General features: G+C 37.4%; 4 protein-coding genes across 18 annotated transcripts; 2 read left to right on the forward strand and 2 right to left on the reverse strand.

Moving 5' to 3' along the window:
- Positions 1 to 67: 67 nt before the first annotated feature.
- Positions 68 to 19,499, forward strand: CLCC1 (chloride channel CLIC like 1). 5 transcript variants are annotated; one of them, XR_012127667.1, is made up of 12 exons: positions 68 to 3,681; positions 4,977 to 5,117; positions 5,501 to 5,602; positions 6,934 to 7,041; positions 10,940 to 11,161; positions 11,389 to 11,529; positions 12,762 to 12,855; positions 14,087 to 14,184; positions 14,459 to 14,605; positions 15,511 to 15,852; positions 16,102 to 16,194; positions 17,258 to 17,457. XR_012127667.1 is itself a non-coding variant. In XM_073228391.1 (12 exons), the coding sequence occupies exons 2-11, from the start codon at positions 4,989 to 4,991 to the stop codon at positions 17,513 to 17,515; spliced, it is 1,641 nt and encodes a 546-aa protein (XP_073084492.1). In that variant the 5' UTR covers positions 82 to 3,681; positions 4,977 to 4,988; the 3' UTR covers positions 17,516 to 17,546; positions 19,180 to 19,499. The 5 variants fall into 5 exon arrangements, 4 of the variants coding, with proteins under 4 accessions (XP_073084493.1, XP_073084492.1, XP_073084494.1 ...); XM_073228391.1 differs by lacking the exon at positions 16,102 to 16,194 and adding an exon at positions 19,180 to 19,499 and having other exon boundaries at positions 82 to 3,681; positions 17,258 to 17,546; XM_073228390.1 differs by lacking the exon at positions 16,102 to 16,194 and adding an exon at positions 19,180 to 19,499 and having other exon boundaries at positions 87 to 3,681; positions 17,258 to 17,543.
- Positions 19,500 to 20,160: 661 nt separating this feature from the next.
- Positions 20,161 to 73,431, reverse strand: GPSM2 (G protein signaling modulator 2). Of its 10 annotated transcripts, none has more exons than XM_037001566.2 (18): positions 73,192 to 73,429; positions 72,343 to 72,488; positions 67,449 to 67,550; positions 61,968 to 62,270; positions 59,413 to 59,497; positions 55,066 to 55,287; positions 54,577 to 54,712; positions 54,084 to 54,226; positions 53,447 to 53,570; positions 53,213 to 53,328; positions 46,789 to 46,944; positions 45,714 to 45,822; positions 44,790 to 44,919; positions 37,120 to 37,190; positions 35,217 to 35,393; positions 32,600 to 32,759; positions 31,553 to 31,770; positions 20,161 to 20,925 (listed from the first exon to the last, which is right to left on the reverse strand). In XM_037001566.2, the coding sequence occupies exons 5-18, from the start codon at positions 59,475 to 59,477 to the stop codon at positions 20,698 to 20,700; spliced, it is 2,055 nt and encodes a 684-aa protein (XP_036857461.2). In that variant the 5' UTR covers positions 59,478 to 59,497; positions 61,968 to 62,270; positions 67,449 to 67,550; positions 72,343 to 72,488; positions 73,192 to 73,429; the 3' UTR covers positions 20,161 to 20,697. The 10 variants fall into 10 exon arrangements, with proteins under 10 accessions (XP_036857461.2, XP_036857460.2, XP_036857458.2 ...); XM_037001565.2 differs by having other exon boundaries at positions 67,449 to 67,554; XM_037001563.2 differs by lacking the exon at positions 67,449 to 67,550.
- Positions 73,432 to 95,283: 21,852 nt separating this feature from the next.
- Positions 95,284 to 128,506, forward strand: AKNAD1 (AKNA domain containing 1). Its single transcript, XM_073228396.1, is given in 18 exon segments — positions 95,284 to 95,401; positions 95,404 to 95,619; positions 95,622 to 95,814; positions 95,816 to 95,881; positions 95,883 to 95,947; positions 95,950 to 96,080; positions 96,082 to 96,261; positions 98,247 to 98,286; positions 98,450 to 98,595; positions 98,692 to 98,754; positions 103,299 to 103,420; positions 110,063 to 110,219; positions 121,974 to 122,180; positions 122,272 to 122,380; positions 124,937 to 125,018; positions 127,129 to 127,169; positions 127,172 to 127,257; positions 127,983 to 128,506. Coding segments are annotated over 18 exon segments (2,151 nt in total). The 3' UTR covers positions 128,112 to 128,506.
- A 5,605-nt stretch (positions 128,507 to 134,111) lies between these two features.
- Positions 134,112 to 231,485, reverse strand: STXBP3 (syntaxin binding protein 3). 2 transcript variants are annotated; one of them, XM_073228395.1, is made up of 19 exons: positions 230,858 to 231,485; positions 195,621 to 195,670; positions 194,950 to 195,031; positions 191,012 to 191,088; positions 188,302 to 188,380; positions 186,504 to 186,604; positions 182,171 to 182,325; positions 171,184 to 171,274; positions 167,915 to 168,039; positions 159,685 to 159,780; positions 159,495 to 159,552; positions 154,712 to 154,777; positions 153,892 to 153,972; positions 152,900 to 153,035; positions 152,481 to 152,587; positions 143,788 to 143,880; positions 142,095 to 142,180; positions 135,734 to 135,882; positions 134,112 to 134,685 (listed from the first exon to the last, which is right to left on the reverse strand). In XM_073228395.1, the coding sequence occupies exons 1-19, from the start codon at positions 230,904 to 230,906 to the stop codon at positions 134,666 to 134,668; spliced, it is 1,701 nt and encodes a 566-aa protein (XP_073084496.1). In that variant the 5' UTR covers positions 230,907 to 231,485; the 3' UTR covers positions 134,112 to 134,665. The 2 variants fall into 2 exon arrangements, with proteins under 2 accessions (XP_073084496.1, XP_036857481.1); XM_037001586.2 differs by having other exon boundaries at positions 134,112 to 134,935; positions 230,858 to 231,478.
- Between the last annotated feature and the right edge of the window lie 814 nt (positions 231,486 to 232,299).

The raw sequence follows: 232,299 nt of genomic DNA on the forward strand, positions 1-232,299 counted from the left end.
AGGCTTAACGTGTGGTCTCATGATGTCTGCCTCTGGTGAGAGGCATTGCATCATCATCTGTAGTCTGTCCTCGAGATATTCTCCAAGATAAACTTAACACAAAGAATTTCTTGATCTTTTTCTTCTCCAAGATAGTGGTTACCCTCAAGCAGTGGGGGTGTATCATTCAGGACTACTTGCCCCACCTTAAGATAGGGTCTGTTCTTGGCTGAGTACCATAAAATATGTTAGAAATCTTACCTCCTAACTCCCCAGTTTTTTTTTTTTAATGGGTTTAATTTTTTCTTTTTCTTTTTTTTTTCTTCTGGTATCATTAATCTACAATTACATGAGGAACATTATGGTTACTAGACTCTCCCCATCACCAAGTCCCCCCTACAAACCCCATTATAGTCATTGTCCATCAGTGTAGTAAGATGCTGTAGAATCACTACTTGTCTTCTCTGTGTTGCACAGTCCTCCCCGTGTCCGCCCCACATTATACATGCTATTCGTAATACTCCCCAGTTTTTAAAATGGAATCTTAGTGTTAAGATGGAGTCCTTCCTGTTCTTACTACACTGCTTATATCTTGGCATTTTTCATCATAGGCAGGAAAAGTTCATCATGATGCTTATCCCGTGTCCCTGTCCTGCCTCAGCCTCACTTTTCTCCTGAGCTCCACTCTGCATATTCAGCAGCTCCATTTGGGCATCAGATGTCTGAAATTTACCATGTCCAAAACAGAACTCTCAATCTGTCAGAACTTTCTGTCTTTCCACCTGAGTGTCCCTGAGTCCTTCCCATTCTCTCCGTTGCTCAGGTCACAGACCTAGAAGTCATTCTGAATCTTCTCTTGTCTTCACTTCTCACATCCAATATACCAGCAATGTCTGCAGTGTATTTCTGTATTAGGGTAGCATAAGATTGTGTTAAAAACAAACCCCCATATCTCAGGGTTTACCATAAAATAATTTTTTTGTTCACATGAAGGTCACAGATGTGTTGAAGGGGGCCTTGCATGTGGTCATTTAGGGACCCAGGCTCCTTCCGTGGTTTGGCCACCCTCCTCCAGAGCTCGGTGTCCTCCATGTTCCCTGGTGGGAAGGGAGGGACAGCGGAAGGTGGAGTGTGGGAGGCTTTCACGGGCAGGCCTGGACGTAGTGCATATTTCTTCCACTTTTGTTGCATTGGCCAGGACTTAATTACTGCATGGCCATACTGAATGGACGAGAGCTGAGATGTGTATCACTGTGTGTCCAGAAAGAAGAGAGATGCTTGGGGGCCTGTCAGCTGCTCTTTGCCCCATGTAGTAGTGTCTACCTGAAATTTTTTAAATCTAATCATTTATCATCACCTTGCTTCTGTCTTAGCTTGTGCCACCTTCATCTCAGCTGGACTACTGCAAATCCTCCTGACCAGTCTCTGCTTTTGTCTTCATTCCAATTTCCACATAGCAGCCACAGTGATTTATTTTAGAGTGTAACCCATATTATGTCACTTCTCTACTTAAACCCTCTAGTGGCTTCCTGTTACACTTAGAGTCAAAACCACCCTCGTTACAGTGGCCTTCCCTGCTCAGGGCCTTCATTGTCTGTTAGGTCTTCTCTGAGGATGTTCTCTTCCCACATCTTCCTAACCTTAGCTTCTGAGCATTTTTCTGCTTAAATGCTGTTATGGTTACCTACCCTATGTAACAGACCACTCCAGAGTTGAGTGACTTTAAACAACTATTTTATTATCTCTCATGATTCTGTGGGCTTATGGAGCTTGACTGGGCTCAGCTACCTAGTCATTTATCCCACATGATGTTGGCTGGGTCACCAAGTTGGTGACCAAGGCATTGGACTGGACCCCCTGTGATGGCTCACGCACGTGGCTGGCCATCAATGCTGGCGGTCGGCAGGGAGCTCAGTGTGCCCCCACCTATGGCTTCTGCACATGGCTTGGCCTTCTCACAGCATGGTGGCCGAGGGCCAGGAGGGGGTGTCCCTGGAGCAGGTGTTCCACAGTGATAAAGTAGAAGCAGCTGAGCTAGGTCCAGAACCCACACAACATCACTTCTACCACAATAATTTGGCTAAGTAATGTGAACCTCTTAAAACATTTGCACGTAAGACTCCATTTTGTGAAAGACTTCATCCTGTTTTTGAAACAGGACTCCGACTGAACTGTTGAACTCGGCAAAGGCGTATGGCTGAGCATCTGATTTAACAAAAATTGGATGCCCTGCAAAGAGACTTTCCTGGCAACTGAAAGTAATCTGCCTAGAAAACCAATGAACTATAAATTGTAGTATTTCCCCTAGTTCTTGATAAACAATGCTTCCTCTTCTGTCCTGTGAAAGTGCCTAGTTTCTCTCTGATGGGACACAGTTTGGGTTGCTACCCAAATCTGCTCTCCAAATTGAAATCCTAAGACCCTAAATAAATGCTTTTGTTTTACTGCAGTTCTTCCTCTTTCTCAGTGGACAGTAGTCACAGAGTCAGCCTAGATTCAGGACAAGGGGAAGTAAGCTTTGTCTCTCACAGGGGAAATGACAGAGTATTTGGGGCTGTCTTTAATCTTCTCAGAGGCCTTCCCTAAAATACTCAACACTGCCTAGTCCATCCATATCACTGTCTTGCTTTATTTTCTTCATAGGATTTGTCACTACTGAAGTTACATTTTATTTGTAGTTTTTTTGCACCTGGGCAGCCTTCCCTGCCCAGAATGTAAGCTTCTTAGAAGACCTGGCTGGTCTAATTTCCTGGTATCTGTGTCACTTAAGACAGTGCCCAATATACGGTAGGTATTTAGGAAATGTTGAACAAACTAATGCTGAACTTTTTCCCAAAACCATATTCTCATTCTGAATCTCTTTTAAATTAATGATGCCACCGTTTCTGTTGTTTGTAGGCCTTGAAATCTTAGAGTCACTTTTGCCACCTTTCTTGTTCTTTCCTTCTACGCACAGTCCATTGCCGAGGTCCGTATGTGTCACGCTGCATTCTTTCTGCCCTTATTGCCTCCATTCTTTCAGACCAGTATCCTTTTTACTACTTCAGCCTCATTCTTGGGCTCCAAATCCAGTGTTTTCCTCAGTCTATGCACTTACTGCTAGTTTCGTCTTCCTAAAATGTAGCTTCCATCTCCCCTGAAAGGCTCAAGCCAGTCATAAATAAGCTTTTGACTTGGACATTATCTGCCTCTGCCTCCCTCCCTTATCTCGCACCCTGAGAATGTTACCCATACTTCCAAATTCATTTCCGGTGCCCATTCCCTATGAAATCTTTCACTTCTCCCAATCAGATGTGCTTTCTTTGTCCTTTGAATCTCTAAAAAACACTTTGAGTCCCTGCTGTGGCTTTGATCATTTGCACTTGCTGGTTAACATATATTCAGTGTTTTCTGTGCTCTGGCCACTGGGCTAGGTGAGGTGGACAGGGCAATGGAGAGGTCGTCAGGAAGGTAAATTCAGATTTGAGCAAGATGTTTCCCATGGAAAAGTTCACATTGTAGCACAGCAGCTGGTTTCCTACCTTCCCTGCATATCTTCCCCAGGAACGTCCTGGGGAGCTTTAAAAATCCCATTGCCTGGGTCCTGCTCCAAGAGATCCTGGTTTGATTGGTCTGGGATGTGGCTGGAAGATGACTGGAATTCTTAGAAGCTCCCCAGGTGATTCCCAAGCCAAGCTCAAGAGCCGCTGTGCTAACAGACCAGTAAGTGGCTGATTTCACTGTGTGTTGTTCTACAAGAACAGAGCATTCTGGGAGCACAGAAAGGAAATGTTTCATTTAGTTTGGAGTTACTTTTTTACAATGAGACTCTAAGGCATTTATGGGCAGGGCTCAGGGCTTTCTCGTCTTGGAATTCCCTTACTTGATCCTTATTCACAGGAGGTACAGGACAGGTGGTCCAACAGAACTTCCTGTGATAATGGAAATGTTCTAACTACACTGTCAGTACAGTTATTGAGCACTTGAAATGCAGCTAATGTGAATGAGGATCTGAATTTTTGATTTTATGTAATTTAAATTAATTTAAATACCCACATATGGCTAGTGGCAACTATATTGGACAGTATTGAATAGAGGAGATATTGGTTTGACAGTGTTTATGCAGAGGCTTAGAGGAAGCAAGTTATTTTCTCTGAATGATTTGAGAGTTCAGTCCCCTTGTTTGAATCTTAATTTTATACCGTCTTTCCCATTTGTTAAAAAAAATGGGGGAGGGTTTGATTAAATATCTGCTTTTTTTTAAAGTTTCACTAAGAAATGATTCACATACTATATGTACAATTCACCCATTAAAGTGTACAATTCAATGGTTTTTAGTATATTCTTAGATATATACAATGTCAACATAATCAATTTAAGATCATTTTTCATCACCTCAAAAAAGAAACCCTATACATTTAACTGTCAACCCTCTGTATACTTGTTCTATCCCCTGTCCTAAGCACCTACTAATCTACTTTCTGTCTTTGTAGATTTGCCTGTTCTGGACATTTCATATAAACTAAATCATACAATATATGGTCTTTAGTGTCTAGTTTCTTTCACTTAGTGTGTTTTCAAGATTCATGCTGTACCATGTATCAGGACTTCATTCTTTTTTTATGGCTGAGTAATATTCCATTGAATGGATTTCTCCATTTGCCAGTTGATAGACATTTGTGTTGTTTCTACTTTTTAGTTATTGTGAATAATGTGGCTATAAACAATCATGTACAAGTTTTTGTGTGGACATATATTTTCATTTCTCTTGGGTGTTTACCTAGGAATGGGATTGCTGAATTGTATGGGGAATTCCCATTTTCCTTTTGTCTCAATTAGATATTCTCATTCTGTGCATGTCTGGATTACATGTGAATAGCATTTTACTGAGTATTTTTATTTCACTCATTATTCAGAAAGAAAGCATTATCTTAGCATGAAATGGAAGTAGTTTTATTACAAACCAAATTCTTCTAAAAATAAGTATATTTCACTATATGTATTACATTTTTTTCTAGCCTTGATGCAGGATGCTGTGTTCTCTGCTCCTTTGTGAATGCCTGTGGCTGATAACTGCTTACGCTCACGATGATGACTGGATCGACCCTACAGACATGCTCAACTATGACGCTGCTTCAGGAACAATGAGGAGATCACAGGTATTAAAAAAATCCATGTGCGTGTAACACCTTTTCAGTCTTACGATGGAAAGAGTCTACTTTTGTCATTGTTGGACACAGAGCTGTGAAAGTTAGGGGTCAGTGATGAGTGACCATGCAGATTATCTTCCTGACTTTGTTAGTCTAAGATGATTTGAACCTCAACTGATAATTTCTGTTTTGAATTTCAGTCTAAAGCCTTTCAAGCAGCAACCTAATTTGAATTTAGTTCTTAGCTGGTATATAAATTTGAGACTTACTTTTTTGGTGGCTCGGTACAGCTGAAGGATATAATAAGCAAAGTCATAAAAAGTCTTTATTATCTGTAGGTAATTTTATAATTAAACTGTAAAGAAATAAAATCTCTCTCTACTTTGTTTTAGGCGAAATATGGTACATCAGAGAAAAAAGAGGTCAGTCCTGACTTGTCATATGCTGTTGAATTGTCGGAATGTTACAACCGAATTGATTCTCTAACTCATAAGGTTAGATTTTTTTTTCATTCATGAATTTTATATTGTTTATAGTATGTTAAATTGCTCTGTTTTCCTGTCTTTGCTAACATTGTGTTTCTGTGTATGGCGTGACTTTTATATATATATATATATATATATATATATATATATATATATATATATATATACACACACATACATATATATTGCATATTTATATTAATTTAATTATACTAAAATTATTTTATTATGTATAATGTTATATACTCATATGTGTATAATTTTATTATATTGTAAATTACAATAGTTTTCTTTGTTTACTCTAGCCTAGGTTTCGAGTTACTCTGGCCTTGTTTTTTTTTTAAATAGTACTTTTGTTTTCCTGTAATAACATTTATGTCACTCTGTTGTAATTTCTTCTTTACCAGATGAGATTTCTTGGGATATAGAATATGTTTTAGTCATTCTTGATTCACTCTCCCCTTTCACAGAGTTGGGGCTCTGTAGACTCATGACAAATGTAGCAAATGAGGAAGTGGGCCTGTGGCCAGTTTCTGAACATAAAAGCTGCTCTAACAAATAGAAGAGATTATTATAACATAGTGTGTGGTATCTCTTCTCCATTTATTCAATCCATTTTATGTAGCTGAAGTAGAGTTTATCTCCACATCAGTCGAGATTGTCAAGGGCTTTGCATGTGTGTTGTGCTGGGGCTCCAGCCTCTCCTGGCTGTGTAGGCAGGGTGAAGTGGCGGTGGTGTGCAGGGGGTCTGGAGTGGGCAGCGGGTGGCAGAGTCCCACAGTGTAGCACAGTCTGGAGAAGCCATGGTTCCCGCCTTCCTAAAGCAGCCCAGACACTAGGGGGTGATCAGTCGTTGACAGGAAGATTTAATAAAAGGGCAGAAGTCGTATGCACATGCAGGGAATGCTTGTGTGCTTCATTTCATCTTCTGGCTCCATCCTGTGTGCTTCTCCTATCTCTTCATATTGTTTTCTTCTTTTCCTTTCCTTTTTACTTCTTTCATTCCTTTGATCATTAAATCATTACTTTGCAATTAGGAAGCAGCAGGTTGGTCCAGAAGTTCTGCTTATTCACATTTCTGCCTCTTCGTTTCATGATCTACAGCTTTTATATTGCTGTAAAGTAAGCAGAAAAACTGCCAGGCAGGGCAGTGGGTGTTCCTCGTTTGTTGCTTATCTGCCCTTTGCAGAGAGAACCCATAGATAGAAGGCAAGCTCTACGTTTTATTGTAGTTGATAAATACAAGCTTGATAAAAATAACCAGCTCCACTAGGCTAGAAACTTGACCCTTACATTGAACTTTGATGCTAATTTATGTTGAATTTATTTTGTGATTACAGATTGATGAGTGTGAAAAGAAAAAGAGGGAAGACTATGAAAGCCAAAGCAATCCTGTTTTTAAGAGATACTTAAATAAGATTTTAATTGAAGCCAGAAAGCTTGGACTTGTGAGTATTGATGGTGTAATACTAATCAGTGTACTGGATATTTTCATTATTTATTAATTTCAAATCATAGAAAGCAGTGATAAAGCATTATGCTTTAACAGAGAACACCTGACTCACTCTTTACCAAAACCATTTGTGTGGGATTAAATGTACCAGCCTGCTGTGCAGGCAACAGTGCAGACCTTACAGTCGATGAGGATTTGCCTAGTCAGTTCCGTGCACTGCTGTGCCACTTGAGTTTGGGGGTGGAGTGGGGTAGGGAGGGGAAGGATTGTGTTAAATTTACTATTTGAATTTTATTAAACAGTTGGAAACTTAATAAACCCATGATTTAGTAAGGAAATTCTATCCTGGCTCTTACTTGTTTTCTACCACTTCCATACTTTATTTTTCATATAAGGTCATTATATGTTGAGGAAAAGAAAAATGTGTTTTAAGTAGTTTCTTCCCCTAGCTGTTTACTATAGCAAATGTTGCTTTATAGAACTGTGTATTGTGCATATTTTTCCTAATTAATGTTAAGATTCCATTTTTTTAGAGTCCCCTCCTCACCCCTCCAAACTCAAGTGTTTTCACTTTGGAGAGTTAAACATCAAGAAAACTTAAGGAAAAGGAGTGTTAGATGAATAATAATCCCATCTTCTTTTGGAAGTGTAAAAATAGGTGTTCTTATTTGTATAACCCTTGAGTCTTATACACAGATAAGTGGAAAGATAGTCCATGCTTATGGGTAGGAAGAATTAATACTGTTAAAATGGTCATACTACCCAAGGCAATCACAGATCCAGTGCAATCCCTATCAAAATACCAATGGCATTTTTCACAGGTCTACAAATAATCCTCAATTTGTATGGAACCACAAAAGAAAGACCCTGAAGTGCCAAAGCAATCTTGAGAAAGAAGAATAAAGCTGGAGGTATCATGTTCCCTGATCTCAGATATACTACAAAGCTGTAGTAATCAAAACAGTATGGTCCTGGCACAAGATCAGACATATAGACCAATGGAACAGAATTAAAAGCCCAAAAATAAACCCATGCTTATATGGTCAATTAATATATGTTAAAGGAGGCAAGAATAAACAATGGGGAAAAGTCTGTTCAGTAAATGGTGTTGGGAAAACTGAACAACTACATAGAAAAAATGAAACTGGATCACTGCCTTACACCATACACAAAATAAACTAAAAATAGATTAAAGACCTAAATATACAACCTGAAACCATAAAACTCCTAAAAGAAATCATAGGCAGTAAATCTCAAACATTTAGCATTACTAATATTTTTTTGGATATGTCACTCCACGTAAGGGGAACAAAAGCAAAAATAAGTGGGACTACATCAAACTAAAAAAACTTCTGCACAGCAAAGGAAACCATCAGCAGAACAAAAAGACAACCTACTGTATGGGAGAAGATATTTACAAATGATGTTTAGCCAATAAAAGGCTAATATCCAAAATATATAAAGAACTCATATAACTCAACACCAAAAAAAAAAGAATCACGTAATTACAAAATGGGCAGAGGACCTGAAACATTTTCCAAACAAGATGGCCAAGGTACATAAGGCCAACAGACACATGAAAAGATGCTTATCATTACTCATCAGGAAAATGTAAATCAAAACCACAGTGAGATATCACCTGACACCAGTCAGAATGGCTAATATCAACTAGACAGGAAATGGCAAGTGTTGGCAAGGATGTAGAGAAAAGGGAACCCTCTTACACTGCTGGTGGGGTTGTAAATTGATGCAGCCACTATAGAGAGCAGTGTGGAGGTTTCTCAAAGAATGAAAAATAGAAATACTACATCACCCAGCAATTCCAGATGGGAATTTACCCAAAGAAAATAAAAATCAGTAGCTTGAAAAGATACATACACTCATATCTATCATAGGATTGTTTACAGTAGCGAAGATACGGAAGCAACCAAAGGGTTCAGTGAAGGATGAATGGATAAAGAAGATGTGGTACATATATACAATGGAATACTATTCAATCATAAAAAAAGAACGAAATATTGCCATTTGCAACAACATGGATGGACGTAGGGGGTATTATGCTAAAGAAAAATACCATATGATTGCACTTACATGTGGAATCTAAAAAACAAATGAACGAAACATGGATTCATAAACACAAAGAACATACTAGAGGTTGCCATAGGGGAGGGGATTAGGAGGATGGGTGAAATAGGTTGAAGTTAAAAAAATTTGGTGAGAATATTTGACACCTTTATCAGGGAGATGGTTATACCAGTGCATACACATGTCAAAATTCATTGAGCCATACACTAAGATTTGTGCATTTTATTTTATGTACCTTAATAAAGTTAAAAAAGTAATTTGAGTCTTACAATTGTGTGAGAGGTAGAACAGAGACTATTTTATAGGTGAGGAAACAGATTGAGCCAGAAAAACCTAAGATATAGATGCTTAGAAATATTTAGTTCCTGGGTTTTAAAAAATACTAACTTTTTAAATGCTTACTGATGATTTAATATGACACTTTTATTGTACATTTACTTTTTATTTAAATATAGCTTCATAAAAAATAATTGCTAATGAATGTAAACTGGTTAATGTAAAATGTTTATAGTGATTTTGCTAACCAGAACTCACACTAATAAAAATATTTTAATATCATCTATGTTCACAGAAAGTCAGATTTTACTGCTTTTTGAGGGCCCTTTTATTTTTGTTACTTGTTTTACTGTAGATTTTAGGTTATCTGAAAACTAATAGCAAATAGAAAGTCATAAATGAATCATAAAGTAAAGATATACAGTTGATGCTTTTAATTTTGGGATTCCTTCTGTATTTGGAACTTGCCTACTTACTAAATTTTTTATTTGTAACTCCAAAGTCTGTACAGTTGACCTTTGAACAAAGCGGGGGGTGGTTAGGGGTGCCAACCCCCATGAAGTTGAGAATTCACATATAAATTTTGAGTCCCAAAAAACTTAACTACGAATAGCCTACTGTTGACCGGAAGCCTTACTGGTAACAAGCAGTCTAACAATATTTTGTAGTATGTATTATGTATGTATTCTTATAACTAAGCTAGAGAGAAAAAATGGTTTTCAAATTGTCTCCATCTCCAAAAAACTTGACAATACATTTATTGAAAAACCTGCGTGTAAGTGGACCCTGGCCGGCCAAGGGTGGGCAGCGGGCGGGCGCGTCCGGGTTGCCGGATACACCGCCCTCGGCGGAGTCAGAACAGGCCACTTCTGCCTTCTTGTTTCAGTTCTCCCACTAGAAACTAGTACTTTCTCATGGTCTGTTTAGTGCCACCTTTTGCCCCATTTTTCATGCTTTCCTTCCTTCTCTCGGGTAATTTCTCCGTGCGCAGCAGCTCCCGCGACGGTGCTGCCTCGTGTCCCTGCGCCCGGGAGACTGTGCGTGGGGAAGTTGGAAGAGCTTCGTTCAGCACTAGTTGTAGTGTTGTGGGCTGTTGGAGTTCAGCGTTTATCAATCAACAATATTAAGTCAGGTGTTAAATAGAAACACACATAGAAAAGGTTACGTGTTGACTGGTTGATGTAAATGTGTTTGCAGGAACCTAACCCTGTATTTCCTGTGGGCGCCATAGTTCACTGTTTGCTAATTAGTGTTCAAGGTGACTTTATAGAACATTACTGCAAATATCGACAGTCAACTGTGTTTTTGTAAAGTGTACAGTATCTTGTATAGAATTTTATGATTTTTGAAGTGTTTTTCACAGGTATGTTCTTTCGTTTTCTATGTGGGTCTGAGAGGTGGATGTTATTGCTCATTATGTGTGACATGAACTAAGTATGTATTTAGTTACAAATTGGCTTCTGTCTTAAAATGTTTCAGGGTAGTATAATGATAAAATTCTTTTCTGTTGATTTTTGGCAAATTTAATTCAGCCTAATGAAGACAAAGGCGATATGCATTATGACGCTGAGATTATCCTTAAAAGACAAACCTTGTTAGAAATACAGAAGTTTCTCAATGGAGAGGACTGGAAACCGGGAGCCTTGGATGATGCACTAAGTGATATTTTAATTAATTTTAAGTTTCATGATTTTGAAACGTGGAAGTGGCGATTTGAAGATTCCTTTGGGGTGGATCCATATAATGTGCTGATGGTAAGATGGGATGGACGATTAACAGTTTCCTTTTATCACTTTAAAAATTCCGCCAAAATTACATTAAGAACCTGTACTAAGTCATTCATACTGTATTGATGAACATGCAGTAAAGTGGTACAAATGATTTTGCATATTTCAGTCCAGTTCTTCTGTTTTTGTTGACATTTGCCATTTTTTGTTGGGGAGCATGGCCAGGCGGTGACTCTTCTTTCTGCTGTTTTGAGGTGCTTCTGTGTCTGCTTTGCGTCGTCGTATTGGTCGCTACCGAGTTGTGGACGTATGTGCGTTGGTACACCCAGTTGAGACGTGTTTTATTCATCAGTTTTCTCTTCAGCTTGGGATGGAATTGGATGTATTTATATAAGGTATTAAATAGGTGGAAGGTTTTTAAATTTTAAAACGTTATTTCATAATAGAAGTAGGTGGTGTATAACCTTACCCTGGATGAGGCTGGAGGCAGTGATTGGAGATGGGGTTGGCGGGCTAGGGGCTGGGAGCAGGGGGCTGGAATTGGCAACTGCTCAGGTGTGCCTGGCTTTCTGGGTCCGTGACTAGTGAGTGGGGAAGAAGTGCAGTCCTAATTTCATAACCCAGTTCCTGATGGGTGGCCTCTGGACAGTTAAATCAGAATAGCTCTAGATAGACACATTCAAAAAATTCTCATGTAGGTAATTTGGAGTACAACCTTTTTTGTTCTTTATTAGAAATATCACAATACTGTTTTTTAAAAGTTAGGTTATTTTCTGACTATAAAAATAGTATGTTCATAGTAGAGAACTTAGAAAAGATAGATCCAGAGAAATTTAATTTTTAAAAATCACCTATAATTTTACCACCTAGAGATAATCAGTGTCAATTTTTTGAGTTTTTTTTCTTTCCTATCTTTTTTTCTAGGTTTTAATGCTTTCAAAGTTGGGATCATGTGGTATATAAAAATTTGAAATAAGCACTAGTTCCTGTCAAAATAGCATCATTGAAGGAAAATTTTATGTTTTTCTAGTAGAGTGAGTCAAGTAGCCAGATATTTTCAGTGAATTCATCAGATTTATTCTTTGTGATATTTGCTTTGTTCTAAGTTTTGTTCAAAGTTTTATGCCTCCTAGAACTAAAAATTTAAGGAAGTAAGTTTGGTTGAATATTGTTCTATGATTTCCCCCTGGGACTTCAGTATGTAAAAGATATATTATCTTTATATAAGCCATTTGTGCTGTAAACCATTCTGAGTAAAACACCATTTTATCATGAATTATAACAAAATGAGTAGTCATCTAATATATATATCTATATTTTGGGGCATGGTATGAGCTATATTTGAACTAAGTTTTTAAAACAATCTTTCTAGTAAAGAGGTTTTTCTCCCTCATCAGAATTACTTACTAAAAAGAAAATTATAGGTCTTTTTCCTTACTTTTTGCATTAAGACTGCTTTATGAGCTGAAAAGAGCTCATTAAAAACAATACATGTTTTTTTCTACTGAAAAGTTGTAAACAATCTGGTGTCTGGTGAAGACGCACTTTGAACTAAAGTGTTCTGGATATGCAGGCGTCTCCTTCATTTGTTAGCAGCTGCTCATGGTTCCCTTTTGGTGTTTGTCAGCTGGCCTTTGCACAGCACCAGGCTGAAGTTGCCAAGATGGAGCCATTAAACAATGTGTGTGCTGAGAAGATGGACTGGACTGGAAGCCTCTGGGGTAAGGTGTTAGCTCACTTGGCTGTATTTTGAATAGACTATCTGAGAATGAGGGAACATATTAGTAATTACTGAGAAATGATAAAATGTCATAAGGAGGCTACTGTGCTTGAAATTTTTATATCAGAAGAACACTCAAGAAGAGTCTTAGGTTCAAACCACTGACTTCTGTGCTCCTGTAACAGGGAAGGAGTACAAACAGCACGCATGTTGGCTGTGGTATCTGCCTCCGTCCATTGGACTGTGATGGGCTCTGAGCTCACTTTTGTTCAGCTAATCCTTAGTACAGTGTCCAGCATATTCTAGGTCCTCAGCAGAAGTTTACGAAAGCAATGGAATGTGTATATATGACTTAATACCCATCTTAATCTTCTCATATTGACTTATGTTACATTGTAGCTTCACTCCACTTTTTTTTTAAACTAAGGAGAAAATTGTTCTATTTTTTTCCTTACAGATTTTAGAAATTCTCATTAATGTTGACTGCCTTTAGTTATGTATATGTAGCAGTGAGAATGATTTAATGTTCAAACGCACTTTATAAGTGCAAGTTCAAAACAATCTCAACAGCTTCTACAAACCAGTGTCCAAAACTAATTTTCTTAAAATGTTATGGGAACTAAACCAATGCAGCCTTGCTTTCTGCCTTTAGTGGACAACTAAATGCCTCCTCTAGCTCAGGCTAGTACTTAATGTACATAAGCCTGATGTAGAAAAATTGGGAAAACTAATGTTCTACTTTATTTTATAAAAATAACTGACTTTCTTAATTGACATTTTGTTGGGAATATTGAAGATTCATAGGGAGATGTAGAAAATAACACATCTGTGTCCACTTTCCCCTTTTTCTGCAACAGTAGTATCTTGCACAACTACCATAGTATAGTGTCACAGCCAGGATTTCCACCTTGACACAACCCCCCAATCTTACTCGGTTTGCCTGTTTTACTTGGATCCATTTGTATGTGTAAAGAACAGCTTTCAAATATTTATCTTTTAGAGATCTTCATAAAATACAACATTTTACCTGCATAAGACTTGTATAGTTTGAATGGATATTTAAGGAACATTTTGGACATGAGATGAAAATTTTAAAATTGGTATTGCAGGAAATCTGTAAAGCAATTTGAAATTGGTGGAGTGAGGAGGTAAAAGCAAATGACTGTCTTATTTGGAAATGAAATGCCACTTTTTTTTTCATGACTCATTGTTTTATCTATTTCTCTAAATAGAGTGGTTTAGAAATTCATGGACCTATAAGGATGACCCATGCCAAAAATACTATGAGCTCTTATTAGTCAACCCTATTTGGCTGGTCCCACCAACAAAGGTATAGAAAATAATTTGTAAAAATTACTTATACAAAGTAAGTAAAAGAAGCTTTAATTTTATTAAAAATTGTTAATTTTTTTAGTTGTTTTGCTAATAATAAACCTGCTGGAGAAAAAATTCTACCATTACACAGTAATTTTCACAGTAAAACACATGACTTACATTTTAATATGTGTACCATAATTTTGGCCTCAGTGCACAATGAATTTTGGCTCATTTTATGTGCATTAAGTTTGAAGAAAAAATTAAGTTGCTTTTGTCTTTTGTTTTAGGCACTGGCAGTTACATTCACCAACTTTGTCACAGAGCCATTGAAACACATTGGAAAAGGAGCTGGTGAATTTATTAAAGCAATCTTGAAGGAGATCCCATTGATACTTCACATTCCAGTGCTGTTAATTATGGCATTAGCTGTCTTGGTTAGTATGTTACATTGTTAACAACAGGACATACAGAAAAAAGCAATTCTAAAATTATTAGACTTCTTTGATATAAATCAGGCTAAATCATGCTTACTGGTATGAAAAGGTGGTTTTTAAGTGATACAGATTTTTTATACTAACATAGATCCTCCTCTAAGAAAGTGGTTCTCAAGTCTGTAGAGGTCATAGCAGTGTAAACTCTTTTTACACATGAAATCAGTTATTTACATCCTCTTAGAGAACGGAGCCTTCGTGTTTCGGCTGGAGTTTTTGCAGGAGCCAAGAGCATCAAGTGTAACAGAACCAGAAAGGGATGTGCAAGAAGGAAGGCTGTACTGAGAAACAGTCTGGGGAGCCAAAGTAGACATTTATTAATAAGAAATATTACTTGTTCATCCATGGTCTCCACTTTTTTGTTGATTTTTCAGCACTTAAACTAATAAAGCAGTTATGTAAAAAAAAAGGTAAACTCAGATGTGCCATGGGAAAAGCTAAGTTTGTAAAGCAATTAACCTGCAGGGGAATGGTTACATGATACACAATTTTAAATAATTTTTAGCATTTACCTTCTATCACGAGTGTGAATCTAGACAGCATTTAAGCAATTATCAATTATACCTTCCAATTTAAATTTCTAGGCTTTAGCCAAACTACCCTTTATTGTTCAGTCAAAGTGTATTCAGCTGATTAAAATGTCTACTTAATACTCAGTACTCAGACTTTATTGGCTATTCTGGCCTTGTATTAATCTAAAGAAGAATCTCTAATGAAAAAACAGTGAAATTAATGTATGTTTCTGAATGCCACAAATTACATAATTTTATTAACCCCCTGAAACACCTTATAATATCATTGTAAGTCAGCTATTAAGTACTCAGAATATGTATTTCTTTCCCTTTCAGAGTTTCTGCTATGGTGCTGGAAAATCAGTTAATGTGCTGAGACACTTAGGTGGTCCTGAAAGAGAACCGCCCCAGGCATTTCAGCCAAGTGATAGGAGATGGCTGCAGGAAATTGATTATAGACCCCGTGGTGGAGCAGGTGATGCAGATTTCTATTATAGAGGCCAAAAGTGCCCCGTTGAGCAAGGCCCGTATGACCAAACACATGATGGTAGGAGAGATGTTTTGAGAAAGGGAGATGTTGACTTGAGTCATAAGACTGACAACAAGAGCCCTGAAGTGCTCCGGGCATGTGATTCTCCAGAAGCAGAGGCGAGAGAGCATCCCGAGGTGGTACCCAGTGTAAGTCAGCAACTGTTCATTTTGCTGTCTGTTCATACGAGGCCTAAGTGCTTCCTATAGAGCTTTTGGTTAAGTGTTTTTACTCTTAACTCTCAGTTATTTATATCATTGGTGATAGAATTATTCACTTTCTTCCCCTTTCTGGTCAAAAGTTAGCCCAGCCTCCTCAGAAGAAATGAAATTCAGCTTATGTTAAATACTATTTAATAGTTTGTTAGAACACATAGTAATTCATCTGAAATGAAACAGGAAACCAACAAGTGAGCATGGATGAAATTTGACTTTTGAAGAGACAAGAAGGAAGTCCTCAAAGAGGGCCTGAAGCTCTGGGGAACCGGGCAGGTGAGCCCTAGAGGCTTAGCTGGCTGGAAGAGTGGGCTGGGGAGGGATCAAACACCTTGCTTTTCCAAATCTTTTATATCACTGACTGGCTAGAATATACCTCTTACCTCTAGAATGGCGAGGTGTTTTTTTTCCACCATTATTGGCCATTTAAAGGGAAATCTCTGTTTCTGTTTGAAGCAGGAATTTGTATTGTCATTTGTGAAGTTTGAGTTGCAACACTAAACCTTTGAGGAACAGTTGCCAGCACAATAGTACTAGGAAATTGTAGAATCCATTCCCATGGAGATCCTTTAAAAAATAAACATATCTGCATCCATCTGGAAAACTTCACATGTTCCTTTCAGCTTTAATATTTACTGCTTATCTGTTAGAATAGTTATGTCACTCATCTCAAAAACCCTCCGATGACTTCCCATCTCACTTGAAGGGAAAGCCGTTGAGGGCTTCCTTTGATCTGCCCACCCCCACCTGTTACCACACTGACATCTTCTGCTCTCATTCTACATGAACCACAAGGGCCTCCTGACCATTTCTTGAACTCAGAGCCTTTGTAATTGCTGTCCCCCCACATATACAAGCTTTTACTCATAGATCTCTTTTCACACCACCCTGAATGGCAATTTGACCTCACCACACCCAGCACAATACTGTGTTAATTGGTTGCCTGATTCTTTGCCCAACCTGGATGTGAACTGCAGTGAGGGCAGAGGTTTTTGTCTGTTAGGTATCCCCAGCAACTAGAACTTGATACATGCTCAAAAAATACTCGTTGAATGAATTATTTTCACCAGGCAAGAGAAGTAAGGAATATTGTCACCAATCTTCTTGAACCTTCCTCAGCTGGGTCCCTAGACCATCTAGCATATCTTAAGTGTCCTGCTCTTCCATGTACAGTTCCATGAGGCTTAATCACATTTATGTAATACAGTCCAGCAGCAGAACCAGGATTTGAAAGAGTTGTTTGCTACCAGATTGGCACAGGAACTTGTTAAACATATTTGATTTCTAAATCTTCACATTATATTAATTAAACAGTTGGTCATCATTCTCTGTTTTATAGCATAAATCACCTGTTTTGGATACAAAGCCCAAGGAGATGGGTGGAATCCCAGGAGAAAGCAGTATTGAAAGCAGTCAGTGTGCTGAGCCTGTTTCCGGTCCAGAGAGAGCAGAGGGTATGGAAGGTTCACCTGCAGTGGGAAAGGCCCAGCTCAGGACTGAAGCCAGAGGCGGCCCAGCGTCAGCCTGCGCGTCCAGCCCTGCCAGCACTGCAGCAGGAGTGCATGAGAGGGATCCAGACGGCGGCCCACATGGCTAGAGGAACGGACTTGGACCACAGCTCTGAGGTCGTTTTTGGGTTTTGTAAAGTATATATGCTCAACAATTTTCTCTTCCGTTCAAATACTCTTGATATTTACTACATAGGTGCCAACTAAACTGTTTTTTTCTATCAGAATTAACAAACATGTATTTCATTTTCATCTTTCATGTTTTAATCTTCTTTGGTATTAATATACGTCCCATAAAGATTTGAAATGTTTGAAACAGTATCTCAGATCAACCTATAGCGAGCCTCACCGATTTTGAATAATACAGAGGTCAGTTTCAATTAGGGGACATTGAAAAAGAAGCATTATTGTTTATATAGGCACATATAGGAACCAACTAACCAAAGTGTTTTGCTGAGTGGAACTCCTGCAATAACTACTTTTGTTAATAGAATAATTTGTTAGCTATACATTAGATTCAAAATGTTTCCAAAAGTAATAGGTACTCAAAAATACTTTTTAAGGAAAGTTCCCTGTGTTCAGGTTTACCCTCTTCATGGAATCTGCATCACCAGTCAGCTTGACTCTGTAGGCTGCTCGCAGCTCAGCATGACTATGTGGCTTCATGTCCTCCCTTCAGCTCTCAAGTCTTGCAGTTGTTCCTAGGCCTGCTTCCTTATCGCCCCTTCTGCTTTACCCTTAGCTAAGTGAGAGAGAACTGAAGGCTGCCATGGGAATTGAGGTAACAGAGATTGTAAAGTTGGTAATACCAGGTTTACATAGTCAAGACTATGAGAATGGCTTTATTCTTTCCCCACCAAATGAAGTGCACAGGCTTTATAAGACTTTTTCTACTCAGAATCCCAGTAATTGAGATTATTAAATATTATTGTATTTTATTTATATTATAGCAGACTATATTGTCTGAGTCATGAGAACTTGTAATTTTTAGAGCTCTGTACATGGAAAATACCATGATAAGGAAAAAGTATTTCTTAACTATAGACAGGTGGTATAATTAACATTTAAACATAATTATTCTGATTTTTAAAATGATTACTTTTTTTTTAAAGCACTAAGTAGTTAGCTAGGAAACAAATCTCATGTACATTCAGGTTTCCTTTGTTTTAACCTTTACACTACAAGTTATGTTCAGCTGCTTAGTAAAAATGCTACCAGTCAGAAACAGTCTAACAATTTTCATGAAGGCATTTGTTTCAGGAAAAAACATATTCAAAGCACTTGCTTTTCGATATAATTTTTTACACAAAATGCAGAATATTTTTGCTCTCAGAGCATCTCTTAGATGCTTGAACTTTATGTGTTAATGTTATTTTCTTGTAATACTGCACACATCTTTAGTATTTTATTAGAAAGGCAGTAATTTTTCTTCAAGAAATGCAAAAGAATTTTATAAAAATTTGTAACACAGTAGGCAGGATGCCTGCAGTTTGGAATAGATTTGTGAACACTGATAGTCCTCTTGCGGGGATACAGGGGGATAGACGTGTTCACACTGATTGGTGAATATGCCCCAAGGTGGTAGTTCTCTGAGCTGTGATCTAAGTCCGAAGAGAAATGAATGCCTCCAGTGACTGTAACTATGAGAGTAGAGTTAGTGCTATTGCACACCAGACTGCTTTTTACCAATCCCAAAAAGAATCTTTTAAAACATTTTTAAGTAAATTTTCATTTTTGTATTTTTTCATTACAGATGACCATTTGGGGATGAAATCTACTTTGACAGCTAGCAAGGCAACATGCTACTGCTGTTGAATGATGACAGCAATTCAGGGAAGACTTATTAAAGCAAACTGAACATATCAAGGGCAGTTTATAACTAGAAAAAATAGGCTTGTTTATTATCTAGCCAAAATTTATCATTAAAATCAAAGATTACAGTTAAGCTTTTAGGAAAATCAGAATGGGATAGACAGCTTTTAAAAGCAGTTTTTAAATTGAATGGACAATGTTGAATGTTTATAGGGTCTAAGAACTACCATATGCATGAAGTAAACACTTATTTTTACATTATTGTGGTTGGTATGTTGTCTTTGCTCACTAAGTATATGCTTATAAGAAAAGACTCAGGAAACTTGCAGTTGTTAAAGGGACGTTATCCGGGACATTAGATCCTATCTATCTAATATATAAAACATAATCCTAGGGTTAACTGAGTACTTTTGACATAACTTCTGTCTGATCTTAGAAGAAGAAAATTTTTTTCTGAGCCCTTAATGTGATTGCAGATTGTGTAACTCTTCTTTTCTAAAACATTGGCCATTTAAAGAAGTGGTTCTTACTGACCATCACAATCACCTGAATGAGTTTTAGAAAGAACAGACGCAAATGAATTGCTAGTATGTCCCTGGTATAAGCTTTGCATTATGCAATTCAGTCTTAGTCCAGTCCCTGCCCTGTCTCACCCATGCTTTGGCTAAATACTGTGTCCTATGATGTACTCTGGTGAACCACCTTCAATTTCTGGGAATGGGATGGTGAGGCTTAATGCCAACTGAGGGTTTAACTTGCATCTCTTGAATTTTGTGAGTTTCGATTTTCATAGCCAGGTTCTTAAAATAACCATGTGTTTTTTTTGACATTAGGTCCTAAAAGTTTTACAGCCGTTTTTTATTTTGCTACAGAAGACAGAATTTTAAAGCATATGTATATTTTAATTAAAGAGCTCAAAACATTCTAAAAATTTATTTTTTATTTTCAAGAGCATCTTTTTAATGGCTGTGGCCTAAAAATACAGTAAAAGATTTTCTTAGTGAAAAAAAATCTAGACTTAAAAAAACTGTGTAATTTTCTTTACACATTGATTAAGTATATTATTTTTACTAAACAGCATAATTTCTCACTACATCTATGGTGAAGTATAAAATATGACAGATTTTTTAAATTACCAAGAGAATCAAATTCTCATCTGTACTCATTTAATTTTCTATTTTAAAAACGCTAAGCAAAGGAACTTGACAAGCGCCAAAGATCGTCATCATGGACCTGAAAGCACCTTGTCAGACATCGCTACCAAGACGAATGTCCAGAGGAGTGTAATTTAGTACTATACTTTCAAAGGTTATTTACATCATTCTAACAACATTTCAAGCTATATTACAGTGCTATAATTTCTCCTTTTAAGGAAAAAAGTAATAGATTGAATTTCCCTGCAGTGTTCGGACAGGAAGCTAAGGTTGTTTTAAAAAAAATATCCATTGTAACTAGTGGTTTACTTTTTCCCTGAATTTTGAAATTCCAACAAAGCATTACTTTGCAGAAGTTCCTGTAACCCAAATTCAGTGTCTCTGTTTTGATCTCTTTGTAAAAGAACTCTCTGTTCATCCATTCTTTTTGCCTGAGACCGTAAAATAAGGCTAAAAAAGTCTTCATCTGGTACAGTTGTGCCTTCCGTGGCAGCAGGTGGTGGTGCACATCTTTGATCATCTAATCTGGATCCCTAAAAATTTATAAGAGAGATTAAAATACAGATACTGCAGAGAAGGAGAGCCCCAACCTTTTGTGTGTCATTCACAAGAAAATGTAGCTTTAAACATTTTTTTTTTTTTTGCCTTGTCTCAGAAATTTACTTAATCTTCAGTCCTGAAACCCAGTAAAAGCTTTTCTTTGAAATGACTTATATAATCAGGATATAACAAGTATTATGTGTAGATATAGTTGTAGCTTCATGGCTTTGTTAAGATTAAGACACAAGGTTAACTACATCCAAGCATGACAGTTCAAGATCATAATCTTACCCTGAGAAGCATCAACAGATACCTTACCAAATCCTCAGAAACAGAATGCTGTATACAAAACCCTGTAACACTATCTCATAAATACTGTCTTAGGCCAGGGATCAGCAAACTGTAACCCACTGCATGTTTTTAAACTACTGTTTCTTTGTTTATGAATACTGTATTCATGTACTGCCTGCTACAATGGCAGAGTTCAGCAGTTGTGACAAAGGCCCCCAAAGCCTAAAATATGCCTTATCTGACCCTTCACAGTAAGAGTATGCTACCCCTTAGGCATTTAAATCCACTAAGGAATTGTCCAGACTGAATTTTTCCTTCAAGTTCTAACTTACTATTCTTATTTTATAAGCAATTAGAAATGTTATTGATAAAAAACACAAGCACTCAGAGTTTACAGTCTAGTATCTGGTACTATACTCGAGTAGGAGTTGGAAGTTGCTAGGCTCTGTGCACCCACATTTTAACATTTAACCCTATGAGAGTGCAGCTGCTTATTGGCCTCTTAGCGCCACCCCTGCCCTCCACACATACCTGGCTCGCTCTTCATCATCTCACCTGCTGTAATTCTTGGTCATTTCATTGTCCTCCAGTTCATCCAACACTCAGGCACCTCAGGTCCCCAGACCCCCTCCCATCTGGTGGTGGCATTACCACTGCCTTAGCCATTGGCCTCATGGTCACAGGCAACTGTATCATATTTAAAATGATTCCAAACATCCTATGTTGACCGCCACCTATTTTTCTAGATCAGGCTCTCTGGTACTCCCCAGGAAAGTTTTTTTTTTTAAATTGTGGTAAAATAACATAAAACTCATTTTAACCATTTTTAAGTGTGCAGTCCAGTATCATTAGGTACATACATGTACACTGTCGTGCAGTCATCACTACTATCCATCTGCAGAACACTTCTCACTTGCAAAACTGAAACTCTAGACCTATTAAACAACAACTCCCATTCTCCCTTCCATTCCTTGACAATAACTATTCTACTTTGTCTCTGAATTTGACCACTCTAGGTGCCTCATATAAGTGGAATCAGTTATTTGACCCTTTGTGACTTATTTCTTAGCATAATGTTTTTAAGATTCACCCATGTTGTAGCATGTGTCAGTTTCATTTGTTTTTAAGACTGAATAATAATTCTGTTGTATAGTACACCACATTTTGTATCCACTTAATCTGTTGGTAGACACTTAGGCTGCTTCCACCTTTGGGCAATTGTGAATAATGCTCGTACAAATATGGGTGCTCACATACCTGTTAATGCCAGATACTTCAATAGTTTTGGCTATACACCTGGAAGTGAGATTGCTGGATCATATGGTAATTCTATTTTTAATTTTTTGAGGATCTGCTATACCATTTTACATAGCAGGTACACCATCATACATTCCTGCCTTCAGTGTACAAGGGACCCAATTGCTCCCCATATCCTCACCAATACTGTTTTTTTTATGGCAACCATCCTAAAGGGTATCTCATTGTGGTTTTCATTTGCATTTCTCTCCTGATTTGTGATGCTGAGCATCTTTTCTTGTGCTTATTGGCCATATGTATATCTTTAGAAAAAAGTCTATTTGGGTTCTTTGCCCATTTTCAATCAGGTGTTCTGTTGAATTTTTAGAGTTCTCTGTATGCTGAATCATTCCTTTATCAGTTATATGATTTACAAATATTTTCTGTGGATTGCCCTTTTACTTTGTCAGTGTCATTTGACATAGAAAAGTTTTAAATTTTCATGAAGTCTAATTTGTCTGTTTTTTCTTTTGTTGCCTGTTTTTGGTGTTATACCAAGAAATCACTGCCAAATTCAAAGTCATGATTCTTTCCCCTTACATTGTCTTCTAAAAGTTTTACAGTTTTAGCTCTTATATTTAGGTCTTTGATTCATTTTTAGTTAATTTTTGTAGATGATGTTAGGTAAGGGTCCACCTTCAGTTTTCCCAGTAACATTTGTTAGTAAGATTCCTTTCCCCATTGAATGATGTTGGCACCCTTACTGAGTATTATTTGACCATATATGTGAGGGTTTATTTCAGGGCTCTTTTCCATTTGTCTGTGTTTGATTACTGTAGCTTTGTGGTAAAATTTGAAACCAGGAAGTGTGAGTCCCAAGATTATTTTGGCTATTTGGGTTCCCTTGAAATTCCATATGAATTTTAGGATGGATTTTTCTATTTCTGTTAAAAATGTCATTGAAGTTTTGAACTGCACTAAGGGAGTGTACTAAGTCTGTAGATCACACTCTGGTAGTATTGACATGTTAACAATATTAAGTCTTCCAATCCATGAACATGGGATGTTTTTCCATTTATATTGTTTTAGATTTCTTTCAGAAATATTTTGTAATTTTCATTGTACCGGTCTTTGCACCTCGTTGGTTATGCTAATTTCTGAGTATTTTATTTTTTATTATGCTGTTGTAAGTAGAATTTTCTCAATTTCCTTTTTGGTCTGTTCATTGTTAATGTTGGAAACAACCAATTTTGGGGATGCTGATTCTGTATCCCGTTTCTTTGCTGAATTTGTTTCTTGGTTCTGACCTGTTTTTGGCAAAATCTTTTAAGGTTTTCTATATATAAGACCCTATCACCTCCAAACAGATGATTTTATTTATTCCTTTTCCAATTTTGATGCCTTGTTTCTTTTTCTTGCCCAGTTTTTCTCGTTAGAACTTCCAATACCGTGTTAAATAGAAGTGGCAAAAGTAGGTATCCTAGTCTTATTCCTGATCTTCAAGGAAAAGCTCTCAGTCTTCTACCACTGAGTATGACAGTAGCTAGCTGTCGGTTGTTTCATAAACGACTTTTCTTGTGTTGTGGTAGTTTTCCTACTATTCCTAGTTTTTTGAGTGTTTTTATCATGAAAATGGGTTGAATTTTGTCAAATGGTTCTTCTACAGCAATTGAGATAATTATGTTTTTTTTCCCTCTTTTGTTCTGTGCTATATTGTGCTAACTGATTCCATATGTTGAAACCATTCTTGTATTACAGGAATAAATCCTACTTGGTCATGGTACATAATCCCTTCAATATGCTCTGGATTCTGTTTCTTAGTCTGTAGTTTTCCTGTAGTGTTTTATCTGGTGTGGCATCAGGGCAATACTGGCCTCACAGAATGACCTAGGAATAGGAAGTGTTCCCTTTTCAAGTTTTTGGAATAGTTTGATAAGGATTTGTATTGGTTCTTTAAATATTTGTTAGAATGTACCAATGAAATCATGAGGTCCAGGGATTTTCTTTTGTCAGGAGGTTTTTGATTACTGATAAAATTCCTTACAAATTATGGATTGATTTTCTATTTCTTCATGATTCAGTCTTGCTGGTTTTGTGCTTTTAGTTATTCATCGATTTCATCTAGGTTATTGCATTTGTTGGCATATAATTATTTTTAGTATTCTCCTGTAAGTCTCTGTATTTACGTAGAATCAGGAATAATATCCCTACTTTCATCTCTAACTTCAGTAATTTGAGCCTTCCGTTACAGTCTAGCAAAAAAGTTTTGTCAATTTTCTTAATCTTTTCAAAGAACTAATTTTGTTAATTTTCTCTATCTCTGCTCTAATTTTTTTTGTATCATTAATGTACAATTACATGAACAACATGGTTACTACACTCCCATTATCAAGTCCCCACCACTACCCCATTACAGTCACTGTCCATCAGTGTAGTAAGGTGCTATAGAGTCACTACTGTCTTCTCTGTGTTGTACAGCCTTCCTGGTGCCCCACGCCATACATTATGTCTGCTAATCGTAATGCCCCCTTTCCCCCTTATCCCTCCCCACCCATCCTCCCAGGTCCCTTTCCTTTTGGTGACTGTAGTCCATTCTTGGGTTCTGTATTCTGCTGCTGTTTTGTTCCTTCAGTTTTTTCTTTGTTCTTATACTCCACAGATGAGTGAAATCATTTCATACTTGTCTTTCTCCACCTGGCTTATTTCACTGAGCATAATACCCTCTAGTTCCATTCATGTTTTTGGAGAAGTGTCTGTTCAGATCCTCTGCCCATTTTTTAACTGGATTATTTGCTTTTTGTTTGTTGAGGTGCATGAGCTCTTTATATATTTTGGATGTCTTTGTTCTATTGATGGTGTCCTTTGCTGTACATAAGCTTTTCAGCTTGATATAGTCCCACTTGTTCATTTTTGCTTTTGTTTCCTTTTCCCAGGGAGATATGTTCATGAAGAAGTTGCTCATGTTTATGTCCCAGAGATTTTTGCCTATGTTTTTTTCTAAGAGTTTAGTTTTGTGTATGGGGTTTGACAATGATCCAGTTTTATTGTCTTGCATGTAGCTGTCTAGTTTTGCCAACATCAGCTATTGAAGAAGCTGTCACTTCCCCATTGTATATCCATGGCTCCTTTATCGTATATTAATTGACCATATATGTTTGGGTTAATACCTGGACTCTCTATTCTGTTCCAGTGGTCTGTGGCTCTGTTCTTGTGCCAGTACCAAATTGTCTTGATTACTGTGGCTTTGTAATAGAGCTTGAAGTTGGGAAGCAAGGTCCCTCCTGCTTTATTCTTCCTTCTCAGGATTGCTTTGGCTACTCGGGGTCTATGGTGTTTCCATATGAATTTTTGAACTATTTGTTCCAGTTTGTTGAAGAATGTTGTTGGTAATTTGATAGGGATTGCATCAAATCTGTATATTGCTTTGGGCAGGATGGCCATTTTGACGATATTAATTCTTCCTAGCCAAGAGCATAGGATGAGTTTCCATTTGCTAGTGCCTCTTTAATTTCTCTTAAGAGTGTCTTGTAGTTTCCAGGGTATAGGTCTTTCACTTCCTTGGTTAGGTTTATTCCTAGGTATTTTATTCTTTTTGATGCAATTGTGAATGGAATTGTTTTCCTGATTTCTCTATTAGTTCATCATTAGTGTATAGGAATGCAACAGATTTTTGTGTATTAATTTTGTATCCTACAACTTTGCTGAATTCAGATATTAGTTCTAGTAGTTTGGGAATGGATTCCTTAGGGTTTTTTTATGTACAATATCATGTCATCTGCAAACAGTGACAGTTTAACTTCTTCCTTACTATCTGGATGCCTTTTATTTCTTTTGTTTTGTCTGATTGCCATGACTAGGACCTCCAGTACCATGTTGAATAAAAGTGGAGAGAGTGGGCATCCCTATCTTGTTCCCAGTCTTAGGGGAAAAGTTTACAGCTTCTCGCTGTTCAGTATGATGTTGGCTGTGGGTTTGTCATATATGGCCTTTATTATGTTGAGGTACTTGCCCTCTATACACATTTTGTTGAGAGTTTTTATCATGAATGGATATTGAATTTTGTCGAATGCTTTTTCAGCATCTATGGAGATGATCATGTGGTTTTTGCCATTCTTTTTGTTGATGTGGTGGATGAGGTTGATGAATTTTTTAATGTTGTGCCATCTTGGCATCCCTGATATGAATCCCACTTGGTCATGGTGTATGATCCTTTTGATGTATTTTTGAATTCAGTTTGCTAATATTTTGTTGAGTATTTTTGCATTTATGTTCATCAGGGATATTGGTCTGTAATTTTCTTTTCTTGTGGTATCTTTGCCTGGTTTTGGTTTTAAAGTGATGCTGGCTTCATAGAGTGAGTTTGGAAGTATTCCCTCCTCTTCTATTTTTTGGAAAACTTTAAGGAGAATGAGTATTATGTCTTCTCTAAATGTCTGATAAAATTCAGTGGTGTATCCATCTGTCTGTCCCAGCAGTTTTATTCTTAGGTAGTTTTTTGATTACCAATTCAATTTCATTGCCGGTAATTGGTCTGTTTAGATTTTGTTTCTTCCTTATTCAGTCTTGGAAGGTTATATTTTTCTAGAAAGTTGTCTATTTCTTCTAGGTTATCCAGTTTGTTAGCATATAGCTTTTCATAGTATTCTGTAATAATTTTTTGCATTTCTATGGTATCCGTCGTGAAATTTTCCTTATTTCTGATTCTGTTTGTGTGTGAAGATTCTCTTTTTTTCTCTGGCTAGGGGTTTATCTATTTTGTTTATTTTCTCAAAGAACCAGCTCTTGGTTTCATTGATTTTTTTCTATTGTTTTATTCTTATCAATTTTATTTATTTCTACTCTGATCTTTATTATGTCCCTCCTTTTGCAGACTTTGGGCCTCAATTCTTCTTCTTCATCCAGTTTCAATAAAATTGTGAATTTAGGCTATTCATTTGGGATTGTTCTTCCTTCTTTAAATAGGCCTGGATTTTTATATACTTTCCTCTTAGAACTGCCTTTGCTGCATCCCACAGAATTTGGGGTGTTGTGCTGTTGCTTTCATTTGTCTTCATATATTGCTTGATCTGTTTTAATTTAATTTGGTCATTGATCCATTGATTATTTAGGAGCATGTTGTTAAGCCTCCATGTGTTTGTGGGGTTTTTCATTTTCTTTGCATAATTTATTTCTAGTTTCATACCTTTGTAGTCTGAGAAACTGGTTGGTAGAATTTCAATCTTTTTTAATTTACTGAGGCTTTTTATGTGGCCTAGTATGTGGTCTATTCTTAAAAATGTTCCATGTGCACTTGAGAAGAATGTGTATCCTGCTGCTTTTGGGTGTAGAGTTCTGTAGATGTCTGTTAGGTCCATCTGTTCTAGTGTGTTTGTTGTTCAGTGCCTCTGTGTCCTTACTTATTTTCTGTCTGGTTGACCTGTCCTTTGGAGTGAGTGGTGTGTTGAAGTCTCCCAAAATGAATGCATTGCATTCTGTTTCCTCCTTTAATTCTGTTAGTATTTGTTTCACATATGTTGGTGCTCCTGTGTTGGGTGCATATATATTTATAATGGTTATATCCTCTTGTTGGACTGACCCCTTTATCATTATGTAATGTCCTTTATCTCTTGTTTCTTTCTTTGTTTTGAAGTCGATTTTATCTGATACAAGTACTGCAACACCTGCTTTTGTCTCCCTATTCTTTGCGTGAAATATCTTTTTCCATCCCTTCACTTTTAGTCTGTGTATGTCTTTTGGGTTTGAGGTGAATCTCTTGTAAACAGCATATAGATGGGTCTTGCTTTTTTATCCATTCTATTACTCTGTGTCTTTTGATTGGTGCATTCAGTCCATTTACATTTAGGGTGATTATTGATAGGTATGTACTTATTGCCACTGCAGGCTTTGGATTTGTGGTCACCAAAGGTTCAAGGGTAGCTTCTTTAGTATCTAACAGTGTAACTTAAACTCACTTACTACGCTATTATAAACAGTCTGATGATTCTTTATTTCTCTCCCTTCTTTTTCTTCCTCCTCCACTCTTTATATGTTAGGTGTTTTATTCTGTTTAGGAATAGTTGTATTTGCTGTATTTTCAAAATATATATGGTTTTGGGAGGAGATTTCCACCACTCTTGACAATCTCCTCTCTAATCTTTATTATTTCCTTTCACCTGCTAGTTTTAGGTTTTTTTCTTTTTCTAGTGGGTTTGGTTACAGACAGCTGTAAAGATCTCCCAAGAACTACCTTCACTACATCCAATAAGTTTTAGAATACTGTTTTCATTAGTCTCTAGATATATTCTAATTTCCCTTGTGATTTCATCTTTGAACCACTGTTGTTTTATTTCCACAAATTTGTGAATTTCCCATTTTTCCTTCTGTTACTGCCACCGTGGTCAGAGAATACTTTGTATTATGTGTTTTTAACTCAAATCCGTTAAGATGTGATTTGTGGCCTGGATATCTGGTCTATCATGGGGAATGTCCTATGTGCACTTAAGAAGAATGTATATTCTGTTGTTCAAGCCTTCTATTTTCTTTCTTTTCTTCTACTTCACTGTCCTACCTGTTGAAGTGGGTTATTGAAGTCTCCAATTATTGTAGAAATGTCTTGTTTCTCCCTTTATTTTTGCTTCATGTATGTTGATGGTGATGGTCTGTTATTAGGTACGTGTCTTTGTATTTCTTGAGTTCACTGGGATCACTGCCACTTTTCCCTTTCACACCTTTCATTCCCTTAGTTCCCTTCTTAGATGCAGCCTAAAGTCCATTATTAAAACCATTCCCTGGCATATGCTTTTCTCCCTCTCCTTCCTATTCTCCTGGCAAAATACCAACCTTGACTAAGTCTATTTCTGTCTTAAGCAGTTGGTTATGCCTGAACAAAATGTACAATTGTACTCACCAGTGTTACTTAAGTGACCATGAAATTCAAGTGAATCCTCAGCACAGCACAGCACAGCAATTCTGTTTTCCCTGGTCAATATGCTTTCAGTTTCTCAAAGTGAACTATGTTCTACTTCATTCCATTTCAAAATTATGATGCTCCAATCCAAATCTCAGCTAATGACCCTACTTCTTACTTTGCTAAGAAAATAAAAGCAACCAGACAGGACTTCTACTTACTCTTACCTCCAAATCTGTACACATAACCTCTTTTTCTCCTTATCTAGGCAGAAACTCTGTTCTTCAATTCTCCCTTACTCTCCTGCTTCACTGCTTCCCCTCTACTTGATCATTTCCATCAGCAGACATGTTGTATTAACTCCCAAAGTAAGAAAAAATCCACCTTGATCTCCTTTCAACTAGTTATTTATTTGCTTTCCTTAATAAGTTTTCTGTTTATTGTCTTTCCTTTTATACTCCCCATTTTCTCAACACATTCACTCCTTTGTGTCCATCATGCCATTACATACTATCTTTCAAAATTACTAGTCTCCACTTTGCCAGATCTAGAAGTTCACCCATATTTGACACAGTTGAGCATTCCTTAAAAACATTTCCTTCACTTGGCTTCTAACACACTATCTGGCTCATCTCCCTCTATTCAGTTACAGGCCTACATCTTTTTATTGTGCTTTGCAGATACTGCAATTTTTTTACAAACTGAAGGTTTGTGGCAACCCTGTGTCAATGAAAAGCATTTGCTCACTTCATGTTTCTCTGTTACATTTTGGCAATTATTGCAATATTTCAAACATTTTCATTATTATTTTATCTGCAATGGTGATCAGAAATTTTAACTCACTGATAAGTTCAGGTGGTGGTTAGCATTTTTAAGCAATAAAGTATTTTTAGGGTGTATATATTTCTTAAGACATACTGCTATTGCCTACTTAACACATTAGGTATAGTATAAACATAACTTTCAAATGCACTGGGAAACCAAAAAATGCATTTGACTTGCTTTATTGCAGTGGTCTGGAACCAAACCCACAATATCTCCAAGGTGTACTTGCATTTTCCTAGCTGGGTTTCCTACTAACACTCTTCACCAGTCTATATTCTTTCAGCAGGAGCCACGATGATCTTTCAGAACCTTCCAGTGTTTTCCTGTCACATTTGGAACACAAGATCTCATCATGGTCTGCAAGAGCCTAGATGATCTATGCCAATTACTCCATCCTCATCTTGTACCACTCTCCCCTAGTCTTCATTTACTCTACATGCATCACACTGGCCACCTTACTATTCCTTGAACCTGCTAAGCTTTTATATTTAAAAGGGTACTTGCTCTCTCTGCATGGAATGCTCATTCACGAAATATTTGTGAGGCTGCCTGCTTCACCTCATTCAGGTCTCCATTCTAGTGTCAATCCAGAAAGGCCCTCCCTACCCACCACCACATCTAAAGCAGACACCCCTCCACACCCACTCCCATTACCACCACCCCTTTATCCTGCTTTAGTTTTCTTTATAAGCATCAGTGTCTGACATACACTATTTATCTATCTGTATACACACACTTACTGTTTTCTCTCCCCACAAAGCAACTATATCCCCAATATCTTCAATACGCCTGGAACATATTGGTGTTCAGCAACCTTTTGTTAAATGAGTGAGAAGTAAGTGGTACCTATCCTCCTCTTTTTGTGAATGAGAAACCTGAGACCCAGATAAAACTAGGGCCTGGCAGAGGAAATGTCTCTTTTTAGTGAAAACTGGCATTGTTTTTTTCATGGTGCTAAGCCATTTGAGATATTCCTTAAGTACTTTGATTAATTATTAAAATAACTAAAATTGAATGCTATATCAGTATTCACATTTCTCCTACATGGTAAATTGTCTAGATAGGGTCCAGCTAGACTCTCCTCAGATTTATTACTGACTCTTCTAAAATTTAGGAAAGGGGTTTTTCTAGGTTTCATCCCATATCCTTTACAGTCTCCTCTCCATCACAGCTCAAAAGGAGTCATCAGCAACATCTCACCTCACCAGCCAAAAGGAATACAAAATAGGAAGCTATAAAGGGATCCGTAGTGTCTCCTGGAACCCCTGAATAATAACTGCCTCCTTAACACAAAATGAGGCCTTGCCAAATTAGAATTATACTGCCAAAGGTCTCAACAGCATCTGAGCTACATGCAGAATGATAAAAATAGGCAGACATACTTGACATTTTATAAGGATGTCAAAGAAGTCTTCATCGGGCTCTTTGTTGTCATGAGTCATCAGGTGGCTAATTACTGACTGACTGTTGTGTTGTGTCAGACGAAGCCCTGGCAAATTACTGAAACTGGCCCTCTGGTCATCCAGCCGGCGGCTCTGTGAGCTGGCAAGAAGATCTAAAAACTCATCCGTGTTGGGAGACACTGTAGGAACAGATGGCGCTATGAATAGGAAAAAAAAATCCAAAACATTACCATATGTTAAGTATATTTATGATATACATATAGTTCCCTTCCACCATATTCAGTTCCAGCAAACCCCCACCCCGCCATCGTGCTAGTTTGCTCCTCCCTGACAGGCTGGGGCCTGCTGAGATGGGTTTGGAAGGGAAGAATGAATCCTAGAGTACTTCAAATAACCTATTTGGAGGTTATTCAGATTTGACTGTATTTTCCTTTATCTGATGCCAACCCAAAATGGAACTTTACAAGATAGAGGGCTACATTATAGAAGGTAAATAGTTTCTCTTATATAACTTCTCAGACCAGGATGAATGGGGCAGTGTTTTTATTCCATGTCCTGTATAAGAAGCATTTAGCTAATTAAACTTTAGGGTTCTAAGTGGTGCTGGCACATATTGATCTATGGTACAGGAAGTTTTTTGGTAGCCGAAATAGAAAAATTTTAATTTACATTTTAAATAGTTTATTTAAACAAGTAACAGCGGCAGTTTCCTCTACAGGCTGTCTTGATTTTTCTTTTTTAATCCGGGTATGAAGCATTTGCATAAAATTTTAAGTTACATATAATTTTTTCATTATTTTTATTTTCTAAAGTGAGATTTTCATCCCAACCCCAAAGAATCTAGGAAGCAGTATGATACTGTTAGTAGAAAGTGCACTAGAATAGAAATACAGTTTCAACTTAAGGGAACTGAAACAAAACCTTGTTTTGAACTATACAAATACCAGCAGTTCAGATATGCCTAATTCAGATTCATTTGTCACACCCTCTATGATTTAAATTGGGGGAGCAGTACAGATAACTTACTTTTTAGCATCGTTCTAGGGGGAGTGGAAGAAGTTGCAGCTGAAGCTGTCCCACAATTCTTTACTTGTAAGCAGCACCTCTGATCATCCATCCGATTGCTTTGAAATCGGCTTAATAGGTCAAAGAACGCTTCATCAGCAATAGTATCTGCACTGATTTTCTGAAATATCAAGAGAAAATCTAAATAATCCACCATTATCCTTACATGATCAATGGAACTCCCATGATACACTCAAATGCAAAAGATAAACTCTGAAGGTTAAAGAATAACTGGAGTTTTCTTTACAAAATATACTAAATGGCAACATTGGTAACAAGTTCTATCAGTCCAACTAACTAAAAGCATTTCTAGTTATTTTAGTTTTTAACCCTTGTATTGCTAAGGCTAAAGAAATGTCTTCAGACTCAGGGGAAACTGCTTCAGATCCTGAGTGAATTATGTAAATATTAGTAAGACAAATATCCCAGGCTCCAAGTTCATTTCTAAGATGCTACAACAGAATATAACTAATTTTTTTAAAAACTGAAAACTAAGTAAGAAAGCCTGTGTATTTTCTTGGCATAGTCATTTCCAAAGTCTTTAATTATATTTAAAGATTTAGAGATCCTGGAAAAAAATGTAAACTTCAAATAAATATTTGGGGCAGAGGGGAAAGTCATACTTTACTTGTCATAGTCATACATTATTTAGAAGGCTTCAGAACAAATGATGAATGCAATATTGAATAAAATAATTATTTTTCATAATGATTTAAGTAGTAATAAAGATATATAAATACAAAATGTTATGTACCTCAAAAGAAGGGTGGAACTAATTCTTATAGGAAATAGGGGAAACTGTGATATTTGAGTTGGCTCCTGAAAAATAAGCATTTGTGGGGTAGAGATGTTTTATGATTATATGCAATTCCAAAGGTTTGTAGTATTCAGCGGATAATGACCTGAAGGGTAGGGGAAGTGAGGAGTGAAGAAGCTGCCAAAACAAGGGCCTCTGTATGACACACTAACAAAACTTTATCCTATGTGAAATAAGGGGAGCACTAGTAATTAGTCAATCTAAGCAGTTTTGTACAGAAACAGAACTGACCCCTTGTGGGTAAAATCACAGTATTTCCAGAATCTCTTGCCTGACCTTAGTACATCTCCATATCAACAGGTGATTACAAGGTGGGTGGGGAGTAAGCAGACACCTGGACGGGAGAGTTTTGGTGGGGTCTTTTTGCAGCAGGGTCACAAAAGACATGGGTGAGAAGTAGACAACTGTTCATAAGCAATAAATGCGTTTCTTCCACTTTATCTCTCTCTCTGACTGATTTTGGTTTCAAAGGCTTATTTGCCCTGGGCTGGGAACATATTCTCCCTTCACCCCACCCCGGAGTTACACACTCCTTCAGTGGGTTGCAGGGGTTAAATACTGTAGGGAGAGAGATCAGTTCAGGTGCCTATTCCAGAAATTTGGGTAAGAGATGAAGTGGTATACACTAAGAAGACATAATAGCAGGCATTTTTTTTTTAAGGAGTGGAGGCAGATCTGAGCGATATATAGTGATTAACTTGATATGATTAGTAAAGGAGAAGGAGTCTAGAATGAAACCTGAAATCCCAGCTTGGCACACCTTTAATACAGTTTTTAATATGTTAAGTTTGAGGTTTGGGAATGATAGGTATGTACATAAGTATAGTCAAATGCATTAATCACTAACAAAAATACTTTTTCATTAGGGCAACAAAGCCTCTCATTCAAAATTCTGAACATGAAAACACAGTAAAGGCTCCAGTTAAGACTGTAAACCTTAAACAAAGGTATGCCTTCCTGTTCTGCTCTGAATCTACAAAAATATTCCTGAGCGGTTTTTATATGCTGAATTACAGAGTTTCCTTCTGCTAGTTATACATGTGTATGAAACATACAAAACATAAAAATCAAGGCAATGGATGGCAATAAGGGTGCCAATACAGATGGAATGCTGACAAGACCAATAGAAATATGTAAAAAATAATTTTTTTTCTTGGATGCTCTCACTGCTTGAAAGATACACTTGGCAAATTGAAGTATCTTATTTCTAATTTCTTTTGATCAGAGTGTAGGGTAGCTAAGTTAGAGAAGCTCTTGAACTTACTAGTAAGCCCATGGTATTTTTAAAATTCCAAATAAGTTACAGTTAATAACCTGATTACTCTGCTCATTTTTTATCAAAATAGTTTTTAACTATTATTATTTTAAGAATATAAACAGAAGTTAATACTAGCAGACACTTCATTTTAAGTTAGTATTTAAAAATCCCTTAACATCGTAATTTGCTTGTTCTGACTTCTAAGCTGGAGGACAGTTTTACCTGGGAGACACTGCAATGAAATAAAAGGTAGTATTTTTGCAAACAAAAGTGTCTTATAACACACACAAAAAATTATTACCCAAAGCAGTGGAGCGACTTATCTATGAATGGAGTAATTTACGGTTTCTAGTTTTGAAGATAAAAGAGAGAAATATGGAATACTTCCTTGAATAACAAAGACTTTATATTAGATGTCTAATATACATTAACAAAAAATCAGTATGAATAAAACTAAAATGTAGGTATTCAAAACAATACTCAAAAACTTATTTTATACATACCCTCTCAGAATTCGGAATTCGGTGATCAATGGAATTACTGGCATCTTGGAGAACTTTGGTGGAAGAATTAGTTTTGTATTTTTTCCCCTTCAGTCTGTTGACAAACAGTAGCTTTGCAGAAGGTTTGGCAATAAGAGGTTTTTGTTTAGCAAGAATCTCACTGTTCCAGTTCTGTACCTAACAAAATTACAAATGTAAGTGGGAAGCAGGACATGAAAAAACAGACCACCAAAGCTATCTCTGGTTTCCTGTAGTGTTAAACTGCCATCTGCACCTGTTTAGTATGGGGCATGGGGGCTTTAGATGTCTTAAATTCCTTTTGTATATCTCACTGTTTTCAACAGCTTATACCAAATGTGTACATTATTAAACATTAAAATGGTGACTTTTAAAAACTTAATAAAACAAAATTTGCCAATCACATAACAATAAGGTTTGAATGGTCAGAGAAGGAGCCAAGGTTTTATTCTAGATGTGAGTCACTTAAAAATATTACAATTGGAAATTTTGGATGTATGTAGAATTTTTAACTGAGGCATTTTCAGACATCCAAGGTCTTAAGTTTTCTTCCAACTGCGTTTCCCAGGAGGCATCTTAATTCAGAAGTCTCTGTTCTTTTTATCTACTTCTTGATGTTGAGAATAAAATAATTCCTTGACAACTTTATTATGAGTAAAAGAAACCAACATAAAGGAATTCCACTCAAACTTATTTTAGAGATAAAATTTTATGATCATTTGGCTTTGGAAAATAACAGGGTTGCATTTGGTCAGCTTCTTAATGAAATTAATTTTGTTACTTGTTAGTAGGTTCCTATAAGAAGGAAAGGAGTCCCAAATTGTGTTAAAAGTTTTTGTGGTTTGGGTTTTTAAAAAATAATTTGTAGATTTCAAGATCTGACGATGACTCAGCCAGATATAATGGGTATTTAGGGAAACATCATTAAGTCCTACAGAAGTTAATTGGGAGTTTTTAAACAACTCAAATTGGAATAAAAAAAATACGGGCTATAAGTTCAATTAGATGTTGGCCTTATGAAGACTTCACACAAAAAAATGTCAGTATTCAGACATCATATACCTCATAACAATAGAGCAAAAGAATATTTAACATGGAAAGATGTTCTTGATTACCACATATTATAAAAGAGTACCTATAATATACTACTCAAATGAAAATGCAGGATGAATAAATCCAAAATATTAATTGTAGTTACCACAGGAAGGTGGTATTAGTGATAATTATAAATTCCTTTTTGAAATTTTCAAGTTATTATAATGAACATATAAAAAGAACTTTTAAAAGTACATAAGCTACATAAAGGTACAAGAGCCCCCTTTAACAATGTAAACTTAAATAGAGGTGGAAGAAAGCAGTCTAGATTTGTTCTTCAGTAAACTTTTCCAATTATAAAGTCCTGTTACTTTAAAAAAAAAGCCTAGAGAAGATGCATCTTATATAAAAAGTTGTTTAAAAAAAAGCTTGCCCATAAATATCACTAATGTTGCTGTTACTGAGTAGAAAAAAAGACTCCTGACCCTTTTTCATTTTCCTGATATTTTAATAAAAAAAATACATGTACATGGTAAAATATTCTAATAGTCATACTGGTATATAAAGTATTCTCCTAACTCAGACAACCCAATCCTTTTCCCAGAGGCAACTTTTGTTAGCAAGTTTATTAAATGTTCTTTCAGAAATGTTCAATTTATCTACAAAGGATATATATGCATGCAACTTTTTAAACAACTACTGTACACACTTTTTGCACTCTACTTTTTGATTCTTTTTAAAGGAAAGTTTTAAAGTGACACATAAGATATGGTTTATTTAAACTGCTACATCTAAATTAAAAGTTACTAAGACAGAAGTTCAAGATATTTAAAACATAAAAACTGCCAACCTTTTCTGGTGTTAACTTCATAAGTTCCATGTTTTCCATACTGTGTCGGCGTTCAAACTTACGTCGTGCACCTTTATGAAATAATTTAAATAAATTAGGGAGCCCTTAAAGACTACAAATTCAGCATCGCTGTGTTATTCAATTTTTTTTTGGTATCATTAATCTACAATTACATGAGGAACATTATGTTTACTAGGCTCCCCCCTTTGTGTTATTCAATTTTAAAGCCTATTTATACAAACCCTTATGGAAGGAGGAAACATATAATCATGTGTCTTTTAAGAATAGTAGTTTTCCATACCGACTACATAAAAGTAAAATATATACTTCCTCTAAAATGCTTTAATATAAGGAAGTTACATTTTGGTTGGAAACTCACTTTGGTTACTAACATTACCCCATAATTTAGAAGCAGCATTTTAATAGTAACTGGTTCTTTGCTATCCACACAATCTCTTTAAAACAAGAGATATTTTAATTAAAAACAAAAGTAATACATGTACACAGTAAAATATTATAATAGTTCAAACTGGTATACAGTATTGTAGCTCAGACACCTAATCCTTTTCTCAGAGGCAACTGTTGTTAGCAAGTTTTTTATATGTTCTTTCAGAAATGTTTGATTTGACTACAAAGGATATATTTGCATGCAACTTTTTGATGATCTCCTTTATATCTGGAATCTAAAAAATGTTTAGAAATTTTTTAAAAAAACCTAAATTCATAGAAAAAGAGATCAGACTTGTGGTTACCAGAAGCAGAGGGTAGAAGGAGGGATGGGAGAAGGGTGGTCAAAAGATACAAACTTGCAGTTATGAGATGATTTAAGTACCAGGGATGTAATATACATGATGACCTTAGCTAACACTGCTGCAGATAAATTGGGAAGTTCAGAGTTCTCATCACAAAAAGAATTTTTTTTTCCTATTTTCCTCTTTTCTTTTTGTTGTATCTACGTAATATAGATATTAGCTGACCCTGTTAGTAATCATTTCACAATATATGTAAATCACCGTATGCCTTATATAGTGATGTATGTCAATTATTTCATTAAAACTGCAAAAAAATTAAAAAGCACAAAATTATTACAGTAGAAAAACAACTATCAAGTGGTTTATGTAAGTAAAAACAAGGAAAAGGCTTTAGGTCTTCCATTTTGAGCTAAGAATCAAAATAACATCCAATGTGATATTGTTACTCTTTTCTGAGTTACCCATTTCCATTTTAAGATTTCATTAAATGACAGATTTACCACCAGTCAGGAAACAAACAAAAAAGGTCAATTATTTTCAATAACTATTAAAAATAGAGAATTTTCATATCCAATCTTTGACAATTATGAAGTATTTTAAAAGGCATAATGTAAGGAATACATGATAGCCAATATCCCGTCTAATAAATAAACCATTACCAACACATTAACTTCCCCTATGTAATTACCCCCATAACTTTCTTCTTCCTTTGAGCAATCTTAATATCTGCCAGATTCATCCAAGTTGTTATGTGTAATTTAATTTTTCATTTCCATTTTAGGACTAGGAAATAATTCATCCATTCTAATGGTGACACATATTTAGGTTGCCTCCAATTTTTTGTTGTTATAAGTAACTCTACAGAAATTCTTGCAAATATCTCTTAGTATACATGAGAAAGCATTTCTTCCAGTTTGGCTATCAGAGGTATATAACTGGGAGTGGAAATGTTGGATCATACAGTTGGTAAATCTTCAACTTTACCAGAATGTTGCCAGATTGTTCTTTAGAGTTTATCAATTTGTATTCCCATCGACTGCATACATTTCTCTTACGCATTGTTTGAATTTTGGTATTACATGACTTTTTAAATTTTGTCCACCTCATAGGTTTTCACTAATACCTCCTCATAGTTTTCCCGAATTACATGGATTAAATATCTTTTCATGTATTTGTGGGCTATTTGTGTTTCTTTTGTTCATCACTTTTGCCCATTTTTTAGTTGGGTTATTTATCTTATTTTTAATTCATAGGAATTCTTATACACTGAGGATATAAATCCTTTTTTAAATCATGTATGTGCCAAATATTCTGTTTGACGTCTTTATGGTTTCTTTTAATGAAATAAAGTTGTTAATTTCAATGTCAATCTTTTCATTAATGGTTTGTTTTCATGTCTTGAAAAATCTTTCCTCTCCCTGATACAATGAAGATATTGTCCTAATTGAGCATGAACTCTAAGGCCAGGTAACTCACTCATTTGTGGTATGACCATGGGCAATTACTTTTCTGTGATTCAGTTTTCTCATCTGTAAAGAACATTACTTATCTCATATCACTGTATGGTAAAAAATGCATCATTATCCCTAAAGGGGTCAGTACAATGCCTGATAAAGTAGTAAGCATTCAGCAAGTCTACAGCAAGATTATTCAAGAAATTCTATTCATTTACCTTTCTTGTATTCTTGTCTAGTTATACTATTCTCAAAAAGACTGATAAAGTGTTCCCATATTTCCAGTTATCTACAAAATTTTGTAGAAAGTTGGGATCAATTTTCTTAAACGTTTCATAGACCTCATTTGTAAAATCATCCTGAGGCAGGTGATGGTGGTTCACAGGCAGATAGAGTTCAGGGCCCCAGTAAGTTTCAAGGCCATTGAAGTTTCAAAAAAAAAAAAAAAGGCTCCAATCCAACTCAGCCATTCAAAAGTATATCTAGACCTCAGCTCTGATTGGTTATGCCCTATGCAAATGAAGCATTATACTTCAGCCAATCAGGAGTGAGCTGTGATGTCATTAGTTCAACTGTCCATTAAGTCAGTGGGGCAAAACTTCCTCCTCTCAATAAGTAATATAGAATGAAATACCTAGGAATAAACCTAACCACGGAAGTGAAAAACCTATACCCTGAAAACTACAAGACACTCATGAGAGAAATTAAAGAAGTCACCAATAAATGGAAATACACTCCCTGCTCATGGATAGGAAAAATTAATATTGTCAAAATGGCCATCCTGCCTAAAGCAATCTACAGATTCAATGCAATCCCTATCAAAATACCAACAGTATTCTTCAACGAACTAGAGAAAATCGTTTAAAATTCATATGGAACCACAAAAGACGCCGAAAAGCCAAAGCAATCCTGAGAAGGAAGAATAAAGCTGGGGGGATTTACCCTCCCTGACTTCAAGCTCTACTACAAAGTCACACTAATCAAGACAATTTGGTACTGGCACAAGAACAGACCCATAGATTAATGGAAAAGGACTAGAGAGCCCAGATAGAAACCAAAGCATATATGGTCAATTAATATGATAAAGGAGACATGGATATACAATGGGGAAATAAATGACAGCCTCTTCAACAACTGGTGTTGGCAAAACTGGACAGCCACAGGTAAGAGAATGAAACTGGATTACTGTCTAATTCCATACACAAAAGTAAACTCAAAATGGATCAAAAACCTGAATGTAAGTCATGAAACCATAAAACTCTTAGAAGGAAACACAGGCAAAACTCTTAATATAAACATAAAGAACTTCTTCATGAACATATCTCCACGGGCAAGGGAAACAAAAGCAAAAATGAACAAGTGGGCCTATATCAAACTAAAAGCTTCTGTGCAGCAAAGGACACCATCAGAACAAAAAGGCATCCTACAGTGTGGGAGAATATATTCATAAATGACATATCCAAATAAGGGGTTGACATCCAAAATATACAAAGAGGTCATGCACCTCAACAAACAAAAATCAAATAATCCAATTAAAAAATGGGCCTAGGATCTGAATAGACACTTCTCCAAAGAAGAAATTCAGATGGCCAACAGACACATGACAAGATGCTCCACATTGCTAATTATCAGGGAAATGCAAATTAAAACCACAATGAGTTATCACCTCACGCCAGTTAGGATGGCCAGCATTGAAAAGACTAGGAACAATAAGTGCTGGTGAGGATGCAGAGAAAGGGGAACCCTCCTACACTGCTGGTGGGAATGTAAGCTAGTTCAACCATGGTGGAAAGCAATATGGAGGTTCCTCAAAACACTAAAAATAGGAATACCATTTGACCCAGGAATTCCACTCCTAGGAATTTACCCAAAGAATACAAGTTCTCAGATTCAAAAAGACATATGCACCCCTATGTTTATTGCAGCACTATTTACAATAGCCAAGATATAGAAGCAACCTAAGTGTCTATCAGTAGATGAATGGATAAAGAAGATGTGGTACATATACCCAATGGAATACTACTCAGCCGTAAGAAGAAAATAAATCCTACCATTTGCAACAACATGGATGGAGCTAGAGGGTATTATGCTCAATAAAATAAGCCAGGAGAAAGACAAGTACCAAATGATTTCCCTCATTTGTGGAGTGTAACAATGAAGCAAAACTGAAGAAACAAAACAGCAGCAGACTCACAGACTCCAAGAAAGGACTAGCAGTTACCAAAGGGAAGGGGTTGGGGAGGGAGGGAGAAGGGGATTGAGGGGCATTATGATTGGCATACATGGTGTATGGGGTTTATGAGGAAGACAGTGTAGCACAGAGAAGACAAGTAGGGACTCTGTGGCATCTTACTACACCGATGGACAGTGATTGCAGTGGGGTGTGTGGGCGACTTGATGAGTGAATGTAGTAACCACAATGTTTTTCATGTGAAACGTTCATAAGAGTGTATATCAATGATATTTTAATAAAAAATAAAAATAAAAAGATTATAGATCAATGATACTTTAATAAAAAAAAAAAAGCTACCACAAGTGATCTGCTTGTGCAAAAAAAAAACAAGTGATATAAACCCCTAGACACTGCTGCCTCAGCAGCGTCCTCCCATGGATCCTCTCCTGATTAGCAGGATTCATTTTCTTTTCACTTACTAAAATCTTTGCTGGTTACTCTGTACTCTTTGCTGGCTTCATTCCTCATCACCTCTAAGACACAATCCTGGGAAAAACAGCATCTCAGCCAGTAACAATCCTGGTCAGGTATTTTCTTAGTGGGAATATTTCAAGTTACCGATCAAATACCTTTATGGTTTTAGGCATTAGGGATGCCATTCATGTTACATTCTACCATTAGATTTTTCTATTTTTTTCTTGATTCAGTTTTGGTAAGTCGTTTTCCTAAAAACTGTCCATTTTGTCTGTTTTCAAATATTACTCATGGTTGGCTTGTTTCTTTATGTATTTGGTAATTTTTTGTTCTAATTCTTTATAGGCTTGGATCAAGGATATTTTCCTCCAGAAAATATTTGATCTTACTTCTGCTAAGTCCCTAGGGGTGTTTCTAGCTCAAAAGCACTTTATGGATTGGGATTTCTTACACTGTGTGGGTAGAATAAATAAGATTCCAGACCATTATATATAGGAAGGCTTATGAATTCAGATTCTTATTAGGCAAGAATCCTTTTCCTCACCCTGAGGCAACACCAGAAATACACAAGTTTCCCTGCAGTTTCTATAGCCAGCACAGTTCCTGGCACTGGGGACATAGCAATGAACAAAAGAGATAAAAAAATACCTGTTGAGAAAGGGGAGAGTGGTAGGAAATAATGGTGAAGAAGCAGGTTGGGTCCAGATTATAGAGGGCCTTTTCAACACAGTGAGGAGTGAGGTGTGATGGGAAGTCCTTAGAGGGTTTTGAACTGAGAAATGACATGGTATTATTTATATTAAAAAAAAAAGAGCACTCTGGCTGCTATATGGAAAAGTAAGTGTGAGTGATGAATAATGGAAGCAAGAGAAACAGTTGGTAGTCTAGTATTCTCCTGGGAGATGTTGGTAGTTTATACTAACATTGTTGCAGTGTGCATTGTTAAGAGAGATTAGGGATATATTTTGAAGGTAGAGTTTCTGATAGGTTGGATGTAGGAGTGAGTGGGGAAAAAATGGGGGAAAGAAGAGTAACATGGTAACTTTTAGATGCCAATTAGACATTCAAATGGAAATGTTAAATATATGAATCCCGAACTCAAAAGAGAAATTATGACTGGAAATGTCAATTTGAAAATCATCAGTATTTAGATAATATAAAAGCCAACCAACTGAATGAAATTACCTAGAGTTGTGCTGTCCAATACAGTAGCCACTAACTACATGTGACTTTTTAATTTTTAATTAATTAAATATTAAAAATTCACTTCCTCTTTTATACTAGCCATATTTCAAGTGCTTAATGGCCACTTTGGCCTAACGGCTATTATACTGGACAGCACAGATATAGAACATTTCTATCTTCACAGAAAGTTCTGTTAGAAACACTGGCCTAGAGTGTAGGATAAGTGGAAAAAAGGACAAAATTAGGAAGGAAGAATAGACAGATGGACAGAAAACAGGTAGGGAAAGAAGGGGGAAGGGAGAAGAGGTCTAAAAATTAAAGGGTGGGCACCAAAATTTTGAGGATGGAAAGATGAGGAGGAGAGGGGAGAGTAATGAAGACTGACAGTGGCCAGTGATGTGGAGGCAAACTGGAGGCCAAATGAGGAAAGTATCTTGGGAAGGGAATGCTCAGCTGTAGGAAATAGTGCTGAGAAATCAAGTAAGCAGTCATCTGCAAAACTAATCAATGTATTTGGTAAAATGGAGGCCTCTGGTAACCTTGAGATGGTTTCAGTGTCATGATGGGGCCAAAGCCCAAGCAGAATGGGTTGAGGAGAGAATGGGAGGTGAGGAAGTAAAGACAATGAACACTGATATTATTTTCGGATTTTGTTATAAAGGAGAAAAAAAGAGTAGGTCTGTATAGCTAGAGGGGTCCATGAATATAAGAAATAGGTTGTCAAAATGTGAGCTATTTGAGCATAGTCATTTGAAAATTAAACACAGGAAAACTTTTTAGCCCATTATTCAATTTCAAAGCACAAAGTCACAATTTATTATATCACTCATACTTGAGAATTTTTCACTAAATGTTCTTTCAATCAGATGATTAGCCATACATTTCTTTTCCTCCCTTATTTTCTTTATATGGGTTTAGAGAAGGAAATTGGAAAGATTAAAGCTTGATTTTTCTCTGACTTTCAAGTTCAAAACATTTGTCTGGGAAGTAATGTTTTCAGCTGAGAATTTTTTAAGTTTAGGCGAGAACTATAAAATGGATCTCACACAGTCACATATAGATAGCATTTAAAAATGTGATTCTAATCTTGTCCCTTTTACTTCTTTAATCAAAAGTAGGGTTGTTGTTTTTTTCCACTTAGAAATAGACATTATAGCATGGTTTTTCCTGTAGCAATTTCAAACCAAATCAGTACCTAAAGAAAATGTTTTGGTTTTCTGAATTTAAAAAAAGAAAACAATCTTAGGAAATTTCACCTTAGAAATGAAACTGGGAAAAAAAGGGCTAAACAAAAATCAAATATGTAGAAATATTTGGCATAAAAAGTAAAAAAAATGGTAAAATGTTTTAATTTTTGCATTTTCACATTCATAAACTTTTGAATGAGCCGAGATACAGTATTAAAATATACTGTTACAAAAGAAAATAATTGTACCTTTACCATTCCCATTAAGTTCATGATAAAACTATAAAATATGGTATTCTACAGTGATTAAAAGGACATTGATAAAACAAAAAAGTATAAAAAGTTGAGCTTCCTTTGTTATGTATTCTCTCTGGATATGGTAAACACATAAGTAATTTAAATACAGATCTTGACAATAAAAATTAATTTGAAGACCTATTACTTACCATGCAAACTGTTACCAATTTCAATATTTTCAGACATTATTGAATTATTTGTGCTGTAGCTCAGACCAAGAACCATTTGAAGATCTGAGAGATTCAGTCGTGCTGTTAGTTCACCACTTCTATCGCCAACCTACAACCACAATCATTATAGAGTAGTATTTAAAGACAAAGAATGGTGAAAATTAGTTGAAAATGTTGTGAACCTAAAACTGGAAGAAAATATAAAGAAATGAAAATAGTTACATTAGAATTATGAGATTATGAATGAAATGGATTTTTTCATAGTTTTTTTAAAGCATAAAGAAAGAAAAGGGAAGTTTCTAAGATATGGCAAAAGGAGAGCTAGTTATATCCTATCAATTCTTGAGTTCTCTAAATATTAGATTGCTCAATCTCTATGCTATTATATAATAATGTAGGTTATTCTGTGACACATTAACTTAGCATGACTTCAATAAGATTTCATTAAAATATTTTACATCCATACTATAGTATTATTAATTAAGCCAGCACTACAGATTATACCAGGCACTTTAATATACATTATCTGTAATCCTTACAATGATTTGCAAGATAGACATTTTTTTATTCCCGTTTTACAGATGAGAGAAATAAGAATCAGAGAAGGCTTCCAAGCTCAAATTGCAGCAACTGGCAATACTGTAACAGGAACCAGTCTTTGATTCTAAAAACCGTGTTTGTCCTTCCATCCCATGCTACTTTTCCATGTAGAGATAGGAGGCATATTTTCATTCTTTCCATTCCAGACACACACACACACACACACACACACACACACACACACACACACACACACACACTATTATTCAACAATATAGGAGCAATCTAGAGAAATAACAGGGCTTTCCTTTATGCTGGTTTGTGAATCACAATAGCACAGATAGCAATTTTTTAGTTTCATACCTCTCTTGAAATTTCCAAGTGCTTTTCAGCAAAATTCATTGCTTGATCATGATTTCCTAGAGCTGTGTATGCATTTCCTAAGCTCCAACATGCTCTTCCTTCACCAATTCTACAAAATAATTCAAAGCTAACATGCAGTTACCTCCTATGTGTGTAATATAAGCTATTTAGCAATAATTAAAGGCATGAACAATGCTTTGGACTTATTTGGTCTTTCATATAAAGAGCATACATACTATCATTAATATTAGAGACATATTAGAATATCCAGATAATACTGGAGTCAGTCATGTACTGAAATGCAAAACATCCTTTTTAAACATGCAATGTATTATAAAACAATAAAATCTTGGGATACATCTTATAGTTCAACCATCCCATTTTCTTTCTATGACAGCCCTACTGTTATAGAAAGGTAACCATTCAGTTCATGTTTGAAAATCACCAAGGAGGGAGAACTCACTGCCTTCCGCAGTGCCATACTTCATTTTGAACAGTTGTGTAGAGAAATTCTTCATAGTGAGGTAAAAATCTATCTTCCTAAAGCAAATGTCACAAACACCACAGACTGAAGGCCTGCACAGCTACACTGTTTTTTCATACAGTGGGGAAAAAAAATTAGCCATCAACATTTAAAAATCAGAAGATTTCATATAACTCAAGATTTTTAATCTTCTTTTTAAAAAAGAGAATGATCTGGGTATCACAGACCCTTGTTCCTGCCTGGCAATAATTAGCTAGAATTGAATAGCTGTCCTCTTTACAGTAGGCCTTATCTCTAAGTTCACCTCAATTCCCACATTGATGTAGTCAGGAGGACCATTGTAGGCAATTGAGTTTGTGACCAATTTACTATTCAAGGTTACATGAAACCAGTCTAATCTTCTAAAACATATTAGCCCTTCAAACAATAATATACAGAAGATGTTACTGAAACAGGATATTCCTTAAGGATTTAAAGAGAAAATAAAGGAAACAAACAAAAAAAGAAACTTAAAAACAAGACAAAAACTCTAGTGATTCAGAAATGTCTCTATAGTTTATCATAACTATAGTAAAAAGACATGTAACTTACCTATCACTTAGCTCTTGAGCAATTGCTAAGTGCTTCAGATGATAATCAATGGCTTTTTCATAGTCTTGGAGTAAAGTATATGTGTTTCCAAGACTGTAACAAGACTGTGCTTCTACAGCTCGGTCTTTAAGCTGTCTAGCCAAGAGTAGTGTCTTCCTAAAAGAAATTAATTATTATATAATAATCATTTTAACTTTTGCCTATATTAATCATAAAAAAAAACTTACTTTTCCTCCTGCCTTCAAAGTAAATCTGTTTTTGAGTCTAACGTCCCATACTTTTAGACAAAATGAAAAGATGTCTTTGAAACACAAAAAGCAAATCCAGACTTCTGGAATAAATTTGAGAGTCCTATTAACTCTCCAGAGGAAAGGAGTATGGACATATGAGATCAAGTGTCTCTAATGAGTAATACAGTATTTTGAACATTAAAAAAAATTTCCCTGTGGTAGTGACAATAACGTAAGGTAGGAGGCTTCTGTCCACATAATCTCTCTTTTCTATCATACTGTTGCCTTTATAGTTTGCCAAATTTTAAAATACTTAGTTCAAATTCCTATGTGTTGTAAATGGTCTGAATGCACCAATCAAAAGACAGAGTCACTGAATGAATAAAAAACAAGACCTGTCTATATGCTGCCTACAAGAGATTCACGTCAAACCCAAAGACATACACAGACTGAAAGTAAAGGGATGAAAAAGATATTTCATACACAAAAAGGGAGGAAAAAGCAGGTGTTGCAGTACTTGTATCAGATAAAATAGATTTCAAAACAAAGAAAGTAACAAGACACAAAGAAGAACATTACACAATAATAAAGAGGTCAGTCCAACAAGAGTATATAACCATTATAAATATCTATGCATCCAACACAGGAGCACCTACATATGTGAAACAAATACTAACACAATTAAAGGGGGAAATAGAATGCAATGCATTCATCTTAGGAGACTTCAACACACCACTCACTCCAAAGGACAGATCGATCAGACAGAAAATAAGTAAGGACACAGAGGCAAAGAATAACATATTAGAACAGATGGACCTAACAGACATATTCAGAACACTCCATCCAAAAGCAACAGAATACACATTCTTCTCAAGTGCACATGGAACATTTTCGAGAAGAGATCATATACTAGGCCACAAAAGGAGCCTCAATAAATTAAAAAAGACTGAAATTGTACCAACCAGCTTCTCAGACCACAAAAGTATGAAACTAGAATAAATTACACAAAGAAACCAAAAAAGCCCACAAAGGGAGGCTTAACAACATGCTCCTAAATAACCAATGGATCAATGACCAAATAAAAACAGAGATCAAGCAATATATGGAGACAAATGATAACAATAATTCAACAATGCAAAATCTGTGGAACACAGCAAAGGCTGTGCTAAAAGGAAAGTATATTGCAATACAGGCCTACCTCAGGAAAGAAGAACAATCCCACATGAACAGTCTAAACTCACAATTAATGAAACTAGAAAATGAAGAACAAATGAGGCCCAAAGTCAGTAGAAGGAGGGACATAATAAAGATTAGAGCAGAAATAAATAAAATCAAGAAGAATAAAACAACAGAATCAATGAAAGCAGGAGCTGGTTCTTTGAGAAAATAAACAAAATAGATAAACCCTTAGCCACACTTATCAAGAAAAAAAGAGTCTACACACAAAAACAGAATCAGAAATGAGAAAGCAAAAGTCACTATGGACACCACAGAAACACAAAGAATTATTAAATACTATGAAAAAATATATACTAACAAATTGGATAACCTAGAAAAATGGAAAACTTTCTAGAAAAATACCTTAGAAGGCTTATCCAGGAAGAAACAGAAAATCTGAATAGAGTAATTACCAGTAATGAAACTGAACTGGTAATCAAAAAACCACCTACAGATGGTTTCACTGCTGAATTTTATCAAACATCTAGTGAAGACCTGATATACATCCTCCTTTAAGTTTTCCAAAAATAGAAGAGGAGAGAATACTCCCAAACTCATTCTACAAGGCCAGCATCACTCTAATACCAAAACAAGGCAAAGACACCACAAAAAAAGAAAATTACAGACAGACCAATATACCTGATGAACATAAATACAAAAATACTCAACAAAATATTAGCAAACTGAATTAAAAAATACATCAATAAGATCATCCATCATGATCAAGTAGGATTTATTCCAGAGATGAAAGGATGGTACAACATTCGAAAATCCATCATCATCATCCACATCAACAAAAAGAAAAACCACATGATCATATTCACAGATGCTTCTGAAAAAGCATTTGACAAAATTCAACATCCATCCATGATAAAAACTCTCAACAAAATGGGTACAGAGGGCAATACCTCAACATAACAGCCATTTATGACAACTCACAGCCAACATCATACTTAACAGCGAGAAGCTGTAAACTTTTCCTTTAAGATCAGGAACAAGACAAGGATGCCCCTTTTCCCCACTTTTACTCAACATAGTTCTGGAGTTCCTAGCCACGGCAATCAGTCAACACAAAGAAATAAAAGGCATCCAGATTGGCAAGGAAGGAGTTAAACTGTCACTATTTGCAGGTCACATGATATTGTACATAAGAAACCCTAAAGAATCCACTCAAAACTACTAAATATCTGAACTCAGCAAAATTTCAGGATATAAAATTAATACACAAAAATCTGTTGCATTCCTATACACTAATGATGAACTAGCAGAAAGACAAATCAGGAAAACAATTCCATTCATAGTTGCATCAAAAAGAATAAAATACCTAGGAACAAACCTAACAAAGGAGGTGAAAGACCTATACTCTGAAAACTACAAGACACTCATGAACTCATGAGAGAAATTAAAGAGATACCAATAAATAGAAACACATCCCATGCTCATGGACAGGAACAATTAATATTGTCAAAATGGCCATCCTGCCTAAAGCCATCTACAGATTCAATACAACCCCTATGATAATATCAACAGCATTCTTCAACAAACTAGAGCAAATAGTTCTAAAATTCATGTGGAACCACAAAAGACCCCAAATGGCCAGAGCAACCCTGAAAAGGAAGAATAAAGCAGGGGAGATTATACTCCCCAACTTTAAGCTCTACTACAAAGGTATAGTTATCAAGACAATTTGGTACTGGCACAGGAACAGACCCATAGACCAATGGAACAGACTAGAGAGCCCAGATATAAACCCAAGCATATATGGTCAATTAATATATAATTCAGGAGCCATGGATATACAATGGGGAAATAAATGACAGCCTCTTCAACAACTGGTGTTGGCAGAACTGGACAGCTACATGCAAGAGAATGAAACTGGATTATTGTCTAACCCCATATACAAAAGTAAACTCAAAATGGATCAAAGACCTGAATGTAAGTCATGAAACAATAAAACTCTTAGAAGAAAACATAAGCAAAAATCTCTTGAATATAAACATGAGCAACTTTTTCCTGAATGCATCTCCTCAGGAAAGGGAAACAAAATAAAAAATGAACAAATGGGACTATGTCAAGCTAAAAAGCTTCTGTATAGCAAAGGACACCATCAACAGAACAAAAAGGCATCCTACAATATGGGAGAATATATTTGTAAATGACATATCCAATGAAGGGTTAACATCCAAAATATATAAAAAACTCACACGCCAACACCCAAGAAGCAAATAACTCTATTAAAAAATGGGTGGAGGATATGAACAGACACTTCTCCAAAGAAATTCAGATGGTCAACAGACACATGACAAGATGCTCCACATTGCTAATTATCAGGGAAATGCAAATTAAAACCACAATGAGATATCACCTCACGCCAGTTAGGATGGCCAATATAGAAAAGACTAGGAACAATAAGTGCTGGTGAGGATGCAGAGAAAGGGGAACCCCCTACACTGTTGGTGGGAATGTAAACTAGTTCAACCATGGTGGAAAGCAATATGGAGGTTCCTCAAAAAACTAAAAATAGAAATACCATTTGATCCGGGAATTCCACTCCCAGTAATTGACCCAAAGAAAACAACTTCTCAGATTCAAAAAGACATATGCACCCCTATGTTTATTGCAGCACTATTTACAACAGCCAAGATGTGGAAGCAACCTAAGTGTCTATCAGTAGATGAATGGATAAAGAAGAGATGGTACATATACACAATGGAATACTATTCAGTCATAAGAAAGAAACAAATCCTACAATTTGCAACAACATGGATGGAGCTAGAGGGTATTATGCTCAGTGAAATAAGTCAGGCAGAGAAAGACAAATACCAAATGATTTCCCTCATTTGTGGAGTATAACAGTGAAGCAAAACTGAAGGAATGAAACAGCAACAGACTCATAGACTCCAAGAAGGTACTAGTGGTTACCAAAGGGGAGGGGGAGAGGAGTGAGAAGGGGATTGTGGGGTATCATGATTGGTAAACATGGTGCCTGTGGGGCCACGGGGAAGACAGTATAGCTCAGAGAAAACAAATAGGGACTCTGTGGCACCTTACTACACTGATGGACAGTGACTGCAATGGGTTATGGGGGAGGCATTCAATAAGGGTGAATGTAATAACCACATTGTTTTTCTTGTGAAACCTTCATAAGAGTATATATCAATGATACCTTAATTTAAAAAAAATTCCTATGTGTAGGTCATTAGTCACCCATTCATGGAAAATGTTAAATATCACATTTAAACATTAACCAAATTTTACCTAATAACATATGGAATCAACAATGAGAAGCTGGTGTAAGTAGTTAAGAGTACAAACCCAGGAGCTAAACTATCTCGTTTCAAATTCTAACTTTGCCAGTTACTAGCTCTGTGATTGGACAAAGCCCCTCAAGTTACCTATGTGCTAGTTTCCTCACAGTAAAATGGGGAAGTACTGCATGGGGTTTTGTAAGGATTAAATGAATTGGTATATATAAAGTGCTTAGAATAGCATCTTGTTCATAGTAGATGCTAGTGTTAACACTGTTTTATTATTATTATCAGGTGCTTAAACCTACATATCTCTTAAGTTAAATGACTCTTTAAATTTCTGTCAAATACTTCATATCATTTACAACTATATGAAAAATAATATGACAATCTGATAGTTTTAAGAAAATACCTAATATGTAACTAATAATGATAGCTTCACAGTTGTCAAGTTTTGAGAGGCTACACACTCTAATGTTATTTTATCCTCTCAAACATTTTTGGAAGCCTTTTGGAATTGCTTTCAGATCCTGTGGCAAGACCTATTCTGGCACAACATTATTCTCTGAGTATACAGTTAATTTGTAACTCATCAGAAGTCCTTCTGGAACCAAAGTCAATTACTAAAGTAGGTTTATCAAACTATCCTACAGCATATGATCTATAATGTTAAGGTAGTCTTCTTGTGTGGCCCTGAAAATAGTTCCAAAGGAGAGTTCCAAAAATATATTTACCAGTATTTTTGTAATATGTATAAAGCTCTGATTTCGAGCCTGCTTATAGAGGGGCTGCGGAGTGGGGATTCATGCTTCTTTAGTCAGATAGCCACAATACACTTTATTGTAGTATGTATCACTCTTTTATACATCATTTATTAAGACTTTTCTGTCTTTTGACTTTAAAATATAAGAAACTTTCATATTTAAAATCAAAATATATACTCTGTATATAGTCATTTATTTTATTTGGGAGAATATTACATATCTAATCAATCATTAATATTAACAATTAGTCAATGTTTAAAGTAGCATGGGATGACATACTTTTTTAGATGGACCTAAAGCAATTTTACCTTTCTTTTAGATGACAAACTATCCAGAAGTCTCTCATTTTCAGTCAAACTGGCTTCTGCCTAAAGTCCATATAGACCTTTAATCCCCACTAATGAGGAAAATATTCTGAAAAGCACAGATCAGACAATCTGAAGCAGTCTAAACTTTGCTTGCATCTCTCTTTCAAGTCTACTGAAAGATTAGAAAGACCCTGTCACAAAAGAAACTGGGATTGCCAACACCTTAGGTAAGTAAATGGGGTCTCAGCATACAGTGAGGATAAAAGATAGGCAGAGGGTCTAAACAGGTTAAAAGACTTTAAAAGTTTAGAATTTCATTTAAAAACATTTAGTTGTAGAGATAAAAACTAATAAAAATATAAAGGGGTCATATTGCTGCTATTAAATCTTAGGTACAGTAATATTTACTGAGCACTGTGTTCCAGATACTATACTAAGTAAGTGCTTCATTTATTCTCATTCAATCTTCACAACAATCCCAAAAGCAAGGTATTGATATCGTGTGTTACAGCTGAGGAAACTGAGGCTTAGCAGCCCAAGGTCCTGCTGCTAGTATGTAGTAAAAGGCAGGTTTTAAACCCAAAGCCTATAATTTAGCAATATTACATAATTAGTCATTTTACTACTCATTTTATCTACAGAAATATTAGACTAACTTGTAGTATTCAGAGGCAGTTTCAAATTCACCAAGAAATATATACGCATTTCCAAGGTTGCTATATGCTCTTCTTTCAGCTGCTTTATCTCCAAATTCTTTTGCAATAAGGAGGCGCTGTAACAGAAAACTTTAATTAGATATAGCTATTTAAAAAAATAAATAAACAATAATCTAATCACTGTTCAAAATGATGATGGAGAAAATGACTTGGCTCCAAAGCCTTATACTGTACCTGCTCATGAGCTATAACTGCATCCCTAAAGTTGCCAAGGAGGTAATGCGTGTTTCCAAGATTTCCAAAGGCACGTCCTTGGGCGGCTCGGTCGCCCAAAGCAGTCACTAGTGATAAGTTTTCCCTAAGTGATTAAGAAAGTTATGAAAAAATAAGTTTGAGAAAAAAATATATTGAGTTGACATACAAAATCTAATTCTTTTTATCAGTAAAAAATTTAAATAAGCTCATAGTCATAATGTGCCACATAGATGGAAGGTGATTATAGGAAATAGCTGGGAATACTTTACTGTTCAGGTAGATTTCTGCCCAGAGTCAAAGACAGAGTTAACCTTGGAACCCCTATCACTACGTTTTATGAAATTCTATTGATGAAAGAAAGACTAAATTTACTCCAAAAGACTTAAACATTGATAGTTTTTCTTTTTGCCACTATGTGGCACTGGTCTACAGTTTAAATAGGGAGGGGATTACTACTATTACAACATTACAACATTTTAGCAACAATTTGATGATTTATTTTTACTTGCTAGTCTATAATTTGAAAACCTTTCCCAAGCTTAAAAACTTACTACGAGATAATATTTAGTAGACCTCCAGCTTAGGTGGGCCACACGACTGCATCAGCGCTACTCACTCATAATAATCCACGGCTGCCTGCAGAGCATTCTTCACCTCTTCCGGAAATTCTCCTCCATCTTGAGGACCAGGGTAGCCAATACTTTTCCCTTTGGCATGATACACATTTCCAAGATTGTAAAGTGCTCTTGCTTCTCCCACCTTGATAAAGATAGCAGCAGAGCTTACATTTTGAAACCAGAGGTCAGGTATTTAAATGCTTATCACTTATATTTATTTGTAATATTGTTAATATTAAGGTCAAGAGAAAGAAATGCTTACACTGGCTCTCTACACAGAACCAAATGATTAATTATGAAAGGACTTCTCACTACTTCCTTTTTTTCGCCTCTATTTTAAAATTTTTATTATTTCTTTTTCTATTTTTCTGAGTATTTTCTTTTTGGTATTAACTTTTAGACAAGCTACAGAACAATTAAATTTAAATAGAATTAAAACACAAAGCAATTTCAATGAACACATTGGTCTGCCATGTAATGTTTCCTTATTACCTTGTCATTAAGCTCTTTTGAAATATCTAGGTGTCGCTGACAACAAACTACAGCTTCATCAAAATTCCCAAGAACTTTTAAGGTATTTCCCAGATTACCACTAGCTTTGGCTTCCCCCAACTGGTCTCCAATAGTCCTGAAAACAAAAAAAAAACAAAAAAGAGCACGCACACACAAATGGTGTTAAAATATAAAGTGGCCAGAGTACAGTTTTCCCTAGAAGACAACTGACACGCTTAAGGTCAGACAGACCCATTAGCCTTGAAATCTACTTTAAATATTTAAATTTAATTTTCATTCATTAATTAAACTCCAGGGACATTTCACTACTACTCATTCATTTAATTAAACTCTGTTAGCCTAAGATTAGTTTTAAAATGCAATGCTATTGAATTAGAACTCACTAAATATAATGAATTAGTTTTTTAATTGAATGAGAATATTTCTTAGTGACAGTTAATTTAGGGAGAAAGAGTATTAATGAATTACCTTGCAAGGGTTAAATCATGATGATGGTATTCTAATGCTTTGGCATAATCATGCAAATAGAAATAAGCATTGCCCAGCTGGCTGTAAATAGCGCTAAGTGTTTTTAGGTCTTCAGTTCCAACTTGAACTGCAGCTTCAAAGAATGACACACCAGCACGACAGTCTCCTGATTTACACAGTCGTTCCCCTTCCAATGCCAGTTCTAGGCAAGAAGCTTCCATTCTATAAAATTATATAGGACAGACATTTACAACATTACATTTCAACTGTACCACAGCATTTTTAACTTATAGTAATATAATTTAAATATGGACTGTGGCTGATCTTGCTCAGAAAAACTGTCTCAGTAATTGAAATATATACACACTGATAAAACAGTAAATATTTATAGCAAGAGCTAAACTGTCTACTCAAATGTCTCTGAGCCTCAGTCATCTATATAAGATAGCTAACTATCTCTGTATGGAGTCCATTTTAATTGGCCCATCCACAGCAACCTACTTAACCAATGAAACTAGTGTTTCCTAAATTGTTCTGGGTTATTGGCAGACTTACAGACTTCCTGAGAGTTTGGGGAGAATAAGGGTGCCTGGGGAAGGTCAAGTCCTATAATTGATTCTCTTCTCTATTTAGGTATGCAGGTGATCTACTCCCCTGTCCATCAACTCATCCAACATCCATCTCTCTTTCTCTGTCTCATACACACACACACACTCCTCACCTCCACATGATCAACTGTACTTTAGAAAAACAGAGGAGCAAAGTGCCTTGATCTGCAAGGTACTTCCATAAGAGAATTAAGTGTCAAGAAACTTTACATTAGAAAGCAATGATTTAAAGATGTGCAGAATTCTAATTCTCAAAGTCTGTCACTGAATTTTAAAACAAAATGAATTAAGTTACCATAAACATATCTAGGGGGAAAAGCACCGATACTTTGGATTCTAATCCTTAACTTTAGAAGATACCCTTCACCCAGTCACTATTGTGTTTCTTCAACATTTTCATCATTCTGCCATGTCTGTGTACTACCTAATCACTCAATGTTTCTATAATTTAGCAGATTTCCTTTAAATGACACACATCATTTAAGAAAATTTAGCTTCATCCAAAGCAGTAGCCTTGAAAATGTTTGACATGATGCGTGTTTATTTTCTAATGCACATTAAAACAAATATATAACTATTAGAATAAAAAAGCAAGTAAAACTGCCTTATGTACCAGTGGTATAATATCACCCTTGGAAGACTCTGATTTAGTTCATCAAGTATTTCAATTTTTGGAGCAGCCCTAAATTACTATTACTAGATTGGCTTTAAGAAACCTGAAGACAGCAGTGGTTCTTAAACCTGACTGCACAGTAATAGGGTTCATAGAGAGCACTTTTTAAAATTCTCATTGCTGGGTCCCACTCTCTGGGTATGAGGTCTGGCCATCAGTTTTCTTGAAAAGCCCCCAGGGTAATTCCAACATACAAGCCAGGGTTGAGAATAACTGCTTTAGTGGAAAATGTGAATTAAACCACCACTTACCCTAAATTTTTCAAATATGATTGTATTTTTGTATTTCTAGTAGCAGGTCAATTAACATGTTCTTTAGGTGCTATCTTTTAGCCTATAAAACTCCAAAGTTCCTTATAGCCATACATTAAAATTGAATTGTAAAAGTGGAAAATAAAGCTAAAAGAAAATCTGAACTAAGATTAAAAGAGCCAATTATAAAGGGTTAAAGCAGACTTCTGATTCAGTATAATAGCAGATTTATGTAGTCATCTCTGATAAGTAATTTTCAAGTTTTATATCCAGGTATCTTTTTATAATTCAAGTGATTTAGCCAAAGGCTACTGCTTGTTTACAGCTACTAATTTCACCCTCACTTTATGGATCTAGTCAAAATAATGCATGTAAACCTCCATTTAACATTTTGTTTCAACATTAGACCAAGTCAATTTGCTATAGGAAGAAAAATCTAAAGTACATGGAAAATAAATCAGCTAAATCAGAAACTAAATTGCTGTATTTTCATTTCTTCATCATTTCAGATTAAAAGACCTACTTCTGTCTTTCACAAGTGAAAACTGCCTTTTAGAACTGTATTTTTGAAAATGAGAGATTTCATAGAAGAAAAATTTTTTTGAGGCTTTATACAGTTACTGGTGTTTCAGTGTGTGAAGAGAAATGAGTCAGTAAAAGATTAATATGTAAAATGTGATTTATTAAGGGGTTCTTTTGCGAATTGTCTTTGTCTAAATACTGAAACCAAGGAACATCTAAAAGTTACCAAAAAAGTTGGAGAAGATACTTTTCCATATAAATATATTACTTTTTCTATTAAAAATTTAAAATGTAAGAATGGCTTCAATTACATAAAACAATTACATACTAAGCAATTTCACTCCTAGGAATTGATCACCCCATCCCCCCAAGAATTGATCTTGAAGCTGTATATACACAAATTCAAGAAGATTTATGTAATAGGATTTTCACAGTGGTAAAAAACCACAAATGTCCATCAATCGCATTGGTTAAACAATTACCTGACACCATACAATGGAATACTAATGATGGCACATGATTTCACTGAGGGAAAGGGGGAGAGACAGGGCCATCACTTCAGGACTGTTAGGCTGCTGGGCCAGGAAATTAGGGATAAGGCAGAACCAGCTATTCATATGCAAGACATGTAAAAACTGGAAGTTTACAACAGTGTGTGCCTATATCCATACAAAACTGAACTGTCTTCTTCAAATAAATATCTTCACCACAGATATTTTACCTTCTGGATTTAAATTTATACAACATTATATTGGGACATAAGATGAATGGTGTTTTAAGAGCTACAAATTTTCTAAAAGCCATTTTACGTAAGTCTCATTAGAAATGATGATAGCAAACTGGAACCCTGCTGGATACACAGCTGTCTTTGAAGTCCATGGAGTGAGACTGCCCTATAAGTGAGAGCCTACCTTATAAACAAGTTACTTTAGCAACTAATGTCCCCCCCAAAAAAAAGTCCAAAACTCTGTAATTTATCATTAATTTTGAAATACATTATGGCTCTACTAAATTTTATTAAAAAAGAAGCCAATATATTCTGGCAAAATCTCCAACATGTCAACCAAATATATCTAATTGCAAAACAGTCAAGGCAGGTTGGTTTATAAATTTTTTAGAAGATCATTAAATAGTAACAGAGAAAGTAATTTCATATCCTCTGTATCTATGAGAGAATAGAATTACTTCATTTGCTTAAAGACACCCAGAAGAGAAGACAAACCAGAAAATACCTCTCCATTCAAATACACCCCACATAAAAAGTTTTTTTATTCTTTCTAATGGTCTACCGAGTTGTATAATCAAAGAAAGTACATTTCTAATAACTACAAATTGAGTACTCTCTTTCACTGAAATGTTATTTTTGCTAAAATTCCTGATTTTCTGCAGAAAATTATGTCATTTTAATTTTTACATCTTATTTTTACTTTTTTCCACACTAGATTTTTTTTTACCTTCTTAATTTTGTTTCTTGTGTTCAGTATATCAATGAAAGCAAAAGAGAATTAAAACCTTGATGCTACATCATTTTAAAAGACAATACCAATTATGTCCAAATCTAACTCTTTCCTCAAAGGACTTACATACTATTTAAGAATAAATGATGGAATTCAGAACTTAAGATTCAAAACACAAACACAGGTGCTCTATATCTTCTCCATTGTGCTGCCTTCTGTGGCTGTCGAATCTTTCTTAGTTCTCCCTTCTACGCGTTCTGACTGGGCACGGACTCTTCCATTATCAGTCCATGCCCCCATAAACAATTTTTATTCAATTTACCACATTTATAGTTATTCTAGTTTACTTTGCAAAAGGGAAAGCAGCAAAAAATTATCATCATTTAAATTTAGGTTGGTAAGTTAGTTTTAAAACTGATTTTACTATACATTATATCAAATTTAAGTCTCAATATAACCCTCTGAGATAGGTATTATTACAGAAAAGGAGAATGATGCTCAGACAGTGACCTGACCTTAAGATCATATAATAGCAAAGCTAAGAAATGAAACCCTGTCTTTGTTTCCTAATCCAGTGCTCTTTCCACCATTCCACATTACCTCAAACTGATCTTTAGGAAAGAATATTATTAACACCTTTATCTAACAAAATTGAAGAATTCAACACAAAACTGAAGAATTACAACTTACATGCACTAGTCTAATTTTTACAATATTGAAGTACTGAAATGTTTATTATTCATAGTAACAAGTATAAACATTTCTCAATGAAATACAGAACTAGAGAAACTAGTATAATGAACGTGAACTTTCAATATCAACAATTACCAACATACAGTATTTTCAATGTTTCATATCTGTTTCGCTCCTCACTCTTCAACCCGAATCTTTTGAAATACATCCCAGAAAAAGTGATTTCATCTGTAAATATTTAAGTATGTATGACTAAAAGAAGTCATTTACAAAAAAATATAATCATCATACCTTAAAATATTAATGATAATTACTAAAAATCAATCATATACTTTTTAGTTTAGAAACTAATTCTATTTTACTATCAATCTCCATTTCTCTTTACCTTCACAAATAGGTTGCAGAATATTTCATAAAGCATTCTGATCTCTCTCAGGAGTTTCTGAAGAATTATTACATTTCAAAATTATAAACTCACTATGCCACAGAAACTCCTCCAGGGATAGATGAGGATCTCCACAATAAAAGAATCAGATGGATAAAATATTACATACTAGGTGTTTATCAGAATAGAAGAGTAACTTATAGTAGGCCATGACTCCTAGCACAAGGGAGGGATACAAACTATTACCTAGAATTATACAATAATCCAGTCAATATACAGAATGCTGATCTTAGAAGCACTGATGAAGCCAGAGATTTGTTTGGTATATGCTTACTAAAAATAGTTTTGAATTTCTTTTGGTGATGTCCTATACCAATGTATAACCATGTTTGACTTTTGCTGTATTATTAGAAAAGGACATACCTAAACTTCCTACCAGTAGAGGTCACAATCCACTCCTTATCTACTGTCTTTACAGTATTAAGAAAACCACTCTAGAAAACACTTAGCAAAACAGATAAATATCTTACTAGGTTCATCTCATGGGATGGTTATGTCCACAGTAGTTCAATGGACAGTCCTTCAAATGAGCCAGACAACATGCTAGGTATCATAGATGCCCTAAGGGAGCTAACTGTTCAAAGAAAAGAGTGGTGAAAGAAGGAGACAAACATATAAACAGATACCTTGAATGTTAATATAGTTGGTGCTAAGAGAGAGATTTGCACAGGATGTTATGTGAGCATAGGGAGGGCACATAACCAAACTATGGAGTTTAGAAATGGTTTCCAGGACAACATAACCTCTGAGCTGAATGTTAGATATTGAACAGAATTAGCTAAACGATGACAGTGGGAAGGGCACTCAAGTCACAGGGTGTAGCATGAGCAAAGGGACAGAGAGATGGAACGGTATGACATATACAGGAACCAGGGCTCAAAGTGCAATGTGAAGACTGGAAAGAAGTAAGGATGAAGGAAAAGGTAAAGGCCAGAAAATCTTGTGTACTATGTTAAACTTGGCTCTGCCCTACAGGTGACCAAGAGCCACCACATGAGTTAAGCAGAGGTTGCATGATTAACTCTATGCTTTAAACTGAGCCCTCTACTGGCAATTTAAAAAGATGGATTCTAAGCACATAAGAATGGAGAATGGGGGGAGTCTAGAGGGAAGATGATTGTGGGGCTTTAACTTTATATATTGCAGTGGTGGAGAGGATACAAATGGGTGAATGAATCTAAGCAACATTTAAGAGGTAAAACTGGCAAGACTTCACAATGGATAGAGAGAGTGAGAAGGGAAGAAAATATATAACTCCCAGGTTTCTGGAACCATGCCCAAAACGGTAGAGGGAAGCCATTTTATATATTAAAAGCTCATTTTAATTATGTTGAGTGTCTTCCATTTCTTTTATTTGAAACTTTTTCAATTTTAATAGAAATACCCTCGCCTTACGTGTGGGTATAAATTTCCTTGGCACTACGCCCTAACATGAACCACCTGCTCCAAAGGATGATAAATTTCCTATTTCCTGAACGTGTGTTAAGATCTAAGATTTGGTAGCAAACACTTTCACTCATTAGGGATTTTTAACACTATTCATGCTATATGTTCTGATGTTTAGTATGAACTTGTAACAATTTTGATAAGGAATCTGTTAATATCTAATTACCTTATTAATAATTATGTACCTTCCATTCTAATATTTATGTTTCTGTTTATTTTAGTTTAGTGCAATGACCAGAACTTCCAGAAGAAATGTTAAATAATAATGATGCAGATATCCTTGCTTTGTTTCTAAATGTATCAGAAATGTCATTAATATTTTATCACTAAATATTAAGCTGGCCATTAGTTTATCATGTTAGAAAGTATCCATTCATCCCAATATTAATACCCATTTTTTAAAAAGCTAATTTTTATAAAAGATCACCATTTTAAAATTGTAACTCAAAAATTAGGTCATTCACCTTAACCACATTATAAAATCCATCTTTCACATCCAAAGATTTAGATATATTTCATTTTTATATTTACAATATACAGAGTGATAAAATATAAAGGAATTGTTTGTGAACTCTTCCACAGAACATTGAACAAACTATAGTGTACAATTGGTATCTACTATCATTTTCCTCCAGAAAGGATATAAAAACTTACAATAACCACAGCAAAAAGAAAATATTGTTTATAGAAGATACTACTGTGGCTGGCATATTTTGAATGTTTTCAACTTAAATCTGAAATGATCGAGTTAAATACAAGCTTAAATTAGGATTAAAAAATCACCCACTAAGAAAACAGCAGTCTTACCTGTAACGAACAAGAAAAGAATGATCTTCCCTCATACTTATCAAATTTTCCTCCATTGAGTCATATTACAAGCTGGGTAAAATATGAAATTATTTTATTTTGTGCCAGTCCAGTTCTTTACAATGTAGAATTGTTGCAGAACATTGTCCGGTTAGTATATTAATGAAATGGTATTAATACATCCTAAGCTCCTGCTTCTTCTTTATTAATAATGAAAGGAGGTCAATGTCAGACAGCTTAAAGGTTCAAATTGTGTCCCAAATCCTTGCATCTCTGGCTCTCAGCCGTATTTCAGCAACATTTCTGTAAAAGGAATACAAGACGCTTTGCTTGAAGTCCTACTTTCAAAGAATAACCTAAAGTAATTCTAAGCTGTACATAATCACAGCTAACTCCAGACTGCTGTCATGTCAGTCATAGGAGAAAAACTGCAGAGGGCTTAACTGTCACCATGAAGCTTTTCTAAATAAGGATGTGAATATATGAGATTTATTTGAGAACTGTATTGTAATTTTTAAAATTGGTCTGAAATACAATAATTTTATGTAGTATTTATATTATGAACAAATAGAAGAGACTATGTATTACAGTATCTAAAAAATTATGGTATATCAAGCTTTGAAAAACTATTAACAAGTAAAATGGAAAGGTAATAATTAAACAAATCAATTTTAAATTTATTTCTTCAAAGAAGATATTTGTTATCTTCTGATAACCAATCTGATAATTGGGTTATACTTGTATTTATTTGCTCTCAAAGTATATTCTATTTAAACTCTAAGGTCTTTAAAATGTTTTTATTAATACTGAATACATACAAAAGAAATTCAGGAAATATGAATATGGTACAATGATACAATAAACATTTATATATCACCACCCCGTTTCAGATAAAGAACAACACTGTCACCACCTTTGCCTCCTGAGTGCCTCAGGCTAACCCATCACCTTCTTTTCTTCTCAAAGGTGATCTCTAAACTGAATTTTGTTCATTATACCCTTACTTGTCTTTGTAACTTTGCTACAAATGTCTGTGGAGGCCTAAATAATATATTACTTAGTTTTGTATGGTTTTGCTCAACATATTTCTGAGACTCATCTCACTTGTTGCACATAGCTACAATTTACATATTTTTATTCTGTATATTTTATTGTACACCAAAAATGATTTTTTCATTCTGCTATGCAAGGGCATTATACTTTTAAAAATTATTTTTGCTACTATTGAAAATATTGCTGTGAACATTAAAATAACTCTGGTTAAACAGCAAAGCAGATAAGCTAAAAAGAGAATGAGTGAACAAGAATACCTGAAGAAATTATCCAGATGTACATAAATAAAGAGATGAAAAACACTCAAGAGCAGTTCAGAGCAAGGAAGATGAACCAAGAAGCACTAACAGAAGTCTAATTGAGAACCAGAAGGAAAAACAGAAAGAGGAGTAAAAGCAAAATCTTTAGTAATAAAAGATTGAGAATTTTTCGACTTCCTAATCAGGTAATTAAACATGAGGCAATCAGAGTGATGTACTAGTTCATCTTTCTATATACTTCTGTCATTTTCTAGGATATGAGAAAAAAATACGGCTTTCTCTTATTTCTCTGTGATCAGACCAAACACTGCTATGAGCTAACAGTTTTGTTAACAGTGAGGTTTTTGGATAATTGTTAGAACCTGTGAGATGCTGTTAAGGACTTAAGTGTTTTTTGCAAACTATTATGTCTTAACGGAGGTTGAACTTGATGACTTTGTAATATTCTTACAAAAGTATAATTTCCATTCCATTTTCTGATCCCGTCACTAAATTTTTTTATCCTATTGAACAATTCATAATTTAGTATTTGTTACAGATTTATTAGTATTATACTAGTAATATATAAGCTAAATGGGTTTGTTAACTTCAGGTAATGTGGAGCATGAAGGAGCACATCATTACTAAATTGGAGTGTTCTTGCAACGTGAATCATGACTGACTCAAGAATTACTTGTTCAGTGAGTATAAGAAATGCTACTTAATTGTTATGGAGATTGTAATGTACCAATGACTTTTTTGGGATATACTCTTCTTTTGAGAACAGTAAAAACATTATAAAATTTCCTTAGTAAAATGGTGGATAACACTCTGTCTTGCTTTGTGTAATTATTTTTTAACTCTTTATATATATTTGTTAATTTAACTACATGTTACATTTTACTAAGTATGAAGTTAACATACTTTAAATGTTTGGTAAAATTTGGAATTTCAGTATCTTGTGGATAGAAAAATATTTCAATAAATTTTTAATTTAATTCTAAGTTAAATTAATTCTAATACCACACCTTTTGCCCCATTTAATAAATAATAGCCTACACCTCAAAGTGGCTAGTGGAAGACAGTTTGGTTAACAGTTCAGCTGTTGTATAATCTCGATGCACTCTGAAACTATTTTTACGAATATCAACACTAATTCCTTTAATAGGTTTTTTTATTAAGGAAAAGAGGGGCACAGTGGAATTCTGATCAAAAGAAAAAGATTTGTTTGATTAATGGCTTGTACCTATCTTCTCATCTTCTCATCCTTTCTTAAAATACTCCTTTTTTGGGCAAGGGAAGAGATCAAAGGAATAATATTTTGTATTTCTTGTATGGTTTAAACTGATTATTAATATGAAAACCTCAGTTCCTCTAAGAAGCTTGTTGATATTCCCAAGGCTGGTTCTTTCCATCTTTTACCTTCGTTCTTTTTACAGGCCCTTACTTCTCTATTCCCTACTAAACTCTTTAACTGTCCTTAATTAACAAAGCAGAAGGTGTGTATTATTTAGGGTCTAGTTTGTTACAGCTGAAATGCTTAAAAGGACATGAGGTGGAAGAAGAATTAGGCTTTATTGGATGGCAGCAGAAGGAAGAAATGGGTAGAAATGGAAAGATTGCCCAGAGTATTCAACAACTTTCTAAAAGGACTATTCAAAATTAGGATTAGCTGTTTTATGACCTTTCCAGGAATGCTGCAGTAGAATGCTGGGCTAACTGACCTACTGGGTTGTTTATAACATGGATTTTTCAGGACTTTATAATTGTATCTATTAATTTATATATATATATATATACACACACACACATATATTAATTTTTTTTATTAAGGTATCATTGATATACACTTATGAAAGTTTCACAAGAAAAACAATGTGGTTATTACATTCACCCTTACTGAGTGCCTCCCCCATAACCCATTGCAGTCACTGTCCATCAGTGTAGTAATAAGATGCCACAGTCCCTATGTCTTCTCTGAGCTGTACTGTCTTCCCTGTGACCCCACACATACCATGTGCACCAATCATGATACCCCACAATCCCCTTCTCCCTCCCTCCCACCCCTCCCCTTTGGTAACCGTTAGTCCCTTCTTGGAGTCTGAGTCTGCTGCTATTTTGTTCTTTCAGTTTTGCTTCATTGTTATACTCCACAAATAAGGGAAATCATTTGGTATTTGTCTTTCTCTGCCTGACTTATTTCACTGAGCATAATACCCTCTAGCTCCATCCATGTTGTTGCAAATGGTAGGATTTATTTCTTTCTTATGGCTGAATAAGTATTACACTGTGTATATGCACCACATCTTCTTTATCCATTCATCTACTGATGGACACTTAGGTTGCTTCCATATCTTGACTATTGTAAATAGTGCTGTGATAAACATAGGAGTGCATGTCTTTTTGAATCTGAGAAGTTGTTTTCTTTGGGTAAATTCCTAGGAGTGGAGTTCCCGGGTCAAATGGTATTTCTATTTTTAGTTTTTTGAGAAACCTCCATATTGCTTTCCACAATGGCTGAACTAGTTTACATTCCCACCAGCAGGGAAGGAGGGTTCCCCTTTCTCCACATCCTAGCCAGCATTTGTTGTTCCTAGTCTTTTCTATGTTGGCCATCCTAACTGGTGTGAGGTGATACCTCATTTTGGTTTTAATCTGCATTTCCCCGATAATTAGCGATGTGGAGCATATTTTCATGTGCCTTTTGGCCATCTGAATTTCTTCTTTGGAGAAGTGTCTGTTCATATCCTCCACCTATTTTAACACATATATTAATTTATATATATACAAATACATAGACATAGACACACTTGCACACACATATATTTGTGTGCATATATACACATATATATAGTATTTGTCAGTTTATTTATACACACACATATATCTAAATCTTTGTCTTTCTCAGCTGGTACTTTCATATCCTGGAAACTGACAGAAGTATATACAAAGCTGAATCAGTACATCACTCTGATTGCCTCATGTTTAATTACCTGATTAGGAAGTAGAAATAGGCAGAATTCGTTTTACAGCTAGTTGACTTCTAGGCACTATCCAAGGTATGCAGAGTAAACAATAAATCCTAGCCCTGCTTTAACCCCATTGGCAGTAAAGTATTTGCAAACTAGATGATGGGAGAAAATTGGGGCTAGACAGGGCATTTGGAGAACTTGAGTATTGTTAGGGTATTATTAGGATAAGAGAAGTTTAGAGAAATTTAGATTAACCTGGAGGCAAGAAAAATAAATTTTATTTGTTGTCTAATGGGTGTTACCAGTTGATAGAGATACTTAAATGAAAGATTTCTTTTGTCTTGCTTTCAATTTATCTAATCTACTCTTCACTACAACTTAAATGGCAATAACTTTGGTCTGAATCTTTCATTTAAGTATCTCTATCAACTGGTAACACCCATTAGACAACAAATAAAATTTATTTTTCTTGCCTCCAGGTTAATCTAAATTTCTCTAAACTTCTCTTATCCTAATAATACCCTAACAATACTCAAGTTCTCCAAATCCCCTTCAGCTGTTACATTTCAAGTCCGATACAGTAGCCCTTTATTAACTTGAGCAAGGGTATATATAATATTGAGGAAGAAACAAGAACATATTTAAAATAAAGTCCTTTTATATTAGAATTTCAGGATACAAGTTATACTAACAAATACACATCATAGTAATAACCGGGATAATAAAGTAAGATGCCAAAACATCCACGTACAAAATAAACTGAATACCCTAGGTAAACTGGTTATTTTCCGACAAGATATGTCTGTTTTTTCTAATTTACTTTTAGATGGACTAAACATGGCTTGCCACCTAATCCAAACTTCTATTTCTAATTACATTTTACCTGAAAGATAAAATGGAAACAAGATGGCAAGTTTACCTGAAAGATAAAATGGAAACAAAATGGAAACAAGATGAAAGATAAAATGGAAACAAGAAAGATAAAATGGAAACAAATTATGCTCCCTGTATAACCAAAGTACTAATAAAAGCCATATATGAACATTACATTAGAAATCAAAAGTAGGAAGGTAAAAGCAGCAAGTTTACATAGAAGAATATGAGAGGAGTATAATAAGAAGAAGCAAAGATATAATAAAGTCTAACAGAGAAAAAGCTCAGGGCTTGATTTTAGTGTGGCAGGTGTTTAGAAGCCAATTAAAGACAAAAAAAATTACCTGATGTCAGAATAGATGACTGATGTGGGAAAATCAGTGCCTAAAGCAAGGGAAGGCAGGCCCAACAACCAAGGCTGGGTACTTGATTAAGTAATCTTAAGACTACCTAGAGAAAAATGAAAACAATGCCCATTGACTAGATGTGAGAGGCAAAGGTCAAGCAGCAACAGAGTGGTTACAAGATTTCCAATTTTGAGGATAGGTGGAACAGTAATAATATACACAGTGAATGACAAATTGTATTGCAAGAGTGACACTTCACAGAGGAAAAAAATGGAATACTTATGTTAAACATGTACTTGGTAAAGTGCTGAAAATAATAGCTGAAAGAAAAAAGAAAGACATCAAGCTTGATACTGAAATTGGTAAAATCTGATAAATGGGGAAGGATGGGGGGAACAGAACTGATATTCTGAATATTTGCACATCTTTAAAACTAAAACTTCTTAGAAGTACCAATGAGATCTAAATGTTAACACTGCAGTCAGTGGCAAATAAAAGAGAAATTGCAATAGGAAAAAAAATTAAAGCAATGCATAAAAGTTCTGATCCTTTGTTCAGAACTCTAAACCAATAATATAATTAAACTGTTCAGTTTGAAATTAATAGTGTCTTTACTGTGCATGTATTTGGTATCTTTCATAATGACCCATGAGAATTAATTTCAGATACACTTAGGAATCCTTTTGACTGGAGGTTTGCCAGTCAATATACACTGATTACAGTAATACACAGTGAACTAAAGATAACTCAAGGTTATTTATGTATTTATCATCTATCTATATAGTATTGAACATGGTTTTAGTGTCAACTGATAACTGTCATATAATCGAATGTAAATTACACAATCCCAAATTAATAAACAATCGTAGTGCAGACCATTCTATTTTCTATTACTGTGGAGAAATGAGAATTTACTACATATTATGCTGTAAAAACCGTACCAAAAAAGTTTTCCTTAAACATATATAGAATCCTAAAGTATATACTCCAATTGAGATTGTCTTAATTTATCACTAATCTTTAAATTTACAACCATCAAGTTAGTCTGTGAGATGTTAGAGCAAGTTAGTTTAGAAAACAAGTGTAACTAGCAGTGTAACTGCTGACCAAACACACATTTTTATTACAAAATCTTTCTAATAAGCTATTTGTGACTATCAATAAGTTAAAAAATAGAATAAATTTCAAAGGATAGATTCTAGATTCCAAGTAAATCTGTATCTTAAAGGCATTCCCAAGTGTATCTGAAGTTAATTTTCCTGGGTCATTATGAAAGATACCAAATACATGCACAGTAAAGGCACTATTGATTTCAAACTCTCATTTTTATTCATGGAAGATTTAACAACAACAAAAATTCAGGTCCAGAGCTGTAGACATTAAAAATGTAAAAAAATGAATGTGACCATTTCAGAATAGTATAATCCAAAACCAATTTTAGTAATACAAGAATTTCTGCTCATGTTTTCAAATGTTTATACTGAAAAGCTCACCATTCTAAACAACCATATATAAACTTCCTTTTTTGGTGAGGAACATTTATATTTTATGTATCACATAAAGCAAAAGGACTCCAAACAAATTATGCTCCCTGTATAACCAAAGTACTAATAAAAGCCATATATGAAATTTCAAATTAGATAAACACTAAAACAAAATTAATTTAGAGGAAGAGATTTGAATATTTCAAACCTTCATCTTAACACTTTTTTAACAGTGAGAAAGGATAAGTATATGAGAAAGGACAGCATTAATACACGAAATGCTGAATGCACTTCAAAGTAGTTTGCAACAGTCTCTACACAAAGAACTATGGATATAATAATTATTGCACAAGCAGCTTCTTAGAGTGTTTAGGGCATGGGTAGCCCATGATAAATAAGGAACAAGTTGAATATTTTTCTGGGGGGTGATAAATGAGCAAAGTGCTCTATTTATAGATTATACATGGACTTAATCTGAATTATGCCAGTGAATACACTAATCATTAAAACTGTTTCATAATTGCAATCCTCAGTGATTACAATAATTCAAAAAGGATGAAGCAGTTGCTTAAAAATTTCAAGGACAAAATGAAGGCTACTTTATGCAATATCCCTAATCTTGGGTGCCATTTTCCCTACAAAGCTGTTATGAATCAAAAGTCCTGCTCCAACATGATAACTCACTTATATTTAAAAATAAAAGTATGTTCAACTAATGCGAAATGGTCATATATATTCATTAAAATAAGTATTTTTCTCCCTATTATTTGTTTTTCTCATCAAACTGAAGCCCAGAGTTACAAATAGTATTAATTTTTCCTCCTATAGAACAATTTAAATAGAGGTGGTCTTTTTAATCTATTAGTAAGATTAATAACCTTTTGAAGAGTTTCAGTTAGACATTTGCATAAGGAAAATGATTTCTAGTTATTATAAACATAAAATTGAATACATAGAAGTATTATAATATCAAGGTTATAGAAGACACGTCTCCTAAGAACAAGGACATGCTAATTTTAACCAACCCCAATTACATTTTAAGTGCTTTCCAAATGACTACTCAGGTTATAAGACCAGACCACAAGAAAACGTCTGCCATAAAACACTGACAATTTACACTAAGCCATTTTTCTATTAAAAAAACCCACAAAACCTAAATATATATGTTAGTCCTTGCCATTTCCTGTGTATAGCCTTTTTGTTAATAAATACATGTCAGTTTCTTTTAATCTTTTCAGGGCCTATACAAATTATTAGACAAACATGATGCAATTAATAGGAGCTCAAAGAAATAAATTCAAAATAAACATAGTCTTATGAAGACACTACTATGCCAGAAAAAAGAGAAATACTAGCAAATGATGGGGACAACATAATTTTGAGAAAAACTGGTTACCTAGTCACCCAGAGAATATGGCCCACAACCATTTATTACTACCAGTGTTGGTCAGCCATCAGCTTAAATCAATTAACACAAATATGAAAAATTCAATAGTGAAATAGAAAATGATGCTATTGAGCACTATTCTTGACTTAGTAAATGACAATAAATCAGTTCTCTTTAAAGTCAGAAGGATTTTAAAAAGGTAAAATTGGTTTCAAATATATTTTTAAGCGAAATAAATTCCACATACAAAAGGATTATAAATGTCTAAAAAGGATCCCTAGAGTTTTGGATTTAGATTTTTTCACAGGAAAATATAACTCCATCTTCTCCATCTAAAAGTTATCATTCTGTCGAAAAGTGTTTCTAATCAATTCAGTAAGACTGGGAGGTGATATGGAAAGAAAACTTCTAAGTAAAAATGGCCAAGGAAGGCTTTTTGGCAGCAAATAAATCTGTACTGCACCTTCAAGGATGGGTAGACCTTATTAGGCAAATGGAAGGGAAGGCATTCCAGTCATGGGAAACGCTCAAGCAAAATCAAGGACGTAGGAATGCACAGAATGTGTGCCAGGACAAGAACATTGGTTTAGGTGTGGGGAAAGAAAAGTCTAAGAAGGTAAAATTGTGAGGGACTCTGAATATGCACATGACTAAAGCACATATTTGGCCTTGTATTTGCATAATGGGGAAAAAAATGTTTTTCAACAAAGGAATAGCAAAGTTGGAGCTGTGTTAAGAAGATAAACTGGCAGCAACACATACAGCAGGACAGGGAGACAGGAGAAAATATACTACAAAAACTCCAGAAGCAGTTATTGAATAGAAAGCCTTCTCTTGCCATCTCACAACACCAAGCAAATTGCTTTGCACATAATTGATGTCCAACAAACTTTCTTGATTTCTTGCCTGAGAAGAACTACGAAGCAGCAAAGAGTCCTGTAACAGTGAGAAAACTGCACTTTAATATATTCCTGCTGCACAGTAAAGGGTATATTCATATTCATTTAAATAACTCAGGGGAGTCTTACTCTCAGATTTTTATGATTTTCATAAAGATGATTTAAAAGATGTTGAAAATGTTATGTGATTTATAAGGTACTGAAAAGGAAGACAGTAATCCTGCAAGAAGGACTGAAATATTTCTGCATAGTTCACAACACAACACAGCACCTACAGGCACCTTAAAAGTAGGATTATGTCCCTACAAATGGAATTCAGAGACCAGGGGGAGATTTAAACAAGCACACAGAAGCAATACAGCATGTGCTTTGGGATGAAGCCACGGTCTGAATGCCAGTACACTGAGTTATTCTGTACATGACTGTGGGCTAGTTAAACTCTCAGAGATGCTTTGGGCGTAATGATACTTATCTAACTTGTGTTGTGATGTTTAGACATATGACTTACAAAGCACGTAACCCAGCACCTGGCTCTGGTGTTCTTAACAAAAGTACTCAAGTATAGTAGTAATAATGATCAAATAGCTACTGTTATTATAAAAAAGAACATGTCTATCAGAACAGATTTAGAATTGTCTAAATCTATGTCGGGTTTTCAATTTTAAAATTCCAGATAACCAATTACAAAATGTTATCTTTTAGGTAAATCTTAGAAATATTTTATGCTTAAGAACAGGGCCATTTAAAAAACTTCTATATCCTACGTCTGAGGTTTATATATAAAAAATTGTGTTTGTAACACTGCATGTCTGATTTAATAACAGCAGAAAATACAATTGAACTGCTTATCTAGCCAGAGGATTTGGGGAAAATGTACAACAATGTCCCACTCCTTATAGTATTAACAGCCTGAGAAAGAGCTTGCCAGAACGAAATCCATGGTAAGGTGTAAAGAAAAGTATGACACTGTTCCTCATCTTGAGCCCCCCACACTCCTCACACACGGCCACGTCTACCAACAAGTGACCTTTCCTTTCTTTATGTTGCTACTCGTAACAACCAAAGCTGCTTCTTGAACAGCGACAACCCAAGCAAAAGTAGCGTTTATCGGAGGTACTCACACTGATGATAATCAGGCCGGAAATCTTCTGTGCACCCTCTAAAGTTTTAAAGTTCAGCCCGGCTGGAATGTTCACGTCCCCCACACACCACGAGACTCCGATACAAGCCGACAGAAAGGAAAGACAGGAACCTACTTCGTTTAATTCTATGGTAGGGTTAAATTATGCATTAAGGCAAATACAATTTCCATCCTTACTCGTTTTCTTTAACTGAGTTCAGATGATACTACTTAGTACGATCTAACTGGTTCCCATTAAAACAAGGAAATTACAGATTTTTCACTTTTTACGATTCGAAGATATTCCATAGATTCTCAAGAAAGAGCTTAACACTTTATGCTTCCTAAACATTTCTGCAGCAACTACCAATTTCTATGGTAATCCGACAGGTTGGTGTCCCAAATTCACGAAATTAAATGTGGTTAGCGCAGGTTTGACCAAACCGCCGGGTTTAGCCGGCGAGCGCACGACTCGAGGGAATGCCGCGTGCCGCGACGCTAATTCCACAGGGATTCGGGTCTTTAGTCTGCTGTTGGGGGCACCCAGAATACTGAGAAGTCGTTGTATCCTACTACACTTCTAATTTTTCAAAAAAGTTAGGGAACGAGGCTTTTCTCTCATTTTAAGTCTCCAACAAGAAAGCAACGGAGTGCTCGTAAGGAGCCAGCTGCTCCCATCCCGAGTTTCTGGTTTCTCGACGCCGCGTCCCGCCGCCCCCCAGCCCCCGGCCTCCCTCGGTCCCGCACGAAGGCGGTCGCCCCAGACCCGGGACAGAGAATCCGCCCCACACTCGCGCGCACACGCCGGATCCCTGTCAGCTCCCTCCGCCGAGCGCCCCTCAGGACTCACCTCTCCAGGGCCGGCGAGTCCCGGGAGCGTGGTGGACGCGACAGAGCTACAGCAGCTGCCGCCTCAGGCGACCGGCGAGTGGCCGCGGCTCCTCCCCACGGCGGGCCCGCGAGTCAGGGGCACCGCTGGAGGCCGGCGCGCCTCCCGCCGCCGCCTCCGGCAGGCCACGTGAACCACGGCTCGCGGGGCTCCGCTCGCTTCCCGACGCAGCCGTCCGTCACCCAGGGGTCCAGCCGCGCTGCCCGCCCTCCGCGGCTCCCATCCACTGCGCCTGCGCCCCAGCCCGGGTGGCTCCCATTCAAACCGACAACGCCCCGCGTCTTTCGGACCCGCCAATGGCCGGCGCGGGAGGCTGGGCGGGGCGACCGTCGGCGCTCGGCCTCCGCGGTCCCGGGCGGGAGTTGCTGAGTGTCCAGCTGAGGGGACCTTGGAGCATGTGGTCCTCCGCTGCTCTGGGACCTGTCCTCAGCCACCAAATTGAAGTTTCTTTCCTGTCCTCTTATGTCTTCTTCAGACACTAAAGGGTGAAGCAATAAAAATCGTCCAAAAACAGTTATCGGGGGAGGGTGTGGCCCAGGCCCCTTTAAAAGTCCGGAGCCCAAAACAAGCGCCTCCAGACGGTAAGGCTCGGTTCGGCCTTGGGAATGAGCATCCCGAGCGGCATATGCGAGATGATTAAGAAGAGGGCTCTGTGAAAGGAACAGAGGGACCCGTGTGAAAGTCTGAACAAGGCAGCCTCAGTTCTTAAGGCTGTGTCACAATTCTGGCGTTTCCAGCTGTTAAAAAAGCGAACTTCTGTTGACTGCAGAATCGCTGGTTACCGGGAAAACTGGATGACAGTTCTACTCAGTTTCAGGCAGCTACATTCCAAGTACACTAGGGAAGAATAAGTTTTATTTCCATTCACTTCTTTCCAAATTCAAGTTAACCAAAAAATAGGTCTCAGTTTGTTCTTCACAGAAATAGCAAGATTATAGTCTCTCTGGGATAATGAATCTGATGAATTTAATTCGATCGTTTGGAATTTAAACGTTTCTACAGGCTTAAGGGTACGTGAAAGAAAACCCCAGTTTCAGTATATCTAAATGACGGCGGTAACCAGGGACCAAGCAGCATTCCTCTTCCTGGGAACGTGTTATGACAAATTGGTTAAAATAACAGCTTTGGCATTTAGTTCCTGGATTTGAGTTCCACCTCTACCACTTACTGGCTACTGACCTTGAATGAGTTACTATCTTTAGCCTTAGTTTCCTCAATTATAAAACACAGATACTAAATCCTCTTTTAATAAGGGTGGTTGTCATGCTTCAGTGAGGTTTTGTTACCTAGTTAACATAGTGCCTGATTGCAGAGCAAATGGTACCTATTATAATTATCAACAACTACCTTTAATATCAGGTACTTATAAACAACACTTTATAAGTTAGTTGGCTGTACTATTTCAGAGGTAGGTATTCTAATTCCTTCTTACTCATAAATTCTTTTTGGGTTGTTGATAGGAAGGCCACAAAAGAAGTACAATATATCAAATTCAACATGTGCAGAATTAATCATTATTTCTGTAAGATAAATTCTAGCCGAAATAAACAGGCAAAGAGAGCCAACAAAGGGCCAGGTAATTTATTTGAATGCCCCAGGGTGAGGTGCCGCTGCCTGGCTGTCACTGGCCGGGGATTTACAACGGCACAAGGACTGGCTAGCCTAAGGCACATTTTTCAGGTTGGGGGGGGCAGCAGCCGGGAACTTTGGCACGTCATCAGTGTCTGACGTGCTCACCCCTCCCCCCAGTGCCTTCAACCTTACAATTTCCATCTTGCAAACCTCTTTCACATGTGACTTTATATCATTCATTTTATCTCCATCTTACTCAAGTTGAATTATCTTTTAAATTATCTTTAAAAGGCATAAATCAGACTATGTCACTCTCCTACTTGAAAACCTTTATTGACTTCGCATTTGATTTAAAATAAAATCTGAATTCCCTAGCATGGCCCAAAAAGCCCTAAGTCATCTTGCCTGCCCACCTCTACTCTCTTGCATTTCCGTCCTCCTGTCTTCCTTCTCTCCAGGTAAGCAGGACTTTTTCCTCAGGCCCTAGGATAGACCAAACGTCAGCGTTCTTTAAGGCCCTTTTCCCTAGCAGTTCACTGTGCCTAGATTTTTTTCCCTCTAGGCTCTTTAAATGGCTGGCTTCTTTTTAGCCCTCAGCTTTCAGCTTATTCATTACAGTATTTACAAGTATTTATTGTCTGCTGTGTGTCAAGAACTGTTGTAGGTGCTGGGAATATAGTAATGAGCAAGACAATACAGTCCCTGCTCTCATATACTTCAGTAAAAATAAGAAAGAAGGAAAATACCAGGTTGTGATGGGTACCATGCAGGGAATTCTAAGCAGGGTGATGTGAGATTGATGGATGGAATGCCTGCTTTACATTGAGAGTCACCCGTCTGAGGGTATTCATACTGAAATCTGAATTGCAAGAAGGGGCCAACTTGCAAGCAAAGCTCAGGAAAGAGCACTTTAGGGAATGGAGTTGCTAATGTAATGTCCTGTAAAGACAAGCTTTGTGGGTTTCAGAAAATGGAAGACCACTGTGGCTTATGTGAAGTGAAGGAGAGGGGAATATACAAAATGAAGTCACACCAGATCATGTAGGCCCTTGTAAGCCACTGTAATGAGTTTGGGCTTAATTTTCTAAATGTTTTATTAGCCAGCAGAAGATTTAAACATGGGAATGACTTCATATGTTTATATTTTTAAAAGAGCACTCTGAAACAAATCCAGAATTTGAGGCATTCTACAAAACAAATAGCCCAGACTCCTCATAAATGTCATTGTCCTGAAAAAAACCAGAACAGGTTCATGAATCTTGATGAGTCATGATGAAAGAGTCTATAAATGACATTTAAGAAACAATTAGTGATATTTTAATATAGACAGTATATTACATGATATTGTGGAATTATTTTCTTAGATGTAACATGGTATTTTGGTTATAGAGGAGAATTTCTTCATTTTTAGGAGATGAGCTGATACAGTTCCAGGTAAAGAACCATGACTTCCGAAATTTATAGTCAAATAGTTCATCAAAACACAACAAAAGAGAGAAGTATAAACCAAATATTAACAATTAGATCTAGGTGATGACATGTGAGAAGATGCACACACACACAGTTCTTGTACTGTACTATTCATGTATTATTCTCTTACCTTTTCTGGAAATTAGGAATTTTTCAGAATAAAAAGTAAGGAAGAAAATCACTCTGTAGATTTCCATCTCTGACAGTGAAGAACTAGATAACCTGTCCAACTCTCCTACTGGAAATAACTTGAAATGCTTTTGATATTAAAAAGTAGAAAATTTATCAATGAGCTAGCGTGAAAGTAAAGATTACTCAGAAGCTGACAACTAGTAAAAGAGATAGGCAGAGAACTTAAACCAAGGGCTGACTAAACCAAATGAACTTGAGTTTTAGCTGTCATGGGCTCACGAGGCACAGAAAGAAGAGACAAAGGCCAGGTCTCGCCAAGATGAGGAATCTAATAAGAGACTCCACACATAAAGCCAGGATCCACCCAAAGGCCTCTCCAACCTTTTACCAGAAGACTAGAAAAGAAAATTGCCTGTGACCAGTTTTAAAATAGAATGCTGGGAGAAATACCTCCTCTGAGATTTATTTTTTAACCAAAGACAATAATCATCCCTACCTGGGTTGTCTGTAAAACTCAAACACATAAATTACCTTAAAGTAGTTTTGGGTTGATGGTACTCCCAGGCAAGGGGCAAAAGTAAACCAGACCACATCTAGAGGACTGCTATAGACTGAATGTTTGTGTCCCTCTTTCCCCCAAACTCATATGTTTAAACGTAAATCCCAGTGTGATGGTATATAGAAATAAAGCTTTTGGGAGGTGATTAGGTCATGAGGGTAGAGCCCTCATGAATGAGATTAGTGCCCTTATAAAAGAGACCCTGGAGGTCAACCTCACCCTCTCTTCCATGTGAGGACACAGAGAGAGGGTGGCCCTCTTTGAACCAGGAAGTGGGCCCTCACGGACACTGAACCTGCCAGCACCTTGATCTTGGACTTTCCAACCTCCAGAACTGTGAGGAGTGAATGCTTTGTTTAAGCAATTCAGTCTACGTTACAGGCATATCTCATTTTTACTGCTCTTAACTGTATGTTGCTTCACAGATGTTTTTTAAATGAATTGAAGATTTGCATCAGGCAAGTCTATTGGCACCATTTTTCCAACACATTTGCTTACTTCGTGTCTCTGTGTCATGTTTTTGTAATTCCCATGATATTTCAAACTTTTCTGTTATTATTATATTTGTCATGGTGATAGGTCATCAGTGATTATGATCACTGAAAGCTCAGATGATGGTTATCATTTTTTAGTAATAAAGTATTTTCAAATCAAAATATTTACATTGTTTTCTTAGACATAATGCTATTGCACACTTAATAGTCTATAGTATAGTATAACCATAACTTTTACATGTATTGAGAAACCAAAAAATTTATTAGACTTGCTTTATTGTGATACTGACTTTATTTCAGTGGTCTGACACCAAACCCACAATACCTCCAAGGTATGCCTGTATTTTATCAGCCCAAGTTGACTAAGATAACAATTTAACCCAGACCCCAAAAACTTCCACAGAAAAAGTTCTAAGAAATGTGAATTGTCAATTAAATCAATATCACTCAAAGAAACAAGGCATTTGTAGAAGAATTATCAGAAAAAAGATAACAAAATCTAACTCATAAAGACTCTGAAACCAAAACTGTCAGTCATAGATTATAAATAAATATATCTAACATATTTATAGGAATAAAAAAGATTGAAAATGTAAGTAAAGAACAAAGTTTTACAAAAGACGAATAGGACAGGTTTAAAAAGAATCCAGTGAAACTTCTAGACTTAAAAAAAATCAGAATTTAAAATTCAATGGACAGGTTTAACAGCAGATTAGGTAGACTGAAGAGAGAAATGGCAAGCTGGATGATAGAACTGAATTTTTTCTTGTAAAAGAGAAATATGGAGGATAGAGTGAAAAGATCTAACATGTGTCTAGTTGAAATTCAAAGATGAAGAGAAGTGGACAATCCATTAAGCACTATTTGTAAAAACAAAAAGGAGAGAAAAAATCTTTTATCCAGACATAAGATAATGAAAAGGCAGAGCACCAAAAACAAAGAAGTTACCTTAAAACCAGTGAGAGAGAAAGAGCTGATTCCCTCCAATGGGACAATTAGGCAGACCAGTGACTTTGCAACTGAAAAAAAATATAGGCCAGAGAATAATGCCTGTGATATGCTTAGAGAGCATTACTGTCAACCTATAATTACTTAGCCAGTAGAAATATCTTTCAAGAATGACAGTGAAATAAAGATATTTGCAGGTAAACAAAAACCTATTTTACCATCACAGCTCCTCTAACTCAAGTAGAAGTTCTCCTTCAAGTAGCAGGAAAATGGTGGTAGCTGGATAAAGATGCAGAGAGGAAATGATGACCATATTAAGTGGTAAATAATGAGGATAAACATAAACAACTATTCACTGATGTCATTGCTCTTTCTTGCCTTGTCCTGCACCATTTCCACATTACAAGATGAAACCTCCTGGTGTTGACGCTGCTGACAGACTTCCTTGACTATTTTCCAGTGTCTTGGAGAAGGGAGAGAGCAGTAAGAGTGTGCATAGCCTTATAACATGCAGGATTGTTAGGACTGACCAAGCTTAGAATTTTTTTTTTTTAAGATAAAGCTAAGATGTCTGGACTTTTCTCTGAGTTATAAATGATCCCACTAAGTTCAGGCAAATTTGAATAACCAAGCAAATAACACTTGTTGCTTCACTTTCCAACAAAGTCTACTAAAGAATAACAGTGCTCCCTTGACTGAAAGAAAGTCAGAATATTGGGTGTGGAGGTTCCTCAGCAAGCATGTGGGCTTGGTAGCTCTACCTTTTAGAACAAAAAAAGGAAAAAAATGAGGGGAAAGGAGATTTCCAAAGGAATACCTAAGAAAAGGGTCATGGGAAGAAATCTCAACATTCAAGGGAAACAGCCTATTAACAGGCTTAATCTTTCATTTGAAATGGATAATGAATCAATAAATAATGACAACTAAGATTAGTTGTCACCACTAACTATGCACCAGGCAGTGTTCTAAGCACTTAACATCTTTGAGGATCCTACCTGGACCCTGACTAATATAAGGACTAAATGAATTATACATGAAAGGGCTTAGGACAATGCCTAGTATACAATAAGATAATTTTTGCTATTGCTATTATTCTAATATTTTGCTATTACTATTACTTTAATTAATATTTAATCTTCACAGCAACTTTATGAAGTAGGTACTAATAGCATCCCCATTTTACAGAATCTTAGATTGGTTTCCCTAGAAGCAAATCCTGAGACAGGGATTTAGGTCCACATGGTTTTTGAGGGAAAGACCTTCAGGAAGAACCTGTAAGGAAGGGAGTAAACAGAAAAGAGCCAAGCAAGAATGGCTCTCAGGAAATCTTAGCCTTGGTCTGATTCAGAGAGGGAAGGTTCTACAAAAAGGTATCCTACAGTATGGGAGAATATATTCATAAATGACAGATCCGATAAAGGGTTGACATCCAAAATATATAAAGAGCTCACACACCTCAACAAACAAAAAGTAAATAATCCAATTAAAAAATGGGCAGAGGAGCTGAATAGACAGTTCTCTAAAGAAGAAATTCAGATGGCCAACAGACACATGCAAAGATGCTCCACATCGCTTGTCATCAGAGAAATGCAAATTAAAACCACAATGAGATATCATATCACACCAGTAAGGATGGCTACCATCCAAAAGACAAACAACAACAAATGTTGGCGAGGTTGTGGAGAAAGGGGAACCCTCCTACACTGCTGGTGGGAATGTAAATTAGTTCAACCATTGTGGAACGCAGTATGGAGGTTCCTCAAAATGCTCAAAATAGAAATACCATTTGACCCAGGAATTCCACTCCTAGGAATTTACCCCAAGAATGCAGCACTCCAGTTTGAAAAAGACAGATGCACCCCTATGTTTATCACTGTACTATTTACAATAGCCAAGATATGGAAGCAACGTAAATGTCCATCAGTAGATGAATGGATAAAGAAAATGTGGTACATATACACAATGGAATATTACTCAGCTATAAGAAAAAAACAAATCCTACCATTTGCAACAACATGGATGGAGCTAGAGGGTATCATGCTCAGTGAAATAAGCCAGGCAGAGAAAGACAAGTACCAAATGATTTCACTCATATGTGGAGTATAAGAACAAAAGAAAACTGAAGGAACAAAACAGCAGCAGAAGCACAGAACCCAAGAATGGACTAATAGTTACCAAAGGGAAAGGGACTGGGGAGGACTGGTGGGAAGGGAGGGATAAGGGCGGGAAAAAAAGAAAGGGGGCATTACGATTAGCATGTATAGTGTGGGGGGGACATGGGGAGGGCTGTGTAACACAGAGAAGACAAGTAGTGATTTTACAGCATCTTACTATGTTGATGGACAGTGACTGTGAATGGGGATGTGGGGGGGACTTGGTGAAGGGGGAGCCTAGTAAACATGATGTCCTTCATGTAATTGTAGATTTATGATACCAAAAGAAAAAAAAGCGGGAAGGTTCTAGGATCTAGGTTATAAATCTCACCATAGAATTAACCCCAACTTTATGGGAGGGTGCTGGCTTTTCGTATCCCTGTGTCAGGATGGGGGGAGGTGTAACTTCTCCAAGTGTGGCAGCTCCCTCTAATACAAACTATAGAGAGTGGAGCAGCTGTAATTCTTAGCAGTCAACCTCAGAGCAGCTGGGAGGTGGGGGTACTCATCAGTAAAGAGCATCTGAACAGGGCACCTAAACAGCATGCACCACAGCTGGTAAATTCCAGAGCCAGTCTGTTCCAGGGGACTTGCTTTTAACCTCTCCCTATATGACCTCTTATAAAGTCAAAAGGAAAATGATCAATGGAGGAATGTGACTGACAAAGGGTTAACTCTAAATACCTAGTATCTAAAGAGTTCTTACAATGAGACAACCCAATAGAAATGAAAAGAAGGAGCACCTTACAAGGGAATGTCAAAGGCCCACAATGAGCCCACATTTGAATTTCAGCTTCACTAGTGGTTAAATAAATGCATATTAAAACAACAGAACACCTTTTTGCCCATCAGACTTCAGATTAAAAATTATGGTAATACTCCCTGTTAAAGATATGATGAAATTAGTCCTCTCAAGTGCTGCTATTGGAGCTGGAAATTGATATAACCATTTTGAAAAGAGATTCTGTAATATATAAGGAAAGCTTCAGTACCTCTTGACCATAATTCCATTTTTTAGGACTATACCTACATAAATGATCAGACAAGTATGCAAAATAAGTGTACTAGATGTTTATCACATACATCATACAATCATTTTTAATATGGAAATTAGACACAACTTAGGTCCAGAGGACTGGTGAAAACTGTTCCTGTTCATCCATATGATGGAATATTACACAGCAATTAGAAATGATGGCTTAGATGTATACTGGTTAAAACAGAAAGATATTCACAATGTATTGCATGAGTTCTTTGAGGAGCAGGTCATAAAACACTACAAATATTAACATTTTCTAACACATGTTCTAACGAACATGTATTACTTTTTGTAAAAAATAAATTAGTCATATTGTGGATAGTAAATTAATGAGCAAAAAAAGACCGAGATAACCCACAATGAAGAAATAAAAGGGCCAATATTTGAAAATGTCCAACCTTACCAGTTATCAAAATAGTGAAAATTGAAACAACATTGAATGACTTTTCTTTTAACTGACAAGGATTTGTTAAAGGTACTGCTTAGTGTTGTAGAATATATCAATGTATCACTCCCATGTTGCTGGTGAGAACATAAGCTTGTAAATATTTTTTTAAATCAATTGGGTATATATACATCTTTTTTATTAAGGTATTATTGATATGCACTCTTATGAAGGTTTCACATGAAAAAACAATGTGGTTACTACATTTTGGGTACATATATTAAGAGCGTCAAAATATTTATACTCTGTCCTAATACTCCCCTACCTAAGAATCTATCCCAAGGAAACAATTTAAAATACAGGCAAAGATGTTTACTGTTACGTTATTTTAAAATATTGAAAAACTGTATACAAGCTAAATGTCTGCCACTGGAGAAATTATTGCTTAATTACAATATAACCATGTAGTTGGATAAAACTATTAAAAACAGGCATTTATTTCAGATGTGGCATATGTTCTTGATGTTAAGTGGGAAAAAAGGATGTTGCAAAACTATTTATATATTAGGACCCCAACTATACATAAACATGTTAATAAACACTGGAAAGAATTGTGCTGAAGCATTCTGACTCTTGACACTTTATTCTTCAGATTTTCTAGAGTAAGCAGAAAAGCATAAAGCAATTTTTTGAAAGTTTGAGAAAAATTACTGTAGATTTATGCTTCTGCATCACTTCCTTCTAGTGGCTTTCTATAAAAAATACTTAGGTATGAAGCAGGATGAAGTGCTGAGGGATGGGAAATAACAGGTTGGGAGTTTAGCAGGGATGAGGGATCTGCCCTACACTAGGATGACTAACCATTCCCAGTCTGAGGGGGGGGTCCCAAGACGCAGAACTTTCTATTTTAAATCCGGGACAGGACTTTGGCAGAGCCAGGTGGGCATGGCAGCCCTTTAGGGCTTAGGGAACAATGAAAATAGGTTTAAGAAGCCTGTCTTGAGAAAGAGAAGCAAGTAAGTAGGTCAGGGCTTTAATCAGGAATCAGCCCTGTGTTCTCTTGCAAGGCTAACTGGGGGTTCTCTTCAGTTGAGGTGGTCAATATCATTGCTTAACAGCAGCTCTGGAGGCTGCCAGTTTGCATAGCAATCAAGTGCTTTTAATTTACATGGTGTCATGTGTGAAAGAAGTTGCACAATGAGACTTCTTTACTACTCTATTATTCCAAAGATCACTTAGAAGGGTGGATTTCTTAGAGAGGAAGTGAAACTTTTTTATGACTACCCTAGCAGTCTTTCATGTGTCTAATGTCTAAGAGTTTGTTTGCCTTAGGATAGTATGCATACTCAGTTGTTCTCCTCTGAAGATATTATCCACTGTTTATGATGCTATTATCAGTTTTAATTATGGAATGGCAAATGTGCCCAGAGGTTCCCTTTTATGGCAAATCATGAGAACCTACATTGTAGTCATTAGAATTCTTTCTACCTAAGTCGCTAGACTCCATCTCAGATAGATGTCACTGAACCTTCCCAAACTATCATTCTTTGGTGTCAGGAGGACCTCAGTAGGATACTAATCTCAGAGACATAAAGGACTAAGTAACTTTTTAGAGGTGGCTCACTTCTGAGTTAACCCAAATTCTTCCCAAGAAATCAGGTGTAGTCATCCTGCAGATACTTGCTAGCATGCTCTAGGGATTGTGCAGAAAAGAGTAGATATTTTAGGAATATTGAGCAAGTCTACCACATCAGTGTCTATGACTTCTCTTCATTGCTGCCCCTCACAACCCATTACACTGCCCACCCTCTGACCGTAGGATTTCTTTAAGATATTGTGAGTTCTCAGAGCCTCCTAAACCCATTTAGAAGGCTTATAGATGTTCTCCTTTCTATCAAGTGAGATTTAAAGGCTTTTCAGTCCAGCTTTGTCAATGAAATTTCTACATTTACATGCCCTTCCATTAGGAGGAGGGAGAGAGGAAAAAAAGATTTGACATTTATTGATCACCCCCAATGTGTCAGACACTGAGCAAGTCATCTGTATACTTATCTCAGTTAATCCCCACAAATATTCTTTATTCCCATTTTGTGGATGAGGAAATCCAGGTTCAAATCATTTAGATAACATATTCAAGGTTCTCATTAATACGGAGCAGAGCTAAGAGTCTGGTTTTTTAAAACGTGCTCTTTCCACTTTCCTCAAGCATCCACTTATGTCTTCCTCCCTCCCTTCATTTTCCCTACTTCTCCTTCCCCTCTCCCCTCCCCCCATATTCCTTCCACTAGTATTTTGTAATTGTGGTAAGTGTTATCAAAGAGACACACGGGGTGCTCTGAAGGCTTGTATCAGGGGAGCCAGACCTGAAATAATGATGGAAGGTTCTGGAGGAAGTGACATGCTAAGGGATGAGTAAGAAATAACCAGGTAGAAAGGAGGAAGGTGGGGCAGACACTCTAGGTGGAGTGAACAGTGTGAGCAGAAGACCCCAAGGTAGGAAGGAAATAGGGTGTTTGGGGCATAAAAGAAATGAAGTGCAGAGAGAAAGGGAGCAGAGTAAAACTTGGCTGCTGAGGCGGACAGGAACCAAGCAGAATGAGTGCTTGCAGCTGGGGGAGGGGAGTCTGTCCTTCACTAAATGTACCTGCCACTCACCTGAAGCACCAAGGAAGAGGAGCATTTTCATTTTTTACAGAGAAAACACTCTTATCTTTAGCGTATCTCTATCTTTCTTAATGAAGGCACTATCGGCACACTTGGGATGTGATCATTCTTTTTTGTACAGGACTGCCCTGTACCCAGCTTCCACCCTGGTCTCCAGGTACTAAATGACAGCAGCAACTGCCCTCCCCACCAGCCCAGGCCCTGTGCTAACCGCCCCTCCCTGCCCCTCATTCCTAAGTCCTCTGGAGTGTCCGGCCTCCGGCGAGAACCACTGCTCTAGTTTGGGGGGCAGGAGTGTCACTGCCACCAGCTTCATGACCTTGCTTTATCCCTTTATATATAAACATCCAAACTTCTTTCGGTGGATGCCCTTCCCTGTAGATAGCCCAATGGCTCTGACGTTTATCTTACAACACACTGGGAGCATTTCTAATTACATACAGTAACTGTTGAGTCACTGCTATATGCCAAGGTCGGGAGTACAGATAGGCTAGTGGCAGAGACAGATGTGAAACAATTAATTACAGTTCTGTTGGGAAAGGGCAACCAGGAAGTTTGTAGAGGGGATGGAGGTGACAGAGGAGGAAGTGATGACCTCTCCTGGTCAAGGATGTCAGGGAGGAAGGCATTCCAGGCAGAGAGGGCAGCAGCACATTTTGTGGAGACAAAACACCAGGTGAGCTTCGGTAGCTGTAAATAGCCTGTCATTGTTGAAGCATGAATTTCAAGTCAAGGTAGGGTAGAAAGACAGGTTGGAGAGGTAGACAGGCACAGTTCACAAAGGGCTTCATATGCCATGCTAAGGAGCTTAGATAAAATGCAAAATGAACTCCCACATGTGTCATACGTGCAGATCTGGAGTCATCCAGAAATGATAACATCTGAATGATGCCTTTAAAATTTTTCTGAAGAACTGTACAGATAAGGTTACTGCAGTATAACACAAGTTTCTCTCTGGCTTTATAACCCCATTTATGAAGTTCCTATGTATGTTGGAGGATTTTAAAGTTTCTTTTTATGTATTGCTATTTTAAAAAGAGCTTTATCGAGCTATAACTGAAACACAATAAACAGGAAATATTTAAATGTGCAATTTATTTGACATTTGTATGACACACATATACATCTGTGAAAAAAATCACAATCAACATACTCATCACCCCTAAAAATTCCCTCATGCCCCTTGGCCCTCCCCCAACTTCCCCCAACCCAGGCAACCTCTGTTCTGCTTTCTGTCACTATGTATTAGTCTGCATTTTGCAGAATTTTATATAAATGTATATATATATATATTTTTTGGTCTGGCTTATTTCAAATAGCATAATTATTTTAAGATTCATTCATATAATTGCATTATCAGTAGTTACCACTTTTCATTTTTTAAAAATATTCTGCTTTTGCAGCACACCCTCCTACAGTATTTACTGTTATCTCAGCGAATTTGTTCCATGGATGACCCTCCACATTAGGAAGGGCTTTGAGGGCAATAGTCCCACCCTGGCGATACAAAATATTACTGATTGGAGAAGAAATGATGAGGCGTAGGTCCCAGTTTTCTAAGAATTCTCTCAAATATAAAAATGAGTACTATGATAGGCAAAATAATGGTCCCCAGAAATGTTCACATCCTAATCCCTGGAACCTGTAAAGCTCCTATACATGTCAAAAGGGATTTTGCAGATATGATTAAATTAGGGATTTGAGATGAGGAGATTATCCTGGAAAATTTGGGTGGATCCACTTTTGTAATCACAGGGTCCTTTTAAGTGAAGGAGAAGCAGCAGGGTCAGATCAAAAGAGATTTAAAGATGCCAGCTTTGAAGATGGAAGAAGGGGCCACAGGCCAAGAAATGCAGATAATCTTTAGAAGCTGGAAAAGGCAAGGGAATAGACTCTCCCTTAGAGCCTCCAGGATGAATGCAGTCTGCTGACACCTTGATTTTAGCCCAGTGAGACACATTGTTTTCAGACTTCTGACTTCCAGAACTGAAAGATAATACATCTGTGTTGTTTCAAGACACTAAGTTGGTGATAATTTGTTACAGCAGCAAAAAGAAACTAATTGAATTACCAATCCTATTAGAACAAAACTGGAGATTCTGGCCACTTCTATGTCTTCGATCTTGTGACACATGGTCTAATAGGAGAAGAAGCAAGTTGACTTTGAAATCAGACTGACTTGTCCTAGCTGCTCCTTGGAGCTCATTTCTTCATCCTAGAGAAGGGATGATACAGTGTTTATGCTGGATGACTGTGGAGAAGACTGATGAGGTAATGTAAACGAAGGGCCCAGCATATAGTAGGCCCTCAACAGACATTCGTTTTCTTCACTTACCACCTAATTCTTGAATCCAAGGGACTAAATCCTCACTGCTAATGACCTGCTGTGTAATTTTGGCTGAATTGCTCCTCTCCTTCAATTTGTTCCATGAGGTTAAAGGGAGGTACTTATTAAGTCTCCAAAGATATTTAGTTAGAGTTTGTAATGTTAACTCTTGGTTAAAAAGTGTTATTCAGATGCAAAGTTCTGTTACCTTTTAAGCAGGTAATTATTTCTTGCCCCAAATTACTTAGCACTGTACTGAGGTTCCATCTCTGAGATATGATATTGCTTGAGAGGATGAAGAAATGCCTCACCTGGGTGTTGTGAGTCTTAATTAATTAATGTTTATTAAGCCAACACAAACCTATTATAAAAGGCTAAATGTTGAGTATTATAATTTCCTTTTGTATGGTTGTCACTTTAAGTACTTTAATATAGCAATGAAAACTGTCCAATGAAAGTTGGCATTTCAACACTGGATTAGATGATATTGACTTCATAATCATGTGGGGGGAAGTCCAATTATGGCTGTTTAAAGAACTTTGTGCATGTTATATAACAAAGAGGCCAGGGAAGTAGTACTCTTACTTTTCTATGAGGGTGTAATTCATACCAGATTCGTATTTCAAATCCTTATCTCTTATATAAAACAATACAGACTAAAAAAGCTAAAATTTTGAAGTAATGAAAGGGACATTTTATGTAATAGTTAATAATTTTTTAAAAGCTGGTTTTCATCAGATGTTATGTGCCACATTCTGTTCTAAATTCTATGCATGCATTAAAGCTAAAATAGGTCTGACTCCAATGTACCATATTACTATAGAGAGCATTGCTATCTGCACAAATTTCCAAATACATAACTGGTTCATTAGAGTGATGGGGATGGTGGAGGAGGATTTATACAGTATAGGGACATTGGTTCCATAGTAATGGCTACCATTTATTGGACATACTACATGACAGACACTGCACTAAATAAATGTAGTATCTTATTGTATTCTTACATTAGCCCTTTGAGGTAGAGTTGTCATCACCATTTTATAAAGTAGGAAAGTAAAACTCAGAGAAGTTAGGTAAATTGCCCCAAATTGTGAATCTAGAAAGTGGCAGAACCAGGATTCACATCCATGTTCTGCTGTCCCCAGAGCACGACATGCCTGTGTGAGGGATAGATAACTACAGCAAGTGTGGTTCATAAGCACTCAGGAAATGTTAGTTGGCTACAAACATGTTTAGGTCATAGGACAACATGATCTAATGAAGATGATCAACTTTTTGTGGGTTTAGGTAATCATCTTTTTATATTTTTTAAAAACGGGTATATTTCCTTTTCTGTTAATTCATGTCCTGTGTTCTTTGGGATCATTTTACTATTGACTCAAAGGATCTTTATTATAAAATACCTGTAAAATACAAGAAAATATGACCAAGGAATCATGACTAATCACTCACCCGCCCTCACCTACCTTCATGAGCATATTGCCAGGTTCCATTCATTTTTCCTCCAAAACACATCTTATGTCTCTACAACCTCCATTTCTTTAATCTTCAGTGGCAGCACCCAAGCTAGCTCCTTTCAGCTTCCATACACAAAGTTCTTTTCTACCTTCTGGTCTTTGCACACACATCCCCTAAGCCCAGAAAGCTCTGTACCCACTGCATGGTTGCCTTTGCATCCTCCATGCTCCAGCTTGAAAATCATGTCCTCAGAGAGGTCTTCCCTGACTATCCTATCTCAAGAAAGTTTTGCTTTGTTTCTTATATTCTTTTCCTATCCTTCATAGCACTTATCACCATTTATAATAATATACAGTATGCTAAATCTTTTGCATGCAATTAATGAAGTAATATTTGTAAAGTGCTTAGAACAGTGTGAGGTACATAGTAAGTGCAATATAAGTGATGATTTAAAAAACAACTCCCATAATTCTCACAACCCTATGTGTGCTACTAATATCCCCATTTTACAGATGGACAAACTAAGTAACAGAGAAGGTAAGTAACTTGCCCAAGGTTGCACAGCTAGTGAGTAGCAGAGCCTAGCTATAAACTCAGTCTGGCACTGAAGTGCACACTCCTAGCCATTTTCTATATTTTCTTTTCAATCCAGGACCTAGCATAGGGCCTTGAACCAATAGGTATGTTCATTAAATGTTTAATAAATGAACAGATCTCATAAGGAAATAAAATTTACCAGTAATTCTATTACATAAATATTGTGAGAATTCATCCTTTAGATTTTTTTTTCTAATGCAAGGATAGAATTTTTATCAAAATTGTAATGATAAGGAAAATATTCAACACAGCCATCAAGGTCAGTAAACCAATTTTTCCCTCCAGTTGGCAAAGTCAGCAGAGCACCCCCAGCTCCCTCCTCCCCTCCTTCTCTGTGCTCCCCTTTTGCCCTGCACATGCCAAAATGCCACATGTCAAAATAATATACATTGCTCCCCTTACTGTGCTCAGGGCTCAGACCTTGGGAGATTATTATTCCCCTAGTGCCGCTTGGTTCTTCAGTCAGCAGTCCAGTCCAGGTTTTCCAGTATTTTCCGTAACAGTAACTTCTAGAAATCATTTTGAGGAGCATAGATCCAGTATCAATGTACAATATGTTTGACATCTTATTCATTTTTTTTTTGAGCTTACAATTTCATGTCAGTATTCTTCCTTTAGGCAATGGATGGAGAGAAGGATAAATCTTTAAATAAAAGAGAAAGAATTTTCCCAAAATATTCTAGCCCTTCCTATCTCTAAGCAGAAGTTGCCAAATAAGCAAAAAAGTTTACGGTTTGGGAAAGGGATGAGATACATGAATATAAAAATGGTGATTATATATAAATTTTGATTATACTTCTTTAAATCAGTGTGTTTTAAAATGTCAGAATTATTTTTAGAACATCAATTGGCAGGAGTTTTTTAAATGTTCTCAAAGCACAGCAAAGGTCTGTGGTTTACAGTACACATTAGACAGTCTATGATGATTATATAGTCACGTCAAAGGCAAAACTGGATAAAAAGACAGTGCTGACCCCCAAAGGGCAAGACAAACAGGTGGAGGCTCCTGGTGAAACACTGAGAAGAAGCTTTTCCAGGTTTGCTCAGTTTCAAAGATTTTTTTGTTCTGGCTTTCAAAACAGTTTCCGGGTAAATAATTTGTAACAGCTGGTCATCAAATTCATGCACACTCACAGAAGGCCTACATCTCTAAGACTGGCTACATAAGATGGATACATAAATAATGTATCCTTCTGGCTCTTGAGGGAGTATTGGATTGATTTGTTGCTCCATCACAGTGTCTCCCTTCTACCCTCAGCAATAACAGAACAAAGCCAGAGTGCCACACTGAACGGTATATGGTTACAGTTACAGACACTGCCTTTGTGCCCCGGCCCCTGCATTTCTGAGATTAAGTTAGCTGATAGGCTTACCAGAGCCTGTAACCAAATGCAGTCATTGCAGAGGGAGACTGTATCACATTACCTTTGAAAATATTTTAATTTAGAAACACCATACACTGGATACAAAATCCATGAACACCCAACCTCTGGGCGTGGCCTAGGACATACTATTCTGGAGCCATCTCCTATTTACTTTCATGGGTAAATAAAAATCTTGAACTAGGAATAGAGGGAGAGAATTTGAAAATTAAAACAGAGTCAAAGTAAATATTTTTGAATGCTCTTAAAAGAAAAAAAAGACAAGCGTTGATCACATTGGAAGTTCCCTATGTAGTCTTCAAAGCTGATTTCTTACAGTTGAAGGAACCCAGAAGAAACAGGCACACCATGATTTTTGAAGCTCACTTTTTGTTCTGTTATTCAGCTGCGGCCAGCTTCCAACTATTGAAAAAAAGAAAGACGATTTAGAAATAAAAGATTGCTCATCTGTATTGCAAGGCCCTTTAACTGGTTCACTCCACATCCAGAAATCCCAAGACAGAGGTGAGTCTCTATTACTACTGCTCTTATAGTACCTCTTTGTGTTGACTGCAGCCAGTCAGTTGAAGACTTAGAGGAGCGTACTACTTTATGAAGTACAAAGTATCATTTGATCACATACTTAAAGCTCCTAACTATAATCTATTCACATTCTTAATGACACAGATATACAGGAGTAAGAAGAATTTGGATTGTTGAATCATTGCCTCCAAAAGTCAACTTCTTTTATCGTGACAGTTGGTGGGGTTGATTCTAGAAGACTGGGGGTCAGAATGACACTGGTATTTGAGTGGAAAGAGGCAGGGAAGTGTGGATAGAAACAATGCCTGCTTTCTCTGCTGCCTCTGCATCACACACGCCATGTCTGGAGGCTGCAGTGGTCTAGATACCAAACAGAGGGCACTGGGGATGAGGTTGAGAGATTGTCACTGGCCCACAGCCTCACAGTTTTCCTTTGATGGTGGGAGCAGTCATTTGATTTAAAACATGATATATAACATTTGTATTACCACCAAATGGGCTTAGTGAATGGAACACCACATACCAGCCATAAACAATGATTCGTTGACTATCTTGGGCCTCTAACCACCAAAGAGCTTTCTTTGGTTTTCCCATCTTAGACATTCTTTACCGAGGTCTACCAGATTCCCAGTCATCCCAGCCATGGTTATCTTCTCTTAAATTAGTCATATTGGTGAGCTGAAGTCAGCACTTCAGCACCAAATTCAGACTTCATAAGTAAACTACACAGGGAATAGATGTCAGTATGGTGAGCACATGGTTGTTCATCCCAGCTCAGAGTCCAGACTGCAGTGTTTTCACGGGGCTGGGTCACTGGGATGTGTCAAAGTGCTCACACTCAGAGTGGTTTGTGAGCTACTGCTGAGCACGTAACGGCCAGCATAGCTGCATAGCCCCACATGTGTTCACCTGAACTCAGTAAATCAAATTGGGTTCTGTAGAAAGATTCTGTTGGGTTCTGACTGGACTCCTTTGGATGTGTTTTGGATTCTAAGACTGAGCTGTCCTTTTGACATGGGAAGGTGTTCCAGTTCCTTCCAGCTGCCTGTGAGGGGACCATTACAATGTAAAGTTGTAGATTGTCCTTTTAACAGATAAGAAACTTGATATTTTGCGTACAGACAAAAACTAATAGCAGAAGCTGTATTCCTGTGTGTAATGAGTTCCTCAGGCTTCTGCCGTATCTTGGTGATCTCTCTTTTCTTTTCTTCTTTTTCTTAAAGAGTTACAACAAAAATTCAGTTTTATCAATTTGAACAGAATGATATTTTAGAAACTAGAATTTGCCTAATGAAGGGTCTTATTTTCTTAGCAAGGAGGGTTTGGAGCTCAGCAATGAGTGCTTCAAGATACAAAGAAGGCATGAGGATGAGTCTGGAGCTGTGCTTGAGTCGTTAGAAGTCCTGCAAAACTAGAATTCATTTTCCTTTTTTCTTTGTAGGCATTTAAAGATATTCTTTTGTTTCCCTCAAAAATCAGACTTTATAGATTGAAAATATTTGATATGTAACACCATGAAATCTTAAGGCATACAAGATGTTAACTTGGTATATATGTTTTAATATGATTGCCATTGTAGCGATAATTAGCATCTCTGTGACATTACATAATTATAATTTATTTTTAGTGATTGGAGTAATTAAGTTCCATTCAGCAAGTTTGATGAATGTAATACAATATTGTTGTCTATATTTACTATACTGTGAATTAGCTCTCTAGGGCTTATTTACCATTTGTTGCAAGTTTTGTACCCTTAAACAACATCTGTCCTATTCCTCCAGCCCCCTTCCCCTGGTAATCACCATTTTACTCTCTGTTTTTACACGTTTTCTTTTTTTAATTCCATTTAAAAGGATATCATACAGTAACTGTCTTTGTCTGATTTATTTCACTTAGCAAAATGTGCTCAAGATCAGTCCATGTTGTTGCAAATGTCCTTTCTCATGACTGAATATTATTTCAGTGTGTGTCAGTCAGTGAGTTTGTTTGTGTGTGAGTGTGTATGTGTGTGTGTGTGTGTGTGTGTGTGTGTGTGTGTATTCACATCTTAGATTGTTTCTGTAGTTTGGTTACTGTGAATAATGTGCAGTAAATCTGGGAGTGTGTATATCTTTTCAATATTTGCTTTTATTTTCTTTGGGTATATACCCAGAAGTGGACTTGCTGGAACATGTGGAAGATCACTTTTAGTTTTTCGAGGAACCTCCCTATTGTTTTCCATTGTAGCTGAGCCAATTTAAATTCCCACCAACAGTGTACAAGGGTTCTCATTTGTATATATCTTTGATAACATTTGTTAACTCATATTATTGATGATAGCCATTCTAAGAAGTATGAAATGGTATCTCACTGTGGTTTTGATTTGCATTTCCCTGATAATTAGTAATATTGAACACCTTTTCATGTACTTGTTGGCCATTTGGATACCTTAGACAATTTTTTATCTAAAATTATTTAGTGATAGTTTTCACTATCAAACAATATATCCATTTACAAGTAGATTTTTAAGAATAGTTTGAAGGTTCTGATAGAGATCATGTCTCACATATGCCATTTCTTCCTTTATCCTTTAAAAATCCCCACACATAGATTGCCTAGCCTTCTCTACCTGGGCATTCTTCAGTATCCCAACACAGAGGCTGGTTCTGTTTTCCTTTTTAAACTACCTTTCACTGAATGCTCAGTCTGTGCCAGGCACTATGCCAAGAGTTTTGTAGGTATTACCTCATGTTCACCTAGCAATCCTATGAACTTGATACTATTATTCCTATTTTTCTGAAGAAACTAAGACTTGAAAAGTTAAATAACTTGCCTGATGGCATATAATGAACTTGAGTGGAGAAGCCAGAATTCAATCCAGGCCTCCTAACTCTTGCTTTCCCACTGTGCTTTTGACTGTCTGGGGAAGCATTTTCCCTTACTCTTCAGCTTGGGTTGGAGTAGCCTATAACTCTGTTCATGAAGATACACCTCACCTTAGAGTAAATATTGGATACTGTAAATGATTTAAAGTAATCCAGCAGTGATTCTTTTTCTTCTATTGCTTTTAAACAAAATATCCTTTTGATTTCTTTAACACTGCACATACCTATAAATTAAGATGTATGTGTAATGTTTTATAGATGTTTTGACCACATTTAGTTTGTACTCCTTTTCTTTTGGAGAACTTAGATCATTTTTTTTTTGGTTAAACATATTACTTTAACTTTTTAGATAGTCTAATAAATCAAAAGTTCATAGGCTCATAAAAATATGAATGCAGAGAAGACCTCAGAGATCGGCTCACTTAATCCTGTTATTATATGGATAATGGAGGCTGGCTGGTGGCTGTGGGCCCCTGGTTGAGTCAGAGCCTCAGCTGCTCCACCTAAAACTGGAGGAAATTTTACTACTTCTGAGGAGTTGTTCCAAAAGTCCATAAATCAAGAGGAGATATTGAAATGGATATTTCCAATTTCTTTTAAAGTGAAAAGTGACTCAAACCAAAAGGCAGCTGGTTTTGCTCTGAACACTTTTAGGAGTATCCCCAAGGTGCACTGCTACCACCAGATTGTGGCAGTTTGTTGGGACTGCTCAGAGAAAGGCAGCTTGTCTGGCTGGGTTCTGCCTGGGTTCTAATCAGAAGAGAGATGCTTGGTGGCAGACTGGCCTCCAAGTGTCCAAAAGGCCTTTTTGTTCCTTGGTCATATTTATCTGCCTTTCTCTAACATACAAGGGAAAATCAGGAGAAGGGAACCAGAATGTCTAAAGGGACAAATGAAAATGCACCAGAACAGAGAAGGTTGGTGATTATGTTTGAGGTGAGCCAGCTTTCAGTGTCATACACTTAGCGGCCTGTCAGTGATGTGTGGACCAGTGACAGCCATGGTTCTTCAAAAAACCCAATCCTTAACTTGAATCCCAAGCTCCTATTTTGGGAGAATACATTCTAAACAGCATTTTCTAAGAAAGATTGATAAATTTTGCCCATTAACTAGAGGCCAACATCTCCCTCAAAAGCTAATGAATGAAAACTTAATGCCCCCAGCCCCTCCAGCTTTTTTTATTCCTTACTTATATACCACTGATTATATTAATGCAGTATTCAGGATGGGTTAGCTTTTGACCACACTGCCTTCATGTTTACAGCTAAATTTCTCTAAATGCAGAGCATCCATTTTGTTTTGGCAGAGATACTGGGATAAGCATAATTTCATACATTATTCCAATATATTTAACAATGAGGCTCTTCTCATTTTGCACAGAATAGCACACACAATGAAGACAATCAATGAAAACCAGAAGATCTATTGTTACAATTGAAAACATTAAGACCAGGCAGCAAAGGACAAAGGAAGTTAGGCTGCACAAAAATGGATGAAACCGGATTCTCAGAAGATACAGCTTCTAAGCACAAGGAAGATATGCCTTTTAATTGGGATTTCTCCCAAATTAATATCTACAGTGTTTAAAATCTTACCTCAAACGTACCCCTGATGCCGCAGATCAAATTATTTTAACAGCTGATGACACTCAAGAAAAGGCTACATATAAGGGGACTTACAGATACACAGATATGGCCATGACTCTGGATAAAATGCCCGAAAATGTTGTAAACAAAAACTATGAGACAGAGACACAATGCACCATAAATCTTCATGTTCCAGCTAATAAAGGAGACCCTTCAAAGTCAAACATTTCTGATATTTTACTCACCATCTTTCGAAGGAGGAAATCTCAGAAGGTCAAGGCATTAACAGTGAAACTCTCCCAGAGATCTCTAATGCTGCCAGTTCTGATGAAGCTATTATTAAAAATATTATTTTGCATTATGTTAAGAATTCTTGGCCAAAAGAACAAACTCCAAAACTCTCTGACCTACTCAACCCCAACAGGGATGGCGAAAGCAAAGAAGCCCAGCTGTTCTCCAACCACAATGAAAGAAAACACCTCCAGTTTAGAAGGGCCAGCGCGCTGGATGTAGCAGACATCAGGACAATTCAGATTTCTTAACTAAAGTCAAGAGCCTAAGTGATAAAAAAAAAGTGTCCAAGGGAAAGCACCCCAGAAACAGCAGAGTGAAAAAGCAAGTTCAGGCAACAGATTTAACTATGGCCCCGGTCAAGTTAATTACTGGTTCTCTGATTTCTCTGAGGTTCCTCCCAAAGAGAAAAATCCCTAAAAATAACCTAATCCATAAGCCACTTACACTAGATAAACAAGCCAGTTTTTCTCCTAAACTAAGAGATAAATCAGCTATTGTGCAAGATATTTTAGAAAGCATGCCTAGGTCAAATTGTGTTGAAAAACAAGAGCAGAAACGGAAAGCTATTGAACCTTTGCAGATGAAGGTAAGTGAGAGCAGAGCGGTGTCCAGGAAGTACAGGCCCACTGCTCACCAATGTCAGCGTGGCTCTTTACAAGGTGTCTGAACTGAGCTTTGATTATGGCCAGTCCTTGGCCTCTCAGAAGCTCAGTGGGTGTCCTCATGACAAGAATCAGGGCTGAACTAACCACAACACAGGGTAGGAAAAACTCCCAATTCTTCCACCTGGAATTTGTGCCCCACCCTTTTTTACTTCATCCTATCCTTCTAAACTTAGCTCCCCTCCCCCAAGCATCAACCTCAGTTACCTGGCTGTCCCCCAACCTCCCCGCAGGCCCCATCTTCTCCGAACTCCTGCCTTACGTGGAACATTCTGTCTGTTACCAAAGACGTGCTCATTTTCATGGCTTCCTTTAATTCCTTATTGGCCACAGGACTTTCAGAACCCTGCAGTCCTAATCTTTCCTATTATTCTTTGTTTAGTATTCTGTCACAGCAGTTATCTCAGTCTGCTTTGCATCATAATAAATTTGGAAATACAGGTTTCTTCCACTAGATTTGAAGCCTGTGGAGGGCAGCAACCATGTCTTCATCTTCCCATTGCCTAATTCTCCCAGAGGCCTGGCCTTGTGTCTTACACATATTACACCCTTAGTTATTAATGTTAAATCGACTTAAGATTTTTAACAACATGTTTCAAGATTGTTATAGTAACTAGTAAAAATTGTTAATGTTTAATTCATACTGTTTTCCCTTTCCCCATCTTCCCATTCCCCCCATCCAATTTTCAACATGCTGAGGCTCAGGATCTCATTGATTATTTGAGGTTCAGTAGTTAAGTAAATTCACATTAATGATCAAAGTAAATATTTTTTTTGTTTTTTGCCTGACATTTTGCCAGGACTGTATGATCTTCCTTCCAGCCTTATATAGAGGGGACCCTGGACTGAACACTCTTTGCCTGTTTCCTTTTCTATCCCTCATGCTTTAACTCCTTTCTCTTTCAACTGAATGCTCTAAGGAGTTTGAGCAGAAACCACTCCCCCCACCACTACAGCTGGAGCTAGCAGCCCACCTGACCTTGAAGGGATACTTCTCTAAGCCTTGGAAAACCTGTACCCCTGTGACATTGGGAGTCTCGGGGTTCCTCATTCTGGTTGCTAGAGAGCACTGTGTGCGCATAGTTCCCAGGGCCCCATGGTTAGTCGGAGCAGACTGGCGGTGGGAGTCGAAAGTCAGGTGCTGATTTTCTCTAGTCTTGTCAATTCAGGTTGGATAACTGGACTCCAGAATTTCTATATGCATCATATAATTGAAATATTCATAATAACCATAGTCTAGTTTGACTACTAGCATTTACCTCTCTAGAACTAGCATGTGTCTGAGCTTTATGTGTTGAAAACAATGGGAAGGCCCTCAAGGTGAATCACTCTGGAATTTAAACTCCTGTCCAAGTAGCCTGTGGTGAGTAGAAAAGGTCATGACTGTGTAAGTAATCACTGTCTTGAGACACATTTTGGAACTTAGTGCATACGTTTTATAATATTCTCTAGAGTGTGACTACCATGCTTTTGGTGTTAGTGAGAGCATAAGCCCCAGAGCTGGTGACAAGACCAATAATGGTCCCTCTCTCCTAGAGCTTATGGTTTAGTTTAAGGAGAAATGCTTGAGTATTCCACATAATAGTATCAAGCATGACAGTAATAACAGCTAACGTGTACTGAATGCTCACTATGTGCTAGATATTATGATAGTACTTAACATTTAATCCTTGTCACAACCGATGAGGTAGATTCTATTCTTTCCCCATTTTGCTGCTGAGATTTGAGATTTACAGGGATGAAGTAATTGCTCTGGGTCACCTAGTAGATAGGTGTCAGAGTGGGATTTCAGCTCTTGACACAACACTATGCTGCCTCCATGATGACCTGGAACACAGCAGGCCATTCTGACTAATGGAGTCATGGATGAATATCAACAATAATGTTCTCTTATCCTTTAATTGTGCAGATGGAGTCCAAAGTACATACCTACCAAGAACCTCTCACAGGTAGTAGTATTTTTAAACCTCTTTGACTTAGATATATATCTTGAAAACTTTTTTTAAAAATAGCAAATGGTGGTGATTATCACAGGCTTTTGTTTTTAGAACTTAATACATCTGCAATGAGGTTGAGATGAAGGGTAGCCAAAACTTATTCTTTCTTATATAGGACTAGGAGTTGAGACAAGTCTCTTTAAGCTGTCATCAACTTCTCAGAAAGACACTTCCTCAAGTTCTTACATATTTCAAAAGATATCCCAAGGGAAACAGATGTGTCAGAAGTTAAAAGAGCAAACAGATCAACTGAAGACTAAAGTAATATTTTTAAAGTTTATTATGAACAACAGAAGTAACAAAATTCAAACATAAGACACCATGCCATTAATGAAATACTGCATTTTTTTGCTACAGGTACAAGAATTTTCCAAAAGCATAGCACTGGACTTCTCTTATCATTTGCCAGACAAGAGGCTGGTAATAAATTTTATCTAGTTTTAAAAATACTTATTAGGGAATTTGACATGGGTAAATACAAATGACTTTATAGCACCATGCTTCTTCTACATTGGTGGGAGTGGAAATACTCTGATAGGAAATGTTTTGCTGAAGATTAAGCTATTTTTGTATTACAGGGGCTAAGAGGGCTTAGAATACTATTTTTATGTGTATTTAACACTCTGTCTTTCTCAAGGGATCTTTTACTTATGGCTGTTATTCTTCACAAGTCACCCCATAATAAATCTAAGACTATGGCAGTAGGTTCAAGAGAATAACTTATCAGTCATTATTAAGGGCCAGCCCATCCATAGTTGATGGGTCCTGGGAATATAGGTTATAAAAATTGCCAGTATCTGCTAGTACATAAAACTTTGAAAACTTAAAATCAGTATTGACATTATGCTTTTGAAACCAAAATCTTTGACTCTTAGATCCTATCTTGTTGTTGCATCTGATCAAATCCCTAATTTGTGTGTAACTATCACAGTCTGTTCATCAGTGCCAGAGGCATGGGAAGCAGGAGTGGATCATTGTGAAGGGCCAAAAAGCTGAGACTGCTAGAGCCAGAAATGTGCAAAGTTGAAGATGGAATTTAGGTCATTAGGTCAGCAACAAGGCAGGTGGTCCAAAGTCCTGATGTAAAGGACATAAGCAAAGCTCAGGACAGGCTGTGCTTCGGGAACCAGACAGCATAGAGACGAACCAAGAAGGCCCAAATGTTAAGAGATACTGTTCATTATTCATTCATTCATTCATTCATCAGATTAATTAAATAACTCATTCATTTATTCAATAAACACTTATCAGGTACTTCCTATGTCCCAGACTCTACCAGAACCCTCAGGATTTGGAAATGAAGAAACAATTTCTTTTTCAAGTGGTTTAGTCTCCTAGGAACAACAGACTGGTAAATAGACAAGTGACATGCAGCTTGAAAGATGTTACATATGATGCTAATGGCAGTGTAGACGAGGCTTGCCCTTGCCAGTTAGGAGGCACTTCAGAAGCTTCCTGAAAGTGACTTCTGACCTTGGCACTATAGGAGGAATATGGGTGAGCTTGGCAGAGTAGGGGCAAAGTGTTCCAGGAAAAGGAGTCAGCGGGTGCAAAGGCACTGGAGTCAGTGCTCACAGGGTGAGGAACTGTTCGGCACTGTAACTGACCAGACAGAGCTCAGCACACATGCAGTGAGGAGGAAAGGAGGAGACTAGAGAGGGAGGCAAAGACTGCATCATGAAAGGCCTTTAAACCAAGCTAAGGAGTTTAGATTTCATCCTGAGGTTGAGGGGCAGGGCAACATAGGAGGATTTAAAGCTGAGAAATGGCAAGTATCATGGGGACAAGACTGTAGAGACAGAGATTGGCTAGGAAGCCGTAGCCCCATAACGAGATAAGAGGGCCTGAACCAAGGCTGGCAGTGAGGATAGAGAGGGGGCACAAATCTAAATTTTAAAGAGTCAGTGGCAGATTGAAAGGGATGAATAACAGAGGCAGGAGGCTTGAAGGAGTTTCAGACTTTTGGTGCAACAACCAACGTCAGAAATAAAAGTGGAGGATCCAGTTCAGAGTGGGTGTGGGAGGCAGGCAGGAAGCAAGATGTCAAGTTCAGTTTGGGACATTTTGAGGTCCCTGTAGAACCACTGAAGAGGCCAGTAGGCAATTAGAGCAATGGATCTGGACCTCAGGGGAGTTGTTTGGGTCAGAAATGTAAGTTTTGGTTGCAATCTTTTCTGGGTTGAGGCTATGGGGTATATGAGGTTACCCAGGCAACCACACAGATTAAGTAGCCAGAAGACCAAGGAGAGAATCATGGGAAACAGCAACAAAGAGTCAGTAAAAGAAGAGGGGTCCACAAAGGAGACAGATGAGGAGGGACCCAAAAGATCAAGGCTGACCTGGAAGGGGCAAAGCTGCAGAAGTCAAGAGAAAAGAGGGTTTTAAGAAGCATGAGTGGGACACATCATCAAACGTGTTCAAGGAAGGAAGGAAAGCAAGGTGTACACTGGACTTGACAACCAAGAGGCCATGAGGGACCCTGGGAAGCCTGGTTTTAATGAAGTGGGAGATTTATCTATAGAAGCCAGATTGTAGGAGTTAAGGAAAAAATGGTATAGGAGATCTCCAAAAGCCAGGGTCTCAGGAACTGGGAGAACAGAGACATTTAAAGGACTGAGCAAGGCAGAGGAAACTGGTTCAAGGTGCTATCCCTCTGAGGCCTCAGTTCAGGGAGTTTCTTCCTGATATTAGAGGGTATGTGGAGATTCTTGCTGGGGCTGAGGGGAGAGTGCCAGTGATTCCTGGCAGTGTCAGCCTTTGCCTGAGAGTTCCATGTTCCAGGTCCATTTGGTTCAGTGTCAGAAGAAAGCCAGCCAGGGCCAAAACTAAACCTTCTCAGCATGATCAGCACAGCACGGTAGAAAGTATTTGGACTTTGGAGTGTACATCCTAGTTCCATGTATTGTTTGTACATTCTTAGACATGGAGCATGTCTTTGCATCTCAGAGTTATGAGAATTAAATGAGGTACATGTATGGCTAGAAAACTGTGCCCTTTCTCTGAGATATTACACAATTTAAATTCCAAGATCCTAAATTATAATTCATAATTGGCTTTCTTGCCTTTTCTCTTTCCCTTAAACACCTCACTCCTTCTCATTATTTTAAGTGCCATTTTCATGCTACCAATTCCTAAATTACTAGTCCTAACTTCCCATCTATGACTCCAAATGTTTATGGGTATCTTCACCCGGATATGCCTCTCTCTCTGAAAATTCTACCTTATTCAACACTGATGGCTTCATTCAGACTTGTAAGCCTTTCCGAATTACTGATTTTAGTCAGGAGTTTCACATTCTTCCCACCTCCCAAACTAGAAACCTGAGCATCGTCTGTGAGATTTATAGTATCAGAGTCCTGGCAGGAACTGGCTTGCTTACCTCCCATGGAGTAGTTGAGGAGAGTTTAATAAGGCATTATTTTGCAACAGTGAACAATGTTAAGGGAAACCAGGTTAAGGGATGGAAAAAATCTCGTGGAAGGAACAGTGGGCAGAAGGAACAGAAGATCAGGTACTGGAGTTAAAGAAGCAGCTATAGCTCCCTCAGCAGCTTTTGGTAGAGAGACACAGCCAGTCCACCATACAGGCAGGAGTAAGTCAGGGAGCAAGACCCCTACCTCATCCTTCCTCGGTTCCCCTCTCCTGCTATTGCCTTCCACTGGCTGAAATCAACCAAGGCCAGGTGCACAGGAGCCTGTTAACCTCGTCCACTGAAGGCCAGGCTCCTGGCTGCAGCAAAGAGATGGGGGATGCATCTAGGTGGAAAATGGAAAATGTCTATCACAAGTGTCATTTTTAATACTCTATAGCCAATAGGTTTCCAGATTTGTTTATTTTTTAATAAGAATGAATGATAATGATGATGACAGCTACCATCTATTGCGTATGTACTAAGCTCCTGGCACTAAGCATTATCTCATTTGCTTTTTACAATATCAGGTGAGGTATCATCTCAGGTAAGCAAACTGAAGCCTAGAGTTCAAGTTCACTAAAATCATACAATCAGTAGGTGATGGAGTCTGCACAAGAACCATGGTGTATCTGATCCCATAACCCACTAGTTATATTCCTGCCCTTGCCAGTATGTTTCTCCTTCATCCTTTTGTCTCCATTTTCATGGACACTGCCTGGTCCAGGCCTCCTGAGAACACTTCAAGCCTGACTTAAGTCTCACTTCTTCCACTGAGCCATGGCAAAGCACTCCAATCCATGATCTCTTTTCCCAAATGGAATAAAATCTGAGCTCAGGGACTGTGTCTGATAGAATTTTTGTCTCTCTCACACTTTTGGCCCAGGGCCAAGCATAGGCAGGGCTCAGGGAATTTTTATGATGAGGCTGCAGGGCCTCCACACACCAAGACAAGACCCTACCTGCACGGTTTAAACATTCATCTGTGCGAGGCTGCATATAGTGGTACCTGCAAGACCCATTCCATGCTGTTTGCTAAACTTCCTTGAGTTTCTTCCCTGTCTCACTCTCCCATACCATAGACTCAAACTCAGGACCTTAAACTTGAGTTGCTTTGTAAAACCTTTGTGGCTTCAGACATACTTCCTAGAGTTCCAACTGCCTGCTCTACAAAACTGGGGTGGTAATATCTAGTCTGCAATATTTACGACACTGATGTGTGAATTCAATATAATCATGAATGGGAAGGTGCTATATAAGCTAAAAGTCATTCTGCATATATTCAGGAATATTAATGTCCCATTAAGGAAGCTCAGAGGTCCCTGAGTGGGTTGTGGGAGAGGAATCGTAAGTAGCTACACTTCTCAGCTATGTGCTCTGAGGGTGTGATGAATGTTGAGATGGCTCTCGGATCGTCTGTTGTTTGTCAGACTCAAACGACACAGTTGCCAGGAAAGGGATGGTGGCTTCATTTTGTTACTACTTGAGTTTTGGGGAGAAATAACTACATGCACAGGCTTATATGTGAATGATTCCAGTGACTGCATTGCTACAGGTCTTGGAGCAACTGCAGGGACATCTTGAACTGCTGGAGCAGGAGTTTCTGGACAAAATGGAGAAGCATCTGACTTTGAAGCAGCATGACTCCACAGCTGTCTGTGGCTCTGATCCTGAAAGGTTAGGCTTAAACTGTGTGAGCTAGAGGGGTCAGAGGCGACATCCTTTGCGTGGGATACTGATGTGGCTACTGACTTAGTGCTTGGAAAGCCACTGCTCTAGGGTCAGCAAAAACTGGGCCACCAGGGAACAGTGTCACCTCATGCATCTACTACGGAAATCCTGCTATATGTAAAGTGCTGTGCTGGGCACCAACCCAGACAGAGCCCCCCACGCTCCCCTCCCACAAATGAGCCATTGCCTCCTGGAGGAGATAGAGTGCCACCATTTTGCATTTTGTTGGATGTTGTTATAATTGATTCTGAGACCTAGAACAGCACAAGAAAACTCTAGAAAGGCCCACAATCTAACCCAGAGGGCCTTTTCTTCAAGCTCCTCCTGTCGTCTCCTTCACCCCACTCCTGCATTAATTTCCCCTGCCTGCTTCTTCTCTTCTGTCCCTCTTTTCCCCCCTTTTCTTTCCCAATTTTAAAGGGGCAGTGGGCAGGAGAGGGTCATTGTTAGTTGGTTAATGTTGGGGTGAGGGACCTACAAATCCTGATAAAGGGAAAATGTTCAAGCTTACAGTTACTTCACATTAGAAACTTGGATGCACACTCATATTGAAGTTTCCAGCTGGCTATTTTTATGGCATCATGCTCTGCTTTCTCCAATCCAAATAACTTGAAGATGTGTTCCAGGATGCAAGGCTAGGATTGTTTCCATATAATTTCCTGGTATGAATTAAAAGAATCCATTTAGCTGGCTTAATATTTGTACTTTCAGCTCTTTCTATTCATAGCATTTAACATGGAGTCATTCTTGATGCCAAAACATTTTAATAGTTTATATTTTGGCACTAATGTCTTGATGTATTTTTCCCAAAGTATAATTTTACCACTTCAAAATGAATGAAATCTCTGTCTCCTGCTATTTCAATACTGAGAAACTAGACAGAAGGATGGGGTTTTAATAATGATTTTTTTCCCCAAAGGCTAGTTCTCCCCTACCCACCCTAGGGAAAAGAGATCTCCACATGCTTTCACTACTTGTTTAAAAACTAATAAAGGATATTTATTTTGCAAGGAATCCCACTTGCTTTAAACACAGTCCTCTGTGCACATTAAGACCAAGTTATGCAATTCCTCATTTATATCCCAGTTACACCCACACTGCACCAGGCCCCAGCATAAATCAAGAAGTTTCAACTGCAATTATATCCCATATACAGGAGAAGTTTTCACACTAGGGCAAGGGAAGAAGGATCCTCCCAGAACTCAGAGCAAGCAAAGGCGGCTCGGCTCCTGTTCTAACACAGGCACGATGCAGCAATGAGCAGAACACCATACGACCCTCAAGGTCGTGGTATGTGGAGAATCCTCTAAATATTGAGTCCAAAAGCCACTCTAGATGGCTTTCTGTAGGTTCATTGACTGATTGCTCATTTAAGTGAGCAGTTGTGCTCCTACTCAAATTTTCTTATATTATCTTTAGAAGGTAATACGCAAAAATAGTGCTTTGGATGTCATGCAACTTGCTGGTCAGAATGGAGTCTGATAGTCATTTGATTCTCTCACACACTAACACCAGATGCTGAGGAATCAACAAATGGGGTTTACCTCTAACAATCCCTTCTCCCTGTTATCAACATACAACCTTATCTTCTGCTTACAGAAAAGATCACAGTTTCCCTCAAAAATATCTTTTCTCCTTCTCCAAATCTGCCTTTTCACCTCTTCTTTCCTCTTTCACTCCTTTTCCACCCTCTGCAGCCATGCTTCCCAAGCCCATCTCTTCCCGCTACCTTGAGTCCTTGCCCCATGACTTCCTTCCTTGAAATGTTCACCTCTCCTTGTCCCCTGCTTGAGTCTCATCTGCCTGCTGGATCAGAACATATTTTCCTCCATTTTATTTGATTATCAATATGATTCTTCCATGATTAGATCTTTGTCCCACTACTTGTTGAACAGTATAGCCTTTCCCCACGGCTTGAAAAAGCCACTTTTACCATATACAAAACTTCCAAGTGTGTATGGGATGCCTCTATCCCATCCAATAGATCTTTACTTCCACTTTAACATTAACCACAGTTTTAAATTACTATACTTTAGTGTATATTTTGAAACATTTCTTCTTTTTAAAAACTTCTTGAGCTATTCTTGTACACCCTTCATACTAATAATCTCTATATTCAGCTCACCAAACTTCCTTAACAAAATTCCATTCAAATTTTATTTAGGATTGTGTTGAATTTACAGATTAGTTCAGTAAGAATTAAAATCTTTGTAATGAGTATTCCCATCCAGAAGCATAACATTTTGTTAAATTCATTCCTAGCTCATTTATAGTTTTCTGAGTATTGTTAGTAGATGTTTTCCCTAATCAATATATATAAGAAATAAAGAAAATTATATATTTAACTCATAGTGGGCTACTCTAGGCAATTCTGTTCTTAGTGTTTTGAATTTTAGTTGATTGTCCTAGTTTTTAGGTAGGACATCTGAAAATAATGATAGGTTCCCCAAACTCTCACTTTCCCTCTAAATATTCATACTTTATATCATTTCTTCCTTCCAATTCTTTCAAATCACATTTCTTTTTATTGCTTTATTTCATTTGCTTACATTTTCCAAAACAATATTGAATAATACTAGTGAAAACAATTTTTGTCATGTTAATGGGAATGGGAATTCTTCCGAGTATGATGATTGTTCAAGTAGATAAACTTTATTAAAAAAATTATCAGCATACAACAAAAACACTTTTTTGGTAAAGCTTATCTACTTATCAAAAAACTATTCCTAACTTCCAAGGATTTTTTTTTCATTTTGGAAAATATTTACTCAAAGAGGATTTAGCAATGTAATTTATCTCCTTTAACATATTAATATAATAAAATATCTTAATATTTAATTATAGAATTAACTGGGAAAGTTCCCCTTCTTTTTATGTTTCATAAGCATTACTTAAATTCTCTGTAGAACTCACCTATATTCCTCTTGGGTTTGGTGTAGATTTTGGGGGGTAGATTTTTGACAATCCTTTCTATCTTTTTTTTCTCACTATTAGTTTTTTCATATTTCTTACCTCTTTTGGAGTAGATTTTAATACTTTATGTTTTCTGAGAGACTTGTCCATTTCATTTAGATTTTAAACAGTGTTGATATGAGGTTGTTCAATCCCATTTGATTTAAAATTTTTCTCCTGGTGTTTTTCCTTTCTCATTCTTAATGAGACTTTCCAATCAGACTTTCCAGTGGTTTATTTATACTATTTTCAGAGAAAATGTTGTATTTTATTGATCAGATTCTTTTAAATTTCATTTATTTCTCCTTACTGTTATGAATCTCTTCCTTTTTTGTTCTTTTTCCTATTTTAAATACTTACTTTTTAACTTTCCCTCCTTATAAATGCATTTTGACTATCAAGTTTCCTCAGAGTATTGCTTTTGCTAAATCACATTGGTTTTCATATGCCGTTTTCTTATTTATTACTCATATATATGTATGTTATTACATTATAAATGTAGATTATCCCTAATCTCCATTTTTTTTACCCAGCAAAAATGGATTTATTGGGGAATAACAGAATTGCAATTCAGGACATTCAAGCCACAGCAGAACTATAGGGTAGCCTAACCAGCAAGCAGAAGAACATTACTTTATGAAGAAGGAGGATGAAGTTGGCAAGGGGTTATTTTGAAGGAAAGTCAAAATCAAGCCTAACCCCATTTTTAAATTTTTTTATTTAACCAAAGAGTTATTTAGATGTGTTAAAACTTCCAATTATATATATTTTTTGAGGGGAGCTACCTTCTTGTGGGTGATATAATTTTTAAGACTTATTTTTAGAGCAATTTTAGCTTCACAGAAAAATTGAGAAGAAGAAGACATAGACATTTCCCCTGTGCCCCTTGCCTCTACACACGCACAACCTCCCCACTTACCAATATCTTCCATCAGAGTGGTACATTTGTTATAACTGATGAACCTACATTGATACATAACAACCATCCAGAGTCCATATTTACATTAGGATTCACTCTGGTGTTGTACATTCTATGGGTTTGGATAAATGTATAATGACATGTATCCATCTTTTAAACCAAAGTACAGTTGTCATAATATTTACAATATTTTCAGGTTTATAAAAAAGCAATTCAACATTTATATACATAACAAACTGTTCACCATGATAACTGTAGTTACTGACATGTATCCATCTTTATGGTACCATACTGAGAATTTTCACTGCTCTAAAAATCCTCTGTTGCCCACCTATTCATCCCTCCCCCTATCCCAACCCCTAGCAAACACTGATCTTCCCCTTGTTGCCACAGTTTTGCCTTTTCCAGAATGTCACATTGTTGGAATCATACAATATGTAGCCTTTTCAGATTGGCTTCTTTTGCTTAGCACTATGCATTTAAGTTTCCTCCATGTCTTTTCATGCCTTGATAGTTCTTTTTAGTGCTGAATAACCTTCCATTGTCTGAACATACCACAGTTTATTTATCAGTTAATTTACTGAAAGACATCTTGGTTGCTTCCAAGTTTTGGTAATTACAAATTCAGCTGCTGTAAACGTCTGTAAGTTTTTTTGTGGATATAGTTTTTAGTTCCTTTGGGTAAATATCAAGGAGCACGATTGCTGGGTCATATGGTAAGGAAGAAACCACCAAACTGTCTTTCAGTGTGTCTGTACCATTTTGCATTTCCCAACAATGCTTGAGGGTTCCTATTCCTCCACATCTTCACCAGCATTTGGTGGTGCTCGTAGTCCATATTTTGGCATATTCTAATAGTGTATAGTGGTATTTCACTGTTTTAATTTGCATTTTCCTAATGACATATGATGTGGAACATCTTTTCATATGCTTATTTACTATTTGTATATTTTCTTTGCTGAGGTGTCTGTTAAGGTCTTTAGCACATTTTTAAATTGTTTTTATCCTCATTGTTGCATTTTAAGAGTTGGACAACAGTCCTTTATCAGAAATGTCTTTGCCAATATTTTCTCCCAGTTTGTGGCTTGTCTTCGCATTCTCTGGGCATTGTCTTTTGTAGGGCAGAAATTTAAATTTTAATGAAATCTAGCTTATCTATTATTTCTTTCAGGAATATGTTTTTGGTCTTATATCTCAAAAGTCAGAACCATACCCAAGGTCATCTAGGTATTTCTCTAACATTATCTTCTAGGAGTTTTATAGTTTTGCATTTTATGTTAGGTCTATGATCCACTTTAATTTTTGTGAAGGTCTGTGCTTAGATTCTTTATTTTGCATGTGGATGTCCAGTTGTTCCATTGTTATTTGTTAAAAAGATGATCTTTGCTCTATTGTATTGCCTTTGCTCCTTTGTCAAAGATCAGGTGACTGTATTTATGTGGGTCTATTTCTGGTCTCTATTCTGTACCTTTGAACTATTTGTCTAGTCTTTTACCAGTATCACACTGCCTTGATTACTGTAGCCTTATAATAAGTCTTGAAGTTGGGTAGTATCAGTCTTCCAACTTTATTCTTGTCCTTCAATATTGTGTTGGCTATTTTGGGTCTTGTCTCTTCATACAGACTTTAGAATCAGTTTGTCAATATCTACAAAAGAATTTGGTGTATTTTGACTGGGATTGCACTGAATGTAGAGATCAAATTGGGAAGAAAAGACATCTTGACAATCCTGTCTTCCTATCCATAAACATGGACTATCTCTACATTTATTTAGTTCTTTGATTTCATTCTTCAGAATTTTTTAGTTTCCCTCATATAGCTCTTGTATGCATTTTGTTAGATTTATACCTAAGTGTTTTATTTTTTTGGACTTTAATGTAAATGGTATTGTTTTTAATTTCAAATTCCACTTGTTTATAGATGGTTTATGGGAAAATGATGAATTTTGGTATATCAGCCTTGTATCCTGCAACCTCACTATAATTACTATTAATTCTATGAGTATTTTTGTCAATTCTTTTGGATTTTTTCTGTAAACAAAGAGAGTTTTATTTCTTCTTTCCAATTTGTATGTCATTTATTTCCTTTTCTTGTCTTACCGCATTGGCTAGGACTTCTAGTACAATGCTGAAAAGGAGTGGTAAGAAAGGACATCCTTGCCTTTTTTTTGAGATCTTAGTAGAAAAACTGTCGTATAATTTTTAATGTTTTGGAATTTATTGAGATTTTTCTTTGTGGATTAATACAAGATAAATTTTTGTAAATGTAATAGATTTGAGGAAAATGGATGTACATATATGTACATATACCTATAGATCAAGCTTATTAATTAAGTTATTGAGATAATTCATGTCCTTTCTTTTTCAATTGATATGTTATTATTTCCATAGAACCATAGCTCTTAGAACTCAGACATTATCAGGTACAGATAAGCAGAGTAGTGTTATCCCATGTTATAGTTGAGACATTGGAAGTACAGAAAGATTAAGAGATTTGCTCAGGGATTTACAGTTAATGAGTAACAAAATGAGTATTAGAGCCCAGACCTTTGGAGTAAAACTATAAATAGGATGTCAGTCAGGGTGGGTATCCATTATCTTTCCTGTCTAAAGACAGACTGCATTAATAATATAGATTAATGCTATATTCAAGAACTGTTGTTACTAATTAGAATGTTGACTGCGTACACAATAAGATGCCTGTTTATGTTTTCTTAGAAAAATAGAAGGTGAAATATTCAAGTTGGAGATGTTACTTGAAGATGCTAAAGAGAAAATTAATAGAGGCAAATATACTTCAGCTGTCTCTCTTCCTATGAGTTCTCCAATTATCCTGGATGACTCGGCATCTGTATGCTCTCCACCCTCAAATGAAGTAATATACTAACCTAAAGTCTAATTTTGTGCCAGGCAAATTATTTTTATGCATTTACAGAATTGTAACTCATAGAATCACAAATTCCATTTTAATGTTTCATGAAAATTTAACTTTCCTAAGTTCCATGAATTGTATTATTTAAAATGGAACCAGCTTTTAAAAATTAGAAGCTATTTCAAGTGTTGGTTTTTGAAATATCTTTATTAGTTTGGGATACAACAATGCATTTTAAATTGATGAATCACTGAAGAGCTATTTCCTCTGGCTGACTAGTAACATTTTTGTGAATTGTGCCCAGAAGAAATAATTTTTCTTAACAGTTTTGTGCTCTCTCTTCTAAAGAACAGCACACTCAGGGAAAAAACTATTTCGCATGAGTCCACTTCTGCATTTTCTCTCAAGTTAAACTCTTTTGGATGGTCTATACAGGCAAGATTAGGAATTCAAATCAATTACCACTGTCTTTCTATACTTTTTGCTTTTGTAGCCTCAACTATTAGAACATTTCAGACTAAAAGTTCTGAGAAACTGAATCATCTGAATAATTGCCTCAAACTGACTCTTTTGTTTCAGACAGTATTTAAAGACACAGCCTGTGGTATTAAAAGCTTGAATAGGTTTTTGTTAGAGTTAAGAACAAGATGCTGAAGATTATATAAACATTAGCCCTTCCAAAAAAGAAAGTGTTTGCCTCCTGAAAGCCCTTTCCCGTTAAGCGCAAAATCTCAATCATTTATGGCCCAGCTTCAGAAATGAGGCCATTTATGACAACCTTGACACACACATCCCCATCCCAGGCAGAATTCTTCTCCAGCCTCTGTGTCCCCACAGCACTATGGCTCATTCATCCTGTGCCTTTGTACCTATCTTTGTATCCTGAACATCTGATTGAATGCCTGGTATAGAGTGAACGCTCAAGATAGCAAACTCTTAGTCCTTGTGGATTTATCGAGGAGTTTCAACACTTTGCCAGCTGTCTCCAAGGTTCACAGAATGTTATCCCTTTAGTCCTGAAGCTGAATTAGCTGTAAGGTGGTGTGAGGGAGCCTAGTGAGCTTTCTGCCCAGAAACTCCCTCAGGTCTGGGTTTACTTGTCTTTAGTTGGTCCCATGTTTACAGCAACTGTTGTGCCATGATAACTATATAACTTTATGGTAAATTTCCCTGAAGAGCCTTGTGCTAGTATTATTCATTCAGCAAATATTTATTGCTAAATGCTAGGACTTTTCTGGGTATTGGGGATACAACATAAACAAGGCAGACCCATCGCCTGCTGTCAAGATGTTTACATTTCTGTGAGGTGCACATAAAATGAACAAATCAAATCAACTTGCAATCAAAGAATGTTAAAAGTGCCATGCAAAAAGTAATCATACATTACTTATGGCTCTGAAGCTAGATTGCCTGTGTCCAAACACAGGCTCTGTCATTTATCAGGTCTGTGACCCTGGGAAAACTACGTAAACTCTCTGTGCCTCGGTGTCCTCCTCTGATAATAGTACTTGTCTAAGTTCTAACTGTTCTGAAAAAAGGCTTTGCAAAACTGTAAAGCTCTGAATCAACTGGATTATTATTGTTTACTGCTTGTAAGTTTGTCATTATCATTTTAGACCCAGGGATTTTAATTCCAGTATTTCCAATTCATTCATAGTGAAATGATTTCAAGTGTGGTCCTCAGACCAGCAGTACTTGCATCACCTGGCAGCTTGTTAGAAATTGTTATGATGTTTAAATGAATTGATATAGGTAAGGTACTTAAAACAGGGCCTGGCTCCTAGTAAGCACATTGCCTGTGTGCTAGCAATCAAGACTAAGTAATAGGCTATGACTCAAAGCAACTCACCTTGTACCAGTTGGTACAAAAGGGCATCAGGAGGGACTGGGATGAGACAAGTGCATCTGCCTTTACTACAGGAAAACAGGTAGTCAAGGCCGTGCAGGCCTTGAGCATGATAAACCATCAAGGCCCTGTGAGCTGGATGTTCATGTCACTGAAGACGGTTATGTCTGGGGTCTCTGACAGCGGCCTGAATGAACTCGCTAACCTATTGGATTCTGGTCACAACTCTGGAAAGGGGCAGAGGTACGATACACTTTGATAGAAAAACAACTGGCTGCCATGTTTCACGCCTTGCTGGCTACAGAACCCATCACTGGAATGGCCCCGATAAAGGTAATAACCACCTGTCCCATCTTGGGGTGGGTACGAGACTGGACTCGAAAGCCAAGGAGTGGTGTGGCACAAACGGCCACACTGGCCAAGTGGGGTGCTTACCTACAGTAGTGTAGTGCCCTCTCTAGTAGCCCCTTGAGTCAAGAACTCCAATGCTTATTGGGGCCAAGGGCATATACTAGTGAAAAGCAGGAAGAACTTGCTTTCGAACCATTAGTAGCAGAGAGTCCCTACTGGGAGGGAAGAGCCCCGATACCCGAAGATCCATGGTACACAGATGGCTCCAGCCATGGGAAGCCCCCAAAATGGAAGGCCATAGCTTTCTATCCTAAGACTGAGACAATATGGATGAAAGATGGTGAGGGGAAGAGCAGTCAATGGGCAGAGTTGCGGGCTGTGTGGCTTGTGATCAGCCAGGAGCCCTCCCCTATAGTTGTCTGCACTGACAGCTGGGCTGTCTATCGGGGCTTGACCCTGTGGCTACCAACCTGGTAGCATGCCTTTGGGGGCAAGAATTGTGGCAAGACTTATGGGCCTGTGGTCAGAGTAAAACAATTACAGAATACCATGTGACAGATCATTTGACACTGGCATCCCCAGGAAATGATGAAGCAGATAAATTGGCCCAGATACCTTGGTTAGAAGGAAAGCCTGCCTCTGATATAGCCCAATTCTTACATCAGCGTTTATTGCATGTGGGGCAAAAGACAATGTGGGCTGTAGCCCATCAGTGGGTCTTGCTTTTTCCCTTTGAAGAAGTCAGTAGAGTCCTACAGGAGTGTGTTGTGTGCTCCAAAAGGGATTTACACTGAATTCCACAGCAACATGGGACAATAGCAAAGGGGCTGATACCCCTTGTCAGGTGGCAGATAGACTATATTGGGCCTCTACCTGTGTCAGAAGGATACTGGTATACCATGACTTCTGTGGACACAGCTACCGGACTTCTGGTTGCTTTTCCTACCCGTTATGCAGACCAGTAGGTGACCAAAAGAGACCTGGAGCCTCTCTTTGCCGCCTATGGCCTACCACAGGTAACTGAAAGTGATCAGGGCACCCATTTTACTGGACATACACTGCAAGAATGGGTGCAACAGCTGGGAATCAAGTGGAAGTTTCATGTGCCATACAATCCTACCACGGCAGGCATGATAGAGAGGCACAATGGCTTGTTAAAATCTGGACTAAAGTCAGATACCAATAGTCTGCAGGGATGGTCAGTCTGCTTATGGACAGTGCTACAGCATTTGAATGAGAGACCCAAAAGGAAGCCCTGAGCTTTGTAGACATCTTAACACATATGGCTGCTTCCCCTATATAACTGCAAGTACAAACCAAGGAAGAATCGTTGAAGCTGAGGTTTGGCCACCAGAAAAAATATCTTGCTGCCAGCAGCAACTGCACTAATCCCTGGAGACTCCATTGAGTGGACGTGGCCTTGGACCTTTTGACACATGGACCAATGATGACTGGCTCTCCTGGCACCTTGGAGACAAGGCCTGGAAGCTGGCCTCCTGTGTATTCCTGGAATAACAGCAGAGTGGCCACCAAAGATCACAGTAGTATATCCTGAATGGCCAGAAGGTAGGAGCATCTTACCAGGGAGTTTTGTTTTATCATTATGGCCAGTGCATGCACCTCTCGTAGCACTATATATAGACCCTTCAGTGACCCCTATGGGGAGAGGTGTAAAAATATGGTATACTCGACCTGGAAGGGACCCCCTTCCTGCTACAGTCCTATCACAGGACCACTCTCTTGCATGTATCCTACCCAATGGACAAGATTTGCCTATGTTGGTGTCATTAAAACATGTGTCTTATGGCCCCTAAGTTCTTTGTGGATTGGGAACTTCTTTTGACTTGAGGATTATTATAAATTTTGTTTAAAATCTTGCTGTATCTTAAGTTTTGTTACTATCTCTAAGTTGTTATCCTCTGTTGCTGTGTGGAATCTGGTTACAGTGCTCCAGCTTTCTCGCACAGGGACCATTGCGGAGGATTGAAAGCATGCAGATTGTAAGGTGAGAATCCTGGAGGGGTGGAGTGTGGGGAAATTGGAGTTCCTATGGCCAAGACCCTCACTGAACTTAAACCACTTGATAATGTAACTGTCCTGTTGCTAGGCTACTGCTTCCACACCTTTAGGCAGTAAGCTATTATTGCTCCATATAGAGAACTCGGCCCAGTGCTCTGGGCAGGGGCAGAGACACTAGTGCTTGACCTTACTGCTGGGAGAACAAGCCGGTAATAAACCTATTCACCCCAAGAATGTTCTACTGTCATTTCTTTGGTCACACTGAATCCATAGCGAACTTGCCCGGGGCTGAGACCCATTGGCAAGACAGTCTTCACCAGATTAAGCAAAAGCCAAATAATCCCCCAAAGTGGGGCTCCCAGGTAGATCCAAGAACTGATTCTAAAATTCAAACTGCCTTTTTTGAAAACCAGACTCACCAGGTCAAATGGCAATGAGGCTATCTTTCGATTCCAGGATATGTCCAGCAGCCCAGTCCTGCTCGGCTGGTCCTTTCTCTGGGCTCTAACCACAGCCAGTGTTCAGAAGGTCACTTTGAGGGGGCATCCTCAAACTCACCTGGCTCCTGTGCTAACGATGCCCTGGGGGTCGTGCTGGTGAGAGCTGCCTGTGTCTCCAATATTTCCCATTTGTTCAGTGCATAAGAGAAACTTTTCTGAGGTATCTGTTCTAGACCAGGGCTTCTCCAACTGTAGTGTGCCTAGGCACCATGTGTGGATCATACTGAAGCACAGGCTTTGATTCAGTAGGTCTGGGGTGAGCCTGAAATTCTGTATTTCTAACATGCAGCTGGGTGTTGGGCTGCTGGTCTGGGGGCCACACTTGGGAGATTGTTTCACTATGAATGAATTGTAAATACTGGGATTAAAATTCCTGGGTCTAAAATGATACTGACAAATTTATAATCAGTAAAGAATAATAATTCTGTTGGCTCAGAGCTTTACAGTTTACAAATACTTTCTGCAGAAAGAGTTGGGTGCTTAGAAAGGTGGGATTTGCTCAGGGCCAGTGACTGGACATGTCGGATCCCAAGTCTCCTAACTCAGGTGGAGGGCACCTTCCTACATTCTGCTAAGGTAAATCTGCCTTAAATGTGAAGTGCAAGGGGATCCCCATAGGCCTAGAAGTGATCAAAGAAAACACAGGAGAAAAAAGGAGGCACAAACTTTATCTTTTAAGTTGTAAGAGCAATATATGCTTATGGCAAAAAAAAAATTGCAAAATAGAGAAAAGTATAAAGAACATTTTCCTGAGAGAAAAAAAATCACTAGTATTTTAGTGTATATCTGTCCAGTCTTTTTTCTCTGCATACACATTTTTTGCAAAAATGAGGTCGTTCTATATGTACTGTGTTATGATCTGCTTCTTCATTTAACATTACATTGTGGGCATCTCAACAGTCACAGAATAAACCTACAGCTTCATTCTTAAGGACTGCATTGCATTTCACTATATAGTGTTCTCTGGTTCATTTACTCAGTCCCTTTTACTAATGGACATTTCATTTTGCCTAGTTCTTTCATATTATAAACACTGCTTCAGTAACATCATTTTATATGTTTATCATTTTATAAAGTATATATAGTTTATTATTTTATAAACTTTCGGCCATAGCTGATTGTTTCCTTTGACTAGAAGGCTAAGAATGCAGTTAATGGTTCAAAATGTACACATTGAAAACTCTGACAAACTGGCTTTTAACAAGGGGGTGCCCTTCACGGGCCACAGCAGAGTGTGGGGATAGAGGCATCTCCTCCCTGAGCAATACAGGTATATGTTTTTTTTTCATTCCAACCTTAGCTAAAGTGATAAGTGAAATTTTGGCATCTTACTATCTTAATGTGGTTTTTTTTTTACTATTTGTGAAATTTAACCTATTTTCATATGTTTTTTAGCCATTCCATCACCTCTTTGACAACATTTTAACAAATGCTTGCAAAACCAAAACCATAGTCATTAAAAAAAAAAAAAGGCAGACAACTTGGAAAATATTAAAAGCAACTAATGGTCAGTATTGAGATTTTTATCATACAAAATGCCCTGACATGTGCACAAAGGAGCAGTGAAATTGTGGTTAGGAGCACAAGCATTCAGGGTAAAAGGTTCAAGTCCCAGCTCTGCCACTTAACTAACTCTGTGTGACTTAGCCAAACTGCTTAAATTCTCTGAGCCTCAGATTTGTTATTCACCATTAAAATGGGGACAGTGTGCCAAGATCATGGGAAGGAATAAAGGAGACTGTATGAGAAGGGCTTGGCACAATGAACAAGCAATAAATGGTTGTTTTTATAAATAAGAAAACACTGAAATCCTCCAAGAAATTAATGGAAAACGGATATGAACTATTAGTCTCAAGTAGGAAAAACAACCAATAAATAATGATTTGAGAAAATGTGTATCTTCTTTAATAACAGGCGGAATGTTAATTAACACAAGTTAGCACCCCCTCTTCTTAAATTAACAAAAACATTTTAAAGTGACAAGTCCTGATGCAGAGGAATGTGTGGTCAAACTGAGCCACCCACATTGTCGGAGGCTGTGTAACTCATACAACTTTCGTAGAAAGCAATTTGGCAACATGTATCATCATGCAAACATGCTTGCAACCTTTGTTCCAGACATTCCCTAAGGAAATAATGCAAAATATGGAAAAAAACTATCTGTACAATGATGCTTAAGCCAGCATTGTTTATAGTGGTGAGAAAAACATGTTTGTTTTCTGTTTTATATAAAAGGTAAAGCTATAGTAAAAAAAACCCACACTGGATGATGTTAGCCCTTTCAGTTCAGTAGTATAATTTGTTTAAAAGGGACATAAGCAATAATTAGGCCTCTAGATGGTCCCTAAACCATGTTTTAATTCAGTTTAATACAATTCTTTGGAAAAGCTTTAGAGCTTTACTCACTAGTGATAAGACTGACCTAAAACTCATCTTCTTAAATCTGTTCATCCTCTGGTGGAACTGGGGGTAATTTTAAACTAAAGGAAAGAAAAAGAGAGAAAAGTATTCTCTCATCTGTAAATTAGATTTTTAAATGTTTGGAGAAGGAAAGAAGTCTAGCTGGTGTCTAAGCTTGCTTTCTCCAAGCCTCAGGCCATTGCAGCACAGACCTCACTGAACCAGAAATCAGAATGAGGGAGCCCCGAAGTGGGGAGTGTGGCCCAGCCCGAGCTGCTGGCCAGGCTGTGCACAAGCTGCTGGGATGAGTCACCTCCTCAGTCACATCCACATCTGTGTGTGCTTTGCTTTGTGGTGCAGGCAGATCCCAGCAACGCCTTGGGACAGGAGACACGTGCAGAGACCACCAGGTCAGGCTGTGCCTTTTACCACCGGGTCCTTGAATGGTGAGGGCTTCTTGTTGCTAAATTCCCAGGGTGGGATGTATCTTCGGTGAGAGTAGGCCTCAGCTAACTGAAAGGGTGCCAGAAGCCACTGGCCAAAGTATAGAACCACAGACCTCAGGGTTGACACATAGTCAGCCTCCCCCTCTCTTTATAAATCTCCCTCCTGGTGGTTCTCAACTGGGGAGAGCTCCAAAGTCACCAAGGAGATTTTTAAATGGGACATGTTCTTTATGAAGCTTGCTGATGTATATACTGTTTAAAGGATATTTTATATATGCAGATAAATTATATATATTATATATATATATATATATATAATATATATATGCAGATAAATTATATATAAACATGTAAATTGCCTCTCCACAGCTACTACATCTGCCTCACCAGGGGTGGGGGATGTTTGAAATCTGAAGTTCCTGTCTGTTAGCAAGAGTCGCTACCTCTAAGCTCAGGAGATCCTGTGGTCTCTGGCCAAGGCTTGGCTCATTTACCTTTGAAAGGTCAAGAGTCAAGGAGGGAGGAGCTGTTCACAGCCGCTATTACGTGTACACAAAGGACTCTAACAGCAGCAAATGACAAGGTCTGGAAGACTGAAGCTTCCTTTTACAAAGTGTTCCACAAGGGGAACAGGCACTTGTCATAAGTGTTCTAGTGAGTTTCCACCCCCTAAAGAAAGAAACAGCATGGTGTTTGTGCTAAAAATTACTGTGTGTCAACTGGTGCAGAAGAAACAGCATGGTGTTTGTGCTAAAAATTACTGTGTCAACTGGTGCAGACCAGGGCTTTAAACCAGTATGTCAGTCATCAGCTTTGACTATCCTTTAAATACAGGGAGCACCAGTGATGCCTGTTCCCTGAATTATTCCAGACCCACTATTTTTATTTACTGGATTAAAATTTAGATTTCTGATTTTTTTAGATTTTATTAAGTATAGTAAAAATAGCTTGACATTTAAAAAACATTTTGATTAAGCATTCAAGGTACTAAATGTTTCTCTTCCAAATTCCCAGTCTAAACCCTACAGAATCACTTAAGTATGAGGACAGACATCAATATTCCAGAGTAAATTTTGTCCTTTATGATGGACAAGATGGAAGGGAAAGCACGAGTATAAAATTAGATTTAACAGTCAAGCTACTGCTAGGGTGTGATGTGGAGATGTACATGATTTATAACTTGAAGTCTTGGTAAACTACAGAACCCCCGAGAAATTAGTTGAATAGAGGGCTATATATGTGTGTGTGTATATATATATATACACATCTCCTCTTTACTCTTTTAGAAGATCTCTCTCAGATGGGACATGTTCTTTATGAAGCTTGCTGATGTATATACTGTTTAAAGGATATTTTTACATATGCAGATAAATTTTATACATATATATATATGTGCGACATGTAAATTGCTTATCCCTTTGTGTTATTTCTGATGCAGAATTTTGGATTACGAGTACACTTCAGCTACTTTGTCTTGTTGAAAAACTGTCTTCTCAAGTAGAATTGCCCTTAGCTGTTATGTTTGGCAAGAAGATTTTAGTGCACAAAGAAGCTTCAAAGAGGCAGAAAAAAAGAAAGTCATGTGTTGGCCTGAGTTTCACTTGAGTGGGATCCAGGTTTCCACTTTGGACAGCAGATGTTCAAATGCCCCAGAGGAGGAGGGTGGGGACAGAAAATGAGGTGTGAGAAAATATGGGACTCAGGAGGAGAGTATGTTTTTCCAAGAGGAGGGAAAGGGCCTGGCTTCTCAGCCCACAATCCCACAAATTCCAGGCACGTCGCTTCTCCCCACCAGCAGCTGGCCAGGGCGCAGCTGGCCCCCAGTGCGTTTGCCGAGTGCATTTGCCAAGCGACGCCAGAGGCTCTACCCTCGGGATGGGGACGGGTCAGACTCGTTCCTGCCCAACCGCTGCATACAGGGTATACGGACATCGTGCACACAGTGCCCTCCACACTGTAACCCTAGGGGCTGTTACTGTACCCCTCGGACTGAGCAAGAGCTTTGCAAATAATGGTTAATTAAAATTCCTTTGGAGGAGGTAGAACTTCCTGGAAGGAGGTAGGCTGAAACTGCAGACAGTTCAGAGGAAGAGTCCTGGTAAATGACTCTAAGATGCCCCCTGGTGGACTTGTACAGGTAAAATTAACCCCACATGCTCCCACAGCCTTTAGCCCCATAGACAAGGGACGAAATTCACCTTGCTGGACTTTTGGACACATTCACCTTGTACGTCTGGGGCCAAAGCTCTGTGACCTGGTACTGATGTATGGCATAGCTGCTTCCCCTGATGAGAATTGACTCTGAGACATGAACTCCAAATGTTATCATTCCAAACTTGAAGTTTCTGTGTTTTATATGTGTTGTGATGATTAGCTATCATCCTCTGGGGAACAAAACAGATTTAATGTTTGGTATACATATTCTTATTCGGCCAAATCGTGCTGGGGCCATGTCTTGGAGGGGAGCTCTCAGACAGGTCGAGGGGACCTGTGTGGAGGATGACATGCCTTTCCTACATTGCTCCAGGCTCTCATATAAGAAATTTAACATTTTATTTTTATTTTTACCAATACTCTTCCTCTATTAGAAGTGTGCTGAAAGCTTATGGGATCTTATGCACTTTTTTAGGGGGGAAAAAGTGGAGAAAAGCCACAGAAGGAACAGCTGTGGAAGGTGCCCCATTACCATTCAGGAAAAGGCACTGCATCAAGATTCAATTCTCAGTAAATTGAAGGTCCTGGGGCTATGCGCACTCAGTCTTAAGGGTCCCTCTCCATGGGGTCTGCTCGCTGTGGGCTACCCACCTTTCCTTTAGCTTAGTGTTCTTCCTGTTATGTCACATTTAGTTCTATTGCTATCTGTGGATGATACATTTTCTAATAATAGGTTTCATCAGTTGAACACTTTATGCTAGATGCTGTAGCAGAGCAGAGGTTCTCAAAGTGTGGTCAGAGGGCTACTGGCGTCCCTATGACCCTTTCGGGGGTACCCTAAGGTCCTCTCTTTTCTAGCTATATGTCTGTGCAAGGCCAGTATTGCAACAGATTAAATGGAAATGCAATTCTGGAATCCGGCTGCCTTCTATTAAGCCAAATATTCAAGATTTGCCAAAGCATAAAACCCTGCCACTCCTGTATTTTTTTTAATGTTCAAAATAACTATTTTGCATTAAAAACATGTTTTTTTGGTGAAATGAAATGTATTATTGTTTTTAAATGACATAGTAAAATATTTTTCAAATGTCTCAGTTTGAAATTACATATACATACAGAGCCTCATGACTGTTTGTTCAGTCTTGGGAAAATCCGAATGATTCTGCATAAGCAAAAATGATTTGAAATTTATAAATAGATACCTCTCTACCTATCCATCTTCAGCTGACTGACTGCAAAGGAAGATTTTCACCACAAGTATGTATAAAAAATGGCATATATTATGATCTATGGTAGCATAAGCAAAAGCTCTTTAGGGTCCTCAACTTTAAAAGTGTAAAAGCATTTTAAAATCAAAAGTTTGAGAACTGTTGACATATATCATCTCATTATCATACCATCCTTATAAGGTAGGAAGTATTACTTTAATTTTATATATAAGGAAACAGAGACTTGCCAGGGTCAAAGAGTTGTGTATTATCCATTTCTGTATAGTGAAGTATCCCAAAACTTCATGATTCAAAACAATATGCATTTTTATCTCACAGGTCAGGAATTTGTGAGCACTTAGCTGGGTGGTTCAGGCTCCAGGTCTCTTGTGAGGCTTTAGTCAAGATGTTGGCCAATACTACCATCATCTGAAGGCTTGATTGGAGCTGGAGAATCTGCCTCCAAGATGGTTTACTCACATGGCCATTGGCAGGAGGTCTTAGCTCCTTGCCATGTTGGCCTCTCCACTTGGCTGCTTGAGCGTCATCACGACATGGCAGCCAGCTTCCCCCTGAGCGAGTGATCCAACAGAAAGACCAAGATGGAAGTTTCAATGTCTTTTATGACCTAGTTTTGGAAGTTAACACCCTCCCTACCATTTTATCTGTTAGAAGCAAGTCACTCGAATTTTGAGACTTTTATATCAGAACTGTTATTTATCAAAACATCTCTCCATTGTGAGAAGGGGATCCTAAATGTCACCCCTGGGCTGGCAACTCCCCTTGGTAACACAGCTGGGGAAGCTGAACACTTTGGTGTCTAATGCATTCCTTTCTTGGCTAGAGCTCTACTCTCCACACATTTTATGACTATAATCAAGGAAGTCACACTTCGTGGTATAACTGGGGCTTTTTCAGGTTCTGATACAGGACACAGTTGCTATTTTGCTTCTGGGTCTGGACTGCAGAGTGGTAAATGGGAGAAGTGTGGCACTAGGATTTCTAATTCCCGAAGGGTCTGCAGTAAAGAGCAGCTAATGGTGAGAGGGACTGGGGAGCCTCAGAAAGAAGGCCTAAGATGGGACAGCTGTTCCCAGACAATGAGTTGTACTTTTAATCTTTTTTTTTTTAGAATTTCATTATAGGTATGATGCCCCGGGACAGTATTACTTAGATTACAGTGAAAGAAGTGCCTTTGTCCAGCTCCACTTTTTAAATGAAAATAAAAATTTGTCACCTTGTAAGTACATCTCCTGCATGATCTCATCCTGGTAAACATCTTAGTGCCCCAGATGTGGGAGGCCCACATCACATTGTCCCTGCTTCCATTGGGGAACCCTGCCTCCATTGGGGGGGCACCTGCCCTCTGCAGTCTGCTGCCCAGATATCCAGCACTCTGACTCTTTCCCACCCAGCCCTTCACCTGGACAGCAGGAGGCTGGCTGGGGCTGGGGGAGAGGAAATCCTAACAAGAGAGAATTTTGAAAGTTATTAAGTGTTCTACCAGTGCAATTTGGTAACAAATCATAAATGTTTGCTGAATAAATGACCGACTGAATAATCACCACTATGGCTGTTATCGCTCAGGAGTGGTTAAAGCTGTAACTATATCCCTACTAAAGTTCAGCCTGTAAAGAAATAGATTATTTTATACTACTTAACTATTACTAATTTCAATGCAAAATTTTTCTGTCTTTGGAAAAAATTAAAATCCTACATTTATCTACAAAGATGAATAACATATGGTTCCTCCTTCCAAGGGGTTTACAATCTTTTGAGAGAAAGGAACTCATACCCAAATAAGAAAGGTTCAGAGCAATATGTGGTTAAATGCTGTCTTGCCAATGGGTTTCAGCCCTGGACAAGTTCACTATGGATTCTATGAGTCCAAAGAATGGTAGCTGAATGTTCTTGGGGTGAAAGGGTTATACCCAACTTTATTCCCATGGTGGCAGGTCAATCACTAGAATCCCATCCACTCAGAGCAAGTCTGCATACATCAAGCTGGTCTCTGCCTCTGGGCCTCTCTGCCGGCACAGCCCTCCTCTGGGCCTCTGTCCTCAGGGCAGCCACCACTCCAGCCTCTGCTCTCCTGCAGCCTTGCTGCCTTGCCACTGTGTCACCCAGAGCACTGGGGCAGGGCTCTTTATATAGTCAATAATGACACATTGCCCACACATGTGCAGTGAGCTTACCAACCAGGGCCAGGTGAAAATCCTGTCCACAGGAACCTTCACTTTCTCCACAAGAGCTAGTGACAATGTCAGCGTGTGCTCAGGGAACACAAAGGAGGGAAAGAAACACCTGTCTTGTTTCTGGTCGGCAGCCATATCTGTTTCTCTGATGCCCTACCTTGTGGGTAAGCTCATACTTTGAAGAGCTGTTTCTCTTCCTTTCTGGAGACCGGGCACTAGGGAGAATGTTTCTTAACCTTTCACATCACAAACATCCAAAACTAAAGAATGTCATTTACTTGACTGACCTCAGCTGTGCCTCCCCCTACTCACTCCCAGGTGCCAAATCTTCTCATTGGATGTATTCTCTTGAGTGACAGTCACTAAGCCTCTGAAGAAGAAACAGGAGAATTTCTTTCTATCTCCATGGTCTTTAGATACATAGCCCATGAGATTTGTTATTCCAATATATGAATGAGGAAAGCAACTACGTATCTGAAATGTGATCTTGAACTCCATTAGTAAACGTGTAGTGGCCAAGAGGGTGGAAGTCACAGGGAGGCATCTTTTGCTCAATGTTAAAAAAAAAAAAACCAACCTTCCAGCAATCGGAATGGATAGAAAGTGGAGTGGGCAGGAGGTCGTGAGCCCCTCTGGAGATGGGGAGCCCGTGTACAGTACTTTGTCAGGATGTTGTAGGTCTGGAGATGGGACTAGAGTCAGACTGGACGGCCCTATGGTCCTTGGCAACTCAGAGCTCCTATATTTCAAAGAAAATCCACAGTTATATTTAGAGACTATTAAAGGATTAAGACTGAGCTCCTTAATGCCTCTACTCATCATGACTTAAGTCTGGGTGGTCAGCATGACTAAATTCGGACTTTCTGGCTTCTGCCCTGCCTTTCGTGTCTGAGGGACAATCTCTCCCCGTTCCCCTGACAAATGGGATGCTCCTGAGGGGGGCTGAGGCTAGCTACTACAGCCCAGCGAGTAAGACGGGAGGCCTGAAAGCAGAGAGAGGAGACAGGGAAGAGAGGAGGAGGAAGGGAAAGAGAAGGGGAGGGTAGAGAAGATGGTAGAGAAGATGGATTTGTTGGCCACTGACTTTTCTCTCCTTTTCCCTGGCTCACTTCGTGTAGTCCATGGTGACTTTCCTACATTTATCTTCTCCTCTGTGAAGTCTCTACTTTCTGGAATTGTCTTAGCAACATAATTTAGTATCCTAGACTGACTCCTAGAATGCTTCCTCCTAAAGTTGGAGAGGACTCAGGAATCCATTTGGTCCTAGCTCTTAAAAGATACTATCTCTCCATTTTTCAAGTGTAGTAGTTGAGCCCACAGGAGCCAGACAACATACCACGGACACACAGCCAACACCCAGGGAGCTTTCAATCCTGGTCTGTTATCTGGTTATAAAACTCCTTTTAAAAGTTGTACTTTTTTTCCTTAACTCTGAATACTTGATAGAAAGTTCTTTGTTTTCTATGTTCCCTAATTCTCTTAGATTAAAATTTTACAAAGTATTTCATCCATATAGAAAAGTTCAAGAAATGATACCCACATACCACCATTTGGGGATCATTTTTGATGATCTGAATTTAATCTTAGCTAACATTTTTCAGCTCATTCAAAACCAAAACGGATCTGTTCCCAGAGAACGAATTCAAAATCCTCTCAAGATGAACATGAGCCCCTAACAGGAAAGTAAGTCTTTTGTTAATGATAATAAAAATGGCTACCCGTTGGCAGGGTGCATACAATATTCTTAGTGCATTAAATTGCCTGCCCAAGATCACCTAGATTCATAGGGAGTAGAGCTACTTAGGATTCAAACCTAGGTCTAATACTTCAATCATTCATTTATCCAACAAATATTTGAGTGTCAATAGCAGGGTGCTATGCTAGTTGTTGAGAACATAATGACAAAGTCAACTAATGTGCCTGTCCTCATGGAGCTTACTTTTTCGGTACAGGAACCAGTCTTTATAAGTGCCAAAGTTGGGGGAGGGTGTATAGGGTGCTATTACCTAATTTGGGGGTTCAGGGGCGCATGAATGAACTAACAAGGGGAAGTATGGGTTAAGAATAAAAAACATTAGTCTAAGGAATCTTCCTGGTGTGCAAAGGCCCTTGGCAAGTTCAGGAACAGTTGCTGGAGCTTAGAAGAGGGACTGGCAATGGGTAAGATAGGCCTGCAGAGGAAGGCTGGTGGGATGGGCCAGGCCAGACTGTGCTATGGCTTGTCAGCTCTACGAGGGATTTCGGACTCTTAGGTATAACAGGAAGTCAATTAAGTCTTTTTTAACCAGAGTGTTTTTAAAGTTTTCTAGTGTTTTAAAAGATCATTCTAATACTGAGAGTGAATGAATTAGAGAATAGATTGGAGGAGAGAGGCCAAATAAAAGGGTAGTGCAGCAATCCAGGTGAGATGATGGCAGCTTGGCCAAAGGAGGTAGGAGAGAAGTCTAGTATTCATGAGCTATTTAGGAGGCAGAATCAACAGTGTAGCACATGGCTAAACCTCAGGTTCTGCGATCACATTCAGTTTGAACCCACTATTTACTACCATAGTGCAGCGAAGTGTTTAAGAATATGGCCTCTGGGGAGTATTTAGGTTTGCACCTTGGTTTTGTGTCCTTGGCCAGGTTGCTTGACCTCTCTGTGCTTCCCTTTCCCCCTGTGTTTTCCCATTATTCCTCAAGTTAGAATAATAGTACCAAACTCATTGGGAGAGTCAATACACAAAAAGCACTTAGAAAGCAAGGTACCTGGCACTCAGCAAGTGATGGCTATTGCTATTGTTGCTAATGGCGACTGACTAGACTGGGGAGATGGAAGACTCTGAAACCCACCGTCTTCCCCCTGCCCAGGGTTTTCATTAGCTACGGGACCCTGATGCTGAGTCACCTCTCTCACCTGGAGACAGATCCAACGTATCAAACTAACCTTCAGAACCAACTGATGCTAATGTGGTTGGGGAGAGGGATAAAGAGAAGCTTAGAATCTCAAGCATTTGAAGTCAGACTTATTGGAGATGATATTGCTCAAAAGTGTTGTATGTACCAAAGAAGTAATGCTTAACAGAAGGAACTCAAGCCAAGGGAAGATGTGAGGATGGTTCCATGGCCCACCTGTCAACAGGCAAGGCCTTGTGGCATCCCTTAGAGCCACTGCTCACAGTTGTGCAAAGCATAACTCCAGGCAGTGCCCTTCACATACTTTGTGAGTGAAACCCCCTCGAGCCATGCAGTGCAGAACCTGAACAACTGTACATAGTGACCCTCGCACCCCTCATTCACCCAGACCATCACTAAGACAAAGTCATAGTTACAGTGTAGTGGTTCAAGGGAACCTGTTTACTTAATGAGGTGCTGTTTTTAATTTTTATACCACTGCTGCCTCCATGCTGTGTAAGCATACCGGTGTTAGAATGAACTCAACTCAAAGTGCCTGCAATTGTCAGATTTGTATGTACTTATGTTATAAACATGCAGGGTAGGTTAGCCCCCAAAGAATGAAAACTGAATAAAAGTCCCTTTGGAGACTTGCCTCTTTCTGTGCCAATGGAAAAGCAGACAGACCCTGGGAGGAAATACCCTTCATGGTGATAGGAACCACCTTTTTCTGAGTTTCAACTGGGGTCAACTACAGTGCGGCTCAGAGCTAGCTACAAAAGGCAGAGGGTATGTGAATTCCTCCCGCCGACCACCACCACCCCCCCACGCGCGCGCGCGCACACACACACACGCGGCCATTACTGAACCAGAGTTGATGGTGATGCTTTATACAATATCAACACGCTTTTGCTTTTTAGAAAAACTTTTAAGGCTTTCATGACCTACAATTCAGACCTTGCTTACCTTCACCCTATTTCCACTCCTGCAGGATTTCTGGAAGAAAATCCTCAAGCAGATTTAGCACTACTGAAGAAACGGAATCTGAGGTGAGGACTTAGGAAAAAAAAGTCCTGGAATCCTTGAAGCTTGTAAGTTTGGTCTTGACCACAAAACTGATGGATTTTAAATTATTACAGTATGCATGCATCAGAAAATGCTGCCAGAAAGTTTGTGCTCAGCAGTAACATACACAGCCTGAGCAGACACACATGGCTTTTATTATTCCTAAAATGGTTCCAAGGGAAATTTCCTGGAGTGTTTTTGTGGGTGGTGCCCCAGCTATAGGATTCCCCTGGCCCAGTTGTGAAGCCACTAGAGACTGTTTTCAGCTGCTCACAAGTCGGTTCCAGTGACAGAACTGCCAGCAGTTTCCTAATCCCAGGGCACTTTCAAATCCTTCCACAATGCTGTATATATCTGGGTGCCCTCTCAGTGGCTACGGGCCTGAGTCCCCTTCAACCTGCCACACCCCCGCAGAGCTTTTCTTCTCACAGATCTTTTTCTCTGCAGCAGGGAAACAGCCCAGCAGGTTGCTGACCTCACCCTCTGATTCATGCTCATCAGTCACGCGTTGGTCTTTTTTCTGCCCCTTTCCCTAAAAAAATACATTCCATCTCAGACTGGTTTCCTAGGAAACCAACCTTCAAAAACAGAAATAGACTGGGTGGAAATGAGAATATTCCACAAATCCCGCCTTCCAATATTTAATAATGAGAGAACCCCATTAACAAATAGTAAGTTGATCTAAAATGTGTGGACTTTCTCTCTGTAGATTTTAAACTCGTCTTTGGATCATCCCCTAAAGACAGCAACCAATTTGAAACAAACTACTGATCAAATGATTAGAACTATTGCAGAAGATCTTGTCAAAGTTCAGAGGTGGAGGAATCAACTGAAATAATAGTTCAACCCAAGGTAACCAAAGATTAAAAAAAAAAAATAAGTGAAGAAAACTTGATCTCCCCCAAAAAGTATTTTACTAATTATACAATTCAGGAAGATGACTTTCTAGAGAAAATAACAAAACTGTAAGCACTGGGACACAAAGTGCTTAAATGATCAAACAAATGGATTATTAACATCAAAATCAACAAGTATTTATTTCAAAATAAATGCTATTCTTAATTCATAATAAAAGAAATCAAAGCCATAAAACATTTTACCTCCTAAGATGGCAAAAACTGAAGTTTAAAAAACCCAGTGTCAGTGAGGATGGGGGAAGACAGGTACTCTCAACACTGCTGGTGGAAGTATAAACTTTAAAAGCACTTATCTGTGGAGCAGTGATTCCACTACTGGCAATTTACTTTGGAGGTAACTCACACTGCAGGCCATGATGTGCATGGGGATGGCCACCTGAGCACGCTAAGGGGACCAGCCCCCAGAGAAACTTATCTAAATACCTTATGTGACGATTCATAAGTAAGTCATACAGTTAATACTCTGCAGCCAGTGAAAAGAATAAGGGGATTATTTGCAAGGCTGTGGAAAGATGACTAGTACATATACTGTGACCTCATTTGTGTGTTTTCCAAAGGGCATACATATTTTCTGAAAAGAAACAAAAAATATCCACTGGATCTCTAGGGAATTGAACTGGGAAATTCTGCAGGGAAGGAAGGTTCTTTTCATTTACTTTCTGTAATGTATGTTTATATAATTTTTTGCTTAAAGATCTCTTAAAGTCAGAAATATGCAAAAATGGCAGTTTTTGATCTAGGACAAATAACAGTAAGTTGATCTGGGTGATTATAATGAAATGAAAAGTGAAGATATCAAAATTGTGTACCAGGGATTAAGTAAATTTATATACATTTCACAAATAATGCCACAGCCGTATATTACTGGCTCTTTCCCTCTTGAGGCCTCCATTCACTCCAAAAGTTAAATAAATGGTTTCACAACCCCCAGAGTTTTGCTCAAGTGGTAAGAAGAGAGTTGAATCCATTCCCACTTTGAAGACTTGTGGTAACTAAGGCAGCTGTTATTTTCTGGCTGGCTGGAGAATGGGCTATTTTTAACTGTAGGGCTTAGAAACTGGTTTAGCCTGCCCAGAAGAGATAAAGCAGAGGTCAGCCTCAAGATACCTCCAACTTTGTGGCTAACTTTACTTTGCTGTGGCACTATAGAGAGTGAAGACCAGTAGTAGTATTTTAAGAGAAAAGAGGGAGCTTAGAAGAGGGAGTGTATGTGCTAAGGGGCTTCTAGATTTATCACAGACCTAAATTTAATCACACTTGATAACCAGTTTTGTACGCCAAGCATTACTATCCTGTCCCCAAGCTTAAAGCTACACCCTTCTTTGCCTTGGGTTGAAGTGTTCATTAGTTCTTAACCTTTTTCGGTTCAATCCTCTTTGAGAACCTATTGACAGATACGGAGTCTCCCTCCTCCATGCTCCCATGGAAAAGGGAGAACATGCATGAATTTTTTTCACACAATTTTTTAAAATTAAGGTATCATTGATATACAATCTTATGAAGGTTTCACATGGAATTGTGGTTTCAACATTCACCCATATTATCAAGTCCACCACTCCACTCCATTGCAATCACTGTCCATCAGCATAGTAAAATGCTGTAGAGTCATTATTTGTCTTCTTCATGCTGTACTGCCTTTCCTGTGACCTACCTGTAATTGTGATTGCGAATTATAGCGCTCCTTAATCCCCTTCTCCCTCCCTCCTGTTCCACCCTCCCCAGTCCCTTCTTGGAGTCTGTGAGTCTGCTGCCATTTTGTTCCTTCAGTTTTGCTTTGTTGTTACACTCCACAAATGAGGGAAATCATTTGGTACTTGTCTTTCTCCTTTTGCACACAATTTTTAGAAGTTCATGGACACCTGAAGCAAATCCATGGTATCCAAGTTAGAAAGGACTACCATAAAGGAATGTTCCTAAGCCCTCAAATTAACCTTTATAGAAACTTACTATTGTAATCATTTTTTATTTAAAAATATGGCCCAACTCTTCTTTATTAAATTGTATTCTAAATGTAATTTTACATTTGATGATTGAGGATCATTATGAACAATCACCGCAACATGCCTAATTTAAGAAACAGAAATAGAGAAATTTCTTTAAGGAGTCCTGGAAAAGTGCTAAGCTCTAGCTCATTAGGAGTAACTTTATATTTACTGACTCTGTAGCCTTGGCTGCCTCCTCCCTCATGCAACTATTCTGTGTCAATTCTGATAGACTGCTTATCTAATTTTGCTGCATTAATAAACCAGAAAAACAAGCTTAAGCAATTGTATCTCTGATGCTGAGTCAAAGGGCTCAGCAGTGCTGAGGGCAAGTGTGCTGTAGAGAAACACTTGGCAGTTTTCACCGTTCAAAGGCTGAACAATGTGAATCCATTATACTTTATAAACCAAGCACATTTCAACAGAAAGGAAAACTGTGCTTGTGCTTCAGAGATGGTGAATAAAATGGTTTGTTAGTTGCAACAAGTCTTTTTAGAGTTTTCATATCAGAATCTATAATTGTTATTCTAATGGTGGGGGTGGGGTGGGAATCAATTTATACTAGAAATTTGTGAGATGACCCCTTGTCTTCAAATTCACTGAGAAATTTAGGAAACCAAGGGTCTCTCCAATTCTAAGCTTAAAATAAACATGAAATGCGGGCCTCAAAGGATCTCCTATCAGTGTGATGTGGTAAAGTGATCACTGAGGTCTTAAGTGACTGAATGAATGGGCCAGTATTTACTGTCATCACACTCTTAAGTTCCATTTGTCATATGGCACTACTTTAGTGTAAATCTGTTCCACACATGTACTAACCCTAGATAGGTGCCAAGCACACGAAGATCTCAGATAAAATGCAGACACCAAAAATTAACCCTCATTGGTAAAGTACTGTTTTCATGTTTGATATGCAAAGAGCACTATTTGTTGATGGCGAGCCTTCCCTCTTTGCACACAAAATTCGGTTAAATCACATAACCTCTTTGTGCCTTAGTTTCCCCAGCTTTAAAATGGAAGTGATAACAACAGCACCTATCCTTACCGGGTTAAATGAGGTAATAAAAGCATCTGAAAACAGTACCTGGAACATATAAAAGCATTAATCATTTGCATATTATTATTTTATTTTCACAACTTGATTAAATACCAAGTTAGGAAATATATAAAAAATGATTTTCTGCATATAAAAAAATGTTTGAAAAGATTAACATGAAACGATTCAATTCACATAGAACGACAAAAGATATTATAGCAATATGCAGTACCTTTATGAGAAAAATGAAGATTCTGGAGGTCATAAAAATTTAAATGACCTCCAGTAAATGAAGACATTCTGTATTCTTGAATTTCAAGTTTCAATATTATAAAGCTATCAATTTTTCTTAAATTAACCTATAAATTTACCTAATGAAAACACCAAAAGAACTTTCGGTTTTAACAAAATGACACTAAGGTTCATTTTGAAAAATGTAACAGCCAGAAAATTTCTGAAAAATAACAGCAATTTAGTGTGGGTGGAGTAGAGATTACAGCCATTATATTTTAAAGCATACCATGAATTAAAATACATAGGAAAAAACAAATCTAAACTATAGGTTAATAAAAGACTCCAGAAACAGACCAAAATATAAATACAATCTATGCTAAAAGTAGTACTTCCAGATAAGCTGGGGAAAGAGGGATTACCCAATACATTTTGGTACACTATCTGCTTGTTTGGAAAGAAAGCTGGATTCCTGTTAAATACTCTTTTATCAGTCAGGGTTCACTGTAGGAAGAGAATCCACTCATGTATTTCAAGCAGAAGGGGCTTTAATACAGAGAATTAGATACTTTAAAATCATGAAAAAAGCTATAGGAACAGAAACTGGGGGTCACCGTGCTTTTAGACTCAAAGTTGTATCACCATCTGTGATCCAGGGACAGGAAGCTACTGTTGCCACTGAAACTGACACTGCCTATCCCCATGAGGAGGTAACAGACACGAACACATGGGGTCTGGTGGCTACAAACAACTCCAGTTGGCTTGCTTTTCCCTGTTCCCCTGGCACAGCCACTTGAATGGTCTCTGCTTCCTTTCTACCTTCCAAATCTTGACCAAATGCAAATCATTAGCAGAATCCAGCCTGTTCAGAACCCTACTTTCCTTTGAATCTGAAAAACTTCATTTTTAGCCCTTTAATCCTTGTGGTATGGGTTGGAGAGACATGGGACATAATGCCAAGTGCTAAGAGACAATATAAATATGTAGCATACATTCTCATACTAAAATCAGTTCCAGATGGATGAAAGAGTTACCTGTAAAAATTAAATGAACCCATCAAAATGTTCTAGAAGACACAACAGGTGAATTTATAATCTTGTGTGCAAAAGGTATTTCTAAGCACCAACATAAAATTCAGAAGCCATAAAGGAAAAGTGATGCATTTATCTAAGTACAAGTTAAAAATGGTGATATCTATCGGTATTTTAAATGCACAAATACTTTGACCAGTTATGCCACTCACTGCTGGAAATTGATGTTACAGAAATATCTATGTATGTTTGCAAACGTATGTACCAACAAAGCAAAATTCTGAGTTTAAATGATATATAAAATTATGGTCTAGCACATGGCAAAACAGTATGAGGCCAAGTAAAAGGAGAAATTTGAAAAGATGTATCCCTTGTGTAACACATATGCAGACATATCTTTATATCATCCAACCTCATAAAAACATCACATTATTATTTTTTTAAAAGTCAGCAGGGGTCATCTTGGTAGGAATATTACAGTGCATTCTTTTCCTTCTTGGTAACTCTGTGATTTAGAACTTTCAAACTTCCCAAATTTCCCTTCCTCCCCAACAAAACAAAACAATTTTTTTTTGGTATCACTATCTACAATTACATGAGGAACATTATGTTTACTAGACTCCCCCCGTCACTGACACCCCCAACATACCCCATTACAGTCACTGTCCATCAGTGTAGTAAGATGCTATAGAATCACTACTTGTCTGCTCTGTGTTGTACAGCCCTCCCCGTGCCCCCCTCATTATGTCTGCTAATAGTAATGTCCCTTTTTGTCCCCTTATCCCTCCCTTCCCACCCATCCTCCTCAGTCCCTTTCCCTTTGGTAACTGCTAGTCCATTCTTGGGTTCTGTGATTCTGCTGCTGTTTTGTTCCTTCAGTTTTTTTCCTTTGTTCTTATACTCTACAGATGAGTGAAATCATTTGATACTTGTCTTTTTCCGCCTGGCTTATTTCACTGAGCATAATACCCTTTAGCTCCATCCATGTTGTTGAAATGGTAGGATTTGTTTTCTTCTTATGGCTGAATAATATTCCATTGTGTATATGTATCACATCTTCTTTATCCATTCATCTACTGATGGACACTTAGGTTGCTTCCATTTCTTGGCTATTGTAAATAGTGCTGTGATAAACATAGGGGTGCATATGTCTTTTTCAAACTGGGCTACTGCATTCTTAGGGTAAATTCCTAGGAGTTGAATTCCTGGGTCAAATGGTATTTCTATTTTGAGCTTTTTGAGGAACCTCCATACTGCTTTCCACAATGGTTGAACTAATTTACATTCCCACCAGCAGTGTAGGAGGGTTCCCCTTTCTCGGCAACCTCGCCAACATTTCTTGTTGTTTGTCTTTTGGATGGTGGCGATGCTTACTGGTGTGAGGTGATATCTCATTGTGGTTTTAATTTGCATTTCTCTGAAGACAAGCAATGTGGAGCATCTTTTCATGTGTCTGTTGGCCATCTGATTTTCTTCTTTGGAGAACTGTTCAGCTCTGCCCATTTTTTAATTGGATTATTTGCTTTTTGTTTGTTGAGGTGCTTGAGCTCTTTATGTATTTTGGATGTCAGCCCTTTATTGGATCTGTCATTTATAAATATATTCTCCCATACTGTAGGGTACCTTTTTCTTCTGATGGTGTCCTTTGCTGTACAAAAGCTTTTCAGCTTGATATAGTCCGACTGTTCATTTTTGCTTTTGTTTCTTCCCTTGCCCGGGGAGATATGTTCATGAAGAAGTTGCTCATGTTTATGTCCAAGAGATTTTAACACTAAGACAATTTTTGTAACTATATTTTTATTTTCTCTTAGAATGTTCACAATTATTTCTGGCTTCCTAATTTAAACATACATAATTTCAAAATTATATAAAATTGTGTTCTTTAGAAATATCTAGCAAACAGTATATACTGTGAAATAATTTTATTTCTATTAGCAACTGAAGTATAAAGGAAATGGTGGTTTCATTTGAAAGAAAATTGTACTTACAGAAATTATCATACATACACATTTACGGTTTTTACTTTTATAATCTTTTCATTTAAAATCATTTTTCCTCAGGAAAAAAAATACACTTCAGCATAAGATAGATCTAAGTATCTAACAAGCAATTAGTATGTACACAGGTAGCTGTGAAAAATTACCTACAACTCTATTTTGTTCCAAAGGTGAAAAAATTTGCTTTTAGAGAGTATTTCACCATTTCTTCTCATCATCTACAAAGCAGCAAAAATATTAAATTATTAAAAATGGTAAACCCAATGATACATAATCATAAGCAGTCCCTTAAGAAACAGATTGAAAAGTCATTATTTCATAAAATATTTACATTGTTTACATTATATGATAGCAATCTCCAAACCAAAAAAAGCTATTCATCCTTAATAAAGGAGACTTTATCCTTGGGTTTATTCAGCATCTTTATATCATCCAACAGTTTTTTGGGTGTTAAAATGTGTGTAGAGCCTGGTAGGGGAAAAAAATTAATTTTCATAGGTTAGCAGTTTAAATTGATTTTCCTTGGATAGCTACGTTGTCCTGTCCTTCAAATATGCAAAATGAATCAGCTTGAGGAAATTAAACGAAATTTCTATTGGATGCCTTCCTGAAATCTGCCTATACTTCCTTATTTCAATCCCTCCTCTTCATTGAGTATGCTCAGTAGCCTTTCGGAAACACTGCTCACTCCTAGTGTTTTCTCTGCTTTGCGCTATATATTGACACACTGAAAAACAAATCTGGAGGTTACTCTCTCCCTATGTTGGAGCTATGACAGTCACTATTCAATCACAGAGAAGCATTAAGCAGTGCTGTGGACCAGTGCTTGGTGCACAATGCTGCATTTCCAGGAACCAAGAGGTTTTATGCATCAGTGGCTCACCCCGACTGTAATTCTTAAAACTAAATTCCATACAGGCATTGCCAATGTCAAGTCCACAAAAAAATTCAAAATATTTCTGTAGTATTAATGAATTTATATCTCAAAAATTATTTAATGAGAACAAGTATATAACATAGTATTTTAAAGGACATAATAATACTTAAAGAATATAATTTTTTTAAGTTCAATCCCTTAAAATAAGAATATTTAAAAATAAGATTATCAAAAAGGTCAGTCAGTGGAAAAATTCTAATACATCAGATAAAACACTATGATTTTTAAAAACTTTTCTATAGTCAACAAGTTAGTCCAAAATGTAAAATACAAAATAAAATTATATATATATATTTGCATTTAGTGTCTAAAAAACAGAAAGGTCTTACCAATAATAACTTCACAGGATTTACGTGCCTGAGAAACTTCATAAGCACAACGCATTTCAGAGTATGTAATTCCTCCAATTACAAAAACAATCAGCTTTGATCCATTTTTTCGGTCATCTAAATAATTAGCTCTGGGTTTCTGGCGAGCACTAACAGTAAAAAAACACAAACCTGTTAAAAACATTTCCAAAGCCATACTGCTTGTAGACTTTTAAAAAAAGCAAGCAAACTCAAATTTTCCCCAATTACATTGATTTTAAGGAAAATTATGGTATGACTGGAACACCAACAATTAGGCAGGCCAGCCCCACTTCAAGTTTAATTTTGATCTGATAGAGCATTTAGACAAAACACTTAGAATCTAGTTCAACATTTCTACCTATAAAGGAGCTAATACCCTCTCTTACTTATTTCATATGAAGAAATAATATACCTGAGAAGTCTATGACTTCTTGAAGTTAAAACAATGAATGGGGGGAGAAACACTGCAACAGCAGGGTTTTAAAGACTGCAACAATGGGGGAGGGGAGCAGGTACTGATTTGGAATTGATGCAGTAGTGAAATGTCCTTTGCTGGAACTCAGTAAAATATGATGGTATGGTAGGAAATAGAGAAGACATACATGCATTTCCATGTTCACTTAAGTATTATTAACGATAGCCAAGACATGGAAACATCTAAATGTCCATTGAAGGAAAAATGGATGAAGAAAATATGGTGCATATATGCAATGGAATGTTATGTAGCCTTCAAAAAGAAGGAAATTCTGCCAATTTCAACAACATGGATGAACCTGGAGGATATTATGCTAACTGAAATAAATTAGACTCAGAAAAATACTGCACAATCCCACTTATATGTTTAGAATCTAAAACAGTCAAACTCATAGAAGCAGGGAATAGAATATTGTTTGCCAGGGTACAGGGATAGGAGGAAATGAGGTAATGTTGGTAAGAGGGCACAAAGTTTTGGTTATGCATGATGAATAAATTCTGGAGACCTCATGTACAGCATGATGACTACAGGCAACAAAACTGTATTGTGTAACTAAAATTTGCTGAAAGGGTAGATCTTAAATCTTTTCATCACACACACAAAAAGAAAGAAAATGGTAAGTACGTTCAGGTGATAGATATATTAATAGCTTGTGGTTATCACTTTACAACGAATATGTATCAAAACATTAAGTTGTATATTTTAAACATAACAATGTTATTATTGTCAATTATACTTCAATAAAGCTGTTAAAAAAAAAGAGACCTGATTTCAACTCTGAATGTGCTTCTTTCTAATTCATTATGACTTTCAGCAAATTACTTAATCCCTCTCTCTAAACTTCAAGGGTTATTTTCAGGATTACATGAAAACATGTATAGAATATACTAAGTATGGAAACTGGGACCAGGGAAGCACTCAACAAGTAGTCATTATTTCTACCATTGATCCTCCCCCAGGCTGCTCTACATCTGCACTATCCAATATAGTAGCCACATGAGGCTATTTAAATTTAAATTAATGAAAATTAAATAAAGTTAAAAAGTCAGTTCCTCAGTCACCCTAGCTACATATCAAGTGCTCACTAACTGCATGTGACTAGTGGCTATCATATTGGACAAGGCAGATACAGGACATTTCCATCACTGCAAAAAAGTTCTACTGGAGAGGTAGTGCTCTAGATCAAGAGAATCACTTTTCTGTTCCCATACTCCCCTGGTAAACATTTTGAGTTTTTATTTAGAAAGTAAATATTTCAAAATAAATATTTAGGCTTATCTATTTAAACAATTATTGGTTTATAAATTACGTATGTGTATTAGTGTATGTTAATAAAGCTTCGTTTCTTTCTTTTTTAGTACCCAATAAATCTTGTTACCCACTTTGGAAACCATGTTCTAGATGACCTCTATGACCCTGCAATGTAGGACCCCACAGTAAACTATAAATAACATGCTTAGTCTAGCCTTTGGGATGATAATTTGCCTCCATCTACCATCTTAAGGAATGATGGGGCAGTAAACAGGAAAATGTAAAGAGAACTAGTACCTGGCTTTGGAAGATGAAACAGGAACAAGGTACACTATTGGTTCCCGTACAAAATAAACTGAGAGCATACCGTAAGTGCAACTTTGGTTTAAAAACTTTTTCAAAAGAGAAATAGAGTAAGCAAGCAAAAGAAAAGGAGATTAATATTGTTCAAACAATTAGATGATTCTAACAATTTTTAAATTCCTGAGTAGCAATTTTAGGACAACAGGATTACATTTAATTTGTTTCACATACATGTATAAGAAGACACTGTGGTAGAGTTTTACACTTTGATACAAAAATAATGATTAAATACCTAGATCCCAAAAATGCCATTCTAGAAAGCATCTAAACACATTGGTTAAATTAAGAGTAAACACCTTTTTAAAACACAGCTGAAAGTAAACAAGAGAAATCTCCATGGGCCAGGAGCCAAAAGGAAGTTAAGAACTAGAGTGACAAACTGAGTTCAGGCTTGGTCTGTCTTGTGGAGTGTAAATCTGATCCTAGCAAACAGTGGGCTTGGGTACTACCTGTTTAAGGAACAAAGGAGAGAAAGCCTTAGGTGCTGTGCAAGGTAACGGTTGGGAGTTGACAACCCTGCATAAGGTTAGGACACCCTCAAAAACAAGAAGAGATGACAAAGCAACTTCTCTCCTGATAATGCCAACACAAGCCTTTCTCATAGGAGTCCTAATTTACACTACCTTCATGGTCTGGGGAATCCCAACTGAGAAATTAACACATAAAAGAAAAAAGTCTCTAATCCTGGCAAGAGTAAAGGCCAAACCTCTCTGAAGGCTGGAACCCACTCTCAACTCTGGCCACTGAAATACACTCAGAATCCCAAACTGTGAAATATATGAGGAAATACGCAACCATGAATGTCTGCAGAAATAACAAGCAGCAAAATTAGACCCCAAAGAATATCAGATACTGAAATTTAAAAAAACAGAAAATTAAGTGTGTTTAAAAATGATAATGATAAAAAAGGAGGACAGAAAGCATGACAAAATAAGAACAAAAAAGTCCAAGCATATTTGAAAAATAAACATTCAGGATTTCTACAATGGAAAGATAAAGCCAATGAAGATAAATTTCAAAAAATAGCTTACTCAGAAGATTAGACACAAATAGTGAAAGAAATGTTAAAACTTGAGAGACTATCATACATGAAGACAACAGAGTGAGATGTTTCAACAAAATCAGGCCTGTAAAAGTGGCAGTATTTAAAGAAGTAATGAAAGAGAATGAAACTCAGATTCAGGAAACTCACCGAATCCCAAAGGAAAGAAAGAAAAATAATTCTTCAGGGAAACAGGGAATGTACAGAATACCAAAGACAAAGACCAATCAGCAAGAAAAAGCAAATTACCTACAAAGGAATGACAAAACTGACAGAAAACCTACCCCTCCAACCTGCCACATACACACCTTCCCAGGAACTAAAACAGAAACCAAGAAAGAGCATAATAACCACAAAGTGTTGAGTGAAAATTACTGTGAACCTAACAATTCATCACAGCTATCATGTAAGGAACAAGGACAAAATGAAGGTATTTTCAGACAGACAAAAACCATAAAGGCTACCACCAACAGAGTCACACTGGAGGAACTTTTAAAGAATATGCCTCAGAAAGGTAGCTGAGCCCCAAAAAAGAGGATGCAAGGAGTGGTGAACAATATAATGGTTGTAAACATGCAACTACAACTTAAAAAAAAAAGATGATTATTAATTTGGGAAGTGAAAAAGATATATGATGAGCAAAAATAAAGTATTAAGATAGCATTTTAAGGGATGTATGGTTTGAATTAAGTTCTAAGGTTCCTGGGTGGTTCAAGAGGAAGTTAATGATACTAATATTCAGGCTTTGTTGAGTCAAAGAAGATACTAAAATTCTAAGTGTAACTGCTACCAAAAATACAAATAGGCAATATAACTTCCAAACCATAAGGAAAAAATAAAACAAAATGAAGAAAAAGTCCTCCATCCAAGAGAAGTACCCTAGAGAAATACTCAAATACACATAGATGTATAAGAATGCTCACTACATATTGTTTTTAATGGTGCCAGTTTTGACACAGCATAATGTGTGGAAAACAGATGAATAAACTGTTTAAGAATATACCAACCAGCAGTGAAAATTTATACATTTATCAATCTGAAATAAATTTTGCCAACACAGTATTGAGGGAAACAAAAGCAAGTTGCATATTGTATGTGGAGAACACATATGACACCATTTATATTACATGTAAAAACACAACTATAGAGAGACCTAGGGGTTATGGTGAATGAAATATGATGGTCAGGAGATTACCCTCCCAGAAAACAAATATAAAACTGGACAGAACTGTTGGGGAAAAAGACCATTTCAGGTCAGCTGGAAATCAAGCACAGGAAGACAATAAAGTAAGAAGCATTTACTCTTGAATATATGCTAGCATATTGGGTAAGAATGGTGGCAGTGACTATATGACCATCTGGCCTGAGGCTGCACCCAATCCCCACTGTTCCCCCAACTCAGTTGGTAAAAACTGTAACTTTACTGACTTGAGGCTAGTTGTGAATTCACCAGCTTTACTGCCAAAGGTAGAGACAATTCAAGGTAGGGCAGCAGACGGAGTGCAAAATACTGCAGGCTTGCTGGTTAAAAATGGTGGACCTGGTTCAGAGCAGGAAGACAGCAGCTACGGTAGCCCAATGTTTTGGTCCCAGTTCAGGGTGAGTGGCAAGCCAGCCAGAAATTTAACAGGTAAATCTGGAAAGAAGAAAGCCAAAGAAGGCAAGGACAAGCTCTCCACACTTCCTTAAGCTAACTGCCCAACTGCATGTGCAGGAAAGCCTGAGAAATCCCAAAGGAAGAAATGGGGGTGGAAAAAAAGGTGGGGGGTGACTCAAGAACTGTGACTTGGAATGCATTTCTTCACCCTCACTCAGCTTGATCAACAGAGGATGGAAGCCTTATAGACTTGAGGTATCTAAACAACCTCTGCCCAGATAACTGCCCTCTGAACTACGCAGACATGGGGCAACCACTAGGAGCTAAGCTGAAAAATTAAAATTAAAAACTTCAACAATGATATCAATGACTACACACCACAGGGAAGAAAAATCATACAGTTTAAGTTCATACAAGTTACTAAAAAATACCAAACAAGCTGCTACAATACATTATCTTAAAGGCCCAGAGATTGGTACATATGTTAAGAAACAGTAAAGTGTGACCCACACTTTGGAGAAAAGTCAATAGAAATTGACCCTGAGTGGACCCAGATTTTGGATTTAGGAGACTTCAAAGCAGTTATTACAAATATGATCAAAAATTAAAGAAAACCATGCTAACAATAAGTAAACAAATAGAGAATCTCAAAAGAGAAATGGAAACTACAGAAGAACCAAATGGTAATTCTAAATGTGAAATGTATGATAACTGAAATGGAAAGTTTACTAGATGGGCTCAATAACAGATGTGAGATGCCAGAAGAAAGAACTGGAGAACTTAAAGATGGATGGATAGATATCACCACATCTGCTGAAGAGAAAGAAAGAAAAAGGAAAGAATAGTAAATGGAGCCTCAGTGACCCATGAATATCAAACCTTCCAACACATGTAACGCAGTTTCAAAAGGAGAGGAGGGAGAGAGAAATAGGCAGAAAAAATTTGAATAGGGCTGAAAACTTCCCAAATTTGATTATAATTAACTTGTAGATTAGGAAATTCAACCAATCCCAGAGAGCATAAACACAAAGAAAACAACCTAGACACATGCTAGTTAAACTACTAAAAGCCAAAGACTAAGAAAAATCCTGAAAAGCACAATCCGTACATGGTTTAGAATATGAATATATGTAGAAAATGTATGAAGATACACAGGTGAATGAAAAACACCAAATTCAGGACAGGGAAGAAAAGGGGAATAATAAAATCAAGGAATGATACACAGGAAGCTTGAGTTATACTTACACAATTTGTTAAAGCTGGGCACTGAGTTTAAGGGTATACACTATCATATTCTATACAGCTTTTTGAATATTTCAAATATTTTACCACAAAAAAATTCACAAAAAGGATTATGTCCTCTGCTATATGAAGAAAAAGTAATTAGGGAAGAAATTCTTTAGTTTCATGAAAATATTTTTTAAAATAAGGTACATTTTTATATTGCTTACTGGGTCCATTTAAAACAGGTTACAATGAAAGAAAAACTGCTTTTTAAGTGACTACATGCTTTAAGGAGAGTTGCTAATACAAGAGTACCTGTGTATCATTTCAATTATTAGTTTGGAACAACACACTGAAAATTTCAGTGACTTTCATTTATAGGTTTTACCTTACAGCTCCTGAGCCATTCCATACTGCTGGACACTGGGAACAATACGGCCATTCTTTTGAGTCTAATCTATTATCAATGGCATCCTAAGGAAGAAAACAGTTAACACCATCAAGAAAATGTAAATTCCAGGAATTTTTTTGCTAGTTGTTTGTCTTGCATAAAACTCAAGCTTGTGTTTACAATTAAGAAACATAGGATATTTAATAAAATAAGGTGAGGTCTCTCTTTAAAACTCACAAATCTTACTTGCTTCAAAAGTTAATACAACTGTTTACTTATTAAACCAATATTCACTGCATGACTACATTTTTCTTCATTTGGAGGGTCCCCACATCAGTTTGAGGATTCCAGGCTACTTATCAGGACCTTTATCTGTAGAGTGCTAGCGGGCTCTAAATTCCATCCTAGTCCTGGCTTACATCTTAGGCTATTGGACAGTCCAGGCAATGCCCTTCCATAGCAGTGGCTCCAAAACAGGATGTTCTCTCCTGGTCTAGGGGTACTCAAGAAAATCTAATGGGATGAGGGAAGTTTTTCTTTTCATTTTTTAAATTTTCCTTTTGTTAAGGGTTATATTTTATGATATGTATATATCATATACATTGTTACATTTATACAGTAATATATAGCTTATAAATAAATACTTATATATCATAGGCTTATTTTACACTTTTTATGGTTAAGTGTTCATGACCAAAATGTCTGGTGATCATTGCTCTATGGCAAAGAAATACCAAAGACATTATGAAGTGGGCACAAGGGATGGGCACAAGGCTCAGGAGTCCAAGAGTATTTCAAAAAGAATGCAAAAAGTGAAAAAATCAAGTTATAGAAAAAATCCTAAAAGCCTTAAAATGCTACTAATCCAGAAGTGAATTTTCTGAATTTAACATGCAAATCCTAGATAAGGGATCAAGAAAATCAATTCTAATTTAAAAAATACTAGCCAAAAACCTACTTAATTCTACACACTTGTTACAGGTAAGGGAAAAAAATCCTATGTTGTAGGAAACAAAGTTTAAATTTTTAAAACTTTTCACATATGATTATGTGTAATGAAATAAAATTAGATGAGCAAAACAGAAAAACCCTAGTAATAAATTGTACACAGTTCCCAAAGGAAGTGGAAATTGGGGTTTAAGTAGAAGGAAAATTAGAATGAGTGGAACTTTATGATTATGACTGAAGAATCAATGTCATGATTTTGTTGAGTTCATATGCAATTTTCATTAGTTCATTTTTAATTTTCTATAACTGAATATTACTTTCTAAAGAAACAGTACTAAAGGCATTGATCATCTGTTGGATAGAACAGCAAATTATTTTAAGGTTTACAACTTAATCACAAATCCATTTCCAAGTATATGGAAGTCTAACACTTTCTAAAAAGTCGTCATAGACAAATAATATTCTGTTGAACTTTCATTCAAATAAATTATTCATATGTCTGATACAGACAGTTATTAAAAAAACAGCAGGTTTTTTTCATAAAAAAAATCTTTTTTGAGGTGAGTTTGTGTGAGGTCTTCAAGGAATGAATTTAGTAAGTTTACTCTCCTCCCCTGACCCCAGATTTAGCCTTCCTCTGTGAACCCTCTCGGTACTACAGACTGACAGATAAACATACAAGAAGTAAAGAATACTCTGCAGGAGGGCACTTAGGCTATAAATACAATTTAATGAATTTTACCTCCAAAATATCTTTGATAAAAGGTGTCCACCGAGAGAGTTGAAAAGTTTCTTCTGCAGACCGATCCTTTCTTAATGGCTTACCTTGTTGAGACTAGTAAGAGGAAAAGATTAAAAAGCAGTAATTTTACTTAGTGATATACTCTTACTAAGTTTTCTAACAAAGACATTTAATTCACAGGAAATATTATGTTTTATTTGACTTAAAACTGAAGTGTAGAAATGCCTATTTAAAAAACCTGAGTGTCATTCGGAGCCAAGATGGCGGCGTGAGTAGAGCAGCAGAAATCTCCTCCCAAAACCACATATATTTATGAAAATATAACAAGGACAACTCTTCCTAGAATAGAGACCAGAGGACACAGGACAACATTCAGACCACATCCACACCTGCGAGAACCCAGCGCCTCGCGAAGGGGGTAAGATACAAGCCCCAGCCTGGAGGGATCCGAGCGCCCCTCCCCCCAGCTCCCGGCGGGAGAAGAGAAGTCGGAGCTGGGAGGGAGAGGGACCCCAGGCCTGCTAAACACCTAGCCCCAGCCATCCGGACCAGAGCGCAGACACAGTGCATGCGTGGGGTCCTGGATACTAGGGAAACAGGGCGGCAAGACCTGTGAGTGGGTTCCTGAGGCTGGCACCTGGGGACAAAGAAAAGTGAGCGTTTTTTTTGTTTTTTTTTTGCAAGTGGAAGTCTTAAAGGGAAAGGAACCACAAAACCGGACGGAAGCGTCCCAGGACACTTAGTCTGGCAGCAGAGAATCTGCAGATCTCTGGGCATGCTAACCCCCTGGGCAGGAGGGACCATGGAGGCCCCTCACAGAGATAAATAGCCTCCTGGCTGCTCCACCTCCAACGCGGCTCCACCATATTGGAGCAGCAGCCCAAGGCAAGTCACGCTCTCAGCTACAGCGGAGATAAACTACATAGCAGCCGGGCAGGAATCAGAAGCCTTGTCTACATGCAGCTGCCCAGCACAAGCCACTAGAGGTCACTGTTCCCCCAGGAGAGGAAGGCCACAAACCAACAAGAAGGAAAGATCTTCCAGCCGTCACTGGTGCCAGGTCTGCAAACTATCTCTATCAACATGAAAAGGCAAAATTACAGGCAAAGATCACAGAGTCAACACATGAGAAGGAGACAAACCTAAACAGTGTTCCTGAAAAAGAATTCAAAATTAAAATCATAAACATGCTGACAGAGATGCAGAGAAATATACAAGAGCTAAGGGATGAAGTCCGGAGGGAGATTACAGATGCCCGGAAAGAGATTACAGAAGTGAAACAAACTCTGGAAGGATTTATGAGCAGAATGGATAAGATTCAAGAGGCCATTGATGGAACAGAAACCAGAGAACAGGAACACATAGAAGCTGACATAGAGAGAGAAAAAAGGATCTCCAGGAATGAAACAATATTAAGAGAACTGTGTGACCAATCCAAAAGGAACAATATCCCTATTAAAGGGGTACCAGAAGAAGGAGAGAAAAAGGGATAGAAAGTGTCTTTGAAGAAATAATTGCTGAAAACTTCCCCAAACTGGGGGAGGAAATAATCAAACAGACCACGGAAATACACAGAACTCCCAACAGAAAGGACCCAAGGAGGACAACACCAAGACACATAATAATTAAAATGGCAAAGATCAAGGACAAGGAAAGAGTTTTAAAGGCAGCTGGAGAGAAAAAGGTAATCTATAAAGGAAAACCCATCAGGCTATCATCAGACTTCTCGACAGAAACCTTACAGGCCAGAAGAGAATGGCATGATATATTTAATGCAATGAAACAGAAGGGCCTTGAACCAAGGATACTGTATGCAGCATGATTATCACTTAAATATGATGGAGGGATTAAACAATTCCCAGACAAGCAAAAGTTGAGGGAATTTGCCTCCCACAAACCACCTCTACAGGGCATCTTACAGGGACTGCTCTAGATGGGAGCACTCCTAAAAAGAGCACAGAACAAAACACCCAACATATGAAGAAGGGAGGAGGAGGAATAAGAAGGGAGAGAAGAAAAGAATCTCCAGACAGTGTATATAACAGCTCAATAAGCGAGCTAAGTTAGGCAGTAAGATACTAAAGAGGCTAATCTTGAACCTTTGGTGACCACGAATCTAAAGCCTGCAATGGCAATAAGTACATATCTTTCAATAGTCACCCTAAATGTAAATGGACTTAATGCACCAATCAAAAGACACAGAGTAACAGAATGGATGAAAAACCAAGACCCATCTATATGCTGCTTACAAGAAACACACCTCAAACCTGAAGACATGCACACATGAAAAGTCAAGGGATGGAAAAACATATTTCAGGCAAACAACAGAGAGAAGAAAGCAGGGGTTGCAGTACTAGTATCAGACAAAATAGACTTCAAAACAAAGAAAGTAACAAGAGATAAAGAAGGACACTACATAATGATAAAGGGCTCAGTCCAACAAGAGGATATAACCATTCTAAATATATATGCACCCAACACAGGAGCACCACCATATCTGAAACAAATACTAACAGAACTAAAGGGGGAAATAGACTGCAATGCATTCATTTCAGGAGACTTCAACACGCCACTCACCCGAAAGGATAGATCCACCGTGCAGAAAATAAGTAAGGACACGGAGGCACTGAACAACACAGTAGAACAGATGGACCTAATAGACATCTATAGAACTCTACATCCAAAAGCAACAGGATATACATTCTTCTCAAGTGCACATGGAACATTCTCCAGAATAGACCACATACTGGCCCACAAAAACAGCCTCAGTAAATTCCAAAAGATTGAAATTCTACCAACCAACTTTTCAGACCACAAAGGTATAAAACTAGAAATAAAATCTACAAAGAAAACTAACAGGCTCACAAACACATGGAGGCTTAACAACATGCTCCTAAATAACCAATAGATCAACGAACAAATTGAAATAGAGATCAAGGAATACATGGAAACAAATTACAACAACAACACAAAGCCCCAACTTCTATGGGATGCAGCGAAAGCAGTCTTAAGAGGAAAGTATATAGCGATCCAGGCACACTTAAAGAAGGAAGAACAATCCCTAATGAATAGTCTAACATCACAATTATCGAAACAGGAAAAAGAAGAACAAATGCGGCCTAAAATCAGCAGAAGGAGGGACATAATAAAGATCAGGGAAGAAATAAACAAAATTGAGAAGAATAAAACAATAGCAAAAATCAATGAAACCAAGAGCTGTTCTTTGAGAAAATAAACAAAATAGATAAGACTCTAGACAAACTTATTAAGAGAAAAAGAGAATCAACACAAACCAACAGAATCAGAAATGAGAACGGAAAAATCATGACAGACTCCACAGAAATACAAAGAATTATTAAAGACTACCATGAAAACCTATATGCCAACAAGCTGGAAAACCTAGAAGAAATGGACAACTTCCTAGAAAAATACAAACTTCCAAGACTGACCAAGGAAGAAACACAAAAGTTAAACAAACCAATTACGAGCAAAGAAATTGAAACGGTAATCAAAAAAATACCAAAGAACAAAACCCCTGGGCCAGATGGATTTACCTCAGAATTTTATCAGACATTCAGAGAAGACATAATACCCATTCTCCTTAAAGTTTTCCAAAAAATAGAAGAGGAGGGAATACTCCCAAACTCATTCTATGAAGCCAACATCACCCTAATACCAAAACCAGGCAAAGACCCCACCAAAAAAGAAAATTACAGACCAATATCCCTGATGAACGTAGATGCAAAAATACTCAATAAAATATTAGCAAACCGAATTCAAAAATATATCAAAAGGATCATACACCATGACCAAGTGAGATTCATCCCAGGGATGCAAGGATGGTACAACATTCGAAAATCCATCAACATCATCCACCACATCAACAAAAAGAAAGACAAAAACCACATGATCATCTCCATAGATGCTGAAAAAGCATTTGACAAAATTCAACATCCATTCATGATAAAAACTCTCAACAAAATGGGTATAGAGGGCAAGTACCTCAACATAATAAAGGCCATATATGATAAACCCACAGACAACATTATACTGAACAGCAAGAAGCTGAAAGCTTTTCCTCTGAGATCGGGAACCAGACAGGGATGCCCACTCTCCCCACTGTTATTTAACATAGTATTAGAGGTCCTAGCCACGGCAATCAGACAAAACAAAGAAATACAAGGAATCCAGATTGGTAAAGAAGTTAAACTGTCACTATTTGCAGATGACATGACATTGTACATAAAAAACCCTAAAGACTCCACTCCAAAACTACTAGAAGTGATATCAGAATTCAGCAGAGTTGCAGCAAAGAAAATTAACACACAGAAATCTGTGGCTTTCCTATACACTAACAATGAACCAATAGAAAGAGAAATCAGGAAAACAACTCCATTCACAATTGCATCAAAAAGAATAAAATACCTAGGAATAAACCTAACCAAAGAAGTGAAAGACCTATACCCTGAAAACTACAAGTCACTCAAGAGAAATTAAAGGGGACACTAACAAATGGAAACTCATCCAATGCTCTTGGCTAGGAAGAATTAATATAATCAAAATGACTATTCTGCCCAAAGCAATATACAGATTTGATGCAATCCCTATCAAGTTACCAGCAACATTCTTCAATGAACTAGAACAAATAGTTCAAAAATTCATATGGAAATACCGAAGACCCTGAATAGCCAAAGCAATCCTGAGAAAGAAGAATAAAGTATGGGGGATCTCACTCCCCAACTTCAAGCTCTACTACAAAGCCATAGTAATCAAGACAATTTGGTACTGGCACAAGAACAGAGCCACAGACCAGTGGAACAGATTAGGAACTCCAGACATTAACCCAAACATATACGGTCAATTAATATTTGATAAAGGAGCCATGGACATTCAATGGTGAAATGACAGTCTCTTCAACAGATGGTGCTGGCAAAACTGGACAGCTACATGTAGGAGAATTAAACTGGACCATTGTCTAATCCCATACACAAAAGTAAATTCAAAATGGATCAAAGATCTGAATGTAAGTCATGAAACCATAAAACTCTTAGAAAAAAGCATAGGCAAAAACCTCTTAGACATAAACATGAGTGACCTCTTCTTGAACATATCTCCCCGGGCAAGGAAAACAAAAGCAAAAATGAACAAGTAGAACTATATTAAGCTGAAAAGCTTCTGTACAGCAAAAAACACCATCAATACAACAAAAAGATACCCTACTGGAAGGGAGGATATATTCATAAATTACAGATCCGATAAAGGCTTGACGTCCAAAATATATAAAGAGCTCACCCACCTCAACAAACAAAAAACAAATAATCCAATTAAAAAATGGGCAGAGGAGCTGAATAGACAGTTCTCCAAAAAAGAAATACAGATGGCCAACAGACACATGAAAAGATGCTCCACATCGCTAATCATCAGAGAAATGCAAATTAAAACCACAATGAGGTATCACCTCACACCAGTAAGGATGGCTGCCATCCAAAAGACAAACAACAACAAATGTTGGCGATGTTGTGGAGAAAGGGGAACCCTCCTACACTGCTGGTGAGAATGTAAATTAGTTCAACCATTGTGGAAAGCAGTATGGAGGTTCCTCAAAACACTCAAAATAGACTTACCATTTGACCCAGGAATTCCACTCCTAGGAATTTACCCTAAGAATGCAGCACTCAAGTTTGAAAAAGACAGATGCACCCCTATGTTTATCGCAGCACTATTTACAATAGCCAAGAAGTGGAAGCAACCTAAGTGTCCATCAGTAGATGAATGGATAAAGAAGATGTGCTACATATACACAATGGAAAATTATTCAGCCATAAGAAGAAAAGAAATCCTACCATTTGCAACAACATGGATGTAGCTTGAGGGTATTATGCTCAGTGAAATAAGCCAAGCGGAGAAAGAGAAATACCAAATGATTTCACTCATCTGTAGAGTATAAGAACAAAGGAAAAACTGAAAGAACAAAACAGCAGCAGAATTACAGAACTCAATAATGAACTAACAGGTACCAAAGGGAAAGGAACTGGGAGGATGGATGGGTAGGGAGGGATAAGGGGGGGGAAGAAGAAAGGGGGTATTATGATTGGCATACATAATGGGGGGGGGGTGAAAGAAAGGGGAGGGCTGTACAACACAGAGAAGACAAGTAGTGATTCTACAACATTTTGCTATGCTGATGGACAGTGACTGTAAGGCGGTTTGTGGGGGGGACCTGTTATAGGGAAGAGCCTAGTAAACATAATGTTCTTCATGTCATCGTAGATTAATGATAAAAAAAAAGAAAGAAAAGGGGGATTACTCCCTGATAGGATAAAAGTAACAGCAAATCACCGATTAATGCTTGCTTTAAATATCCCTAATTTTGATCATTTAAAGGGTGTCAGATGATCAGCTATGGAAGTACATTTTTCTGATAATATTCCTTTCTCTTAAAAAAAAGAAAAAAAGGCAGTTCCTGTGTGGTGATCTCCAATAGGTTCTTTACAATGGTATAAAGGGCATATCAAAGTGTGGGCAGGGGGTTTGTTTGTGTTTATACAGAGGAAGGGCATATCAAAGTGTGGGCAGGGGGTTTGTTTGTGTTTATACAGAGGATTGAAGTCTAATTTGGCTACTCAGAAAACGAATTAAGATACGATATGAAGAAGAACTTCCAACATCAACATTCTCTAGAAGAGTCATTCCAGAAGATGATCATCAAAAACTTCAACAAAGATCCTGGTGCTGTTGCAGTTGTAGCCGCATTCATCCCACCGGTTCCTGGACTTGCCATTAGAATGAAGAAGGAGATATCTAAGCTGGCCTGTACATACAGTAAAACAACAAATTTGACTGGATCTATACTGTCGGAACTCAACCAAGAATTAGGAGAAGTGCAAGTTGCAGTGCTCCAAAATCTTGCGACTATAGACTATCTCCTGTTAAAAGAACAGATGGGATGTGAAAAGTTCCCAGGAATGTGGTTTTAATTTGTCTGATTTTTTTCAAAATATTCAAATTCGGTTAGACAATATCCATCATATCATTGATAAGTTTTCACAAATGCCTAGGGTGCCTAACTGGTTTTCTTGGTTTCAGTGGATATGGCTGGTAATTGTAGGTCTGCTTTGGTGATGTAGCTGTATTCCTAATATGTTAATGTGTGCATGCAATTTAATTAGTTAGTTAAAACCTATACATGCTTATGTTACACTACAAGAAGATATGTCAAAGAAATAATCAATCTTCCCATGTTTTCTTCTGTCTACTACTTCTATAGCTTCTCTTCTTCCTTCATAATTACAACCCCTAAGTAGAATTCGTGCCTCATATCGAAATTACTGAGTATCATAATTCTTCCAAGTGGTAAAGATACCTCAAGACAAATGCTGGGCATAGAAGCCACAGGGCATAAATCTGCAAAAAAGTAAAAAGCTAACCTTTTCAAACAATATTGCTTCTCTCTCACTTGCCAACTTTACATTTCCCTGTATGGCCCCGGAAGATGACTGGTTAGCCAGAGACGGGTAAGATTCCTCAAGAGAGGAACAACCTAAGAGAGGCACAGTCGCAGGGGGGCCATCAGGAGAGAAATTGGGGATCAACAGAGGTGAGGCTTAGAACCTCACCCCCCCTGTTTTGAGAGAAATCTTCTGCATCTGTGGATGTTTTGTTGCCCTTGTCTAGCTTGGATTAATACTTAGTCTATAGGCACACACCTGATCATTTGCCCTCTTACAGCACTAAACTATGTTTTCTACCTTTATCTTGCATCTATCTACCACTTTAGCATTTTATTAAAAATAATAATAATAATAAGGGAGAAATGTGGGATTCACATATAAATCAAGATTAAAAATCAAACAAATATTCATATTTGACCTGATTGTTTATAGTTCATAATGCGTGATCAAAACCGAAAGTTTCTGTGATGAATGCCCTTGTACTGTTCACCATGTAAGAACTTACTCACTATGTAAGAACTTGTTCACCATGTAAAAACTTGCTCGTTATGCTTCAGAAGATTGGAGACTGTTGAGAATTAGGCATGGGGTTGATTAATGATTATGCATTGAGTCCCCTATACAGAATTTTATTGTTGTTAACAACCATATGATCAATAAATATGAGAGATGCCCGTTCAAAGAAGAAAAAAGAATTTTAAAAAAAAAGTTAATTTTGTTATGTCTAGAGAAATGACTGGTGAGGGCACAAAGATGAAAATTTCTTTGCATCATTTTTTGTGCATTAAAAATTTTTGTACTTCAAAAATAAAAAAACCTGAGTGTGGTCACATTCCTTCACAATATTTTGTGTCTTAGTCATAAAATCTTTAATATTATCAGAAAATACATTTACTCAAAAACGCTATACAACATGATAGGAAAAAATGAAATTCTAAATAGGGTTCTTTCAAAATTTTCTATAAATGAATCATAAAGAGAAAAATATAAAAAGCAAATTATAACAGATGCCATAAGATATAAATTCACTAGAAAAATATATTTGTCCAAATTACTCATATGGAAAAAAAATTTTTAATGCCTTACTAACCAAATTATAGAGTGAAATAAAGAAGACTGTCCACATAGATTTCCGTATAAGAAAGCATTTAATGCAAACAACTACACATGCTTTTACACACACACACACACACACATATATATGTATGTATATATGTATGTATAGAATGTAAAATTTCTTACTTGGGGGACAATGGGAACACCAAGGTAACTCCAGTTACGAATCATGTCACTTTCGTTTTCTATCTTTATGTTCTGGATCAACTTGTCCAAATTTTCTTCCGTAGTTCCTTAGGTAAGTAAAAATATGAGTGCAAAGTCACATAATTGCCACCACAATCATTTCAAGGTTTCAGGCAGTACCTATGAATAAAGCTTTGTAAACAGAAGGCAAGCATTTAAATTATATACCTTTCAGTCTTCTCCCAATTTCATATTTTTCCTTCCACTTATCTTAATCAACTTCAGCAACTATCTTGGAATTTTCTAAGATTCTCTTATGGTTAATAGTAAATATATAAATACTAAATACAATCATGTATTGTAAAGTGTTTTTAGAGCTGTATATTTTAATATATACATGAAAATAAAGTTTCTATTACCATTAATACTGAAGATATAAAGTAGGATTGCTCTTATTTTATCATAATTATCATATTTGTTGAGTAGAACTGGAAGGAGTACTCGCATAGCATCTTTCACCTTCTGTCCTTCTGCATCAATTCCCAGTGCCAAGTCCTTAATGAAAATAAAAGTCAGTGGTCTATAATCCAAATTAATTTCTCAGTTAAAAACATCTATTGTTAAATCTTACCACATTTAATGGAACACTGATATGTCACAGGAAAATATGGGTATCACTTTTAAACTATTAATTATACAAAATGTAGAGATCAAAAAATAATTCAGATAAGAAAATCATTAATCTAAACCTATGCTAATATGGTAGTCATGAGACAGTATGGCTACTGAGCACTTGAAATGTGGCTATTCTGAATTAAGATGTGCTATAAGTCAAAACACTAGACTGAAGAATTGATGTAAAAAAAAGAATTAAAATATTTCACTAATAATTTTTATATTGATTACATGTTGAAATGATAGTATTTTGGATACACTGGCTTAAGTCAAATACATTATTAAAATTAACTACACTAGTTTTTTAACCTTTTTAATGTGACTACCTGAATATTTAAAATTACATGTGACTTGCATTCTATTATACAGCATTGATCTAAACAATTCTGACATTAAAGAGGAGCCTCTTAAAACAAGTTAAATGTGCCTATACAGTAATCGGCAGGAGGCTACACTAAATGCTGCATCCACTGAAAGGCCTGACAATAATACTATCCTGAAATAAGCTCCCAACAGATATATCATCCCATTCAACCAAAAAATGCATAATCACAGATTAAGAGGGGCTACTTACTATGATACTGTATAGCTACTTGTTAAGGTTGGTAGGTAATGATGTATTAAATACTGCCTTGGTGAGTTCCCTTTTAAGAAAGATTCTGTGATTCACTGTAACTTAAAAAATTCATTGTGGAAATCTATTAGTGAACATAGTTATTTTGGACTCTGCACATACCTGTTCAGTTTTGCAGAGCTTTTCTATATTAGGCTTGAACTTGTTCATGCAATCTTCTGCTAAGTTAAGATGGACAACTTGCTGAAAAATAGAAGATATCAATCATTAAAGCATTTTAACTTATTTTTGGGTAGTTGATAATATTAAACTTTTAAGGTGGCCTGAAGGAATGTATGGGCTTAGGTGAAAAGGAGGAACCATGTAAAAGCAAAGGAATCAGCTCAAGATTAGGAAAAAAGTGAGAATTAATATGATCTACTGGGGACTATAGGCAGATAGGAAAAAAAAAAGGAAGGATTGAATTTGGGTTTACAAATAATGAAAAAACTAAGATGAGAAAAAAATAATGAGGTAGTTAAAGTACAGCAGAAAAAGTTTAAATTTATATTACTGGTTCTTGATTAGTGTGAAATATGATAAAGAATTAATGTGAAAAGATTATTCTGATAATGACTCCTAAGGACTGGAACTGTAAAAAATAGCTGACCTGCCCACACAGCTTAACTGCTCTTATATCTACTATTACAGAACCAAGCAGAATAGCAGCCACTGGTCATTCCAATGCCTAATTAAGGTGATAAATACTAAACTTAATCTATTTGGCTTTTCAAGAAAGATTACAAAAAATTTAAACTAAATTTATATAAATCTAGATTATACATAGATAGAACACTATTGGAAAGCTTAGATATTTGGGATAAGTTTTTAGAGGACAACTAACACTAAGTATTCCATGACATCCATTGCTAAACTTGACTACAGAACTGAATGGACTAATAAACTAAAAACAATAAGGTATCTCATATACAATACTACTTACTTTTGTAATCTGTTTACGAAAATGCGGCATCTTTTTCATCAGCTGGGCAAGAGCACTAAGCGATGTCTAAGAAAAATGAAACATTTTTAAAGCAAACTTATGGTTCAGATATAACTTTAAAATCCTGTGTTTGAAAATATTTGTTAATTTACTAAATATTTGGCAAAAAATTTAAAGAAAACAATTTCAAGCCTTCCAGTTTCAGCCACAATAAAGAAGCTATATCAAGCTTACTCTCCCTCCACCAATTAACATAAAATTGGACAAAATAAATAAGACAACAGCATTCAGGCAATGGATAAAAAAATAGGTCATAGCTAAGATACCTGAGTGAAGGAAAGCACAGGAAGTGATGCCTGCACTCACCGTGGCTTTTTCTTGGACATTTCCAGAACACAGTGAAAGGGCATAACTCTTAAGAGTCTGCAGAGAACAACTCTCAGGTGGCTAAATGCTTTAGAGAGATTTCAGAGGGTCTTAGTGGTAAGAAAATATTGGCATTCTCTGATTCAGAAAAATTATAGAGTACTAAGTGAACATTCCAGACATTCAGTCCTAGGACTAAGTACACAACATTTGGAGTAAGTGCAAAAGTGAAAAACACTCATAACAAAGCCTGATATGAAGTCTCTACAGAAGGTTATTCATCAGCAAATTAACTGTCTGCATGAACAGAACTCAATACTCTCTGTAGCAAGAACATCATTTAGAGCCTCTGCAGTTTATCACCCACAATGTCTAACATAAAATAAGATATTACTGGACATGTAAAACAGGAAAAAATGATTAATACTCAAGTGATAAAACAGTCAAAGTAGACCCAAGATGATCAACAGGTTGCAGATAGCAGACAAGGATTTCAAAATAACATATTTATGTTATAGATGAACTAAATGGATGAGAAGATGGAATATGTCAACAGAGAATTAGAACTTATTTTTTAAAAATTCAATGGATGTATGTCCTAGAGCTAAATGCAATACTTGAAATTAAAAATACAATGAAAGACTCTCATACATTGCTGGTGGAACTGTTAAATAGTACAGCCCCCTTGGAAAACAGTTTCAAAGGTTCTTGTGAAGTTAAACATAAATTTACTACATGAACCAGTAATTCCACTTTTAATTATTTATTTACCCAAGTGAATAAAACACCTGTTCACACAAAACCTGAATGGTTAGAGTGGCTTTATTCACAGTTGCAAACAATTTGAAAAAACTTAATTGTCTGCAACTTGCAGATAAAACTAGCGCTGCATACAGTGGACTACTACTATGCAATAAAAAGTGATGAAACTACTGTTACATGCAACATGGATGAATGGCAACTGTTCTAAATGAAAAAAGCCACCTGATATTATTCCATTTAGAGAACACTCTAGAAAAGATAAAACTATAGGGACAAAAAACAGATCAGTGGTTGCCAGGGAATGAAAGATGGGTAAAGAGGTTGTCTACAAAGGTGTAGAAGGAAATTAGGGAGGCAGGAGTGATGGAACTGTTCTGTATCTTGATTATGGTTATAAGATAGTATGCATTTGTCAAAACACAAAGAACTGTACACTATAAAGGGGGGACTTTATAACTCAACTTAAAAAAAGAATACACTGAATGGGTTTAACAGAAGGCTGGACACAAAAGACACAAGTAGGCGATTCAAAGTCAGGTTAATAGAAAATATTCAATTAAAGCACAGAGATGGGAAAAATGGGAGGGAAAGGGAATAGAATATAAGAAATGTAGAATTCGGTGAAAAAAATCTAAATACAAGTGATTGGAATCCTACAAGGGGAGGAGAGAATAGGATAGCATCAAGATGAGAGGAAATAGTGGCCAATTATTATACAAATATGATGGAAGTTACCAACTCAGTGATTCAAGAAGCTTCTACAAACCCAAGGAGGATAAATACCAAGAACAACATATCACATTAAGGCACATCATGGTCATATATTGCTAAAAATCAAAGATAAAATCTTTTAAAACACATTTTACCTCAGGAAAATAACAGTAACATGCCAGTTGACTTCTTTAACAGAAATTATGGTAGCAAGGAAGTGATATATTGAAATCTTTACATTGCTGAAAGGAAAAGAAAAACTGCCAACCTCGAATTCTAAATTCAGCTAAAGTATCTCTGAAACACTTGCAAAACAACGACACCCTTAGATAAAAACAAAAGTTGAGAGACTTCATCCAGCCCAGACAGAAAAACTGAAGAGTGATAGAATTAAGTAACAACAGAGTTCATAAATAAATGGGTAATATAAAAGTCTACTGAGACTTTAAAACAAAAATAAATTCTTAAGTTTATAAGCAAAAGTTGAAGTAAAACATGACAACACTGTCACAGAAAAGAAAGGAGATAAATGGAGTTGAACTATTATAAAGTTCTTGAATTATTCAGGACATGGCACAAGTGTACTTTAAGGTAGACTGTGATAATGGTACATTTTATAAGGCCCAACATAATGGCTATAAGAAGGATACTAAAAGGTAAAACAAGTTTACGTTGGAGATAAAATGATATATAAAGAAGACTGAAAAGAAAAAGAAAAAAGGATAAGACAGAAGACATCCAAGATGGCAGACATAAATTTGGCTGTATCAATAATTATATGAAATATACAAGGATTAAGTATTCTAATTAAAAGATAAATGATTGTCAGATTGAATAAACAAAGCTCAACTGCAAGTTCTTTTTAAGAAGCATATTTTAAACGTACAGACACAGAGAGTTCAAAGTAAAGGATCGGGAAAGATATGTAAACACTAACAAAAATAAAGCAGGTATGGTTATATTAACAACAAAGTAGCCTTTAAAGGAAGAAATATTGCAAATGATAAAAAATGGTATTTTATGATGATAATGGATACATTCAAGAGAAGGAAAATCATCTTATAATGATTCTAAATAACATGGACTTATCAATTGACAGAGCTTCAAAAGTTTATAGGATTATAAGGAAAAAGAGTCATAATCAGAGACTTTAATATACCACTCTCAGTAACTGTTAGAAAAAAAAGACAAAAAAATCAGTAAAGAAATGGAAGATTTGAGTAACATGATTAACCAATTTGATTTAGTTGACACAAACAGAATTTGTATACTTTTCAAATACACATAGAGCTTTTACTACAACATATGCTGGCTCAAATCAAGTTTGAACACTCAAAAGACTAAAATCATACAGGTCTTTCTCTGACCACTGTATAAATTACAACTCAGTGACACGTTAGAAAATCCCTAAACTCTTTGAAATTAAAACACATATTTTTATATAACAGAGCCAAAAGAAATCACAATGAAAGTTAGAAAATATTTTGAGCTGAACTGAAATAAAAATAAGTATTCCAAAACTTATGGGATGCAATCACAGCAATGTTGAGAATAACCAAATACATAAACTAGGAAAAAAAAAGACGGAAAATTAGAGCTCTAAAACTCCTAACACAAGAAGTTAGAAAAAGAAAAATTAAGCCAAAGGAAGTTGAAGGAAGGAAATGAAAATGAGTATAAATCAATTAAATATAAAACTAACATATAATAGAGAAGTCAACAAAGACAAAAGTTGGTTCATTAAAATTTTAATAATATATATGGGATAAAGCACAAATTAACAATATTAGGATAAACTACAGATTCTACAGACTTTGAAAGGATGATAAAAGGATATTTGAAGACACAGATGTAACAGACAAATCTCTTGAAAAATGCAATATCCCAACAGTGATATGAGAAAATAATAAAAATATGAACAGCTCTGTATCTATACTCGTAAAGATCTCTCCATAAAAAAAATTCTATTTTCAGATTGCTTCACTAGTAAATTCTTTCAAGCAATAGTGGGACAAATAACAACAATCTTACACAAACACTTCCAGAGAAATAAAAATGAGAGGGAAAGCATTATAACTCATCTAAAGATCAATATAATCCTACTACCAAAACCTGACAAGAACATAAACAAAAGGAGTAATACTGGAAACGTTTCTCATAAACCTGGAAGCAAACACCCCAAGCAAAATATTAGCAAATAGATTCCAGTGGTACAGGAAGAGGATAAGATATCATGAACAAGTATAGCTTATCCAGGAATGCATGGTTGGTTTAATATTAGGGAATCAATTAATATAACTCATCACATTAACAGAATAATGGAGAAAAAAATGTTAGTTTTAATAGATACTGAGAAAACATTTGATGAAATCTAACACCCATTCCTGATTTAAGAGACAAAAACAAAAATCTGTTGGCAAATTAAGAACAGAAGAGAACTTCCTTCTTCTGACAAAGGATGTATCTAAAATAACTTGAAACCAACATAGTACTAACATAATACTCAATGATGAAATGTCAAACACATTTTCCCTAAGGTTGGGAATGAGAAAAAACTATTCTCTATCACCAGTTCTAGTCTACATTATGGAGCCAGGAGGTATTAAGGTACTAACTACTAAAAAAACTAGTTTAAAATGTATATAGATAAGGAAGGATCAGACAAAATTTTATTTATTCACAGATAACATTACTGTGTAACTTCAGGAATGATGGAAATGTTCTCCATCTTGATTTAGGTGATGGTTCTGCAGGCATATATATATATACAGACAAAATGACGCTAACTATTGAGGTGAGGTAATGGGTACATGGGGGTTCCATATCATTACTTTTGTGTATGTCAGAAAGTTCCCAAAATGGACAGTTAAATAGATAAAATAAAAACCTTACACAAACTTTAAGATTCACCTTCACCATTATTTTGAAAGTGAAAGATACTTACCTTTCCTTCAGTTGCTTTCTTTGTTGATGAAATTTCCTTCATAAGCTTGGGAATTTCCCTGTCAAATTATGACAGAATTCTTTAAATTTCTAAAATGCAATTTTTACAGAAATATTTTAAGACTGAAAAAAGTGCTACTATGTATTTAGTGTCTAAAAATATAGTATAAAAATATAATGGGTTCACATACTCTAATACTACCGCAATATGCCGATGTCGAATTCTGACCCAGAGGTCATCATCTTCTTCAAGGATTGCCTCCTTTTCTTTCCCATCTGTTTTATATCTACAAGTAGAAGATAAAACTTTTGGATTATTTTTCTCCCCCAAATGTGGAAGAAATATTTTAACAATCATAAGACATAGCTCAAGAAACTGAACAGTACATAGAGTCAATTCATTATTTGAAGGGGATACCTCCTCAAATATCCTTACATGAAAAATAAAAGGGCTGAACCTACCAACACATTTTTACTTCTTTTAAATGGTAGGTTTAGCTGTCATATTAGAGTTTTATTAGAGCAAAATGTTATCTTATGAAACAAAAATTCAATGTTCTACAATCAACTTTATGAAAAAGACTGAATATACTAACAATTGTGTTCTAATTAGTTTAAACACTATTCTGATGTAATAACTATCAGTACAACTATTAAACATTCATTACATGAAGAACAGAAATGTTACCCCCAATGTACACTATTAAATATTGAAGGTTTCAGAGTTGGTACAAAATTCATAAACATATTATTATTTGTTTCTACATTCTTCCCTAACAAATAACCACTAAAAAATGGAAAAGGAAATGAGAGAAAAAAACTAATGCAGCCATAGAAAACTGTGATTGCTTTAATGAGTTCTGAAGTGAGCAGCAACTTAAGGTCATGAACCTACACAAAATGGGCTTCATGACTGCTTCCCCAAATGCAATTTGCCCCTTTTCTTTTTTATGTAGATAGCCTCCTTCTATTTGTGGAGTTAGGGAGATTGAATCATCCTTGGGACCTTTAATTTCCTGTGCCAAGATTAAGGACAGCCCCGAGCTTTCCTAGCTCTGGAGTGCAGATAATAAATGCCAACTTTTGCTATATGAATACAACCATTTCCGTAGATCCCAAAATTACAGGTCCCACCAGAAAACCAGCTACCTATGTGGCTATGATTATACAGGACCAAAGGTAGAATTATTGTGCTTAATTACAAGTCTACACTAAGGATAGTAGACGTTTCATCATTTAAAATGATACTTTGTACTAATACAATACCTTCAACCTTTGATTTATAAACAAAGATTAAAGTGGCAAGCCTAACAATACTAAAGGATGATGACAATCCAATGTTAAGAATACATTTAAGAGGTCACCAAGAGAAAAAATAGAATCTGGACACTGAGAATTTCCTGTTTCCATTAAACATTGTGATGAAGCAGAAACCACAGGGAGTTCATGATTCCATCTACTCTTATCCCTGAACTTTTCTGATGATAAAAAAGGGAGTATTGCTGGCTATTTTTTTAAATCTCTCCTTTACTCTTTCTCTTTAATCTTTAATTTTTAAGGTATTATTGATATACACTCTTATGAAGATTTCACATGAAAAAACAATGTGATTACTACCATGGTGTCCCCCCCATATCCCACTGGAGTCACTGCCCATCAGTGGAGAAGATCCCACAGTCACTATTTGACTTCTCTGTGCTACACTGTCTTCCCCATGATCCCCTCAACACCATGTGTGCTAATCATAATACCCCTCAATCCCTTTCTCCCTCCCTCCCCACCCACCCTCCCACATCCCTCCCCCTTTGGTAACCACTAGTCCCTTCTTGGAGTCTGTGAGTCTGTTGCTGTTTTGTTCCTTCAGTTTTGCTTCAGTGTTATACTTCACATATGAGAGAAATCATTTGGTACTTGTCTTTCTCCGCCTGGCTTATTTCACTGAGCAAAATATCCTCTGGCTCCATCCATGTTGTTGCAAATGGCAGGGTTTGTTTCTTTCCACGGCTGAATAGTATTCCACTGTGTATATGTACATCTTCTTTATCCATTCTTCTACTGATGAACTTAGGTTGCTTCCATATCTTGGCTATTGTAAAAAGTGCTGCGATAAACATAGGGGTGCATATGTCTTCTTGAACCTGAGTTATTTTCTTTGGGTAAATTCTTAGGAGTGGAATTCCCTGGTCAAATGCTTTTTCTATTTTTGGTTTTTTGAGGAACCTCCATATTGCTTTCCACAATGGTTCAACTAGCTTACATTCCCACCAGCAGTGTAAGAGGGTTACCCCTTTCTCCACATCCTCTCCAGCATTTGTTGTTCTTAGTCTTTTTGATGCTGGCCATCCTAACTGGTGTGAGGTGATATCTCATTGTGGTTTTTACTTGCATGTCCCTGATAATTAGTGATGTGTATGTGTCTTTTCATGTGCCTGTTGGCCATCTGAATTTCTTCTTTGGAGAATCGTCTGTTCATATCCTCTGACCATTTTTTAATCAGGTTATTTGCTTTGTCAGTATAGAGGTGTGAGTTCTTTATATATTTTGGAAGTTAACCCCTTGTTGGATATGTCATTTACAAATATATTCTCCCATATTGTAGGATGCCTTTTTGTTCTGTTGATGGTGTCCTTTGCTGTAAAGAACCTTTAAGTTTGATGTAGTCCTATGTGTTCATTTTGGCTTTTGTTTCCCTTGCTTGAGGAGATGCATTCAGAAAAAAGTTGCTTATGTTTATATTCAGGAGATTTTTGCCTATGTTTTCTTCTAAGGTTTTATGCTTTCATGACTTACATTCAGGTCTTTGATCCATTTTGAGTTTACTTTTGTGTATGGGGATAGATAATAACCCAGTTTCATTGTCTTACATGTGGCTGTCCAGTTTTGCCAACACCAGTTGTTGAAGAGGCTGTCATTTCCCCACTGTATGTCCATGGCTCCATTATCGTATACTAATTGACTATATATGCTTGGGTTTATATCTGGGCTCTCTGTCTGTTCCATTGGTCTATGGGTTTGTTCTTGTGACAGTACCAAGTTGTCTTCATTACCGTGGCTTTGTAGTAGAGCTTGAAGTTGGGGAGCATAATCCCCCCAGCTTTATTCTTCCTTCTCAGGGTTGCTTTGGCTATTTGGGGTCTTTTGTGGTTCCATACAAATTTTAGAACTATTTGCTCTAGTTCGTTGAAGAATGTTTTTTGTATTTTGATAGGGATTGCATTGAAATCTGTAGATTGCTTTAGGCAAGACGGCCATTTTTACATTATTAATTCTTCCTATCCATGAGCACAGGATGTGTTTCCATTTATTGGTATCTTCTTTAATTTCTCTGAGTGTGTTATAGTTTTCAGAGTATAGGTCTTTCACTTCCCTGGTTAGGTTTATTCCTAGGCATTTTATTCTTTTTGATGTAATTGTAAATGGAATTGTTTTACTGATTTATTTTTTTGCTAGTTCATCATTACTGTATAGGAATGCAACAGATTTCTGTGTATTAATTTTTATCCTGCAACTTTGTTGAATTCAGATATTAGATCTAGTAGTTTTAGAGTGGATTCTTTAGGGGTTTTTATGTACAATATCATGTAATCTGCAAACAGTGACAGTTTAACTTCTTCTTTACCAATCTGGATGCCTTTTATTTCTTTGTGTTGTCTGATTGCCATGGCGAGGACCTCCAGTACTATGTTGAATAAAAGTGGGGAAAGTGGGCATCCTTGTCTTGTTCCTAATCTTAAAGGAAGAGCTTTCAGCTTCTCGCTGTTAAGTATGATATTGGCTGTGGGTCTGTCATATATGGCCTTTATTATGTTGAGGTACTTGCCCTCTACACCCATTTTGTTGAGAGTTTTTATCATGAATGGATGAATTTTGTCGAATGCTTCTTCAGCATCTATGGAGATGATCATGATGTTGATAGATTTTCTAATATTGTACCATCCTTGCATCCCTGGAACAAACCCTACTTGATCATGATGGATGATCTTTTTCATGCATTTTTGAATTCAGTTTGCTAATACTTTGTTGAGTATTTTTGCATCTTTGTTCACCAGGCATATTGGTCTGTAAATTTCTTTTTTTGTGGTGTCTTTGCCTGGTTTTGGTGTTAGGGTGATTCTGGCCTCATAGAATGAGTTTAAAGTATTCCCTCCTCTTCTACATTTTGGAAAACTTTAAGGAGAATGGGTATTAGGTTTTCACTAAATGTTTGACGAAATTCAGCAGTGAAGCCATCTGGTCCAGGGGTTTTGTTCTTAGGTTATTACTAATTCAATTTCATTGCTGGTAGTCTGTTAAGATTTCTGTTTCTTTCTAGGTCAGCCTTGTAAGGCTGTGTTTTTCTAGAAAGCTGTCCCTTTCTTCTAGGTTACCCAGTTTGTTAGCATGTAATTTTTCATAGTATTTTCTCGTAAGTCTTTGTGTTTCTGTGGTGTCCGGAGTGATTTTTGTTTTCTCGTTTCTGATTCTGTTTATGTGTCTCTTTTTTTCTTGAGAAGTCTGGCTAGGGGTTTATCTATTTTGTTTATTTTCTCCAAGAACTAGCTCCTGCTTTCATTGATTCTTTCTATTGTTTTATTCTGCTTGATTTTATTTATTTTTGCTCAAATCTTTATGATTTCCCTCCTCTGAGTGATTTTGGGCCTCATTTGTTCTTCTTTTTCTAGTTTCGTTAATTGTGAGTTTAGATTGTTCATATAGGATTGTTCTTCTTTCCTGAGGTAGGCCGGTATTGCAATATACTTCCCTCTTAGCACGGCTTTTGCTGCGTCCCACAGATTTTGTGGTGTTGAATTAATTGTTCTTATTTGTCTCCATATATTGCTTGATCTCTGTCTTTATTTGGATTGATCCACTGATTATTTAGGAGCATGTTGTGAAGCCTCTATGCATTTGTGGGTTTTTTTGTTTTCTTTGTGTAATTTATTTCTAGTTTCTTACCACTGTGGTGTGAGAAGCTGGTTGATACAATTTCAATGTTTTTGAATTTACTGAGGCTCTTTTTTGGCCTAGTATATGATCTATTCTTGAAAATGTTCCATGTGCACTTGAGGAGAATGTGTATCCTGCTGCTTTTGGGTAGAGAGTTCTGTAGATGTCGATTAGGTCCTTCTGTTCTAATATGTTGTTCAGTGCCCCTGTGTCCTTACTTATTTTCTGTTTGGTTGTTCTGTCCTTTGGAGTGAGTGGAGTGTGAAAGTCTCCTAGAATAAATGCATTGCATTCTATTTCTCCTTCAATTCTGTTAGTATTCATTTCACATATGTAGGTGCTCCTGTGTTGGGTGCATAGATATTTATAATGGTTATATTCTCTTGTTGGACTGACCCCTTTATCATTATGTAATGTCCTTCTTTGTCTCTTGTGACTTTTTTTGTTTTAAAGTCTATTTTGTCTGATACAAATACTGCAACACCTGCTTTTTTTTCCCTATTAGTTGCCTGAAATATCTTTTTCCATCCCTTCACTTTTATTTTGTATATGTCTTTGGGTTTAAAGTGAGTCTCTTGTAGGCAGCATATAGATGGGTCTTGTTTTTTCATCCATTCAGTGCCTCTATGTCTTTTAATTGGTGCATTCAGACCATTTACATTTAGGGTGATTATCGACAGGTATGTACTTATTGCCATTGCAGGCTTTAGATTCGTGGTTACTAAAGGTTCAACAGTAATTTCCTTACTATCTAAGAATCTAACTTAACTCACTTAGTATGCTATTACAAACACAATCTAAAGGTTCTTTTTTTCCCTCCTTTTCTTCCTCCTTCATTCTTTATATATATTAGGTATCATATTCTATACTCTTTGTCTATGCCTTTTTATTACCTCTGGTGACAGCTATTTAACCTTAGGAACACTTCTATCTATAGCAGTCCCTCCAAAATACACTGTAGAGGTGGTCTGTGGGAGCTGAATTTTCTCAGCTTTTGCTTTTCTGGAAATTGTTTAATCCTTCCTTCAAATTTAAATGATAATCTTGCTGGATACAGTATTCTTGGTTCAAGGTCCTTCTGCTTCACTGCATTAAATACATCATGCCACTCCCTTCCAGCCTGTAAAGTTTCTCCTGAGAATTCTGATGACAGCCTGATGGGTTTTCCTTTGTATGTGATCTTTTTTCTCTCTCTGGCTGCTTTTAATAGCCTGTCCTTATTCTTAATCTTTGCCATTTTGATTATTATATGTCTTGGTGTTATCCTCCTTGGGTCCCTTGTTTTGGGAGATCTGTGCACCTCCATCGCCTGAAAGAGTATCTCCTCCAGACTGGGGAAGTTTTCAGCAATTACTTCCTCAAAGACACTTTCTATCCCTTTTTCTCTCTCTTCTCCTTCTGGTACCCTTATAATACAAATATTTTTCTGTTTGGATTGGTCACACAGTTCTCTCTGTATTCTTTCATTTCTAGAGATCCTTTTTTCTCTCTGTGCCTCAGCTTCTTCTTTGTATTCCTCTTCTCTAATTTCTATTTCATTTATCACCTCCTCCACCATATCTAATCTGCTTTTAATACCCTCCATTGTGTTCAACGATTGGATCTCCGTCTTAAATTCATTCCTGAGTTCTTGAATATTTTTCTGTTCTTCCATGAGCATGTTTATGATTTTCATTTTGAAATTGCTTTCAGGAAGATTCTTTAGTTCAGTCTCACTCAACCCTTTTTCTGGTGGTGTTGAGATTTTGCTTTGAACCAGGTTCCTTTGACATTTTATATTTGTACGTGGCACCCTCTAGTGCCCAGAAGCTCTACCTCTGGAACTGCTCAGCCCCTGGAGTGATGTCAGGATTCACAGGGGAGTGGTGTTGGTGCCTGGGTGGAGGAAAGAGCTGTTTCCTGCTTCCCGTCTGCCATGCCTGTCTCCACTGCCAGAATCAGTGGGCTCAACACACAGGTATAAGCCTCTATGCTCTGCATTTGTAACTGCTGTAGGTGGTGTTTCCCTCTGGCTGGCCTGACACCAGGGCAGGGTTTACTGGTTTGCGAGCCAGGTACGGGCTGGCCAGTGGGTAAGGTGCAGCAGGCTGTGTTATCATGGTGGGGGGCCTTGAAGCAGCATAGCCAGCCAGGGGGATGGAGCGCCTGAAGATCGTGAAAGTTCCCAACCATGTTTCGTGAGGTCTGTTCTTTCCTCCTGGTGTATGCAGTCTGGCACAGCCTTCTTTCCTGTTGCTCTTTCAGGATTAGTTGTATTAATTACATTTTCTTTTTATACGTGGTGTTAGGAGGAGGTCTCTGTTTCACCTTTCACACTGCCATCTTTCAGTCTCTCCTTTATTCTTAAAAAAGTTAAACACTGCTTTGCTTACCAGCAAGCCTAGGGAGATAAATATTTTAAATACTAGGTTAGAAATGTCTTAAATGTATGTTTATAGTCTGGAACCATATCCTTTAGAGTCCATCAGTTTAATTCTTTTCTAAAACTCTTAAGCAGTGAAGATTTAGAGACCTAAAGAATGAGAGGTAAGTAATATTTCTTTTGAAAATTCTGAGTAACTTCTTGAAGCTATTTTTATATTAGAAAAATAGGTATGTTAATTTTACTATCTCATCTAACAGTAACACAACAGAGAAAAATTCAGACACTGGGATTTAACCAGAATGCAAATAAAAATACAAAATATAAAATTATTTAACAATATTTGGTTTAACAAAAAATATTCACTATTGTAATTTTCACAAGTGTTTGGATCTTTAAATCTATTAAAATTACTAAATTAATTTATATATGCAACTTCAGAAAACTGATTTTTACTATGCTCAGGCAGCAAATCTTAGCTGAAAAATGCCGATTTGGATTTAGAGATTATGATAGCAACCTGTTTTTTATATATACATATACACAGACACACGTATAAACACTCATAAACGATGCATAAAGATACAGTAAAATGGTTCCTTGATAGAAAAGCTGTTTTTTATTTAGCTTTTTATTTGACATTACTTTTAAAGCAAATATAAGAACAGGTACCTAACTGATAAGATTGTGTCTATACTCAATAGCTATCCTGTTTAATTTTTCAATCTTATAATCTTTTTAAATACATTGACAAGACACATACACATATACTTTTGGGTATGTGGTTCAGAATAAATGCAGCCTAATCAGTCTGAATATGGTTTCCACTTCAATAAACATAGTAGTGGGCCTGGTATTTACTCTTAACATAAATAAATTTCTGTTTAAATGAGGCCTATTATAGACATAGTTAGGGAAGTAAATACACCAAAAAAGCTTCAGAGTAGTCAAGCTGCCCATTAACTTACAAGTTTAAGATATTTTTAATAGACTCTGGTTAGACAGTAACAGAATGATAAAGTCTCAAAAAAGGTTACAGGGGCTTTAGGATTTCTGGTGCCTACACAGATCATTAGTGCTCATATCCTATTCTGTTTGTACATGTCTTTTATATGCCTTCAAGTTATACTTGCTTGTATGTATCATTCTCAATTGGCAGTAGATCATATGCCATTGCCTGAAAGGTCAGTTCGTGCAGGACAGTGGATACAGGATCAAAGCCACGATCAATTATTAGGAGCTGAGAATGAGTTTTACCCTGGAAATAACAAGATAAAATTATCTTAAGAAATGTCAATTTCTTAGTGTGATCACATTTTTAATATCTTAGAAAGCAAAAAGAGACTTTTCTTAAATTCTGTCACATTCTTAAGAATGTGGGATTCTATTAAAACAAAAATCCAAGTGGCACAATAGTGGGAAAAAAGATCACAAAATGAAAGCTTTCATAATTAAAGTAAGAGGCTATACTCAATTACACAATATTGTAAAAAAGTAATATATGGCTTGCACTAAATCTATTTTCTTAGGAATTTAGCTCCCTAAACACTGAGCTCTTTGTGTTATACATTATGCTAAGCAAGATACATATATATATATTATTTCTTATAGTAACCCTGTGAGACAGGTAATATCATCTCCATTTGACAATGACGATATTAAGGCTTAAAATTCAAATCCAGGTCAGCTTCATCCCACAGCTTGTGCTCTTAACCATTATGCTATTTAAAAACATTATATAGTGGATAAAGAAGATTTGGCTTTGTTTTTGAAGTATAGTCGATATACAATCTTATATTAGTTTCAAGTATGCAACACAGTGGTTCAATAGCTACCCTCATTATTAAATACTCACCCAACTAGTGGTTACCAAAAAAAAGGTTGTTATACACATGCACACACACACAACAGAATATTCGTTATAACAAGAACAAAATCTTGCCATTTGCAACAACATGGATGGACCTAGAGGAAATTATGCTAAATGAAGTAAGTCAGAGAAAGACAAATACCATATGATTTCACTTATATGTGGAATCTAAATAAAATAAATGAAAAAAAAAACAGAAAGACTTATAACTACAGAGAAAAAACTGGTAAATGCCATAGGAGTGGTATAGGGGCAGGCAAAGTAAGGGAAGGGATAAAGAGGTACAAACTTCCACTTATAAAGTAGTAAGTCACAGGGATGAAAAGTATAGCACAGAGAATATAGTCAAATAATATTGTAATAGCTTTGTATGATGACAGATGCTAACTGCATTTATTATGGTGAGCATTTCATAATGTATATAACTGTAGAATCACTGTTACACACCTGAAACTAATATTTTATACCAGCTATATTTCAATTATTAAAAATTAATTCAAAAAATAAAATAGATATACTGATGTCAGCTAAGATGATAAATTACAATGAAAGCACTGTTAAAACTCACAAAAGGTGCTAATCGTTAAACAGTGAATAAAAGTGCTGGGAAAAATTATTGTTAGTATCAGTATCTTCCATACATCAATAAAAAAAATAATCAATTCTTTGAATTATTATTCAAAGCAGTAAGAGATTACAACTCAGCAGACAAATATTTTCTATTTGTTTACACATAGCCTATTTATTTGCATGTAGCAGACAGAAGTAATTAACACAGGATCATCAAAAAAATTTTTAATTAACCATTCCCTTATTTAAATAAACCTTGAGATAGTAAGGTACAATGGTTAAGAGAACAGCTTCTGGAATCAGAAAGACCTAGGTATGAGTCCAGCCTTGACCACTTTCTTGTTGTACAACTTTGGACAAACTGTTTAATTGGTTAGTATCTTAGTATTCTCATTTGTAGAACAAAATATAATCAGAATCTTTGCCTTACTTTATTATGGTGAAGATGAAATGTAATAATGCCATGAAACACTTAGCACAGTGCCTGGCATTTAGTAAGCCCTCAATACATGTAAGTTATGAGTGCTGAGAAACAGAATAGGAAAAGATAGTGCAATGTAAGTGCTCTACTAGGGCTTGGGCTTATGACAGAATGTGGGAGGAAGAATCACTTGACCTGAAGAGTCAGGAAAGGCTTCAAAGAGAACACACTTTATCTGGCCCTTGAATGAGGGAAAGTTATCAAGCATTTGAAAGATGTATAATTTCCCAGGCAGAAAGAATGGAAAGGACAAGTTATTTTTTGTGTGGGTTGATTCTGCCTTTTCCTTATTGAAATCATGAAGAACTAAAGGGATATTTACTAAAATACTGTTATACCTCTTCCCTCATTCAACCAACATTTATTGACTACTATGCTATGTGTACTGAGCCATTGTTTTCCTAATTACAACCAGAACAACAGCTTTCACCAGACATCTAAACCAAAAACTACTAATTTTAAAGGTCTAAACTAATATTACATCTATGCTTACACCTCTATGCTAGCTAATCTGTCTGTAAATTTTGTCTTTCTCTCCGTGGCTCTGTCCAAAGAATCCTGTTATCCAAACAACAGACCCTCTCCTCTATCGTGTTATACTCATTCTTCAAGCTGAAGGGCCTTGGAAGGAACACCTTCCAAGACTCCAGATTAAGCCCCAGCCTATGTTCCCATTACATTCTATGTATTCTTCCCTCATTCTACTTACTACAAAGGATTGTAACTGCTGATTTCCTTGCCTGTCTCCTTTTCTAAACTACCAACAGTCCCTTCCTTTCATTCTTAAGCTACTGTAGTATGGCTTCTTAGCCCTCTGGGACCTCCTCTGTCATTCTCCTCAGGCTCTTCAATCTTTAACCCAAGCCTAAATGCTGGCATTCCCCAAGTCCAAACATCAGTCTGAGCACTTTATACTACCTTCGTAAGATAGTAACAGCTGTTATTAAACTTCTATATGTGCCAAACACTTGTTAACTTGCCTAATCTTCATACCAACAAAGCAAGGTACCTGTTATCTCATCCATTTTATAGATGAAAATACAACTCAGAGTAAATAATTTGTCCAAGGCTACAGAACTAGTAATAACAGAATAACTATATTAAATGTTTATTCAGTGACAAGCATTATTCTAAGAACTTTACACATTTTAACTCATTTAATCTTCTATTTTATAAAATAGGTATTCTCTTATTACTCCCTAGTTTATAGATGAGAGAACTTAGGCACAGAGAAGTTACAAAATTTGTCCAAATGGACATATCTATGAATTAAATAGCAGAGGCAGGATTTGGATGTGACACTTGCTTCAAAACCCTTATTTATTATTTACCCCACAAAACCACACTGTCTACTGAAGTTTTCACTACCATCTATATTAATGATTCCCAAATCAATAATGGAAAATGAACAACAGCTTCTTGGTTTATAAAGAAATAGGATAGACTTTATGCATAATCACTATTTGCCTTTTATACATTACCTTTATTAGGCTCTTTTCATCAATCTTGTAGTAATTTTCAAGTTTTTTTTCAATGAGTTGGGCAAGCTTACTGGCATTATCTAGAGGTTTACTAGAAATGGAAAAATGTTCAAACAATTATCTTTCTTTGAAGACACGCTTTATACTACCATAAAGTTGAATTCTAAAACTAATGATGGTGGCGGAGAAAGAGCCTGAACCCACCTCCTCCCATATACATACTGAATCTATACCTACACACAGAGAAATTCATCCATCCTAAGGAAGAACTAAGGCCTATGTGAACGCCTTATACACAAGGGATTAGAAGGTTCACATAAAAAATGGCAGAAGAGATGGAGACATGTGAAGGAGGGAGCCCCACCCACAACATGGCCCTGCAGCAGGAAGGGATATATCACTGAGGGACTGGAGCATGGATTCACCAGCCCTGGGGCACAGGACAAAAGCCACAGTTTAAAAGACCTAAGGGGCAACCAGACTGTGAAGGAAACCAGTTTCCAGAACTAAAGCACCACCAGGTGGTGGGGGAGGTACCAAAACTCTCTCCAGAAACAGAGGTGCTGGTGAGCACCATTATTTACAACCCTGCTGCACACTGCTACTGCGGATGGGAGCAGGGTGAGCGTGATTGTTTACATCCCCCCAGCACACTGCTAGTTAGAATGGGAGCAGGGAGAACACCACTATTTACTCTTCCCTACCATACTGAAGCGTAGATGGGTCAGAGTGTACTCACACTAGCTCTAGGCACTTGAGCAAGGCAGTCTCCTGGACCCCATCTGCACCCAAACACACTTGCCAGAGATCCAGCAGTCCCACCAAGGCAGCACTAGCAGAGCACCCACATGGATTCAACCTGCCTGTGCCCCTTCCATCTCCAGATGCCCTCTTAGTGCAGCTCTAGCCAGCACCCACCAGGAAGACCTCCAGACCATGCCCATCCACTCCCAGTTGTTCCACTAGGGAGGCCTTGGCCTGTTGCCCACCTGGAAGACCCCTGACTTAAGCCCTGGGAGCCCAGGTAGTGGGACACCCCATCCCATGCCCAGTCAGCCTCCAACCAGACAGCCAAAACCACCAGGCACATGTAGGCTACCCACAGGGCATTTTTACATAAAGCCACACCTGCAAGATCGGTTGAGGGCTTTTGCCTAACCTATAAAAAAAACACAGAAAGTCAAACAAAATGAGGAGACAGATGAATATGCTTAAAACAAAAGAGCATGACAAAACCTCAGAATAAACTAAATTAATACAAAGTTAAGCAATTTATTGGATAAAGAGTTTTAAGTAATGGTTATAAACATGCTCACCAAACTTGAGAGAAGAGTAGATAAACTCAGCGAGAACTTCAACAAAGAGATAGAAAATATAAAAATAAACCATAAAAGAATACAAGAGTGAAATGAAAAACACACTAGATGGAATCAATAGCAGATTAGAGGATGCAGAAAATGGTTCAGCAAATTGGAAGACAGAGTAATGGAAAACACTTAAGCTTAATAAAAGGGACAAAGAATAAAAATTACTGAGTACAGGTTAAAGGGCCTCTGGGTCAACATAAAACAACCTAACATCTGCATTATTTATAGATGCAAAAGGAGGAGGAAGAGAGTAGAGGGTAGAAAGCTTATCTGAAGAAAAAATACCTGAAAACTTTCCTAACCTGGGGAAGGAAATAGGCATTCAAGAAGCAAAGAGAGCCCCAAACTAAATAAAACCAAGGCGATCCCCACTAAGACATACAATAATTCAAATATCCAAGATCAAAGATAAAGAGAATCTTAAAAGCACAAGAGAAAAGCAATGAGTTATACACATGGGAAACCCAGTAAGGCTAGCAGTTGATTTTTACAGAGGAAACTGTAAGCCAGAAGGGAGTGGCATGATATATGCAAAGTGCTGAAAGGAAAAGAAAACCTACGATAAGAATACTCTACCCAGGAAGGTTATCTATCATTCAGAATTGAAGGAGAGATAAAGAGCTTCCCACATACATACAAGTTAACAGAGTTCACAACCACTAAATCAGCCTTACAAGAAATGTTAGAGGGACTTCTTTAAGAGGAATAAAATGGCCATAATTAGAAGCAAGAAAATTATGAAAAGAAGAAGTTTTGGTAAAAGCAAACATATAGCAAAGGTAGTAGAGCTGTCACTTAAAATTTGTATGAAGGTTAAAAGACAAAAGCAGTAAAATCAATTGCTTCTAAAGGCTAATTAAGGGAATCACTAAAAAAAAGGTATAAGAAAAGGTGTAGTTTTTGGGCGGAGCCAAGATGGTGGCGTGAGTAGGACAGTGGGAATCTCCTCCCAAAAACATATATATTTTTGAAAATACAACAAATACAACTAATCCTACAAGAGAGACCAGAAAGACACAGGACAACAGCCAGACTACATCCACACCTGCAAGAACCCAGCGCCTGGTGAAAGGGGTAAGATACAAGCCCCAGCCCGGTGGGACCCAAGCACCCCTCACCCCAGCTCCCAGCGGGAGGAGGGGAGTCGGAGCGGGGAGGGAGAGGGAGCCCAGGACTGCTAATCACCCAGCCCCAGCCATCCGCACCAGAGCACAGACACAGTGCATGCGCAGGGTGCTGGAAACTAGGGAAACAGGGCAGCAAGATCTTTGAGCAGGTCCTGAAGCCGGTGGCCCTCTGACAAAGAAAAGCGAGTGCTTTTTGAAAGTCTTAAAGGGACAGGGACGCCACAGCTGGACGGAAGCATCCTGGGTCACAGTCCAGCAGCTGGAAATTAGAGGGAACTCCGGGCGCACTAACCCGTGGGCAACAGCTCTGAGACCCCTCACAGAGGTAAACAGCCAAACGGCCCCCTGTCCATTACCGCTCCGGGCGCTGCGAAAGCAGAGAAGCAGCCTAAGGCTGGCCACGCCCACAGCAAGGGAGCTTCCTCCATACCAGCTGGGCAAGATACAGAGACCCAGTGTACACGCAATAGCCCAACACAAGCTACTAGGGGTTGCAGTTGTCCCAGTAAAGAGGCCAGGAGCAAGTGGAAAGCCTTAGCTTTCCCAGCGGACAGAAAGCCAATAGCTCACCACTGCACCTATCAACATGAAAAGGCAAAAAAATATGATCCAGACAAGACTAACCCAGACAGCTTCGACATCTGCTACATCTTCCCCTGAAAAGGAACCTGGGGAGATAGATTTAACCAGTCTTCCTGAAAAAGAATTCAAAACAAAAGTCATAACCATGCTGATGGACGTGCAGAGAAATATGCAAGAACTAAGGAGGGAGAATACAGAAACAAAACACAGTCTGGAAGGACTTCAAAACAGAATGGACGAGATGCAAGAGACCATTAATGGACTAGAAAACAGAGAACAGGAATGCAGAGAAGCTGATGCAGAGAGAGATAAAAGGATCTCCAGGAATGAAAGAATTCTAAGAGAGCTGAGTGACCAATCGAAATGGAACAATATCCGCATTATAGGGGTACCAGGAGAAGAAGAGAGAGAAAAAGGGATAGAAAGTGTCTTTGAAGAAATAATTGCTGAAAACTTCCCCAAACTAGGGGAGGAAATGGCCTCTCAGACCACAGCGGTACACAGAACTCCCATGACAAGGGATCCAAGGAGGGCAACACCAAGACACATAATAATTAAAGATCAAAGACAAGGACAAAGTATTAAAGGCAGCCAGAGAGAAAAAAAAGGTTACCTACAAAGGAAAACCCATCAGGCTATCATCAGACCTCTCAACAGAAACCCTACAGGCCAGAAGAGAATGGCATGATATACTTAATGCAATGAAACAGAAGGGCCTCGAACCAAGACTACTGTATCCAGCACGATTATCATTTAAATATGAAGGAGGGATTAAACAGTTCCCAGACAAGCAAAAGTTGAGGGAATTTGCCTCCCACAAACCACCTCTACAGGGCATCCTACAGGGAGTGCTCTAGATGGGAGCACTCCTAAAAAGAGCACAGAACAAAACACCCAACATATGAAGAAGGGAGGAGGTGGAATAAGAAGTGAGAGAAATAAAGAATCATCAGACCGTGTTTATAATACCTCAACAAGCAAGATAAGTTAGACAGTAAGATAGTAAAGAAGCTGACACTGAACCTTTGGTAACCACAAACTTAAAGCCTGCAATGGCAATAAGTACATACCTTTCAATAATCACCCTAAATGTAATTGGGCTGAATGCACCAATCAAAAGACACAGAGTAACAGAATGGATAAAAAAGCAAGATCCATCCATATGCTGCTTACAAGAGACTCACCTCAAACCCAAAGACAGCACAGACTTAAAGTCAAGGGATGGAAAAAGATATTTCATGCAAACAACAGAGAGAAAAAAGCAGGTGTTGCAATACTAGTATCAGACAAAACAGACTTCAAAATAAAGAAAGTAACAAAAGATAAAGAAGGACATTATATAATGAAAAGGGCTCAGTCCAACAAGAGGATATAACCATTATAAATATATATGCACCCAATACAGGAGCACCAACATATCTGAAACAAATACTAACAGAACTAAAGGAGGAAATAGAATGCAATGCATTTATTCTGAGAGACTTCAACATACCACTCACTCCAAAGGACAGATCCACCAGACAGAAAATAAGGACACATAGGCACTGAACAACACACTAGAACAGATGGACCTAATAGACATCTACAAAACTCTACATCCAAAAGCAACAGGATACACATTCTTCTCAAGTGCACATGGAACATTCTCCAGAATAGACCACATACTAGGCCACAAAAAGAGCCTCAGTAAATTTCAAAAGATTGAAATCCTACCAACCACCTTTTCAGACCACAAAGGCATAATACTAGAAATAAACTGTACAAAGAAAGCAAAAAGGCTCACAAACACATGGAGGCTTAACAACATGCACCTAAATAATCAATGGATCAATGACCAAATCAAAATGGAGATCCAGCAATACAGGGAAACAAACAACAACAACAACACAAGGCCCCAACTACTGTGGGAAACAGCAAAAGCAGTCTTAAGAGGAAAGTATATAGCAATCCAGGCATATTTAAAAAAGGATGAACAATCCCAAATGAATGGTCTAATGTCACAACTATCGAAATTGGAAAAAGAAGAACAAAAGAGGCCTAAGGTCAGCAGAAGGAGGGACATAATAAAGATCAGAGAAGAAATAAATAAAATTGAGAAGAATAAAACAATAGCAAAAATCAATGAAACCAAGAGCTGGTTCTTCGAGAAAATAAACAAAATAGGTAAGCCTCTAGCCAGACTTATTAAGAGGAAAAGAGAGTCAACACAAATCAACAGAATCAGAAACGAGAAAGGAAAAATCACGACGGACCCCACAGAAATACAAAGAATTATTAGAGAGTACTATGAAAACCTGTATGCTAACAAGCTGGGAAAACTAGGAGAAATGGATAACTTCCTAGAAAAATACAACCTTCCAAGACTGACCCAGAAAGAAACAGAAAATCTAAACATACCATTTACCAGCAACAAAATTGAAGTGGTAATCAAAAAACTACCAAAGAACAAAACCCCCGGGCCCGATGGATTTACCTCAGAATTTCATCACACATTCAGAGAAGATATAATACCCATTCTCCTTAAAGTTTTCCAAAAAATAGAAGAGGAGGGAATACTCCCAAACTCATTCTATGAAGCCAACATCACCCTAATACCAAAACCAGGCAAAGACCCCACCAAAAAAGAAAATTACAGACCAATATCCCTGATGAACGTAGATGCAAAAATACTCAACAAAATATTAGCAAACTGAATTCAAAAATACATCAAAAGGATCGTACAACATGACCAAGTGGGATTCATCCCATGGATGCAAAGATGGTACATCATTCAAAAGTCCATCATCATCATCCACCCCATCAACAAAAAGACAAAAACCACATGATGATCTGCATAGATGCTGAAAGAGCATTTGACAAAGTTCAACATCCATTCATGATAAAAACTCTCAACAAAATGGGAATAGAGGGCAAGTACCTCAACATAATAAAGGCCATTTATGATAAACCCACAGCCAACATTACACTGAACAGCGAGAAGCTGAAAGCTTTTCCTCTGAGATCGGGAACTAGACAGGGATGGCCACTCTCCCCACTGTTATTTAACATAGTACTGGAGGTCCTAGCCATGGCAATCAGACAAAACAAAAATACAAGGAATCCACATTGGTAAAGAAGAAGTTAAACTGTCACTATTTGCAGATGACATGATACTGTACATAAAAAACCCTAAAGACTCCACCCCAAAACTACTAGAACTGATATTGGAATTCAGCAGAGTTGCAGGAAAGAAAATTAACACACAGAAATCTGTGGCTTTCCTATACACTAACAATGAACCAATAGAAAGAGAAATCAGGAAAACAACTCCATTCACAATTGCATCAAAAAGAATAAAATACCTAGGAATAAACCTAACCAAAGACGTGAAAGACTTTACTCTGAAAACTACAAGCCAGTCTTAAGAGAAATTAAGGGGGACACTAACAAATGGAAACTCATCCCATGCTCATGGCTAGGAAGAATTAATATCGTCAAAATGGCCATCCTGGCCAAAGCAATATACAGATTTGATGCAATCCCTATCAAATTACCAGCAACATGCTTCAATGAACTGGAACAAATAGTTAAAAAATTCATATGGAAACGCCAAAGACTCCAAATAGTCAAAGCAATCCTGAGAAAGAAGAATAAAGTAGGGGGGATCTCACTCCCCAACTTCAAGCTCTACTACAAAGCCATAGTAATCAAGACAATTTGGTACTGGCACAAGAACAGAGCCACAGACCAATGGAACAGACTAGAGAATCCAGACGTTAACCCAGACATATATGGTCAATTAGTATTTGATAAAGGAGCCATGGACATACAATGGTGAAATGACAGTCTCTTCAACAGATGGTGCTGGCAAAACTGGACAGCTACATGTAGGAGAATGAAACTGGACCATTGTCTCACCCCATATACAAAGGTAAACTCAAATGGATCAAAGACCTGAATGTAAGTCATGAAACCATTAAACTCTTGGAAAAAAACATAGGCAAAAACCTCTTAGACATAAACATGAGTGACCTCTTCTTGAACATATCTCCCTGGGCAAGGAAAACAACAGCAAAAATGAACAAGTGGGACTATATTAAGCTGAAAAGCTTCTGTACAGCAAAAGACACCATCAATAGAACAAAAAGGAACCCTACAGTATGGGAGAATATATTTGAAAATGACAAGTCCGATAAAGGTTTGACATCCAGAATATATAAAGATCTCACACGCCTCAACAAACAAAAAACAAATAACCCAATTAAAAAATGGGCAGAGGAATTGAACAGATGGTTCTCCAAAAAAAGAAATACAGATGGCCAACAGACACATGAAAAGATGCTCCACATCGCTAATTATCAGAGATATGCAAATTAAAACTACAATGAGGTATCACCTCACACCAGTAAGGGTGGCTGCCATCCAAAAGACAAACAACAACAAATGTTGGCGAGGCTGTGGAGAAAGGGGAACCCTCCTACACTGCTGGTGGGAATGTAAATTAGTTCAACCATTGTGGAAAGCAGTATGGAGGTACATCAAAATGCTCAAAATAGACTTACCATTTGACCCAGGAATTGCACTCCTAGGAATTTACCCTAAGAATGCAGCAATCAAGTATGAGAAGACCAATGCACCCCTAGGTTTATCGCAGCACTATTTACAATAGCCAAGAATTGGAAGCAACCTAAATGTCCATCGATAGATGAATGGATAAAGAAGATGTGGTACATATACACAATGGAATACTACTCAGCCATAAGAAAAGGGCAAATCCTACCATTTGCAGCAACATGGATGGAGCTGGAGTGTATTATGCTCAGTGAAACAAGCCAAGCAGAGAAAGAGAAATACCAAATGATTTCACTCATCTGTGGAGTATAAGAACAAAGGAAAAACTGAAGGAACAAAATAGCAGCAGAATCACAGAACTCAAGAATGGACTAACAGGTACCAAAGGGAAAGGGACTGGGGAGGATGGGTGGGTAGGGAGGGATAAGGGAGGGGGAGAAAAAGGGGCGTATTAAGATTAGCATGCATGGGGGGAGTGGGAGAAAGGGGAGGGCTGTACAACACAGAGAAGACAAGTAGTGATTCTACAACATTTTGCTACGCTGATGGGCAGTGACTGTAAAGGGGTATATAGGGGGGACCCGGTATAGGGGAGAGCCTAGTAAACAAAATATTCGTCATGTAAGTGTAGATTAATGATAAAAAAAAAAAGCAGTTCCTGTGTGGTGACCTCCAATGAGTTCTACACAATGATATAAAGGGCATATAAAAATGTAGGCAAAGGGTCTGTTTGTGTTTATACAGAGGATCAAAGCCTAATTTGGCTACCCCGAAAATGAACTAAGATACGATATGAAAAAGAACTTCCAACATCAGCACTCTCGGGAAGACTCATGTCAGAAGATGACCATCAAAAAACCCCAACAAAGATCCATGCACTGCTACAGGTGTAGATGCACTCATCCCACCAGTTCCTGGACTTGCCATGGGAATGAAGAAGGAAATATACAGCAAAACAACAAATTTGACTGGATCTAAACTGTTGGAACTCAACCAAGAATTAGGAGAAGTGCAAATTGTAGCGCTCCAAAATCTTACAACTACAGACTATTTACTGTTAAAAGAACATATGGGATGTGAACAGTCCCCAGGAATGGGTTGTTTTAATTTGTCTGATTTCTCTCAGACTGTTCAAGTTCAGTTGGAGAATATTCACCATATCATAGATAAGTTTTCACAAATGCCTAAGGTGCCTAACTGGTTTTCTTGGTTTCACTGGAGATGGCTGGTAATTACAAGTATGCTTTGGTTACATAACTGTACTCCTATTATGTTAATGTGTGTGTGCAATTTAATTAGTAGTTTAAAACCTATACATGCTGAAGTTACTCTACAAGAAGGTATGTCAAAGAAATAATCAATCTTCCCATGTTTTCTTCCGCCTGCTACTTCTATAGCTTTTCTTCTTCCTTCCTAATTACAACCCTTAAATAGAATTCGTGCCTCATATCAAATTTACTGTGTATCATAATTCTTCCAAGTGGTAAAGATACCTCAAGACAAATGCTGGGCATAGAAGCCACAGGGCATAAATATGCAAAGAAGTAAAAAACTAACCTTTTCAAACAATAAGGCTTCTCTCTCACTTACCAACTTTACATTTCCCTGTATGGCCCCGGAAGATGACTGGTTAGCCAGAGACAGGTAAGATTCCTCAAGGGAGGAACAACCTAAGACAGGCACAGTCACAGGGGGGCCATCAGGTGAGAAATTGGGGATCAACAGAGGTGAGGCTTAGAACCTCTCCCCCCCTGTTCTGAGAGAAATCTTCTGCATCCATGGATGTTTTGTTGCCCTTCTCTAGCTTGGATTAACACATAGTCTACAGGCACACACCTGATCATCTACATTTGCTCTCTTACAACACTAAACTATGTTTTCTACCTTTATCTTGCATCTACCTACCACTTCAGCATTTTATTATAAATAATAATAATAAAGAGAGAAATGTGGTATCCACATATAAATCAAGTATAAAAATCAAACAAATATTCATATTTGAACTGATTGTATATAGTTCATAATGCGTGATCAAAACTGAAAGTTTCTGTGATGACTGCCCTTGTACTGTTCACCATGTAACTTATTCACTATGTAAGAATTTGTTCTCCATGTAAGAACTTGTTCATTATGCTTCAGAAGATTAGAGACTGACGAAAATTAGGCTTGGGGTGGATTAATGATTGTTCATTGAGCATTGACTCCCCTATACAGAATTTTGTTGTTTTTAACAACCATTTGATCAATAAATATGAGAGATGCCCTCTCAAAAAAAAAAAAAAGTACAGACTTCCAATTGTAAAATAAATAAGTAACCAGGATGTAATGTATAGCATAAGGAATATAGTCAAAATATTGTAACAACTTTATATGGTGATAGCTGGTAGCTAGAATTATCATGTATATAAAAGTTGAATCATTGTGTTGTACACCTGAAACTAATGTAATACTGTATGTCAACTACCCTTCAATAAAAAATAATTATCTACAAAAAAAAAAAAAAAAAAAAAAAGCTCAAAATAGAAATACCATTTGACCCAGGAATTCCACCCCTGGGAATTTACCCTAAAACTGCAGTAGCCCAGTCTGAAAAAGACACATGCACCTCTGTTTATCACAGCACTATTTACAATAGACAAGAAATGGAAGCAACCTAAGTGTCCATCAGTAGATGAATGGATAAAGAAGAGGTGGTACATATACACAATGGAATATTATTCAGCCATAAGAAGAAAACAAATTCTACCATTTGCAACAACATGGATGGAGCTAGAGTGTATTATGCTCAGTGAAATAAGCTGGGCAGAGAAAGACAAGTACCAAATGATTTCACTCATCTGTGGAGCAGAAGAACAAGCAAAAACTGAAGGAACAAAACAGCAGCAGATTCACAGAACCCAAGAGTGGACTAACAGTTACCAAAGGGAAAGGGACTGGGGCATGGGTGTGGGAAGGGAAGGAGAAGGGGAATAAGGGGCATTACTATTAGCACACACAATGTAGCGGGGGTGGGATGAGGAAGGCAGTATAGCACACAGAAGACAAGTAGTGACTCTATGGCATCTTACTACACTGACGGACAGTGACTGTAATGGGGTACGTGGTGGGGACTTGATAATGGGGGAATCTAGTAACCACAATGTTGGTCATGTAATTGTATATTAATGATACCAAAATAAATAATAATAATAATAATAATAATTAATAATAAACTTTAAATCCCATAATAAATAATACATTTATTTATTAGTAAAATAAATTCTGTAAACCAATACATGTAAGTACAGAGACATTACTTACCTCTATACTGGACAGTCAATACAAAGTATAAACATACACGGACACTGTTGAGTATCTTACCTTTTATATCTTACTCCGGGATTTTCATCCAAGGTAGCACATACTGTAACTATCTGCTCAGCCATTGCTTCCATAACAGTGTCTTTTCCATTTGCACTATTAGGGTCTGGACTGTAACAGTAATAGAATGCATCTGGTACATCAAGGGTATATACCTAAGTTAGGCCAAAAAACGTCACTGTCAATTTGGAGACTTGATTTAAAAAAATACATCAAGAAAAATACAGCTATTTATTTGGAACATTGAAAAAAAAATACTTGCACTAACCATGCTGTTTCCTGAAACACCTGTGTCTTTACCTTAATCAAATCTCATTTTCTCTGTCATCTTGGTTTCATCCTTTATTATTCTTTTCTCACTCTCCTTGCCTGCTTAATCTACCTCTCTCCTTCTTGCTTCATAGAGATTGTACTGTTTGCTTTTCACTACCTGTGCAACAGATGAAGGAATCTGAAGTAGTCAAACTAAAAGTGAAAATCTCAAACCTAGCACAAAGGAATACAACAAAGACAAAATTGATCCATATATCTAACACACATTAAAAATCTTAACCCATTAAAGAATAACCTGAAATTTCCATAGCTGATACATATCCTCAATTCTTTCACTTATAATTTTCATGTCCTTAAAAGAGATATACTTCCCCCAAAGACACAGAATTGTGTGAGACATAGTATTGTTCTTACTATATCTGCCACTGTCTGAAATCATACAGACACATTTATTCAACAGAATTATTATGTGCAGAGTTAGATTAGAGATTTACCATTATTGTGTCATCTGAAGAATACAAGCAGCTCTCTAATTGGGGTTCAGAGTTCCCCATTAAACTAGTTATTTTGGTTTTTTTTAAATGAATGACAGTAATTCCTCTTAGCCTAGGATAATGTGTTGAGTGTAAAAGTAGGTATGTAATAAACATTACATATTAATTAGTTTATTAGTGAATTATGAATAAACCTTCCTAGCATTATTTCACACAAGGCCTTTCATTTCTCTGAATATAACCTATCACCACCAAGAGCAGTGTGAACACAGACTGAGATTTAGTTTTAGCTAATCCATCTATGTCTGTGCTGCTCAAAGTCTTGATTGTTGTATTAACAGCTGACAAGTACCCTACTGGCTTGACATTGGCTTCCCCTATTATACCATCCCATGCAGTAGATAGTATTATCTGTTCAAAAATATTTTCTGCCCCTCCTCATAGGGCCTCTCCCAAAGCAAGAATCCTTCTCATTCATTAATGTCAGGCTTAGCTACGGTCATTGGAATGTGAGAGAAGTGACACGTGTAACTTCCCCGCAGAAGCTTTAAAAACCACTGTGTGGCTCCACGACTTCTCTTTCCCTCTGCTATGTCCCAAACAGGCTTACCCCTGCAGCCTCAGTCCCAGAATGAAGAGGATGTAGAGCAAAGCCCCAGTCAAACCATAATGGGCAATAACATGAATGAGAAATAAACTTGGTTGCGGTAATGCACTGAGATATGGGAGTTGTTATCACAGTTTAAGTTAATCTAAAGCAATCTACTATGCCAATGAACCAAATAAACTTTTGGAGCTGTTTTCATTCTACACTTATATTTCTTCCCCTTTTTCTCCTTCTCCTCACTTTCCATCACTACCATTAGATCTTCCTTTGGACTATTACCAAATGCTTTCTTCATCTTTATGATCCACAAATAGCTCCTTAAATACAGCCCTCCAATTTCCATTTACTTTTCCTGCCAATCTACAGCTAGCTTAGTTCTGTTTCTACCTAGACATCATCTAGCATCCTCCCCGCTAACTATACTGGTCTCTTTGTACTCCCTAAGGTCCACTGTAATCAAATTTCTCTATATTCTTGAATGCTTTCCATCTAATTGCCTTAACATCTACATTATAGCATTAATCACCTTAAACCCTCTGAAAAGGAAATAGGTTTCCTTAATCTTTTTGACTCATAGATTCAGGAGTGAGTCAACCTCTTTCCTCTCCATGTAATTTCTAAATGTGTTGAATGTCCAACTTTTCTTCTTCAGAGCACTACTGTATCTGACTCTACTCATCTCTCCCCAGTGGTCACCTGACTTTTCTACTTGTTCTTAAAAACTTTAGGACCAGTTTCAAAGCTTCTGTCATCATCCTTGGTGGGACCTGGCACCTCCTACAACATGGGCCCAACATAACTTTATGGAGAGACTTATTATCTACCCTATCTTCACCCTTATAATCCATATTTCTGCTGCTCTCCTACACTTTCCTACTTCTGTATCTTTGCACTCAGACTATTCTCACTTCTTAGAATATTCTTTCCCTCTTCATGACTACCTTATGAAATTCTATCCATTCTTCAAAAGTTTTCCTGTTCTCCTAGTAAGAGCTAACCTCTCTCCTCTTGCGGCAGACTGCGAGCTGCCTTTCCAAAAACCATTCTTCCCTTACTTGTCAGAAGCCATACCAATTCTTAAGGGGGAAGTCACCATATATGCCCACCTAAAAGACTACATTTCTATTTCCCAATCACTTAGCTATAGCAAAAATGTGACTAAATTTTAGCTAATGAGATATAAATGAAAATTAGATACTTCTTTCTTTCTCACCTTCCTCATACTTCCTCAAATGAGGATATAATAATTCTATAGTCACTTGGATCATGAGGACCTTGCCTTGTAGAATAGGTCCCTGACAATTCTGTAGAGCCAGGATACTAGCCTTATATAGCCTGTTTCCTAACTTCTTTTATATTAACAAGAAATAAATTTAAGTTTAAAGCCACTTAAACTTTAAAGTTTTCTGAACCCAATCTTAATTGATATCATTTTGTAAATATGTAACACTGTGTATCTCTTTTACAGTATGCAGACATATAGGGCATATATCTTGTTCTCTTTTTTACAGCAGACTGCTTTACATCTAGCAGACAATGTTAACTGTACATGATCTTGATAAATGTAGGCCTTTGCTTATAGCTCAAAGCACTTAGCTGTATTTCATTTATATCTTCACTTGCAAACAAAAATAAGTTCAAAATATTTTCAGTGTAATTTCTCCATTACAGTTTATTTATTTAGTAAACCCTTTATTAAGTAAACCCTTTAAAGATGTTTATAAAGGAAGTAAATTAAAAGAACTTCTTAGGAGAAAAACATAGCAGACAGACAGGATCTTAGATAATCACATTTTGCAAAGACTGGTAAGTAGAACATTCTCATGAGGATTTCCCTTTACACACAAAGACAAGTTACTTCCATCAGCCAGAAAACTGGTCAGATACCTCCTTTAAAAACAGCAACTGCAGAATCTTAACAAATTCTGAGGCTAAAATTTTATCTACCTTCTGTGCAAGATGCTCTGGATATGCTTGTAATACTTATCACACTATTTATATCTCCCATCATTTCAGGAAGCCCATTTTCACCCTATACAAAACTTATATATCATTTAAAAAGTTATAAATCTAAAGGTAATCTTTGGAAAACAATTTAAAGTTCAGCAGATATATTAAAATTTTACAATATAGTTTGTAATCTTTGTCAAAACACCAATATCTTATAAGAGAAATCCCTAACCTGGGACCTTTCTATCTCTTAAAATATTGACCTTAAGTTCCAAACAACAGTATATGATTTCAATTCTATGAAATACCAGAACCCAAACACAAGAGAATAGAGCACAGCAAAGATCAACGTCACATGAGCTGTGAAATTTGGGGTGAGTTATTTAACCTCTTTGTGATTTCCCCATCTTTAAAGTGAATGCAGAATTACCATCTATTCTTAGGGCTATTTGTAAGGATTACATGAATACATTTATGTAAAGCACTTGGGAAAGTATCTGACACACAGAGAGTGCTGTTCGCATATCTTCTGGATCACCATTATTATTAGTCAAAAGCTCATTACTCCAAAGGCACAAATAAAAAAATCCTTCATTTTATAAACTAATTGACAATCTATATAATGTTATATAAAAAGTTTATTAAAGAATACTTTTTTGCATACTGTAAATGACTACAGAAGCTAAAAGTATTTCTTTGGAGTCATCTAATAAAGACTGCTCAAAAGCTTTAATCTCATACTCTAGTTAGTAGTGCTGTAAAATCTGACATACACAAGACTTAGTGGCAGATGTGAAATTTAAGCTCCACTTCCGTTATTAATTTTGTATTTCAATTTAGTGCTTTAGTGTTCCTCCCTTCATCATGGGAAATCTTTATTCGTTAATTGTTCAAAATTCACTAAATACATAATATATAAAACATCCTTAGGATATACCTTATTAATAAACTCATAAACCAAATTTTAAAATGCATTATGAACTAAATTAAGAATAAAAACAGAAGGTACCTGAGATTCAAGTGGAAGGAAGGAAATGTTTATTTCTTTACATCTTCTTATTGACTTGGAACAAGAAGCCTTAATTTTGTTAAAGAGACTATCAGGGCAAACTGAGAGTAAAAAAGAGAAATCAAAGCATATCATTCCATCCGAACTTTTATTCTTTTGAATAAATCATTCCAACACTGAAGAGTATTTATTTTTTATGTATAATTACTGATTTTCACAAAATAATTTACCATGAGGGTAGAGATATATAAATATTGTTCTTTACAGAACAGATGTAGTCTAATCAAGAGGGCTGTAATAGAAATTCTACTTTTCCAATTAATATCCACCATAACCTAAAATATATTGGAGAGCTGCAAACACAGTAAACTAAAATTGTTTGGAGTGAAAATCAAGTCCAAACTCATGGTTTAATAAATATTCATATTTTCAGAAATTCTTAGGAATTTACACAATGTTTTATTGTTGTGTACATTAAGGGCAACCATACAACACAAACTATGAATTTTTCCTTGCATTACAGGAACTTTTCTAATTTCAAGAAATTCTAAGACTTTCTAAACTAGTATGTTCTGGATCTTACAGTCACATTTTTTTCCCCTTCTACTGAACTGTTGTTAATGGTTCCATTATATCTAGGTTGTAAATATCAACCACTGGCTCTAGTGTCTTTTTAATATGATGTTTTTTAGGCTCAAGATTCTGTAAGTTAAAAGAGGCTTTATATTTATTAAATTTTATCAATTCCATAAACATGAATTTCTGTATAATAAGGTTACTTACAATATGGTATGACAGTTTAAAAGGTTAAAACCATTATTAGCCATGAGATAATTAACTTACAGGATATATAGCTGATCCTTGAACAACACAGTGGTTAGTAGGGCTGACCTCCTGTTCTGTTGAAAATCCGTATATAACTTTTGACTCCTCTGAAGCTCAAATACTAATAGCCTATTGTTAACTGGAAGCCTTGCTAACAATATTAACATATTTGCAATTAACATATTTTGCGTGTTATAGCATTATATACTGTAAGCTTACAGTAAAGTAAGCTTGAAAACAGAAAATGTTTTCCAAATTGTCACAAGCCTCCAAAAAAATTTTCCAATGTACTTATTGAAGAAAATCTGCACTTAAGTGAACCTGCACAGTTCAAAACCCTGCTGTTCAAGGATCAGACGTATTACTTAAGGGTCAAAAGAATCTCTAATAGCAAAGACCAAGCAAGACTTAACATTAGATAAATGGCATTTTTATTTTGCAGTTCAATTATATATAAAATATAAAACATAATTATATATGTCTCTGAACTTCTCTGTGATTATTTACTTTAGCTGCTTTCCAGTTAGAAATACTGCATAGTAAAAATACCAAATGTAAGAGTTTTTCTCCCTTAATATTTGCCAAACAGATGGCAGTTTCTTCAGAGCCCTCCAAAGGCGTTTTATTTTTTATTATATAATCAAATCCCCAACTGAAACTTTAATTTAAAAAAAGAATTCTTCCTATCATCAGTATAGAATTTGAGGGATAGACCTCTCCACCAACCTTCCACCACTGCATATCAGCAAAAATGACTGTCTTTTGAAACTAGTTTGGAATTTCTTTTTGGAATGATTATTCTATCACCTTAACATGAATTAGGATAGATACAATCTTTTATTTTTAGATTCTTTCTAACCTAGTAAGAACAATAAACAGAAAGTCACTAGTATTAGAAGAATATTAATAAGAAATTGATACTTTATAATTAATAGAATTTTAAACAAAGCAATGCTTTTACGAAGTTACTTACAGTCAGTGAAGTATATATATGCTGCTTTGTATTTGTTCTCTGATTTACTTGCAAAATCACATAAGAAACAGTCTACAGACTTAAAAAAGGATAGATGTTAATATACATTTTATCAAATACTAATTTAAATGTTAGCTTCTGAAATTAATAGGATTATTTTACTTCAATGATAAAATAAAACCTTAATTGTCTAAAGGCTTAATTTATAAACTGATTTTTAAGACACTATATTGCCTAGCCAATAATAGCTAGAAACGTGTTAAGTAGTAAGGTAATATGTATAAAAAGAGCGCTATGTGGCAATGAAAAGACCTGTGAATGATCAAGTGACTGGGAAGCTGAAGCAACAAAGACGACAAAATACTGGAAGGCAACAACAGATCAAGGAACTGAGAAGGCAGTGAACATACAGAAAATATTATCCACATGGATAATGAAACCACCAAGACTACAACTGTAGAAGTGTTGAGACTGACAGTGAGCTAGGAGCTAAAACTGTCAATGCATTAGAATGAAAGACCTAGAGGCTCGTAGATAACTGTAAGGAAGAGGGATAGCAGGTAATACAGTCTGCTAATACATGCCTCAATGCTGGTAGTTTTAAAGATACTACCTGGAAGCAAAACGGACTGGAAGCAAAAATGAAGACCAGAAAATCTGATTATCTCTCCTCCATCTGTTCCTTTTTCTCCTTCTGGAACCCCTAAAACTGTATTTCATTTAGATCTCATAGATCTGTCCTATAAGCTCTTATCCTTCTTCCCATGGTTTCCATCACTTTGATTTTTGCTTTGAAATATTCCATTTTGATCTTCCAGGATATTAATTCAAATTTCAATAGTTATTATTCTGTTTAATTAAGCAGTTAATCACACTTCTGAGCTTCAGAAAGTTTTTTTATGTTCTATACACTAGACTCTCATTTTACGTACTATTTTTCTGTTCAGGTACTCATTCTTCTCTCCAAGCACCTATATTTTGCAATATGTGCATCTTCTTCATTCTTGGTGAACTTCCTCTGTCCAGCAGCTTGACCCACTTTCATGTGTGGTTGCTTTACTTTGTCAACTCACTGGAGGCTTAATTAGGTTTAGTTGTTGGAGTACCCTAATTAGAGGCAGCTCAACAAGAGGAGGAAGGCAAAGAGGTTTCTCCTACTGAGGGCTGCAGGTACAAGCAAACCAACTACGAGGGCTTTTCTGAAGCACCCAAGTGACTTTTCCCTAAGGTTCCCAGATCTTTTATAGCCAAATTCTTCCTGAAATTTGTCATTTAATGATCCCTGCTGGGAACTCTCTCGGATGCTGGCTTCCAGGTGCTTGTCCAGCCCCTAAGGAAGGAAGTTTTACACCAGGTTTCTCTGCCAGTGCACACAGAGCCCAAGACCTCACTTGCACCCAGAGGCCTGTAGGACCCACAGATAACTGACTCGGGACAGGAAGAGAAACGAGTTGGTTGTGGTAGAAAAGAGTCACATTCGGTACAACTGTCTCTGAGTCCTTTGCTCCTTTACTGAGTGTACAATTTTGTATCCTGCTTTTGCCATTTAACATTAAAAATGAACATTTACTTAGATCATTATAAGTTCCTAGAAACGTCATTTTCTATCATTTTTCTTGATGGACACACAGTCTTTCATCTCATTATCTATTAATGCTAACAATTTAATTGGATTTATTTATTGCTAAGAATTTAATTTGACCATTTCTTTATTTCTCTACAATAAACTCCAAGGTAGAGAATGTTTTAAAGTTCTTGATAAAAAATGACAAATTATTTTCCAAAAATGCTTTGAGTTTATACTCTGTGCCACTAGCAGTATATAGTGGTTTCTGTTCCACTGTCCACTGATAGCTCACAATGAGATATATATGTATATACAAATATATACACACATTTATACACACGCTTTTAAAAAAAAATCCCTCTGCCAATTTAGTAGGTGAAAAATGGTGCTTTTTAACTTGTAGTTTTTTCAATTATGAATTTTATCTTATGGAATTATATCATAGATAGATAGAAAATGTAATTAAAACTCACCAGTAGCCACTATGTTGAAACTAAATAGTGTGAATATTTTTTTTTCCCTACTGTCTGCAGGAGTTAGAAGAAATGAAACTGGAATGCCAAGTTAATATTCTAGATGGGAATAAGCGAAAGAATGTGTTGGAAAATGTATTCTCAGATGCTGTGCTGAATAAAGGATTCTGATACTTATTTGGCTCTAAAAGTTTGGCTTTAAGTATGAGTTAGATTATGGTTAGATTATGAACTACCTTTGACATTAAAAAAATATGCATATATACATACATACATGAGTGTATACACATACATATGTATGCTATAGGGAAGGCACTAAGATAAATAAAGGATTATTGAAGACTACTTCTTTTATACATTTCCATCCTTCCCGAAATTATGGTTGAATAGGAACTATATGAGTAACAAATTATTCAAAAAGACTCTATCATTTTATACAATTAAATTCTGCTTTCATATGAGGGAGAAAGGAATTCATTCACTTATCTATTTTCATTGACAAGCATGCAAATGAAACAATTTTCGAACCCAAAAAACCTTTCCTAAGCAAACTATTTTCTGGCACTATTTTTCTAATAAAGAATACTTTACTACTGAATTTTCTATGAAAAAATCATGTCAATGACGAAAATACTGAAGAAGATATTTTTTAGAGATTCAAAATACTCACCTTTGACGTTGGAGAGATAAAATAAAGAGCTTTCATTTGTCTGACAGGTTCTCGATTCTTACAAATATTCTCCACAACTAAACACAAAAAATCAAATTATACAACCCAATATTTATACACTTGAAACAGTTTTTAAATAAACTTTACTTCTTAAAACAAAAGGGAAACATGTTTACATATTGTAGGTGTAACATTTTCCTGTCTTTATTTATAGATTAGGAAATCCTGAAAATGTGTTTTCTCTAAGGCTAGACTTCTCTAAGTCCTCATCATGAGAAAAAAAAGATAAAGCAGTTATTTTATAGTTAGGTCTATCAGCATAAGCAATGAACATGCTATGAAGCAAGAAAATATATGAGAAATTAAAATATGTATTTCTTTTAAAAATATTCTACTATAGTAATGGCAAATATGATAACAGATACCAGGCAAAGCACTTTACATGAATTGGCTGTTAAACCTTGTAATAACCCCGTAAGTATTTTACAAATAAGGAAACTAAGACTTAGAGAAGTCAGGAAGCATGTTCAAACTACACAGATAGAAAGCAGAACAGGCAGAACTGCAACCTATATCTGTCTGTCTTCAGAGCCCAAGTGTTTAACTACTATTACTTAAATAAATTATCAACTATTATTTAAAACCATTCATTAATACTTACAAGCTTTTTTCAACAAAAGTATCACAATATACTCAATTGTAATTTTATTACTGATATAAAACAAATTACCTAACATAAAACAAAGTGAATTTAAAGCTAGTAAACTCTAAATTGTTAAATTAACTATTAAAGTTATATTTTTAAGAAAAACTAATTCAAAGTATAACCTACAAATCAAGAGAATCATCTTTCAAGACTCATGTTGGCAAAGGACCTAGAAAGAATTAAAAACATTAATCTGACATGCAAGGGAGGCTACTGTTGGACTTCTCTTTTAAATATGGTGATTCATTTTCTCATTCCTAAATCTATATTAGTATAGATTTATCATAGCTTCTGTTAAATAGATAGAAATTAGATTTCCAAGGAAATTATTTAATTTTATTTTTATCTCCATTCCCATCTTTAAAACATTAAGGTTAACTGTGTGTTAACTTTAACTGCTTACTACTAGAAATGAAAGGTCTTACAGTCCTCTTTAGGCTATACATACTATATCATGCTTGGTGAACAATGTACATGTTAAAACATGAAAAACTGTGATATGATTTTGAACACAGACTGAAAATATTCTGAAATGTCTGATTATCAATAGCAGAAAGTTACACTTCTTCAATTCACTGAAAAGTGGGCATCTACTAAATGATAATAAAAAGAAAGGTTTTTTTAAAGCCACAATGAGATATCACCTCACACCAGTTAGGATGGTCAACATCCAAAAGACAAACAACAACAAATGTTGGCAAGGATGGGGAGAAAGGGGAACCCTCCTACACTGCTGGTGGGAATGTAAATTAGTTCAACCATTGTGGAAAGCAGTATGGAGGTTCCTCAAAAAACTCAAAATAGAAATTTCATTTGACCCAGGAATTCCACTCCTAGGAATTTACCCTAAGAATGCAGCAGCCCAGTTTGAAAAAGACATATGCACTCCTATGTTTACCGCAGAACTATTTACAATAGCCAAGAAATGCAAGCAACCTAAGTGTCCATCAGTAGAGGAATGGATAAAGAAGAGGTGGTACATATGCACAATGGAATATTATTCAGCCATAAGAAGAAAAGAAATCCTATCATTTGCAACAACATGGATGGAACTAGAGGGTATTATGCTCAGTGAAATAAGCCAGTTGGAGAAAGACAAGTATCAAATGATTTCACTTATCTGTGGAGTATAAGAACAAAGAAAAAACTGAAGGAACAAAACAGCAGCAGACTCACAGAACCCAAGAATGGACTAACAGTTACCAAAGGGAAAGGGACTGGGGAGGGTGGGTAGGAAGAGAGGGATAAGGGGGAAAATGGGGCATTATGATTAGCACACATAATGTAGGTGGGGGGACACAGGAAAGGCAGTATATACAGAGAAGACAAGTAATGATTTTATAGCATCTTACCTCACTGATGGACAGTGACTATAATGGGGTATATGGGGGGACTTGATAATGGAGGATCTAGTAATCATAATGTTGTTCAAGTAATTGTACATTAATGATATCAAAATAAAAATATTAAAAAATAAAAAAGAAAGGTTTTTATGATTATTCCTATAATAGTGACAAAGGAATAATCTAATTCCCAGGCTATTCTTTAAAGGTTTTTACTTGACTTTATTTACTCTCCACTGAAGTAACATCATATGTGCACTTTTTTCTCACCAATTTTTTAAAATGTTCCAAGGCACTGCTGCCTATTTGAATGACAGAAAGTCATTCCTGAATGAAAGAAAGTCTGATCACTGAATGTTCCAATGCCAAGTCTAATTAATAGAGGGATTCTTGGGAGAGTTTATGTGGAACGCAAAAGGACTATGACAAGCTCAAGTTAGTAGATATGATTATAATTAAACCAGAGTAAACCTAGGTAACCATGGAGGATACTGAGATAAAGGAATGTGCTTCCAGACTATCAGTCCTATTAAATGTTTCTTTAAAAAGGCTTTCTGTGGTCAAGTAAGTTTAGAAAATTGAATACTATACCTGTACCCAAGAGATCGCTATATACTAGCATTTAAAAAACTCCAAAATGTCCTAAAGAAACCTATTCAGTTTGGTTAAGTTTCCCACAGAATCCTTTTCTTGAAAAGTATCTATCAACTGAACACACAGTAAGAAACATCAACAAAAATTCAATGAAACATCATTACAGAGCAAAATGGTTCTGCAGTTTCATAATGCTTTCACATATATTATTCATGGTTCTCACTCTAAATGCACATCAGAATGACCTCTGAGAACAAAACATTTAAGTGATTTTATCAATAATACTTACCCAGTAATAGAAATATCAAGGTTCTAATCATCTAGTTTCTAGTTTAGTACTTTTTCCACTGAAGGTCATAAAGACCACAAACTAAATGCAAGAATAATCGGTTATTTTACATATAAATATCAAAATATTACAAAAATGTTTAGATAATCCTCCCATTATACACACTGCTCAGGCTTTCTTGAAAATAATGAGTGAACTTTTGAACCTCAAAAGTTAGGAGTGATAGAGGGTACATATACCACATTAGGATCCAAAACATAAAAAAATTACATTTGACTTTGAGTCTCAGTTTCCTCATTACAAGTGGGGATATTTAGTATCTGTTAATGGTTGTTACGAAGATCAAAATTAAACAACTAAGTAAAGGATGATGAGTTAAAGATGGTATGAATATGAATGTAACAAGATACTGGTATTTTCCCTGTAAGGTAAGAGATTAAAATCTCATTATAATACAATCCTGTGTTGTGGAAGATAACTGTGGCAACATTTTTTTCATAACCCAACACTACAGCTGATTTAAACTTTTAAATAATTGCTTCATTTCTATGGAAACCTACAAAACCAGTATTAACAGTTGTAAATGTGTACAAAAGTTGACTTTATGACATAAATCTTACTAACCATTTAAGGCAATACATGAAAACCATAAGCATTAATCAAACCATAAGCATTACACAGAGGTAAAACTAATTTATCAACATACAAAGCTATTTAATAAATGTGTAAGAATAAAAAATTCGAGAACAAACTCAACTTGGTTGGGCACTTAATTATGTATCCCAAATGATAAAATAAACAACAAAAAAAAACCCCGCCAGACTTAAAGATGTTATTCCAAAGATTGACAGAGAAAAGAAAAATGCCCAGTGTAATTACTGCAGCTAGAGTTATTTAAAAAAATTACCCCCTCAGAAACACAATTACTAACTAAAATTTATTAATACTTCAAACTTTCCCAAACACAGTAAAAAAAGCTTTCATAATCAGTAGTGGTGACACTTACCAGTTATACCCTCTGCTAGAAGATCAGTCATTTTGCAGCATGATGCCAAGAGCTTAGTGGTAAATTCATCTAAAAGCATTATCTTACAAGAACATAAATTAAGAAATAGTATAAGAATTTGATTGCAGAGAATTCACAAAAGAAAGAATTTAATCCATTAAACCTATTCAAATTTACATTTTATAACATAAAGTTAAAATACTGGAACAGTAGGCAAAATTACCTCAATTCATCTTTTAACTTGAATGATCCAGAGATCATTTTCCCTCTCTCTCTATATATGGTATTATATATGAGTAAGCAAATAGAAATATTTCCATTTTGAAGCAGAGAACTTGCTCATTTTAAATATATCTTATGTTTAATTCAAATTTTCTTAAAATTATAAAATGCCACTTGTACAATAATCATTGTTGCAGGCACTGTTCTAAGCATTTTACATGGATTCATTTAATGTTTCAACCACCTTGTGAGGTCCTAACACCCATTTTATTGACAAGGCAACAGAGGCACAGAGAAGCAAGCAATTTGCCCAAGAAACCACAGTTGTAAGTGGTGAAACTAGGATTTGAAAAGAAGCAGCATGGTTCCAGACACCATACTCTTACAGAAGTATAGTAAGAACAATATAGTGAAGTCCTCAATATAAGGGCAAAATATGCAAATTCTACCTTCCATTCGCCTTCTTTCTTACAGTCATCAAACACTGTTGTTTTTATCTCTGGAAAAGAAAAAAAAAGAATTATTTAGGACTCTTACTCAACAGTTAGAAATGCAATAGATTAACTTCTCAAAAGGTCCAAGATGACTGGGGAAATATCCAACATGAAAATCTGCTAAGCTACATAAAAAGAATGTATGCCTGTTAAATGCTAAGTAAAAATCCAATTTTCTTTAATACTTAACATATATGGTACATTTAAACTGTAATATTTTTGAGCTTTTCAGAATAAGAGTATTACAAAAAAGGTTAATATAGTTAAGTATACAAATATATCTGGAAAATATTTCTGAAAGTATCTGATTTGGTTTTTCCTATTCTACTTAGATCCCAAGAAAACAAGTGAAAACAAAAAAAACGACTGGAAAATCCCTAACTAGATCCCAATGCTAGATTGTATCTGAAAATGAAAACTGGGTAAGAACTTTTCTTCTGGGTTTACAATATTATAATTTTCAACAATATAAATCACAACATTAGGATACAAATACACAGTTTTGTTTTATAATCAATAAATATTAATATGTTCCTTGCAACGATTTTCAAAGTTTAATCAAAATCTATTTTTTAAATTATTTACTGATTCATAAAAACCTTTTTTCTTATGTACTAAGTAATGCACATAGGCAATTCAAACAAGTATCTTTTCTTCTACTTTATAAAGACAATTGCCCATATTTAATGTTTTATTAATTCCAATTAATTTTGAAAACTGTAGTAATATGCAGAATATAATAATAAATGGAAATAAAATGGAAATTACATCAACCATTCTGTCTTTTATTAATTCTTGGTAATGAGATGTTTATATAATTCAAGTTTTTCTGTTTCTTAGATTATATTTGTTTTAAGTGAATGCTTTTAGAAATTTATCACTGAGTTTTTAGCACCATGCTAAAAATTGACATGTTCAAGTAGAGGGTATATTTAATAAGGGTTATACTAATATTCATCATAATAATTGTGATCTGGATGGTTTTATGGTAACTAGGAAAGTTTGAAAGTGTTAAATATTAGTTAAGGTGCTTATATGTATTTGCTAGGAAGTTTATAATGTTAAATGAGAAACATGGCAAAAGCCTGATCTGTTTACCCATTATTTAAGCCTAAAGCGCTGGTTTCTGGGGTACTCTACTGGCAAAAATGAGTATTTTCTCTGGCAGAACTCAGACACCCAAATATTATGCGACTTCCCTTTCGAAGTTTGCTTTATTCCTAATACCCCAAGAAATGAAAATCAAGGACATCTGGCTTATTTTCATAGGATTCTCTTAAGAAATGCTCACAGAATTGATGATTGGAATTGGAGAATTCCAATTGGAGAATAGGATGAACTCACAACATTAGTCTTTAAAACCTTAGAAACATGGCACTGCCCTATATGATAGAAACTAGTTACATGTGGCTCCTGAGCACTGACATGTGGCTAGCCTAAACAGGGATGTCCTGCAAGTAAAAACACACACCAGATTTCAATGACTTAGTACCAAAAAAAGGAATGTTAAGTATCATTAGTTTTTATATTGATTACATGTTGAAATGATAACATTTTGGAAATACTGGGTTAAACAAAATATATTATTAAAATAAATTTTACCTGTTTTTCTTATTAAAAATGTAGCTACTAGAAAATTTTAAATTACATACAGGTACACCTGTGTGTAATTTTACTGTGCTGTGTCTTATGCTTGTTTTACTGCACTTTGCACATATGCATTTTTACAAATTGAAGGTTTGTGGCAATCCTGAGTTGAGCAAATCTATCATCACCATTTTTCCAACAGCATTTGCTCACTTCATGTCTTTGTGTCACATTTTGATAATTCTCACAATATTTCAAAATTTTTTTGTTATTATATTTGTTATGGTGACCTGTGATCAGTGATCTCTGATGTTACTATTATTATTTTGGGGCGCCATGAACCACACCCATTTAAGGTGGCCAACTTAATTGGATAAATGTGTTCTGACTGCTTCACTGACTGACCAATCCCTTTCTCCCACTTACTGGGCCTCCCTGCTCCCTGAGACACAACAATATTGAAATTTAGCCAATTAATAACCCTACAATGGCCTCTAAATGTTCAAGTGAAAGGAAGAGTCTCAAATCTCTCGATTTAAATCAAGATTTAGAAATGATTAAGCTTAGTGAGGAGTGCATATCAAAAGCCAAGACAGGCTGAAAGCTAGGTCTCCTTTCCAAATGGTCACCTAAGCTGTGAATGCAAAGAAAAAGTTCGTGAAGGAAATTATAAGTGCTATTCCAATGAATACACAAATGTTAAGAAGGTGAAACAGCAAATCACAGATTAAAGATGGCAACATGAGAGGTGAGACAGAGGCTTCCTCCTAAAACCACATATAATACAAAAATATAATTAATACTACTAATCCTGAAAGAGCAACCAGAAAGAGGGCTTCACCAAATTGCATACACCTGGAGAAAAGAATAAACCTCAAGGAGCAGGGTAACGTATTAAAGCTGTGGCCCAGTGGGACCCAAGCCTTTCCCCCACCCCAGCTCACCAGCAGGAGGAATAGAAACAGAGCGGGGAAGGAGTGGAGGCCTGGGACTGCTGAATACCTAACTCCGGAGATCTGCTCTAGGAGCACAAACCTAGATTTCATGGTGCTTTCATGGTACTCTCGTGATTAGGGGGTTGGAAAGGTAAGACAGGCAGAATTCCTGGAGAGACTGAGATTCCAGTTGCTTGTAGAAAGCAGGGATCCATATATGGCCACTCTGGGGCAAAAGAAAGGCGGGCAGTCTGAGAGACTTCCTTACAGCAAGAGGGCTGCCAAAGGGGCAAGGACTACACAGAGCTTACTGCTCAGGAGAAACGACAGGTAGACAAAATTATCCAAGTACACTCTGCCCAGAGGTTGGGAGCTGTCTTGATTTTCAGGTGCTCCAGCTCCCTGGCTGGCTACACAGCTTGAAGTATCCCCTCTGTGATATGCAGCCTACTGCGCCTTTCTCCCAGCCAACCACACCTGGTTCGCAAACCAGGAAACCCTACCCTTGCATTAGGCCAGCCAGAGGGAAGCCCCATCTACAGTAACTACAAACTGTAGTTGTAGCAAAGCACAGAGGCTTATACCTGTGTGCTAGGCCCACTGGTTCTGGCAGTGGAGGCAGGCATAGCAGCCGGGAAGCAGGAAACAGCTCTTTCCTCCCCCCTGGCACCAATACAGCTCCCCTGCAACCCCCAACATTGCTTCAGGAGCTGAGCAGCTCCAGAGACTAGAGCTTCTGGGCACTAGAGGGCTCCATACACAAATATGAGACGCTAAAGAAACCTAGTTCAAAGTAAAATTATGAAGACAACACCTGAGAAATATTCAAATGAAATCAACCTCATGAATCTTCCTGAAAGGGATTTCAAAGTAAAAATCATTAACAGAAAAATATTCAAGAACTCAGGAATGAATTCTGGTCAGAGATCCCTCCAATTGATGAAGAGCAAAATGGAGGGTATTAAAAGCAGATTAGATATGGTGGAAGAGATGATAAATGAACTAGAAATTAGAGAAGAAGAAAACAATGAAGCTGAGGCACAGAGAGAAAAAAGGATCCCTAAGATTGAAAGAATATTGAGAGAACTGTATGACTAATCCAAATGGAACAATATTCACATTATAGGGGTGCCAGAAGAAGAAGACAGAGAAAAAGGGATAGAAAGTGTCTTTGAGGAGGTAATTGCTGAAAACTTCCCCAATCTGGGGATGGAGATAGTCTGTCAGGCCATGAAGGTGCACAGATCTTCCAACACAAGGAACCCAAGGAAGACAACACCAAGACATATAATAATTAAAATGGCAAAGATCAAGGATAAAGACAGACTGTTATTAAAAGCCAGAGAGAGAAATAAGATCATATACAAAAGGAAAGCCCATCAGGCTATCATCAGACTTCTCAGCAGAAACCTTACAGGCCAGAAGGGAGTGGCATGATGTATTTAATGCAATGAAGCAGAAGGGCCTCAAACAAACAATACTTTATCAGGCAAGATTATCATTTAAATATGAAGGAGGGATTAAACAATTCCCAGACAAGCAAAAGTTGAGGGAATTTGCCTCCCACAAATCACCTCTACAGTGTATTTTGGAGAGACTGCTATAGATAGAAGCGTTCCTAAGGTTTAATAGCTGTCACCAGAGGTAATAAAACCACAGTAAAGAAAGTAGAACAGCTAATTACTATGCAAATGCGAAATTAAATCAACTATCACCAAAGTCAATCAAAGGATAGACAAAGAGCACAGAATATGATAACTAATACATCAAGAATGCAGGAGGAAGAAAAAGGAGGAGAAAAAAAGAACGTCAAGATTGTGTTTGTAACAGCATATTAAGTTAGTAAGTTAGATTCTTAGATAGTAAGGAAGTTAATCTTGAATCTTTGCTAACCATGAATCTAAGGGCTGCAATGTCAGTAAGTACATACCTATCGATAATCACCCCAAATGTAAATGGACTGAATGCACCAATCAAAAGACACCAAGTCACTGAATGGATAAAAAAACAAGACCCATCTATATACTGCTTACAAGAGACTCACGTCAAACCCAAAGACATACACAGACTAAAAGTGAAGGGATGGAAAAGGTATCTCGTGAACTAATAGAGAGAAAAAAGCAGTAGTTCCAGTAGTTGTATCAGACAAAATAGACTTCAAAACAAAGAAAGTCACAAGAGATAAAGAAGGACATTATGTAATGATAAAAGGATCAATCCAACAAGATGATATAACCATTATAAATATTTATGCGCCCAACACAGGAAGACCAACATATGTGAAACAAATACTAACAGAATTAAAGGACGAAATAGAATGCAATGCATTCATTTTAGGAGACTTCAACACTCCACTCACTCCAAAGGATAGATCAACCAGAAAAAAAATTAGTAAGGACACAGAGGCACTGAACAACACATTAGAACAGATGGACCTAACAGACATCTACAGAACTCTACACCCAAAAGCAGCAGAATACACATTCTTCTCAAGTGCACATGGAACATTTTCAAGAATACATCATATGCTAGGCCACAAAAAGAGCCTCAGTAAATTCAAAAAGACTGAAATTGTACCAACCAGTTTCAAAGACTACAAAGTTATGAAACTAGAAATAAATTATGCAAAGAAAATGAAAACTCCCATAAACACATGGAGGCTTCACAACATGCTCCTAAATAATCAATGGACCAATGACCAAATTAAAATAGAGATCAAGCAATATATGGAAACAAATGAGAATACAAAGCCCCCAACTTTTGTGGGACGTGGCGAAAGCAGTTTTAAGAGGAAAGTATATAGCAACCCAGGCATATTTAAAGAAGGAAGACCAATCCCAATTGAATAGTGTAAAGTCACAATTATTGAAATTAGAAAAAGAAGAACGAATGAGGCCTAAAGTCAGCAGAAGGAGGGAAATAATAAAGATCAGAGAATAAATAAAATTGAGAAGAATAAAACAACAGAAAGAATCAGAGAAACGAAGAGCTGGTTCTTTGAGAAAATAAACAAAACAGATAAGCCTCTACCTAGACTTATTAAGAGAAAAAGAGAATCAACACACATCAACAGAATCAGAAACAAGAAAGGAAAAATCACGACAGACACCACAGAAATATTAAGAATTATTACAGAATACTATGAAAACCTATATGCTAACAAGCTGGAAAACCTAGAAGAAATGGACAACTTCCTAGAAAAATACAACCTTCGAAGACTGACCAAAGAAGAAACAGAAAATCTAAACAGATCAATTACCAGCAACGAAATTGAAGCGGTAATCAAAAACTACCCAAGAGCAAAAGCCCTGGGCCAGATGAATTTACATCAGAATTTTATCAGACATACAGAGAAGACATAACACCCATTCTCCTTAAAGTTTTTCAAAAAATAGAAGAGGAGGGAATACTCCCAAACTCATTCTATGAAGCCAGCATCACCCTAATACCAAAACCAGGCAAAGACCCACGAAAAAAGAAAATTACAGACCAATATCCCTGACAAACATAGTTGCAAAAATACTCAACAAAATATTAGCAAACCGAATTCAAAAATACATCAAGAGGATCATACACCATGACCAAGTGGGATTCATCTCAGGGATGCAAGGATGGTACAAAATTTGAAAATCCATCAACAGGAGGTGGAGCCAAGATGGCGGCATGAGTAGAGTAGCGGAAATCTCCTCCCAAAACCAAATATATTTTTGAAAATACAACAAAGAACTCTTCCTAAAAGAGAGACCAGAAGACACAGGACAACATCCAGACCACATCCACACCTGCGAGAACCCAGCGCCTCGTGAAGGGGGTAAGATACAAGCCCCGGCCCAGTAGGACCCAAGCACCCCACACCCCAGCTCCAGGTGGGAGGAGAGGAGTCGGAGCGGGAAGGGAGAGGGAGCCCAGGACTGCTAAATAGCCAGCCCTAGCCATCCACACCAGAGCGCAGACACAGTGCATGCATGGGGTCCTGGATAATAGGGAAACAGGATAGTAAGGCCTGTAAGCGGGTCCCCGCGGCCGGCGCTCTGGGACAAAGAAAAGCGAGTGCTTTTTGGAAGTCTTAAAGGGACAGGGACCCCACTGCTGGACTGAAGTGTCCTGGGACAATTCAGTCTAGCAGCAAGGAATCTGGGGAACTCTGGGCACTCTAAACCCCTGGGGAGCAGGGAGCACGGAGGCCCCTCACAGAGATAAATAACCTCCCAGCCGTTCCCCCTTCAACGTGGCTCCACCATACAGGAGCAGCAGCCCGAGGCAGGGCACGCTCAGTGCAACAGCAGAGATAAACTCCATGGCGGCTAGGCAAGAATCAGAAGCCCCGTCTGCATGCAGCTGCCCATCACAAGCCACTAGAGGTCGCTGATCTCCCGGAGAGGAAGGCCACAAACCAACAAGAAGGGAAGTTCTTCCAGCCGTTACTCGTACCAGCTCTGCAAACTATCTCTATCGCCATGAAAAGGCAAAATTTCAGGCAGACAAAGATAACAGAGACAACACCTGTGAAGGAGACAAACCTAAACAGTCTTCCTGAAAAAGAATTCAAAATTAAAATCATAAACATGCTGACGGAGATGGAGAGAAATATACAAGAGCTAAGGGATAAAGTCCGGAGGGAGATTACAGATGCCCAGAAAGAGATTACAGAAGTGAAACAAACTCTGGAAGGATTTGTGAGCAGAATGAATAAGATGCAAGAGCCCACTGATGGAATAGAAACCAGAGAACAGGAACACATAGAAGCTGACATAGAGAGAGATAAAAGGATCTCCAGGAATGAAACAATATTAAGAGAACTGTGTGACCAATCCAATAGGAACAATATCCATATTATAGAGGTACCAGACGAAGAAGAGGGAAAAAGGGATAGAAAGCGTCTTTGAAGAAATAATTGCTGAAAACTTCCCCAAACTGGGGGAGGAAATAATCAAACAGACCACGGAAATACACAGAACTCCCAACAGAAAGGACCCAAGGAGGACAACACCAAGACACATAACAATTAAAATGGCAAAGGTCAAGGACAAGGACAGAGTTTTAAAGGCAGCTAGAGAGAAAAAGGTCATCTATAAAGGAAAACACATCAGGCTATCATCAGACTTCTCAACAGAAACCTTACAGGCCAGAAGAGAATGGTATGATATATTTAATGAATGAAACAGAAGGGCCTTGAACCAAGGATACTGTATCTAGCATGATTATCATTTAAATATGAAGGAGGGATTAAACAATTCTCAGACAAGCAAAAGTAGAGGAATTTGCCTCCCACAAACCACCTCTACACGGTATTTTAGAGAGACTTTTCTAGATGGGAGCACTCCTAAAACTAAACAGATGTCACCAGAGAAAATAAAATCACACCAAAGAAAGCAGACCAACCAAATACTAACTAAAGACAAAAAATAAAATCAACTACCCACTAAAAGCAGTTAAAGGAAACACGAAAGAGCACAGAATAAAACAACCAACATATAAAGAATGGAGGAGGATGAATAAGAAGGGAGAGAAGAGAAAAATCTCCAGACTGTGTATATAACAGCTCAATAAGCGAGCTAAGTTAGGCAGTAAGATACTAAAGAAGCTAACCTTGAACCTTTGGTGACCACGAATCTAAAGCCTGCAATGGCAAAAAGTACGTATCTTTCAATAGTCACCCTAAATGTAAATGGACTGAATGCACCAATCAAAAGACACAGAGTAACAGAATGGATAAAAAAGCAAGGCCCATCTATATGCTGCTTACAAGAAATTCACCTCAAACCCAAAGACATGCACACACAAAAAGTCAAGAGATGGAAAAACATACTTCAGGAAAACAAAAGAAAGATGAAAGCAGGGGTTGCAGTACTAGTATCAGACAAAATAGACTTCAAAACAAAGAAAGTAACAAGAGATAAAAAAGGACATTACATAATGATAAAGGGCTCAGTCCAACAAGACGACATAACCATTCTAAATATATATGCATTCAACACAGGAGCACCAGCATATGTGAAACAAATACTAACAGAACTAAAGGGGGAAATAGAATGCAATGCATTCATTTCAGGAGACTTCAACATGCCACTCACCCCAAAGGATAGATCCACTGGGCAGAAAATAAGTAAGAACATGGAGGCACTGAACAACACACTAGAACAGATGGACCTAATAGACATCTATAGAACTCTACATCCAAAAGCAACAGGATATACATTCTTCTCAAGTGCACATGGAACATTCTCCAGAATAGACCACATACTAGCCCACAAAAACAGCCTCAGTAAATTCCAAAAGATTGAAATTCTACCAACCAACTTTCCAGACCACAAAGGTATAAAACTAGAAATAAATTCTACAAAGAAAACAAAAAGGCTCACAAACACATGGAGGCTTAACAACATGCTCCTAAATAACCAATGGATCAACGAACAAATTAAAACAGAGATCAAGGAATATATGGAAACAAATGACAACAACAACACAAAGCCCCAACTTCTGTGGGACGCAGCAAAAGCAGTCTTAAGAGGAAAGTATATAGTGATCCAGGCACACTTAAAGAAGGAAGAACAATCCCTAATGAATAGTCTAACATCACAATTATCGAAACAGGAAAAAGAAGAACAAATGCGGCCTAAAATCAGCAGAAGGAGGGACATAATAAAGATCAGGGAAGAAATAAACAAAATTGAGAAGAATAAAACAATAGCAAAAATCAACGAAACCAAGAGCTGGTTCTTTGAGAAAATAAACAAAATAGATAAGACTCTAGACAAACTTATTAAGAGAAAAAGAGAATCAACACAAATCAACAGAATCAGAAATGAGAATGGAAAAATCACAACATACCCTACAGAAATACAAAGAATTATTAAAGATTACTATGAAAACCTATATGCCAACAAGCTGGAAAAAATAGAAGAAATGGACAACTTCCTAGAAAAATACAAACTTCCAAGACTGACCAAGGAAGAAACACAAAAGTTAAACAAACCAATTACGAGCAAAGAAATTGAAATGGTAATCAAAAAACTACCCAAGAAGAAAACCCCTGGGCCAGACGGATTTACCTCAGAATTTTATCAGACACACAGAGAAGACATAATACCCATTTACCTTAAAGTTTTCCAAAAAATACAAGAGGAGGGAATACTCCCAACCTCATTCTATGAAGCCAACATCATCCTAATACCAAAACCAGGCAAAGACCCCACCAAAAAAGAAAATTACAGACCAATATCCCTGATGAACGTAGATGCAAAAATACTCAATAAAATATTAGCAAACCGAAATCAAAAATATATCGAAAGAATCATACACCATGACCAAGTGGGATTCATCCCAGGGATGCAAGGATGGTACAACATTTGAAAATCCATCAACATCATCCACCACATCAACAAAAAGAAAGACAAAAACCACATGATCATCTCCATAGATGCTGAAATAGCATTTGACAAAATTCAACATCCATTCATGATAAAAACTCTCAGCAAAAATGGGTATAGAGGGCAAGTATCTCAACATAATAAAGGCCATATATGATAAACCCACAGCCAGCATTATACTGAATAGTGAGAAGCTGAAAGCATTTCCTCTGAGATCGGGAACCACACAGGGATGCCCACTCTCCCCACTGTTATTTAACATAGTACTGGAGGTCCTAGCCATGGCAATCAGACAAAACAAAGAAATACAAAGAATCCAGATTAGTAAATAAGAAGTTAAACTGTCACTATTTGCAGATGATATGATACTGTACATAAAAAACCCTAAAGACTCCACTCCAAAACTACTAGAACTGATATCAGAATACAGCAAAGTTGCAGGATACAAAATTAACACACAAAATCTGTAGCTTTCCTATACACTAACAATGAAGCAACAGAAAGAGAAATCAGGAAAACAATTCCATTCACCATTGCATCAAAAAGAATAAAATATCTAGGAATAAACCTAACCAAAGAAGTGAAAGACTTATACTCTGAAAACTACACGTCACTCTTAAGAGAAATTAAAGGGGACACTAATAAATGGACACTCATCCCACACTCATGGCTAGGAAGAATTAATATCGTCAAAATGGCCATCCTGCCCAAAGCAATATACAGATTTGATGCAATCCCTATCAAATTACCAGCAACAATCTTCAATGAATTGGAACAAACAATTCAAAAATTCATATGGAAACACCAAAGACCCCGAATAGCCAAAGTAATCCTGAAAAAGAAGAATAAAGTAGGGCGGATCTCACTCCCCAACTTCAAGCTCTACTACAAAGCCATAGTAATCAAGACAATTTGGTACTGGCACAAGAACAGAGCCACAGACCAGTGAAACAGATTAGAGACTCCAGAAATTAACCCAAACATATATGGTCAATTAATATTTGATAAAGGAGCCATGGAAATACAATGGCAAAATGACAGTCTCTTTAACAGGTGGTGCTGGCAAAACAAGACAGCTACATGTAGGAGAATGAAACTGGACCATTGTCTAACCCCATATACAAAGGTAAACTCAAAATGGATCAAAGACCTGAATGTAAGTCATGAAACCATTAAACTCTTGGAAAAAAACATAGGCAAAAACCTCTTAGACATAAACATGAGTGATCTCTTCTTGAACATATCTCCCCGGGCAAGGAAAACAACAGCAAAAATGAGCAAGTGGGACTACATTAAGCTGAAAAGCTTCTGTAAAGTGAAGGACACCATCAATAGAACAAAAAGGAACCCTACAGTATGGGAGAATATATTTGAAAATGACAGATCCAATAAAGGCTTGACGTCCAGAATATATAAAGAGCTCACACGCCTCAACAAACAAAAAACAAATAACCCAATTAAAAAATGGGCAGAGGAACTGAACAGTTCTCTAAAAAAGAAATACAGATGGCCAAGAGACACAAGAAAAGATGCTCCACATCGCTAATCATCAGAGAAATGCAAATTAAAACTACAATGAGGTATCACCTCACACCAGTAAGGATAGCTGCCATCCAAAAGACAAACAACAACAAATGTTGGCGAGGCTGTGGAGAAAGGGGCACCCTCCTACACTGCTGGTGAGAATGTAAATTAGTTCAACCATTGAGGAAAGCAGTTTGGAGGTTCATCAAAATGCTCAAAACAGACCTACCATTTGACCCAGGAATTCCACTCCTAGGAATTTACCCTAAGAACGCAGCAATCAAGTTTGAGAAAGACAGATGCACCCCTATGTTTATCGCAGCACTATTTACAATAGCCAAGAATTGGAAGCAACCTAAATGTCCATCGGTAGATGAATGGATAAAGAAGATGTGGTACATATACACAATGGAATACTACTCAGCCATAAGAAGAGGGGAAATCCTACCATTTGCAGCAACATGGATGGAGCTGGAGAGTATTATGCTCAGTGAAATAGCCAAGTGGTGAAAGAGAAATACCAAAAGATTTCACTCATCTGAGGAGTATAAGAACAAAGGAAAAACTGAAGGAACAAAACAGCAGCAGAATTACAGAACCCAAAAATGGACTAACAGGTCCAAAGGGAAAGGAACTGGGGAGGAAGGGTGGGCAGGGAGGGATAAGGGGGGGGAAGAAGAAGGGGGGTATTAAGATTAGCATGCATGGGGGGGAGGGAGAAAGGGGAGGGAGGGCTATACAACACAAAGAGGACAAGTAGTGATTCTACAACATTTTGCTATGCTGATGGACAGTAACCGTAATGTGGTTTTTAGGGGGGACCTGATATAGGGAGAGCATAGTAAACATAGTATTCTTCATGTAAGTGTAGATTAAAGACTAAAAAAAAAAAAAAAAGAAAGAAAGAAAAGGGGGATTACTCCTTGATAGGATAAAACTATTGGTAAATCAAAGATTAACACATGCTTTAAATATCCTTAATGTTGATCACTTAAAGGGTGTCAGATGATCAGCTATGGAGGTACTCTTTTCTGATAATATTCCTTTCTCTTAATAAAAAAAAAAAAGAAAGCAGCTCCTGTGTGCTGACCTCCAATGAGTTCTACACAGTGGTATAGAGGGCATGTCAAAGTGTGGGCAAAGGGTCTGTTTGTTTCTATGCAGAAGATTAAGGCCTAGCTTGGCTACCCAGAAAACGAACTAAGATACGAAATGAGGAGGTGCTTCCAGCATCAGCACTCTCTGGAGGCCTCGTGCCGGGGGATGATCATCAAAAAGCCTCCACAGGGATCCGGCGATGCTGCGGTTGTGGCTGCGTCCACCCCACCGTTTCCTGGACTTGCCGTAGGAATGAGGAGGGAGATGTCTAGGCTGGCATGTGCATACAGTGAGACAACGAATTTGACCGGATCTGTACTGTTGGAACTCAACCAGGAGTTGGGAGGGGTGCAAGTTGTAGTGCTCCAAAATCTTACGACTATAGACTATCTACGGTTAAAAGAACATATGGGATGTGAACTGATCCCAGAAATGGGTTGCTTTAATTTGTCTGATTTCTCTCAGACTGTTCAAGTACAGTTGGACAATATCCATCATATCATAGACAAATTTTTACAAATGCCTAGGGTGCCTAAATGGTTTTCTTGGCTTCACTGGAGATGGTTGGTAATTATACATTTGCTTTGTTTATGTCACCGTATTACTATTATGTGAATATGTGTGCGCAAGTTAGTTAGTAGTTTAAAACCTATACATGCTTAAGGTACTCTACAAGAAGATATGTCAAAGAAATAATCAATCTTCCCATGTTTTCTTCCATAAGCTACCTCTATAGCTTTTCTTCTTCCTTCCTAATTACAACCCTTAAATAGAATTCGTGCCTCATATCGAATTTACCAAGTATCATAATTCCTCCAAGTGGTAAAGATACCTCGAGAAAAGTGCTGGGCATAGAAGCCACAGGGCATAAATCTGCAAAGAAGTAAAAAAGCTAACCTTTTCAAACAATATGGCTTCTCTCTCACTTACCAACTTTACATTTCCCTGTATGGCCCTGGAAGATGACTGGTTAGCCAGAGACGGGTAAGATTCCTCAAGGGAGGAACAGCCTAAGACAGGCACAGTCGCAGGGGGGCCATCAGGTGAGAAGTCGGGGAACAACAGTGGTGAAGCTTAGAACCTCACCCCCCCCCCCTGTTTTGAGAGAAAGCTTCTGCATCCATGGATGTTTTATTGCCCTTGTCTAGCTCGGATTAGCACATAGTCTACTGGCACACACCTGATCATCTACAACTGCTCTCTTACAACACTAAACTATGTTTTCTAACTTTATCTTGCATCTACCTACCACTTCAGCATTTTATGAAAAATAAAAATAATAATAATAATAAAGGGAGAAATGTGGGATCCACATATAAATCAAGTAAAAAAATCAAATGAATATTCATATTTGACCTGATTGTTTATAGTTCATAATGCGTGATCAAAACCGAAAGTTTCTGTGATGAATGCCCTTGTACTGTTCACCATGTAAGAACTTATTCACTATGTAAGAATTCGTTCACCATATAAGAACTTGTTCGTTATGCTTCAAAAGATTGGAGACTGATGAGAATTAGGCTTGAGATGGATTAATGATTGTGCATTGAGCACTGACCCCCCTATACAGAATTTTATTGTTGTTAACCATTTGATCAATAAATATGAGAGATGCCCTCTCAAAAAAAAAAAAACACTCAGCAAAATGGGTATAGAGGGCAAGTACCTCAACATAATAAAGGCCATATATGATAAACCCACAGCCAACATTATATTGAACAGCGAGAAGCTGAAAGCTTTTCCTCTGAGATCGGGAACCACACAGGATGCCCACTCTCCCCACTGTTATTTAACATAGTACTGGAGGTCCTAGCCACAGCAATCAGACAAAACAAAGAAATACAAGGAACCCAGATTGGTAAAGAAGAAGTTAAACTGTCACTATTTGCAGATGACATGACATTGTACACAAAAAACCTTAAAGACTCCACTCCAAAACTACTAGAAGTGATATCGGAATACAGCAACGTTGCAAGATACAAAATTAACACACAGAAATCTGTAGCTTTCCTATACACTAACAATGAAACAATAGAAAGAGAAATCAGGAAAACAACTCCATTCACAATTGCATCAAAAAAATAAAATACCTAGGAATAAACCTAACCAATGAAGTGAAAGACCTATACCCTGAAAACTACAAGACACTCTTAAGAGAAATTAAAGGGGACACTAACAAATGAAAACTCATCCCATGCTCTTGGCTAGGAAGAATTAATATCGTCAAAATGGCCATCCTGCCCAAAGCAATATACAGATTTGATGCAATCCCTATCAAATTACCAGCAACATTTTTTCAACAAACTGGAACGAAATTCAAACATTCATATGGAAACACCAAAGACCCAGGATAGCCAAAGCAATCCTGAGAAAGAAGAATAAAGTGGGGGGACCTCCCTCCCCAATTTTAAGCTCTACTACAAAGCCATAGTAATCAAGACAATTTGGTACTGGCACAAGAACAGAGCCACAGACCAGTGAAACAGATTAGAGACTCCAGAAATTAACCCAAACATATATGGTCAATTAATATTTGATAAAGGAGCCATGGACATACAATGGCAAAATGACAGTCTCTTTAACACATGGTGCTGGCAAAACTGGACAGCTACATGTAAGAGAATGAAACTGGACCATTGTCTAACCCCATATACAAAAGTAAATTTGAAATGGATCAAAGACCTGAATGTAAGTCATAAACCATAAAACTATTAGAAGAAAACATAGGCAAAAATCTCTTAGACATAAACATGAGTGACCTCTTCTTGAACATATCTCCCCAGGCAAGGATAACAAAAGCAAAAATGAACAAGTGGGACTATATTAAGCTGAAAAGCTTCTGTACAACAAAAGACACCATCAATAGAACAAAAAGGTACCCTACAGTATGGGAGAATGTATTTGTAAATGACATAACCGATAAAGGCCTGACATCCAAAATATATAAAGGGCTCACATACCTCAAAAAACAAAAAACAAATAATCCAATTAAAAAATGGGCAGAAGAACTGAACAGTTTTCCAAAAAAGAAATTCAGATGGCCAACAGACACATGAAAAGATGCTCCACATTGCTAATTATCCGAGAAATGGAAATTAAAACCACAATGAGACCATCACCTCACACCAGTAAGGATGGCTACCATCCAAAAGACAAACAACAACAAATGTTGGTGATGTTGTGGAGAAAGGGGAACCCTCCTACACTGCTGGTGGGAATGTAAATTAGTTCAACCATTGTGGAAAGCAGTATGGAGTTTCCTCAAAATGCTCAAAATAGACTTACCATTTGACCCAGGAATTCCACTCCTAGGAATTTACCCCAAGAATGCAGCACTCCAGTTTGAAAAAGACATATGCACTCCTATGTTTATCACAGCACTATTTACAATCGCCAAGAAATGGAAGCAACCTAAGTGTCCATCAGTAGATGAATGGATAAAGAAGATGTGGTACATATAGACAATGGAATATTACTCAGCCATAAGAAGAAAACCAATCCTACCATTTGCAACAACATGGATGGAGCTAGAGGGTATTATGCTCAGTGAAATAAGCCATATGAAGAAAGAGAAATACCAAATGATTTCACTCATCTGTGGAGTATAAGAACAAAGGAAAAACTGAAGGAACAAAACAGCAGTGGAATCACAGAACCCAAGAATGGACTAACAGGTACCAAACAGAAAGGGACTGGGGAGGATGGGTGGGTAGGGTGGGATAAGGAGGGGGAAGAAGAAAGGGGGTATTATTATTAGCATGCATAATGTGGGGGGTGGGAGAAAGGGGAGGGCTGTGCAACACAGAGAAGACAAGTAGTGATTCTACAACATTTTGCTATGCTGATGGACAGTGACTGTAATGGGGTTTGTGGGGCGGACTTGGTATAGGGGAGAGCCTAGTAAACATAATATTCTTCATGTAATTGTAGATTAATGGTAACAAAAAAAAAGAGAAAGAGAAGGGGGATTACTCCCTGATAGGATAAAACTAACTGCAAATCAACGATTAATGCATGCTTTAAATATCCCTAATTTTGGTCTTTTACAGGGTGTCATATGATCAGCTATGGAAGTACATTTTTCTGATAATATTCCTTTCTCTTAAAAAAAAAAAATGCAGTTCCTGTGTGGTGATCTCCAATATGTTCTTCACAATAGTATAAAGGTCATATCAAAGTGTGGGCAAAGGGTTTGTTTGTGTTTATACAGAGGATCAAAGCCTAATTTGGCTACCCAGAAAATGAATTAAGCTACGATATGAAGAAGAACTTTCAACATCAACATCCTCTGGAAGAGTCATTCCAGAAGATGATCATCAAAAAACTTCAACAAAGATCCTGGCGCTGTTGCAGTTGTAGCTGCATTCATCCCACTGGTTCCTGGACTTGCCATTGGAATGAAGAAGGAGATATCTAAGTTGGCCTGTGCATACAGTAAAACAACAAATTTGACTGGATCTATACTGTCGGAACTCAACCAAGAATTAGGAGTAGTGCAAGTTGCAGCGCTCCAAAATCGTGCGACTATAGACTACTGTTAAAAGAACATATGGGATGTGAACTGTTCCCAGGAATGTGCTGTTTTAATTTGTCTGATTTTTCTCAAAATATTCAAATTTGGTTAGACAATATCCATCATATCCCTAAGTTTTCACAAATGCCTAGGGTACCTAACTGGTGTTCTTGGTTTCACTGGATATGGCTGGTAATTGTAGGTCTGCTTTTGTTATGTAGCTGTATTCCTATTATGTTAATGTGTGTATGCAATTTAATTAGTAGTCTAAAACCTACACATGCTTATGTTACTCTACAAGAAGATATGTCAAAGAAATAATCAATCTTCCCATGTTTTCTTCCATCTGCTACTTCTATAGCTTTTCTTCTTCCTTCCTAATTACAACCCTTTAGTAGAATTTGTGCCTCATATAGAAAATTACCGAGTATCGTAATTCTTCCAAGTGGTAAAGATACCTCAAGACAAATGCTGGGCATAGAAGCCACAGGGCATAAATATGCAAAGAAGTAAAAAGCTAACCTTTTCAAACAATATGGCTTCTCTCTCACTTACCAACTTTACATTTCCCTGTATGGCCCCGGAAGATGACTGGTTAGCCAGAGACAGGTAAGATTCCTCAAGGGAGGAACAACCTAAGACAGGCACAGTCGCAGGGGGGCCATCAGGTGAGAAATTGGGGATCAACAGAGGTGAGGCTTAGAACCTCACACCCCCTGTTTTGAGAGAAATCTTCTGCATCCGTGGATGTTTTGTTGCCCTTGTCTAGCTTGGATTAATAGTTAGTCTATAGGCACAGACCTGATCATCTATATTTGCCCTCTTACAGCACTAAATTATGTTTTCTACCTTTATCTTGCATCTACCTACCACTTCAGCATTTTATTAGAATAATAATAATAAGGGAGAATTATGGGATTCACATATAAATCAAGTATAAAAATCAAACAAATAATCATATCTCACTTGATTATTTATAGCTCATGATGTGTGATCAAAACCGAAAGTTTCTGTGATATGACTGCCCTTGCACTGTTCACCATGTAAGAACTTGTTTGTTATGCTTCAGAAGATGGGAGACTGTTGAGAATTAGGTTTGGGGTTGATTAATGAATGTGCATTGAGTCCCCTATACAGAATTTTATTGTTGTTAACAACCATTTGATCAATAAATATGAGAGATGCACTCTCAAAAAAAAAAATCCTTCTACCCACCACCCACCCATTCAAATGAACATTTTTCAGTTACCCAATGTATTTATGCTTGAAGAAAATAAACTTCCCATTTGTTTTCAAAAAAAAAAATCCATCAACATCATCCACATCAACAAAAAGAACAAAAATCACATGATCATCTCCACAGACGCTGAAAAAGAATTTGACAAAATTCAACATCCATTCGTGATAAAAACTCTCAACAAAATGGTATAGAGGACAAGTACCTCAACATAATAAAGGCCATATATGACAAACCCACAGCCAACATCATACTGAACAGCGAGAAGCTGAAAGCTTTTCCTCTAAGATCGGGAACAAGAGCCAGCAATGCCCACTCTCCCCACTGTTATTCAACATAGTACTGGAGGTCCTAGCCACAGCAATTAGACAAAACAAAGAAATACAAGTAATCCAGATTGGTAAAGAAGAAGTCAAACTGTCATTACGTGTAGATGACATGATATTGTACATAAAAAACCCTGAAGAACCCACTTCAAAACTAGTAGAACTAATATTGGAATTCAGCAAAGTTGCAGGATACAAAATTAATACACAGAAATCTGTGGCTTTCCTATACACTAACGATGAACTAACAGAAAGAGAAATCAGGAAAACAATTCCATTCACAATTGCATCAAAAAGAATAAAATACCTAGGAATAAACCTAACCAAGGAAGTGAAAGACCTATACCCTGTAAACTACAAGACACTCTGAAGAGAAATCAAAGAGGACACTAACAAATGGAAATTCACCCCATGCTCCTGGCTAGGAAGAATTAATATCATCAAAATGGTCATCCTGCCCAAAGCAATCTACAGATTCAGTACAATCCCTATCAAATTACCAACAGCATTCTTCAACGAACTGGAACAAATAGTTCTAAAATTCATATGGAACCACCAAAGACCCCAAACAGCCAAAGCAATCCTGAGAAGGAAGAATAAAGTGGGGGGGGGGATCTCGCTCCCCAACTTCAAACTCGACTACAAAGCCACAGTAATTAAGACAATTTGGTACTGGCACAAGAGCAGAACCACAGACCAGTGGAACAGAATAGAGACTCCAGACATTAACCCAAACACGTATGATCAATTAATATACAACAAAGGAGCCATGGACATACAGTGGGGAAATGACAGCCTCTTCAACAGCTGGTGTTGGCAAAACTGGACAGCTACATGTAAGAGAATGAAACTGGATCATTGTCTAACTCCATATACAAAAGTAAATTTGAAATGGATCAAAGACCTGAATGTAAGTCATGAAAGCATAAAACTCTTAGAAAAAAACATAGGCAAAAATCTCTTGCACATAAACATGAGCGACCTCTTCATAAACATATCTCCCCAGGAAAGGGATACAAAATCAAAAATGAACAAGTGGAACTATATCAAGCTGAAAAGCTTCTGTATGGCAAAGGACACCATGAATAGAACAAAAAGGCATCCTACAGTATGGGAGAATATATTCATAAATGACAGATCCGATAAAGAGTTGACATCCAAAATATATAAAGAGCTCACGCACCTCAACAAACAAAAAGCAAATAATCCAATTAAAAAATGGGCAGAGGAGCTGAACAGACAGTTCTCCAAAGAAGAAATTCAGATGGTCAACATGCACATGAAAAGATGCTCCACATCGCTAATCATCAGAGAAATGCAAATTAAAACCACAATGAGATATCACCTCACACCAGTAAGGATCACCACCAACCAAAAGACAAACAACAAATGTTGGCGAGGATGGGGAGAAAGGGGAACCCTCCTACACTGCTGGTGGGAATGTAAATTAGTTCGGCCATTGTGGAAAGCAGTATGAATTCCACTTTTAGGAATTTACCCTAAGAATACAGCAGCCCAGTTTGAAAAAGACAGATGCACCCCTATGTTTATCACAGCACTATTTACAATAGACAAGAAATGGAAGCAATCTAAGTGTCCATCAGCAGATGAAAGGATAAAGAATATGTGGTACTATACACAATGCAATATTATTCAGCCATAAGAAGAAAACAAATCCTACCATTTGCAACAACATGGATGGAGCTAGAGGGTATTATGCTCAGTGAAATAAGCCAGGCAGAGAAAGACAAGTACCAAATGATTTCACTCATATGTGGAGTATAAGAACAAAGAAAAAACTGAAGGAACAAAACAGCAGCAGAATCACAGAACCCAAGAATGGACTAACAGTCACCAAAGGGAAAGGGACTGGGAAGGATGGGGTGGGGGGAGAAAGGGGGCATTATGATTAGCATGTATAATGTGGGGGAGGCCACAGGGAGAGCTGTGCAACACAGAGAAGACAAGTAGTGATTCTACAGCATCTTACTACACTGATGGACAGTGACTGTAATGGGGGTTTTGGGGGGACTTGGTGAAGGGGGAACGTAGTAAACATAATGTTCCTCACGTAATTGTAGATTAATGATACCAAAAGTAAAAAAGAAAAATAAATCACAAAAGTAAACAATTTTTATTTGCACTGGGAAATCAAAAAGTTCCTTTGACTCATTTTTATTGTGATATTCACTTTATTGTAGTGATCTGGAGCTGAACCCACAGTATCTCCAGGGTATGCCTGTATGTAGCATGTTGCATTATATTTCTAATGGATTGGACTGCTGTTGAATATAAGGATACCTAAGCAATATTAGCATCTTAAAAATAAATGATAAATAACTAGTTTTGTGGACAGAGATTGGGCACCTATGAAAGGTGATATGGTCACAGGCATGGTAAGTTTGGTGAGGAGTCAATGGAAGTCACATCAACTAACTTTACAGAACTAAAAAGATTTCTTCTAAATAGTAATGAAAATCATTTGGCCTTACATGAATCCATTTCTCTAGCACCCTGAGTATAGCTCAAAACTCAATTCTTTTGCTCTGCTTGCTCTACAATCTTCCTCAGACACCATATTTAACATTATAGTTTCAACTATCAGATCAGTCCTTCAATTTTCCCTCCAATTTTATTGATATATACTTCACATATAATATGGTGTAACTTTAAAGGTATGCAACAAGTTGATTTGATACATATATACTGCAATATAATTATCACTGTAGTGTTAGTTAATACCTCCATCACCTCACATAATTATTTCTTTTTTGGTGTGAGAACATTTAAGATATACTCTCTTAGCAACCTTTAAGTATATTTCAAGTACTGAATTTTTAAGTACAGTATTGTTATCTATAATCACAAAGCTGTATATTAGATCCCCAAACTTACTCATTTAACTGGAAGTCTGTACTCTGACCACGTCTCTCCACCTCCCCTGACTCCCAGCAGTCCTTCAATGTTCCACAAATCCTAGAGCCCAGCTCCTTGGACTTCATTCAGTTACACAATACAGTTTTAAGCACCTACATTCCTCAAATTGATACTATAATTCCCAAAAACTGTTCTAGACTTCTCCATTTCTCCGAGTTTTACTGTCATTTTGTAGTCTTTGGTTATTTCTCCCTTCCCCCATATCCAATCATTAGGCAGTATTGATTATTCTTTCCAAAGACTGACAACGTCATCAGTATTGCCTTGATTCTCAACATCTGTCACTGAACTACTGCAGTTGTCTCCTATCTGGATTTCCAGCTTTTCACTTCCAACACCTCTGCTTTCCCAATCCATCTTTCACACTGTGATCTTTCTGAAGCACAACCCTTTCTATGAACACCTACCTCAAATGCTCACTCTCACCTATGGAATAAAATCTGGCATCAATATCTGTCACCAACTAGCCTCTACATAATCTCTAAGCTGATCTGCCGTCAGTCCAGCTGCTACCCAAATAATTAGCTATTAATACCAACTACCCTATCTTTGTTCATTATGTTTCTCCAAAATGCAAAAGGAAATGTATTTAAAACCACAATGCCAAAGAGGAAGAGAAAACACCAAAGAGAAAAATGAAAATAGAACTAACAAAGTAGTGCACAGATGCTGAAGGTATACTTGCACAACTATCTTAAATCATAAACTATTAATAAACCTAATATTAACACAAGAGAAACTGATTTGTCTGAGAAATAGAAAACAATCTATGAATAACAGTTTTCAAGGAAACAACAATTTTTAAATCATAACAATGTGTAAATCATAATTAAAGAAATGGGAGGGGAAAATACCAGTGCTAAACATTAATCTCAGTATGGACCTGGAAAATGTACCTTCTTTTTTCTCTATCCAGTCTTCCATTTAAATCCTTGACTTTGGCCACCATCTATGTGCTGTCTTAAATCCAGATCTCTAATTCAGTTCCCCTTTTCTGAGACTTATACCTGTCTATCTCCAACTGCTGACTAGATACCTCAGCTTGCACTTAAAAGTAAACCTACATGATTTTCCTGTTCCTTCTCTTTCCTTTTATCAATAAATAGCATCACCCACTACTTTGAGAGAGACCTTAGTCCTGGTGTAGGATGACTCTCCAGCTTAAATCCTATTGATCCTACCTCCCAAATCTCTCTCACATTCGCATCCATCTCTCTTTTGCCACAGTCGGCCATCTCTCCTGGACCAACAAAGTAACCAAACCAGTCTCCTTGCATCCCATTTCAATCTTTCCCCCCAAGTGTACACCCTCTTCTGAGTTTGTTTTCCTAATAATCAAATTATTACAAAAATAGAATCAGCATTATACATTATTCCATCACTTGATTTTTATGCTAAATATACATCATGGATATCCTCCGCATAGAATATAAATTCTGTGAAAATTAGTATTGGGAAACCTCACCGATATGGCATCAGGAGGCCTGCAGGGGATGCTCTCACACCTACCACTCCTCACAAATCTCTGATCCCACTGGAAGAAACTGACACCAGGTGTTTTAGCTACTTTACTACCCAGAAAGAAGAAGGCAGGCTTTGGCTTTCTGCCTCCCCAAATAGCCCAGCCAATGAGAGACTCAACTCAGCCGATCAGAAGCCATATGTGGGTCTCCCAGTTTCCTCAGTGGACTTTTGCTTAGAACAGCCCTCCTAATTTGGCTCTTCCCCCTATCAAAGATTGGTCCTCTCCTTTGTTCTCTGTACATGCCTATGGTTCTGCTGTTTTGCTTGTCCCAGATTGTAATTATCCTCCTATTCTCAAAAAAACCCGATTTTGCTAGTAAATTAACTATTTTAAAGGTTAACAACATATATATATAAATAATTCTTTTTAATAGCCATAATATTCTTTAGTACAGGCACACCATACTTTATTCAACTACTCTCCTATATAACAGCAATTCTCCTGTTTCCATTTGTGCCACTATACTAGTTACAATTAAACACCTTTACACGTTTATCTTTATTTACCATTATTTTTATTTCTGAAACAGAGGTTCAGAGATTTCTGGCATCAAAAGATGTGTGTCTCTTATTTCATTACACATTACCAAATGTTTTCTCGAAAGCTATGACAATTCACATTCTCACCAGCAAGCTTCCCACTACAACATGCTATCAAACTAATTCTATCAATCCAGTGAGTTAAAAAGAGTAATTGGTCTTGATTTGCATTTCTCAGATTAGTAGGCAATCAAGCTTTTTAAAGGTAGGTTCACTATTGTGTCTTCTAATAGACATAATATATATTATTGAATTCTGGTGGGAACACAGCAATAGAAGGCAGACAAGTTCCTGCCTTCTCTCTCAAAGTTTGCATTCAGGAGGAGAAACAATAGAAAATAAATATGTAAACAAAAATAAACATGATTATACTGATATACAAGACAGAACAATTCCCTTTGTTTGAGTATAGGGAGACAAACAGTAAAAAGCAGGTTGGAGCTAAATAGTTTAGACATTCTTTAGACAGTGGAGGCCATGAAAGATGACTTTCTTCCCCTCCTTCTCAAAGAGGAGTTACCAGCATTTTGGGAGACTCTTAACAATGCTGAAAGGAAGTAAATTTCTTGTTACTATTTTGAAAGGAAATGACTGTAAGAATCTGTTAAGAATAATAGTAGTGGAAAGTGCACAGATGCTAAATGTACAGGTGGATGACTTTTTATCCATGTAACAAGATCAAGATATAGAGTGTTTCCAAGCATCCCATAACCCTTCCCAACCCAAATTCTTTCCCAGAGTAAGTACTAGTTTAACTTATATTGCCATTAAATAATTTTATAATGATGGCATTTTACCTTTACACCCTTGTGTTTAAAACAGAAACCCTCCAGACCTTTCATTGTAAAGTACTTTCTTCAAGAATGAATACACTACATTTACTATATTTCTAGAAATAATTGACGATATTTTCTATGTATCTATTTAGTTGTTCTTATGGTAGTCCTCAGTTTTTATATGTTCTACTTTCAATTCTAAAGCTGTATGCCTTGGGAGGCTTGGGAAAAGATGATGGAGTAGGAAGGCAAGGCAGAAACCTCCTGCCACATACACACCAAGGAAGCAACTCTAGCAAATACAACTAACCCTGAAAACGACCTGAAGACTACAGAAGAGACCACCTACGCCTCAAGAAAAAGAGAAGCCCACACAGGGAAAGTAAAGTGGCAGAGCCAGGATGCAAGTGACTCAAGCCCTTCCCCCATCCCAGACCAAAAGTAGAAAGGAAAGGAATGGGGGGAGGTGGGGCATAAGCACTCACAAATCCTGCACACCTGGCCCAGGAGACCTGCTCTGGAAACAGGAGTTCACATTACCTTGGGCTTTGGTGATTAACGGGGCTGGACACCAGGGAGAGCTAGAGCACTCTGGGAGACTGAGACTCCTTTCACTTGTGGAAGACAGACACGCTCTACTAGACCAACTGAGACCCAACACAGAGGTGGCAGTCTGAAAGATTTGGGGAGTGCTGGAGGGAGCTCTGTCTGGAGGAGAAAGAGCTCTGTCTGACACCACCCCAGCCCTCCTTCAGCCCAACTGATCAGGGATCATGGGAGCCAGCCCCAGGTGCTCCATTCCCCTTGCTGGTGGCTCACCCCAAGGCACTTCCCTGCACACCCACCCACCTTCCTGTCCCACTCAGCCTGGAAGCGGTCAGACTTTGCTGCCTGGAAGGGAGAGGGAGGCTTTCCCAGCCCTCTCAGCCCAACTACAAAGATGCCTGTGGGAGCCAGCTCCAAACATTTCTTCCTCCTTGGAGACCCAGGAATGCACTGTGCTCCTATGCATACCCACCCTGCCTGCCCCACCCAGCAGTGCTACCATTGCTGCCTGGCAGAGCAGACAGAGGATGGCCCACCCACAACTACCCCAACAGAAGTGCAGCCACTAGGCTCACAAAGGGCTGAGATGAGCTATTAGCCACTGCTGAGTGGCCAGATCAGCCACTGCCCACAGACAGGCAGGAAGGCGGCCTCACTCACAGCCCACCAATAGCAACTGGGACTCCACCACAAGGGAGAACCAGGCATTAGTGAGCAAAGAGTTTTGAGCTTCTAGGCACCACAGGATGTCTTTTTTTATAAAGCCATTATTCTTTAGACCAGGAGGCACAGCAGATCTATCTAATACAAAGGAAGAAACACAGAAAGCCAGACAAAATGAAATGGCAGAGAAATATGTTACAAACAAAACTACAGGATAAGACACCAGAATGAGGGCTAAATGAAAGGGAGATTATCAATCTTCTTGATAAAGATTTCAAAGTAACAGCCATAGTATGTCACTGACTTGTGAAACAGAATCGATGACCATAGAGAGAATTTCAACAAAGAGATAGCAGATCTGAAAAGGAGCCACTCAGAGCTGAAGAATACAGTAACTGAAATGAAATATACAATAGAGGGAATGTATGTCACTGACTTGTGAAACAGAATCAATGACCTTAGAGAGAACTTCAACAAAGAGATAGCAGATCTGAAAAGGAGCCACTCAGAGCTGAAGAATACAGTAACTGAAACGAAATATATGATAGAGGGAATGAATAATAGATTGCAGCAAGTAGAGGAGACAATCAATGAGATGGAAATTAGAGAACTGGAACACAACAAGGCTGAGGAACAGAGAAAACAATCTGTAAAAATGAGAGGATGCTAAGTGGGCTGTGTGACAACTCCAAATGAAACAGTATTTGCACAATAGGGGTACCAGGAAGAGAAGACAGGTAAAGGAATAGAAAGTCTCTTGGGAAGAAATGATTGTTGAAAACATCCCACTTTTGGGGAAGGAAACAGATATCCAGGTCCTGGAAGCACAGAGTACTAAAAGCAGCATGAGAAAGGCAGTTACCTACAAGGGGAATCCCATAAGGCTATCAGCATATTTCTCAGCAGAAACTTTATAGACCAGAAGGGAGTGGCCTGAAATATTTAATGCATTGAAACAGAAGAAACTTCAACCAGGAAATCCTCTACGCAGCAAGTTTACCATTCAAAATTAAAGGAGAGATTAAAAGCTTCCCAGATAAATGAAAGTTAAAAGAATCACCACCACTAAACCAGCCTTACAGGATATGTTAAATGGACCTCTGTAGATTGAAATGTTCTTAACCCTAATATTTTTCAAGAGAAAATAAACCTACAGTAAAGGTAGTAGACCAATTACTAAGCAAGTATGAAATTTAAAAATCAAAAACAAAAGTAGTAAAACCAACTATACACAGAATTAGTCAAGGGATACACAAAAAATGCAGATTATGCTATCTAATAAATGAAGTGTGGAGGAAGAAGAATAAAAAAGAAGTACTTTTAGATTGTGTTTGAAACTGAGTGTTCATCAATTTAATGTAGACTGTTATATATTTAGGAAACTATCTTTGAACCTTATGGTCACCACAAACATAAAGCCTATAATAGATACAAAAAAAATTTTTTTAAAGATATCTAATCACAGCACTAAAGAAAACTATCAAATAACAGGAGAACAGTGTAAGAGGAAGAAAGGAACTATAAAAACAACTAGAAAACAATAAAATGGCAATAAGTACATACCTATCAATAGCTACTTTAAATGTAAATAGACAGACTACACCAATCAAAAGACATAGGGTGGCAGAATGAAGAAACAAGACCCATCTATATCCTGCCTACAAGAGACTCATTTCAAACCCAAAGACACACACAGACTGAAAGTGAAGGGATGGAAAAAGATATCTCATCCAAGTAATAGGGAGAAAAAGCAGGAATAGCAGTACTTACATCAGAAAAAATAGACTTTAAAAAAAAGAAAGTAACAAGACACAAAGAAGGACATTACATAATGATTAAGAGGTCAGTTCAACAGAGGATATAACCATTACACATATCTATGTACCCAACATAGGGGCATCTAAATATGTAAAACAGTAACAGAACTAAAGGGAGAAACAGACTGCAACTCAACAATATTGGTGGATTTTAACACCCCAGTTACACCAATGGACTGATCATCCAGACAGAAAATAAGTAAAGAAAAAGAAGCACTAAACAACGTATTAGATCAGATGGACTAACAGATTATCTATTAATAGAACATTCCACACAAAGCAGCAGGATACACATTTTTCTCAAGTTCATAGGGAACTGTCTTGCCAATGGGTTTCAGCCCCCAGGCAAGTTCACTAGAGATTCAATATGATCAAAGAAATTGACAGCAAAATGTTCTTTGGGGTGAAAGGGTTTATTCCCTGCTTGTTCTCCCAGCAGTAGGTCAAGCACTAGCGTCTCTGCCTCCCCACAAAGCACTGGGCCAAGCTCTCTATATAGCGCAATAATAGCTTATTGCCTAAAGGTGTGGAAGCAGTAGCCTAGCAACAGGCCAGTTACATCATCAGGTGGTTTAAGTTCAGTGAGGATCATGGCCATAGGAACCCCAACTTTCCCACACTCCACCCCTCCAGGATTCTCGCCTTACAATCTACACACTTCCAATCTTCCGCAATGGTCCCTGTGGGAGAAAGCTGGGGCACTGTAACCAGATTCCACAATAGCAACAGAGGATAACAACTTAGAGATCATAAAAATTAAGATACAGCAAGATTTTGATACAGGTAACAAAAATTGTAATAATCCCCAAGCTAGAGGAGGTTCCTAATAACAAAAAATTATAACCTCCTCAAGCCAGAGGAAGTTCCCAATCCATAAAGACTTTAGGGGTAATAAGACACATTTTAATGACACCAACATAGGCAAATCTTGTCCACCAGGTAGAATGCATGCAAGACAGTGGTCCTGTGATAGGCCTGTAGCAGGAAGGGGGTCCCTCCCAGGTCTAGTACACCATACTTTTACTCCTTTCCCCATGGAGGTTACTGAAGGGTCTACATATAGTGCTACTGGAGGTGCATGCACTGGCCATAATGATAAAACAGAACTCCCTGGTAAGATGCTCTTATCTTCTGGCCATTCAGGATATACTACTGGGACCTTTGGAGGCCACTCTGCTGTTATTCCAGAAATACACAGGAGGCCAGCTTCCAGGCCTTGTCCCCAAGGTGCTAGGAGAGCCAGCCATCGTGGGTCCATATGTCGAAAGGTCCAAGGACATGTCCACTAAAAGGAGTCTCCGGGGCTCAGTGCAGTTGGTGCTGGCAGCAAGATATTATTCTGGTGGCCAAACCTCAGCTTCAGTGATTCTTCCTTGGTTTGTACTTGCACTTTTATAGGGGGGGGGCCATATGTGTTAAGATGTCTACAAAGCTCAGGGCTCGCTTTCGGGTCTCTTTTTCAAACGCTGTAGCATGGTCCATAAGCAGCCTGACCATCCCCGCAGACTATTGGTATCTGACTTTAGTCCGGATTTTAACAAGCCATTGTGCCTCTCTATCATGCCTGCTGCAGTAGGATTGTATAACACATGAAACTTCCCTTTGATTCCCAGTTGTCGCACCCATTCTTGCAGTGTATGTCCAGTAAAATGGGTGCCCTGATCACTCTCAATTACCTGTGGTTGGCCATAGGCAGCAAAGAGATGCACCAGGCTTCTTTTGGTCGTCTTCTGGTCTGCACAACAGGTAGGAAAAGCAACCAGAAATCCAGTAGCTGTGTCCACACAAGTCATTACATACCGATATCCTTCTGACAGGTAGAGGCCCAATATAGTCTATCTGTCACCTGACAAGGGGTATAGGCCCCTTAGCTATTGTCCCATGTTGCTGTGAAACTCAGTGTGAGTCCCTTTTGGAGCACACGACACACTTCTGCCAGGCTCTACTAACTTCTTCAGAGGTTAAAGGCAAGCTCCACCAATGGGCTACAGCCCACATTGTCTTTTGTCTCACATGCAACAAACACTGATATAACCATTGGGCTACATCAGAGGCAGGCTTTCCTTCTAACCAATGTATCTGGGCCAATTTATCTGCTTCATCATTTCCTGGGGATGACAGTGGCAAATGACCCGTCACATGGAATACTATAATTATTTTAGTCTGACCATAGGCCCATAAGTCTTGCCAAAGTTCTTGCCCCTAAAGGGGTTGGTAACCAACCAGTCAGTTGGCATGGTACCAGGTTGGTAGTCACAGGGTCAAGCCCTGATAGCCCAGCTATCAGTGCAGACAACTATAGGGGAGGGCTCCTGGCTGATTACAAGCCACACAGCCCGCGACTCTGCCCATTGGCTGCTCTTCCCCTCACCATCTTCCATCCATACTGTCTCAGTCTTAGGATAGAAAGCTATGGCCCTCCATTTTGGGAGCTGCCCATGGCTGGAGCCATCTGTGTACCATGCATCTTCAGGTACAGGGGCTCTTCCCTCCCTATGGAGACTCTCTGCTACTAATGGTTCAAAAGCAAGTTCTTCCTGCTTTTCACTAGTATATGTCACCAACCCCAGTAAGTGTTGGGGTTCTACACTCAAGGGGCTACTAGAGAGGGCACTACACTGCTGTAGGTAAGCACCCCACTTGGCTAGTGTTAGTGTTTATGCCACGCCACTCCTTAAATTTTGGGTCCAGTCTTGTACCCACCCCAAGATGGGACAGGTGGTTATTACCTTTATTGGGGCCATTCCAGTAATGGGTTCTGTAGCCAGCAAGGCATGATACACGGCAGCCAGTTGTTTTTCTATCAAAGTGTATCATACCTCTGCCCCTTTCCAGAGTTGTGACCAGAATCCAATTGGGTGGCAAGTTCATTCAAGCTGCTGCCAGAGATCCAGCCATAAGCGTTTTCAGTCACATGAATATCCAGCTCACAGGGCCTTGATGGGTCTATTACACTCAAGGCCTGCATGGCCTTCACAGCCCATTTTGCTGTAGTAAAGGCAGATGCACATGTCTCATCCCAGTCCCACCTGATGCCCTTTCGTACCAACTGGTAGACGGGCTTCAGAATTTGTGCCACGTGCGGGATAAACACTCTCCAGTAGCCTAAAAGACCCAGAAACTCCTGTAGCAATGCTATAGTTGTAGGGGTAGGAAAAGCCTGGACTTTGTCTATAACTGCTTCTGGTATAACTTTGGTCTTATCTGACCAGACGACCTCCAAGAGAATTTGACAGACAGACCAGGTCCCTGAACCTTGGTGCTGTTCACAGCCCATCCTTTCTCCTGTAAATGTTGCACCAGTCTAGGTGCTGCACCTGCTAGATCTGAAAGAGAATCAGACGTGAGCATGGCCATTGGTACAGCCACACCATTGGCAGTTTCTCCCATGTAGCCAAGTCCTAGGCTACAAGTCCATGACAGATGGTGAGGCTGTGGGACGTATCCCTGCGGAAGGATGGTGAAAGTCCACTGCCGTCCTTCCCACATGAAGGCAAAGTGTTCCTGACTTTCCTGCTCAATGTCAATGGAACAGAAGGCATTAGCAAGATCTACTACATAATGATATGTTCCTAGTTCAAGGCTGAGGGTATCCATCAGGTCTGCAATAGAGGGGACAACAGCATGCATAGAGGGTATGACTTTATTCAGTTCTCTGTAATCCAGTCATATTCCAGGAGCCATCTGGCTTTTTTACTGGCCACACTGGGGAATTGAAAGGACTATGGGTGGGCTTTATAATACCCACCTTTTCCAGCTCCTGGAGAGTTTCTCCAATCTTATTATGCCCTCCAGGAAGTTTGTATTGTTTGGTATTAGTCACCAGCTGAGGCACAGGCAAAGCTATGGGCCGGTGCCTAGCATGTCCCCTCAGAACTGCCTTCACCACATGTACTCTCAATCTGAACTCACCTGCAGTGGTCTGCACCCATAGACCCTGCAGGATATCAATCCCCAAAATATACTCAGCAATAGGAGATATATACACAGTATACTCCCTGACCTAACTGTACCATCTTCAGCTTAGTAAAACCTCTTCCCAGGCAAATGTATGATTTTCTTTCTTCTTAGGAGATTCATCATCAATTCTTTCAGACTCTTGATAACTGAGGCTTCCCCTTCTGTCCCTTTCTCTTCACTAAATGCTGAATGAATATCATCTTGTCTTTTGGGTGTGCTTCTATTTACACAAAAATACAAAAAACTATCTTAACTTGCCTATGTCTTGTTTCATTCAGTCTCCCACCTTCTTCATTGTAAACTTCATCTGGATATCCTGATGCTACTACCTCAAGTTAACAGCACAAGACAGAACTTTTGTTTCCTCTAAGCTCTCCTTTTTGCCTAGTTTCTGTGCTATCGAAGACTAACACCCCTACGATTGGGAACAAGACAGGGATGCCCACTTTCCCCCCTTTTATTCAACACAGTACTGGAGATCCTAGCCACAGCAATCAGACAACACAAAGAAATAAAAGGCATCCACATTGGTAAGGAAGAAGTCAAACTGTCACTGTTTGCAGATGACATGATATTGTACATAAAAAACCCCGAAGAACCCACTCCAAAACTACTAGAACTAATATCTGAATTCAGCAAAGTTGCAGGATACAAAATTAATACACAGAAATCTGTTGTATTCCTATATACTAACAATGAACTAGCAGAAAGAGAAATCAGGAAAACAATTTCATTCACAATTGCATCAGAAAGAATAAAATACCTAGGAATAAACCTTACCAAGGAAGTGAAAGACCTATACCCTGGAAACTACAAGACACTCTGAAGAAAAATTAAAGAGGACATTAATAAATGGAAATTCATCCCATGCTCTTGGGTAGGAAGAATTAATATTGTCAAAATGGCCATTCTGCCTAAAGCAATCTACAGATTCAATGCAATCCCTATCAAAATACCGACAGCATTCTTCAACAAACTGGAACAAATAGTTCTAAAATTCATATGGAACCACCAAAGACCCCGAATAGCCAAAGCAATCCTGAGAAAGAAGAATAAAGCAGGGGGGATCTCGCTTTCTAACTTCAAGCTCTACTACAAAGCCACAGTAATCAAAACAATTTGGTACTGGCACAAGAACAGACCCATAGACCAGTGGAACAGAATAGAGAGTACAGATATTAACCCAAGCATATATGGTCAATTAATATATGATGAAGGAGCCATGGATATACAATGGGGAAATGACAGCCTCTTCAACAGCTGGTGTTGGCAAAACTGGACAGCTACATGTAAGAGAATGAAACTGGATTACTGCCTAACTCCATACACAAAAGTAAACTCAAAATGGATCAAACATCTGAATGTAAGTCATGAAACCATAAAACTCTTAGATGAAAACATAGGCAAAACTCTCTTGAATATAAACATGAACAACTTCTTCATGAACATATCTCCCTGGGCAAGGGAAAAAGCAAAAATGAATAAGTGGGACTATATCAAACTAAAAAGCTTCGGTACAGCAAAGGACACCATCAGTAGAACAAAAAGGCATCCTACAGTATGGGAGAATATAATCATATATGACATATCCAATAAGGGGTTGACATCCAAAATATACAAAGAGCTCATGCACCTCAACAAACAAAAAGCAAATAATCCAATTAAAAAATGGGCACAGGATCTGAACAGACAGTTCTCCAAAGAAGAAATTCAGATGGCCAACAGGCACATGAAAAGATGCTCCACACTGCTAATCATCAGAGAATTGCAAATTAAAACCACAATGAGATATCATCTCACACCAGTTAGGATGGCCAACATTCAAAAGACAAACAACAAAATGTTGGTGGGGATGTGGAGAAGGGGAGCCCTCCTACACTGCTGGTAGGAATGTAAATTAGTTCAACCATTGTGGAAAGCAGTATGGAGGTTCCTCAAAAAACTCAAAATAGAAATACCATTTGACCCAGGAATTCCACTCCTAGGAATTTACCCTAAGAATGCAGCAGCCCAGTTTGAAAAAGACATTTGCACCCCTATGTTTATCACAGCACTATTTACAATAGACAAGAAATGGAAGCAACCTAAGTGTTCATCAGTAAATGAATGGATAAAGATGTGGTACTATACACAATGCAATATTATTCAGCCTTAAGAAGAAAACAAATCCTACATTTGCAACAACATGGATGGAGCTAGAGGGTATTATGCTCAGTGCAGAGAAAGACAGGTATCTAAGGATTTCACTCATCTGTGGAGTATAAAAACAAAGAACAAACTGAAGGAACAAAACAGCAGCAGACTCACAGAACCCAAGAATGGACTAACAGTTACCACAGGGAAAGGGACTGAGGAGGATGGGTGGGAAGGGAGGGATAAGGGGAAAAAGGGGCATATGATTAGCACCCATAATGTGGGGGGGGGGGGCACGGGAAGGCAGTATAGCACAGAGAAGACAAGTAGTGATTCTATAGCATCTTAATACACTGATGGACAGTGACTGTAATCGGGTATGTGGTGGGGACTTGATAATGGGGGGAATCTAGTAACCATAATGTTGCTCATGTAAGTGTCATGGTACAAAAAAAAAAAAAAAGACTGACACTGTTTTTAACTCTTTTTTCCCCTAATAAATGCTAATGTTAAGGACCTTGGAAAATATACAATGCAAATCACTACCCATTTTCATATAAATGTATTTAAATGCCATTGTGATTTTTAAAAAGTACCAAATCTCAAAAGTCACCCTGTAACTCTTGATAAGCAAAATGCCAATCTTATAATTATCCAATTTTTAAAAAGCCGTTTTCACACCTTTTTTCTTTCCCCTGTGTATACGTGTTTTCAGTACCTAGTATGTTAGCAACTATGCCAGTTGCTGATTTGGAGTCTTAATTTTACACAAGGCACTCCGTAACTTCCAGAATTTTGTTAACTAAGTCATTTCTGTTCTTTGCTCAAAAAGCTGGAGCCAGAAATACTAATTAGATGGTATTCCCTTTCCATTACTGGACGGACTATAATTATTTTGAACCCGGCAATGACAATGATGGTGCTTCCTGTTTGGTGGTTTCGTTTCTTCTCTGACCTGGCCGACCTAGGTTCGTAGCGATTTTTATAAAAGTCCTAGATGATATGGCAGAATGACAGCACGTCAGTAACGAGTAAGGACTACAGTCCTACAACACGGAGCGCCCAGAGAGTGAGGGGTGAGGCGAGGGTGCAGCTCTGCCCCCAGATTTCATCATTCCGATAGTCTGTTCTCAACAACTCTTTAGAAAGTGGGCTCCTCTAGGAAGAGAGAAAGAAGGGTCTGTGTAACATTTTACTTAAGGACAGACATTTAAAAGTACGGTTGCAAAATCCAATTTGATACTAAAACGAGTAAGCCGAATACGCAGTTTTCGGAAACTCAAGTGTGGGAAGAAGGGGAGGGGCGGAATGGGCCGAGCGCCCAGGCTGCACCGGGCGGAGAGACCCCAGCGGCGGGGCGTGGACAGCGCCGCCGAGGTTACGCTCGAGGGCCGCGGGAGGAAACGCCGAGCCGGGAGCTGAAACCCCGGGCTTCGGGGCCAGAGCCGGGCCGAAGCTACAGGGGTGCCGACGCTAGCGAGGAGGCATCTCGCACCCGCACCCCGCCGTCCCCGGGCTGGCGAGGAAGAGGGCTGTGGGGGGAAGCGGGAAGGGAAGCAGGAAGAAGTCCAACAGGGACAGGGTCTCAATGCAACAAGTGCCCGCGGCAGCTCCCCAACAGACTGCAGGCCTGCAGCAGGTTCGCTAGGCCCGGCGCGGCGGCCCCCTGGCCTTCCCTCTCTCGGCCACTGCCCCACCGCACTTACTCTGCCACACGACGCTCTTCAGCCCCCGTTCCATCCCTGTCGGCGCCATCTTCCGAACACTGCAGAGGACCAGCCACTGCCCACAACACGCAACCTACTTCGGCCGTGAGGGAGCAGCTCCGGCGAACCCGCCCCCTCCCACGGGTCGCGCCCTCCGGAGACGTCACACGCGTCTGCAAGGGATTCCGGCCCACCCCCGGACGGAGGCTGCGCAGTGCAGGTGGACTCTCAGTGGGCAGCCGCGCGCCCCCTGGTGGGAGGCTGCGTCCACTGAAGTTCGATGTCCCGTGACGTCAAAAGCCGAAACCTTGCATTGCGCTGTGAGTTAACAGGGTGTAAGAAATTCCTAGTTCGCGCATATAGTACTTGAAGAAGGGAGGGATCCTGCGCTTAACAAAAGAATCCATAACAAAAGCAATTCGTCATAGACCTCAATAGGCCGCTCAACTACCGAATGGAAAATTTACCCCGCCCCACAAAAGCCTATTTTATCCATTTTTCAAGGACATTGCATAGAGCTATGAGGTACCCACCAGTGTATCCAGAACTGAGCAGGTCTTTCAGAAAACTCGAAGAAACGAGAGACCCTTCTGAAGAACTTAAAGTCTAATTAGACAGCTCAATTCCGGGCCTGCTGAAGGTAGTCAAAAGTTGGTCGAAAAGGGAATGCTTTAATGATGATAATATATGTAAATGAACCAATAAAATAAAATTATTCAACAAATTCATGTGCAAAATTGTATGGAAGGGGCTGTCAATGCTTAAGGATTTAAAAGAAGGAATTATTGTTGAAAGCAGATTTGCAAAGGAGGTAATTTGATGTCAGACTTAGAAAGTTTAGGCAGAGATCTATTTCCTGAGATGGTTCTTTTGAGACATAAAAACAAAGTAATCAGTCATGAATTAAAGCAGTTTAGTTGCTAAGAGCCCCAAGTGACACAATCATCGTCTACACTAACAAAGTAGATTTCCCTCTGAGAGTTGCAGATAACCTAGAGTCTTAATACGAGTTGGTCAAATAGGGAAGTTTAAATGGTTAGTTAGTACTAGTAATAATAATAATGGCTAATATTTACTGAGTGCTTACCATCCGCCAGGGTCTAAGTAGATTATCTCACTGATCCTCTGAGCAGCCCTATCAGACAAAGAGACTGAAGCTTAGGGAAGTTAAGTAACTTGCCAGGGATGCACAGCTAGTAGTAGAGTGGAAACCAGGATGAGGCTTGGGTTACTCAGAAGGCGATATAGAGCAGTCTTGCAATTTTTGCTCTTTAGAAGAGAAAAGAAGAATGAAGAATAAAAACAGCCATACAATGGATTCAAGAGCAACCTATGGCATGAATGGTTTTTCCTTCAAGTCTTATATGGAAATGAAACCTGGAGTTCTGGCTTCTTTTAAATCCACCTTAAATATACTCAGCTGCTCAGAATTTTAAATGAAC

This window comes from Manis javanica, unplaced genomic scaffold, assembly GCF_040802235.1.
Source record: "Manis javanica isolate MJ-LG unplaced genomic scaffold, MJ_LKY HiC_scaffold_35, whole genome shotgun sequence".
NCBI lineage: Eukaryota > Metazoa > Chordata > Mammalia > Pholidota > Manidae > Manis > Manis javanica.

What these genes read in the sequence shown, in the direction of transcription:
- STXBP3 (XM_037001586.2), bottom strand. Translation starts at nt 230,906, where the DNA reads ATGGCGCCGACAGGGATGGAACGGGGGCTGAAGAGCGTCGTGTGGCAG. An exon ending in ATATATATACTTCACTGACT is followed by an intron (nt 186,605 to 188,301) that starts GTAAGTAACTTC and finishes TTTTACTCTCAG; the next exon opens with TTTGCCCTGATAGTCTCTTT. An exon ending in CATATTGCGGTAGTATTAGA is followed by an intron (nt 159,553 to 159,684) that starts GTATGTGAACCC and finishes ATAATTTGACAG; the next exon opens with GGAAATTCCCAAGCTTATGA.
- CLCC1 (XM_073228391.1), top strand. Translation starts at nt 4,989, where the DNA reads ATGCTGTGTTCTCTGCTCCTTTGTGAATGCCTGTGGCTGATAACTGCT. An exon ending in TTGATTCTCTAACTCATAAG is followed by an intron (nt 5,603 to 6,933) that starts GTTAGATTTTTT and finishes TTGTGATTACAG; the next exon opens with ATTGATGAGTGTGAAAAGAA. An exon ending in ATTGGATGTATTTATATAAG is followed by an intron (nt 11,530 to 12,761) that starts GTATTAAATAGG and finishes GGTGTTTGTCAG; the next exon opens with CTGGCCTTTGCACAGCACCA.
- GPSM2 (XM_037001563.2), bottom strand. Translation starts at nt 59,477, where the DNA reads ATGTATTTCAAAAGATTCGGGTTGAAGAGTGAGGAGCGAAACAGATAT. An exon ending in GCAGCCGTGGATTATTATGA is followed by an intron (nt 53,571 to 54,083) that starts GTGAGTAGCGCT and finishes TTAATCACTTAG; the next exon opens with GGAAAACTTATCACTAGTGA. An exon ending in GAATTCCGAATTCTGAGAGG is followed by an intron (nt 32,760 to 35,216) that starts GTATGTATAAAA and finishes TTGATATTTCAG; the next exon opens with AAAATCAGTGCAGATACTAT.